Source organism: Phocoena sinus, chromosome 3 (genome assembly GCF_008692025.1).
Source record: "Phocoena sinus isolate mPhoSin1 chromosome 3, mPhoSin1.pri, whole genome shotgun sequence".
Lineage (NCBI taxonomy): Eukaryota > Metazoa > Chordata > Mammalia > Artiodactyla > Phocoenidae > Phocoena > Phocoena sinus.
Window position 1 is genome coordinate 90,981,735 of NC_045765.1, and position 288,358 is coordinate 91,270,092.

At 36.9% G+C, this 288,358-nt stretch overlaps 1 protein-coding gene and 1 long non-coding RNA gene across 3 annotated transcripts; one reads left to right on the top strand and one right to left on the bottom strand.

The window, feature by feature from the left end:
• Window positions 1-54,128: 54,128 nt before the first annotated feature.
• Window positions 54,129-62,394, bottom strand: LOC116751806. Of its 2 annotated transcripts, XR_004349342.1 has the most exons (4): window positions 62,178-62,394; window positions 61,450-61,540; window positions 61,201-61,270; window positions 54,160-54,187 (listed from the first exon to the last, which is right to left on the bottom strand). It is a non-coding gene; the product is annotated as an uncharacterized LOC116751806 (long non-coding RNA). The 2 variants fall into 2 exon arrangements; XR_004349341.1 differs by having other exon boundaries at window positions 54,129-54,187; window positions 61,201-61,540.
• Window positions 62,395-62,530: 136 nt separating this feature from the next.
• ST8SIA4 (ST8 alpha-N-acetyl-neuraminide alpha-2,8-sialyltransferase 4) lies at window positions 62,531-167,510 on the top strand. The gene is made up of 5 exons (XM_032627801.1): window positions 62,531-62,997; window positions 69,459-69,590; window positions 78,518-78,775; window positions 101,418-101,711; window positions 163,173-167,510. Exons 1-5 carry the CDS (start codon window positions 62,885-62,887, stop codon window positions 163,453-163,455), a joined length of 1,080 nt encoding a protein of 359 aa, XP_032483692.1. The 5' UTR covers window positions 62,531-62,884; the 3' UTR covers window positions 163,456-167,510.
• Window positions 167,511-288,358: the final 120,848 nt, after the last annotated feature.

A 288,358-nucleotide genomic window follows, 5' to 3' on the forward strand; every position in this document is an offset into this window, starting at 1 on the left:
CTTTTTCTTGATGAGTCTGGCTACTGGTTTATCAATTTTGTTTATCTTCTCAAAGAACCAGCTTTTAGTTTTATTGATCCTTGCTCTTGTTTTCTTTGTTTCTATTTCATTTATTTCTGCTCTGATCTTGATGATTTATTTCCTTCTGCCAACTTTGGGGATTTTTTTGTTCTTCTTTCTGTAGTTCCTTTAGGTGTAAGGTTAGATTGTTTATTTGAGATTTTCCTTGTTTCTTGATGTAGGCTTCTATAACTATAAAATTCCCTCTTAGACCTGCTTTTGCTGCATCCCATAGGTTTTGGAGGGTCGTGTTTTCATTGTCATTTGTCTCTAGGTATTTTTTGATTTCCTCTTTGATTTCTTCAGTGATCTATTGCTTATTTAGTGACATATTGTTTCGCCTCCATGTGTTTGTGCTTTTTACGTTTTTTTCCCTGTAATACATTTCTAATCTCATAGTGTTGTGGTCAGAAAAGATGCTTGATATGATTTCAATTTTCTTAAGTTTACTGAGGCTTAATTTGTGACCCAAGATGTGATCTACCCTGGAGAATGTTCTGTGCACACTTGAGAATAAAGTGTAACATGCAGTTTTTCAATGGAATGTCCTATAAATATCAGTTAAATCTATCTGGTCTATTGTGTCATTTAAAGCTTGTGTTTCTGGGCTTCCCTGGTGGCGCAGTGGTTGAGAATCTGCCTGCCGATGCAGGGGACATGGGTTCATGCCCCGGTCCGGGAAGATCCCACATGCCGCAGAGCGGCTAGGCCCGTGAGCCATGGCCGCTGAGCCTGTTTGTCCGGAGCCTGTGCTCCACAATGGGAGAGGCCACAACAGTGAGAGGCCTGCATACTGCAAAAAACAAAAATAAATAAATAAATAAATAAAGCTTGTGTTTCCTTATTTATTTTCATTTTGGATGATCTGTCCATTGGTGTAAGTGAGGTTTTAAAGTCCCCCACTACTATTGTTTTACTGTCTATTTCCTCTTTTATAGCTGTTAGCAGTTGCCTTATGTATTGAGGTGCTCCTATGTTGGGTACATATATTTTTATAATTGTTATATCTTCTTCTTGGATTGATCCCTTGATCATTATGTAGTGTCCTTCCTTGTCTCTTGTAGCATTCTTTATTTTCAAGTATACTTTATCTGATATGAGTATTGCTACTCCAGCTTTCTTTTAATTTCCATTTGCATGGAATATCTTTTTCCATCCCCTCACTTTCAGTCTGTATGTGTCCCTAGCTCTGAAGTGGGTTTCTTGTAGACAGCATATATATGGGTCTTGTTTTTGTATCCATTCAGTAGCCTGTGTCTTTTGGTTCAAGCATTTAATCCATTCACGTTTATGGTAATTATCGATATGTATGTTCCTATTCCCATTTTCTTAATTGTTTTGGGTTTGTTTTTGTAGGTCCTTTTCTCCTCTTGTGTTTCCCACTTAGAGAAGTTCCTTTAACATTTGTTGTAGAGCTGGTTTGGTCGTGCTGAATTCTCTTAGCATTTGCTTGTCTGTAAAGCTTTTGATTTCTCCATCTAATCTGAATAAGATCCTTGCCAGGCAGAGTAATCTTGGTTGTAGATTCTTCCCTTTCATCACTTAAGTATATCATGCCACTCCCTTCTGGCTTGTAGAGTTTCTGCTGAGAAATCATCTGTTAACCTTATGGGAGTTCCCTTGTATGTTATTTGTCATTTTTCCCTTGCTGATTTCAATAATTTTTCTTTGTCCTTAATTTTAGCCCATTTGATTACTATGTGTCTTGGCATGTTTCTCCTTGGATTTATCCTGTATGGGACTCTCTGTACTTCCTGGACTTGCGTGGCTATTTCCTTTCCCATGTTAGGGAAGGTTTCAACTACATTCTCTTCAAATATTTTCTCTGATCTTTTCTCTCTCTCTTCTCCTTCTGGGACTCCTATAATGCAAATGTTGTTGCGTTTAATGTTATCCCAGAGGTCTCTTAGTCTGTCTTCATTTCTTTTCATTCTTTTTTCTTTATTCTGTTCCGCAGCAGTGAATTCCACCATTCTGTCTTCCAGGTCACTTATCCGTTCTACTGCCTCAGTTATTCTGCTATTGATTCCTTCTAGTGTAGTTTTCATTTCAGTTATTGTGTTGTTCATCTCTGTTTGTTCTTTAATTCTTTTAGGTCTTTGGTAAACATATCTTGCATCTTCTCGATCTTTGCCTCCATTCTTTCTCCGAGGTCCTGGATCATCTTCACTATCATTATTCTGAATTCCTTTTCTGGAAGGTTGCCTGTCTCCACTTCGTTTAGTTATTTTTCTAAATGAAGGGGGTTTTATCTTGTTCCTTCATCTGATACATAGCCATCTGCCTTTTCATCTTGTCTATCTTTCTGTGAATGTGGTTTTTGTTCCACAGGCTGCAGGATTGTAGTTCTTCTTGCTTCTGCTGTCTGTCCTCTGATGGATGAGGCCATCTAAGAGGCTTGTGAAAGTTTCCTGATGGGAGGGACTGGTGCTGGGTAGAGCTACCTGTTGCTCTGGTGGGCAGAGCTCAGTAAAACTTTAATCTGCTTGACTGCTGTTGAGTGGGGCTGGGTTCCATCCCTGTTCATTGATTGGCCTGAGGCAACCCAACACTGGAGACTACCTGGGCTCTTTGTTGGGGCTAATCATGAACTCTGGGAGGGCTCACACCAAGGAGTACTTCCCAGAACTTCTGCTGCCTGTGTCCTTGGCCCCACGGTGAGCCACAGCCCCCACCCCCCAGCTTCTGCAGGAGACCCTCCATCACTAGCAGGTAGGTCTGGTTCAGTCTCCCCTGGGGGCACTGCTCCTTCCCCTGGTTCCCGATGCACACACTACTTTGTGTGTGCCCTCCAAGCATGGAGTCTCTGTTTCTCCCAGTCCTGTCAAAGTCCTGCAATGAAATCCTGCTAGCCTTCAAAGCCTGATTCTCTAGGAATTCCTCCTCCCCTTGCTGGACCCCCAGGTTGGGAAGCCTGACATGGGGCTCAGAACCTTCACTCCAGTGGATGGACTTCTGTGGTGTAAGTGTTCTCCAGTCTGTGAGTCACCCACCCAGCAGTTATGGGATTTGATTTTACTGTGATTGTGCCCCTCCTACCATCTCACTGTGGCTTCTCCTTTGTCTTTGGATGTGGGGTATCTTTTTTGGTGAGTTCCAGTGTCTTCCTGTCAATGATTGTGCAGCAACTAGTTGTGATTCTGGTGTTCTCACAAGAGGGAGTGAGAGCACGTCCTTCTACTCCGCCATCTTGGTTCAGGGCCAGAAAACATTCTTATATAAATATTTATTGATACGTCATGACGTTATTCTTTCCATGGACATTATTTATGTTTCTAAAAAATTCTAAGTGTTCTCATTTTAGTGTTCAGTGTTGAGCATAGTATTGGTTCTTTATTTCTAGCAGTTAGAACATTTTTTAAACTTCAACATCCAGTTTCATTGTTTTTTCAAAATGCATTCTTGTTTTTATTTCATCTTGAGTGATCTATTTTTCAGCCCCCACAGAGGTCCTATAATTGGGTAGAATATCTTATTATTTAACCTGTTTCCTCTTTGTGAGTGTCTGCTTAAGCACTGTTGCTTTCATTATTTCCTTTTAATAATATCCTTTCTTTCTCTAGGTCTTTTCTGAATCTGAAAAAGCTATAAAGCTTTTTGCTTTAGCTAACTAAATTTATAGTTGACATACTGATGTATTAATTCTGAGTTCTGCTACAAGTGAAGAAAAATAATAATAATTGCATTTCATGTTTGGATGGCACTTTGGGATTTCAAAATATTTTTCCCGGCACCTTCAAAACAATCTGGATAGATATGTCTATAACTTATACCCTTTTCCTTATTGTTTTACCAGTGTCATAAGCAAGGACCGGAAAGAATAGGTGACATTTCCATGGCCTGGTATAGTTCAAGTGAGATATTATTACTCCACCTCCAGTGTACTTTCCTTTCAACCAAATCTGACAGCTTTTAAAAATATATACAATATACAAAGACTTTGATGTATTTGGACTAGATGCACATCGAGGTTGCTTCCAACCATAAGATTACATATTTACAATTGCATCTAGAGAAAATGAGAAAAATATGCCAGAAATTATTATTATTAAAATTGTCTTCTTTTTTTCCCTTTGTCTTTCCTGTTTTCCTCCTCTATTCATCTCCTTTTCTCCTTTCTCACTGAAGAAGCAGGGGAGAAAACTATGAACGTCAGGGAGTCACACTCTGCATTATCACATCCTGCACACTGCCATACTTCCACACTTTCTTTCATCCCTGGGTGCCCAGTTTTAAATGACAGCCATGATGTTTTTGGTTTATTGATGGGAAAGTTTGTGGGAATTTGGGTCTGCTTTTCTGTAGTAATTGTAACATCTATAGGGTGCACTACACTGGAATCCAGGGCTTGATTTCTCTACTATATTTGGATCTTAGACCTTAGGCTATGCTTACTGTTTTCCAACTGTTAGGATATAGCAACTTATTTCATTTGTAATAGTTTGGGATAATAGAACATGTGGCAGCACAGAGCTCTTCGCTTTTGCACATATAAGAAAAAGGTCATAAAGTCATTCAGATGGTATAGATAAAATTCAACTTACCCGGTTTTTAGACTCAGTTATTCCCAGAATATCAATAATAAGGAAAACATTTGTGATGACCTCCACAAATGCATCACCATGTAAGATAATAATATCATTGCTCATGTGCATGGATTTATAGACACTTTCTCTTTTTGTAATTTTTTATTTAATATATTTTCTCTGCTTTTGTTTTGTTCACATGAACAAGTGTAGATGAATAAGCCAATGAGTTTTTGAGTGGTAACAAAGAGAAAACACAGATGGCAAAATTGACACAAAACTTAGAGCTACTGTAAATTGAATAGCATAGGTCAAACTCTTTTAAACTAAAGTATCTTGTTCCCAATAAAATTTCAATCATTTTCAACAGAGCAAGTTCCAATGCCATTTGTACTGTGCCAGTTCTACTGAAAAATAGATTTCAATGCCACAATTACTTGTTTGGCAATGCTTAAGAAATATCTACATTGACTTTTTAAAATTTGAGAATAAGAAGCACTTTTGCAACAACTTGGAATCTTTATGTTAATGAAAAATTACATAGATCTGACTTTTATTATTGGGCCATAGTCAGATTATAGTTATGACCATATCTATAATTTTTCTCTGTAGATTTCTCTAACAAGAAGACTGTTGGGTAAGCTGCTAAGTGTATAATAAATTTAAATCTCCCCTATCCAATATATATAGGCCAAAAGTGATCACCCTGAACTCATGAAGTAGCCATATTTTAAAGAAAGTATGAGAAGTGCATAATACAGAAGAAAGATTTTAACAGTGTTTGTCATAACCAATCAGTAACTAGAAAAATGAGGTGACTGCATGTACCAATTTGATCAGCAATATTATAGCTCTTGATTATCAGTATTGTGTGCTAACTGACCATGAGAGGTGAGTAGGCATGGAAACCTCAGACGTATTCTGCTTCTAGGTCAAAGAGACCTTGAAAAATCAGAGGCAAACAAAAAAATGCACCAGGACATTGATTTATGATTTACCTTTTCTGAACAAAGATCCTGATGATGTTTTACTGTCTCTCTAAAATCTAAGACAGTAATCCTGGCATCAAAGCAAAATTCCTCTAGCTAGCCCTTTTGCAGAGCAAAAATGTAAAAGTTTAAGAGCAGATTGGATATGTTCTTACTCTATCACACTTGACTAATTCGTCAACACTGTTAATTACTTCACAGAAATTTATGAAAGAAACCTGGAAATTTCTTGAAGCAAGTTTTACAAGGCTGAAAAACATTGTCAAATAACTAATTAATGGCCAGTACAATCTCAGACCATCAGAAAGATGGATACATAAATTCCTTATTATTCTGCCACATAGGACATTGTTATCTAGGCTTGACTAACAGCTTGGCCCTGATTGAAGACCTAGTGCTGAGTCTGACAGCAGCTTGGCTATGATTGAAGACCCAGGGCTAAGTCTCTTAACCAGCTGCCAAACCAAACTTTCCTACATGAGAGATAAGTTGCAGCTCTACCCCATTCTTTTTCTGCTCTGTGATTTCAAAATTATCTCCTTCCATCTATTAACTTCTGTCTAGATCCTAACTACATTCCCATAATTTTTTATATTTTGATAAAGAACAGTGGTATGCCATTTCAAAGTTTACTTAATGTATCCATTAACTTATCATGGTTTGTATCCATTAACTTATCAGACTTTGTGAACATGGGTAAGGAAAATATTATTATTAGTTCCTTTTTATAGCTGAAAAAAATTCATGTTCATGGAGAGTAGAAATGTTCAATGAAATCATATAGATGGTAGGTGGTAGAACTACAACACAAATCTATGGCAACTGGGTCCAGTTCTCATTTTCTTTTCATTGTACTATTAACTTTCCTAGCAAAAAGTGTGGCTGTCTTGTACTTGACAATATATAAAGAATTATATTTCCCAAGACTCTAAAATAAGAATAGTTTGATTAATCAAAGAATGTTTTACTTTCTAGGATTTAACACCAATTTTTAGCAATTGTAGGGACCAAAAGTTTATATATTTAATATAATTTGTTGCTATCAACACCGATATCTTTAACTGCTATGGAAAGCACAACTCAGCACAGAACCTGCAGTTGGCTTTTGGTATTATGGCCTTTTCAAAATATTTACCTTATTCATACATTTAAATCATGTTAACACTTTGCCACTTTTACCTAAGTAAATTAAAAAGGAATATTTGGGAAAAATAACATGACTGAAGAGAAACACCATTAAAGTCTTCAGATTCGGTATATATTGGAGAAGGAAGAAACAAGGACCTGAAGGACAAGATAACTGAAAATGAAATTGGCAGCTGAAGCTGAAAGGAAAAATGAACTAAAAAGGGACAAATTAGCAGGTGGAACTGCATGCTGTTTTGTCATTAACTATTGTGATTCGCAGAGCTCCCTTGGTATTTGTCTCAGGAAAACAGCAACTTTGGGCATTCAGTCAGTTAAACTGTTCAGGATATAAACAAAGTACTGAGAGAAGACAAGGATTGAAGCTGAGCCATTTTAAGGTTACTATTCTTACATGCTCCCTTAGCCCATATCATCCTTTCCTCGGAGCCTACGTAAATCTGAATGGAATTAGTAAGTTCAACAAAGAAAATTGCATCCATATGCCCTTTAGTCTCCTAGACTTCTGAATATGTTTTTGGACACATTTTGGAGAATTCTGCTAATACTTTTGAACGGTATGAAGGTGGTTGCTGAAGGTGATTTTCCTCTTGGCAACTCCTTTATCAGGTCAAAGTTTAAAACAAGGTCAAGCATGAGAAGAGGAGGTGGAGTGGGCAAGGGGAGGTCTGGTTAGTTACTTGGCAGAGAATCAGGAGGCAGAAAGGAGAAATTTTCTTTTTAGCATTCTTTGGAGGACCACACAAATAATCCTTCTCATTAAAATATTTTCAAATGGTTTGATTTTTCACAAATTTTTCCAGCTGTTCCATGGTCTTCTAGAAGAATATGCTTGACTAGCATAAGATGATAGATATTATTTACTTGAATTCCACGCTATAAACATTTTTTATGAAAACTATAAAAAGAAATGATTCTATTTGAGCTAAGTCAAATATGAGTCTATAATTTCAAAAATATATACAGTTGTACATTGGGGAAAATGTGCTGTTATGTGCTGAAAATTGCACCTGTGAAGATCTAGAATTTTGGTGGCTTCGTACTATTCTAAATTTATATACCTTTCTTGGAAATACAGCACGAGGTATCCATAGTGAATTATGGCTTGAAAATATTATTTCTTGATGGTAACGTATGTACAGATTTTGATTTTTGAAAACTATTGAAAACTACAAATTACAGTCACACCATATAAATAGAGCATTACAAATACACATCTGAACTGCATTACCATTCACACCTCATACCTAAAGTTAATAATATTAAGCAATACTAAATCACCCAACTCTGAATCTGTCTAAAGAAATTAAAAGTACTTTGCATTTTTTCTCAGTTTTTCTTTTCTGTGTCAGAAACACAATAGCTTTCAATTAGCTTTGTGGTTTCAGCCCTTAAAGGTGAGCCTGGAAATGTTTGCATTTCTAACATGAGAATTAGCGATAAAATAAAGGATTAGATGATAAACTCCTCCTCCCTGTATTCTTGATAATTTTTTACTAATTTGTTCTGTACTTTGCTCTTATTCCCTGAGGATATAAAGCTACTTGACATTGCTTAAAGCAGTACTCTCAAGCCTACTTTATTTCCTGCTCCTTTGCAATGATTCATCTCTTACTTCATTATGTAATGGCTATTATGTGCTTCTGTTCTACTCCAGTTTTAAAATTGTATGCAATGTACACTGTTTTTAAAGAACGTTAATAGGTGTGACAAATTATGGATTCCTTTGTGAAAGAGTTTATACAATATGTGTTAGAAAAGGTTGAACAGGCTTCCTGACTCCAGATATCTCAGAGTCTATAATGTACAAATGGGTGATATGATCTCCAAGAGAAAGATGCAGCATGCCACTGTGTGAATCATTCACTGGAATTTCTTGATAATTAAAAGCAGGAAATGAAGCCTTGTCCTGGGATTTACAGGCCAGCTATTTTGTTGTTGTTTACACTTAATCTAAGACACTTCCCTCTCTGAATATGTTTTGGTCAGGTAAAATGTATTTGTAAAACAAAGTAGGTTCTAAGTATGTAGTTGCTAAGAGAGTAGATCTTAAAAGTTCTCATTACAATAAAAAAAACTATAAATAAGTGTGGTAATGGATGGTAACTAGACTTACTGTGGTGATCATTTTGCAGTATATACAAACATCGAATCTTGTTGTTCTGAGAAATGTGCAGCATTACAGATCAATTCGACAAATACAAAGAGGGCTTACACAATTTGTTTTCTCAAGGCAGTCCAGTACAGACATGAGCTGTAAATAACACTTTAAGTAGTATACGTTAACACCTGGTTCCAGAATCTTAATTTCATGATAATACATAATTTTCAGTAGGATTTGTAAGGTGTTAGTAAGTTCGATGACCCTAGAATTTTATAAATTTGTCATTGTTAGTAACGAGAAATTGCAACCTATCATTTCTGGTGTATTGTTTTAATTATTTTGAAAAGTATTTTGTTTGAAAAGTTTACACAGATGAGTTTTTTTTTAAAACAGTGTATCACAGTAGTAATTGTTTTGTTTTCAAAGTAGAGGCAAAGAAAGTAAAATGTGATTTTTCATATACAATTTTATTTTCCCCAAACGATTTCTATCTGTAAATTACATGAAATATGTTGTGTAGGCTACAACACTCACTTTCTAGATCTCAGCCTGGGACTCTACCCCTAGGTGGAGCTCTGGTTTCTTGCTGAGCCAGGAACTACTTATTACTATTTGATTATGCGGGGGACACCACAAAGGAAAGAAAAATCACTAGAATGAATGAATAACTGAAGAAAACGTAGTCCAAGGAACTCTAAGCTATTAACATTTTCATATTACATCATTGTGACGCTCAACTGATTATTATAAATACATTTCTAGTATATTTCTCCTGTGTTTTTATAGAAGACCTTTAACAGAGGGACTGATGTAAGACTATCTTTTCTCTAATCTTTTACTTCAGTGTACTCTACTGAAAAACCTAACCTGAAACACATAAAAACAACATTCTAAAAAACTAAATATGATATAGGTGAAAACTGAATAAAGAAATCTAAATCTAAAATTGATTCTAATATTGAATGTTGGGTTGTGCATGTTATTTCTATTAACATTAAAATCATCTGTAATTGTATTGTTGGAGATAGATGTATAATATATCTGTAATACTATATTAAATAGTTAAATATTTATTATGTTAGTAGCATCTATTAGATATGTATGATAGATGTATTAGATATATTAGATGTATATGGATATACTTTAAGATATATTTATATAAAATATAAATGTAAACTAAGGATTTTTTTTAATGTTTTTATTTGACTACATTAAAACAAAATTGGTGTCCTAGGATTTTGATACTATAAGATTAGCACTGGCATCACCTGACAGATTTTTAGGAATTCAGAATGCCCGCCTTAGACCTACTGAAGCAGAATCTACAACCGAACAATTCCCCAGGTCATCTATGCAAATTAAATATTTTCTCAGCTTTTTTTTTTTTTTTTTTTCGGTACGCGGGCCTCTCACTGTTGTGGCCTCTCCCGTTGCGGAGCACAGGCTGCGGACGCGCAGGCTCAGCGGCCATGGCTCACGGGCCCAGCCGCTCCGCGGCATGTGGAATCTTCCCGGACCGGGGCACGAACCCGTGTCCCCTGCATCGGCAGGCGGACTCTCAACCACTGCGTCACCAGGGAAGCCCTCTCAGCTTTTTTGAAGTATTACTTACCAACAAAATTTACCAAAGTCTAGTCTATCCGGTTTTTTTTTATATGTGTTTGTGACTTTTGTCCAAAGTAATAATTACTTGTCTGTCTAAAAATTCTTTGTGCTACCAAGTTGCTTATATTAATTCTAGTCCTTTTATATCAATACAGTCCAATTTACTACTAACTGTGTGTAATTAGGCCACATTTTCTAATATATTCTACTGGAATATAAGCTCCCTGAGGACAAACTTAGTCATACTTGTTTATTGAGTATTCCCAGTGTGGTAATCAGGAAAAACAACAAAAAAACTAGGGTGGGGGAGTAGCAGAATCCAAGGGTAACAGAAGAGAAAAATGAAATAAACCATCAGAAAAAGAAAGGGTACAAAAAAGAGACTTAGGAGATTGATCTTGGAGAGAGTCCTTAAACTGCTAAACGTAAATGTGCGTACATTTTATATGTGCCTACACCCTCAACAGTAGGTGAATGTGAGCTCTTGCAAGAGTTAATTGAGTTTGTTCACACACACAAAAATACCACAAAGGACTTAACAGAGATTTCAGAGAAGGAGGGGATAATTTCTAGGTAATCAGAGAAACAACTCATCTTATTTGTTCATTCATATTATTCTATCATTGCACAACTACTTTAAAACCCATACTATCTACCACTTTGCTAAAGACTCAAAGATGACAAATGTGGGGCTTTGCCATTCAAGGTGTTATTGTCTTGCAGGACAGTACAAATTCTTCTTTTATATATAAATTTATTTATTTATTTTTGGCTGCGTTGGGTCCCCGTTGCTGCGCGCGGGCTTTCTCTAGTTGCGGAGAGTGGGGACTACTCTTCGTTGCATTGCGCGGGATTCTCATTGCGGTGGCTTCTCTTGTTGCGGAGCACAGGCTCTAGGAGCACGGGCTTCAGTAGTTGTGGCACGTGGTCTCAGTAGTTGTGGCTCGTGGGCTCTAGAGTGCAGGCTCAGTAGTTGTGGCGCACGGGCTTAGTTGCTCTGCGGCATGTGGGATCTTCCCGGACCAGGCTCGAACCGGTGTCCCCTGCATTGGCAGGCAGATTCTTAACCACTGCGCCACCAGGGAAGTCCCCAGTACAGCTTCTTAAGACAGACGTGATTTTAAAATGAAGAAATGGATGTTTTGAGAGTGGAAAAACAGATGGTTATGACATTTTAGAGGGAAAGAAAAGGAAACAATTACATTATACAAGAGCACTTTAGATGTTCCCACATATTGTGGGCTGTGTTCTGAATAGTTTGTTAAGTATGGGTAAATCATGTGTCAGTCCTTCCAGGAAGCTTGAAACAAACATTGGCTGTTCCCTTGTTCAATCAAATATTACTGAAAAATATAATCAAAATGTAACCCTTCTTCTGATCACACAATGAGGCAGAGCCCATAGTAAAAGTCCATTTGCTTACAGGTATGAAACTACAGTAAAGTTAGTATTTGACTGTGTATGGTTTGTTACCAGTCATTTGAAATTCAGTCCAAACTTCACCTGAGGATTACTAAAAAAGTCAAAGCCTCCCACACTGTCTGAAGGTGAAAGTGTTACAGTTTTGGTCTTAGAGAGAAGACAGAATTACTGATGCACCAAATATGCAGAACTGTGGCAAAATTCCTGTTTAATTTTTTGCATGTTCAAACTGTGCATTGTTTATGATGCTCAATTTATGATTCACATTTTTAGATGGTGGCTCAGAACAAGGTAAAATGAAACAAAGGATAGTCAATGTCTATTTTGGAATTTTAGCATTCGTATGAAACAAATAAGTCTCCCTTTGAAGTTCTGCCTATAAGCTTTTCAAAATTAATATTTTTGAGTCTGACTGACAATGAGTTTCATAAATACAGAGTTGGCATCTTTTTAATATTGTGACAGCTTGTATATTTAAAACAATTAACATCTTGTTATACTCTGCAAGTAATAAATTATTCTTTTCATTAAATTTAGCTCATATCTTAAAATGAAGTCATTGCATATATGAATAATAAAATTACAGAATGATTGCCAACTTAAACTAGTACTACAGATATTTCCAACTCCTTAAGTGCTTATTTTGTAACCCCTCTATATATTTCAGTTATCTCAGGATAAACCATTATTATATAGCAAAGGAGTGCTGTATGTCTCAGTCAGTGATGACATGTCAAATATATACTTACATCTCTCTGAAGCAAATTTATAAAAAGGTAATAATTATTTAAAATTTCTTTCTACAGTTAAGATTGTATCAGTCAGAGACCAGTAGAGGATACAGTCGGGATTTGTTACAGAGAATTGCTTTACACAATTGTGGGTGTTAGTTACGCAGTTTTTGTAAGGCTGGTGTTGCAGCTTTAGGTACTGAAGTTTGAAATACACAAGACAGACACGAGGAGAGGAAGATCCCTGAGTAGGCTGGAACCCATAGGCAGTAGCTGGAGCTCAAAACGGATGGAATAAAATCTGTGCTCATTGTTACTGCCTTTGACCTTGGTGACAACGTTATCCGGAAGAAATCAGTGTCCTTATCTAAGGCCCTTCACAGCAAGACTAAACCCACACCTGGCCCAGTAGTTAAAGAAACTGAAAGAGGATCTAGGTAAGATAGAGCAATTGCAGGCCCACTGCTGCTTCACATCAACAGAGTGAATCAGCAAATACACAACATGTATTCACGCATGTGTGCACGCGTATGGACGCACTATAAAATGGTTACTGCTCCCTCGGTCCTCCAAATCTAGCAAGGATGTCTCTTTTGTCCACCACCAATATGGAAACATAGAAGAAATGGATTCTGGGAAATGGAGTTCAGCCTAGCTAAGTCGACCCATTCCAAAGCCATCACAGTGATTTTGACATCTAAAGAATTTGTATAGCCTATTGCAAAGTAATATTTTTTTAAACAGTGATCTCTTCTACTGATTAATGTTTAGCCCATGTTTCATGTAGTTTAGCCAAGCCTAGTTATGATTCTGTTAATACCCTCATCGCTGATTTCTATGTTCTTTACATACGTGGAGTTGAGGGGCGGGGAAAGATAGAAGAAATATAAGAGAAAAGTATGTTCATGTCTCATAGCAATTATTTTTCTGAAAATGAAATTTGGAATGAGTTCCTGATCTCAATGGCAGAATCAGTTTATTAAAATATGTATGATTAATTTAATTACCCTTTATAACTCATGATTCAGAAATAATCATTTCTTTCCCTTTATTATTTAATATATTTAAAGATTAAATTTGTTGTTTAGAGATAATTATGGAGTCACATGCAGTTGTAAGAAACACTGACAAATCCTATGTACACTTGACCCAGTTTCTCCAAAATGCTAAAGGCTTCCAAAACCATTGTAAAATATCACAATCAGAATGTTGACATTGATACAGTCCACATACTGGGTACTTGTGACCACATAGTCTTCCAGTGTTCCTCCAGCCTAGAGTGGTACTGATGTCTTGCTATTGCTCAACTTTGGCTTTTTTCAACATCCTTTGTGTAACTTCTTATTTCTTCCATCACCCATGTAATCAGTTTTCTGTGTTAAGTATCCTCTGATCAAAATTCTTAGAGTGGTTTGTGTTTTCTTAATAGGAAACTGACTTGTATGTTCCTTTAGGAGTTTTCCACACTCCTATTACTCACTTCTTTAGGACAAATAATTATTAAGCACCTTCTTTGATTCACTATCTTTTGTTGTTGTTCTTCTTCTTCCTAAAGTAATATAATAATACTGAGCCAGGTAGTACAATGAATTTGTTTTTGTGTCTATTTTCTTCTGACATTCTATATACTTTTTCCTACTTGAGACATTTGAGCAAGAAAAAAGCATTTCCCCCTTGCTAGCTTATGAATTTTGCAAATCCATCAAAATGATAGCCAAATAACAATCACTCCTGTCATGAGCAAATATTTACTTAAAGTTGATCCTTACCTTCAGGTCTTTGAATTATTTGTTTGTTCTTGTGTTTTTCTCCATTGTTCTCTTTAATGAGCTTGAATTAGTTTCACTAAGTAAAAAAAAAATCACAATTTAAATAAAAGCTCAATAAAACAATAGATAAATTATTTCTTAAAAGTACATGCACCTTTACAATTATAGGAGCCAAACTATCTGTACCTATAAGCTGATGTCTCCGATGTCATTGATAGTAATGTGAAACCATCTTTACATGCCCAGTTGTGACTATGCACATCTAATATGAGTTCACATATTAAACTGCCAGAAAGTAACTCAAACTTAGCTATCCTGAAATAATGGTTCTCAGCAAAAAAAGAAAACAAAGTGAATGAAAGCAGTTATTAGCTCAAATTAACATGAATTTTGTCCAGTAATGCAATGCAACGTGTACTTTAAAATGTTCAATTAGAGTTTCAATGAATAGAATAATACTAAGAATATTAAGAGAAGACTCAGTAACTCCTGAGTTCCATATTGCTGATTTTAACATTTTGTAGAAAAGAATGTTCCATAAAAGAAAATTTATATATACTACAAAGTATAACAAAACTAGCTGTTAATATCTTGAAATATATTCCTTATTTTCACACAAGTTTCTTCTTTAAGAAGAATGTGCTAGAAAAAAAGAAACTAATCTTTTCATATATCAGAAGCTTATGTTGTCTATACATTTTTCTCATCATGCATTTATTCATATAGAGATTTGCTTATTTACTCCTCTGTTTATTTCCTCCCCTCCTACCACCCTCCCTCCCCCTCCCTTCCCCTCCCCAAGGAGAGGAATAAAATATGTAAGATATTTTCTTTCTTTCTTGACTAGGTACAGGAATAAAATAGATCACATAAACCTTCACTCTCGTTTTGCTCAGAAAAAAAACGAGTTTCTGGAAAATGTGAGTTAAAAGAGGTGCTCAGCCTTTATGATTTTTATTAAGCCCTATCTGTTAATAAAAATTTGATCAACTCAGAGAGATTTGCACTTTTTGATAATTAGTAGCCTCTATAAAGCACCTGCTTCTCTTTATTACTCTTGACTTAATCCTTATCTTCCCAGAAACCTCAAGACAAAAACCTGGTCATCGAAATCCATGTGGTACAGACCAGTCTGGAAATGTATATGGGTTCCAATTCTGGGACTAGTAGTTTGGAGAAGCTTCCTTAGCTGCCTCATAAAATGAATTTTGAGAAATCTTTCTTCTTACCCAAAGCAATTTCTGTTTAACTCTGAACAAGGATCTTGGACAAATGTGTCACTTCTCCTCTCTCTCAGGCAAATAAGATGAAAAAGATGAAGAAAAGCAGTATAAATGTAACCACAGAAGGTGAATGATAAAATCTCTAAGAAACTAGGATTTGAAAAAACAAATATTCATACTCAAACCATCTGACTTGGTAGCCAACATTCTCTAACTTCTGCTATGTTAAGGGATGTTGTAAATTGTCCCTAATCCCCTTTTCACAATGGCAATTTCCACCAATTTCTTGATGATTTTTTTCAAGTTTTCTACTTTGACCAATTTGAACTGAAGATCTGCATAAAATAGAAGGTGAATAGTTGTTAGTGACTAAATGATGAGAAGATACAGTGATTTGGTATCTATTGTGTAGATGCCTCAAAGTGAATATGCCAAGCTTTCACCAGTAAACATTACACTGTCACCATTGTGACACAAAGCTTCTGCTAGATTACCAAAGTAATTCAAACTTCAATCTTTTGCTGAGTTAACAGAGACCAAGTAACTACATTTAAAGTTATCAGTCAAATTGGACAGTTTGTTCATATACCACACATACACACGCACAGACACACAGACACACACACACACACACATGTGCTTGTGTTATACCTACCCACAAATTGAGTCCCAAGTTCCATTATCTTTTTTTTTCAGTAATGATACTGCCACATCCCCTACTATCTGAACTTCCATAGTGTAATATTAGTTAAAATGTTAGGCTTTCTTTTTTTTTACTCTGATTCTTCATTCTTCTTTCAAAGTATAATAATGTTAAATGATATTTTAAACACCCATCAGTATATAAAATCTAGAATTCCGAGTATTAAATTACTGTTGAAAATGTGTAAAATATGTGGAAAGTTGAGATGAACATCAAAGGTTTTAAAAGTTATGATATTATCAATGAGGAATCAGCAATGAAAAAAAGAGCATTTTATTAGAATTAACAGAATGTTAAAACTATAATTTTTAAACTTTATAAATCTTAATCTGTGAATTAAATTATAAATCAAAGATCGAGTGTCTACAACTTCAGTAAACTGTCAAAATCTCAATATTTGAAAATATTTATTGGGAGAATTAAGTTCACTTGAAATTAATTGTGGATTGAAACCATACAGTCTCCTTTATTCTGTTATTTTCTGGCTATATTTACAGATGTGGTGGATCATAAAAGAACCTAATTTTTTAAAAATTGCATTGTTCAAATCATCATAAAATAATCATTTAGTGTAACTAGGAAAGTAGCAAATGGCATCAAATCATCTTGTTTTCATTTATTTGGTCTTTCAACTAAAGAAAAATGTTTAAAAGACACAGGTAAAGCTTTTTGTAAAGTATAATATACTTGTAGTAAAATCAATTCAAAGAAATTTAATTCAGGCAGATTTTCTTTCAAACTCTTCAGAGAAAGTGAAGGAAAATGTAAATTACACAAATAGAGGGAAATATTTTTCTAATGGATAAATTTGTTAAAACTGAGACAAAATCTCGAAACTTTTCAAAATAACAGCATATTTACAAAAAATGAATATTTAAACTAATTTGTTTTAATTTACTCAGAATAGCACCTATGCCTTGATTAGCTTCTGTCTTACTAAAATGAAAGCATTTTTCCTAAAAGTAGGCTGATTTCCATGAATTCAATGCATATTCATTTCAGTTATTACATCTAAGTTGAATGTGGTTTACTTTTTAGCAACACAAGCCATTTGTTCACACATAAACAAAATTCTGCTTAGTTACCTAAGTACATTTTCCTGTTTACTGTGTTTAGTTTATTTATTACCTGTCATAATGATATCCTAGTACTTATGAAAATCACACATCTGTTTTTTCTTTTTTATTGTTTTTCAATGAATCCATTTACTGAGTGCCAGTAGAGTGAATAAAATATGTAAACAACAAAAAATAATTTTATGGAAAAAGAAGAAACTAATCAGAGTTCCATAATTTCAACTCTCATATCATGGCAATAACTACTCCCCTGCTGCCTGTCACAGTTTATTTACCACTGTTGTTTGGTGCAGGTATTTTACATATATCCCACTATTCAATCCATACAATAATATAACATAATAAACATGTTATAAACGTTGTAGGTTGAGTAAATTGAGGCTCAGCCAGTTCAAGTGGGAAGTATGTAGTAAATTGTGGATATAATCCCAGGGTTGGCTGACTCTATTTATTTATTTTATTTATTTAATTTTTGTAGACTGCATTGGGTCTTCATTGCTGCACGTGGACTTTCTCTAGTTGCGGCGAGCGGGGGCTGCTCTTCGTTGCGGTGCACAGGCTTCTCATTGTGGTGGCTTCTCTTTGTTGTGGAGCACGGGCTCTAGGCACGCGGGCTTCAGTAGTTGTGGCATGCAGGCTCAGTAGTTGTGGCTCACGGGCTCTAGAGCACAGGCTCAGTAATTGTGGCACACGGGCTTAGTTGTTCTGAGACATGTGGGAATTTCCCAGACCAGGGCTCCAACCTGTGTCCCCTGCATCGACAGGCAGATTCTTAACTACTGAGCCACCAGGGAAGTCCTGACAATATATACATTATGTATCTTTCAGGATTCAGCTCAAGAAATACAAACTACTCCGGGCATTTCAATAAAAAGCAACTTAGTAACAATAATTAAGTCAAAGTATCACGGGACTTGTTTGAGAAGTAAGTGGCATTTGGTTTTAAAGTCAATGCTGTAGTAAAGTAGCAAGAGGAAACTGCTACTGCTGTTACTACTGTAACCACCACAGCCACCACATACTCACTGAGCTGATCACTAGACCCTGGAACATGGAAACAGGCCATTGCTGACTGTCATATCCAGCCTTGCTTGCCAGCTGACACAGGAACAGCTTTGGTCTAGACTTCTTCCAACTTCCAACTCTAAAAGAATAAATCTCATTTGCAGAAACTATATAAACAGCCAGAATCCTAGACAAAAAGGAACTGGGGGGCTTCCCTGGTGGCGCAGTGGTTGAGAGTCCGCCTGCTGATGCAGGGGACACGGGTTCGTGCCCCGGTCCAGGAGGATCCCACATGCCGTGGAGTGGCTGGGCCCGTGAGCCATGGCCGCTGAGCCTGCGCGTCCGGAGCCTGTGCTCCGCAATGGGAGAGGCCACAGCTGTGAGAGGCCCGCGTACCGCAAAAAAAAAAAAAAAGGAACTGGGAAATAAAGTTTTTAGCTTTATATACTCAGTTGTATCTAGGAGAACACAGAAGTGGATGGAAATGCTGAATTATAATGGTCCTTGTGGAGCACAGTATGTTACATATCTTCTTAAGTGACCTTCCTAGTCCTAGAGGACAGGGAACGCATGTGTAGCATGAATCCTGGTACCCGATTAGATGTGCGATTTACTTTGTTGCAATAATTGTGTAAAAATAAACATTAGGACTGTACAACATAGAGAGAATTTGAGACTGGCATATATACTGTGTGTTTGGTTCAGGTTTTTTATATTGCATGCTGAAACATTTAAGAAAACAGTCTTAGCATATGCCAACGAAGAAACAGGAAGACATCCAATTTTTAAGGACATCTCAGATATTTAAATACCAGAACTTATTTATTTTTGAGGAAATCCTGAGATTCAATTAGTTGAAGAGAGTTGTAAAGCAGAATAATCTATTGGAAATGGAGATGTAATAACATTTATCTAAACCTGTTATTTATGATTCAGAAATGTTTTAACTCACTCTTATGTAGCACTGCTAGAGTTGTCATGGGGATGAAGCAATGATGTCTTTATTGTTCTAGAAGGTGTTTCATTTTTTGACTGCTTGATCATGTATAATCTATATAATTTTGGAGTCCATTTAAATGATTGATACAAAACATGAGGAAAAGTCAAGTTGTATGGAGAAATTTTCACAAGCTATTCAGCAAAAAGAAAAAGTAATTTATAAAGGAGGAAGAAACACCTTGAAATTAGATTTCTCATCTGTAACATTAGAAACTATAAGAAAAAGCAACACTAGGTACATACTAGGAAAATAAGACTGCAATCCTATCCTATACTCAGCCAAACTATTTTTCAACTATCAGAGTTAAAAGATTTAGACTGTGTTACCTGCATACTCAGTCTTATGAAAGTACTTGAAAAAGTATTGTAATCAAAATTTAAATCTTTCAGAGAGAAGACCTCATTACAGAGGAAATGAAGCAAGTAAAAAGGAAAAAGGTGAGTAATGAATCTTGAGTTATATGTAGTTAAATCTAAATGGCTGATAATGGTTACCATTGGAAATTTTAGGACCAAAAATACATTCTTACAGAAAAGAAAGGTGTTTTTAAAGCTAGATGAAAAATATTCTTTTAAATTTGGATGTGATTTACTTGGAGAGTTAGTGATGAAAATAATTATGGGTGATTCTAGTTTAATGGATATCTATTGATTTCTCTACCCAGTATCCATGATAACAACAACTTGGATTCCCTTTGGAGAGCTATTATAACCCTACAAATACAGTTTTGTTGGAACTAACAGTCAAAATACAACATATATTTTCATGGCCAACTAATAGGGGCATGCCCCAAATGCATCAGTCAGACACTCTCTTCTTGAAAATTATATTTTGAAATATATATATTTGGAGGTCTTCAAAATATTCAACAATAATTAAATCCTCAAACATTACCATAAAGATAGTACCCACCTGTGTCAGCTTCCAAATTCCCAGAGCCATTGTTTCTGATACCTGCTTATTTCGCTTTTCTCCTCTCCCTTTGACAATCCTATCTTCATCCATGAATTTATTTTTCTGTTTAAATTAGCCAGAGGTGCTTGCAGTCGTTGCAGTAGAAACAATATATGGCTTAACTTATTATGAAAAAAAGTAAGAGAGCTCAGTAAACAATTATGCATATTATTAATACACAGCAATTGCTCCGGACAGGCAGGCTCAGTGGCCATGGCTCACGGGCCCAGCCGCTTCGCGGCATGTGGGATCTTCCCGGACCGGGGCACGAACCCGTGTCCCCTGCATCAGCAGGCGGACTCTCAACCACTGCGCCACCAGGGAAGCCCAATACACAGCTGTTTTTAAGGGCAATATTAGCCATACCTTGATTTATGTTTGGAAGGTTTCAAAAAGATAGTTATGTATACAAGTTTGACAGAGAATATTTTCATGATTATCCTTAATTGTAGCAAATAAATTATCAATCTCTATCATTGAAAGTTTTTAAAAGTAAATAATGTTTGTTTCAAACTCTGGGTATAAAAAATATGTTAAGTTTAATTATTTTTCAAATCAATTGCATAAATGACACAATCAATGAAGAACAATCTCAAGCTATGCAAAAATGTCAGTAAATATTTATAGTTAAAAGAATGGGTAGGGAAAATTATGATTATCATATGACTTGATGGAGGTGTTAGTTAACACTACAGTGGTAATCATATTGTAATATATAAATGTAATATTAAAAAGTGAGTAGGGGAGGGTTTCCCTGGTGGCGCAGTGGTTGAGAATCTGCCTGCCAATGCGGGGGACACGGGTTCGAGCCCTGGTCCGCGAAGATCCCACATGCCACGGAACAACTAGGCCCATGAGCCACAACTACTGAGCCTGCGCGTCTGGAGCCTGTGCTCCGCAACAAGAGAGGTCACGATAGTGAGAGGCCCGCGCCCTGCAATGAAGAGTGGCCCCCACTTGCTGCAACTAGAGAAAGCCCTCGCACAGAAACAAAGACCCAACACAGCCAAAAATTAATTAATTAATTAAATTTTTTTAAAAAGTGAGTAGGAAAATACTCTTAAATATTTAATTTATTTTATTTCAATTACTACATTTAAAATAACTATGAAATAGCCACTAGACATTTGCTGATACTTAGTTGTGGTCAATGTATTTTAACCCAGTAGTCAAGACCATAGATTTTGGGGTTAAATACTGAATATATCCAAGATAGATTCTTAGCTCGCTCTTTCTCCTTTGAGAACTTTGGCAAATAGCATGACTTTTATAGTCTCCAATTTTCTCCTCTGAATACAAAATAATAATAGGAATAGGAATAGACTTGTGAGAATTAAGTGAGTTATATGTATATAAAGGGCTTAGTACAGTTCCTGGCACTTAGAAATTTTTTAAAAAGTTTTAAACCAAACTTTATTGTTATTGGGATTATTGTTGTTGCTATTGTTTGGAGAAATTACAGGCATCTAATTTGTTCTTTCTTTGTGGATTGTATCAGAATTTAAAAATCTACAAAGTCAATATCAATTTGTTGACATGACACAACTGTAATTTTTTTTAAAAAATCTTTATTGGAGTATAATTGATTTACAATGGTGTGTTAGTTTCTTCTTTATAACAAAGTGAATCAGCTCTACATATCCATATAACCCCATATGTCCTCCCTCTTGTGTCTCCCTCCCACCCTCCCTATCCCACCTCTCTAAGTGGTCACAAAGCACCAAGCTGATCTCCCTGTGCTATGCAGCTGCTTCTACTAGCTATCTATTTTACATTTGGTAGTGCCACTCTATAGCTTCTAATCTAAATTTCCCAATTTATTTGCAGATTGATTTTTAAAATGTTCTTGTTACCAGCGTGTATCTAAATAAGAATTTCTTTATGAAATCTTAAGCAAGGGTAAAACATAAATATGAAGATATAAAAAATGACCCTCTCTACTCCTGTAAATCAGGTTGAAACAGTGTCAACAAATCAAACTTGTTTTCTGTAAAGGATCAGAGATGGATTTATAAAGACATCACCCTCATTTTGTGTGTAGAATGTAACTTATTATTAATAAAAGCAGCTATTTATCATCATGGCACGATATCAAAATAAGTCAGAATGGAATATAAATATCACCATATCCAGTCCAAACCCGGAACTGTTTTAATTGTTACAATCAGTTGGAATAATGTGGCATAATGCTGATAAAACTACAACTGTGGCTCATCACTGCAGAAAAAGAAAAATTACCTTTTTAAATCCAACAATGGTCATGTTAGTAACCACAAGAACATTTAGTGAAGTATAGTTCCAGAAAAAATATTCCTATGCAGAACCACAAAGTCACTTATCCACTGAATTACATTAAAATGTGAAATATAGATACCATCTTCCAGATGGTGTAAGGGCAATGTTTTCTTCACCATAAATTTTATTAATGTCAATCACTGGATAACTGGTTGATAATGATAACTAAAGATGTTTAATCTAAATCTGGAAAACTCAAAGACAATGGCTAGAGATCAGAGCCCCATGGTCAATATTTTTGTAAGAATCTTATTTTTGAAATGAATGCAGTGGTTTCAAAACAGGAAAATGGTGCTGAACTTTGAAATGAAAATGTTGCTCAGGATCCTAACTTGCAGTTTTTAGATTCAATATTACTATGGTGATTTTGAGATGAGAAAGGAGAGAAAAAATTAGGGACATGATGATAACCTTCAGAGTTCATTAATTTTCAAAATATTGCTATAAGTCTTCTTCAGCATACAAAAGAAAAATAAAATGATTTTAATAAAAGGAAATAGAAATTGATACAAGAGTAGCCAGAGCATAAACTGAGTGTTGTATGACTGAGTTGGTCACATTTTAAAGCATGGGTTTATAGTAGACCAAGGGTTCTGATAAAAATCTAAGGAAAGTAACAATGGTAGAGTTCAAAATTGGCACAAAACTTCTGAGAGAAGCAGTATTTTTGTTACAGCTTCCTTTATTCAAGTGAAATATGGGTTGAAAATCCCCTGACCTCAATGACAGCCACCAGGCCTCTGTAAAGCATACTGTGAAACTGTATGGAGAGTCAAAAAAAAAAAAAAATCAAAAATCAAGTAAACCTATGTCACATCTGTGGTATTTGGAGGTGAAATGGTTGTAAACGTTCAAACCAGAGCCCCAGAAGACTGTATCTTTATCTTGGCTTTATTACGGTCAAGATGTCTAAGTGAGCTTGTTCTCCATTTGAGAAAAAAGTGGTTGTTATCATCTCATTTGAAGGGTTTTGTGACACAATTAGTGTCCATGAAGTGCCTACCACAGTACTTGAATACAGTAGTTGTTTAAAAACTGGTAACTTTTGTTATTACATCTGTTTAAGCCTCACAAAGTACTCATTATTTTTGAAGTCATGGTTTAGTGGATAAAAGTTTATTGCCTATTTTTATTAAGGTTGTACATGCTGTGTGTCTACATATATACATATACTAGACATAAATTATAAATATTACATAAATATACACATATTATAAAACTATGCTAGGAAACATGTTCATTCACGATGTCCTAAGATTGAGTACATTCATAGATAATTCCTAAAGTATATCTCACTGTTCTTCGTTTCTGCCCGTTTATTCACTGCCTTTTTGTTATTTATACTTCCAACCAGAACTACATGGGCAAAATAGATGCTTCTAAGCATCATTTTTTTTTCCCCAGCATGTTTTCAGAGGACTCAAAGTTTGATAATATGAATAGCTCTAAAGTGTTTAAGAGTTATTTAACTCATAGCTCATAACCTGTTTGGAAAATGACCAGTATGAATAATTCTTCAACTTAAAATACTCTCTTTCTTGTATCCTATTACCATTGAATCACTTAAAGTTATGAATATTTTATATACAAAGAGTGATATTTTATGTACAAAATGATGCAGTTAAGTGTTCTGGTCGCATTTCTAACCTGCCCCAAAGAAGGAAGACTTCAATGGAAGGAAAACTGTTGATGAGAAAGTGAATTGTCCCTAACACAAAAGAGAAAATCTAACCTCTCAGAATTACCCTAGATCCACCATGAGCACTTAGCTTGCTTATACAGCATAGCAGAGTTCTAATGTTTTAAAACCAAGCATTTAATAATCATCAGCTTTTCCCTCATGTGATTGTCAACTCTTAATATGTAAACCCAGTAGAAATCCACCATTTTTCCTTTACTGTTCCAACATGCCCTCAAACAAAGCATCATATTATTTCTCAAACTTTGATACAAGTACAGAACATATATACAACAAATCTAGTAACCCTAGTGCAAAATTAAATGAGTTACTTTGCCTGGTTTATTCTTAGTGAAATAATCATAGTGATCATCTTCTTTTCCTGTATTAACTATCAGTTTAATATGCTATGCTAAAATGTTTGCATGTGAATTAAAGCTGAGAGGAGTATAGTTTCTGGGACATGTCTACACCCCAGATATAGAAGTGTAGACATTTACTTTATCTTTCGTTTTGGCAACTCTCAATCTCCATGGTTTCTCAAATATTATTTAGAGCGACCTCTGGCTATGATAGATTCACTGTGGCTAATTTCTCCAGCCAGTGTAAACAACAACAAAATGGACAAAAGAAATGAAGCAATGTTTTTAGACGTTGTACCTCAGATAGAGGAAATAATAGAAGGAAGCTGTTTTATCAACCCTGCTATCTGCTTAGAGGCAGTTCTAGGCCATTGTGCTAGGGCAGTGATCCCAAACAAAGCATGTGAGTATTGCTGAGTTGAAGAAAAAGATAATCAGGTTTGAGAGCATGAAAGAGAAATTACAGGGCAGAAAACAAGAGATGGGGTAGTTATGCATATAAGAAGCTTCAGGAATCTGCATATGGATACAATTAAGTGATCTAGCCATCCACCTTAGGAAGTGAAGAAAAGAAAAGCAGGGAGGAAAGAATAAAGAACTGAGCAGAAGAAAATGAAAGAGTATATGGAAAAAAGAAGGGAAAAGGGACCACTGTTGATTTTTTTTGAACTATCTATAAAGTTGATAAATGTCTAGCTAGATTGATCAAGGAAAAAAGAATACAAATCAACAATATAATGAATGAATGAGCAGACAGCACTATAGATTCCACAAACATTAAAATTTTAAGGAAATATTATAAACAGTTTTATTCCAACAAATCTGACAAAATTTAAGAATTCCTTGAAAATCACAATTACCAAAACAGAGCCAAGAAGAAATAGAAAACAAGAATAGTGCCGTATCTATTTAAAAAGACAAATTCATAGTATAAACACCTTCCTACAAAAAAATCTTCAGGCACAGATGGCTTCACTGGTAAATTATAGGAAATAATACCAATCCTACACAAATTATTTCAGATAATAGAACAGGAAGGAGCACTTCTTCAGCAATTACACAGTACTGGATAAGTGAAAAGACTACTGAAACTTCACAGAGTACACTCATGTAATGTTTTAATAAAGGTAATAGATGTGGTAAATAGGAGAAATAAATCACAAGCAAACGACTCTTCTGGGCGCAGCTCCCTGGGTCCTTTCTCAGTTACACAAGACAACTTCATCTTCATATTTTGAACGATCAGGTGTATGTGAAACACCTTAGTTTAAGGGGATGCACAGTCTCATCCAAAGAGAGATTTTTTATACTCTTTTAGTCATGTAACTAAAACTAGGCTGCATGATAAGGCTCAATAGCAGGAAGCATACATAAAACAAACTTGGTGCAAAATAGCAATCAGTTAAATGCTGATAAAAAGACATAAATTGTTCCTGATCTGTTTCATACCCTAACACAGGATTATATTAATCACTTAATAGTACATTTATTTCAAGTTTAATCAAGGGTTAGCACTATGACTTCAGGTTGCTCAGGAGATAAGAACAAGGTTTCAGCAGGCAAACTGAAATCAACTCTGTTTGCATACAACTTGCTTACTCATGTTATGAGATAAATACCCATGTATTTATCTATTCATGATTACCCTGATATCATAACTAGACAAATACATTACAAGGAAAGACAACTACATGCCAATATGCTTCATGAACACAGAAGCAGAAATCATTAATAAAATTTCATCCAGTTGAGTCTAACAAAGTATAATCAATATAACAAATCAGAACCAAGTGACATTTATCCTAGAAATTCAATGTTGATATAACATTTGAAAATAAATTAATGCAATTCACTATATAAACAGCATAAAATAAAATAATAAAGGAATAATTTCAAATTTTGATCAAAACTATAACTTAACAGGTACAGAGAAATAATCTATAAAGATTTATATATCTTAATAGATGCATAGAAATAATCTGAAAAAATTAAGCAACAATTTATAAAAACAAAACAAAAATCTCAGCAAATTAGAAATGGAGGGGAATTTCTTCATTCTGATTAAGGACATCTAAGAAAAATCTAGATGGAGCATCATACCTACTGGTAAAACAATAAATACTTTCCATCTAATGTCAGGAAAAAGACAACAGTTTCTATTCTCACCACTTTTTCAATAGTATATTAGGGGGCAATTGCAATAAGCAAGAAAAAAATTTTCGTTTTGGAAAGAAAGAAATGTAATGGTTTTTGTTTATAAGACATATGATTGTGTATGTTGAAAATCTAGATACATCTATTTAAAAAGTTACTAGACCTAATAAATGAGTTAAGAAAGGTCACAGGATAGAAGACCAATTTATAAAACTTAGCTGTACTTCTATATACTGGCAGCAAACATTTGGAAAGTGAAATTTATAAAATACAATTTACAATACCATCCGAATTATGAAGTACTTGAGTCTGTACTTCACAAGATATATGAAACCCCACTGTAAAACATGCCTGATAGAATTTTTTAAATAATGGAGAGATGCAACATGTTCATGGATCGTAGGGCTTAATGTTAAGTTGTTAATCCTCTCCAAATTTTTCAGTAGATTTAATGCAGTTACAGTGAAAATCTTAGCAGTTACCACTCTATAAAAATTGGCAAGCTGAACCTAAAATTTATATGTAAATGCAAAGGATACAGTATACTTAAAACAATTTGATAAAGTAGAATATATTTGTACATTTCAAACTACTAGATATCAGGATAAAGCTTCAATAATCAAGATAGTGTGATACTAACCTCATGGAAGGTATATGGATGAATGGAATGGAACAGAATCCAAAAATAGCCCCACAAATTAAAGATAAATTGATTTTCAGCAAGTGTCTCTTAAGTATTGCAATGGGGGAAATGAATGATGGAATAAACAGCTATCTGTATGGAAAAAATAAACCTCAATTCTTAAAAAAATAAATTTGTAATGGATAATGTACATAAATCTAAAGATTTAAGAAAAAAAACTTCAGGAAAAAGTCTTTAGGACCTGGATATTGGCAAATTTGGAATTCTTATCTGGTAGTGGAACAGTTCTGTATCTTGATTGTGGTGGTAAATCTAAACATGTGAAAATGTTGATATTTCGTAGAAACACACAAACCAGTGCATGTAGAAACTGGTGAAATTTCAGTAAGGTTTGCAGTCTAGTTAATAGTAGTCCAACAGTGTTAATTTCCTATTGTTGATAATGTTCTATTATTATGTAGGCTGTGTGTTAAAGTAATTAAAGAAAGAGGCCATGAAACTGAGGTGGTTCTGATGCCTTCATAGTCTATGTAAGAAAACTAAAACCTAAGCCAGAGTCAGTACACTCATACCCAAGAAAACAAAATTTAAGAAGAACCAATCACAAACAGCCAAATACCCTTTCCCAAATAAGGTAACTTTTTAAAAGCTAAAGCCAAATTATTTCCTTACTTTGCTTCCCTGTCTGCTATATAAAAACTTTCCCCTAGCTCCTGCCAATAGAGAGCTCCTAACCACTTTCAGTTTGACGGTGCCCAATTTCAAAATAGTTTGACGGTGCCCAATTTCAAAATAGATGTGTACTCAAGTAAACTCTTGAAAATTTTAATGTGCTTTATCATTTAACAGAAGCTACATTGGGGGAAGCTGGGTGAAGAGTGTGTGAAACTTCTCTGTGATATGGTTGCAACTTCTTGTGTGTCTGTAATTATTTCAAAGTAAAAAGTTAAAATGAGAGCATTCTGTTACTGTCATACTGTCCACATCAACATGTTCATGGATCGTAGGTCATACTGTCCACATCAAATTTTGGACTTGATTTTAAAGAGAGTATGGTTTGCATTTCCTGTTAGTCTTGCCCATCATAAGTTTGTAATACTTAAACATGATGTGAAACACCTCTAGAGAAAGGGAGAATACATTCAGAGAACTCCTATATAGAGAGTAAAAATACTATCAAACACCAAAATATCAGCAATACTACCTTTTCCATTTTCTATTTTTTCCAGTCATTTTTTTTCTTTAGCTAACTCTATAACTTATTTATAGAAGTGCATTTTAGGCATAGGGTAAAAGAGAATAACTGTTAAAATATGAATGTTTACTTTAATATCAATTTTTTTATTTAAAAAATCAGAGCCCATTTAAAAAAATCTTGGTTACAGTTGTAATAATGCCCTTTAATTATAAAAGAATTGAATATCTCTATCTCTTTCTCTCAAAATAATAAATGACATCCAAAAAGCAATGTATTTTTATAGCATTTAAAAGATATGTTAAGTAAGATTTCCTAGATAATACCCAAGTGGAATTGTATAGTTTTTCATTTTGTTCTTTTGCTGTACATTGAACTTTTTGAATGCTGAAGGGAGTGACAATGACTTGACTCTTCCAGAATCTGGCCTGTGTCTTTGGAACTTATGACTTTTAATGTGTCCACAATGGTCAGCCAGCCCTAGCTATTGTGAATCATATTTATATTTATGCTTAGTCATTAAATGGCCTCTTTGAGTTTGTTAAGCCCAAATAATTCTCCTGTGTTCAGATATGGAATAGACTGATATTTCGATTATAAATTTAAAATTTTACCTTTTATTTAGTGAAAATTCTTTCTCTCTAGACATAGAATAGGTGGTCTTATGTGTTTGCTTTTTATAGCTACACTAATCTCTGTATGCATTAAAATTTTTTTTTAAATCCTTTGGAAAAAAATCCTATAATCAAAAGACCAACATTTTATTTTCAAATTTAGTGGAGTGAGTGCCTACCTAAATAAAAAAAGCTTCCTTAGGACTTTGTAATGAACAACAATGAACATGTGCTAAGTTGTCCTATATGTGAGCCAGGGTGAGCAATGTCAGTGGCCTAAAACCTATAAGATCTGAAAGTGATTATTTTCATATCAAAGATTTTTATCTATAGTGTGTGTATTTTAAAAACTTAGTATTTACTTTTAGTTCTAGATCAACCAATGATAGAACATGCAAGTTGAATTTTTTTTTAATTTTCATTTTCGACAGCCTAATATTTATTTTTTCACTGTACACAGATAAGTAACAAATTCAATAAAATAGATATTTATCACAAAAGAAGCAGAGAGGACACACCCAACTCCTGGGCCCAAAAGTATATGGAGCAAATTCCACACTGAATAAGATAACGTATTTGAATGTGCTGCTTGATTTAAAAATCATTCTAGTAAGCCCGCGGTATTCTTTAAAATATTATCTCCCTTTTTCCCAAAAACACACCCATGGGAAAATATTGACCATTATACTAAAACTCTTAGTTTGAATACTAATTATTTGTGGGTTCTTTATACAACTGCTTTATATTCTTCAATGTCTGTGCCTTCATCTATTAAAGGACTACACTGAATGATACACACCACATGCAGGGAATTGGTACAATTATTTTCTACCTTTGTATCTAAGACAGATCAACTACAGATTCCGGGAGAATACTTTAAAATCTCTACCGTACTGTGATTTCTTGGCAGACTGCTCTTGGTGGTGGTATTTGGGAGTGAAGTGCAGGAACCTTGTAAATTAAGGAATATAATACTAATCTATTTTCTTTGAAAAGGGTATTGGAGAAAAGTAAATCAATGCAAAATGTTTTTTTCTTAATAAAGTATAAGATGAAACTTTAAAGTAGAATTCATCCTATGAAATAAAATTTTGAGTAAAAATATAATTAAATTGTACAAGAAATTTAATAATAAATTTGAATAATAAAAGAAAATACATTAATATTCATACTAAACTTTGAATTAACATAATAACAATAAAAGCTATATAAAATCATCCAACCATCATTAAAATTTGTTTGATAATAATTGTGTTTAAATTTGAAATTATATTAAATATTAGTTCAATAAGAATAGAACTTTGAATATTCTTTCCATTTGACATTTTGTACGAGTATACACCGTGTATGTATAATTAAGGTTATTTCTCTATAGTATAGTATGAATTGCAGATTTAGGAAGTTATGGAATTAACCTCATTAATTATCCTAATGATTTAAAATAGCATTTGCACCAAACACATCCTAAAGTTTTAGTTAGTTGATGATTTAGACTAACCAAACTTAATTGTCAAGTTAACTCACTTTAGTTAGAAACGTGGAGAATTAAAGATCTTTTAAGTATAAACAGAATGGTAAAATTCATTTTAATTTCATAAAAATATTAAGTATCTTTCTATTTATGCACTTATCCATACTGCCTTTATATAAAAAGGTTTTTAAATGACATTAATTGCATATAAAGTTGAAAAGTTAAAAACTGATCAGAAAACATTTAAACACTTTTTATCTTATCTTTATCATTTAAGTACTTCTAACCTCACTGTGAAATTGTAGAACTTCTTCTCCAGGGCTCAGCTGTACTAAACTATTAACAGAGTCTGAAGCCATATGTTTTTATTGGGAGCATTCTGTTTACATTTATTTAAACTTTAACAGTGATTTTGAAATAATGTTGATTCTTCTAGCATCATAGAATTTCTGGGATGGTTGTGCTTTTGTGTGATTTGTCCCTCTACTCAGCCAGAAAAAAAAAAAAAAAAAAGATTGATTTAACAGTGAAATTAATGTGAACTATTCTTTAGCTAATTTATATTGAGTCTTGCAGACCCCTGCTGACCATTTAGTCACTTAATGGTGCTATTTACTCAAAGTAATTTAGTGACTTAAAAGAGTCTGCTGAATTATAAGTCAATAACTCTGCAAGTGAAAACACACATATTTGTGTGTTTATTTTTTAGGTAAAAACAAAAAAGTGCTACCTAAAATTGATACATTTAGATGTTTTACAAGTTATACCAAATTGCCAAACAACAGAAATTGAAAAAAACTGTTCTTGAACAGTTAATTAAGATTTATTTGTGTACGTTTTCCCAAAGACAGATAGTTTTGCTGCTCAGCCAGTTGCCTAGAATCTCTGAACTGTCTGCAACTTTAATTACGCTTTGCTTTGTAAACTGTCACTGGTATAATACTAGGGGGTGAAGATCATGGAGACCAAATCCCTGCCTCCACACTCTGCTTACCATCACTCCCAGTGACTGTTTTGTGCTTCCAGTCCCTGAACCTTTGGCTTTTATGGATTTAGAGATGTTATTTTCCAGAGGGAGAATATTTTCAACAGTTTACCGCAAGATTCCCATAAAGACTTGAGCCATGGTTACTACTTGGTCGCTTCAGGATCCTGTGCAGCCAGCAGGCAGGACAAGGAACCACCATCTCGGCTCCTTGGGAGGAGGTTGGGCTGCTGTCACACAGTGAGTGAGGGGAAAAGAGCTTTTAGGGTACATTCTTCTACTTCCTTTCCCAGTTTTGACTGTCAACAGATAAGTACAACAGGTTTAGTATGAGAATATCATTGTCTCAGACCCCTGAGGGATGAGGGTCTGATCACACACACCTTCAGGCAGACGTAGCGCATTTGCTAGAGAAGAATGAGAGGGGCCAAACTGTAGGATGCAGCAACAGTTGTTCTTAGGTAGGGATGCTTTCTTAAAGAAGTAAGAACTTAAAAGATAAATAAAACTAGTTTAAAGGAAGAGCTGGAGCGCCATGATGTTCCCTGCAATATTTTTGAATAAAAATTAATATTAAACTAAAGTATAAGGATAATTAATAACATTCAGATACTCTTTCAGTACATTCTGGGATGCTGTACAAGTAATAAAAATGAAAATAAATTAGCAATATGCCCAGTCTGGCAAATATTTCTGAAGCAATACTGAGGGATTAAGAGATTAAGAATAGTTCTATAAATGATATGCTAGTGGATAAGGAAAATGCCAGTGGCTGTCAGTACCAATGGAGGGGAGACACACACACACACACACACACACACACACACACACACACAGCTTTTTTTGGCAATGTTCACAAGAAAATCCATTTGTAAAAATCAGAGAAAATCTTTACAGGGTCTTGCTGCATCACAGGCAAGCTACTGACACCAATCTAACTGAAGAGAATGACTAAAATAAGCTAAGATAAATTATCTTTCATTTGCTACACCAAAATTTTTATAACACATTTCCCTCTCTTTCAGTTCTTTATCTGTAGGGGAAAAAAAGTGGTATGCAAGCTTTTCTTTCTAAAATTTAAAACATTTTTGAAGTTTTTTGAAGAGGCGTTGGTGAAATAGTTTGTCACTGTAAATCATGTCTGCAACTCACATATAGGAAAATAATTTTTAAAAATTCAGAATTGCTTTGGAATAAAAAGATCTGAGCCATGGTCATTATTCAGTAATCTGTTTACAAAAAAAATGCTTTTTTTTTTTTTTTTTTTTTTTTAACGGTACACGGGCCTCTCACTGCTGTGGCCTCTCCCATTGTGGAGCACAGGCTCCGGACGCACAGGCTCAGCGGCCATGGCTTACGGGCCCAGCCGCTCCGCGGCATGTGTGATCCTCCCAGAACGGGGCACAAACCCATGTCCCCTGCATCAGCAGGTGGACTCTCAACCACTGCGCCACCAGAGAAGCCCCAAAAATATGCTATTTTGTTTCAAATTCAAAGTTTTACTTTGAAAATTAGACCTGCAGTCCTTTTCTCACTTTGTCAGAAGAGAAAATGCATGTCACTGATTGTACTTACCTCATAAAGCTAATGTTATAGCTTGAAGTGTGTACAAAAACAGTGTAATGTTATACTAAGAGCACAGAGTGCCTCAGGTTGAGCCCTGAAGGCTGGGGTTGTGGGTGCTGACGTGTCTTTCTTTGGGGAGAGAGGAAAGAGTAAAACAAGAGGAAGGAGAACAGTTTTGGAGTAAGAGCAAAGGAGGATAAATAAAATGAACAGTGTTTCTCCTCTAGAATGTTTGAGAAGTTTAAAAAAATTAAGAATGTAAGTTTTTTGAAATGACTCTGGACTACAGGACTGCATTCTACTGACACCAGCACCACTGGAGACTGAACCAAAGTGATTGCAGCTTTTCCATCTGAGTCAGACATGCTCAGGGCAGGGAGACTGAACCAAAGTGATTGCAGCTTTTCCATCTGAGTCAGACATGCTCAGGGCAGAGAGACTGAGACAGAGATAAAGAAATATAGTATACATTATATAGCATATACGTAATACAGGATATACTAAGTCTATTTCATTCATGTTAAAATAAATGTATTCAAAGCTAGAAAATAATAAAAAGTTTTCTGTATAATAAAGAGAAAACTTTTAAAAAAAAAAAAGGAAACAAGTTTTCCAATGTCTTCCTATTTCCTCAAATTCTTTCAATTTGCCCAATGTTTGTTTGGAAATTAATAGATTAAGTTCCTTCTTTCTAGGGAAAATAAAGGCTTAAAAGTTATACAACCATTATTTCAGTTATATAGAAATGACTACTACATTTTTGTACCCCTGAGTTTGTGCCACTGTAATTCATTATGAGATATAAACTGTGACATTTAAAGGGAACTCAGTAGCTTTCAAAAGAATTGTTATGCAAAGCATAACTTCACCACAATACACAACAAAGTTAAACAAAACAAAAAACATGTACATAGAGATAAGTTATCTTGAGTCTTGGTGATGTATAGTCTCTATCTGAAAGTCTGAAGAGCTAACGGAACAGAATGTCTTAATAGAAAAGAAATACTAATTCTAAAAAAAAGATTTCAGATTGTAAATTTGGTGACTTTGGGCAAATTGGAAGAGACAGTACTTTGAGGAAACAGCAAGACCGTGGGAGAAGAACCCATGGCCATACAGCCAACATTCTTGATGGTTTGGAGCTCCCAGGACCAGAGACTGCAGACCCCTGTGGAGCCCAATGGGAGCAGAACATTAGCCAGTACTCATATCGCTCTCAGATCTGGATGATTCAGCACAAAAAATTTTGGTTTTGCTGTAGACCATAGCCTGAAGGAGAATTTATGGTAACGTGAGGTCATTTTGCCAAGCCCAAAAGAGAAAATAGCTTGACATGTGGCAAGAGATTGAGGATCAAAGAGGATGTTCATACAGAAAGCAAAGTAGCATCTCCCCCTATCCTTTGGGCTTATTAGGGAAGTAGGTTTCAGGAGATAAATCCATATAATTTTTTAAGGATTCTGGGTAAAGAAAGGTGTATACCATGTGAAAATTGAGGAAACAAAACTAAAAAGCAAATAAAGCAAAACAAAGACATTTTAAAAATTCACTCTCACCTATCACCACCACCATTTCCTTTTGAATCTGAAATAGCATGAGAGAACATCTCCAAGTATTCTGCATCCACAGGATCTGGGTGAGAGCAGAAAAGTAGGCATGAAGAGGCCTCCCTATGGGTTAAGGTAGCCACACTGACCTGGTAACTGGAGAACAAATGTGAGGACAGTTCAATGGCTGGCATGTAAGTCCCTGCCCACCTCACTCACGTTCCAAACTCGGAAGAGAGGAGAAAAAATAATGAAGGAGAATGGAAAGTACTGAATTGACTGATTGTCTAATCTCTAGAAGAGAGGGACGGGGAGGGAGGGGAAGACTTAGACAGAGAGAGACAGAGAGAACTGCTTTTACCTTAAGTGGGCACTAATTTTTTAATAAAAGCAGAAATTAGGATGCAATACCTAAGGACATTTATGAAAAACAAAGTTTTACTTTGGCAATTTGTCTTTGCAGACTACGAACTTCGCACCTGTTCTACCGGTGAAGACATCTCAATACAATAATGGTCATCTTATATTGACCATATATAACTTATAAAGTTAGTACCATTATATGACAGCAGTACTGACAAGTTGTTCCTCGTGTTTTCGGAATGTTTGGACAAGAGAAAATACTCAGCAAGTATGCCTAAAAGAAGGAGGAGAAGAAAAAGAAGTAGTTCTTTGTCAGTATTTAAATATTGGAATAGGGTAACTTGTGACATGGTGGAATGCCATCCATGTCAGCTTGAGTAAGAGGAAAAGATAAAACTGTATACAATAGACTTACCTGGACTGCAGTTATTAACATTTTAGGAGAGGGATTAAACTAGATGATTTCTGAAAGTACAATCTAGGGCTGTCATTCTATCATTGTATAGCCCTTTGATGTCAAGATGCAATTCAGAGCTTTTGAAATACATTAAAAAACCCAGTATAACTTGCTGTATCCTGGGCCACAAGCCAACACGAGTCTTATGAAAGAAAGTATCAAGGATGGCATTCACTAAGGATGCAAAAATCACCCAAAGAAATAGATGAAAGAGGGAATGAGATAGTGAAGGATACATTAGGAAGCGAAGTAAATTGTGTAGACATAAGACGCTCAGGCAGAAACAACCTGAATTAAGATGGCATATATAAAGCAGTAGTGCTTATCTGGTTTTATCCATTTCAGATACCTGAATTTTGAATGTTCATAGACAAATATGTTTCAGATGTAGAACAGGAAACTATCAAACTCTGTCTAGAGGAATTTCTTAAACAGTGTGCTGTGAAGAAAAAAGGTTTATTGAGAATATCTGAAATCCTAGAAATAAATTATGTGTGTGGTAAAATACATACACATATATGGGGACACTGGTATCATTAATCTTTCAAATAAATATTTATGAGCACCTGCTGTGAACTAGGCACAAGGCCATATTCTGAAAATCAATTAGGAAACAAGGAAAACAGTCTTTCTGCTCCCAAAACATACAGTCAGTGCTCATCATATGTATCTCCTTTCTTCCCCTCACTCTCTGTACCACAGCGGGGCTGATGCTCTCAGACAGCATCTCCCTGGCTCCCACGTCACCAGTCTGGGTCCCGCCACAGAGAAGCACTGGTGGGAAGTAGGAGGGAGAGAGAAGATAGGATATTCTTTGCCCTCGTACTCTACCTCTGCTCCTGTTACTCTACCTCTTCAGTGGTTCCCACTTCTTCCAAGGGCCACTCTGAGCATGGTCCCAGATGAGACCATGGACTCATGAGAGCTTCCTCTGCATGTTTTCAGCTCTCAACTGGTCATCCTGGATTTTGAGCTCTCCTAGCACCACGTTTTCCTTTTGTTCCTCAAGATTCCAATTGCTACTAATATCTTTTTAGCTTTATTATCCTCTTTTTGTCTTCTCAGCTCTTCTAAACCTCCATAAATTGTGTCATGTAGATTCTTTTCCTGACTTAACCCCAAATGATCCACTGATTAATAGAATAATTAAATAAGATTATAGAAGACTCAGGATGCTAAGGACACATTTCCTCAATGGGGACTACCTTATTCTTAGGTCAAGGAAATGTCTCTCAAGGCATCTGACATTAATGCTGGGACCTGAAGATGAGTGGGCATCATGCCGTTAAAAGGAAAGGAAGATTTCTGACCTGGCAACAATAGCACCCTCAGAATTCCCATTTGTGAGTGCATATGTGTTGAGAACACTTAAGATCTACTCTCTGCAAATTTCATATATGCAACAGATTATTAACTGTAGTTACCATACTGTACCTTAGATCTCTAGAACTTATTCCTCTTAAAAGTTTGTACCTTATGACAAACATCTCCCTATCTCCCCCAAAACCCCCAGCCCCTGGAAACCAACATTCTTCTCTCTGTTTCTCTAAGTTCAATTTTCTCAGATTCCACATATAAGTGATATCATGTAATATTTGTCTGTGTTTGGTTTATTTGGACTTAGCATAATGTCCTCCAAGTTTGTCCACATTGTCAGAACTGGCAGGTTTTCCTTCTTTTTTTAAGGGTGAATAATATTTAAATTTAGCTATCAGGTTTCAAGAATTGTGGGCATGTAAGACAGGACTGGCTGAGTGCTAGATAGAATGCAAGGTAAGCAAGCGAAGGGATTGAACAATGAGAAGTGGGTGAGGAATGGACAGGTAAGGAGCTCTGCATTTCACCTCACTATGGAAGTAAAGAGATGTTAACCCATGTTACTCACCATAAAATCTCTATTATAATCTTTTCTAAAACTCATTTTTCATTTTCTTTCCCCAGATAACTAGGTGCTTCACTCTGTCAACTCATTCAGGTGTTAACTCAAATATCACCTACTCCTTCCTTCTTCATCCTGTTGAAATCCCAAACTCCACCCAGAACTACCTATTTCTTTTCCTGGCTTTGTTTTCCTCCTTAATGTTTATCATTAGTAATGAAGAAGATTTTTATTTTATACTATGTGCATTGCCTCTCTGTTCCCAGCATCAGAGCAGTGCTAGAAAAATATAGTAAGAATTTAATAAGTATTGCTTTAATTGAATTCAATTAAATTATCCCAACTCTGTTGATCCTTTTCCTTCTAACAATGATTTTATGAGCCATTACCACTAAAAATTAGCCTTTGAAATCATAAAAGACCACAGTTCACTTTAAGCAGAATTTACATCAGTTGATTTCCACAGAGACTTTGCTTCCCCCTGAGATGTTCTGCAATACGCCGACTAACAGCCTGACTTGTTTTCCACAGGAATAGTGTCTGTCTGGCAGCTTTGGCTGCAGCTCTGTCTATTCTGAAATTCCCTTCCTATGTTAAGTGTGAGGGCAAGAGAAAGAGACTTCTCTCATGAGGGATTTGAACTGAAAATGGGCTCCTCTTCTTATATAGGGCCTTACATTTCCCAATAAATTATTCCCTGGAAGCAATTCTGTATCATCAGTTTGACATGTTCTCTGCAAAATAGACCCAGAAACAGAGATGTGTGAGCAGTAACTGTATTGGGCCATGTTCTGAGGGACAGTATTTGTGAGGGAATACATGAGGCAGGGTTGGGAAGAAAAGAGGGAGCAACTGGATGTAGAAGGAACAGAAGCTTCAGACAACCCAACAGGGAACCTGAGATGGGGAAGGCCCTTGAGAGAAGTCCTGAATCAAGGCACAAGGGCTGGCCACCTGCAGCCCCACATTAGCCATCATTGGACTCTGGCCACTCCACGGGAGGGCTCGTCAAATCTCGGGTGGCTCAACTCTCTTCAAACAAAGACATTTCTGAGGGAAGTGCTCAACTGCCAGTAACCGTCGTGCAACACTCCCTGTTTCTAATGGCATGAGTCTCCTGGGGCACACCCAACATCTACCACAAACTTCATATGCATTTATGGGAGTAACAAGAAAAGACAAGATAGAAGAAACAAGAGGTAAAAGAAAGAACAGGATTCCTTTCTTGGAGGTATATAGAAAAATAAGTATAAAATGGAGCAGATGAATCTAGGAGTTATAATAATTTTAAGATATAATAATATCTTATTAGTAATTGGTTAATATTTGTGTCTATTTTTTCTGTTGAAATAAGCAATTATTAGTATAGTATGTATTAAATAGTTAATAACAATTTTTTACAATCATTAATGAATACTTCTCTTGCAATTATCACTGTCTTATTATAAAGGTCATACACATTCATAATGAAAACTTTAAATATATTTTAAAAGCATGTGAAGGGAAATAAGAACACATAACCCCACTACCCAGATGATGCTTGTTACCATTCAGTTATCATTCTTTCAGGATGCTGACGCAGTCTTTCTCTCATTTTCTACATGCACTCTTCATGTACATGGACACACACATACTACATTTACCCATGCTATTTTTACCATAAGGTACATATTGTTTTATACCAACTGCATTTTATTTAATATATCATGAACATTTTAATAACTTCAGGTATTCTTATACTGTTCTGGTTACACATTATTCTTTTACACAAATGCCTCTTAATTTCTATATTTCACAAAGTTACCATAATTCATTTAACTGATGAGCTACTGCTTTTGATGTAGACAGATAACACTTTAAACTCTTTTATTTTTTCCTTAAGCCTTGGGCAGGTTTTTCTGAAACCCACTTACTGCAGAATATGTGACAACATACTTTACACGACACCTTTATAATTCTTCAATATGTTCCTCAGCATGTAAGGAGGCTTTGAGGCAGAATGTATCATTGAAGGTAATTAACACACTAAAATGTTGAAACACTAAAATATATGATTATTTGTATTGTTTAAATTTTGTTGAATCCAACTTTTCATTATTAAAGAAATTCAGCAATTGCTATCAAGTTCCCTAAGAGAGAATATGAACTGTTTTAATCTTCATTCATATAAGTGAAGCTTATTAGATATAAAGTTACTTTTGCTTTATTTAAATACTTCCTTTAATAAAAAATGCACAATTTCATTTAAATATTTAATTCTGGTAGCTTGTCTGCACCATGTATTGCTATTGAAGGTACATTAACAGTAGGTAATTAAAGAAATCGGTGATGCACTAGATAGAAATTTTTAACATTCTTTTACAGTAAACTCATTTTGTAGAGTAATCAGCTTTGTCACTGCAAATGAAAGGCACCACCTGGCACAATTAGTGTTATGCCTCTTATTTTTTTAGTACATCTCAGAACTGTAGTACAGTGTTATAATTTGCATTGTAATAGCTCAAACAAAATGCTAGAACTTGATTCAAAATATGTCTTCCATACCGGGGTCTGAGGTCATTTAATATATCACTTACCAGTTAGGTGCCATGAAATTTTTACAGACAGCACAGTGTTGGTAAAATTATGGCAAAAATTTATATATAAGTAGCTACATCTTTTAGGAAAGAGGACCTGACTCATGTAATCTAGTGAAAATGAGAATGTCATATTAAAATGTAACATAATACAACTAATCACGTAAGTATATTAAACTATCTAAAAGTAAAATTGTAATAATAATATGCAGCCAGAGCATACAGATTACCTTTCCAACATGCTGTGGGAAAATGGGAAGAAACCTAAAAGGAATGGTCTATTTAGCAGACTGGACCTTATTAACTTGAGAACAGTTCTTAGTAGGATGAATATAGCAGTGTAACCATTAAATTTAAGACAATGATGATGCCAATAAGACAACTATCAAAACCACATATAGTAGGTCTTCCCTGGTGGCACAGTGGTTGAGAGTCCGCCTGCCGATGCAGGGAACACTGGTTTGTGCCCCGGTCTGGGAAGATCCCACATGCCATGGAGCGGCTAGGCCCGTGAGCCATGGCCACTGAGCCTGCGCACCCGGAGCCTGTGCTCCGCAACAGGAGAGGCCACAACAGTGAGAGGCCCGTGTACCTCAAAAAAAAAAAAAAAAAAAAAAAAAATATATATATATATATAGTAAATCTCTCAATTATGAGGTAGGTTACTAAGAGTATTTCATTCTCTGTCTTCCAAATTCCATTTAAAAATCACTATGGAACATATATATATATATATATATATATATATATATATATATATGAGAATAAAAATCACAAGTCCTGACATCTAAAGATAGAAATAGGAAACAAAAGATCTATAGAGAGATAGAGATAGAGATGTATGCTAAATTAGAAACACAACTCTTATATAGTGCCTTCAAAGTATGCAGATGGACCCCTCTCAGGAAAAGACTGGGAGGTGGGTGATTTTATCTGTTCCCTCTACACTGAGCCCTGGGTGGAGCCGGGAGAATACTGAAATGAGAGTGCCTTTGCCTTCATTAACGACTGCTCCCTTGTTTGCTATAGCCTCGTAGGTTTCATGGACACAAAGCTCAGTGAAGGTGGGAGATGGGAGTTCCTTCCCGGTTGTATGGGGCTGTGCTGGAAGACCTCAGTCTTTCCTACCCATTTTGAAGTTATTTTTTCATACATCCATGGGAAGAGGGAGTTTGAGAACTTCCTACGTTGCCATCTTGATCAAAACCTGAAAATTGTTTTGATTGGATGACAAGCATTGTAAATTTTAAATTGTTGGTTGCTGAATTTTGTTGTGTGACTTTTAATAGTGTTGGACTTTGTTCTGACAGGCTGTTGAGTTGCATGGAAATCATGAAAATTCTTTTTTTTTAATTTTATTAAAGTATAGTTGACTTACAATATTGTGTTTAATTTCTGCTGTACAGCAAAGTGACTGAGTTATACATAGATATATTCTTTTTCCATTTTTTTTGCATTATGGTTTATCATAGGATATTCAGTATAATTCCCTGTGCTATATAGTAGGACTTGTTTACCCATTCTATATATAATAGTTTGCATCTGTTAATCCCAAACTCCCAATCCATCCTTCCCCCAACCCCCTCCCCCATGGCAACCACAAGTCTGTTTTCTATGTCTGTAAGTCTGTTTCTGTTTCATAGATAAGTTCATTTGTATCATATTTTAGATTCCATATATAAGTGATAGCATATGGTATTTGTGTTTCTCTTTCTGACTTCACATAATATGATAATCTCTATGTCCATCCATATTGCTGCAAATGGCATTATTTCATTCTTTTTAATGGCTGAGTAATATTCCAAAGTGTGTGTGTGTGTGTGTGTGTGTGTGTGTGTGTGCGCGTGTGTGTATGACAACTTCTTTATCCATTCATCTGTCAACAGACATTTAGGTTGTTTCCATGTCTTTGCTATTGTAAATAGTGCTGCAATGAACATAGGGATGCATGTATCTTTTTGAATTATAGTTTTGTCTGGGTATATGCCCAGGAGTGTGATTGCTGGATCATATGGCAACTCTATTTTTAGTTTTTTGAGGAAACTCCACACTGTTCTCCATAGTGGTTGTACCAATTTACATTCCCACTAACAGTGTAAAAGGGTTCCCTTTTCTCCACACCCTCTCCAGCACTTATTATTTGTAGACTTTTTAATGATGGCCATTCTGACTGGAGTGAGGTGGTACCTCGTGGTAGTTTTGATTTGCATTTCTCTAGTAATTAGCAAAGATGAGCATCTTTTGCATGAAAGTTCTTTTGATCAGGGTAATTCTAGAGGAGGAATCAGCAAACTTCCTGTAAAGAATGAGACAGCATCTATTTTAAGCTTTGCAAGGCCTACGTTCTCTACCTCAGCTAAACAAATCTGTTGTTGTAACACAAAACCCTCCATAGATAAAATATAAATGAATGAGAATATCTGTGTTCCAATAAAACTTTAATCAACCAGGCAGTGGGTCAGATTTGGTTCTTTGTTTGCTGAACCTTGGTCTAGAATAATCTATTCTGTAGGAGTAGTTCAGCCCAATTACTAAAGCATGACCTTTCTTGTATCTCTACTAAATGGCTCATGTATTTAATAAGGTTTCTTCCTTTGGTTTCTGGATTTTGGAAGGATCCATGGACCTCTTTAACGTATAGCAATTGTTTGGCTTATGAGTACCTGGCAATTATTCTTTCCTCCGGATTTTTTCTGTGTCTGCTCTCATGGAGTTTCACTGTACACCTGCAGATTGGTATTCAGCCTAAGACTCCAAGAGATCCTTCTGTAGATCTCCAGAGCTCTTTCTCTATGTAATTCCCTCTTTCTTCCTTTTCCGTTTGCTGTTGCTGTTTTTGAGATTTCAAATATTCAATAAACTGCTTTTATTGTCACTTTCTTGAGAGAGATAGCTGTTGTGCAGTCATAAACCTGCCCTGGCAATGCAATTAGCGATGTAATATCTCCATTAAGCAAGCTCTGCTATCCAAGCAGACAGTATTTAAGGGCCTAGATGTAACCATAGAGAGAAGCTAACAATGTAATCACAATTAAATTTCTGAAATATACTTTTACCTAAATTTGAATATCCAAGTTTCATATGATAGCTCTATTAGTCAAGGTTTTCCAGAAAAACAAAACCAATAAGGTATATATGTTCAGAGAGAGAGAGAGGTTGATTCACTATAAGGAATTGGCTCACACAGGTATGGAGGCTGGTGAGTCCAAAACCTGCAGTGTGGACCAGCAGGCTCAAGGCATGTGTGAGCCAATGGTGCAGATGAAGTCCAAAGGTAGTCTGCTAAATATTCCCCCCCTGCTCAGGCAGGCTATTCTTTTTACTCTATTCAGGTCTTCAACTAATTTGATGAGGTCCACCCAGGTTATAGAGGGCCATCTGATTTACCCAAAGTCTACTAATTTAAATGTTAATTTCATCCACAACACCTTCCAAGTTGACATATAAAAGTAGCCATCACAGCAACATTTATATTAATCCCTTAGGCCTATTAAAATACTAACAAGATAGACAACTTACAATGAAAATTTTTGATAAGCTAACAAAGATATGCTCATTTTATAGGATGAAATGGAGAAGAAGTGTTGCGAGGAGGTAAAGGTGTGGATTAAAGAAAATGCATTAGAATGGGAAATACTCAAGAGGTTGCGATAAAGGAAAAAGTGGTATATTTTTTGTATTCTATTATTGAATGTCTATCAAGTACCTAATGTCCCAAAGCCTTACATGCCAGTGGCATAGAAGGAGAGCTGTGAAGACTTGTGAGAACTAATGACAGCAGATACTTCAAAGAGTCATATGTGAAAACCCTACAATTAATTTATGTGACAATTAATTAGCAGTTTTAATCACACAAGGTCTAAGAGATTTTTTAACCTTAGCCCTTGGTGTAAACATTCCTAAACAGAAAGCAATATTATACACAGCAATAGTTAAATAATTAAACTTTGTTGTAAGAGTTCCTTTTCTGCCTCCCAATCCATAGTAACTGGATTGATTTTTTTTCTTTTTTGGCTTTTTTGAACCTCTCTTATCAGTCCTAAGGCAAGAGCCAAAAAATGAATGTGTTCCTGAATGATTTGTAAGGAATTTTCCCTGGCTACCTTACTTTCTTTCTTCTTCTCCCAGGATTCTTAGAATGTGTAAAATTCCTATGCTCCCTTGATTGTTATCCTCCACCCTCAAAGATACCTGCTCTATCCAGTGATTAGGAATATTTTATTTCAACTCTGCAGTCACACTGGATGAAATGGGGAATAAAGAACAGAATCTTGTGCCTTTCGTGTCAAACACAGCACTCTCCCAAGTACTCAGAGGTAATTGAGCCACCTCCATTATCACAAGGTTCTAAACAAAATAACACTCTCTCTTTAATCTATGAAAATATCATAAAATGGCTCCTAATTCGTTTGTCATTTTATTTCTTCATTTTTCAGGATAACCTGTAAACTATTCTTATAGCTCTTATACAACATTTTATTTTGATGTTTGGAAACAATACAAAGACATATGGAAACATTAGAGTGAGTAGGTGATGCTACGATGATATCAATTAGATCTGTTTTCATTAATCATTCATTCAAATGTGACTTTCAGGCTTTATAGATGAATCTATCTCACACAATATGAAAACATTTAGGTAAGTGTAGCTGAACATTATGTGCAACCATGTGATAATTCATGAACATTTATATGAATCTTTCATTGCTCATCCAAATAAATGCCACATTGAGCATTCAATACGTTTGAATGTGCAATCTCGCACAAAAAATCCTCTTTCTTCAAACCATAATGTTACATATTACTTTACCATGGGGCTTTTAATATATTAGAGTGTGATTCTGCACATATCATATTTGGGATTTTGTGCTATGAGCCATGGGATGCCCCTATACACCACTGCCTGGATCAGCGGACCTGAGCTTTATTATCCCACTGCAAAGAGAAAGTAGAGCAGAGGTGTTTGTCACTCACATGACTGTCTCTTATTTTGATTGTTTCACTTAGACAGTAAATCTCAGTGTCATTAAGGGTGATCTGAAAGTTAAATATTGTAAAGCATTTCTAAAATTAACAATGGGCTGCTTCACACAGCAAGATGAACAAAATCCACTTAAAACTGTAGGTGATGTTTGTTTTTTTCTTCACTTCTTTTTATTTTCCTTTAAGCCTCCAAGAATTAATTAAATAGCCAGTTTTTCTAAAGCCTACAGAGATACTGAGCTTGCTGAACTTAGCCTTTGTAAGAAGTGTCAGACGTAATCTTCCTTTTTACTATAAAATCCCGGGTTTCTTGAAAGGAATATATTGTCATTCTCAGAGAAATATTAAGTAACAAAACTCCGACATGTGTAACTTAAAATAGCTGTCACATGAATCAACATTAATGACAGTACAGAATAAACCTAATGAAACCTGAATCAATACTCCCAGAAACTACAGTAAAAATAGGAAAGAATAAAGGTCCTAAAATTCTTAGGAATGAAAAGTCAAGAAGGAGTGACCAACAAACACAATGTCATTCTCAATCACTTTCAATAGTAGATAATATGATGGACCACCCAAACTCCCCCTGCAAGACTAAGACACTCATTCCTCCACCTTTTCGGAATGCCAACAGCTGTGTCCCTCTCCAGAAATTTCCTTTAGCTCAAGTGAGCATCTAAACTCAAGTCAGGTCCCATCCCAAAGTGGTGTCAAGCCAAGGCCACTCTAAAGGACCAACCCAACTCCAGTGCTTCCCATGAAACTATATGAGTTCATCCTTTGTAACTCACTGAAGTTCAGCTTTCCTCTTTGCCTAGTTCTAGTGCCTTTTTATCTAAATATTGGTATTGAGGGTGCTGCCCCAAACACTTGCGACTTGCAAATCTCAGAGTCTGTTTTCCAAAGTTCTGACTTAAGACAATTAGTGTCAGCAGTGGTCTAAGTAAATAGTTCTTATATGAGATACTGAATGAAGCCAGATGCCCTGCCAGCAAGCTGGCGAGGAAGATTCCATCACTGGTAGTAGGCCCAGGCCTACAATTATAGCAGTGCATTTGTTAAAACTCTCACCTGTGGTGAATTGGTTTGGTATGCTGGTGCAAATGAATGCATTCACAGGTGCAGTATCTCAGGCTTTTGCATGGCTGAGGGAAGTATTAGAAGGAAATCACATCAGGTGTCTCTTACTGAATGACTTTGATGCATCAGAGAAGACCAATAAAAGGCTGTGGGTGATTAATCACCAATTGACGGTGAAGTGTAAAATTTAGAGGGCCTCCTTTGCAGCTTGCAAAGGGGCTCTTATCTCCTGCAGCTGGAGACAGGAAAAAAACTGAGTATTCGGCCCAGGAATTAATTACAATAATAGCCTAGAGCCTTCCAGAGGAGGTTGAATAGTCAGTCTTTCCAGCAAAGACTGTGCCAGTGATGGATTCCTGTTTGGAAAGAGTGAGATACTGAGGCTTGAGCTGGGGACATTTGGGTTGATGAACTCATTATATTAACTCCAGATCCCTTGAATCCTTTGGACTTGAAGAAGAGGCCTTCTCCTTCCTAATAAGGGCCTGCACGCCTCCATTGCTTGAAAATGATTGAGTGATCACTGCTGCACAAGACAACATGAACACCCCTCAGCACCTGGCTGTAGCTCCCCGTTTAGATTCCAAGCTGGGGAAGTGCTGGGCAGGCTAAAGGAGATAAGGACCTGTGATCCCTGTGGGCACCTCCCAGTAGGCTTCTAGTGGGTCTGCAGGAGCTAGTCAGTATGCACTGGATGGAGCTGGGACAATCTTATTTAGATTGCATCCTGATGATCCTGTACCAAAAACAGTAGAACATGAGTTGGGATAAGGATTCCTTAGTTTATTGATAAGGGAGAACTATCTTGTGATAAAGCGTTTGGCAGCTTGACCAGACCTCAGAAAATAGTGCTGATACACTATTAAGATGGTTCTTGGAAACTTGGAGAAAGTGATAGCCCATAATAAGTACCGTAGAAAAGCCAAAACTGCCATGGCAGACATGGAAAAAAGGAATTTTAAAAATTCACAAAAGTTGCCAAGCTACTGGGTATATTATTTAAGGACAGAAAACCCACCAGTTAACCATGTTCTGAGAGAGAGCTTGGAATACACCTCAATTACAAAAGCAATAGTAATACACTGGTGAAAGAAACACCATCATCCTTGAGAAGCTCGAGGGCAGCTGTGGTCTGTTGGTAGGGCTCATGGAAATAAGTGCTGTTACAGAACTGTGTTTGCTGAAGGTAAGAATGATGATGGAATCTTGAAAACATAGAGGTCAAAGGTAGCATCTAACCATCAGAAGCAAAGTGGGCTGCCATAATGAGTAGCAAAACTGGTGTGGCTGCCACAGGCACTGCCTATCTGAGAGTTACCTTTCAGACAATGTGAAATAATGCAAATAGTACTGGTATTAACCCCAAAAAACATGTGATAAGACCAAGATTTGGAGCCCAGCAAGCAGGGAAAAGGCAATCCGGAATGGAAGGTGGGACATTGGTGCAAGGTGTGGCCCAACCCCTAATAATCACACCAGTGGTGATCTGCAAAAATGGCCTTGCAGAAGAGAATACGTTTGCAGGTGTGCCTGTTGAGGGCAGGGAGGAATAAATGTGGAATTCATGTAACCCACTTGGACACTTCTGTTGCTTCTTTCCTCTAACGTAATTGGGAAGAGACACATGCAGCAACCCTGTTCTAGGAAGATCATGATCACCAAGGGGTTGGAGCCCTCATGAATGGAGGTTTGAGTCAAACCACTAGTTAAGCCATCAAGACCTTCAAAGGTGCCTGCTGAGGGTGAGAGGAGGGAGACCATGAGTACAGGATATGGCTCTGTGACCAACAGCAGTGACGGACTATATTTGTTCTACCAACCACTGTCTTCTAAGGGTCCCCTCAGAAAGAGAGGCCCATGATAATCATAGAAGGACTGCTTCTTGAACATGTGTGGAGAAGTAAATCTTGGGCCAGGGTGGGGGGCTAGGTGGGGATGGGTAGAGGTGAGTGGTCATGAAAATGTCCCCTCACAGCTAAAAAAGAGCGGATACACAACACTGTAAAGCAACTATACTCCAATAAAAAAATAAAATGAGATGAAAATAAAAAAAGTGAATATACGTATATGTATAACTGATTCACTTTGCTGTACACCTGAAACTAACACAACATTGTAAATCAGCTATACTCCAAAAAAAAAACGAAAAAGAAAATGTCCTCCTCATATATCCTGCTACAGAAAGCATAAATGGTAGAAGACCCCAGGTGCTACACTCTGAATTCACGGCCGCATTCTTGCCAGGACCCCACTTCCTATGGGCTGCTCCCAGCTAATGAGTGATTATGGCAGAAATACTAGTGTCTTCCAGTGGGCAACTTTGTCTTAAGGATTCTTCATATCCTTGACTGAAACTCTCATAGAGTTTTTCTAAAGGCTCACTTTTATTTTCCTGCATAGCTCGCCTTCCTTCCCTCTTCCTTCACAGAGATAAGACTTGCATAACAGTCTGATGGACCCCCTGCCTCCTCTGGCTGCCTCCTGGCATTCCTCACAGTCCCTTCCTCTGGTACATCTTTTGCATGTCTAATCCTGTCTTGGCATCTGCTTCTCAGAGGAAATGAACTAACGCATATGTGATCCCTAAGAGAAGGGAAATGCTTAAGGTGAGCCTCATGTTCACACTACTTTCTGAATGCATGCCACTTTCTGAATTAAAATGCAGGAAATTAGAAGCCAAACAGAATACAGTTTGCTGTAATACAACACTGAAAACTCTCAAAACCAAGTCAGGAAAGAGTGTGTACTGCGTAAGTCCATCCCTGTGGAGCTCAAGAACAAGGTAACTAATGTATGGTGAGATAAATAATGAAGATCATTGCATTTGGTAGATGGAGATTGACTGGAGAGAGGAACAAAGTGCATTTCCAGGATGATGGAAATGTTCTGTGCTCTGATCAGAGTGTTGGTTATTGCTTGTAGACTTTACCAAACTCATCAGATTTTACCCTTTATAATAGTACATTTCACTGAATGTCAGTTATTATGATATATTGATAATGAAATTAAAATGATGCTTGCTAAAGTCCACAGTGGACCATGAGAGAGAATAACTAACTCATTTTTATGCCTCTATGAACACCTCAATTCTCATAGCTAATTGCTTCTTTGTTTAATTAAGTCTTTCTACCTTGATCAGATAATTATTTAGGTTCGTTGGTTTGATATTCAAGAGTTTTGAAGCCTATCTTCAAAAGATATAAACATTAATTTATGTTAATATGTTTATATTACTCTATAAATATTATTAATTTACTAAGGCAATATAGTCAAGGGAAAATTTTCTCCAGGTTTAAAATTCAGGAATATGTGTATATCATGTTGGTTCTCTGGAATTACAGGATAGCTACATAGCTGTGAATATATAAATATAACCTGACTATATGGGATAAGAATGCTAAATAATAAACGTGCCAATCAGAAAGGGTCAAGATTAAACCAGAAATACTACAGAAAAGAAAATTGAAGATAAAAGTTTTGGCAGCCCAAGCATAGTCCTATGGAAGGAGGGCTTTGGCCATCAGCCTTCAAACACATTTAGCCCACTGGCAAAACCAGCCCTATGCTGAGATGAATAAAACAAGCTGTTAGCTTCTAGGCTTTAATAATGTGGGTCTGTTCTTTGACACACAGAGCATTTGTGTAGTGATGACAAAATTCATATATCAGGGTCAGTAAATTTGGTGGCTAGATGTTGGATCATGAAAAATTTACCATGGAAGAGTTGCCAGTTTGTGAGGGTTTTAGGATATGGACTAGCTAACCTTTCTTTTCTAACAGTATTATTCCCATTGCTTCACCTGCTTTTATTTTCTGTGATTTTTTACAGAAAAAAAATATTGTTGACATTTATTCTGTCTTTAAATCTCCTATCCCTTTGGACCCTGCAGACTTTGTCAGCTTCGATTTCTATCCATGACAGACACAACTCTATCTGCCCAATGTGGATTTATCTCCTGAGTATTCGTCTCTTAATGATTTATTATTATATCTTTTAATCTTTTGTGAGGTATTAGATTTCCCAGTGGTAGATCTTATTTTTCTGCTGAATTTTCACTCTCTTCCTAGTAAGGGATTTACCCTGCCTTATTATGGACACATGGCATGCAGGGCCCTACAGTACTGACTTATTGATTTGGGTCTTGGCTACAGTACAAGCTGTAGCTAAAGGAATGTGAGAGAACATAGCATACAGAAATATCTGAGAAGGAACTTTAGGAGGCATCAGGAATTCCTGCCAGCTGTCTTTCTGAATGTCCCAAATAAGGCCAGCTCCCTGAGGCTGGAATCTGGAATGAGAAGACATGTGGAGCAGAATCACAGAACCTGACCCAGGCCACTGACATCTATCATGAGCAAGAAATAAATATGTGTTGTTGTAAGTCACTGTGATTTTGGGGGGGTCACTTGTTATTAATAAAGCTAACTAACAAAATTCATATGCTGGATTAGGATTATCAAAATGATATACTATAACAGCAAGTGTGAATCCCTTTTAGATGATGTATCACATAAGAGTGAAGAATATACTATTTAAGCAAAAATATTAAAATTAATACAAATAAGAAAAAAATCTTAAGTATGACAGCGTCTACCATCCAGAGTTACTAAAAAAAATGCTTTCTTTGTCTTTTGGTTATAATAATTTAAGGTTAAGTAACTTGTCTTCTCATCACTTAATGATCACTTCAGAGCATTTGAGAAGGGGTCTCTCTTTCTCCAACAAGTCCTCACAAGTGAAGGCTGTTCTTCTTTGACATGTTATATAAATCATGGCCAGTGATAGGAAAGATATCCTTTTTGGTTCCCCATTACATATACAAAACATCTCTCCATCTCCTTTGACACTTATGCCATCATTGGTATCCTCTTCTACCAACCCTCATGCTGTCATCTACAGACCACCTACTCACTCCCAGTAATTAAAGGCCTGCTCAACTCATGCAATTTATACTTACTCCTATTGTCATTCTTGGTGATTTTCAAATAATTGTGTAAATTATCCATCCAAAACTCTAGTCTTTCTCTGCATTTTTTTCTCATGTCTAGCAAAATTTGGTTTCACTTCAATCTAGTCTCCCATTCCCATAGAAATTCTATATCTTGCACTGCCATTAACTTATTTTCCCCTGAAATCCAAGTTACAAGTATCTCACTCTTTGAGTACTACCTCCCACCTTTTCAGCTAACTTTCTCCTATAGCCCCTTAAAATTATTTCACTGTATTGAAATTTCATCCCATTGGGTTGTAGACCTTATGCATCTGTGCCCTTCTGTTTTGACACCCTTTTTCCCATCTTAGATTTGGTAGCCCTTTCAACTCTTGTTAAATGCTGTCAACTCTCTCCCTCTGCCATCTTGTCTGGCAAAACCTCAACCCTGGTTGAACTCAAGTATATACATTCTGTGTCTGAAACCTGTATAACTCAACTCAACTAGAAATAGTCGTATAACCATACTGACAGACCTCTGCTTAAATTCATGAGCTCAGGCCTCAAATAGAGAAGTAGCATTGCCTAAAAATAATACTACATGTCCTAAATAAGTTTGTTTTCACAGACTTTGGTATAAATATTTCAGAAATTTGTTTTCCTCAAATACCTTCTTATATGGTATCTTCTATTTCCCTTAATTTATTATGCATGATATAATGACTGCCATTGTATTCTTTATTTTCTAACATTTCTGCCTAGCCATTTTCTACTTCCTGGCCTTTTGACTTGCTATTCTCTTAGCCTATAATGCTCTTAAACCCAGTTCTGTGTATTGCTATATTCCTCTTATTCTGCAAGTCTCATTTCAAATGTCATCTCCTCAGAGAGCCCTTGCCTGACCGTCTTGTTCAAAGAACTCCTTTATTACCCTCTGTTACATTGCCCTGTTGACTCCTTCACACACTAATCACAGTATGTAATTATTCAATAAATATTTTGACTAGATTTCCAAAGATTCTACTCATCTCTTTAACCCCTTAACTGTAAGTTATGAGTAACTATCATGGGATTAGGTGGGTAGTTGAATACCAGTTGGAGTGGTAGTTTGACATGTCTTGTTGTGCTTGTTCTACCAGTTGTCATCAGAGGACTATATAAGGCTAGTTTTAATGCTTTCTATACATGACTTCATCTTCAAAGGGATCTCAGCATCCATGGACAAGAATCATCAACTGCCCAAACATCTCTGCTCACCTCAACAGAGCTATGACAGATATCTCTAACACCAAGGACACACATTCAAAATCTTCATAGGTTCTATGTGAGTCTCCACAGGAATTCCATACATCATAAATGTTATAGTCATCATCCACTCACTTCTGAGAATTCTCTGTAAATTTACTACTCCTCTGTCAAAAAGATGCTAAGTGGATAAATCCAATCTACTTCCTTCTTCCTATCTCCATCTAAGACATGTGGTCAAAAGGTAAATAGTTTTACATTTAGGCCACACAAGAGGGGTAAAATCCCCAGATATTTTTGATCTTCCCAGGAGAATTCTAAAACACACTTCTTTCATTTTCTAATGATAGGATCACAACTGTAACTAACATAAGCTATCACAGTTTGCATAAGCTGCCTATTTGTGAGCCTGTGGTTAGCCACAATGCCTCCGGTATCCATAGCTATTTACATAAAGTTTTCTGGTGGAACGTAGGGAAATACTATAGTGCTAATGCAGAAGACAGATCGTTTATTTATATTGTGAGGCACAGGTCATGCGTGAATTAGACTCATTATTTTTCCTTTATTCCCACAGGTTTCCTCCAGTGAGTATCTTGATTCATTCTCCCAGAGCAACTTTCTCCTGCTGACAGGTTAGGCACTTCTAGACTTGGCATTCAAAATTTTAGTTAATAGGGGCTTTATTTAGTTACTTTACAAAAAAAAAAGCTGAAATTATCCAAATTTTAATACATTAGACAGGTAAATCACGAAGTGTATATCTTCTGATAGAATTACTTACTTGAAGGGCTGCAAAGTCAAATACCTGCAGGGGCCAAGAAGCTAAAGTATAAATAAATTTTAAAATTCTGGAATAAACACAAATTACAGAGATGAAACAGCTGCTACTTAACTCCCCCTAATTGTTAGCATCAGAGTAGATGAATCTGGTATTAACAAGTCTTCTTATATTTTTGAAAATAAATTTGAAGTACTGACAACTAATTGTGTGTGTATGTGTGTGTGTGCTTGTGTATGCATGTGTGTGTATTTTATTTCAATCCATTTTGCAGGAAAACAAAATGTCTTCTGCAGGCTATGTCGATCATCAGTTTACCAGTTAGTGATGACCTCAATATTATTTTTCTTTAAAATCGTCAAATGACAAACATTAAAAATCATTTAAAATGCTTCACAAAACTCAATTTACATAGGACTGTTCCATGTTATAACAGTATATGTATATCAAAGCGATATTTTCTAGAGATACTCACTGTAACTATTGTAACTATAAAAAGTTACATAGATATAGATATCTAGAAAGAGATAGATTTACAGAACTAATTTTTTAGCCATGAACAAGTTTTACTACTATTTCTCTTTTGCTTTTATTATGATGAATTGAAAATAATATAAAAGGAATGTGGATTCCATTAAAGAAAACATTAAGTGGGTGATTAGATTGGGCAATTTAAGAAAATAAAGATAAGAGGGGAGAACAGAAATTGGTTAAATCAGATACAAGAGAGACTTTTATTTTTATTGTTCTTTAAAATTTATTTTTGGCTGTGTTGGGTCTTTGTTGCTGTACACAGGCTTTCTCTAGTTGCGGCGAGTGGGGGCGACTCTTCATTGTGGTGCGTGGGCTTCTTATTGCAGTGGCTTCTCTTGTTGTGGAGCATGGGCTCTAGGCATGCGGGCTTCAGTAGTTGTGGCTTGCAGGCTCTAGAGTGCAGGCTCAGTAGTTGCGGCGCGCAGGCTTAGTAGTTGCGGCGCGCAGGCTTAGTTGCTCCACGGCATGTGGGATCGTCCTGGACCAGGGCTTGAACCCGTGTCCCCTGCATTGGCAGTTGGATTCTTAACCACTGTGCCACCAGGGAAGCCCAAGAGAGACTTTTAGAAGGTACACAAAGATTGAAGAAATTACAAACCCCAAACAGTAAATTCCCTAGGTAGTGACACACACAATTGCCTATGAAGTGACCACTATTCAATAGCTGACCACTTTGGAGTAATATTTAGCCTGATGGTTATTCTCTTCCTACGAGATAGTTTCTCCCATCACTGTTAAGCACAGAAAAACAGCAAAAGGAGAACACAAAAAATATCACTAGGTAATAAGGTAGGGCATCTAGGACTTGCCAAAACATGTATGGGATAGTGTGCCTGTTTATTTTAACATTTCAGGGGTGTATGCAGTAGGAAATAAAACACCAAGAACTAGGACTATAGAACTGAAAGAGATAAGAGTTGATAAACAATTAAAATGTGGACTTGTGAGCAGCTGAAGTGCTTATTTCAGAATGAGGCATATTTAACTGGCAGGGGTTACAAGATGTCAGAGGACATTTCAAATGGATATTAAAATTTTTTAAATATTTGACTAACAGTATGTAAGAATTGTCTCTTCTAAGGACATTCATGTTTAAATAGAGATTAAGTATTAAATGCAAAGGATGATGTAAGTGACGTGGGTTAAATAACGGGGAAGAGTTGAGAATGGCAATGATGGGATTTTTCCTGTTGTTCCAGAAATTATACTAGATTCATGATTATATCTTGTACCTAAAGTCAAAATCACCCTTCTGCTGTAAGCCTACGATATTTCGTTACTATGGATGAAAAAAAGAGTAACAAAAGGACAATGAACATACATACAGAAAAATATGTGAAGCTTTTATGAATATTTACGTAGGCAAAATGAATTAATTTAGAATAAATTTTTTAAAACTAGATATTTTGTCCAGAAACAAATAAAGAGATTGAGTTGCCTGTTGGTGAACAGCTGAATTTTCTCATTAATATGCTTCTTGTTCTTCTTGATCATTGATTCATAGGTAAAAGGCTTTGTATGAATAATTCTCACTATATTGCTAGGTCATAAACAAGACCTTCAATCATCTTATCTGTGATGGTTAATCTTATGTGCCAAGCTGATTAGTCCAGACACCCAGATATCTGATCAAACACCAGTCCAGATGTTGCTGTGAGGTGTTTTTTAGATGAGAGTAACATTTAAATCAATAAACTATGAGTAAAGCAAATCTGGTCCTTAGCCAGTAAGCTTAAGACCTTAAGGAAAAACAGACAAAGGTTCCCCAAGAAAGAGGGATATCTACCCCCAGATGACCTCGGATGTGAGCTGCAACATCAACTCTTTCCTCTTCCCAAGTCTCCAGCCTGCTGGCTTATCCTGCAGAGTTAGAAATTGCCAGCCTCCACAATCGTGTGACTGATTCCTTAAAATAAATCTCTTTATATCTGTAAATACACACATTCCATTGGTTCTTTTTCTCTCGAGATTCCTGACTACTACACCAACATTCCCATTATTAAAATGTCATGGGTACTAGCAAGGAACACGTGGAATTTGAAATGGAAAAAAAACATTTATATCAGCATTCAAAAAATGAAATACTTTGGTATAAATCTAACTAAACATGTACAAGATGTATATGAGGAAAACTATCAAATTCTGATGAAAGGAATCACAGAAAAACTAAATAAATGAAGAAATGATCCAGGTTCATGGATAGGAAGACTCAATATTGTCAAGATGTCAGTTCTTCCCAACTTTTAACAGATCAACACAATTCCAATCAAAATCACAGCAAGTTACTTTGAGGATACTAACAAACCGATTCTAAAGTTTATATGGAAAGACAAAAAACCCAAAATAGCCAGCACAATATTGAAGAAGAACAAAGTTGGAGGAGTGACACTACCAGACTTCAAGACTTACTATAAAGCTATAATACTCAAGACAATGTGACACTGGTGAAAGAATAGACAAATAGATCAATGGAACAAATAAAGTACCCAGAAACAGACCTATAAAAGTGTATTCAACTGACCTTTGATAAAGAAGTAAAGCAAAAAAATTAAGAAAAAATAGTTATTTCAACAAATGATGCTGAAACACTAGACATCCACATGCAAATATACCTTAGGTATGTTCTTCACAAAAATTAACTCAAAATAGATAATAGACCTAAATGTAATTTGGGAAACTACAAAACTCCTAGAAGATGACACACAAGAAAATCTAGATGACCTTGGATTTGATGATGATTCTTTTAGATATAGCATCAAAGGCATGATCAGTGTGAGAAATAGTTGATAAACTGGACTTAAACAAAATTTAAAACTTCTGCTCTGAAAGTCAAGAGAATGAACTGGAAGACAATATTGCAAAAGACATATGTGATAAAGGATTGTTATCTAAAATATACAAGGAACTCTTAAACCCAGCAATTAAAAAATGAAAAACCTAACTTAAAAATGAACAAATGATCTGGACATCTCACCAAAGAAGATATACAGATGGCAAATAAACATATTGTATGTCATCGGAGAAATGCAAATTAAAACAACAGTGAGATACCACTAAATGCTTATTAGATGGACAAAATTCAAACCACCAAAAACACTAAATGCGGGTAAAGATGTGGAGCAACACGAACTCTCATTCTTTGCTGATGAAATGAAAATAATACAGCCACCTGGAAATCACTTCAGGTTTCTTACAAAGCTAACCATAGTCTTACCATCAATCTTACCAGCAAGAGCGCTCCTTGGTATTTACCCAAATGTTGAAAACATGCCCACACACAAACACAAAAGACTGCACGTTTATAGTAGCTTTATGATTGCCAAAACTTGGAAGCAACCAAGATGTCCTTCAGGAGGCATTTGGATAAATAAACTGTGGTACATGCAGATAATGGAATATTCACTGTTAAAAAGAAATGAGCTTTCAAGCCATGAAAAAATACGGAGGACTCTTTAAAGCATATTACTAAGTAAAAGAAGCCAATATGAAAGGGCTACATACTTTATCATTCCAACTATATGTCTTCTTGAAAAGGCAAACCTATAGGTACAGTAAAAAGATCAGTGGTTGCCTGGAACTGGCTGGGGAGGGGGGCATGAATAGCCAGAGCACAGAGGATTTTTAGGGCAGTGAAACTGCTCTGTATGATATTATAATGGTGGATATTATACCATCATTACATTGGTGGATATCATTGTACATTTGTCAAAACCCATAGAATACACAATTCCAAGAGTGAACCCTATTGTAAACTACAGATGGTGGGTGACAATGATGCCACTTTCACTGTACTTTCACTGACTTTGACAAACGTCAGCTCCATGTTAGGCCCATAGTCCTACCCATCCCCCTTTCCTCAGGGCTAAACTTTTGTCTACTCACAGGGAATGCACCCAAGCCAGATGAGTTCCCTGTCAACTTTTACTCTTGCCTTCACCTGACATGAAAACTGGAAGACTGCCTTTTGCTGATGCAGTTGGTTAATGGTCATGAGACCTTGAGGGGAAGGAAAAACGCCTGGTTCCAGTTCCAGTTCCTGTGGATGTGCTTCTCACTTGGTAGTCAGATTCTGTTTTTAGCTTTGGCCCCTTTTAATCCCCCTGTACCCCTTTTGGTGGTGCTAAATGCAGCTACAATTGTCTCTGGATCATCTGTGTGGGGGATCCTTCCTGCCTGTATGTAAATTACCCACAATAAGCTTCATAGTTGCACTTTATGGAGTTACCTGCTTTGTTTTTTGGTCTCAAAGTTCCTTTTCAGTTCCGAGGATATTATTAGATATCTCCACCTCCCAACTGGGTAAGTGTGTAACTTGCTTCTCAATATCACTGTAAACCTAAAACTGCTCTAAAAAATATCCTATTAAAAAATGTCACGGGCTGTTAAAAACCCCACTATGAGATTGCAAGTGTCTATTCATTTCTTTCCAGCTGAAGTTGAGGGCACAGCCAGCAATTAAAACATGATTTACATTAAGTTAAAGGATAAAGTAGCATTTTAAAACCATCTGCCATTACTTGCATTATTTATTCAAAGGGTACTACTGTGTAATTGCAGATTTGTGCTGAATAAAGACAAATGTGTTCTCTTTATTGAAGAACTTACAGTCCAAAGATAGAATGGAAATTTAGGAACAACTTTAATTTTTCAGGATCATCAAAACAGGCATTCTAATGGAGGGAGGTAAGTCCAAAGACACTGCTGTGGGTAAGACTTTTTACCCAACATATATATTTATAGTTCTTGTACCTAATAGCATATTGAACCAGACTGTCCTCAGTTTGGCCATAGTGTTGGTTTATACGTATTTTTAAACTTGGCAAATTGTTATGGATGCATATTTCATGAATCTAATAATATCAAATAAATGACATTAAATTATACTCTCAAAACTTAATTGTTCAACTCTATGACATAAATCATAGCAAGATCCTTTTTGACCCACCTTCTAGAGAAATGGAAATTAAAACAAAAATAAACAAATGGGTGGGACCTAATGAAACTTAAAAGCTTTTGCACAACAAAGGAAACTATAAACAAGACGAAAAGACAACCCTCAGAATGGGAGAAAATCTTTGCAAATGAAGCAACTGACAAAGGATTAATCTCCAAAATATACAAGCAGCTCATGCCGCTCAATATTAAAAAATCAAACAACCCAATCCAAAAATGGGCAGAAGAGCTAAATAGACATTTCTCCATAGAAGATATACAGATTGCCAACAAACACATGAAAGGATGCTCAGCATCACTAATCAGAGAAATGCAAATGAAAACTACAATGAGATATCACCTCACACCAGTCAGAATGGCCATCATCAAAAAATCTAGAAACAATAAATGCTGGAGAAGGTGTGGAGAAAAGGGAACCCTCTTGCATTGTTGGTGGGGATGTAAATTGATACAGCCACTATGGAGAACAGTATGGATGTTCCTTAAAAAACTAAAAACAGAACTACCATATGACCCAGCAATCCCACTACTGGGCATATACCCTGAGAAAACCATAATTCGAAAAGAGTCATGTACCACAATGTTCACTGCAGCTCTATTTACAATAGCCAGGACATGGAAGCAACCTCAGTGTCCATCAACAGATGAATGGATAAAGAAGATGTGGCACATATATACAATGGAATATTACTCAGCCATAAAAAGAAACGAAACTGAGTCATTTGCAGTGAGGTGGATGGACCTCGAGACTGTCATACAGAGTGAAGTAAGTCAGAAAGAGAAAAACAAATACCATACGCTAACTCATGTATATGAACTCTAAAAAAAAAAAAAAAAGGTTCTGAAGAACCTAGGAGCAGGACAGGAATAAAGACACAGACGTAGAGAATGGACTTGAGGACACGGGGAGGGGGAATGGTAAGCTGGGACGAAGTGAGAGAGTGGCATGGACATATATACACTACCAAAGGTAAAACAGATAGCTAGTGGGAAGCAGCCGCATGGCACAGGGAGATCAGCTCGGTGCTTTGTGTCCACCTAGAGGGGTGGGATAGGGAGGGTGGGAGGGAGACGCAAGAGGGAGGAGAGATGGGGATAAATGTATATGTATAGCTGATTCACTTTGTTATACAGCAGAAACTAACACACCACTGTAAAACAATTATATTCCAATAAAGATGTTAAAAAAAACGTAATTGTTCAAATATGGGAAGGGGAATCTCTTGAGTTCCGCTGAACCATTATCAGTCATCCAGAAGTGTTCACCTCTATGTATCAATAAAATGTGCTATGCTTAACAAATTCAGAAGCAGCAGCATTATACAACTGGAGAGTTCTTTTTTTTTTTTTCCTAGGCATTTAAATCTGCCATGTATTCCTATAACTAGTTCTTGGTTTGCTTTAGTTTTGCTGTTGGTGGATTTGTTTTGTTTCATTTGGGCCATGTGAACCGTTTCGCCAAACTTATAGCTTAATACATGAATTAAACCCACTTTGCTCTTGAAGATTTTCATGTTGCAACTTTCCCATTAGAGAAGACAATTTGACATTGTGTAGCTTTAGATTATTATGATCACACTGAAGACTTATGTCCACTACTTTCCTTTCCCATTTCCTGTTCCAACAGTACTGATCTACCCCAAAGCTCCTGCATTTTATTCCTCTCTGTGTATACATACTCTTTCCTGTGCTTGCAGTGTTCTACCCTCCCTCTGCCTGGCTTACCCCTTAGCTTTGCAAACCCCAGTTTATGTGTGCCCTTTCCTAGGAAACTCACCTTCCTTGCTCCCCAAGACTTAAACACTCTATCTGCTTCCATCCAGTAGCTTACCCAGATACACGATATGTACTTCAAATGCTGCTGTTAGTTCATGGTGCCATATTGCAACTTATTTTTATTTATTTATTTTTCACAATCTGTCCCCCTCTGAGTGCATGATCTTTCTGTCTGGTTAGATGCTGTATTTTATTCATCTCTATGTTCCCATGCCCACATGTATTTTCTGGCCCATAGTAATTGCTTAAGAAATGTTGGATGAATTTAATTAAGTGATACATATTACTCCATCAGCAGCAGCAGGTAATGTTTTATATGAAATCCAGAATATATTTGTTTACTGCTTAAAAATCAAAAGTTAACCTAGAGAAGTTAGCATCCTAACCATGCATTGCCCACCCCCTCTGCACCCCAGTACCCTTTTCACTTAAATAAGAAGCTATTTTATTCTTGCAGTTTCTGCTAATTGAGAAGGCAGTGTGATTGAGCTGCATTAATGCAAGTGGGATTTGCCTAGACATCAATAAACTCAAAACGCTCCCGGTGGGCCACTTGTAGTGTCAATAAATGTTCATAATTACTTGCTCCTTTGAGTATTTTAGACCCAACCTCCTATTCGCTCTGCTGTGAGCAGAGACCTGAGAGGTTCTTAACTTTCTACATCTTAGGGGAAGAATGGCAAACATTGCCAGGGCTCTCGGGTTTTCAAGCAAAGGTGTTGGCTGTTATCCTTGTTATTTTAAGCTGTCAAGGGACTGGAAATCGGAACAGCCACTCCTGTGCCCCTCCAGCAGAGGACTGGGGGTGAACCTCACCGTTTCTGGGTTTAGGAAGGTGTAAACCCCAGGGGCCAAGAGTGGATGACAGCTGGAGACACCCCTCAACCTGAAAGAACAAGAAAATGAATTGAGAGGCTCCGGGGGAAGGGGTGGAGGTGAAGAGTTTGGGACCCGCTCAAATAGATGGGGGAAATCCTGGCTGCCAGGCACTATGTCACCCGAGGAGTGGCTCCCGACCCACCTCCACCACCCCTCAGTAAAAGCCAAGCCAAGGCATGGTACAACCTGAGTTGCAAGCTTCTCTCTGGGTGAGGGCGGAGATCCAAGACTTGGAGAAGGTCTCTGAAGACTAGAACCTAGGACGGGAAAAGTGCCCCTGCCACACAATACAATGGAAGTAAAAACAAAGAGTAAAGGGGAGGAGAGGGTGAAAATCAGGCTAAATGCACATTACTAAGACTTTCAGAGAAAAGCTGGCTCTTCCATTTTTTTCCTTCTTTTCTTCCTTCCTCTCTTCCTTCATTTCTTTTCTCCTTCCTTCCTTCGTGTGTGTGTGTGTGTGTGTGTGTTGTGTGTGTGTATAGGTGTACTTGCATTTGAAAAGGAGGTCCTACTTTTCTCAGAATCCTGTTTCTCAGCAGGGAAGTTCAAGTGGGATTGGAGTTTCGTTGACTCCTGCGTGAGGAGTTTCCAAATGGCAATGAACGAGTCACATAAATATCCATGAAGTTCCTAATGACACCTCTGTCATCAGTTGTTTCCTGCAGAATCCTGAGTCGGGGTCGTCATCCACCACCCACGCTGAGTGGGCGATCGGCTGATCTGCTCGCGTGTGTATTTGTACTTTCCGGATTGAGCGCTGCACGGAATATAAACTCCTTCCCTATCCCTCCCCGCATTCACTCCACTTAAGAGGGCGTGCGTTTGTGTGTGCGCGCGCGCGTGTGTGCGCGCGCACGTGTGTGTATATTTAGCAAAGACGCTTGGAAGAAAGTACCCCTCTTACTACCCACCACCAGCTCTATCCGATAGAGCAGGCGTCTCCGATCTGTCCCCAGCTGAGGTGTCCTCTCCACGTTGATGCGGACTATCTCGGTGCTTCCTTGTCCACAGAGCAAACGCTTTGGTGTCCCGAGAAGGCGACCTGACTTCTTAGTGCGCTGCTCTCTTCCCACGGTGTGCGAGCACTGGTGCGTGCGTGTGCGTGTGTGTGTACACGACTGTGAGCTTGTGAGCTTCCTCTCTGTGCACAGTTCAGGCAAGGCCGGCGACGTTACTCTCCAAGCAGCCGCCAGCGACGAAAGGCAACAGCAGCCTCCGCCCCTGAGTCCCGTGATTGGCTGGTTTTGTTCATCATTTCCATGCTAGGAAAAGGGAAGGGCCAGTGACGCCCCCGAACCCGGCTGCAGAAGCGGCCGCCACCTCCAATGTACAAGGTGTCTCTTCGGAAAAAAACCTGAGCCCCAGGGAGGCGGCGAGGAGCGACCGGGTTAGGGCTGGCGGGAACTGCGAGAGAGTGCGCTGCAGCGCTCGAGGACCAGCGGGAGCTTGGCCGCAGAGGACCCTCGAGACCTGCTTCTGAGATCCCAGCTCCACGCTCTCCTCCCATTTTACAGATCCTCCCCCCCCCCCCCCGCGACTATATCTCCCCAAAACGGAGTCTTTATATGAAAAGAAGGTGAGGGAGCTGGGGCAACCAGGACTTTCCCGGGCATCCAAGATGCGCTCCATTAGGAAGAGGTGGACGATCTGCACGATAAGTCTGCTCCTGATCTTTTATAAAACAAAAGAAATAGCAAGAACTGAGGAGCACCAGGAGACGCAACTCATCGGGTAAATGCAAAGCTTCATTTTAGGATATGATAAAAAGTCAAGCCATAAATGAAATGTGAATATAGACGACAGAGTGAGGGTTGGGGTAGTATTTGTGTCGGTGTCAGCTTGTGAGTGTTTAGTCTCGTGAATTAAATAACAAAGGCTGTTGTTGAGGTGTGTGTGATTCTCTACAGCGGGTTCTCAGTACGAGTTCAACTTGCCCTGTGCGGTGATAGTGACGGTTGTGTTGGTGCTGGGTCTCGCACGCCAAAGAAGTCACTGCAGAAGTGTCAACAAAGAATGGGTGCCCTTGTCCTTTTAGTCCCAGGGCAGAACTCAATCTAGATGTCTTTATTCACCATCTGGTTGCCCTTCCTTCTTTCTCTGCCCTATCACTCTAGGAAGGTACTAGAGAAAGCTGGCTTCCTGAAAGGCTGAAGTTAAAGCTCAGAAAGCAGGAAATGTGTCTCCTCTGTTTCTTTACAATTCTTTGTTGTCGGGTAGATCTGTGTATCATAATTTGATTAGAAACTCCAGGTCAACCAACTATACTTCCTTATTTGCTGTCCGTGGTTAAAACCCATGGGCGTCATGGTTACAGTTTTGGAAACTGGGTGCTGTAGCTTCACACAGACTATATTTCTGCTCTTTAGTTTGTCTAGATGAGTTCAGAATCTTCCTCCACCCCAGTAAGTTCTCTAAATATCACACTTCCTTCCTCCCTCCCCCCTGGCCTCTGTGTCTTTGAAGTTTACCCAGGAGGTGGTGGCAACTTTGTGTTGCTTACATAGCTTGGAAGCGTTTTCTGAGGATGTGAACCTGGTTGTCAACTCTGTTCAAAGTCCTGTTTCGGAAATCCTGCCTCATCCGGAGGCGTCTGCTATCGCTATCGGAAACTCCACACTGGCAGAGATGCCAGCCTGGTTTTTATTTTCCCTAAGATTTATGAAAACCAAGATAGAACCCTTGACGTTGGGGCGGGTGGGGTCGGGGGTGGGCGGTGGACAGGACTGCTAAAACGTGTGCGCGCGTGCACACACACACAAACTTAATGCACTCCGTTACTTAATATTCCTGCTCCTCCCTAAGTAATGAGAATTTAAGTCAGCAAGACGCCGGCTTAAATTTACAGAAGAAATTGTTATTTTATAGAAAATTAACATAGAAGTACAGTCGAAAGGGACTGGAAGAGAATGAAAAAGCTAATAAGGGATGGGCTGGCTGATTGTTATTCATCAACAAATCTCTAAATGGTCTATGTTGGGGGGAAAAACGCCGAACTGTATGATGTTAACACAGGGAGTGGGTGGGTTGAAAATTCAGCCTAGCTCGATTGTCATAAAAGGACTCTGGGCGGGGGTGTGGGCACCCCCGGTAGAGACCTGTGCTTCCCAGGCAGACAAAGGGGTCTTCAGGAAGGTGGTGAACCGGCGCGTGGGGGAGAGGCGGAGGCTGGGGCGTGGGGGTCGAGGCTCTTTGTTCCCTTCCCGGCTGGTGGGCTCCGAAGATATGCCTGAGCCCAGACAAAGCGGCCAAGCCTCGCCAGGACTCTGAGGTTCGGGCCCTTGGCTGGCAACCCTGGAGAGCGAGAGTGGGAGGGACGAGGCAGGCGAGAGGAGGCGCCACACGCCACCCAGGCGTCCTCTCCGGGCCTCCCTTAGCCGCCGGCAGGAAGGAGGAGCGTATCCCGAGTACTCCGGGTCAAATAACCGACCTGGGATGCGCCTCATTTCCCGGGCGACGTTCCTCTCGTGGCCTTTCCTGGACGCCGCCGGCCGGTGGGCGCTGCCCAGGGCGCCGAGGAGGAGTAGGAGGCGGGCGCAGGCAGGGGCGCGGCGGTCGGGCCAGCTGGGGGTGAGGGGATTCTCTTGCACCTTTTTCGGGCTAAGCCTGCTTTCCCTGCTCCTTCGAGATTGCGCGGGGCGGGCGCGGGTTCATCAAACAGAAGGAGAAGTGCGCGGCGGAGCAACAGCTGCTCCGCGAGAGCTGGCCGCGAGGGTGGAAGAATGAGTGAGGAGACGTGGAAGCCTTTACCGCAGGAATCAGGCCCCCTTTAAAAATAAAAAAAATAATGATAACTGCTGCTCAGTCGGCAACCGGGCTCCTCCTTCCTAATTAAATCCCGCAATTACGGGCGTGCAGGGCGAGACAGCGCGCGTCTCCCGGTGCCCCGCAGCGTCGGGGCAGCCGCCGCCAGCTCTTCCCTGAGCCCTTGGGGTTGGCGCTGCCGGGGGCAACGTGAGGACAGCTAGTTCCACCTGAGCGCTGTTTCGCTTTTCCCTCACATGAAACGTTCGGAGGAAAAGCTTGTGATACCAGTTTATAATTTCGTTTCAACTCCAGAATAGTGCTTCTGGTGGAGGAGTTGACTCATCAAACGGCCTTCTTCTCCTTGACTCTCTTTCTACCCAAGCCACGTGGAGGGGCTCGTTTTGAGATGAGTAAACTAGAGTGGCGGTTTGGCCTCAGAACCCAGGCCAGTCGTCAGCAGTGAGGTAAACGGCAGCCCCTGACCTTTTGGGGGACACTGCGTGCCTTGCTAGTGGGCAGCGGATTCAATTCTTAGAACATCCTCCTAGATTCATATTTAGCTTCCCTGCTACCATTTTGCAATAGGCAGCAGTTTCTTTATCTATTCGACCTGCCTCCGTTTTAACACTGGAGGCCCCATCTAGAGTCAGTGTAACAAGGTTCTTGTATGCAATATGGAGCAGTCATTCCACAGAGAAGGAAAAAGAACAGCAGCCCAGCTTTCCTACCAACCATCCACATTCTCGTTTCTCCAGAGGAATACTAGCAGCATGTTTGTAATAAGGAATTATTGGAGAATAGGTCAAGTAATAATTGGACATTTAAAACTGTTTCCTTCGAAGCTAACCTATCAATTGCCTGGTCTGTTGACTAGTGAAGTTTAACTGAAAGGGCATTAGGGGTATGAAGTGGTCTATTCTTAATTGATATTTTTTTCATAATGGGAAAAATGGCACTTGTCTCACAACTGGCCTGTAATTTTACTGGCTCTGTGTGCTCTTTGGTATAATTAGAAATATGTTAACTTAAGGGCCCTACAGGTAAAAATATGTGGGTATACGCATTTAATGAAATAATGTATTTGAAAGTGTAACAAACTTTAATACCAAATAGACATTTGCTTTGATTATTATTCCTTAAAACTTGCTACATACTGTTTCCCTGTGTGACTTTAAATGACACTTTAACTTACTTTTTTTACTATCTACAGATTTCATTTTTAATTTGACTGTGTACTTTAGGTTGTCTCACTAGATGATCAGCAGTATTAGTTCTGAAACTTATGATAGAAGTGACAGTGGAGATAAGCATTCATACTTAGAGTATTATCACTGTTAGCAATGTTAGTTCCAGTTTGTTCTAGGGTGGAAACACACTCTTGTAACTCAGGAAACCAGAATCTGCATGTTACTTCATATGTTATATTTGGAATTCTACTAAAAGCCATAGGCTGTAAGTTAAGGTAATACATCGCATCTTTATTTTTAGTTGTTTGGCACTTAGGGAATGAAAACACAGAATTGCCTGCTGTTTGTGTTCAGGCTTAATTTGATGCAAGTTCTTTTCATTTAAATGACTTAAATTTTTCTATTAAAGAGAAAGTTTAACCTAAGGGAACACATTCATTCCAAAGCCAAGTCAAGAAGAGCTTACAGTGGGGTTCATTGCAGGGCTTTTGGGGACCTAATTTCATGAACGAAAATTAATCTTGTGTGCTATGTACTTCAGAATTAATAGAATAAATTGTAGTGATGCCTGGCAACTCATATTTCAAAGAAAAATATTTGTAAAGACTAGTAATATAACTGCTGATTAGCTTCTGTCACTGGTATCGCACAGATGACCATCTAACTGGGTTTTTCTTAGCTCGATATAAGCAGGGATACTTTATAATATATATTGCTTTATTTCTTTTATATGTTGTGTAATTATCCCTTTAGAAGTATGTGTTGAATCTTCCTGTATACAGCCCCATCAGAGAAATGTTTTCAGTGCAGCTGTTTAGCACTCGTCTCTGATCTGGGATGAGAAACTAGTAGGGGGTGGCAACATCCTTCATGCCTTGCATTCACAGGAAGGAAAAGCCTATTCCAGACCGAGTACTACCAAGGTCACAAGCAGAAAAACCCCTTGGGACTCATTTAACCTTATACAAAGAAATTTGCTCCAGAGCCTCAGGTTGCTGGCAGCCTGGCCTTCTCACACATGAATTCCATTGACTTCAAGAAGTGTGACTAGTTGTAAGCTATTTTCATTCAAAATTCTTTCCAGTGGTAAAAGTCTGAAATTTGACTTATCACCAGTTCAAAGAGCAGAGTAATGTGGTAGCATTTCATTAATATAAAACTGATTTAAACTTTTAAAGCACTTTTTTTTAAATCTTAGAGGTTCTGAAAAGCCTCCATACAATATCATAGCAATCATTCTGCCTTATAAAAATGTATCATTAGCTACCTGTCAGTAAAGCAATCTCCCACAGATATTTAAAATGCCAGCTTACTTCTTCTGTAAAAGTTTATTGGTGGTGAAAATAATTATTTTAATTGTAGCAATCTATGGTTAGAAAAAGATGATATTGACAGGACAGTTAGTTATTAACAAAATGAAGATGGGGAAGGTCCCTACCCCTAGAAATGGTGAGAGTTTGTGTCCATACTCTTGAAGGCGTATCTCCAAAAGTGTGAAGGTTAACTCTGTATATCCACATTTTCATTCATATGTAATAGTTATTATCATTAGACGTGTAATATAAAAATTGACTCAGGGCTACTGAGTAGTAATTGCACCCTATGTTTCCTTGCATCCTAAATGACCTCTATAAAATGACTATGATTAGCCATGTATAGGCATGCAAGTGTATCATTTTCATCAGTAGGACAGTTTAAAATATTAATTTTTATAGAGTTCTAAATTTCACAGGGAGTAGTTGCATTTGATGCTTTGAGTTGCTTCAAATTGGAACTACATGTTTAAAAAAGAATGCAAACCAAAATACCAAACTATCAGCTTCCAATTACAGAATTCATCTAGCAGCTGTTGCACAGGCAATGTTTCCATTGATAGTAGGGGAGGATTGCCTACATAATAAACACAGATTTAGACTTTGTGACTGAGCAAATAGTCGTGTTACTTTTTTTTTTTTTTTTTTTTTTTAATTTTCGGTATGCGGGCCTCTCACTGTTGTGGCCTCTCCCGTTGCTGAGCACAGGCTCCAGACTCACAGGCTCAGCGGCCATGGCTCACGGGCCCAACCGCTCCACGGCATGTGGGATCTTCCCGGACCGGGGCACGAACCCACGTCCCCTGCATCGGCAGGCGGACTCTCCACCACTGCGCCACCAGGGAAGCCCTAGTCATGTTACTTTTTAACTATGTTTTTGAGATTCTAAAATATTGAGGTGACATGTAATGAAATACAGATATTGAAAGGGCTATGCCTAGAGAGGTGGCTTTTTTATTCTCTGAATCCGGGTTTACTTGTATAAAGTACCAAGGAATAGTCTACTGAGCAATGAAGAGGTTCGTCTATAAAGGTCCTAATGGTATAAATGCGATCATAGTTGTCTGTCACCTACCACCAACAACCCTGCTAGTAGCATGCAGCATGATATACTTGCCTGTTGCTATTAATTGGTGGGGATAGCATAGTTAATTATTTGATATAACAGAAAATACCAGTAATAATGGCTACTGAATGAGTTTTCCCCCCACTGCAATCTCTATCTCCCCACCACCAACTATCAGGGAAGCATCTCATTGTTGAGATGTTTTGAGACCGATGTAATTTTAGAATTAGCACTTCAATTGTGTTTTATAAATTACTTTCACGTGCAGAGCTCCACTTCTCACAAAGTCAAAGCATATTAGATAATGTTTTTGCAATTTTCAAGGTAAGGTAAAGTCACCGTGGCTTTACCACCGTGAAAGAGAATATTGTCAAAGGACATATGGGCTAGCAAGTGATAGAATCACAAACATGCCCAGATCACCTGACATTCAAAGTCTTCTTACTCCAAAACAAAAGCTCTTTCCATTATGTCTGTATGTCTTCTGTGACAATCTTAGGAGTCACAGTTACACAGATGCAGGAGAATTGGCCAAACATCCTGTCTCTATTGTTAAACACAGCAGGGGAGGGAGGGGCTAAAGGGGAACAGAACTTCGCTGAGAATTTTTTTCCTGAAATACTACAAAGGTCTTTTCTTTATATAAAAATAGTTTTATTTCAAAAATAATAAGTAAAATAATAAGTGTAAATGATTCTCCTGATAAAGTCATATTCACCTAATCTTTATAATACCTTTCATCATGCTTACACCTCTTCTTCTAACAGGTAGAAAAAGTTGTATCTACAAGTTGTCACCAGTAATCTAAATCAAATTATGTATTATGCTGTTTATACAAAATGCTTCTTACTTTCACAAAGCTGCCATTGTGATTTGTTTCAGAGATGGTGAGCTGTGTTTGAGTCGGTCACTTGTCAATAGTTCGGATAAAATCATTCGAAAGTCTGGCTCTTCAGTCTTCCAGCATTCTGTAGAAGGTTGGAAAATCAATTCCTCTTTGGTCCTAGAGATAAGGTGAGTTTCTTTAATAAGGCATAATAAATTTCATATCATGTTCTAGAATACATTGGGCTTGGCAAACTTATATTGAATGCTTAATTTATAGTTTAAGTATGAATACTTCAGTAAGAGTGAACAGGCTGTTAATGTTTCTCACTGAAGGATGTGAAACTATAAAACTGAAATCATTATACAGCCAGAAATATAAGGATGAATATGTGAGTTTTTAATATACTGTCTTTATACTAATGAAATAAAATGTTCGACAGAATCCTAATGTTTAACACACTTTTCTTTATTACTCAGGATGGACGTATATTTTGAGAATTATCTTTAACTTCTCTAAAGTCTTCATACTGATCTTGTGTTTTCTCACACTGGATATAAGTAGAGCCTATTCAACTGCCATTTAGCCAACAATTATAAATAAATTTGACTTATTCTATGAAGGGGTATTTCTATGTGTGCTCCTATAATAAAAGTCTCAATAATTATACCCTAAATAGGTAACAATTAGCAAATAAGGCTTCTAGAGTACAGGTTTATTCTCTGTAAGATTCTGGTATTTTCGCTTAGATAAGCTCTTGAAATCAAACTCAGTGCCTACATATATCCATTAAATCTTGTTTTCTTCAATTATAATTCTCTAATAAGAAAGTTAGGGCCAGACCTTCCTAATTATGGAGGAAGCAAGCAGATCATTTTCTCTATAGTTACATTGCTCTATTGGTTGGTATGTTTAAATCAGCATTTCAGTAAATCAGAACTCTTTAAAAAAGTTCAAGAGAACAACCATCCTTTACATAATAAAATCATTGCATTTTTCTAGTATTGGCAAAATGCTAATTACTCCATGATTGTATACGAACACACAGATTTTGTAAGAGTAGGTTAGTGGTTACGAGGGTAAGCTGCTGATCTGCTGGGGTTTCTACCTCCTCACTTCTTGGATCACACGTACGTATACTGTAGATTATAAGCCCCTTTAAGGAAGAGTCTACTACCTTCATCTTTAGAGTATGCATCGCAATTCATAGAATGCATTGCAGCAAAGGCACTCACTACATGTTGAAATATAGTTGAAAGAATGTCTGGAAATTAAAAAGAAATGGGTGCCATGGAAATGCAGGAATGGTTAGACTACTTTGTTTTAAAGCTTTCAAAGTGACTGGAATGGAGACAGGAATCAAACCATGGCAATGTCAAGTGGTGTATGTTTGGCTGTTTTTAGTCTAGGGTGAACTTTGTGTATTTGTAGGCAGAGTGCAAGAACAGTGAGATGAGTAGTGTGTGATGCAGTGCAACTCTGACAGAGTTTATAAATCGGTGTCTTCTGTGTAGAATATGCTCAGAAAGCAATATTTATTTCAACTGGGTGAAAAGAAACTTAAAGCAGTACTAAAAATTAGCAGATTCCTTATAAAAGTACAGATTTTCAGATACTCTTAAGACATTTTAAAATGTGACAACTCTGAACCTGTGTTCCTCCTGAGAACTCTTTGGCTGAAGCCAACACTAACCACGAGCTCTCCAGTTTGACAGTTTTACACCTGGAGCTCCCTTTTCTCATGATACCTACCTAGTGTCTTCCTCACTAACTCATACTCCTATACCCACATTTGAATTTAGAAACCCTGTAAGAGATGAGATAATTATGAGGAAAAAGCTACAGGATATGGAACTAGATGGGACCATAAATACAGTGTGGTTGAGTTTAGCACAGAGTAAGGATTTATGTTTCTTAGAAGTAGCTTGGAAAGAGAGACATATGGGTGATTAAAAAAGAAATATTTATCTCTGAGGATGCCTAGAAAGAGAACCTTCAAGTTTGAATGATTTGGCAAGAAAGGTGTCAATTATGTAAGGCTCTGTAGATCAGGTAAAGGAAAGTAATGGAAGAAAGTAAAGTAAAATAAGAAATTGTAACAGTTTAATATATCTAGCCATGCTAAATAATATATCAGATAAAGTCTAATAAATAAATTAAATACATAATTAACAATAGTTTAATCAATATATCTGGCCATGCCTTCCTAGTATCTATGAAAAAATGAATACTATAGATGTGCATGAGGCTGTATCTATTGTGATTTTTAAGATATTCAAGCTAAGGGTATTTAACATAAATTGACCCAAGCAATTTATTATTGCAACTTTACAAATTAATGAGGGTTGCATTCATATCTTTGAGGGTGATTTATTTTCAATTATAACAGCTAATAATATGAATGAAATGTTGGTACTCTTCATATGGTTCTCCTTAACAGATAAGTAAACAATAAAACAGTGAGCAAATATTGAATAAGACATACAAAGTTGTCACTTCCTTACAAGGAAATAATAATTTGTAAAACCATTACTGTACAATGTACAAACAGTTCATAAAAATTATAATTGCCTATAGCTGTAGTGACTAGTAAGTATCAATCAATTTGACACCTATAATAAAAAATTTAGAATATAAAAATACCTGATTATTGGCTTAGCTTTCTTTTTAAGTCACACTTGAAACTAATCTTAAAGTATTTTGGTTATTTTCCTTTGTTTTTTCCCCACATCTATAGCATTTATGAAGAACCACATTATTTTGTGTCTATGAGTGGGTATGGGCATATTTTACAAGTGTTTTCAAAATTCTACTTTGAAGCTTTTGATTAAGATGTTACAACTAATCATTTTTGATCTTACATGATTGAACTCTGCTTACAAATCTTTCTCATTTAAAAAAATCTCATTAAACTTTATAATGCACTTGTGATATTCCTAATAAATTATTTATCTATTTGCATTAAAATGTGAAAGTCACTGAAGATAAATTGTTTTTCCCTACATTTGTAGACATGATTTTCTTTCTTATTACTGATTCTTCCAGCCCTATATGCACTCTGCCGCTTTCATAAGCACATCAAGAATTGATTCATATATATTCATCAAACAACTGTACCTCTGGGGAGTTGTCTGAGAGAGACGGTTTCATGTATTAGTTCATTGTACTTTGAAAATTCATCAAGATTTAGGGAAGTTCATGAATTCCACAGCTAACTTCACAATTAAACTAATTAGCTTGGTTAAAGGCTTGATGTTATTGGTAGTAGTTCTTTATTATTGCAAGCTAAGAAATTATACATTTAAGATGTATCAGATGTTGTGAGTATATCTGTGAACATTGTACTGATAAATTATCTAGTCATGTCCCAACACTTGTGACTTGACTTTTTTCATCTTCGGGTTGTTTCTTTCTTTCCCCCTCATTTTTCATATGTTGGATAGAAACCTAAAGAATTACGTACAGTACCAGATATGGATGTTTAGAAATGTATGAGCTCAGCTACTCATCAGGACCAGAATAAGCACATCATAATTAGTCAGCAAAAATATTTTCAACTCTTAGTGTCATCATATATTGAAGTTCTTAACCAGATAAGGTTTGCAGGTTGACTAAACATAATTGAAAATTTATATGTGCTTCACCTGTCAAAAAGAATTTGCTGTTGCATGCATTGATTTACTTTAGAAAAAGGTCCACATACAATTCAATAGCACACGTCGTGGGTCACACAGCTTGTTAGTCCCAGAGTCAAGCTTCAAAAAGCCAGGCCTGACTGTGGAGCCAGAGCTCTTATTATGAGATAAATCTTCTGGAAGGCTATTGTTTAATACTAAAAATGCTTACTATTAAAATGCATCTTTATGAAGTACAGAGAAGTTGAGTTTTTTGCTCTAAAATAATATAAGATAGTATTCATCCAATATTACCAAATGCTGGGCCAAATATCAAATGTCTATCTGAGGTGTAAACTAAAAAGTGCTTTCTTCAAGCTTTTTTGAGACAATTTTGCCTTTTCATTTGGTTGTGCTCAGGGTTTTTCTTTTAATACTAACTAGAATATTTTTCCTATAACAGCTAAGACCCTTAGCTCAGAAGCCCTAACAAGCTATAGGTTATGTTTTTTTCAGAGCTTCGAGGCATATTGCCTTGCAGAAATAATCTCGAGACAAAAAATTGTGTTCTGTCTGCTTTTTGTAGGCATAATGAAACACTTGGCATTTCTTAAACTTTTTTTTTTCTTTTTAGTAAACTATGTCAGTAACAACTGAATTGATTCACTGATTTTTGTCTGGAGTCAAAAGTTTGCAAAAACTGATTCCTAATATATGTATCACTACCTAATTTGTTTCTCAACTTGAGATGCGTTCCAGCTGTAAGATTTGCCTCACAATACTTGCTGATGGAGTCAACAATGTCATTTAGATTAAATTTTAGTTGCCACAGCACATGTGCTTGTTGTTGACAGGAAACCTACAGAGAAGAAAGAGTGGCACCTGGTGATAGGTTAGCTATATGTAACATTTCACAAGTGAAAACAATGTTTAGAAAATTAATTCCCCAGGACTCTACAGCTGCTATTTCAGGTGGTGGGTGATGTTGAAAGGGAAGTTCTACTTGAAAATTCAGCTGAAAAGTTTCTGTATAGAATCTATTCCTGTCAGTTTCACAGTCTAAACCAGTCTTTCAGTTTAAGCCAGCATTGCCTAACAAAAAATATAATCTTTATGACTAATTTTTTAGTCTTACCAAAAGTGAAGCATATTTCCTGATTTCTATCAGTTATCTTTATCGATAAAACAGTTGCTGAACTTAGGTGTTCGCTTTTCGAATAGGGTTTCAAAAGTTACATTATGCTTAACAGAATGACAGAGACCTGTAAGGAATCTTATGTTGTTACTGTTCTTTTAAGTCACACACAAAAAACACAATCCTCTGCTTTAAAAATCTGGTAGTAACTCAATCACATATTACAAAAACTTATACTGGTACAGCCTGCATATTAAACATCAGCTTTTGTTGATTCATGCTTCCTTAGAGCCCAGAAATTAGAGTTTTCTTTCTATCTCTCTCATTCTAAAGTAATTTTGTTTAACTTGCTGTTTTCATTTATATCAAGTACCTTTTGAGCAAAGCGTATATATTCTCCTTGGTAGTACTTAACGTGTTGTTTCAGTTCAGCGTAAGTACAAGAGTTTTTCAGGCTTCCAGTGATATTTAGTTAATTACATTTAAGCACTAGTTTTCTTCTTTGTTTTTTTTTTTTAATAGATTTACAGTGTGAACAACAGTTAGACTTAGCAAATCCATAGAACTTTTACAGTCCATTAAATCTATAATCTAAAAATACCTACAGCCTACTAGGGAGAAAAAAAAAACTAACTTTACTGTTACCAGAAAATATTAAGCATTTTATCAATATGTTCACTCATAGTAATTATTTTCAGTCTTTCTTGTATCCTACACCAGGAATCTTAGCTCAGATAGTTTTCCATGTATAGATTTAAGCCCTAAAATAGAAACGAAAGTTTGGTTCAATGCAGGAAAAAGAACAAACTAGAGACATTCAAGGTCCCCCCACCCTTTTCAGTTTAAAAAAGCAAATTCAACACTAACAATTGTTCTGAGTTTTCTCTACGAAACTTACATTTTTATATTTTGATTAGACTGTGTGAATTGGTATTTTGTATTCTGTCTTGGAAAATACTTTTACTATTTTTTACTGCTTCCATTTAAAAAATAAACTACTGTTGAGCCTGTAAGACAGCATTGGAGTAATACATACAATAGTATCATCTGTACTTAATAATTATTTATCACATTAAGCATTATTTTCTTCCTGAACTCTTACAGTCCACTTTTTAAATATCAATTTTCCCTAAGAATGAATAAATTAAAGGTGTTCTCTTATACTCAGATTTAGAAGACATATGTTTGAAAATATTTTTGCTGCTAACTTTCTATAACACAGCAAAGGTTCTGTGATTGCAAAGTCCCTCTTGCTATCAGTTGACAAGCGTTTAAGTGTTAACTTTATGAGTAAGGGGATTTTCCTTTTTGGATTTCCAAGCTAAAGAGTCTTCTTTGAAATCTGGACCTCTATTCACTTCATGCTTGCAAACATGCCACTACTTGTGAGTGGCATCTTCAAATACTTACAGCAACCCCTTTAAATTATGTTCAAAGGAAAATAACACCATCTAGTTTGGCGATCTGACCACATCCGTGCAGTCTTCATTTTAGAGTCAAGCTTGTCATTTTCACAGGAAATGAAAAAATTTTTTTTGTTGAAATACAGGTGTCAGGCATTATTTAATTTTTTCACCAAACGAGTAAGTGGTAGTTAATTTGTACAAAAGTTGATTGCTGCTCTTGGTGCTAGCTGTTAACTTTTTTGAAGAATCACATGTGCTTAACATAATGAAGGAGTTCTCAATTTTCTGCAATTCATATTCTCTATGGCTGCTGATTTCACCAGCAATTCTCTTCTTATGTAGTCTGTACTTTGTTAAGATTATTATAATGCCTGATAATTTCTATTAATTTTTAAATTTCATTTGTAGGGCATTTATATAGATTTTGCTGTACAAATTTTACTCCTTGCAAACCTGAAATTCCAAACATTTGAGAAAAAAAATTTTTTTTTTTTTCTTCTGCAGTGTGTGGGCCTCTCACTATTGTGGCCTCTCTCATTGCGGAGCACAGGCTCCAGACGCGCAGGCTCAGCGGCCATGGCTCACGGGCCCAGCTGCTCCATGGCATGTGGGATCTTCCCGGACTGGGGCACGAATCCGTGTCCCCTGCATTGGCAGGCGGGCTCTCAACCACTGCACCACCAGGGAAGCCCGAGAAAAAAATTTTTTAAATGGTCTCTTTTTCAGAGAGTTGATGGGTGTATGCCTTGTGTATAAAATCTGGCCAAATAAAGTATTCAATCATCTGGTTTCCTAATTAGATCACACGTTAAAGTGGGACCTATTTAAAGCAAACCAAAATAAAGAAAACAAAAAGAAAGATGAGTTAGTTATTTTACATCCCTCCTTGCTAGTCATGCTTCTGGTTTATGAGTATGATTTGGGGAATTGCCCTTTTGATGGAGTGATAGGAAGAGATCATATTTTGTGCTTAATAATAAAATTTATAAATAGTGATGGAGCTTAAACAATAATAGCATTAGAGGAAAATGTCTATCCTATCATGAATGTTATAATAATGACATTGTTTTGAGCATTCTGAAAATTCAAGCTTGCCGTTAAGAGCACTTCAGTAAGTATTATCCAACTTCCAACCCAGAAGACTGCTTTCTCAGATTACTTCTGGGTGGTATATGTTTGGTAGCATGAGGATCAAGCAATCCCAAACTTTTGTAAGCCAGATTCATAGATTTCTTTGTCAATATAATTCTCTCAAAAACTTACTAGGCTCCTGAGCTATTTCTTTGGAGTTTGTTCCTGGTATGAATAACCCCACCTAAGGATTGCTTCTGAACACAGTTCTTTAGCCTTCTGATTCTCCCCTAATTATTTTGAGCTAACCCTCCTTTTCTACAGTTTATTGGCAGCTACTCTTAAAACGTTTGAATCTATAGACTTAGGGGAGAAGACAATATCCTTCTTGCTGCTGACATGGCTCTGATTTATAGTTGTATCTCTTGCTAATTGGATTATTGGAGTCATTTAGGAGCTCCCAGTTACTGGACTCTCACACAGTTTAGATTATAGGCCGTTGCCAGAGATATTCTCCTCCACTCAACTTGCAACTTGGGTATTTCATGTCTGACTTCGCCTCTTAGTTCCTTGCTAAAATGGGTAACCAACATAAAACAACATACTAGCACCTTTTAAGCAATTATCCAAGAGCAACAAGCTTATTACGTATAGGGTATGACTCCTAAGTTATTATAGACCACAGTTTTATAAGGTGCTATTCTGTATCATGCCAAGAGTCACCAGCTTTCCAGGCAGCCATATCTATTTTCTTATTTTCCATCATCTAACTTAATATGTGCGTATATGTGTATGTAGTATCTCATATCTTTTATCAGATTCTTTATTAGTTATGGGATAGGCTAAGCTTCCATAAAAAAGGAGACTTTAAAATACAGTGAATCAAACAAATCAGAAGTTTATTTCTTTCTCCTATAGTGATGCACTTGATCCACTCATATCCTGTTTAAGAAAACTAATTCATGTGACCACACCCAGCTGCACTTGGGTTTGGAAACTTGGAAATGTTCTAGCTGAGCATCAGTGTGGCCAAGTAAAACTTAGAAGATTCAAATAGGAAACAAAAGAAGGGAAGAAAGAACACTGAGGAACAGTTAGCTATCTCTGCCCTGCAAGGTCCAATGTTCTATCTGTCCATCTTTTCCTCTAATATAGCCATCTTATTTCCTGGATTCTTGAGCTTGGAAGAAAACTTTCATATATATGTGTATATATATATATATATATATATATATATATATATATATATACACACACACACACATATATATATACATATATATACACATATATATATGCATATATATGTGTATATATATATATATACACATATACACATATATACACATATATATATAGTGCTGTAGTTTAACTTTACTTCAAATAATTATAATATATACATGATTTTGATAAATGTTAATAATTTTATTAGAAAATTCAATCCTTTAATAGTTAACTAAATTATGATTCTAAACAATTTCAAGTTTTTCTATTCACCTTAACTAGACAACACTGAACAAAATAGATGATTATAGATAATTAAGTCTGGCAGAATACTATCTAGCTAAGGAAAGTCAAGTCATGGCAATAGTATTTCATTTAATAAACTTTTCTATAAATTTTGATAGGGGACCTTTTTCACTGCACAGATAGGTGTGTATACTATATATCTATTTACAAAATCATTGAAAAACTGTGCAAATGACGTTTTAAAAATATATTTTATTTCCTTTAGAATGTACTTAATTGGTTGGTTTAGTTACCACCTGAATATTAAAGTTTAGTGATTTACCAATTTATATCTTATCATATGTTACTTTGTAAATGATATTACCAGTCCTTGGACATGTTGTCATTAATGGAAAACTTTGCTTGTATCTCAAATATAGGAAGAACATTCTTCGTTTCCTAGATGCAGAACGAGATGTCTCAGTGGTCAAGAGCAGTTTTAAGCCTGGTGATGTCATACACTATGTGCTGGACAGACGCCGGACACTAAACATTTCTCAGGATCTGCATAGCCTCCTACCTGAAGTTTCACCAATGAAAAATCGAAGATTTAAGACCTGTGCAGTTGTTGGAAATTCTGGCATTCTACTAGATAGTGAATGTGGAAAAGAGATTGACAGTCACAATTTTGTAATAAGGTGAGCTTTCTTTTGTTCCTAAAGATTGTAATTTCTTCAAAGACCCTTTATTTAGGAGTAGAACACTGGCAGAAATGTTTAAATCTAATATTAATATTATGAATTATTGAAATCTGAAACAAATATTTATCTTTTATGTCTTTGTGTAGTATCCAAATTTACACTTACCCTGGAATGTAAAATTAAAATTATTATATCATTGAAAGAAAAGATGATCTCATAGCAATAAGATTCACACCAGCTTTCCTTTTTGGCCAAATGACAATTTTATTAAATATAATACACAGAAAAACTATTTTATTCACTAATAGAAATAATTATTTATTTCTATTAGTGAATGAATTAATTCACTTAATTACATTCATAATCCTATTTCTATTCAATAAATTATATTATTTTATTTATTCATAAAATTATGAACATTACTATACAATGATGTAACAGATATAAGTTAATTTTACTTTTTTAATGACAACTATTTAGCATAGTCTAAGAACATAATTTAACAAGTTTATATTTGATACCTTGGACCAAATTGCTTTCATCACTCTTTATACATGGTACTTGTGTATGGTAGTATATTTTAGTTTTTTAGTTTTCTCACAAAATTAAACATAGCTATTTGTTTTTCATTGATGGTCAGCAGATATTTGATGAGTCATGTGTTTAGTTCTAGCTTTTGATTAACTGAAAAAAGACAACAGTAGACTTAAGGTTGTAATGACAACAGATATTAATTAGCACTTTTTAATTCTCAGTATATCTAAATAGAGTTTTTTGGCTTGTTTTAGTTCTTCAGAAATATTTGCTGAATAAGTGAAATGTGTATTTTGAAATATGAAATACTGCAATATAAAGATAGATTGGAAAGTATGCTGACTTGCCATGTTGACAAATAACTTGAAGTCTTGAAGCTATGCTGGAATCCAGCCTTTGAAAGTATAGATCTTGAAAAAAATCTTTTTGAACTATAGTATTAAAAATAAATACAATTATATAAGTATTAATCATAAATAGGCAACAGTTTTTTATAAAAGAATAATAACCATGAAAAATCATAAGAGAATACTCTCAGGGAATACAATTCATAACAATGAATATAACTACAAACATTTTGCCATACTATCGTTTCTCAGTTGGATGCAGGGTCAGAGATTGATTTGACATCAGTTGAGCCTTTAAAAACCTGAACTTTTAAGTTGATTGAACTGAAAGAAAAACCTTGTCAATATGTAGATATACCAAGAAAATTGTGTCCAAAGAGGAGACAAAAATATTTGATGAGGGAACGACAGTGGAAGTGGAAGTAATGAGCTTCAAACTTTGAAGTCTGTGTGAAGTATGGCTGTGAAGGAAGAGTAAGTCTTCTAGAATTTCTGAAGAGATTAAAATCAGGGGGCAGATTAAGTGAAGAGGAAAATATTTTAGAGCACAGTAGAAATTGTTGCAAGGTGAAGAAGAGAATTTGTAAGGTTGATTAATCCTGGAGGGCTACAGGATCTGAATGCAACTGACTCCTTGTTCCTACACCCCTTTAAGCTTTAGCATTGGGATCTACATAACCCACTAGATTTAGCCTCACCTTTAACTCTGAAATTAAGACTGTAGTGTCAGCTAACACCTCAATCAGATCACATAATTATCTCCTCTCTTTTTTTGTGGTGAGAACAGTTAAGATCTAGTATTCTAGCAACTTTAAAGTTGATAATACAGTATTGTTGGCTATAATCATTAGGCAGTGCATTAGATCTCCAGAAGTTATGTTTATTGTAAGTCACTCACTGGTGTTTGAGCATAATCGAACTTCAAGAGGTTCTTTATACTTTTCTACGCTATGATTATTTTAAAAACTTATTTAACAAGAGCACAATAGTGACCAATCCTGAGTCTATAATTGTTATGCTCTTACCAAGAAGTAGAAAAAAATGAGGATAAGCATCTTAATGAAGGCATGAAAATTATTGCCATAATTGTTTTTTATTCTTTTCCTCCTATTTTTACTGCTTTCCAAAATTAGAAGTTGGAATGTTGTAGATTAAAGTATATACTAGGGAAGTGTAGCCCATGATTGGGATTATGATTTTCCAGGTAAACTTTGGCAGGAATACATTTTGCATTAGAAACAAATAATCCCTGGAGAAAAACCTTTTTCTTTTGTAATAATACCTAGTTTGGAAATTCATCCCCTTGAGTCTCATGGACACAAGGGACTTCAATGACATATCACTACCAGACCTCCATCCTTCCTAAAATTCTAATCTTTCTCATGGCATCTGACTCATCATCTATGTGCCAAATATCTTTTCCTTCCCCAAGAGTATATGACCTTTTGTTTCTGTACATGTGTCTATTCTACTCTAGAACATCAAAGAGGACTTTTGCATTAAACCTCAATCAAAGCCCTATTCCTTGAAATAGTTTGCCATCCATGTCAAGCTGGTTAATATTGTTACAAATTTTAGTAACAATCTTTAAAAATCTTTCAAATTTCACACCTTCCCAGAGCTGTATTGTGTGTATGCATATCAGCATAGGTATAGATAGTTTTGGTTGGTTGGTTGCATGTGTAACCTGTTGTCCCCAGTTTGTTTGTTTGTTTCCCATTTTTCTTGTTAGATAGTAAGTTTGTTATGAGAGAGATAACTGACACCTGATCTGCTTGCAGAGGACACTGTTAATTCAGTGACCCCCCTCAAGGATCAGATTCACCCAGGTATTATGTTCAAGTTGACCTCTAACTTTATAAAGCAAAGCATTATCTTTAGATAATATCTTCATTCAGCATTAGTTAGATTTTAAACTTTATTTTTTCTGAAAGTACTTTAAAGAAATAAAATGCTATCTTCTTTGTTTAATGATGTACAGAATGCATTATCATATGCACACAGGAATCTCTTGCTCCAAACAGTTGTGCTATTGAGGAGGAGGGCAAGGTGCAGATACATGGCATTATTGTCCTGTGAAGTGTAGTTCTGGAGAAAGTTATTTTTAATATCCCACAATATTTTTAAATAAGCCAGTGAAAAGTGCTCACGTTGTATTTTTGCCCATGTAATGGTAACTATACATAAATGCAGACACACACACAATGTCATGCATTTCCTCTCCTAGAAGAGATATTCCCTCAGTGGCTGTTTGTATCATAAGTTAATCAATTAAATTAAATGCTGGGTTTTGTGGGATATAATACAAAATAGGAGCTTAAAGGAAAAAAATGAGGATAAGAAAATCAATTAAAGCCTTACTTTGATTCTCTAATTACTGATTAAATATTGAACTGATTTGTAAAATCTAGGTTTCATATGTACCTAAATAACAGAAAACTGGACATAAGAGAAATGATTTTATTTCTTAATAAAAAATGCCTAAAATCATAATTCAAATAATAGTGTTATGTCCACTTGATCAGTGATTTTTATATGTGGAACCCTCAAGACAGTTAGTCTATAGTTCCTCAATCAGCGAGTGCCATGTTGTAAGGAAGAGGCCAGGATAGAGAAACATGGGTGGTCAGTCACTCAGGTTGAAAATATCATGCTTTTCTTGACTTGCAATTCTGTCTGATAGGGAAAATTCATAAAGGATAATAAAGTTCTTGTGATGCTAAAGATCTTGTCATACAGCTCCAGATAAGCAAAAATTTAGTTTAATCTGGCATTGATGTGTCAGTTATAAACCTTCTCTCGCCTGGTGAGCATTAGAGACACTGTCCTATTGATATTAAATTCTATATTTTATATTTGGATGGCCTGACATATGCTAAATATTGGAAAGAGATGGAGTCAGTGCTGCAGAGGAAAACTGTCACCCAATATATGTTCCAGGGGTCCGAGGGGTCCGAGGAGTGTTCATTGTAGGTGATATTGGATGAAGTTGTACGCCTTGCTGTACTTTAGTTTTCTAATTTAGAAACTGAGATTATTGTATGAACTATTCCTTTCTTCCTTAGAGTGTTACAACTTACCTACTCACAGAAACCACAGAATTGTCTCTACGAAATCTCAGCCCTAAGTTTACCCCATGTATAATTACTTATCTAAAGGTTTGCTATAATATTTCAAGAATCTAGAGTTTTGAAGACATAATATGTCCTTTATATATCACTGTAGGTAAAGGAAAACAGGGTTAAAAAGCTCCCTTCATGCAATCTGTTTAAAAGTATCTTTGAATCCTTTCTTGGGTCTTTTTGTTTTTTTTTTTTTTACTTGGTGTTAGGTATAAAATTATTGTAACAGTGCATATCTTACATTAAAGAATACAACTATTTAGTGGAGAAAATTGTTTTGGATTTTGCAAAATGATATATAAAGTGCTTTTCAATTTTTCTGCCTTTATTTTTCACATTTTTTGGATATTTTAGTCCCATATATATTTACAAAAACATACATTCTAATATCTGTATTGTCTATACTCAAGAATTTCATAAACTTAACAATTGTGGTTTTCTAATGAGAACCAAAAAAATCAGATATTTCCTAATTTTAATGCTGAAAGGTGGTGGGGAACAAATCCTCATTCCACCTTCCCTGCTCTTCTCTTCCCCCCACGTAAGAATGATGGGGCATTCTTTCCATTCTCTGGGCTGTCTGTGGATAGTAGGAAATGTCAGGCAGCCTGTCAGTACTGGTTTTCCATAGAAGAGGGATCTTGTCCAGCCTCATCTAAAGTAAACCTGGTCCCACAGTGTACTAGCTTTGATGTTATAGAGAGAACACTGGGGGAGGGGTTACTTAACAGTTGCAATTGGCAACTGATATTTTTTGACCATCAAATGCCACCCCTCACTGTGCTTAAACAGAGATACTAGAAATAATGAGTATGACTTGAATGATTCAGAAATGGTTAACTAAGAGCTGCAAAACACTTTGTTGTTCTGGCTGGTTGGAATTCCAAATTTAATTTTGTTTGTTTATTTCTCTCTTTCTACCTTCCTTTTCTGCATTTTTTCTTGTCCCCATCTTCTTCTAGTCTAGACAACTTTGCTCGTTTTTCCTTTGTTAATCAACATCTTCAGTTCCTGTAGTGCTTGACTAATTTCCTTCTAATTTCCTCTTGGTTCATATTTCTTTTCTTAAAATATAGGAACAGCAATGAAAGATCACTTAAAATAGCCATTTAAATATATACATATTTATATAAGTAAATCCTTGCTATTCAGATTGTGGTTCTGAACTACCAGCATTAATATCACTTGGAAGCTTGTTAGAAATACAGAATGTCAGAACTTGCACCAGACCTGCTGAGTCAGAATGTGCATTTGATCACAGTGTCCAGGTGCTTCTTATGTGCATTAAGGTTTTCAGTGTTCTGGAATTCTCAGTATGCCTAAACAGTATGATCTAGGGAAGCTGGGACTCTCCACCATGTCTGATTTAGTTAGCCTGTATATTTAGGACCTAGTACCAAATTTGATACATTAAGTTATGTGCTACTTATTTATTGAATGAAAGAATTAATGTAGGAATTGAGAAAATTTTGGTTTGTGTTCATGTATTCTTGCCTTAGACACTAAATACAACACTGGATTCCAAAATTAATATGTAAGAGGAGTCATATATAAGGTCATTTATGGTCATTTAAACCCTTAAAATTAAAAAGAAAATACAGAACTATGATGAGTAGTATAGTGAAATGTCCTAGATATTGGGAATCAGAAAAGCTGGGTTCCTGACAATTACTAGAATCACTATGTTGTACACCTGAAACTAATATAACATTGTAAATCAACTGTACTTCAATAAAAAATAAAGCCAGGAAATGTAGTATTGGACAAATACCTTAGGTTCTAAACATGATTATTTCCAACATCCAATGATATTAATAATAATAATAATAGGCCTATTATTTCAAAGTGATTTTCTAAGTATCAGTTGGGAAATATAAATAGTAAAGAAATGCATAAACTGTAAATCTAAACTAATGTCGACTGATATTAAAGCACACCTAGCTTGAGTCAAATGTAGTTGAAAGTTAAATTTATTACCACTTTTTCTAAGCCATGACCATTGGCTAGAAATGCAAATTCTCTTTGTCTTATATAAACAAGAAGTCAAACCTTCCTCAAATTTATCAAATATATCAAACGTGTATATAGTTGACACTGAATAACATATTAGATAATATGAAATGTGAAGACACAGGAACACTACTCATGAGTTTCTATAAAATCTGAGTGTATAAAATTAGAAAGAATTGTAGTGAAAAGATATATTTCTTCAGGAAACCAAAGTAATAAGATAAAAATGTTTTACTTTATGATGATGTAGCTTCCTAAGAGAAGGGATGAGATGTTTCACAAAAGAAAAAGATGGAAGAATTTACTTACCTTGACTGATACAATACATTTTTATAACCCGATGTTTGATTCTCCACTGGTGGATAATTTATGGCAAACTTTAAATCATCTTTTTTGACCTTCTATGAATGCTAACTCTTTTATAGCAAAATAGACTCTTCTCTGGGGGAGAAAAAATATGCCTACTTTTCTACGTGTTCACAAAAATGGCCTTATTTTTTTCCCTTGCACTCTCACTGAGAATGTTTGTGCTTAAATAAAATGTTTTAACTGCAAACAACTAAGTTTCTGGTAGGGAGACTGGTGCAGGCATTAGAAAGATATTTTTAAATTCTTATTAATTAAAATAACCACTTTATATTTTAGAAATACCAACATTGCTTATGTGATATTTGCTACATATATTTTCTACCTTATTTTTACTTAATGGTTTATTCATATTTTTAAGCTGAAATTTTATAGTTTAAAAAAACTAATTATCTTTGTTATTTCTATTGATTTTAACCATAAAATTCATATTCTGGGTAGAAATGAGAATTTCTGTTTTATTCTAATTATTTATGGTTTTTAAAATTTTACTGAAAACTAAATATGGAATTGTTATGGATTGTGATGTGAGGTAAGGCTCTAACTTTTTCTTCCAATCATGTCACTCCTTGGAAAAAAAAGATTTTATCTACAAGAGATACTTTTTTTTAAAATGGAAATGACAATGACTTGACAAACTATTTTAAATTTTAAAACGTTGTTTTAAAGTGACTATCCCATTTTCTAATTTTATTGATTTGAGTCCTCTTCCCTTTTTTCTTGATGAGTCTGGCTAAAAGTTTATCAACTTTGTTTATCTTTTTGAAGAACCAGCTTTTAGTTTCATTGATCTTTGCTATTGTTTTCTTTGTCTCTGTTTATTTCTGCACTGATTTTTATGATTTCTAACTTTAGGTTATGATTTACTAACTTTAGGTTTTGTTTGTCTCTGTTTGTCTCTGTTTATTTCTGCACTGATTTTTATGATTTCTAACTTTAGGTTATGATTTACTAACTTTAGGTTTTGTTTGTTCTTCTTTCTCTAGTTGTTTTAGGTGTAAGGTTAGGTTGTTTATTTGAGAGATTTCTTGTTTCCTGAAGTAAGATTGTATTGTTATTAACTTCCCTCTCAGAACTGCTGTTGCTGCATCCCATAGGTTTTGGATTGTTGTGGTTTCATTTTCATATGTCTCTAGGTATTTTTTGATTGCCTCTTTGATTTCTTCGGTGATCCGCTGGTTGTTTGGTAGCATGTTGTTTAGTCTCCACATGTTTGTGGGTTTTTTTAGTTTTTTTCTTGTAGCTTATTTCTAATCTCATAGTGTTGTGGTCAGAAAAGATGCTTGATATGATTTCAATTTTCTTAAATTTACGTAGGCTTGCTTTGTTGCCCAGCATGTGGTCAGTCCTAGAGAATGTTCCATGTGCACTTGAGAAGAATGTGTATTCTGCTGCTTTTGGATGGAATGCTCTTTAAATCTCAATTAAGTCCATCTGATCTAATGTGTCATTTAAGGCCTATGTTTCCTTATTGATTTTCTGTCTGGATGGTCTATCCATTGATGAAAGTGGGGTGTTAAATTCCCCCACTATTATTGTGTTACTGTCGATTTCCCCTTTTATGGCTGTTAGTATTTGCCTCATATATTGAGATGCTCCTGTGTTGAGTGCGTATATATTTACAATTGTTATATCTTCTTCTTTGACTGATCCCTTGATCATTATGTAGTGACCTTCTTTGTGTCTTATAACAGTCTTTATTTTTAAAATCTATTTTGTCTTATATGAGTATTGGTACTCCAGCTTTGTTTTGATTTCCATTTGCATGGAATACCTTCATCTGTCCCCTCACTTGCAGTCTGTATGTGTCCCTAGGTCTGAGGTCGGTCTCTTGTAGACAGCATGTATACAGATCTTGTTTTGGTATTCATTCATCCAGTCTATGTCTTTTGGTTGGAGCGTTTAATCCATTTACATTTAAGGTAATTATCAGTATATGTGTTCCAATTGCCATTTTCTTAATTGTGTTGGGTTTCTTTTTGTATATCTTTTTTCTTCCCTTCCTCTTTTATTCTCTTCTCCTGTGGTTTGATGACCATCTTTAGTGTTGTGTTTGGGTTGCTTTTTCTTTTTTGTGTGTGTATCTATTGTAGTTTTTGGGTTTGCTGTTCCTGTGAGGTTTTGATATAGCAGTCTATATATGTACCAGGTTGTTTTAAGTTGCTAGTCTCTTTCCCACCTAGAGGAGTTCCTTTAGCATTTGTTTCAAAGCTGGTCTGGTGGTGCTGAATTCTCTTAGCTTTTGCTTGTCTGTAAAGCTTTTGATTTCTCCATCAAATCTGAATGAGAGCCTCGCTGGGTAGAGTATTCTTGGTTGTAGTTTCTTCCCTTTCATCACTTTAAATATATCATGCCGCTCCCTTCTGGCTTGCAGAGTTTCTGCTGCAAAATCAGCTGATAATCTTATGGGAGTTCCCTTGTATGTTATTTGTCATTTTCCCCTTGTTGCTTTTAGTATTTTTTCTTTGTTTTCAATTTTTGTCAGTTTGATTACTATGTCTCTTGGTGTGTTCCTCCTTGGGCTTCCTGCCTGGGACTCTCTGCACTTCCTGGACTTGGGTGACTGTTTTCTAAAAATGCAATATTATAAACAACTACAGTTTCTCATCTATCAATCTAACAAGGATGTTTAACATTCTTAGTATTCAGCATAAAGTTATTCTGATGTTGGCACTCCTTTGAAATGCTTTTAAAAATATAGATTGATACAACTTTTCCAAAAATCAGGTTTATAATGTCCCCCAACCCTTAAAAATAGTAGATTCCTTTATTTACTATTTCCAGTTCTAGGAATCTACCCAAATGTGAACAATTGTTGAAGTATAAATGCATTTTATAACACACAGCAAGAAAGGATGAGTAAATCATTGTACATCTGGATGATTAGTCATTCAACCCATGGAAAAGAGGAATCTCAGGCAAAGGGACCAGTAAGCACAAAGACAAATGCTTTCAATGGTCTTATGGTAAGGCAGTGTTTGGGACTACTCTACTATTAGGTTCATATTGAAGGACAATGTGGAAGGGGAAATGGCAGGGTATGTTGGCCTTAAATAATGAAGGATCGTTTCACCATGTTAAGGATTTACATGGTATCCTGTAGTCCAAGAAAGATCCTTACAGTTTGTTGGTTTATTTGTTTGTTCTTGTTGGAGTTTTGTTGTTGTTCTTATTATAAGCATAAGAGGAATGTAAAGGTATAGAAGCATGAGCATATTTGCAGATGGAAGGACCATGGTAATAAATAAATCAAAGGTAAGAAAGAGAAAGAACACTCAATAAGGGAGATACTAGAGGAGGCAAATGTGATGAAATCCATAAACTTCAGTGGTAAGGGTCATACTAATGTAAAATATGGTAGAAATCATCCTTTCCTGATATCAAAGGAGCATTAGCAAATGGGAAGTTGGTCATTCCATGGATTTTCAAAATATACCTTCAGTTTTGGGTTTAAAGCATTTGTTATTTGTCTACTATTAAACTCATCTGTAAGTGGACATCAGCCCAAAATATGTACTCCAAAGCCAAACACAATTGAACTTTTCATACCTATTGCTTTCAGGTGATACATAGCATAGCTTTGATCTTCCTTATAATTTTTTCATTAATTCCTTCACTCTTTTATTCACCTATTTATCAGGAAGATACAAAAATGAAGATCAATTCTTTACATCTGAGATGATTGTAGTCCTGTAAAGAAAATAAAGTAATGAACTGATAATGCACAAATTGCTTTATTAGAGGTACTCACAGAACTAGGCACTGATAATGAGGCAGAGAGGATACATAAGCTGGATGGTCAAGATGATTTCCTGAGAGAAGCAACACAAGTTAAATTATGATGAAAACTGAAGAAGTAAGGAAAGGAGAGAAAAGAAAGTGAGACCTAGTCCAAACTGGATCTATGATGCACCAAGGAACCTGGGTATAGGAATGAGTGGCTTTTCTGGGCCTGTGAGTAGTTTCAGTATGATGGAATAGAAGGTTGTGTGGGTCAAAAGAAGCAGGTAAGGCTGGAGAGGGAAGCTGACAGGTTATGCAGAGTCCATTATATCTTGCTAAGGAGATTGGATTTAATTTTTCAAGTAGTCTGTGGAGCCACTCAGGAGAGGAATGTCATGATCACATTTAAATTTCAGGAAGATTTTTAGGTGATCAATTACAGGGGGACAAAGATGGGAATACTGAAAATAGTCTAAAGATGGAGATAATGAGGGGCAAAGTAGGATAGAGACAGTGGGGATAGACGGTGGAAGGCAATTTAAGAAAATCAAGGACTCTATGAATTATATAATACATGGAAAGGGCAAATGATAGTGAATATAAATATGCCACGTCTTAAAGTGTAACATTTTTTGGATGACAGAAAATGAATCTTGAAAAATCCAAATTGGTTCCCATTGTTTCCTCTGAAGAAGTTAGGCTTAGGGGTTCCTCTGTAGAAGTTAGGCTTAGGTTAACAAACCACATTTTTCCATAAAACAGAGAGTCTAAGTGACTTTCCTGAGTGTACACGGTAAGTTGAAGAAGGAAGCAACAACAGAAGTTTTTTCTCTCATACTCAAAGTCCAACACTTTATTTTCAAATGAAGATTGAAAACACTTATCTTTTTAAATTAGAAATAGCAGTCAGTGCCGCACTAGAGTGTGTGTGAAGTTTTTAGTTGTACGTTTATTCTGAAATGTGAAGACCAGTGAGAAATGGTCTTAATTAGTGTACATTTCAAGTTTTCGTGACTTAGCATGAAAGACAGAAGAGGGAAGGTTATTTTAATGTCTGACATTTCCACAAACTACCAGCCATTCTTCAAAGTCTAGGCTAACAAAAATTGGACAACAAATAAAATCACACACACACAAAAACTGGTAACTGGGTGAATGGTAACTATGTGTGACAATGATTTCACAATATGTACATATATAAAATAATCATGTTGTACACCTTAAACATACATAATGTTATATGTCAATTATATCTCAATAAAGCTAGGGAAAAAACAGTAAAAAATTAAATAAACACCAAGCTGACTTTATAATGTTTAGCATTTTCTCCAGTCGTGGTCTGTGGACCATCCTGTGAGAATTCCTTTCTTTAATTAAGCACTTACTATGTGCCAAAAATATATGTCAAAATATTCTAGAGACAGATCATCAAGCAGGAGACTTATTTATCACTCATGTGATAAACGGGGCTTCCCTGGTGGTGCAGTGGTTGAGAGTCTGCTTGCCGATGCAGGGGCGGTCCGGGAAGATCCCACATGCCGCGGAGCGGCTGGGCCTGTGAGCCATGGCCGCTGAGCCTGTGCATCCGGAGCCTGTGCTCAGCAATGGGAGAGGCCACAACAGTGAGAGGCCCGTGTACAACCCCCGCCCCCTCAAAAATGTGATAAACCTTTAAGTCAGGTAAATCTAGTTTCAAGTTCCATCTTTTCCATCTAATTTATATTCAGTCTTAAATGATTTATTTACTTCTCTAAGCCCCCGTTTCTTTATATATAATATGAGGAAAATAATCTCTATCTTCCCTTTTTTGTGAGTATAGAAGTAAATGAGATAATGTGTGTGAAACTGTCTAGAATAAATCCAAGTACAAATCAGTTATTCAATAAATGTAAATTTTTCTTCCTTTTGATGGTTTAGGATTAACATATTGGTGGTATTGTATATTCATGGTAGTAAAATTATATCTGTGACCCAGGTACACAGAAGATGTAAATATTTGCACTAAAATGGTCATTGTTGCTAATCAGTATATATTCTCCCAAAGAGTGTAGTTGAAATAATACTCATGAGAGAATTCAGAAACTTGGATCCTCTTGCTGGTATTGCCACTAAATATAGCTGTGTGACTTTGAACAAGTAATATAAACCATTTTGAGCTTCAGTTTTCCTGATATGCCAAATCTAGCCATTGAACTAGATGGACTCATAAATACCTTTCTGGCTCTGAAACTCTATGACTCTATTTTCTTATGATTCAGTAGACAACTTTGGAATAGAGCCTGTCAACTTGCATTGTTGTGTGATTTCTTTTTCCCTTCTGGTTGCCATGTTCTATGAATAAATTTCCTTTTCATCAGTCAACTTGTGGAAATAGCATTCTCTACTTAATACTGTATCCTCTAATCTGGCTTTTCGTTTCCTTTGGTCCAGGAGTGTTGCCTTTCCTCCTGATGTATGCAAGCCAATGTTAAGACTTAAAATCAGGGGAAGGGTATCACTTCTTAGCCAAAGAAAAACAAGACTAAGTTTCTGTCTGTTTGTTTATTTTTAATTTTGGTTGAAATATAGTTGATTTACAATGTCGTGTTAGTTTCAGGTATACAGCAAAGTGATTCAGATATATAGATATATATATATTCTTTTTTTTACATTCTCTTCCACTCTAGGTTATTACAAGATATTGAGTATAGTTCCCTGTGCTATACAGTAGGTCCTTGTTGGTTATCTATTTTATATACAGTAGTGTGTATATGCTAATCCCAAACTCCTAATTTATCCCTTTCCCCTTTGGTAACCATAAGCTTGTTTTCTATGGAACAAGACTACATTTTAATGATTCATATGAATTATTGTAAGTGTGATGAGGTCAGGGCCTTGGGAAGTCACCATATGAACAAAATATATAAAGAAGAACCAGTGAATACAAGCATTATCAAAATGGAGAGAAATTGTTTTATAGCAACATCATTTAGTATAGTTTTGGGGAAAGGACCTTGACATTTTTCTGGGAGATAAGATCTCCTACTTCCCATATCTATTTCACTGGCATCCACCAAAATTCTTGGAACCACAGCTTGACTTATGCCATTACTGGAAACTTTTATTTAACATATTAGAAGTCAGTATGGTACCAAATGTTAATAGTGATTATATTTTAGAGGGAGACGTACAAGTGTTCTATATTTGAAAAGTATTTTAACTTCTCTTTTTGTTAGTGTTTGTATGTGAACACAAATACTGTTTTTAAATTGGAAATGAAAACAATTTTAATTTTGAAAATTATGTTAAAATTCTGGAGTATAGATGAGAAGAGTGATATATATGGGAGTTAGGAGATTTGGGGTCATGTTACAGCTCTAGCACTACCTGAGTGATATTAATCAGGAAATATGTTTTTCGTTTAAACAAACACATAAAAATGCAACTTATAGTTTTGTTGTCTAGTCAAGTGTAGTGTATGTGTGCATGGGCGGGGGGAGAGGGAGAAAATGAGTATGTATTTTGGACAATGAAAATCATTTGAACCTGTGGTATCGTGCAGTAAATTTTGGATTCATAGTGTTTCAGATACAAAGTTGGATTTAAATCCCAGCTCTGAGGATTTGTAAACTCAATTTTTTCCCCTCATTTGTAGAATATGATTACTTATACTTAATTATATGGATGTTCTTTAAAGTTTGAATAACTTACTTATGTATAATACCTTGCATAAGGTAGTAACTGATAGTTCTTATTATGTTTAGTGAATTATATAAATGATCAGACTGAACAACATGGTCTTGAGTCAAAAGCATGTGATCCTATAAAGAATTGAGAGGGATTTTTCTATTGTGATTAAGAATTGTTTAGAAAAACAGTTCAAAATTAAGGTCCCATAATTATTTCTTAAGTACTGGTATCCTTTGGCATAAATGTATGGCTCCTAAATATGACGATTTTAAAAAATAAAAAACATTTATTTGAAGTTTAAAAATGGAAACAGTGGTTCCATTAATTTGTAGTCCATTAATTCAACAAGTATTTCTTCATTCAACAAACAATTATCAAGCAGCCACTAGATGGCAAGTTCTGAGGGGCTTCATTGGGTATTAAGGATATAAAGATAAATTACATGGTCTGTTCTGTTTGGAGTTTGTAGTCTGATGGAGGAGACAGACATGGAGGGAGGAATAACAAAATAGTACAGTGACAGTAATAAGAGAACTAAGAACAAAGCATTGCTGCCAGGGAGACAGAAGGAACTAATTATAAAAATGAGTGAAGCTAAGTTTTAAGGCAGTTCAGTTTGGGACAGGAAAATAATTCCCTTTCCAGGAATGTTATATTTGTATGGATATTCTTGCCCTTATTCTTGGCATACATCATTTTACCGAAGCATTGTGTGAATGGGCCTTTCATGCTTTTTAAGCTTCGATAACTGAGATCATTAACAATAATCCTACTTACCTTTTAGACATGTACATACATTCACATTAGTGAAACAGATTGTATTTCTTGTTGTAATTTAAATAATTCTGACTTTTTTCAATTTTTGTGTATTTTAGTTAGCACACCTTCTGAGAGTTAAATATTTTAACAACTACAGTTAAAATGCAGTTTTCAGCTTAACACATATTTATTAGTACCTTTTGTGTTCCTTAATTCACCTCCCAAAACACACACTGTATCAACTTTCTAATGAAACATGTTTAACATGTTTAACAGAACATACATGTTAAAAATAAATATTGAAGTGTTTGTACAGGGAATCAGAAGATTTAGTGCAGAGCTCACAAACTGACAGCCTCAGGGCCCAAACCAGGTGGCAGGTATGTTTTCTTTTGCATTTTTCATCACAAGCCCATGAGAGCCTGCCCCTTTAAATGGGGAAATAGCCCAGCAAAATTGCCCATTTTTCAGAGTTATGTTAACCTGTGGCCCAGGGGCCTGTGAATTTTCAGGACTTGATTTAAACGCTCAGCAGTGCTCCTAGAAGACAGAGATCAAATACCATTGTAAACAGGTTCTCAATTCACCTACACAGAGTAACCGTCATTATTATTATGGTTAGCTTGACTAATTGCATTAAAGATATCAACCCTATACAAGCAACTAAATGTAATCAAGTTCCATACATTGTAGAATAAAGATATAAGTAAATATTTTAGAACAGTGCAGCAGAAGCAATTAGTTCTGCCAAAGAAATCATTTGAAACATTGCAATGGATATTAACCTTTGAGTTTTAAGAAAAAGTAGGATTTTTTGAGGTTGGAGGCTAGAGTGTCTTAGGTAGTCATTTCAGGCAGAGGTATCATCATAAATAAAGGGACACAGACAGAAAAGTACATGGAGTAGTCTGATGCCATTGGGATCTAAGACAGGCAAACGTATAGAGAGAAAATTCTGGGAGGTAAGGGTAGGGGCAAATTATGAAAGCCCTTGGACTGATATCACTGAAGGTTTTTGGTTAGGATAGTATCGTGGTCAAATGTGCATATTAATAAGATGATACCATCCTTGAAACAGAGAATGATCAAGCTGGAGTCCTTGTGTTACAGAACTGGTTAGAGCAATGTTTTTCAGTACTGTTTAAAAAAAATGCATAGCAAGAAATACAACTTATATCATGATATACTCCTGCTATTGCTTCCTCAGCTACAATTACTACACACACATGTAAATCTGAAATAAATTTCCATAAAATTATGTGCATGGAACACTGTCATTTTCTATTATAGACAGTTTTGTTCTTCTTCATTCTTTAAAAGTTGCAGATCAATTTATGATCCACCAATTGTTCCAGCTAACAGTTTGAAAAATAGTTAATTAGGAAATTATTCCAATGATAGTTCAAAAAAACATGGTGGTACCTAAGCTGAGAAAATATCAATAGAAATAGAGAAGAGAGAGTATATTCAGGAGGAATTTTCTGAGATGAATTTTTAGGGCTTTGTGATGAATCAGATATGGAAGATGAAAGAATTATGGAGATCAAGGGCTTTCCGCCAGTCAAAATGTTATTTTCTACTAAACAGAGTATGAGAAAGATCCACTTAAAATAAATACGATGTAATGAATGTGAAGTTGCCTTGGTCTGCCTTGTGATATTAGAAAATGAAACATTCATTTTTATCCACTCATGATATGATACTTTTCTGAATGCTTGATGGTATCAGAATACCTAACTCTTCTGAACATTATACCAACTGTCTTTCCAGGACCAAATGTCAAGTAAATTATATATACTAAATTAGAAATCATTTTTCAATCTTGGATTATACTTTCCAAAAAATGAAAAGAAGAAAAAATTTATAATTTAGAGTGACAAATCAAAAATATTTTTGTTTTCTTAAACAAGGAAGTTAAATGTCAACGCACTGTTACTGTGACAGGTTTGCTGGTGTAATCACTAAAAGTTAGAAAACTCAAGTATGTTTCCCACAACCACTGTGATGACCGCATTGTACTTAGTTTATTAACACCATGAATTGCAAAGAGAAAATGTTATAGTCCTTCTGCCTTGGTTTTCTGGCATGGGTAATTAAAGTATCAGCCATAATATTTCATGAATGCTGTTCCTTTCCTTTTAATGTACCACATAATTTTTAAGAACATAAATTCCATGCTAAATCAGTTCTCTTCCCTCTGTAAAACAGTACTAACTGCTCAGCAACCACTGATCAATGGAGTAGTCCAGTTCCCTGACTAGGACAAGAGTACTTGAAAATACATTCTAAGATCTTGCTTGGTTTCCCACCCCCATGTCTGAAATATCCCAATAATGAATTTTTACCCGAGACAATGAACAGGAAATTTCTCAACAGCTGCCAGAATTTTCTCTTCATACCCTCTTCAGAAAAGTTAAAATGATCCTTCATTTTTAATTACAAAGGAAGGATTTAGAGAGTATCCTTAATATTCCTTTATTTGAATTTTCCAGAAACTTAACATTTATAATAATTCAAATAAATATTAGTCTTGCTACTATATATATTCACTTTTGTGAAAAAGAAAACAATCACGTGCATGCAAGTTTATTTGATTTAAGCACAATATATCCATTCCTTGGCATACCTTTCCCTCTCCCCCCAAACAAACTAAGTTATTGAATAATATCTGTGCAGTTGTAGCAAATTTGCCTAATGACTCTATTTTGATTTTGACTGAAGTGTGGGAATGCCATAGTCTAACATATTTCTCTGGTATTTGTTTCTTTGTTTTCTAGAATGAGTTTAATTTTTTTTTCATTCTGTGATTTCCGTAGAAAAAATATGACACTGTTCTTCTCACCCTTGCCAAATATGTAAACAAATCTGGGTTTGTGAAAAACGTCTCTCTTCTGTTTAATCACTTAGTTATTTTCATGATATGTGTCATTTTTGTATTTATTTCTATCAACTTGAGGATTTGTTTATTTTGTTTACTACATGATGATATACCACGTATAAGTCATCTGTTAACCCTAAGCTTCATATTTCAAAAAGTCACATCAATTAGATATTCAGTCCTTTTACCAGCATTTTTTGAAAATCCTTTCCCTCAAGAGATCTGAAATATAAGTATTATTTTTATGTGTTAGATACCTATTGTTTAATAACTGCTCAGGATTTGGAGAATGTCATGGCTGAATGGCCTTGTATAATATGCTTAAGACCAAATGGTAAGGCATTCTTTCTCTTACAGGAAGGTTGGGGTGAAACATGAACATACAGACATTTTTCGCTGCTTCTGAAAGAAATCAATGTATAAGTAGTTTTTCGCTGATTCTGAAAGAAATCAATGTATAAGTAGTGTCAATTAAAACTCCTGTCCTGGAGTCATTTTTAAATAGTTATGCTTTTATTTTATATGTGCCATGTCCTGGGACATGTTTCCTAATCACCTTGACCTAGTTCCTTACCTCTAAGTGGAGATAATACTACTCCTTACCTCAAAGTATTGAAAAATTATTGGTTTCGAGTCTACTATCCTCACCTCAAGAAAGTCAAAGAGGCTCATAGGTTGCATGTTTCAGCTTCCCCTAGAAGTTTTGAGAGGGTAACCACAAAGCCTAAAACAAAACCAGGTATTAGAGATTCTTTGTGCTCTTTCTTGGCTCTTCAAGCTCAAAACAGGATGGGAGCAGATAGGAACCATATGCTTCCTCTGAGGGCAGAATGGAGAAGAGGTTATCTCTCATTTCATAGTCAGTTGACAAATGTGGTTCCATTGGCAACGATGGTTTGGGCTGAGGGATTTCAGTGTTAGTACAGATAAATACACAATGAGATTGGCCAACAAAAAAAAGGATGTGTTTGGAAAATTGTGTGATGGGAACTTGTCTGAACATTAACTAATGGTGAGAAAGAATAGAGATAAGGCTGTAGTGCACTCAGTATTGTTCCCTTCTCATTTAATCTATGTTGTATGTGTAAAGAAGTAATTAACCACCTCCTATATCACAGTACATGGTGTCGTCACTCAGTATTTTTCCCTTCTCATTTAATCTATGTTGTATGTGTAAAGAAGTAATTAACCACCTCCTATATCACAGTACATGGTGTCGTACCTCAGTATCTCAGATGACTAGTTCTATAGGTAGCACAAATGTGGGATACATAAACATGTAGCTAATTGAATGAGTATTATCTTATTGCTATTACTAATAATAATTTTCAAGATCATGTTTTGGCCAGGTTATATCATTGTAAATTAGCACAAATAGTAAGATAGCTGGAAAAAGAGTTCTGAGTACTGTGCAGTATTTGCGCAATGAACTCTCAAGGCATATCTGTTGAGCTATTGAAAGAGGGACCTCCTAGTTGCTTAGACTGTTGAGCCATGATTTAAGGGACATGCAGAGAATACTAACAAATCTAAGAGATATGTCTTGCTAGAGAACTGAGTGGTCTTGAGCTATTATACATGAAATAAACACATCTTTCCTTAAATAATTAAGTGAATTAAAATTTATTAAAAACATTTTATATGGCTGTGAAATAAATGAAAGTGCCTTCAGTTCTGCATAAAAGGAATGTTGAGAGGCAATCACATCTAGTTTGAGATCACAGAAGAAATTTCAGAGGTCTAGAGCAGGGGTCCGCAACCCCTGGGCCGTAGACCGCTACTGGTCCGCGGCCTGTTAGGAACTGGGCTGCACAGCAGGAGGTGAGTGGCAGTCGAGCAAGCAAAGCTTCATCTGCAGCTCCCTATCTCTCCCTATCGCTCCCCATCACTCTCATTACTGCCTGAACCATCCTCCCCCCCAACTCCATCTGTGGAAAAATTATCTTCTACGAAACCAGTCCCTGGTGTCAAAAAGGTTGGGGACCACTGGTCTAGAGTACAAGGAGCTAGCTGCCTTCCCAAGTATTTTTAATCAGTGATGGAAAATAAAAACAAACAAATTGAAAATCGGGCGGCTTAGAGTAAACAGGGAGTTTGGCCATCAGACCTAATTCTGTGTATATGTTTTCATGTTTTTGATATGTCAAAATAGTTGGTCAGTACAAAAATTTAATTTGGCTAAAGAAACAGAACTTGAGTGTATTAAATATTCTCGTGCCCTCAGTAGTTTTGACTCACAGATATCCATCATTTAAAAATTGGGCACTTCACTTTTATGAAAGAATAACATGTGAAATAATGCTTCATAAATGCTTGCTACACATTCTGGATACTTTTGATGATTGTAATCCCTGAGAAGATTTTTTAAAAAGGAAAGTTAAGAATGTGTGATTGCAAATCTATTTATAATCTTGCTCAATCAGCAGTATTGCTACTAGTAACGCTGTGAAGTTCACAACAAGTCTACTGAATTGCTGGAGTGTAACACAGCTGGTTGGTTATTTTGGCTTCCTTAATGCTTGCCCTGATTATGTGACATTCAGCTAATTATATGACTAGATATCTAACTCAACTACAGAGAAGTTAATTTGCTGGCCACATGTGGACATGATGTTAATCTTTCCTTCCAGTGAAAAATTAGACATAGTCACTCCAAGGAAAATGAACAAGCCGGCTGTGGAGCCAGCACAGTTCATATTTTACAGTGTGTCCTTCTGTCATGCTATTTCCAGTACCTCTGTTTCCATCCCTCACAAACTCTGGTTGGGCTGTGCTTAGGTCATAAAAACTTTACAGTAAAGCTCAGGTGGATTGATTACTCTTTGATCTCCTGGTGCTCTTTCAGTTTACATCACAGCCATTTAGCATTCTTTGACTACATCAAATATATTGGCTCCTCTCCTAGATCCAACCCTATTCTCCAGAAATATTGTTATTCTGTTCGTTTCCTTTTGCTTCCAAGGTGGAAAGTCCCTGTCTTTCGGCACCCAATTTTATTGATGACTATCTTATTAGCTCTTAAATGGCACATGGCCAGACAATCCTGTTTCAGAAACATGCTGAATCAGTCCTAAAAGAGTGGGTGTTAGCAAACATGGGTGTGGAGGGGCTTTTAAATATGTCATAAGAAAAAGTAATGAAAAGCATGAAGTAATTAAGTGTTTTTTTTTCCTGAAAAGATAATTCAGTGGGATGTTATTTTGGCTTTCTTTAACAGGGTTGGCTCTGATTATTTTTATAATTATAGAGAAAATGAAGTATAGATATTTTTTCCTATGGTGGAAATCCTCTGAAAAGAATCACTGAGGAATTATTACAGCAAAAAGATCTGTCTGAAGCCATCTCCCCTGACAGGAACATGTTAACTGTCATGTTAACAAGTGTTGTTTATTTTTTACCTGAGGAATGAGAAGTGCTTGTACCAATGTTGTTCAGAAAGCATTTCCTCACAGTATCCAAATTCATCTTATAATCAGCTTGCTTAGAATTTTAGACTATTTTTAAAGCTGGTGTGGAGCACATTTTAGGACTTCAAAAATTATCATATCCTCAGTCTTCCATGAGTTCCACTATAAGATGTTCAGTTTGCTTCTGTTCACATGTAGCTGTTCTTTCCCAGGGCAGTCCCATTCCTAATATTCTTACTGTGAGGTGAGTGAGTAATAACTAATTTCCAGTAGTGCATGGATCATGGATAGAGACAAATAAATACTCTATCATATAATATAGTGGGTATAATTAAAGTTATATAACTTGAAATGATTGTTTCTAAATAATATGTGTTAACTTTTATTTGTTTTCTCTCAGTAGGTTATCCTAGATAACATAGACTTTGCTTAATTGTGTGAGATGAAAGATACTTGTTGCGTTAGATAAATGTCAAGATCTAGGAAGTAATAAGATATATTAATTAAGAGAGATAAGGAAGGATATATAAACCAGTAATTTTAATAGCAGAGCACACACTTTACTTTCTAACTAAATTTAACTTGTTTGAGAATTTAATTAATGTGGCAAAATGCACAAGGAAGAGAAATGTGAGAAACTTTCATAATGCAGTCAAACCTGCAAAAATGCAGAAAGAGGAAATTAGTTTCTCTTCCCTTCCCTTGAAAGGCTGATATAAACAACGAAAAAGAAAAGAAAAAAATCTGTGTGTGTGAGTGTTTTCATGAATGTATAGATTCAGTTGGTTTTTCTCCAAATTAGTAAACTCTTGTTTGTTAAAAATCTAATTTTTCACTTATCAACTAATTAAAATGTGCCCTTTTTAGCAAGTTAAAATATTGTAAAATTAAAAAGCTCTTTTTTAAGTTACATCAAATCCAAAGGTCTATGTGACAGAATCAAAGAAGCATCACAAATTGGTTGAAGGCAAAATTCAAGGTGCTTTCCAAAGCTTTCTTGTAATACAGGAATGAAATCAGGTTATGAGAGTAAAATCTGACCCAGGTACTTTCTGAGGCCCTGGAGCTTTGGTAGTGAGAACAGGGCAACAAATTCTGTCCCTTCTCCACAAACGCACATGGCCTCTTAGTAGGGAAAACAGGCATTTTGAGGAACAGAAAGATATTTGATCCTATAGTAGAGGCTTTTCTGCATTAGTTAACATCTCAAAAGGCATATTAAATGTGATAACTCCATTTTTCTTCCTTTTCCTTCACATTTAGGCCTATAGAAGGCAATTACAAATATGTCTGTGGAAAACGTCATGAGTTATATTTTTCCCTTAACCTCAGGGTTAAGGGAAAAGCCATCTCCACTTACTTATGTTCATAAGCTTGTCGAAATGACTTAAGCTTGACAAGTGGTGCAGGTTGGAGTATCAGGTCAAATGTGGTTTACTTACTTATGGAACAGCATGTGGTTTAGACTGCCTACTACATGGCAGAGCTCTTGTGAATTTACCATCATAAATTCACCTATTAGGAATTCATATCATGTGGTTTTATGAAGATAACAGCAATGAGTATTCTTCGACAGCAGAGTGAATTAATATAAATGACAATTTGAGCCCCATTACTAGGAGTGCACATCTTTATTGAAGACAGCATTCCTGAATGTGTGTTGACTTACTGAAAATGTAATTTTACCAGGCAGATTATCTTTTTTTTTTCCACCTGGTGAAAAAAGCAAATGCTCATTCCCCATTCTTCTCTTCATGCACACCATTTTAGGAGTGACTGTTTCATATTTACTTTTCATTTGTCCATTAATTTTTTCCTCTTCAGGTGTAATCTAGCCCCTGTGGTGGAGTTTGCTGCAGATGTGGGAACTAAATCAGATTTTATTACCATGAATCCATCAGTTGTACAAAGAGCATTTGGAGGCTTTCGGAATGAGAGTGACAGAGAAAAATTTGTGCATAGACTTTCCATGCTGAATGACAGTGTCCTTTGGATCCCTGCTTTCATGGTCAAAGGAGGAGAGAAGCACGTGGAGTGGGTTAATGCGTTAATCCTTAAGAATAAACTGAAAGTGCGAACTGCCTATCCATCACTGAGACTTATTCATGCTGTCAGAGGGTAAGTGTCTGGAAAGGACCAGTCTGTCCTTGGCACATGGTACATATAACTACACATTTTCCCTAGACAGGAAGGAGCCTCAATAATTTCCCAATGGATATATGTTTCCATTGTTTTATAATGGCTGCTCTGTTTACCAACTTGAATTTTGTTTATGTGCTATATTATTTTAGCTCATTCTCTTTCTTGAAAAAGCAAATATTTGAACTTGGCACTTATTTATATCTGCTCATGAAGAAACTACTGATTTTTATATTTTGCTGTGTTAAAGAGTAATAAGAATTCATAGTATAATTCATGAATTTGGGGTAAAAACTACCAACAGAAGTGCTAAATGGCTAGTGGGCAATATTGTGGAAGCTTAAATGTTAGATGTATTTAAGGAGCAATTAAGTCCCATCTGTAGTTAAGAGGCCAACTAGTGGTAGAGAAGGCTGGCTGAGATATGCCTTAATGCTTCCCCCCAGAAGTCATAGATGACATTTTTATGAATTAAGTCAACATTTCCCTTTTATTAATACAAGCTCAAAAGAAAGACCTAAGAAGCAGACTCTTGTTTAAAAGTGGTAAATGACCAAAAGGCTAAATTCAGTCATGCATACATATAAGTGTGTGAGATATGTAACACAAAGGTAAGCAATACTGTATATTTATTAGATATCTACTTAATGTCGAATGCTGTAGATTCACAATGGAAGAGCTGATCACTGCTTTAAAGGAATGCATAGGCTTTATGGTAGAAACAGAGGCATGTATAGCTAGGTAAGGTATAAACAAATGGTAAAGGGGTATATTGTCCGAAGTGTAGAATTTGTTCCTTGGGTTAGCAAAGAAGTCCTAAAAATCTAAAATTTGAACTAAACTTTTAAAGCAGAAAATGATTTTAAAGAACTTTAAAGCGATTCTCGGGGGAAAAAGACAGGGAGAGAGAGAAGAAACCAGAAGGAAATGTATTGCATCATTAGAGCAAACTGAGGCAAGAAAATAATTAAATACACTGTAGACGTGTGGAATAATGGAGTCCATTGTGGTGCATTGGAATACAAAGTTGGAAAAATAACTTGTGGTCTGGTTGGGAAGATAATCATGAAGCACAATTAGATATGTGAATTTAGGAGAGTAAATCTTGTAACTACAGACTCTGTTGACAAGCAGAGATGCTAGAGATATGAAGGCCATTTAGGCTTTTGATTAATTTACTCATAAGATGATAAAGACATAGGGCAAAATCAGTGGACCTAAAAAGGATTGGGCAAGTTCAGGGGACCAAGTAAATACAATGGCTAGAACTCCTAAAAGAAAAAGCTGTCAAAACCCAGAGTTAAAAATAGTTTGCTTTATATACTGTCACTGGGACTGGACTAAGGTGTTTTCATTTTGTTTTGTTTTGTTATTGAGATATTTTCCTTCAAGGTTTTACCATTTCCTTGTTTAAATCTTGAGACAGTTTCTTGAATTGTTAGTCTGCACGCAACTAAATTGCATTCTTATAATTAGATCCTGGTTATTCAACATTCATTCTCTTGACATTTGGCATGAATTTCCAACAAAGTAACATAAAATAATGCATTTGGAAGATAAGCAATTTTTTTAAGCAACAGAGTCCTGAAATTACAATTTGCATCTGAAAAAAAAAAGATGCGTTCTTGATAGAGAGCAGGTTCATAACATGTTGTTCTAAGAACACATCTTTTTAATTTTAAGTTTTTATTGATTACAATGTACTGCAGATATTTTTCCCAGTCTGTGGTGTGCCTTTTCACTCTCGTAATGTTGTCTTTTGATGAACAAGAATTTAATTTTAACAAAATCTAATTTGTCTATAGTTTTGCTTCTTTTAAAAATTGTGGTAAAGTTTACACATAACATAATTTACCATCTCAACCATTTTTAAGTGTACAATTTAGTGCTTTTAAGTACATTCATATTGTTGTATAACTATCACTAACATCGATATCCAGAACTCTTTTCCTTTTGCAAAACCAAAACTCTGTACTACCTGTTAAACAATTACTTCCCATTCCCTTCTCCCCCTAGTCGTTGGAAATCACGATTCTACTGTCTTTATGATTTTGACTACTCTAAGTACCTTATATAAGTGGAATCATATGGTATTAGCCTTTTTATGACTGGCTTATTTCACTTAGCATAATGTACATTGTTTCTTGTGGTTTTTTTAATTTAAATTTTATTTTGTTTGACAATAGTATAGCCACTCCTGTTCTTGTATTACCATCTTTATTTTTTTTTTGGTTTTGTGTAAGTGTATGGTGAAACATTTGAATTTCTTTCTTTTTTAAAAAAAATTATATACTTTTTGAGATATTTATTGTCTAACAAATTGGTTTATTATTATGGTGAACCTAAAAAATAACATATCTGACATAGTGAAGTGTATTTTTGTTATGTTTCTTTTTTCTTATCAGTCATCCATTTTATATACATCAGTGTATACATGTCAATCCCAATCGCCCAATTAATCACACCACCACCACCACCACCACCACTGCTTTCCCCCCTTGGTGTCCATATGTTTGTTCTCTACATCTGTGTCTTAATTTCTCTCCTGCAAGCCAGTTCATCTGTAATATTTTTCTAGGTTCCACATATATGCGTTAATATACGATATTTATTTTTCTCTTTCTGACTTACTTCACTTTGTATGACACTCTCTAGATCCATCCACGTCTCTACAGATCACCCAATTTCGTTCCTCTTTATGGCTGAGTAATATTCCATTGTATATATGTACCATATCTTCTTTATCCATTCATCTGTCGATGGGCATTTAGGTTGCTTCCATGTCCTAGCTATTGTAAATAGTGCTGAAATGAACATTGGGGTGAATGTGTCTTTTTGAATTATGGTTTTCTCTGGGTATAGCCCAGTAGTGGGATTGCTGCATCATATGGTAATTCTATGTTTAGTTCTTTAAGGAACCTCCATACTGTTCTCCATAGTGGCGGGATCAATTTACATTCCCACCAACAGTGCAAGAGTTCCCTTTTCTCCACATCCTCTCCAGCATTTGTTGTTTGTAGATTTTCTGATGATCCCCATTCTAACTGGTGTGAGGTGATACCTCACTGTAGTTTTGATTTGCATTTCTCTAATAGTTAGTGATGTTGAGCAGCTTTTCATGTGCTTCTTGGCCATCTTTATGTCTCCTTTGGAGAAAAGTCTATTTTGGTCTTCTGCCCAGTTTTGGATTGGGATGTTTGTTTTTTTAATATTGAGCTGCATGAGCTGTTTATATATTTTGGAGAGTAATCCTTTATCTGATGATTCATTTGCAAATATTTTCACCCATTCTGAGGGTTGTCTTTTTGTCTTGTTTATGGTTTCCTTTGCTGTACAAAAGCTTTTAAGTTTCATTAGGTACCATTTGTTTATTTTTATTTCCATTACTATAAGAGGTGGATCAAAAAATATCTTGCTGTGATTTATGTCAAAGAGTGTTCTTCCTATGTTTTCCTCTAAGAGTTTTATAGTGTCCGGTCTTACATTTAGGTCTCTAATCCATTTTGAGTTTATTTTTGTGTATGGTGTTAGGGAGTGTTCTAATTTCATTCTTTTACATGTAGCTGTCCAGTTTTCCCAGCACCACTTATTGAAGAGACTGTCTTTTCTCCATTGTATATCCTTCCCTCCTTTGTCATAGATTAGTTGACCATAGGTGCGTGGCTTTTTCTCTGGGCTTTCTATCTTGTTCCATTGATCTATGTTTCTGTTTTAGTGCCGGTACAGTATTGTCTTGATTACTGTAGCTTTGTAGTATAGTCTGAAGTCAGGGAGTCTGATTCCTCCAGCTCCGTTTTTTTCCCTCAAGACTGCTTTGGCTATTTGGGGTCTTTTGTGTCTCCATACAAATTGTAAGACTTTTTGTTCTAGTTCTGTAAAAACTTTGGTAAGTTGATAGGGATTGCATTGAATCTGTAGATTGCTTTAGGTAGCATAGTCATTTCCACAATATTGATTCTTCCAATCCAAGAACATGGTATATCTCTCCACCTGTTGGTATCATCTTCAATTTCTTTCATCAGTATCTTATAGTTTTCTGCATACAGGTCTTTTGTCTCCCTAGGTAGGTTTATTCCTACGTATTTTATTCTTTTTGTTGCAGTGGTAAATGGGAGTGTTTCCTTAATTTCTCTTTCAGATTTTTCATCATTAGTGTATAGGAATGCAAGAGATTTCTGTGTATTAATTTTGTATCCTGCAACTTTACCAAATTCATTGATTAGCTCTAGTAGTTTTCTGGTGGCATCTTTAGGATTCTCTATGTGTAGTATCATGTCATCTTCAAACAGTGACAGTTTTACTTCTTCTTTTCAAATTTGTATTTCTTTTTCTTCTCTCATTGCTGTGGCCAGGACTTCCAAAACTATGTTGAATATGAGTGGTGAGACTGGACATTCTTGTCTTGTTCCTGATCTTAGAGGACATGCTTTCAGTTTTTCACCATTGAGAATGATGTTTGCTGTGGGTTTGTTGTATATGGCCTTTATCATGTTGAAGTAGGTTCCCTCTATGCCCACTTTCTGGAGACTTTTTATCATAAATGGGTGTTGAATTTTGTCAAAAGCTTTTTCTGCATCTATTGAGATGATCATATGGTTTTTCTTCTTCAATTTGTTAATATGATGTATCACATTGGTTGATTTGCATATATTGAAGAATCCTTGCATCCCTGGGATAAATTCCACTTGATTGTGGTGTATGATCCTTTTAATGTGTTGTTGGATTCTGTTTGCTAGTATTTTGTTGAGGATTTTAGCATCTGTATTTATCAGTGATATTGGTCTGTAATTTTCTTTTTTTGTAGTATCCTTTTCTGGTATCAGCATGATGGTGGCATCATAGAATGAGTTTGGGAATTTTCCTTCCTCTGCAATTTTTTGGAAGAGTTTGAGAAGGATGGGTCTTCTTTAAGTGTTTGATAGAATTCACCTGTGGAGCCATCTGGTCCTGGACTTTTGTTTGTTGGAAGATTTTTAATCACAGTTTCAATTTCATTACTTGTGATTGGTCTGTTCATATTTTCTATTTCTTCCTGGTTCAGTCTTGAAAGGTTATACCTTTCTAAGAATTTGTCCATTTCTTCCAGGTTTTCCATTTTATTGGCATACAGTTGCTTGTAGTAGTCTCTTAGGATGCTTTCTACTTCTGCGGTGTCTGTTGTAACTTCTCCTTTTTCATTTCTAGTTTTGTTGATTTGAGTCCTCTCCCTCTTTTTCTTGATGAGTCTGGCTAAAGGTTTATCAATTTTGTTTACCTTCTCAAAGAACCAGCTTCTAGTTTTATTGATCTTTGCTATTGTTTTCTTTGTTTCTATTTCATTTATTTCTGCTCTGATCTTTATGATTTCTTTCCTTCTACTAACTTTGGGTTTTGTTTGTTCTTCTTTCTCTAGTTGCTTTAGGTGTAATGTTAGATTGTTTATTTGAGATTTTTCTTGTTTCTTGAGGTAGGCTGGTATAGCTCTAAACTTCCCTCTTAGAACTGCTTTTGCTGCATCCCATAGGTTTTGAGTCATCATGTTTTCATTGTCATTCGTCTCTAGGTATTTTATGATTTCCTCTTTGATATCTTCAGTGATCTCTTGGTTATTTAGTAACATATTGTTTAGCCTCCATATATTTGTGTTTTTTACATTTTTTTCCCTGTACTTGATTTCTAATCTCATAGTGTTGTGGTCAGAAAAGATGTTTGATATGATTTCAATTTTCTTAAATTTACTGAGGCTTGATTTGTGACCCAAGATGTGATCTATCCTGGAGAATGTCCCTTGCACACTTGAGAAGAAAGTGTAATCTGCTGTTTCTGGATGGAACGTCCTATAAATATCAATTAAATCTATCTGGTCTGTTGTGTCATTTAAAGCTTGTGTTTCCTTGTTAATTTTCTGTTTGGATGATCTGTCCATTGGTGTAAGTGAGGTGTTAAAGTCCCCCACTATTATTCTGTTACTGTCGACTTCCTCTTTTAGAGCTGTTAGCAGTTGCCTTATGTATTGAGGTGCTCCTATGTTGGGTGCATATGTATTTATAATTGTTATGTCTTCTTCTTGGTTTTTTCCCTTGATCATTATGTAGTGTCCTTCCTTGTCTCCTGTAACATTCTTTATTTTAAAGTCTATTTTGTCTGATATGAATACTGCTACTCCAGCTTTCTTTTGATTTCCATTTGCATGGAATATCTTTTTCCATCCACTCACTTTCAGTCTGTATGTGTCCCTAGGTCTGAATTGGGTGTCTTGTAGACAGCATATATATGGGTCTTGTTTTCGTATCCATTCAGGAAGCCTGTGTCTTATGGTTCAAGCATTTAATCCATTCACGTTTAAGGTAATTATCGATAGGTATGTTCCTATTACCATTTTCTTAATTGTTTTGGGTTTGTTTTTGGAGGTCCTTTTCTTCTCTTGTGTTTCCCACTTAGAGAAGTTCGTTTAGCATTTGTCTGTAGAGCTGGTTTGGTGGTGCTGAATTCTCTTAGCTTTTGCTTGCCTGTAAAGCTTTTGATTTCTCCATTGAATCTGAGTGAGGTCCTTGCTGGGTAGGGTAATCTTGTTTGTAGGTTCTTCCCTTTCATCATTTTAAATATGTCATGCCACTCCCTTCTGGCTTTTAGAGTTTCTGCTGAGAAATCCTCTGTTAACCTTATAGGTGTTCCCTTGTATGTTATTTGTTATTTTTCCCTTGCTTCTTTCAATAATTTTTCTTTGTCTTTAATTTTTGCCAGTTTGATTATGCTGTGTCTTGGCGTGTTTCTCCTTGGATTTATCCTGTATGGCACTCTCTGTGCTTCCCGGACTTGGGTGGCTATTTCCTTTCCCATGTTAGGGATGTTTTCGACTATAATGTCTTCAAATATTTTCTCTGGTCCTTTCTCTTTCCCTTCTCCTTCTGGGACCCCTATAATGCGAATGTTGTTGCATTTAATATTGTCCCAGAGGTCTCTTAGGCTGTATTCATTTCTTTTCATTCTTTTTTCTTTATTCTGTTCCGCAGCAGTGAATTCCACCATTTTGTCTTCCAGGTCACTTATCCTTTCTTCTGCCTCAGTTATTCTGCTATTGATTCCTTCTGGTGTAGTTTCCACTTCTGTTATTGTACTGTTCACCTCTGTTTGTTTGTTCTTTAATTCTTTTACATCTTTGTTAAACGTTTCTTGCATCTTCTCTATCTTTGCCTCCATTCTTCTTCCAAGGTCATGGATCATCTTCACTATCATTATTCTGAATTTTTTTTCTGGGTGATTGCCTGTCTCCATTGCATTTAGTTGTTTTTCTGGGGTTTTATCTTGTTCCTTCATCTGGTACATAGCCCTCTGCCTTTTCATCTTGTCTATCTTCCTGTGAATGTGGTTTTTGTTCCACAGGCTGCAGGATTGTAGTTCTTCTTGCTTCTGCTGTCTGCCCTCTGGTGGATGAGGCTATGCAAGAGGCTTGTGGAAGTTTCCTAATGGGTGGTGGGTAGAGCTGGCTGTTGCTCTGGTGGGCAGAGCTCAGTAAAACTTTAATCTGCTTGTCGGCTCTGGATGGGGCTGGGTTCCCTTCCTGTTGGTTGTTTGGCCTCAAGCAATGCAACACTTGAGCCTACCCAGGGCTCTTTGTTGGGGCTAATGGCAGACTCTGGGAGGGCTCATGCCAATGAGTACTTCCCAGAACTCCTGCCAGTGTCCTTGTCCCTTGGTGAGCCACAGCTGCCCCCCGCCTCTGCAGGAGACCCTGCAACACTAGCAGGTAGGTCTGGCTCAGTCTCCTAGGGGGTCACTGCTCCTTCCCCTGGGTCCCAACACGCACACTACTTTGTGTGTGCCCTCCAAGAGTGGAGTTTCTGTTTCCCCCAGTCCTGCCGAAGTCCTGCAGTCAGATCCCACTAGCCTTCAAAGTTTGATTCTCTAGGAATTCCTCCTCCCATTGCCCCCAGTTTGGGAAGCCTGATGTGTGGCTCAGAACCTTCACTCCAGTGGGTGGACTTCTGTGGTGTAAGTGTTCTCCAGGTTGTGAGTCACCCATACAGCAGTTATGGGATTTGATTTTATTGTGATAGCGCCCCTCCTACTGTCTCATTGTGGCTTCTCCTTTGTCTTTGCATGTGGGGTTTCTTTTTTGGTGAATTCCAGTGTCTTCCTGTCGATGATTGTTCAGCAGCCAGTTGTGATTCCAGTGTTCTTGAAAGAGGGAGTGAGAGCATGTCCTTCTACTCTGCCTTCTTGAACCAATCTGGAAACATTTGAATTTCTTTCTCATTTCCTTTGTGTGTATTGTAGAGCTGTTTTCTTTGTGGTTACCATGGGGATTTCATTTAAAATCCTAAAGTTATAACACTCTTATTTGAATTTACACCAGCTTAACTTTAATGACATACAAAATGTTCTTTCCCCACCCCTTTCCATTGTTGACATCACAAAATTATGTTTGTATATATAGTGTGTCCCAAAACATAAACTAATAATTTTTTTAATGCATTAGTGTCCTAAATTATGTAGAAAACAAGACTTGGAGTTATAAACCAAAGTTACAGTAATACTAGATTTTACACTAATGATTTTTTTAATGTATTAGTCTCCTAAATTATGTAGAAACAAATGAAAAAATAGTTATGAATCCTTGTTGCAGTAATACTAGCTTTTATAATTGCCCATGCATTTACCTTTAATGAGATGTTTATTTTTCCACACATCTTCTTTTTTGATATGTTAAAAGTTGAGTATCATTGATTCATAGAAAAATAAAGAAGTCACTCTGTCCTATCTTACACACACACACACACACACACACACTCACTCTAACACACACATACAAATATATATACACACATACACACACACTCCAGTGATATCTTATTAAGGTTAAAATAAATATTTTGAAGTACTCCTTGACTATAGGAAACTAATAAGAAAATTTAAGATTACTGTGGATTAGTACTTTTTTTAATAGACTATTTTTAGAACAGTTTTATGTTGACAGAAAAAATTGAGAAGATGGTGCAGAGATTTTCCATATACTCCCTGCCTCCACACATGCATAGTCTCCCACATTGTCAACATCTTCCACCAGAGACCTACATTTGTTACAGTTAATGAACCTACACTGAAACATTATTATCACCCAAAGTCCATAATTTACACTACAGTTCACTCTTAGTTGTACATTCCATGTGTTTTGACAGATGTTAAATGACATGTATCCACCATTATAGTATCTTATAAAGTAGTTTCACTGCTCTAAAAATCCTCTGTGTTCAGACTCTTCATTCCTCTCTCCTCATTAACCCATAGCAAGCATTGATCCTTTTACTGTCTCCATAGTTTTGCCTTTTCCCAAATGTTGTATTGTTGGAATCATACAGTATATAGCCTTTTCACATTGGTTTCTTTCACTTAGTAATATATGTTTAAGTTTCTTCCATGTCTTTTCATGGCTTGATTACTCATTCCTTTTTAGAGTTTAATAATATTCCATTGTTTGGATGTACCAGTTTGTTTATCCATTCACCTATTTCTTCCAAGTTTTGGCAATTATGAATAAAGCTGCTGAAAACATCTGTGTGCAGGTTTTTTGGGTGGACATAGTTTTCAACTTATTAGATTGCTGGACCTTATGATGAGTATGTTTAGTGTTGTAAGAAATTGATAAACTGTCTTCCAAAGTGGCTGTACCATTTTATACTCACACTAGTAATGATTGAGAGTTCCTGTTGCTCTGCATCCTCACTGGCACTTGGTGTTTTCACTGTCATTTTGGTGATTTTGGTCATTCTAATAGGTATATAGTGATATTTAATTGTTTTAATTTACATTTCTTTTATGACATATGATGTGGAACATCTTTTAATATGCTTATTTGCCATCTGTATCTCTTCTTTAGTGAGGTATATGTTGAAGTCTTTGGCCCATTAATTTAGTCAAGTTGTTGGTTTTCTTACTGGAGAGTTTCTTATATATTTTAGATAACTGTCCTTTATCAGATATGTCTTTTGCAAATATTTTCCCCCATACCATTGCTTGTCTTTTCATTCTGTTCACATTGTCTTAATGAAGTCCAGCTTATCAATTATTTCTTTCATTGATTGCACCTTTGGTATTGTATCTAAAAAGTCATCACCAAACCCAGAGATATCTAGATTGTCTTATATATTATCTTCTAAGTGTTTTATAGTTTTGCACTCTACATTTAGATCTGTGATCCATTTTGAGTTAATTTTTGTGAAAGGTGTAAAGTTCTTTGTCAAGATTCATTTTTTTAATGGGAATGGATGATAGTTCCAGCACCATTTGTTAAAAAGACTGCCTTTTCTGTATTACCTTTACTTCTTTCTGAAACATCAATTGACTATATTTATGGGGGTCTATTTCTGGGCTCTTCATGTGTCATTTGATCTATTTGTCTATTCTTTGCCAGCACCATATTTTCCTGATTACTGTAGCTTTATAGTAAGTCTTGAAGTTGGGTAGTGTCAGTCCTCTGATTTTGTTCCTCCATCAATATTGTGTTGAGTATTCTGGGTCTTTGCATCTCTGCATAAATGTTGAAATTAGTACTTTCGTTCCTTAGATTCTGGTTTATATTTCTCCATTTACTACCAACAGCAAAACAATAAGAAGCATGGTTGAAATAGAGCATTTTCAGTAAATTAGAATCTAGATAGGATTATATATGATTAACAACCGTGAATTCATATCACCCTTTTACATTTATTTTAAATATAGAAAGTGCAGAACCTTTTACTAATTAGTTCATCAATACTCTCTTATGTTTTGTCTTATTTACTTTTCTTCCATAAACATTATAAATATAAACTGTTTCACTATTTCCTAAACAGTTTATTCCAAAGAACAACAGGGCCAAACTTCTGACTACTGGTGAAGTTAATGGTATGCTTTCTTTTGATTACTATATTTTAGGTATTTTTGAGAAGACTTATTTTGAATTCTCCAGAAAGAACTTAACTTGCAACTTTCCTGCTTACACATCTACATCTTTCCCCTAAAGGTCAAGTGATTGAGTTCTAAACGGCGGCCCAGGGTATAAAATGTAGCTCTAAATTTGCCTTTCACCTTTCAAATACGTTGGAAATTTGTACTCATGATGTATGTGAAAGGTAATATCATTTATGGAACTAGTGAAATTAACACATTAATACATGCAAATGTAGCATTTCAACATAATGTTTAAGCTACTAAAACTCAGAAAGAAAATAAGGAAGTGGGAACACTGATGAAACAAAGATGATTCACATGATATGAAAGCAAGAGCAAAATCCCCAAAGATCTATTCTTTAAGTATCTTTTTTACGTCTCTGAAACCCTGTGGTTAATACAATTCAGGAAAATAGTTTAGAGAGTTTCATATCCTCTGTTGATTAGTAGAGTTTTTTGTCTCTCGTGACAGATCTTCGTGCAGTCCATGCGTTTTACAGTGCACGTAATCACAATGTTAAAGTGCAAAGGTCCTTCCAAATACTGCAGTTACAAGTAGAAAGTTTAAGTGATTTGGAAAGCAAAAAAGTCCTTGAACACTAGGAGAATCCTTTAGTTTTCATATCGTCAAGCCTCATCATTTAAACTTTTTCCTCTCCGAAAATTTTGATGGCTTACCAACTTTAAGCATCCATTTAATTGTAGATTTTTTCAAGCTCTGAAAAAATAACCATCAATCACAAAACTCAATGATGTTTTTTAATGTATGGTCATTCTTCCCAAGCCATGTTAAGTGAAACAGGAAGGGAAGGTACTGCAAGATTCTAATTTTAAAACAATCTTACCAAATAATGAAAGAGTAGCCTAATGGGGACACATTTTTAAAACTATAGTTACAAATTAAAGTGAATACATCAATGTATTACACTGGTTTAGGATTGCAAGCTTTTCATTCGTATTTATTCAGAAGCCCCACATGTCCAATATTAATATTATTATTTTGTAATTTTCTTGTGAAGAATGGAACAATTTTCATAAGACTTTAAGAGTGAAGAGGAGTTTTTGAAACATTAAAATGATTTGTTGAAACTTTAAAAATGTGTGACTACAAGATATAAAAATCAAGGTTTTTTCTTTATACATTGATAACAAAATTATCAACGTATAACCTAAAATCTGAAAAAAACATTTAACCCAATGATGTAATTTAATATGCAATTAAATTATTATATAAGATGTATTAAAATATATTTTTACAAAATAGATAATGTTAGACAAAAAAATTATAGTTACTATAATTTGATTCATAATAGTCAAGTGCTGTTTTTTATAATGGGATGGTTATATTTTATTTTCTCATTTTTTTAACATGGTGTAAGAAAAATTAAACAGTGCACAAAGTAGATCATCAGTTCCACTACCAACTACCATAGATAATTTCTTAAGAATTCTTTCAGGGGTCACCTTATCTTTGATAAAGGAGGCAAGAATATACAGTGGAGAAAAGACAGCCTCTTCAATAACTGGTGCTGGGAAAACTGGACAGCTACATGTAAAAGAATGAAATTAGAACACTCCCTAACACCATACACAAAAATAAACTCAAAATGGATTAAAGACCTAAATGTAAGGCCAGACACTATCAAACTCTTAGAGGAAAACATAGGCAGAACACTCTATGACATAAATCACAGCAAGATCCTTTTTGACCCACCTCCTAGTGAAATGGAAATAAAAACAAAAATAAACAAATGGGACCTAATGATACTTAAAAGCTTTTGCACAACAAAGGAAACCATAAACAATACCAAAAGACAACCCTCAGAATGGGAGAAAATCTTTGCAAATGAAGCAACTGACAAAGGATTAATCTCAAAAATTTACAAGCAGCTCATGCAGCTCTATAACAAAAAACCAAACAACCCAATCCAAAAATGTGCAGAAGACCTAAATAGACATTTCTCCAAAGAAGATATTACAAATTGCCAACAAACACATGAAAGAATGCTCAACATCATTAATCATTAGAGAAATGCAAATCAAAACTACAATGAGATATCATCTCACACCAGTCAGAATGGCCATCATCAGAAAACCTAGAAACAATAAATGCTGGAGAGGGTGTGGAGAAAAGTGAACACTCTTGCACTGTTGGTGGGAGTGTAAATTGATACAGCCACTATGGAGAACAGTATGGAGGTTCCTTAAAAAACTACACATAGAACTACCATACGACCCAGCAATCCCACTACTGGGCATATACCCTGAGAAAACCATAATTCCAAAAGAGTCATGTACCAAAATGTTCATTGCAGCTCTATTTACAATAGCCAGGATGTGGAAGCAACCTAAGTGTCCATCAACAGTTGAATGGATAAAGAAGATGTGGCACATATATACAATGGAATATTACTCAGCCATAAAAAGAAACAAAATTGAATTATTTGTAGTGAGGTGGATAGACCCAGAGTCTGTCATACAGAGTGAAGTAAGTCAGAAGGAGAAAAACAAATACTGTATGCTAACACATATATATGGAATCTAAGGAAAAAAAAATGTCATGAAGAACCTAGGGGTAAGACGGGAGTAAAGACACAGACCTACTAGAGCATGGACTTGAGGATATGGGGAAGGGGAAGGGTAAGCTGTGACAAAGTGAGAGAGTGGCATGGACATATATACACTACCAAACGTAAAATAGATAGCTAGTGGGAAGCAGCCGCATAGCACAGGGAGATCAGCTATGTGGTTTGTGACCACCTAGAGGGGTGGTATAGGCAGGGTGAGAGGGAGGAAGGTGCAAGAGGGAAGAGATATGGGAACATATGTATATGTATAACTGATTCCCTTTGTTATAAAGCAGAAACTAACACACCATTGTAAAGCAATTATACTCCAATAAAGATGTTAAAAAAAAAGAATTCTTCCAGGAAATAGACAAATATATAAGCATTTTTAAAATTATATTTTATATGCATAAATATATTATATGTAAACTGTTCTAGATTAGAATCATGTGTACTCTTCTGCATTTTTTTTTGAAGTTTGTACTTTGGGGAGTTTGCTCTTGCAGTTCTCATCTCTATTCCCTTATATTATAATGCTCTTATCTCTACTCAGATATCTATACTAGAGCTTAATTGATTTAAACTTTAGATTTCTTTATAATTAGTTCTGGAAAAAATATTCAAACAATTCTATTTGAAATCTTTGCCCCTTGGCAAATATTATGAACTATATTAAAGTATTTAAACCAAAGATAAAATATCTCCCTTAATTATTTTATAAATTTTTATGATCCATTAGTTTTATTATTTTAATGTTACTGTAACAAAAATGATGTCTTTGCCCTATTTTGTCACCACATTCTAATTATTAATTTGTTTTAATATAAATATTCCTATAATAGGAACTATACTTATTAAAATGACAAGCTAATACTTTGTTTTAATCAGGATAAATACTTGGATTGAGAATTCACTGGTCATCATTGAGATTGATAAAAATACATAGTGTTCAGTGATGTCACCTCCTTCATAGTGAATATTTCTAGAGTTATCCAACAATTTTGTAAACAAACATCTTCACCAAAATGAGTTTTAAGGAAAGGATAAATTCAATTCATATAGATTTTAAAAATTTCTATACGAGTTCTACTTCTTTCTTCTTTATCTTTTAGGTTAGAATACATATGCTACCCTTGTATTTGACAAATCTTCCAAATTTTTTTTATTAGAGGGATAATTTTACAACTACAAAAGAAATGTGCAAGTGTGAGATAAGTTGACTATATGACTGCTTTAAATTTCCTTGGAATTAAGAATTTCATTTGAAATGCTTGATATAACCCTCATGACCTACAGCAATGTTTCTCAAATTGGAGTTCACAGATGTATTTTGCTGGTTCTGAGAAAAAATATTCTTACTCCCTTTAAAACGTGTTTTTACATTGATCCAAGCTGAGAACACTGGCTTACAGAATTTTTAAGAATGACTTAAAAGTTTGATCAAAGAAGGTCAAAACAAACCCTTCTCATTCTGACCACAGACAAGACTATTTACAATCTTGAGTCTCAGATTTGTAGCCTTTGAATTGTGGGTATTGACATAAATAATCATTTAGATCCCTTGGGCTTTGAGTTTCACTGGTTCTGTACTTTAGTTGTTCTTACTCACATGAATATTCAAAATGCCACAAACATTTGTACTTAATTTTCATAAACGTCCTCAGGAATATCTTCTCTATAACCTAAAGGAGGTTCATTTAACTTTTGATCATCACTAACTGAAGTAGATTACTAAAATATTCCTGCTTTAAAGTCTGGAATTTAAATATTGTCTAGGAATTTGAATATTCTTTGCGTTCTTCAAGCCCATAATTAAGCTAACCCACCCTCACTAAATGTTTCCTGTTTACAGTAAAAATACACACAGGCAAACACACACACATATACACACACAAATATGTATATATGCATGTGTATATATATATATATATGTATATAAGTAGGTATAGAAGAGATAAGTATATATCTTTGTTATGGGGCCATTCATTCTATTGAAGTTATTCTTTCTTTGGATTTCTACAATTATTAAATTTTTAAAAAGCATAGATCTTTCTATAAATGCAAATTATGGAAAATTATTTCTGGAGAAGTGTTTATTTGTTGCATATATGAAAAGTAAAAGCGTACACATATGCTATATATTACTCACAAAATACAGTATTTAATATACTATTCGGATCTTGCATATATTTACAAACTATATAATGTATAATACACAGTTATATAATACAGTATACTAGTGATATATATATATATATATAACAACTTATTCCATGCAAGTTGCTCTGTTAGACCATGAGTGTATCAAACAATATTCAATAATACATTGTCTTTTTTTATAATGATGATACATTGTTGATTTATATTCAACATGTCCTCGCTTGGATTTTCAAAAATTGATTTGCCATACTTAATATACAGCAAATCTCCCACTCTATATTTATGTTTTTGGCTATCTTGAATTTATTATTTCTAGTAATTTCATCTTGTATTGGGAGACTGAGTATTCTTTTATACTATTACTGTGTCTAAATAACTTGAATTTTTTCCTCTTATTCAAAATATAATATTCTAATTAATCTGAATATTTCATGTCCAGTGTACTCATTTCTTCATTTTTGTTATTAAATAAAATTATGTTGAGCAATGGGATATCCCTTAATGTAACCTCCTAAGTTTCCCAGGGTTTTACTGAATCACTGATGTTTTCTTTTATCATTCAGCCTGTAAACTAGCTGAGTATTTGATTCTCAATGTGATGATCAAGTTCATAATTCTTAGCTTGTAGATTTCAATGTAGGAAGGAATAACAAGCCTTACAGAAATTATATCAAGTGACATCTCTAGCTCACCTCCTATCTGTGTAGCTGTCAGTCTGTTGTAAAATATTTTATTGGTCAAGTATACTTTTCTATTAAAAGAAAAGAAGCACACATTAGTTTCTTTGTTACAGTGCATGATTTTCTATATGATTCTTACAAATAAACAGGTTGTATTTTCATACATCTTCCAGCATCAACTTTTATTCCAGTTTTAAGACTAACACAAAAATACCGTATCTCAGACTTTAGTTTCTGAACTTATACTTCAGATGTGAAAATTTGCCACTTTTAAATGAGTATAGAGTTAAAAGGCTGTATAAAATTAGGTTGATCCTCTGCAGGCTAAATTCATATGAATGGCATGTACTTGCAGAAGAAGTTGAATCAGACCAGGCTTCCAGTAGAATCCCTGGTAAAAATATAAGCTGAAACAGACCATTAGTAGACTTCAGGAAATTTGAGTAAATTACCTCTGTTATTCAAGTGGATTATTTTAGAGTATTGAATCAACTCAAAGTTGCATAAGGAAAAGCAATTTTAAAAAACAACTTTGAAAATGGAGAGATTCACTCCAAATGCTTTCTGAAAATGGCTTACTTGTTTTAAATTTAGTCTTATTCCAAAAACATTTCCATATGGTTTCCATTTTGACTAATGAGCAACACAGCTGTAATACTTCTTTATAAAACGTGTGTCCTTCATTAATGCTTTTGAGTAGCTAGAAACTGCTTAATAGGTATTTTAAACCTCATGATATTTCCATGATGGAATATTTCTTCCCTCACTGGGGACTCTGATATCCACCCTTCTGCACTGCAATGTTTCTTGATATCTTAATCTAGTTACCCTTGAGTCATGGTATTATTTTCTAGCAGCTCCCATCATTCATATTTCATTGTGGAATATGAAAATACAAATGGCTTGTATCTGAGAAGTCATTCATAGGTGTATGGCCCAAACAGGACCCTGTGGGAAACAGACCTGCCAGGCTGCCCTTAGCCAACATGTTTCCCAATTCTTGGTTCTCTCTCATTGAGATGAAAAGCTTTTGCAAAGTATTTAGAGTGTCTTCTGAGGAGTGCGGAAGCCTTCATGGCACTCAGTGATATTGACATATCCTGGGGTTTCTCCTTGGTATGCTTTATTTTCTCTTCTCTACCTAGGTCATTTCTACTTCTTCAGTTTAAAGGTTAGTTCCAGTTGGGCACAGTTCCTCACTCTCATTCCTTTCTCTGAAATTAACCTGGGTATCCTTTCTCTGTATTCTCTTCACAAGGGATGTATGTTTCAAACAGAACAGTCATCAAAATGTATGATTATTTTTTTCTCTGTCTTTTTATATTGTATATTTCATGAGAGAAAAGGTTGATTTATTCATCCCTTTATATACCTAAGAAAAAGTATGAAAGCCCTGTGTTTGCTATGGTGGGGCCTGGGGCCCAGGTGCAAGGAGGTAGAGAATGGAGTCATGAAAAAAGGGCAAAATTGTGCTGGAAAAAGACTTTGAAGTTTGGTTTAGGATTAGTTATTGAGAGCAATCAAAGAAGCAAGGCAGCAAGCAGAAGGGAGGAAAGGGTTTTTTAAAATAAATCTGGGTACCACTGGAAATCACATTAACTATTCAGCTTATGTTGAAACAGAAGGAAACCATGCCAGTAAGAAGGCTTGAATCTCAAATAATGAGGATAGAATGTGAATAACTTGTCTTTGCAGCAATTTACTAATTAATCAACTGGTATATATCAAGAACCAACTTGGGCCCAGTATTCACAACACTGTGAAAGCAATGCTTACTAAATTTTACCTACCTAAGTTGTTAGGATCAAAATATAAGTTCTAATTAAAAAGTAACTGGATCATAATAATAAAGTGTGACACTTGGGAACATCCAGACTGAACATATACAAACTCATCCTGGCCACCTGAGAAAACTGCCTTTGTTCCATAATTTTCTTTTTTTTTTTTTTTTAATGCGGTACGCAGGCCTCTCACTGTTGTGGCCTCTCCCGTTGCGGAGCACAGGCTCCGGACGCGCAGGCTCAGTGGCCATGGCTCACGGGCCCAGCCGCTCCGTGGCATGTGGGATCTTCCCGGACCGGGGCACGAACCTGTGTCCCCTGCATCGGCAGGCGGACTCTCAACCACTGCGCCACCAGGGAAGCCCTGTTCCATAATTTAATAACTTAATGTTATTCAATTATTATCTTTCAAAAATCTCTCTCTCTATATATATTTATTTATTATGATGCTTTCTAGAAGAAAATGGTTATTTCAAACATGTTAGCCGAGGAAAGAAATTTATTTTCATCATTTTTTAAAATTCATATACTGACATTTAGTATTCAGAACAAAGGTTTATACTGCTATATTTAAGAGCTACAGGAAAAATTCATGAATTTACTTCATGGATTGTATTCATTACATGCTTTTTGTTCTTTTATTGCCTTTCTACTCTCAAGACCCAATCTTGTAATGAGTGGTAGGAAGTACATAGATAACTTTAGAAATTCCCTTGTTTCTCTGACCTTTAAGGAAGACTAACACTGATCAGTATGCAAAATGTCTTGAATTGAATTCAATATGAATATCTTGAATTAATCTGCATAAAGCTATTGTAATTTAAATCCAAGTGATCTGGAAGTGACCACATTCAGAGATTTCTTATATCCATTAGAATAATTAGTTGTGAATTTAAAATAAAAGGCAAATATATAATAATAAATTTTTAAACAGTGCGTATGACTAGATACAGTCTAAGTTGGCTGAGGAATTGTTCTTGAATCAGGTATCCCAAAAATCTTTTAAAATTTACAGTTTCTTAGCTCCTCAGAATAATTTAGATGTGGTTTAACTTGAAGGAAATAGTTTAGGTTAAGTGTTTGCATTTGTTTGATCATAGTCAGCTAACTCTAGCTCCTCATATGATTGATCACATGATCACAGCCTCAAGCTACAACTTCCAAATTATGGCTATAGATCTTTGAAATGACACCAGGTAAGAGTAATGTATACAAAGAGAATAAGGCAAAAGACTTGGGGCTTGACCACTAGAATTATCATGTGGGAAACAACTTATTGAGAGAGTCTTTTGCATATTTCAAAGGCCTATGCACCAGCACACCACAATTCCTATTGGCAAGAGATCAAGGAAAAGGCCATCTCTTCTTTTTCTCTCTTCTCAGCCTTACCCCCAAATTATGTAAAAATTTGGGTGAATAAGTAAGGATGTTGTACAAGAATAAGGACTTTTGACTGTATTTTTAAAGTCCCTTGAACAATTCTTTCTGGTTTTGTGTTTATATACAAACAAAGAATTGGAAAGCACATAGGCCAGGGGCAGACTGGAAGCTCTGTTTCCTACGGATTCCAGTTGCAGCCAGATACCTGGGATTGACTTTTCAGAAATGACATTTACATTTTCACACCTCATGGATGAAGTAAGTGAAGAAGAGTGCTCAGAGAGACAAGAGAAAAATCAAAACCATAGAACCCTAGTAACAACCCATATTCAGTGGTAGGCAGGGAAACCACATGGCAGTGATCTGAGTCTGATACCTCTGCCAGCTTGTCCTCATCAATGCATATCCCAAGAAGCCAGGGCTGTTCTTTGTTCCCCACTAATATGCTGAATGGTGTTCCTTTTTATGTATTAATAAGTGAGTGTGCTCTCCCTTGAAGGTAGGGCATTCGTGGTTCAATATGGTTTTCTGAAGACTGTATTTAAACACAAGGTATATTTGTTGATAGATGTGGGAAATATTGTTCAGTAGTTTATTTTGAAAAGCAGTCAAATCACATTATATGAGTTGCAAATTCTTACACTTATTTTTTCAGATCAGTGTTCACTGTCACAATCCTTTCCTCCAAATGGTATTATACTGGGACTCTCACTTCATGGGCCTAAGTGAAGGTAAAATCCTAAAGTATTTTCTCCGTTCTTAAGAACGGATAGTTTTTATCATATCTTAAGAACTTTAGCCTTCTGATACACCATTGTTACGCCTTGTCCATAAATTAAGTTTCCGTCTATATGGTAGAATTTTTGTATATGCCATGAAAGATTCCTGATTCCTCAAAAGACTTTACTTCTGTACAATATGAACAGATTTTTGTCTCAGTGAGAAATAGCCACCTAAACTTCACATATTCAGGAGAGAGAGCAGCTTCGATAAGCAGTAAGGTACACATAACTGATAAGTAATTTTTACTTAATGGCAAATAGGTTGTTGGGATTAAAAGAAAGTAATCGTAAAGGCCCAATGAATATACATTGGGAGCAGCAGTACTGCTGATTTCTGTGCTAATGTTGCTCTTACCCTGTCTGTGCGTCTTTATCCAGCTGGATCATGAAGTTAGGTCTCTCAGATAAGGTCAGTACCAAAAAACTGTAGGTGACAAGTCACTGCTCTGTATTGGTTAAATGCCTGCTGTATTCTTGCTTTTACATGAGTTTTCAGAATAAGATCTCATTGCCACAGCAGTGGTATTATTTAGCTATATTCCCTGATTAAATGTTCCTGGAGAGAATATCAGTCGAATGTTAGTGTATTAAGAACTCAGTTACAATCATTCAATCCTACCCTGCTTTAACTTTTATCCTCCAAACCGTCATCCAGTGGCCATGTTGGCAGTCAAATGAAATGTGTTGCAGAGAGATTGGGCTGGCAGTTGCTATCTTATCATTAATTCCTTACTACAAAGAAACAGGTTTTATTTCAGGCAGTATACATTTTCATTGTCAACACCAAATTGTTTTCATAATGAAAGTATGGGTCATATTGCTTGTCCTAGTCTCTAATTACTCATTGAAAGTATGCTTTTGAAGAAAATATTGTCCTTTGATGTCAGTCTAGAGATAGCAAAATCAGTGGGAGAATTCATTTCTTCTTCTTTAAAAAATAAAATGTAATAAAGTAATAGTGCAATAAAGTAATTAGGAATTCTTGGATACTTAGCTTGTATAGATTCCACTGAATGAATTATATGGACTGAGTTTCCTTGGCCTTTGCAATAAGATCAGAGAAATTGGCCAGAATTAATAAAGCTGTAGCACCAAGCAACTGAGTTCAGATTTAGAGCTTCCTTGTTTCAGATATCCAATGATATTTGTGCCAGTCTCAAACTTGGATGAAATTAAATAGCTAAAACAATCATGTGACATCTGAATATTCTTACATGATCTAAAATGCAAGGGATTCTGTATTACACTACTAATATTTTTTGATGATTTAGTCTAATAGAATTTAACTTCATTTTTTCCCCTTTGCTCCAATGGATCTTACTTAAAGTAAAATTATTACTTACAGCTAAAGTTATAATTTTGCATTTTATTCCATTGATCATCTTACTCTTCTCAAGAGAATTCTGCAAACTTTCTGCAGAAATTATTTTATAGCCATATATAAAATTTTTGCAATATGACAACCTGATCTTGCATTAAAATATCTGTTTCTCTGTAGTGCTTGGGAAAATTGTACAGTCATAAATAGCATCTATTTTAAAATAATAAAAATTAAAGGAACAGTGTTGGGGTGGAATATGGGCACTTTCCCAAAACTCTCATGTTTGTTTTTGCTCCTTGGTAGTCACCATTAACGAAAAAGAAATTGATACTTTGTGAATTCACAGTGTTGTAGTCATATACTCCATCAGCAGGTCTCCGTTAATAAAAGTCACTTCTAGGCAGAATCAGTGCTGCTAAGCACATTTTGTAGTTTATTCAGCTGGCAAATATTGTCTTTCTTTTTTCCCTAGAACAGATGCCTACAACCGTATTGCTGTCAGTTTCCAAATTAGTAAGCTAATTATTTTATGGGAAATAATTAACACAGAATATGTTTCATACAAATATTTTAGTAATGCAGAAAGCATGGCATTCCTATCAGAGTGCACAAAAAAATGAAATACAAAGTTTTTCATTAAAAAGTTTATACTGAAGTGGAAAAATACTTTAAATTACTTAATTCCACATTTGGAAAATAGGAATAGATGTGTTTCTGCATGTTTACCCCTTCAACGCTTATAGATGCATCCTGTGCCAGGAGCTGGGCTAGGTCTGAAGCTGCAGAGGAAGTAACAAAAGCACGGGCCTCCTCAAGTGATGGAATCCCCTCCTTCGTAATCCAGAGATTCATTTAAGGAAGAGACAAGGTAATTTGGAAATGCTAGCCCAAGGGATTTGGCAAATGCCTAGAATATCTCCAGTGGGATATATGAGCTGAGCGGGATCACTGAGCAGAGATGCACAAAACAGTTTCCAAGCTGGATTAAAGCTTAGCTAGGTGTATAGACCAAGAACTCACAGTAGTGCCTGTTCTCTAATTGTATCATAGCTAAATAATGCATAATAGTCCTGGTTTTTTGTTTTTTTTTTTTTTTTTTGCGGTACACAGGACTCTCACTGTTGTGGCCTCTCCCGTTGCGGAGCACAGGCTCCGGACGCGCAGGCCTAGTGGCTATGGCTCACGGGCCCAGCCGCTCCGCGGCATGTGGGATCTTCCCAGACCGGGGCACAAACCCATGTCCCCTGCATCGGCAGGCGGACTCTCAACCACTGAGCCACCAGGGAAGCCCGGTAGTCCTCTTTTGAAAGAACTAAACAGAATGACTTTGATACCTTATGGCTTGATTTTTAATAAAAGACTATACATCAGAATCCCAATTTACAAAAAGCTTCAAGATCTGAACAGTGATTCCACATGCTAAAATTTATTCTAGAAAGGGATGGAAGGTGATAAAAGGAAACAGGTATACAACTACTAAAATGAGTAACCTGTTTAGAAATAATTCAAGGTAACAGAACAAAATTTTATTCAGATGGATTTATGAATCTCTCTTCTTTGTCCACCATGATATATGGTGGGTTTGACATTTCCCTTGTTCTGGTTTTCTCATTTTACTTGGTGTGCACAGGAACTAAGTCCTTGGATTTTTCACAGCGTGTGAGACACTGAATATGAGGAGGAGGCATACTGGGACTGCAAATAGATTAGGTGGATGGCAGGGATGTACTGGAGAATAGAAGAGGAAGAAACAATTACAAAAGAAAAAGAAAAAAGAGGTGACACACCACTATTTTCATTCACTTTATTCTTTTGCATCTATATAATAGGAAAATTTTGGAGACTGGCTTTCTTATATCCTTAAGAAACCTGGGGCCAGGAAAGTCACAAGAGCAAGCATAGGCTTTCTGGGAAGGAGACTGAAAGGCAGACCAGACTATTCAAATGTGATGCTGTCCTGACTGGCTAGGAGATGATGGAGGCATGCAGTTTCCTCTCCAGCAGTTAGTGTGCTAGGAAATGACTGCATTGCTCGAGTCTTGTGACTCACGATGAAATGACCTGCTTGGGGAATTTGGCATCCTCACTCAGTGTTCTGGACCTTTTAACACTTAGGTTTGACTGGGGACTTTCTAAACAAGCTGATGGTTGATGATATTAGGGAACATTTTCATAGCTTGTTCTTCATTTCATTGTAGTAATACATTGAAAACAAGTTTTGTAGTTTCTTTGAAAATCCCCCATCTTTAACCCTAAAAGAACCTCTAAAATCACCATGTATTTATGTATGTTCATCAAGCAAGTATATCTTTTGCTTTGGATTTCTTTAAAAATAGCACTATATTCCTCCCTAAAATAAGTATAAAATATTTGACAATGTTAAAAAAGGTGCAAGGAAGTTCATAACTGCTTAGAAAATTTTAACCCATTTGAAAAGCATTGAAGATTGTCATTTCACAATCAGAAAATTTTGCTGTGTCTCACTGATAAAACCATATATAATATAAAGTTCGGGATCAGGAATAGTTAAAAAAAGATTTGAGGTGTAGTGAAAATATTTAAAGGATATAATTTTTAAAATATATAAATATGTTATGCATAGCTAATTAATATATCTTGAAGAGACTGTAGTGATCCTTTGATGTAATCGAGCTAAACCCCTTATTTTACAAAGCAGGCTATTGAGAGCCAGTCTGATCCAAGGCTAGACATGCAGATAGTAGCAGAGCCAGAACTGCTGATGCCAGCAGCTCACTTTCCACCCATATCTTTATAGAAAAGTGTAGCTTTATATTAATATGATAATATTTGTGCCATTTTATCATTCCTTTTGGATGTATGATTTTTCAATATAATAAAACCTATTAATTTATGTAGCTTTGTACTCTTTACCAAAATGATATTCAGAAAGTGAATTCATTCCTGTTTATATGTTATCACAGATCTTGAGCTGTTTCTGGCCTGTGTTTCCTGGCAGGAGATAAAAGAAAATTATTTTTCATAGACAAGGAGAGGAAACAACCAAATAAACTGTGTGTCTAGCTAAGGATTTATACCCCAAACTTCAGGCACAAGTTTTAAAGTAATTCTAAAATAGAATTCCAATTTTTTTTCCAACTCCAAAAGAGATAACACAAATCTTATAGGAGGGTTCTGAAGCATTTCATTAAATTTAAGTTCATTTATCTGCTCAGGCTTTCAGCTGACATCTGCAGAGCAAAATCAAGATCTCTTCTAGAAAATTGATTGATGGTGTGCCATATTATTTGTAAAACTCAAACCATCTAAATTTGAAATATTTTATTTTAAGTGAAATTTGAAATACCATAAGGAACTTTAAAATTATTTGTCCAGAGAACCAGTGAAATTTGTATTATAACTAAATATCAATTCTTGCACATTCTAAGTTGGTGAAAGGCTATAGGAATAAAAAATAATCTGTTTTAAGAACTAGCTTTGTCAACATAGTTTAAACAGTTTTGCTGGGAAGCTTAATGTGGATGACATTGTTTCACAATTTGCTGAAATTACCTAGTACAATTATGTTTTCTATCGTACACGTTTATTAGTCCATACAAAGCAAATGTTCATGAAGATATACCTGAGAAAAGTACCAGAGAATATATTCTAACTAGCTACAATGTTGATGACTTAGACTTGAATCTCTGGACTCAAGTCTTTATTTTAAGTATTTATTTTTAATTCAGATTAAACTAATTGCATTCTTATAGGTAAATAAGCAAACAACTTGTTATACTGTTTTATCTTAGTATTTAATTTAACAGGTTTTTTTCTCTAGTGCTCCCTGCAGTATTCCCAACATAATCAGGTACTAATGTTTGGACTGGAATGAGAAAAGTATAATTTAGATATTATTTCTGGTCAAGACAGATTCTTTTAAATATATTGTTTTCGGCGTCTATTTGGCACTCATCTCTTTGTTAGTGGTATAAGTAATATAATGTTGGTTTTCATTAAAATACCTGATTTCTTTCATTTCTCTTGTAGATACACCCTATTGTTGTTTCTGTTCCTCTTCCTGTTTATGGAATAGGGATATCAAACTGATGACTGACCAGTCCACTGACTTGTTTAACAACACAGATATTTAAAAATGAAATTTTTTGCTAATATTTCAGAGCCATGAGCTTTCAAATAAAAATTTCAATTTCTGTTGATTCTTTAAATATCAGAAGATCTGGCAATACTGGACCTTCATTTCTTCAAGATAACTGTGAGCCAGAGCTGAGTTGTCCTGTCTTCTGTGTCTAGGCGTTGTTGAAGACATCCAGTCTTCACCAGACACACAACCCTTTGTTTCTTCCATCCTGACAATTACCCTAATTAACTTATCTTCGTTCTCTGCTTTATCCAGCTCTTAACCATTAGTTTCATTGTTATACTCATGGGGAAGAGAATGAGGTATAAACATATATGGCAATTGATTCAGACAGTCTTAGAACTGGAGAAAACTTTGCATATTATCTAATCAAAGGTCTCCCTAAAAATAATGACATTAATGCATATTTGGGCAGGTTAAGTGACTTACTGAGACTGTACATACAGTAGCTTAGTCTCAAACATCCATCTTTTGATACCAAATGTCACGTTCTTTTCACTATCTTAAGAAACTTGTTGTGGAATAGTTGCAGAAAATTACTCAGCATTTCACCAATAGAGGTTCTTTTCAGGTAGTGTGTGCTAATAAATGTTTAATAATCAGCTCTCTAGGAAAACAGACAAACCTGGATTATAGCATTTGCTGATTTCCATAGTGTAAACACTCCCACCATGTCCAATTTCAGCCTACTTATGAGACATCAACCAGCTCATAAAATTCAAGAAAATTTAACAATGGATCTTGGGAATCATTAAGAGCCACCTCCAGCAAACCAGAATACATGTATGATTCAAGGAGAATCTTGTGTATATTACAGAGAAATTCAGGCCACTAGCAATACATGCTTATTAAACAAAATCCTTTCTGTCACACTGGCAACTCTATCAGGAATGTCTATCTCACTTACTAGAATATTTTCTTTTTATTGTATCTGTCATCATTGTTTAGATCAGCTAATGAAAATGCACTGACAGCACTGATATATATATAAAAGAAAAATCAATCACTTTTATATAATTCATCTCTTTAGTTTATTATTCTAATCAAATATAAGCATGCATAATGGATCACTTATATGATAATTTCTAAAGTGGAGTCTCTGAATGTTATTGACTAAAGAAAAAGTACTCAACTTCTTTTCCCTGCTATTGAGTTTGGCCTGGCTAAATGCTTTGAATGGCATTCAATTTATGATGTTTCTCAGAAATGAATATGTACTCTAAACTTATTATTTACCTACATATTGTTCTTTTTTCTAAAATGTAGGAACTCCTAATCTTATTAATGATAGTTATGATATGGCAAAATTCTTATGTTCTAATTTCTCTATTTTAAAAGCTTGAAAGCATTTTGACAAGAGTTAAAATTTTCCATGTTATCCTAGAAACTTGGTAGCTTTGACATTGATTCTCACAGGTAAGAAATATGTTTACTTACATAATTGGAAAATTTTGATTTCTTAATGACATAACCTAAAAACAAAAATAATATGTAAAAATGACAATAACCTATCTGAGAAAGTAAAATTTTATTGTCATTTCCTTTAGTCATAACTAAAAATATAGGAAAAAAAATAGTTTTTGGTAAAAATGTTATAAAGAAAACAGAAATAAGTTTTAATACTTGATAACACATGATTAAAATACTATAACAAATTTATCTATTTACACATTTGTATATATGTGTGTGTTAATGTACATCCAATTCTATATTAGGTACTAGATATTCCAGAACTCTAATGGAGTTTTCTATTGAACTAATTGAATTAATTGTTATTACAGATTAAGATTCATTTCTAAATAGAAAGAAAGTATGTGTGCAAAGTAGCAGTTCAGATTTATAGGAAAAATATTTCATTTACTCTACGTTTTACTATAACTCCTATTTATTTATTTCCGAGATGTTTTAGGTTAAGAAACTGAAATATTGTTTCCTCCTTATTCCATAAAAAAGCATCTCAGCAAAGAGAATTAGAACCAAACCTTTTACAGAAATACTTGAGATCATACAGAATTCATCATTACTCTGTTTTTTAGCAGTTTTAACCTTATAATTGAGGAGGAGGATTTTTGTCAAGAAAACTGATTTTATAGAGCTGTACAGACAAAATAGTATAGTGGACATTGCACCTAAAATCTCTTAAATTCATTCCATGGTTGAATGTCGTTCCATTGTAACCATTGCATCTACAATATTTCACCACTGGTGCTGGGAGATGGCTTGTCCAATGCCACAGAACCAGTAAGTGTTATAGACAGCAAATCTGTGCCATTCGTTTCCATTAATTGTCTTACCTGATTGAGAGAAGCAATAAGAAACAGCAAATATAGTATTTGATTTAGGAAAAACAAGAAAAATAAGTTTTGGATTTGAACAATTAAATCCTAGTGAAAGGTTCCTGCTGCTTACAGGACCTGTGAACACCATTTATTTTATTTTGTCTGTGAGAACACTGGCAAAATGGAAGAACATGTGTGTACGTGCACGTGTGTCTATGTATATGTGTGTGTTGTGCTGGGAGAATCACTTGGCACAGTTGTTGAACTCTATCTTCTGTTATTTATAGTTTTTCACCTATCACATAAAGGAAATCATCTCTTTTTCCCAGTGGTTTGGAGAAGGTTAGGACTTTGAGTTTGGGGTGAGCAGTGAAAAAAAAAAAGAACATAAAAGTAAAATTTCCTATGTTTTAATATTTTAGAATTATCCTCAAGACAGAATTTGGATATAGAAATGGGTGCATAAGACTAAGATATAAATTGGCTTATGATTTTGTTTTATGTGTTCTCCCCAAATTTGAAGAAAATATGGAAAATAAAGCTGCAGGAATCTATCTACTACCTACCTACCTGTCTATCATATATCTACGTATCTAGCTATGTACCTACCTATCCATCATATATCTGTCCTATCTTTTTTCTTTCTTTCTTTGTAAACCAATTCAGCATTGACTCCCAAAGTACCTCTGACACTTACGATGACTCGGATTTTACAAGTGAAAATAGAGCTAATAATCAGAATGGCCTCTTATTTCCCTCAGGTATAATGAGTATGCGCGTGTGTGTGTATGTGTGTGTGTGTGTGTGTGTGTGTTTAGAACTAACAAGAAAATTCCCTAAACTTCCATTAGAGCTCCTGTGAGTAAAGTCAATAGTGATAATAACTGACATAGGAATGTTTTGACCTGGGAATTGGAAAGTTGGTCTCCAAAGTATTCCACTTTAATGTCAGCACAGAACAGTAGCAATTTTCTCTGATGGATTTTATTCTTTCCCAAGAATCAGTGTTATTTCTGCCAAATCTATGTAGAAACAGAATCCAGAGATGATAAAATACTTTCTAGAAATGTTTTTTCTAATCATGCACAATTCAAGTTGATTGTTTAAATTATTTTTTATTCTTAAAATTATTTGTCCCCTTCAGAGATAGAGAATGATAACTCTGACAAGTTAAGTTAACTTGGGATTTAACAAGTTAAGAAGTCAACTTGGGATTTAACATTTGCCATAGAAATGAGAAAGTTGTTTAATTTCAGGTTATACTTAATAAGGAGTACAATCGATTTAACTGAGAAAAACATGTTAACCTTTTTTTCTACTTTAGATTTTAGAAGTATTTCTACTTCTCTGCAATATTTGTTAGTTAATGCAACATGCCCAATAACTAATCTCAGAATAATGGCCATGAAAATTAAAACATGGAGTATTGGACCCTCAGTCACATTTTACTTTTTAGTAATTTATTTTTTAAATTTCAAATTGAATTCATGTAACTAAAAACATCCAACTAAAAATGGCACGGCCAAATTAATAGCATTACTAAGATTCAGCTCAACATAATTTTTAGGGCACAGACTCTGGAGGGAGATCATTTATTATTTCCCAGTTCCACAGCTTACCTACTCTTACTTTGGGCCAGTTCTTCATGCTCATTATGCTTTAGGTTTCTGATCTGTAACATGGGCTTATTAAGAATATCTACTTCATAGGGTTGCTGAGAGGATCATTTGAGTTATATGTAAAGCATAGAGATTAGTGCCTGACACATTATAAGTGCTCAACAAGGCTTGGCTCTAATTAATGCATCACTGAAAAACAGGTTCAATAAATTACCCTTTGGGTAATTAAGAAAAGCTTATTTCTTTTTTTATTGAAGTATAGTTGATTTACAATATTGTGTTAATTTCTGCTTACAGCAAAGTGATTCAGTTATACATATATATACATTCTTTTTCTATGTTCTTTTCCATCATGGAAAAGAATATCCTATGGTTTATCATAGGATACTGAATATAGTTCTCTGTACTATACAGTAGGACCTTGTTGTTTATCCATTTCATATCTAATAGCTTACATCTGCTGACCCCAACCTCCCCCTCCATCCCTCTCCTAGCCCCGTCCCACTTGGCAACCACAAGTCTGCTCTCTATTTCCACGAGTCTGTTTCTGTATCGTAGATAGGTTCATTTGTGTCATATTTTAGACTCCACATATAAGGGATACATATGATATTTGTTTTTCTCTTTCTGACTTACTTCACTCTGTATGACAGTCTCTAGATCCATCCATGTCTCAACAAATGACCCAATTTCATTCCTTTTTATGGCTGAGTAATATTCCATTGTATATATGTACCACATCTTCTTTATCCATTCATCTGTTGATGGACATTTAGGTTGTTTCCATGTCTTAGCTATTGTAGGTAGTACTATTGTGAAGATAGGGGTGCATGTATCTTTTTGGATTAGAGTTTTGTCTGGATACATACCCAGGAGTGGGATTGCTGGATCATATGGTAGTTCTATTTATAGTTTTCTGAGGAACCTCCATACTGCTTTCCACAGTTGCTGTACCAATTTACATTACCACCAACAGCATGAGAGTGTTCCTTTCTCTCCACATCCTTTCCAACATCTGTTATTTGTAGAGTTTTTAATGATGGCCATTCTGACTGCTGTGAGGTGATACCTCATTGTACTTTTGATTTGCATTTCTCTAATAATTAGCGATGTTGAGTATCTTTTCATGTGCCTATTGGCTATCTGTATTTCTTCTTTGGAGAAATGTCTATTTAGGTCTTCTGTCCAGTTTTCAATTGGGTTGGTGTGTGTGTGTGTGTGTGTGTGTGTGTGTGTGTGTGTGTGGTTGAGTTGTATGAGCTGTTTGTATACGTATTTTGGAAATTAAGGCCTTGTTGGTCACATCATTCGCAAATGTTTTCTCCCATTCTGTAGGTTGTCTTTTTGCTTTGTTTATGGTTTCCTTTGCTGTGCAGAAAAGCTTATTTCTCTCTTCAGATATCCCCCCTCTCTCCTGGCAACCTCCCCTTCTTCCTGTTGGTTTATTTAAATTAAGAGCACGTGCTTCTAATAAAATATATTGACATAGATAAAACCTTTGGCTAAAAAAAATCCAATAGGAGACCAGTAATTACATCTTATGCCTTACCCTGTTGTCAGAATGTACTGTACTCCAGATGTCTGAGTTTATCTTCCTCTTCACTTCTATATCTCCATCAATTTGGTTTGAAGTTAACTGATGTTTATCTTTCCATTCTGGTGAATATTAATAATGGATAAATATGTCTGCTGCATACTAAAAGGGGAAATATGTCTATTCTAAACCTGGCAGGTGAAACAGCTCTGCATTAGTTGTTGGTAAATCTCTATTGTCTTTTACTACGTTATTTCTGAAATAGTATTTGGCAACCACAGCATCCATAATGTCTTTTTCCATTGTAAACTTTATCTTTAACGTTTCACATGAGTGACAAGTAAAACTTCTGGTGCAAAATTTGGTAAGAATAAATATGAAATATATTTCAACTACCAGTAATTTCAGTACTGCATGAAGCAAATTGTCGTGTGTTTACCTTCTGTAACATACATGTTCCGATTTCAGCTGGCCACATTTATTGGGACTGAAAGACATTTTCTTTTAATTAATGTTTTTCCCATGTATTTTCCTATTTCTTCAACCACATAATCTGGTTATGTTTGGGGAAAATGGCAACATCTTTCAAAATAAATAGAATATCTAACATTGGCTGTCATCAGAATATCTAACATTTCCATAAACAATTGACTAACTCCCCACACAATAATCTCTGGAGCGCTTTCTGATACCAAGGACCAATTCTCTAATTCTCTGGACGCCAACTGTGTGTCCAACAATTCAATTCAATTTTGACAAAATCTACCCAGAGTTAGCATCAGATCCCTCAAGTTGAACGGCCCAGTTCCACACGCCTCCCCACTACAGACACCAATTACAAGTCTCTGGTCTTGTGTATTTCTGACAGACTGGCTGTAAATCAAGGGTTCCCACAACCCCTTCCTTGGGCTTGATAATTTGCTAGGACACATATATAGCTCAGGAAAGCACTTTACTTACTAGTACTGGTTTACTATGAGGGATGTAACTCAGGAACTGCCAAATAGAAGAGATACATATGGCAAGGTATGGAGTGGGGAGTGGGAAAACTGGGATGACTGGGAGCTTTCAGCACTTTGGACTGTATACCAGCCAGGGAGCTCTCTGAATAGCCTTGTTCAGGACCTTTTATACCCCAGTGCAGCCCCACTCCCCTTTCTAGAGGTCAGAGGTGGGCAGAAATTTTTTACCCTCTAATGAATTGGCCTCTCTAATCACCAGCACTAGTCCTGAGGTATCTAGGGGCCTCACCTTAAGTCACCTCATTAGTACAAACTTGGTACTAATGTCAGTAACCTTTATTTAGAACAAAAGACACTCCTATCATTCAGGAAATTCCAAGGTTTAGGAGCTCTGTGCCAGGAACTGGGGGACAAAGACCAAATATAGTTCTTACTGTAACACATAATCTAAGAGAGAAATGTCACTTTGTATAGTTAATGAAATGACCACTTGCTAATAGATCTAAACCTATGGGTCTCTTAGAATTTGTGATGAGAACTTTGTGTACAAATTGAAAAGACCAAGTTAGTATCTTTAGTATCCCTTTTGGGATGCAAAAGTGCTATAGCTATAAGTGTAAGAATATAAATTGAAAGACTTCTTCCCATTTTTCTTTGTTTTATGCCTTTGAAAAAATTAATTCAAGAAAGATAGGTCAATTTCATTAAGCATGACAACTTGAGAAGGAGAAAATAAATTTTTAAGCATTCAGAAATTCAAAACCATCAAATTAAAGTAAGTCACAATAATTCCTTCCAGCAAATATGTTTTAATGTCCCCATTAGATACCAAATTACAGGCGTTGTCAAAAGTAAGGACATTTCTTTTTTATGTGAGATAGACAACCATGAGGTTACTGTGTTTAATATCCAAGTGAAGTTGTAAGAAATGCTAAATCCTAAGCTATCCTACTCTTTCTTTTTTCTTTTTTTTTTTTTTTTTTTTTTTGCGGTACGCGGGCCTCTCACTGTCGTGGCCTACTCCCATCGTGGAGCACAGGCTCCGGACGCGCAGGCTCAGCGGCCATGGCTCACGGGCCCAGACACTCCGCGGCATGTGGGATCTTCCCGGACCGGGGCACGAACTCGTGTCCCCTGCATCGGCAGGCAGGCTCTCAACCACTGCGCCACCAGGGAAGCCCTATTCTACTCTTTCTAATCCCCACAAATTAACAGTTGCTCCTTTTGTCACTGTAGGATTTCATATTTTATTTCTACTTATTATTCTTTCCTTTTTCGACTTCTCTAATTTTATTGAAAATAGACCTCAATATTATATTCACATATACATTTTGTATATGTTTATATATTTAGATTGCATTTTATACTAATATCCCTTATTATTATATTAGTACTCACTTGACTAAGATGATTTCCTAAACTTCAGTTTTCTTTACTAATCTCACCCATTCATTCAACTTTTATTGAACATATGCTATGTGCCAGGTACTTTGCAGGTCTGGGGTTCCAACTTGGACTAAAGACACGTTTCTCACCTTCATTTGGATGATTATATTAGTAGCAGGAAATTACAGGACAGTATAACAAATGCTATGATAGGGGGAGGTAAAGATGCTGTGGGAGGATCACTTCTAAAAGAAATGAGAATGGGAGCTCAGTTAAAAGAAAAAGACCTGCTGAAGAAATGGGTGTTTTAGTTAATGTAAGGAATGGGGGGGAAAGTGGTACAGGCAGAGAAAATGACATGTGTAAAGACAGATGCCTTTTTGCAATCATTTCATTGTATGATATTATAACACTCATGTAACACTATGTACCAGTCACTATTACAAGTGATTTTCACACTTTGTAAACAACCCACTAAGCTAGTTCTGTGGTTTCTTTCATTTTCCACATAAGGAAACTGAGGAAGTAAGTAACTTGACCAAGTTTACACAACTAGTAAAAGGCAGAGCCAGAATCCAAGCCATGCAGCTTGATTTCATAATCTGTACTCTCTAGTGCCTTTTACACTAGAAATGCATTAAAATAAAAATTTAATTTAGTATGCTAGGTATTCCCTTTGGAGTCTAATAAAACCAGTAAGATTATTTTAGAGACCACTCACCAGGGCTATAGTAATATGAATCACCAAGAAGCCCGTGTGTCATTTATCATGAATCAGAAGTCCATAATAGACTAGGAATTCACTTCACTTCAACAAAGATCTACTGCCTTCCTCCAAATGCAAGTTCCCTGTTAGGACCCAGGGATATAAAGATCAATTCGTTTGATCTCTGCCCTCCAGGGGGTTCTCAATTTTGCTGGGTAAGGTGAGATATTAACCAAAAACAGTATATAAAACTTACAACAAATACAACCAAATAGATGCCTGTGTAATATGAGGGCAGAGAATATGCCTTATTCACCTTTGAATTCATCACACAGTGTCTAGCACCTGATTAAATACAGAATGAATGCATGAATATACAATGTGTTGTAAAGGGAAGAATTACTTTCATCAATGTAAATCATGAGCTATTTTATTAAAAGGGGGCATTTTGGGCCCTGAAATGTGGATTGGATTTCCCTATTTGAAGATAGTAGATTAGCAGGGTAAAAGAAAATTGCTTGACACAGAGAGGAGATGAACAAAATCATTAGAGTAGAAATAACTGAGTAAGAACAGTGAGAGAATAATTGAGTAAGAGAGTGAGACAGTTTACTAAAGAGTTTGACTAGTGTAAGATTCTAGAAAGCTTTGAACCATGTAACAAGGAACTTTATTCTTTTGAAAGTAGAGAATCAGGAGAGGTTTGTGAGCAGGAAGTGATAAGATCAGAGCTGTATTTTCATAAAATTAGTCTTGTATTGGGTAACAAGAGCCTATAAGATTATTTTAAAGGCTGATTTGTTAAACTGTGTGCAAATTACTGATGGTCTAAAGCAGGCCAATAAAAACAAGAAGAGAAGGAAACAGAAAGATGTGGAAGTTAGCTAAGGGTATATTATATTTTAGAACGCTGTGATACGTTTTAGTGCACTAACCTACATTAACTGAAAAGGGCGAGTCACACTGACAATAAGAACAATTTCCTTCACTTCACTGATGGGAATAGCAAATCTTTCTTCTTATTATTATAGTTGCTGTGGTCCAAAGCATATTTGAAAATGAAACATCTGTGATACTGAAATGTCTTTAGTAATGAAACATCTGTGATACAGAAATATCCTCAATATTTTTTAAGAATTGGGAAGGCTTCCCTCAGACATATGTCCCAGATATACAGTAGCACATTTTAGGTCTAATTGCAAAAACTGTGGTATGCCTACAGAGCCTCGAAAGGAAAAACTAGTCCATGTGGGTTAAGTTAAAAAAAAAAAAGATAAAACCTAAAGCATGGACTGATTTGTATCTGAGCTCTTCAAGTATGAATGAACGCAACATATTTAACTTATCTAGATATGAAGTCTCTGTTATTGATAATCGGTATCTATTTAGACCAATATGAATAGTGCTGTATTTAAACAAAACTAGTTTCTGTTTAGAACTCAGAGATAAATGCTAAGTGTTTTCAAGAATCAGTGTTTTAGACCAAATTATGGTACTAGATCCTGAGAGTATACTCCAATATTTTTCACTTGGATATACAGATTCCTATTGTGTCTCAACTCCTATGTCACCCATCTATCCCCCCTGCAAAAAAAAAAAAAAATGTAGAAAAGTTAGATTGAGTCAGATGAGAATTTTAAAACTAAAATGATTTTTTGGGGTGGTCCCCTCAGAAATAATCACATCTGACCCATCTAGGAGCACTCTAGCTAATAACTGGACTCCAACTCCAGTGGAAGGTTAAGTAGTAGAGCAGAAGTAGTGGAGACTGAAGGAAAAAAGAATACGATGAAGCAGGATGCAGATTGGAAAATACGCTGGAGAAGAGTTGTGTGTCTCTGCACAGAAGGAAGGACAATAGCAATAAGAATAACTCCATTTACTGAACATTTATTCTTTCATTTAATCCTTCTAATAGGTGGGTTATATAAGTCTCTCTTTTTTTTTTTTTTAAGTCTCTTTTTAAGATAAGAGCATGTCCTGCTCTGCACTTGCTCCCCAGCAGAGTACCTGGCGGATAGTAGACCTTCAAAGTTAAGTGGTTGCTGAAGGACTGGAGCATAAGTGCAAAAAAGAGAAATATTTCTAAAATTAATTTATAACATATAAATATATTTATATAATGTAGCTAATGAAGCCACTGGTAAAGCCAGGAACTTCAGTTTCAACTCATATCGTTAAAGGGAGTTGTCAGTGGACACTCAAAGTCAGTCCTATATGTATTTACAGTAAGATTTATTTTGAGAAACTATGGGTCTAAATTTTAAGAACTGATGTGTTGGTCATACTATATTTTCAGCAATTTGTTCTTGAAACACTACTTATAGTTACAACCTAAGCAAATGTAATAAAAAATAATACATAGATTTGAAGTCATATGCAAGTATGGTTATGTAAATACATATGACTATGTACTTAATCCTCTGTAGAAATCATTTGTCTGTATCTCTTTTAAAAATTAATTTTAGTTGTATTTGCACACATATACTTTTTGCATGTCTATACACATGCGCACACACACATACACACACGTAGACAAATATAACGCAATCATTCTAAAGGATATCTTTGTCTAAATAATACAACAGTGATTCTCCATATCACTCTTGATGAAGTGTCCTTGACTGCTTGCCTAAACTCACAAACATTATTACAATATATTACCACCCAGAGATATTACAAGACATAAAATAGGTCTCTTAAGACTTATTTTTTTTTTTGCGGTACGCAGGCCTCTCACTGTTGTGGCCTCTCCTACTGCGGAGCACAGGCTCCAGACGCGCAGGCTCAGTGGCCATGGCTCACGGGCCCAGCCGCACAGGCCCAGCCGCTCCGTGGCATGTGGGATCTTCCCAGACCGGGGCACAAACCTGTGTCCCCTGCACTGGCAGGCGGACTCTCAACCACGGTGCCACCAGGGAAGCCCCGAGGTCTCTTAAGACTTTGAAGGGGTTTCTTGGATTCAGAAGAATAAAGTCTTTGTTTTATATAGATATCTGCTGCATATTCCCAGTTTCTAACTTAAAAATGGATTGAGCTTTAAAAACTTGCTTTCTTATTTTTATTATTTTCAACAATAAATAGTATAGTACTATGTGCCAGGCATTTTTTTGTGCTACTTTACAAACTTTAACTTATTTAGTCTCTATAACAAACCTATAAGGTAAATATTACTGATGATGGAGTGATGATGATGGAGTAAGACACAACAAAGTTAAACATCTTGTACAAGCTCATACAGTAAGTTCTAGCAATGGGCATTGAACCCCATCAGTCTGGCTCCAGTGTGCCTGTAACTACTGCACAGTGATACATCTTGCTAAACTCTGCTGCCTTTCACTTGTTTGTCCCTTGGAACAAGTCTTATCCAACATTTAAAAAATTTTTATAAAGAGCTAAACTCTTAGACTGAGCTACGTGTGCCCCTTATCTTTAATATTTCACATTCATGGCCAAATACTGCAAAAATATCACTGTTGTACTCAATAGTACAGCATAAATAATAAACAGATAAGATTTTGTATCTCTTTATCCTATTTAATTGTACTTTAGAAAAATCAGTTTTGCTTAGCAGAGACTGTTGCTAGGTGGAAACGTTGTGGTAATTCTAAAAGATGTTCAAGCATTTTAGAGGTTAAGAACACAGGTAGTTCATTATGTCCATTTTCTGTTTAACTTATATGACTTTCCCTATTGTAGATCTATCACTGTCAGTAGCCTTTGTTTTTCAACCTTTTCTTTATTACTCTAAAGTACAATTAAGGCAAAGAAAAACTTCAAGTAAATGAAAAGATTTATCAAAGCATTTAGGCAGCAGCTGGGAGGAGTAAAGGAAAAGGGATCAAACAGGACATACGTATCTATGTTTGAAAAAAGATTAAGGTTTAATTTCTAATCCAGGAGAAGAAAAAAGACAGGAGAGGGCATCGAGCCTAAAGGTGATTGCTTTGAAGGGGAGAGAGAGACAGTGCTGGGCCAGAGCCCTTGGTTCACAAGCTCTCATCCCTTGCTCAGTTAGGGAGTGCTATTAACCAAAGGCCTTAACCTCTGTTGACTTGAATTGACACCTGCAGACTAAGGATCTTCCACACCCCATGCAAATTGCTGATCCTTCTCTATTAGAATGCTGGAAACTTTTACCTAGATTTTCCACAGGCGAACTGCAGGTGTAATCGTGAAACATGGCCCTAGATGTCTCTGGAGTCCCGCCAGTGAGAAAATCTAGGGCACAGTCTAGGCTTTTGGCCTGAAAGGAGTCTTTTTGCAAAGATGTGCTTAGAAATCTGAAATTCAACCTATGTTCCCATCTAACAGAAAAATGTTTGACTCCATTACAAGCTACTTTCAGAAAAGTTTTCAAAGAGGTGCTGCTTTCTGAGGTCTCAGGGAGTGAAAAGTGGAGCTCCAAGTGTGCAAAAGGAGTAGTAGAGATTTACTCTCTCATGTGCTCTGGGCGAATGCCCTGAAAAGCTGCCTGTCTGGCACAACGGGGGAGGACTGAAAAGCTGAGGGAGATACTCCTTACTTCAGCACATATTAAATGTATCAGCTCATTAGGATTTTGCACCATGGTTGGTTTATGCAGGCCCCAGTTGGTAATGAACTCAAGGAGTGAACACTCAACCCCAGAAGGAAGCAAGGACTCACCTAGGACAGGTAATTCACCTTCCAGTGAATGGGAGTGGACTCATGTTTTGTTGTTACAATCACAGATTTGCTCTGGTTGGCAAGGTATCCCAGAATTAAATTAAGATTTTTTATTACAGTTTATACATCTGTATAGACACAGATAAATGGATGTAGATATAGATTTCAGCTTGAAACTTGAACCACTTAACCAGTGTTTACCAACAGTGTGCATGGGGCCGATGCTGCATGTGGCATCAAGGAAAAGTGCTACAAGGGGACGCGGGATATCTGTGATCTTAAAAGGCACTTAGCATGGTTCTTACAGAGCTGCAGAAATTGCTGCTGTGAGTGTCACTGCTATTTAGGGAGTGACAAAAGTACATCTTGAACTTATCAGAATGGCCTGTAGCCACACGTGCAGCTTGTCGCTGAAGCCAGGGAGGCCTGATTAAATACAGGACCTACCCATTGTGAGAAAACTCTCTGGTATCCCAGCTGCCATTCAGAATGTGAAATCCAGGATATGACCTGTCAAGATGAGCCACTTCAGCATATTGTGGCAATGCAGCTGTCACTGAGATACATAAGTCTCCAGAGAAAAGCATTCAAACTGTTTCCATGGTGGAATGAATACAAATGCACAGCTCAGTCACATTTGAATGTGATTTTTTCCAACAGGATGGTCTACCCTAAATATTCAGATGACTGGAAGTGACCCCAGTACCTCTTCTCATCTTTGATTGCTGAGCATTTTCTGGAGGCAAACTTGTTCAGTATTTCTCTTGGTCTATATTTGAGGGGGGTAGGGAGTATTTGGAAGCCAGACAGATTTAAAATATGCATTGTCGTCCTTCTCTTTCCTCAATGAAGATAAAATTGCTATGGATCCCCCAAGGTGTTTTAAAGAAATGTTTGAAGGAGAGATGGTTCCATAACCCAGATTTAAAAGACTTATTTCATATTTATTTCTTGATACTGAACTTATTCTAGTCAGCATTTTTATCTATTTATAACACTAAAACCAAAATGTATAATAGGGTTTGAAAACTTCTAACTTGTACCATTAATGTCAACAGAAGTTCAGAGAGTAAGATTTGTGATTATATAAACATTTTCTTAATAGGAAATTAACATACATGGTCCCTCAGGTGTGTCCAAATAGGTGGCAGTAAATCAACGTTAGAGCAAATTTCTTTTCTTTATTTCATTTTTAAAGCTTCTGAAAAGTAGGAAATAAAGTCAGGTACCAAATTCAACTATGAAATCTTGATAAAACTGGCTGAAACAAGTCTCATAGCAAAAATGCCAAAGTTTTATCCGGAATTATACAGATCTGTATTGTCAGGCAACTAACTTCATTCTAATAGCAAAAAGGAAAGGAGAGAAACATTTGATTCAAACAAAACACTTGTTATTCCAAACTATTTTTGATTTTAAGGCAATATTGTCAACTATGTATTCTGAATTTAATATACCTGTGAGATATTTGTGTGTACACATATTTGCATACCAAACTAGTGATAATTACATATATTTATGTATATATGTATATAGTTTATTTACATGTACATTTCTACATATTAATGTATTATATATGATTACATATGTAAATATAACGTGCAGCATATAACTATATATATTATATAGCCATACTTAATATTATACTTATAGAGAGATTCGCTTTTTTAATTAGAATGAAATGTCCTATTTCCCAATCATAACCTATAGTAATTAGTTTCACTTGTTTATTTCAGAAACTCTTGCTTCCAATAACTCGTTATTTTATTTAACAAGTATGTCCATACTTACTATGTAAAATTGTTTAGTAGATAAATGTTTGTAGTTTGTGTGTATATAAATTCAGGGCTGAAAGCCATCACTGAACTATGAGGTAACCATGAGACTTTCATACATGTCATTTCTTCACTGCACTGTGACGGATTTTTTTGTCCCCCAAATACCTGTCATATTCCCCAGAGGGCTTAGCCATCATCACGGGCAGATTATGAATAATGTTTTAGGTTAAACAGATGTAAGCAGTTTGTAAGGTTTCCCCTTTCTGAACCAGCTTCGTTTTGATGAATCAGCTGGAAATTGAAACTTAATGTAGAACTTTAGTTTGAAAACGAACAGTGTTTTCCCACATTGAAATATGTAGTCAGCTCTTAAATATGAGCAAGAGACAGTCAACAGGGAAACTGGCCAGTGTGTGACTGAAAACTGGAAGATCACCACTTAGCATTGCAGTGGAGTTCCAATTTCTTTAATCTGTAGAACCACATATAAAAAAATAGGTTTAAGTCATTCCAAACCAACCAAACTTCCATTGCATTTTGAAAAGAGTGTTTTTAACTAGTGTAAAAATTGCCTGTTTTTCTCTCATCAAAATACTCTTCAAAGAACCAGAGTTCTAGAAATACAGAAAGTGCTGATGAAATGTTAATAGAAAAGGAAATGAATTATTCTTCTGGCAAGGATTTGTTTATTCTGCCAAATTATATTTTAAGTAAACTATACAAATTAAAATTCTATTTTTGACCTTCATAGAGTCAACTTAAATTGAGCCTTACTGGCAATTCAGTTTCAGGGAAAGCTATCTACAGGCTATAAATTAGTTAAATACACTTTTGTTTTAAAAAATGATTTTAAAAATCTACCTAAGACAGATAGCTCTTAATTTGATAGCTCTAAAATGCACATTTATGTGTACATTGATAATCTACTTGCAAACAATACAATAATCAGTTGCCAGGCCTAAAAAGCCCTTTTAATGTCTAGAATTCAGTCACTGACTTGTACTTCCGGAGCCTGTCTCTGACCTGATAGCTCTTTCCAAAAGAACAATCATAATGAGTATTTTTAGCTTTCTTTAAAGTCTGTGAGACTAAATTACTTAGAAATTGGTCTAGATTAGAGAATTGAAAATATTTAAACACTTAAGAATTTGGGAGCTTCACATGCTACAGACAGAATTTAATAACCAAAATGTGAACTATTAAAGACAGTCATCAATGCACTTTTTGTGTCTGTGCTTATTACTACATTTCAACATCACTGACTTAGAAAGTTTAATGCTAATATTATAAAATATTTTAGGTAGAATTACAGACCATCCTCAAAGCATTTTTAAACTTTGTCACCTTTGAAAACCCCAAATTTCCATGCCCTTTAATTATATTTGCAATTTCAAAATAAATTAAATAGTATGACTTAAACCCAATCAAAAAAACTATAGTATTTATTAATCTTCTTCTATTTCTACTTCACTCCAGAAATCTACCTGTTTCCCCTTCTTCAGTGAATAATCACTGGTTCTAATAAGCTGGGTAAGGATCTTATTTACCAAGTCTCTCATGTAGGCAGCCATTTTAAAGAACTCATTAGGTATGTTTTCTTACTTAATTGGGGAACTCTCCAGAATGGCCTACATTGGCTCCTTTTTTTCACTTAGGGTCTATAATTTAATGTTCCTCAGATATATCACTCTGTCCCTGAGTTCCTGAGTTTGCTTTCATACACAATTGTTAGACCAAAGATGAAAAGGCTTGTTTTTATGCCTGTACCAAATGAGGGACCCTCTGGACAGCTCTTACGGAGTGCCCACGAATTTTAATGATTTGCAGCCTTTTGGGTATTTCATTTCATTTATCCTTTGTATTTGAAAGGATGAATAGTAAGATAGCAACTGAGATATTTCAGAGATGTTTTATTTGTTAAGCAAGACCATTAGAAATTCAGTGTGAGATTTCTCAATATTTTAAGCCCGATCACTCTTATTCCAAAATTTAAATGTAATTTATTCTCAAGTAGTGCATACTCCTTTTCCAAACCTGTATATTCCCCAGATTCATCTCTTGCTTTCTGCACTCTCTGTGTGCTTCATGCATTATGGAAGTTTATAAATGAAATTCAAGTCAGCACACAAAACAATATTACGTGAATGTTCTAACACAAAGAAAAGCAGATGGTCAAGAATACTGTACACATGCTTTGTAAGCCAACTCCCACAGATTGCTTATCTTCAGATTTTTTTTTCCCAAGTAGAATCAATCATCAGACAAGTGATTTAAGATGCATTATTATGGAAATATTCCTCTTGAAGAAGAACAACAACAAAAAGCCATTTCAATTACATTTTCATTTTAAAGAGTTATGTTTCACCCTCTTGATAAGTTTATTGTTATGAAGTCTGAGCTAATTATCTCCATCAACTTATATTCTTCTTCAAAGAGCCTGGAAAGAAAGTTTTGTGACTCTCATTCCTGAATTTCTATTATATCAGTGTGGCTAAAAGAAAACAAATCATATGAAATAAATGTTTATCTTAGGCAGTGCCTCTAAATTTATGTGAATTTTATGATTGCTATATTCAGACGAATTGTATAGTTCATATTCTAGATGGAAACCTAATGCTCATTGCTCCTTGCCTCTTAAAATTTATCAGGTTTAAAAGAAGTAACTATTGGGTTTTTTGTTTGTTCGTTTATTTTGTTTTGCTAGATGATTTTTAAGCCCTAGTTGCATAACGCAGGCAATAGTTCAACAAGTTCTTTAAACAAAGAAAGAACTAAACTAAACTGAACTCAGATTCACTAGTTGAGTGTGACATAGGTGTGTGCATAGGTAATGTGACTGATCTTACCTAATGAAATTGCATCAACATAATATATTAAAATTTATTTATATGTAAATTAATAGTTCACAGTGAACTCTTATTTGTATCATATTCAATTCCTCCAGTATTCCCAGAAGGTAAGATGTTTTAGCCCAAATTTAGAATAGGAAATAGAAACAGAAATAACAAGGAGCAACCAGGTCTCACAAAGGAAATTCTAATTTGAGCAAAGCTCACTCTGATAGCTGACTCCATTCTGAGTCCTAGGATTTTCCATTGTACCAAAGCTGCTCAGTTGTACAACATAATAAGGCCAGTTTCATACTTGCTTCTGCATTTTTTCCCATTTCTTGTTTTGATAAATGCTATACTATTGAAGAAATGGTTCATACAACTGATGTATATAATAGATGACAGATAGATAGATAAATAGATGATAGCCTAATTTTAAATTACTTGTTGTTTAGGTCCTGTAAGGTTATAAGTCTCTATCCTTTAATTTTTGAGAGTTGTGAATAATTTATAACATTAAAGGAAAATAACATGTTTGACTTAGGAGTTTATTTCCTTACCAGTGTGAGGTATAAATGTTTGGTATTACATTTTCTTTAATATAACAGCTTTACTGCTATGTAATTCACATACCATATAATGCACTCTCTAAAGTATACAATTAAATCAGTATTTTGACAGAGCTGGGCAACTATTATCACAATCAACAGTGGGACATTTTCTTCACCCGAAAAGAAACCCCAGCATTAGCAGTCAATCCTTATTCCCCCCCAAACCCTCAACTCTGATTCTTGGCAACCACTCATCTACTTCCTGTCCCTATGGATTAGTCTATTCCAGATATTTCCTATAAATGGAATCATGTAATATTTGCTCTTATGTAACTGGCTCCTTTCACTTACCATAATGTATTCAAGTTCATTCTTGTAGCATGTATTAGTATTTCATTTTAATTGTCATGTAATATTCCATTTTATAGATATATCCACATTTTACTTATCCATTAATCAGTTGATGAAAATGTGGGTTGTTTTCACTTTTTGTCTATAATGAATAATGCTGCTATAAATATCTGTGTACAGGTTTTTGTATGATCGTATGTTTTCAGTTCTCTTGATAATTATGAAGGAGAAACAGAGCCAGACACTGGCCAAAAGTGGTAATGACAGATTTTAATCAGAAACTATTGTGGCAAGGGAAAAGAGACTTCAGTGTAGAACTGAGTTCAATTCTGAATACAGCAAAAAACAAGTAGAGATCTACAGCCAACGAGCAGAGTAAGGGATGGAAAATTCTAAGAGAAGACATGGGGGTGGGGGAGGTGATTCTTAACTGAACAGGCTTAACAAGATTCTGCTAAAGATAGGCCAAGAACTTGGACATCAAAGTTGGGGTATGGGAAATTTGATCAGATATCAATGGTGGTCAAATTATAAAGAGTAGAGGGATTCTCATTAAACTAACTTGGTGGGATTTTTGCTGAAACTGGACTCAGAAAGGATGGACACAGAAGGCCAAAAAGAGAGGCCTAGCTGAGAGAAGGGCTCTGAGGAATCTAACTAAATTTTGGTTGAGGAGAGAATCATTTACGTAGGAGTGCAGTTGCTGGGTCATAGGATAACTCTATGTTTAACCTTTTGAGGAACTTGCAGACTGTTTTCCAAAGGGGCTACCCCATTTTACTCTCAGACACAGGCACCAGCAATGTATGAGGGTTCCAGTTGTTCACATCTTCAACAGCAATTATCATCATTTGTCTTTTTTATTATAACCATTCTAGTTGCTGCAAAAATTATCTCACATTTCCATAATGGATAGTGATGTTTGATGTTTACTGTCTTTTCAGGTGCACGTTGGCCATTTGTATGTCTTCTTTGGAAAAATGTCTATCCCTTTGCCCATTTTTTAAACTGAGTTTTTGTCTTTTTATGATTGAATCATAGAAGTTATTTATATATTTTAGAGGCAAGTCTCTCATCAGATATATGACTTGCAAATATTTTCTCCCATTCTGTGGGGTTTCTTTTTTAACTTTCATGGCTTCATTTGAAGCACAAAAATTTTTAATTTTGATTAAAAATTAAATTTTGAAGTCCAATTTATTTCTTTTGTCGCTTGAGTTTTGCTTGAGCTTTTTGTATCCTACCTAACAAGGCCTTGCCTAAGGTCATGGCATTTTACTCCTGTGTCTCTTCTAAGAGTTTTAGAGATTTAGGTCTATGATCCATTTTGAGTTGTTTTTTTCTGTTTTTGTATGTGGTGTGATGGAGGGGTCCACCTTCACTTTTTCAACATTGCATTTTTGCTGAGTATTATGGCAAACACCATAATAGGGGCAAGTCTTAGGCAAAATACAATCTTGTTGCACAATAGCCTGATTTTGTAGTACTATTTTCACTTCCATACTTTTCCATTGCAAAGAATAGTATTTACATAATGTAATTGCCTTTACAGCTGGGTTTCTGATTGTTTTATTTCCTCAGAAGAACATTATTTTTTTAAATATCTACTAATGGTCTTCCATTCAGCAACTATTTAATAAATGTGATTTATAAATTGATTCTGCCTCAAATATGTTGAAGGGATCAGCATTAAGTGAGACTGAAAAAAACAAAAGGGAGGAAAATTCGCATTGATTCCATTAGATTGGATTTTCATCAACTGCACATTGACGACTGGAGGGAAAAAAAGCCCAAATATTTATTAATATTTGACATAATGAAAAATATTATTTACCACCCATTGGCCTTCAAGGTTTTAAAGATAAAAAATTTAAATTACCCCCTAATTAACCTTGTGGAACAGAAGTACAGCAATAATATTTCTAGTGACAGGTAGCTTTAATATATGATACAGATCCCAATGCCTGCATCCGTGGCATTGTCTCGGCAATATTCCTTAATGGGGCTTTTCTCTCAGCTGGAAGCCCCTTTCTCGACTAATATGCTCATAGAAAGCCCTTACTGAGTGATAAATTCATGGCAAGGACAAGACAGTTTTCTAAATGGGCAGTCTCTTCAGCATCACACACTTTATGACAAGAATAAAAATAGAGAATAATCTATATTTGACTAACCTCCCCAAATGTTGTTTTGATAATTGCTGAGAAAGCTTAAAATAACTACTTTGAACTTGTTTATGATTGTCTTGATTCTGTTTCTTCACTGGGCTTTGAGGAGAACTCTGATCTTTGGCTGATGTTTAGTTTGTACACTTTGCTAGCAAGCATTTTTCATTATTGAGTGGATTATAGATCACATTATTAGTGAATGGATTATAGATCACATTTGCTGGTCCTTACTCCTCTTGAAATAGATTTTAGCACAACTCCTGTCTGGAAGGTTAATGTAACCTGACTTATTGATGTAAACTGGGCATATCCATTTGTAAATAGTCCAGATGAAGCTAAAATAAGATCATCAGGCCATTAGAAGGGTCATTTACATTTTGTTAGTATAGTAAAATGGACTTCTATTGAGAAACTGCCCTTATGTTGGCTGGAGAGTGTGGAAGTATAATCTCTAAGCGCCTCCTTAGAATAAATGTTTATTATGTAAAGGGAAAAATTACATAGATAAAATACTGCTAATATTTTTATCTGCCAATATCTAAGCCATTCTTGATAAGCTTTAGGATTACCTACTCTACTTGCTCTTAATTCCTCTTTCTTTTCTTGTAAGACTCCATGTCTTATGATAAATGATTTCACTGCTTCCTTTTAATTTTAATAGGAAAAATGTAAGGTTTCCATAATTTTTTATTTTCAAAAAGTAACCCAATCTCATAAAAAGGATCGTTCACAAAGCTCTTTAGCATTAACCTCATTTAATTCCTTCATCATGCTTCAAAATACCCATCCCCCTTCTATGTTGCCAATATCTGGAAATCACTACTTCCTCATTCTGGCAGTTTAGATTATACATTTCAGTTGTCTTTCAGAATTCAATTGGGTTAAAAGAGAAACTCATTAAAGCCTGTGGCATTATGTCTATTTTTTTGCCATAGCCTTCATGTGCCAGTTCAAGTTTTTAAGCATTATCTTCAAGAAGTCCCCAAAGGGGCTTCCCTGGTGGTGCAGTGGTTGAGAATCCGCCTGCCGATGCAGGGGACACGGCTTCGTGCCCCGGTCTGGGAAGATCCCACGTGCCACGGGACGGCTGGGCCCGTGAGCCATGGCCACTGAGCCTGTGCGTCCGGAGCCTGTGCTCCGCAATGGGAGAGGCCACAACAGTGAGAGGCCCGCGTACAGCAAAAAAAAAAAAAAAGTCCCCAAAGATATTTTATTAAATCCAGGTAGACAACATCTATAATTATTTTATTAATTCTCTTTCACCAAAATCTAACCAGCATATGATATAGTTTCAGAGTGATCTATTTAAATTCCATTCAAGTTTCTGACATGGTAGATAAAGTCAAGAGGATTCCCTCTGTTTATTTCTCTTTAATCTCACTTCTCAACAAGATTTCATTTTTCCTATTATATCATTATAATATTATTTTCCATTAGCTTTGCCTTTGAAATTATGATGGATAATTTTATAATTTTTAGATAACCAAATATCAGTTTACTATGATTTTGAAAGTAAAGAAAATCTTATGATCTCTAGTTACAACTGTTATAGGAAACTAGACATGATGTTAAGTTTTTCAGCAGGGATGAGTTTTATCAAACAGCTGTATAACGTTGTTGAAGGGAAAGGTTGCGTGTTCTGTCAGATGACACATTATAAAAGTTAGGAATAGTTAATACCTATAAGCAAAACATAAAGATTGGACTGCTGCTACAACTGGATAAACACTCATGTTCCTCAATCAGAATTCAGGTTATTAGTGACCTTTTATAAATGAGAGTAGTAGAAACCATATTTAGAATCTCACTTTTTTGGTGAGTAAACTGAGGTTGAATAAATTTAAGTGGTTTGCCCAAAACCACATAGTTCGCTAAAGGTAAATCAAAGCCCCGAGACTCCAGTTTTTCCAGTGCTTTCTCACTGTTGACTATTGTCACTAAGAGATGGCCAAGCTATGAGTATGCTCCATCTTATTAACACTGAAAATCTCTAAGATGCCAGCAAGAATAAATTAAGTAAGCACTTATTAAGTACTTACTGTGTCTCCAGCACTGAGTCAAATATTATGAGATAAAAATAGAAAGAGAATACTCTTTCTATTTTCATTCTATAATAATGTTAAACTTCTCTCTTAATTCAGTGAAGTTACGTTTACAAAGATGCAAGTTATACCCCATCTTCTCTCTTTGCAAATAGGGTATAAATAAACAACTACCTGGGAATCTTTCTAAGGCAAGGTCTTTTGTGTTGAATTTTACTATGCAAACTGATTGCAACTGTGGGTCAAGAGGAGTATTTTCTGTCTCTTTTCTACAGCCAGTAGTGTACTGAAGCTGGCTTGTATTGGCTTGCAAGAGCTGATTTTGCTATCCCTCCCCAGCTCAGTGCTCACTGATGTCAGGTTAGTCACTTGAAATCAGCCCTGATGGGAATATTTACACCACAGAAATTGGAAAATGCTACAAAAATACTCTCTCTCCCCGAACCAGCGTCTGCTTTAAAACATTTACCAACATGCCAGTGTACAACACCAGCATTGGCTGAGCAAAATTAGACAAGTTATTTTACTTCTTGAGATATTAACTGCACCTTTTGTGAAGTGGGGATGGTAATATATACTATAGCATATAGTATATATTTTATGAGGATTTTATGAGGATCATGTGACAGTACTTTGAAACTGTATGAAGTGGAATTACTAATATCACAACAATGAGAGTTATATGTTCACTAATAAAATATGAGACTTGGCAAAACCAATATAACGTAAGTAGATCTAGAGTTTCTTAAGACTAAATTTACACTCAACCTGACCATGTACCTGGTCAGATAAAAAGAAGGGTGGGCTTCCCTGGTGGCTCAGTGATTGAGAGTCCACCTGCCGATGCAGGGGACACGGGTTCGTGCCCCGGTCTGGGAAGATCCCACATGCCGCGGAGCGGCTGGGCCTGTGAGCCATGGCCGCTGAGCCTGCGCGTCCGGAGCCTGTGCTCCGCAGGGGAGAGGCCACAACAGTGAGAGGCCCGCGTACCACAAAAAAAAAAAAAAAAAAAAAAAAAGGGTGAATTCAGAGTTAAGGTCAAAGCCTGATTCTTATAGTAGATATCAAGTAACATAAATAGGTACCAAATAGAATGTAGAGATTTTTAGGCCTAAAGTAGTATCTCTGTTCCTTTTCCCATGCCGTGAGTCCTCTATGCCTCTGATAAATTAGGCTTATGAAGGTGGATAAAACATTTTCTGTATGTAGACTACGAAGGGCTTCAGCAGAAAGAATTTTCTGTCTTCTTTTTGTCACCTACTTCGTACAGAGCTCTGCATATAAAGGACACACAGAAAAAAATATTGATAGATTTGACGTTTTGAGGTTACAAATTCCTGCTTTCATTTTAATGACACTTCAAAATACTTTAAGAAGCCTTATGCAAATCTGCATGGAAATCCCTACCCTTTGATTCAATGTCATTGCCTTTGACATTTGCAATGTGGTTAAGTTACATGTTGAAACTACAAAATCATCTTCTGACTTCACTTTTGAGAGTGTTCATGGGAAAAGTGGGTCCTTTATACTGGTCAGCTCTTATTTACCTTTGAAAAAAACAAAGAAAACTGAGAAAGCTCTGTGCATAAAACACATCATTATTGACACTAGACTGTTAGTCACCAAACACCATACAGATGTTTATTTTTCCCCATGTGAACTCTGTGTTGCAAATAGTCCTGAGGACTTGCTATTCCTAGCTGAATGCTCTGTAGAAGCTAAGGAATCCAATTCTTCTTTAGTTAAAACTGAAATCATCATAACCAGATAGATGTGGGCTTAAATACTGGTCCCATCATCTACAAATTCCATGACCTTAATCTGTTTATTTAACCTCCCTAGGCCTTGGTGTCCTCATCTGTGAAATAACATCTATTCAGAGGTTTGTGGTGAGGATTAAATGAAAAAGCTACATACGTAGAGTTCTTAACACTACCATTTAATAAATTGCTTATGTTTTTACTCCTGGGTTTACTCCTAGCTTGCCAAATCACAGTAAATATGCTACTGTGTCCTTTTGTTTCCTCACACAAGAATTGGATGTAAGATCTATCACTTTTTGCTTCTCTGGAATAATAGAATAACTCATGGTGGACTGAATTATTCTCAGTGAATACAGTGCTGGAAGTTCTTTTTTTTTTAAAGAAATTATCACGAACCCTAGTTTTGTGACAAGATAAGCCATCTCATAATCTTAAAAGGTGTCATGAATGTTACCACAACAGTTTTTTTTAAAAAGTAAGTTTTATGCAATTTTTAAAATTTTTTAAATTTTAAAATTAAAAAATTTTTTAAATGAATTCATGTTATATAGTATACTGCAGACTGGGAATACAATGAAAGGACGATTTGAACAGTTGAAAATAAAACAGCAGAGATATTCCATTCCATTCCAGGGATGATTGCTTTTAAGTTTTACATTTTATAACCTGTACACACATTCTCTTCCTAACAGTGAACCAACATATTGACAAATGTGGAAGACAAAATCCCAGAATATAATACTCATATATAATATTCAGATATTACAAAAGAATTAGTTTTGGGGGGTGGAGTGTAGAATTGGGAAGATGCAAACATCTTCTGCAAAGATGTATTATAGAAAGCTAATTCTTTTATAATATCTCAAATTTCTGCAGCTATTTTACAACCAGAAGCCATGTTATTTACCTTTAACAGACTCTTCCTCTGGAGCCAAGCACAAAGCTCGGTTGTGGGAAGATAAATACGGGAGGAGAAATAGAGAAGACTCTTGCGGAAGTAAGAATGCACAGGCACAATATGCTGTGTGCTCCATCTCCCATCCCAGAGAAGAGAATTTCTGGACTCATGAATGGAAACTTTGCATATAGTATAAATACTAAATTAAAACTCTTGGCACAGTGGGATTTCATACTCTGTATTCAAATTCTTTTAGACATTTTCATGGTTGATTTTAAGAAGAAGAAGAATGTTTTAAGAGGAAAAAATATTATATTACTTCTAAACGTTTTGGCTTCTCTGTTTAAACATAAATACAAATTAATATTCCTTGTTTGCCAATGTGTTGAGTGTGAGCTGTCATCAGTATATTAATCACTACTTTTGAATATAACATTTTTTGCTTTTATTTCTAAAACATGGGTTTCTTGAAATCATTTATTTTGGCTCATAAGGTGATTATTTAATTTATTATGAGATAAAATTGAACATATTGCAGGCTTTAAAAAGCACCTATTAGGTATGTTAAGCAAAATTTTAGAAATGGAGACCTGTTGGAAATAAAAAGGTGTTTATTTGGGGTTTGTTAGGATTGTGGCCCAGGAGACATATATTCAAGAAGCACTTGAATTGTGTTCCACAGGACTATACAATAGGGGAGGCTTATAAAGGCAAAAAACACAAGGTTGCAGTTAGTTACACGAGTTGTTTATCAGTAATTATAATTGGAGCTGGGAAGAAATATGGGTGTTTGTTAAGTAAAGAGATTGGTTGGAATCCGAAATGGTTGCATAGTTACAGGGAGAGACCTTGAGACCGTAAGGCTGCAGCTGGCAGGTGTTGTTCTGAATACGGCTGGTGGTGTGCTTGGGCCTGGTACAGTTCAAAGACAGTTCAGGTTTTCAGTGGTGCAGAGATGTGTCTGAGACCAGATCCTCAATAGCCTCCCAACTCCATTTTGTACGCCTGCCTGTGATTACCCATTATAATATCAACTTGTCACCAAGTACCTTTGCTTTGCAGTATATTAAAAACTAAAAGAAGGTAAAGGGAACAGAATGGGGAGGAGGAAATGGAGCAGTAGCAAGAGAGTTTCACACAGCTTCAGGGAGCGTGCAGTTTCGTGGAGAGATTTGAAACAGCAATAGAATCTTATAGATGGAGGAAGCCCCAAAGCCATACAGTCAGATGGTTCTGTTTCTCACCTAAGGAAACAGACCACTGAGGTGAAACGACATGACCACAATTGTCCAACCAATATGTAGTTATAGACGGTGCCAGGAGAAAAGTAGGATGTGTGAGTGGGATTGAAGAATGGGTTGTGTGGGGTATGTTGAAGTTCAACTACTGTTACTATGTGTCAAGCTTTATGATATGTTCTTACATACTTACAATCTCTTTTACTTTATCATAACAATCTTGTATGTTAAATATTATTAACCAAGTTCCAAGGAAGTGAAGTAGTTTTCCCAATGACTCATGAGCATTATATTACAGATTCACATCCACATCTTGTAACCATATATATGGCCTTCTATACCTCACCGATTTGGTGAGTAAAGGCATTCCAAGTTGAGTTTGTTTGCAATAAGAAATGGGACTGATATGCTGGAGGAAGAGTAGATAAGACTCCTTGTTGGGAAGCTGTGAGACCTAGGGAGAGTATTGCATCTATAAAAAGAAATGTTCAAAAGCTTATATAGCAAATCCAGGGTGAGTTTGTTTCATAAAACAAGACAGACTATTAGAGTATTAAAGCAGAAAGGAAGGGAGGGAGAGAGGGAATTAATAATATCTGAAGTAAAACTGAGCCTAGCTGATGAAAAATTTTCTATGTATGTCTATGAATGATTGTAATATATATTAAGATCCAAAACAGCTAGAAAAACAAAAGGATGCAGTACATTGTGGCAGTAATTATCTCTATGTGGTTGGATTTTAGGTAATAGTTTTCTTCCTCATTCATTTCCTTTTGCTTCAAATCTTCTACAGGGAGCCTGCATGGATTTTATGATTTTAAAACATCGATTTCTATAAAAAGAAATACATACAATGGAAACTAGATTATTTGCTAAATTGAAAACATTGCTAAATTTTAAAATGTAACAGATATGAACTTGAAATAAAAATTAGAACAGCTTGTACTGACTTAGAGTATGAATAGTTCATTATTTTATCAATACATTGTTTTCCATCTTTTTTTCCTAATTAGGGTTAAAAATTTAATTGTCTATTTTTGATGAATTCTTCACAAGAAATGTATAGTATTTAAATGTCAGCTTGTATATAAGTGGGCACTCTCAGATACTTTAAAATTGTACTGTGTTCCTAGGGAAATACTGAATCTTGATAGTTTAGGTTAGCCTAAACAATTTCAAGCATGACATTAAAGTTATATAAGCACATAGTAAACTCTTACTGATGGCATTTGGATTAGCTCCTTATGGTTTTTATGGGGGGGGGGTTATGTATTTTTTTGATTTTTTTTTAACACCTTTATTGGAGTATAATTTCTTTACAATGGTGTGTTAGTTTCTCCTTTATAACAAAGTGAATCAGTTATACGTATACATATGTTACCATATCTCCTCCCTCTTGCGTCTCCCTCCCTCCCACCCTCCCTATCCCACCCCTCTAGGTGGTCACAAAGCACCAAGCTGATCTCCCTGTGCTATGCGGCTGCTTCCCACTAGCTATCTATTTTATGTTTGGTAGTGTATATATGTCCAGGCCACTCTCTCACTTTGTCACACTTTACCCTTCCCCCTCCCCATATCCTCAGGTCCATTCTCTAGTAGGTCTGTGTCTTTATTCCTGTCTTGCCCCTAGGTTCTTCATGAACTTTTACTTTTTTCTTAGATTCCATATATATGTGTTAACATATGGTATTTATTTTTCTCTTTCTGACTTACTTCACTCTGTATGACAGAATCTAGGTCCATCCACCTCACTACAAATAACTCAATTTTGTTTCTTTTTATGACTGAGTAATATTCCATTGTATATACATGCCACATTTTCTTTGTCCATTCATCTGTCGATGGACACTTAGGCTGCTTCCACGTCCTGGCTATTGTAAATAGAGCTGCAATGAATATTTTGGTACATGACTCTTTTTGAATTATGGTTTTCTCAGGGTATATGCCCAGTAGTGGGATTGCTGGGTCATATGGTAGTTCTATTTTTAGTTTTTTAAGGAACCTCCGTACTGTTCTCCATAGTGGCTGTAACAATTTACATTCCCACCAACAGTGCAAGAGAGTTCCCTTTTCTCCACACCCTCTCCAGCTTTTATTGTTTGCAGATTTTTTGATGATGGCCATTCTGACTGGTGTGAGATGATATCTCATTGTAGTTTTGATTTGCATTTCTCTAATGATTAATGATGTTGAGCATCATTTCATGTGTTTGTTGGCAATCTGTATATCTTCTTTGGAGAAATGTCTATTTAGGTCTTCTGCCCATTTTTGGATTGGGTTGTTTGTTTTTTTGTTATTGAGCTGCATGAGCTGCTTGTAAATTTTGGAGATTAATCCTTTGTCAGTTGCTTCATTTGCAAAGATTTTCTCCCATTCTGAGGGTTGTCTTTTGGTCTTGTTTACAGTTTCCTTGGCTGTGCAAAAGCTTTGAAGTTTCATTAGGTTCCATTTGTTTATTTTTGTTTTTATTTCCATTTCTCTAGGAGGTGGGTCAAAAAGGATCTTGCTGTGATTTATGTCATAGAGACTTCTGCCTATGTTTTCCTCTAAGAGTTTGATAGTGTCTGGCCTTACATTTAGGTCTTTAATCCAATTTGAGTTTAATTTGGTATATGGTGTTAGGAAGCGTTCTAATTTCATTCTTTTACATGTAGCTGTCCAGTTTTCCCAGCATCACTTATTGAAGGGGCTGCCTTGTCTCTACTGTATATTCTTGCCTCCTTTATCAAAGATAAGGTGACCATATGTGAGTGGGTTTATCTCTGGGATTTCTATCCTGTTCCATTGATCTATATTTCTGGCATAGAGTTGCCTGTAGTAATTTCTCATGATCCTTTGTATTTCTGCAGTGTCAGTTGTTACTTCTCCTTTTCCATTTCTAATTCTATTGATTTGAGTCTTCTCCCTTTTTTGCTTGATGAGTCTGTCTAATGGTTTATCAATTTTGTTTATCTTCTCAAAGAACCAGCTTTTAGTTTTATTGATCTTTGCTATCATTCCCTTCATTTCTTTTTCATTTATTTCTGATCTGATCTTTATGATTTCTTTCCTTCTGCTATCTTAGGGGTTTTTTTGTTCTTCTTTCTCTAATTGCTTTAGGTGTAAGGTTAGGTTGTTTATTTGAGATGTTTCTTGTTTCTTAACGTAGGATTGTATTGCTATAAACTTCCCTCTTAGAACTGCTTTTGCTACATCCCAAAGGATTTGGGTCATCGTGTTTTATTGTCGTTTGTTTCTAGGTATTTTTTTATTTCCTCTTTGATTTCTTTAGTGATCTCTTGGTTACTAAGTAGTGTATTGTTTAGCCTCCATGTGTTTGTTTTTTTTTACCGGTTTTTTCCTGTAATTGATACTTAGTCTCATAGCATTGTGTTCAGAAAAGATATTTGATACGATTTCAATTTTCTTAAATTTACCAAGGCTTGATTTGTGACCCAAGATATGATCTATCCTGGAGAATGTTCCATGAGCACTTGAGAAGAATGTGTATTCTGTTGTTTTTGGATAGAATGTCCTATAAATATCAATTAAGTCCATCTTGTTTAATGTATCATTTAAAGCTTGTGTTTCCTCATTTATTTTCATTTTGGATGATGTGTCCATTGATGAAAGTGGGGTGTTACAGTCCCCTACTATGAATGTGTTACTGTCAATTTCCCCTTTTATAGCTGTTAGTATTTGCCTTATGTATTGAGGTGATCCTATGTTGGGTGCATAAATATTTACAATTGTTATTTCTTCTTCTTGGATTGATCCCTTGATCATTATGTAGTGTCCTACTTTGTCTCTTGTAATAGTCTTTATTTTAAAGTCTATTTTGTCTGATATGAGAATTGCTACTCCAGCTTTCTTTTGATTTCCATTTGCATGGGATAACTTTTTCCATCCCCTCAGTTTCAGTTTGTATGTGTCCCTAGGTCTGAATTGGTCTCTTGTAGACAGCATATATATGGGTCTTGTTTTTGTATCCATTCAGGCAGTCTATGTCTTTTGGTTGGAGCATTTAATCCATTTACATTTAAGGTAATTATCGATATGTATGTTCCTATTACCATTTTCTTAATTGTTTTGGGTTTGTTATTGTAGGTTTTTTCCTTCTCTTGTGTTTCATGCCTAGAGAAGTTCCTTTAGCATTTGTTTTAAATTGGTTTGGTGGTGCTGAATTTTCTTAGCTTTTGCTTGTCTGTAAAGGCTTTAATTTCTCCATCAAATCTGAATGATATCCTTGCTGGGTAGAGTAATCTTGGTTGTAGGTTTTTCTCCTTCATCACTTTAAATATGTCCTGCCACACCCTTCTGGCTTGCAGAGTTTCTGTTGAAAGATCAGCTGTTAACCTTATGGGGATTCCCTTGTGTATTACTTGTTGTTTTTCCCTTGCTGCTTTTAATATGTTTTCTTCGTATTTAATTTTTGACAGTTTGACTAATATGTGTCTTGACATGTTTCTCCTTGGATTTATCCTGTATGGGACTCTCTGTGCTTCCTGGACTTGATTAACTCTTTCCTTTCCCACATTAGGGAAGTTTTCGACTATAATCTCTTTAAATATTTTCTCAGTCCCTTTCTTTTTCTCTTCTTCTTCTGGGACCCCTATAATTCGAATGTTGGTGCATTTATTGTTGTCCCAGGGGTCTCTGAGACTGTCCTCAATTCTTTTCATTCATTTTTCTTTATTCTGCTCTGCAGTAATTATTTCCACTATTTTATTTTCCAGGTCACTTATCCGTTCTTCTGCCTCAGTTATTCTGCTGTTGATCCCTTCTAGAGAATTTTTAATTTCATTTATTGTGTTGTTCATCACTGTTTGTTTGCTCTTTAGTTCTTCTAGGTCCTTGTTAAACATTTCTTGTATTTTCTCTATTCTATTTCCAAGATTTTGGATCATCTTTACTGTAATTATTATGAATTGTTTTTCAGGTAGACTGCCTATTTCCTCTTCATTTGTTAGGTCTGGTGTGGTTTTTCCTTGCTCCTTCAACTGCTGTGTGTCTTTCTGTCTTCTCATTTTGGTGGGCTGATCCATGGCTGGTGGTGTGTTTTGGGGTGTCTGTGGCCTTATTATGATTTTAGGCAGCCTCTGTGCTAATGGGTGGGGTTGTGTTCCGGTCTTGCTAGTTGTTTGGCATAGGGTGTCCAGCACTGTAGCTTGCTGGTCATTGAGTGAAGCTGGGTCTTGGTGTTGAGATGGAGATCTCTGGGAGATTTTCACCATTTGATATTACGTGGAGCTGGGAGATCTCTTGTGGACCAGTGTACTGAACTTGGCTCTCCCACCTCAGAGGCACAGCCCTGATGCCTGGCTGGAGCACCAAGAGCCTTTCATCCACATGGCTCAGATTAAAAGGGAGAAAAAATACTAAGAAAGAAAGAAAGAAGATAGAATAAAATAAAGTAAAATAAAATAAAATAAAGCCATTAAAATAAAAAATAATTATTAAGAAAAATTTTTTTAAAGTTAAACAAAATAACGGACAGACAGAAGGCTAGGACAAATGGTAAAAGTAAAGCTATAAAGACAAAATCACACACAGTAGCATACACATACGCACTCACAAAAAGAGAAAAAGGGAAAAAATATATATATATATCTTTGCTCCCAAAGTCCACCTCCTCAGTTTGGGATGATTCGTTGTCTATCCAGGTATTACACGGATACAGGGTACATCAAGTTGATTGTGGAGATTTAATTCTCTGCTTCCGAGGCTGCTGGGAGAAATTTCCCTTTCTCTTCTTTGTTCACACAGCTCCCGGGGTTCAGCTTTGGATTTGGCCCTGCCTCTGCATGTAGGTCACCTGAGGGCGTCAGTTCTTTGCTCAGACAGGATGGGGTTAAAGGAGCAGATTCAGGGGCTCTGGCTCACTCAGGCCGGGGGGAGGGAGGGGTATGGATGTGGGGCGAGCCTGCGGTGGCAGAGGCTGGTGTGATGTTGCACCAGCCTGAAGTGCGCTGTGCGTTCTCCTGGGGAAGTTGTCCCTGGGTCACGGGACTCTGGCAGTGGTGGGCTGCACAGGCTCCCAGGAGGGGAGGTGTGGATAGTGACCTGTGCTCGCACACAGGTTTCTTGGTGGCGGCAGCAGCAGCCTTAGCATCTCATGCCCATCTCTTGGGTCCGCGCTGATAGCTGTGGCTCACGCCGTCTCTTGACCTCCTTAAGTGGCACTCTTAGTCCCCTCTCCTCGCGCACCAGGAAACAAAGAGGGAAGACAAATTCTCTTGCCTCTTAGGCAGGTCCAGACTTTTTCCCGGACTCCCTCCCAGCTAGCTGTGTGCACTAACCCCCTTCAGGTTGTGTTCACACAGCCAAACCCAGTCCTTTCCCTGGGATCTGACCAAAGCCTGAGCCTCAGCTCCCAGCCCCCTCCCGCCCGTCGGGTGAGCAGACAAGCCTCTCGGGCTGGTGAGTGCCATTCGGCCCTGATCCTCTGTGCAGGAATCTCTCCGCTTTGCCCTCCGCACCCCTGTTGCTGCCCTCTCCTCCACGGCTCCGAAGCTTCCCCCTTCCGCCACCCGCAGTCTCCGTCCGCGAAGGGGCTTCCTAGTGTGTGGAAACCTTTCCTCCTTCACGGCTCCCTCCCACTGGTGCAGGTCCCGTCCCTATCCTTTTGAATGTGTTTATTCTTTTTTCTTTTGCCCTACCCAGGTACGTGGGGAGTTTCTTGCCTTTTGGGAGGTCTGAGGTCTTCTGCCAGCGTTCAGTAGGTGTTCTGTAGGAGTTGTTCCACGTGTAGATGTATTTCTGATGTATCTGTGGGGAGGAAGGTGATCTCCATGTCTTACTCTTCCGCCATCTTGAAGCTCCTCTCTCATGTTTTTTTAATTTCACAGAATGTTACTACTTATGATGGCAGTTCTTGACCTGCTTTAAGGTTTTATTTCAATTTATCTGTTAAATATTGATGGCATTTGTTGAGGCCTATTTTCCTCTGATTTCTTTTTAGAAATCAATAAGAGCCATTTATTTTGCATTGTTTCTCCTAAAACGTCCTGACAAATGGGTAGTTTATTTTTCTTTGAAATTATTCAAACTGTTATAAGCCAAACATCACAAAGCTTATTTATAATGTGATCTTGTAATTACATATAATGTGACCTTGGAGTACCATACAAATGATATAGCATTACGTTATATTCTCCTAGCTATTTTTTCCCCGCTTTAGAAATAAGATAATTCAGCATGACCTTTATACTGCCAAACTATTTCCAATAATTGACATTCCCTCATGGAAATAATCATTTTTTTGACTGAATTTGCCTCACTCACTTTAAAAATTTATAAATAAATGCACTTTTTTAAACTAACCAACTGCCTCAGCTGGCATTTGTAACCACACACAAATCATGCTCACAAAACTTTCCTATAATAACCATTCCATGTTAAGAACACCTGCTTTCTCAGAGCTGAGAGAGCTTCAGGCTGTATCAAAGTTTCTTCAAAGCCTTCAGACTGTGGTTTTACTATTCTCCTTGCATGAAATCTATGTCTGTGATTTCTTCAAGATGCTAACAATATACATGTTATGGCTTTTGCTCATACCTTTGGGTTATGAGAAAATTCTTAGATGTTCTTCTCTAACAATTCCTTATGAATCCTCTTTACTGAGAATATGCTTTCTCAAAACACTTGTGATAACAAAAGGCTCATAATGCATTTCACATTGCTCACAAAATTTAACACATGGCCTTTACCCAACAAGAAAAATTAAAAATGTGAAAGGTCAAACCTGGTTCAAAGGAAGGGTGAAAAAGAAGGAAAAAAATAAACCGGAATAATAATGGTTAAGTATATTTTTCCCTTTTTTGGATGTTTGTAGTGAGGTTTGAATATTTCTTCAACCAAATGAAATAAAACAAAATTTGGGTTTTTTCATATTCAGTAGTCTACATGTGTTTGATCCAGCCTGGAAAGCTTCATAAGTTATTTTTTTTTAAGAAAAAGGAAATAATATTATGTAAAATCTGAGGCAAGTATTTAAGCACAGCAACGACCAGAATTGAACAATCTTCCCCTCATATTTGGATCACCAGGTATATATTTCCCTGAATAGGAGATAATAAAAACAAAAATAAAAAGACCAAACAATTTATTAACTTTACTTATAACTGTACAACTTTGACTGTCAGAGAAAATCCACGCTCTTCCTTAACTTGTAGTTGATTCCACATAAGATAATGAATGTGCCAAGAAGTATTGGCCACCTCCTTCCCTGCCAGAGGTAATGATTAAGTTGTGAGTGTGCATGTTTTTCAGGTGAAGAAAATTTGGCAATAGTGGTGGATCAAACATTTTGGAGTATTTTATTGCCTTTTTTAATGAATAGTATAAAATACTTACCAGCATTGAAATATGTTTGCCTATCTAACAAAATTTTAAATGGCATAAGTGGTGAACTATTTACAAATATTTGTTATTTGTGTTATGTTGTTCTGCGGGTTGCGGCAATATTCTTAATTAGCTTTAGTAAAATGTGACTTAGAAATTGGAGTTGAATAAGTCAGTATAATACAGGCAAAGCATTTATTTGTTTGGATTTTTAATTGAAATATTAAAGATTTTGAAAACCTATAGGCATAGTTTCAAATCCTCTTTATCTAGGAAAATTACTTAATCACTGCCCAATTACTGTACCTTTTGCAGTCATATTTAACCCTTTCTGAGAAGATTCTACTCTGTAGGTTATATAAATGTTTTGTTCTAGTTCTTTTTGAATACAAGATTCCACAGTAATATTTACTCACATTCCAGGTCCCTTGGCTATTCATATGACCGCAAAATAAGCAAGAAAATAAAGGATAAGAAAGATAAAATAAATGCATTCAACTTTCTAAATTCTTAAGAAATATATTATTTCTTCAGCAGTCTTTTTAATGTCATTCATACAGTTACTTTTCAAATTTCATTTACTTTAATTATACAAAGTGTACTTGCTATAGGGTATGTTGAACGTTTCTCTAAATTCTTTTCTTGTGTGTATGTTTTTTTCCCCAGTTACTGGCTGACAAACAAAGTTCCCATCAAAAGACCCAGCACAGGTCTGCTCATGTATACCCTAGCCACAAGATTCTGTGATGAAATTCACCTGTATGGATTCTGGCCATTCCCTAAGGATCTGAATGGAAAAGCTGTCAAATATCATTACTATGATGACTTAAAATACAGGTACTTTTCCAATGCAAGCCCTCATAGAATGCCATTAGAATTCAAAACATTAAATGTGCTACATAATAGAGGAGCTCTGAAACTGACAACAGGAAAGTGCATAAAGCAATAAAGCACATCTGAAACATACAGACAGACTGAATATGCACTTCTTTTCTTGAAGATGCTTCCTAAGATTTGAAAACAGGATCCAAAACAAGACTGGGTTTCAGCATCCACCGCTTATCTGAAAGGTGATAAAGGACGTTCATGAGAAATGCACTACCAACTGATGAAATACCTGCAAAGTGCTCTGAAAATTAAGTATTTTGACTTCAAGGGTCCTAGTAAGTGCCACTTCCACTAAGAACACAGTTTGAATGTATAATCAGTTGTGTTTACAAGATCCAACAATGCACTCGTCATTAGTTAATGAAGCAAAAACGTTCATCACTGTTGGGCTGCCACTGCAACGCCAAGCACATGAGAAGAGGAACCCAGGAACACAACTCAGCCCTTGGGGAAACTGAACCGTCCTGTCAGCAGAAATCAAGATGGAAACAGTTTGAGCAGTGAAATCCATAAGATTAAATAACAAATAAATGCCTTCAGTCAGGATTCTGAGTCTGATCATGAACTTTATGTTTCTGTTCTGTTTGCCTTCTGGAATCTCTTTTGGTTTGGGTATTGGGGTGCTTTGAAAATCCTTCTGAGATAAAAATGAATGAGATAAATAACCTTCAAGTGATCATTTTTAAAGTTCTTGTATTTTTAAAGGGTTATCACACAATGACTTTGTAAAAAAATTTTATTTTGCACAACTCTAAACCTCCAGATTTTTTCCCAACAGTGTAGAAGGTACCAGATAAACTGTATCACTCAGTAATTTTGAGCCATTCTAAAGGAAAGATAAACTCTGTCATTTGAGATGGTAAAATTAGCAGGAAAAAAATGTTCTTTTGGTACCAAAGATTATACTGATGTGTCTACACAACAAACCATTTTCCTTTCATGAAAATAACATATTAATATATTATTTATGCTACTAAAGCGAAAGTTGTCTCTAGGCATTTAAAATTTTCCAAATTTAAACTTTATTTTTATTTGAAGGAAGGTTCCACAGCTTTTACATTTCATAATGATTTTGTGGAAGCATTTTGCCCATTAGAATAAATGTTTGAAAGGGCTGAAATGTGACTTTTCTTTGATATCCCCCTTGTTATTCAGATGGAAAGATTGGCATGCTCTCTAGATTATTGTTAAATTTTCTTAGAGCAGAAATAATATGATTAATAGAGTATTGCTTTCATCATGGAGATGATTAATTTTAAGAGGTTTAACAATGAAACTGTACATCAGTATTTTGCACTTCAGATTAATTAAATTGACCAATATTTTTTCTATAGTTAAATTTATTCACATTATCACATTAATGTGTTTTCAGAGAAACACATGAAATTCTTTACAAAGTGATTTTTAAACATTTTAACACATAATAGAATTGACCAATAGGCCAATTTCTGGTAATTACTATGCTGGTAGGTAATTCTGATGGTAAATTGTTTCTTTAGAAAGCAGAAATACTGTGTTCCCATTTCTACTCTTGACGTGAAACAACATAGATTACTTCTTGTTTCTTAGGGAAGGCAGTCTGAGAAAAGAAGAAATAGCATGAGGAGTATGTATGTTTTGTTTCTTAGGGAAGACCGTCTGAAAAAGAATGAATAGCATAAAGAATATATATATATATATATTTGTTATCAAGAAAAAGGATATTCACAGTAACTACAGTTCTCAATATATTAATAATATGTGGTATTCTTTTTAAAAATATGATAGAACCTTGAGATACAGAAGATTATATTTCCTGAGAATTTATGTGTCTCTAAGAAAACAGAATAGAACCCATAAAATAGAATCCATTAAGACACATAGCTAAAAATGGATAGAATATGATGTACTTTTATCATTGAACCTTTTACCTCTTGGAAGTTTTTAAAGTACTAGATAAATATTTTGAATGTAAGGTTGAAAAGTCTGATTTACCCAATGAATCAAAAGTAGGTAATTACTTAATTTGGACTATTTGCAGACAAGTTGTTTGAGTAGCCTTTAATTTGAATTCAATAAAAATTTTGAAGTCATGAGTAAATTCTTGTAGATAAAATACATGTCAGAACTCATTAAAAGTATGTCTTAAAAAGCAGCAGCAAGGTACCTTGCCATTTTTACTGCATTTTCAACAAATGTGTTTAAACAATTATAAGGCCACAGCAAAAGCATCCCAGACATTCACTGTTCTGTGCATTGTTTATCTCATAGATGTACATAGAGTAGTGCCTTTTTAGCTTCACATTGCTTTGTTACCCTATGCTTTGTGTTCTCTAAATACAGTGCCCAGTTCTGAAAATGCTCAGCATATAAAAAGGGCTTCAGTATCGACTGAGACTATTTTTGTTCATCTCAGGGAACTTTCAATACTCAAGAACGAATTCAATTAAAGGCATTTAGTGTTCAAAGAAGACAAACTGTACAAGACCAATTCATTCCCTGTTGTATACCTTTCCATCTCCCCTTCCCCTTCGCGATCCACTGTGGCCTTCTTACGGGGATAGGGCAAGGAAATCATTGAAGGCTAACAGCAAGAATAAGAAAAAGAATTGAGATTTAACCGATCAGGGGGCAAAAGGGATAATGATGAAATCAAATTATAAATACATACTTGAAATATCTGTTTTTTTTTTCTTTGAGACTATCATACGTTCACTTCTTTAATATTTTATTTCCTTTTCACGATTTAAACCTGTACCTGGCAATGCTCAGGCAGCTGATTGTGAAATATTCCTGTCCTTTAGAGAACATGGTTGTTACTGTGCTGTTGACATGAAGAGGCCATGGAAACATTTTCATCATTATTACCCAGCCTGTTCTATACTTAAAATTAAGTTGCTGGAATAAAAAGAATAAATCAGTAACAGACTTTTCTGGGCAAATCTAATGATTCAGCCCACAGGACTGATGAAATGACTGTGGAAGTTTTTCTATCTGAAAGAAGGTGCTGGGCATTCAAATGTCTTTATGTATTGTATATCATACGAAATATATATCAGTTGCTAATGGGAATTTCTACATATATGCTTACAAAAACAATTTATTTAAATAATGCTATAGGTAGTGTACATACCAACTAGTTATTAAGCTACTACACAGGAAAAGGGTGAACAAAGTAATTTATTTCTAATTGAGCCAGTTAGTCATAATGCACACTGTGTGGTATTTGGTTCATAAAAGAATTGTTTTCATGTGGTTATTGTTGGAGTGTCTATAATTGTGGAAGGGGTGTAGGAAGAGCTATGTATAGTTAGTTGTTACCTCTACAAGTTTGAGAGTTTCCCCATCAGACATCAATATACCAACGTTTGACAGATTGAGCTAGAGAGGGTTATTGTTCCTATTTGATGGAAGAAAATCCAAATAAAGCCCACCTAGAAATAGATATTTTATTATATATGTGTTATAGATATATCTACATAGTACAAATAGACATGTGTGATGCATATATACAATGTTATATATGTGTGTCTGTGTGTATACACAGTCTGTAATATACACACACTAGATTTGTGTTATGCTAATGTCTTCGGGGCCTGCACTGTGAAGCACTCTGGAGATAAGACCACTTTAGAATAAAGAAGTTCTTTTGAAACTTCAGTTGCTAACCTGCTTTAAAGGGATCTATTTATAACTGAATTCTACATTGTTCATACCTAGAGTTACAATAAGGGTCTAGTGTATCCAAATCTTTAAAAAAAAAAAAATTAAAAAAATGTCTTCAAGCTGGCAATGTATTTGAATTGCAGTTTTCAGATTGTGGCTCCAGACTCTGTGTCACCCCATTTAAGTAGCACTTTTTAATAAATACTGTTTCTTTGTGTAGGCAAAAGCACAAGTGTTTCAAATGTATATAGCAGGGGGAAGAAAAACAGTTTACAGAGATAGTATTGCTGCACAGGATAATTGCTACTGAGTATTTCTTACATCATTTGTGGAATTGAAAGATGAGGTTTATTCTGTCAAGTTCATTCTGTTCAACACTGTTTTTCCTTTTGTTTATGTATAGCAATTGGGTGTTACTGTTTTATCATTTGTAAAACTGTAAAATAAATTAAACCCCCATTTTTTTTTCAATTTTTCTCTTATCTCTTATATCTAAGACCTCTGTTCCACTTTACATGTCAACATATGGTAGTATAAAGCTTTAACAAGCTTTAGCTAGTGCTTCTGTTTTCCCTCCCCCTCAGCCCCACCACTGGCAATTTGGCAAATCATTTATTTAAAGTGTATACCTGGCAATATGAACAATATCAAAAGCCCATGAACATCAGGAGATCCTTGACAGTTTTCTGTGTAGTGCATTCTGTTTGTGGTTGAGAGAATGGAGTGTTACACAAGTTACAGTCATTTATATCCAATTTGTATTCCCACTGACTGTTGTCAGTGGGTCACTCCAGCTTTGTGGCTGAAGAAGCCAGTGGCTCCTTACACATTGCACATTCATATGGCTTCCCTGTGACTTGTGATGTTGACTGCTCTTCCACTCACTTGGTGCTGTTTGCAGTTCACCTTCCAGGGGGTGATTCTGAAAACCACATATTTAAATCTTCCATGGCTTTCTAGAACTGGCTAGTCTATGTTTTCAGACTGCACTATTTTCTCCAGAAATTATTAACTTTGTTTTCATGAGGTCACTTTTAACCTTTTGTAATTTTGAAACATTTGCTAGAGACCAACAATGAACCATTAACAATGGTTGATGAATATCAATCTTATTTGTATTTGCATAATTAACTTTTACTTTCAAAAATCCATATACAGTGGGGAATCCCTTTGTATTCTTGGGATATAATCAGACCTCATCATGAGCCTGTGAGATGTGAGCTGTAATATCCCATTTTTATAGATGTGAGATTATGTGATATGCTGAAGGTCACAAAGCTCAGAAGTGAGAAAACAAGGATTTTAATCCAAGTGGTCTGTCTGACTTCAGCTCCCACCTCCTTAATGATCAGATTTTTTTTTTGTGGTACGCGGGCCTCTCACTGTTGTGGCCTCTCCCCTTGCGGTGCACAGACTCCGGACGCGCAGGCTCAGCGGCCATGGCTCACGGGCCCAGCCGCTCCGCGGCATGTGGGATCCTCCCGGACCGGGGCACGAACCCGTGTCCCCGGCATCGGCAGGCGGACTCTCAACCACTGCGCCACCAGGGAAGCCCAATGATCAAATTTTGATGCCAATACTTTTTAACTGGCAAGAAGTTTCCTGGGAAACTTAGTTTGCAAATAAGTCATTATTTATGGAGCACAGATTAAAAGTTGAGGTAAGTCTATAGGCAGGGTATATCATATAGACTTTGGGGCAGTCTAATAAGTGAAAAACAAATGATTATCTCTAATAACAAGAAGAACTATGCCTTCCAGGGCAGTGTCTCCTGGATGGTGCTGCATAAACACTGGTAATTCTTGCTCCAAACTTTTCCTGTATTTTTTTCATGCAAGCTGGATTACTGTTATGTTAGAATCTGACTTTATGTACCACAAAATTGATCATACTACAGTTATTTTAGAGTCTAATTATGCGATTTCTATACAAACATTTTAATTGAATCTGGGTGTTTCATCTCCATTAGCAATTTAGCATTAGATGATATTTACAGAAATATCTTAAGGTTGAAATTCTGCAGATGACTAAGTTCATCCATTTTATATTGATTTTTTTTTTTTTTACTAGTTTCCTTCTTTTCCTGAGAATGGAAGTAACCTAATCTCCAAATTAAGGAGCATTTCAATGATTTCCCCTATATACTGGCTTCATCATGCATGAGTTCATGAAAGCAAAACAAATAAATAAATAAATACTCTCAGAAGACTATAAGTATTATTCAATCCATTCTTAAAAAATAGATTTCCGTCACTTAGGTACTTAATTTCTGGAATCTCAATCAATAAATTATGTGAAAGAATCTAATGCTAACATAAATATCTCTTTAAAAAATATTTTTGCTTCCAGATTGCTGATTTCTGATTCAGTCCCCAAAGTGGAATTTCTCAAGTGAACACAAGAGAACACTGGTCCAGGACATGCTCCAAAAAATGTGCTCAGTGGATGACAACTCTGTATATCTCTTCCTTGGAGATTCAGAAAATACATTAACATAGAAAAAGATCAGAGAAATCTTGAGATAAAGAGAGATATTTCTATTGTTTAAAAAGTCATGGATAATTTTGTATATAACTTCCATTAAGTATGAAATTATGTTCTTCAGAACAGATTTTGGATAACACTTCTGAATACAGCAAACAACACAAAAGAAGAGAACAGATAAGAAGCTTCAGTTAGAAAGGTCGATGCTTTATTCAGTGTTTTCTTTTCCCACAGGCCAAAATATTTTTTTTTTTTTTTTTTTTTTTTTTTTTTTTTTTTGCGGTACGCGGGCCTCTTACTGCTGTGGTCTCTCCAGACGCACAGGCTCAGCAGCCATGGCTCACGGGCCCAGCCGCTCCGCGGCATGTGGGATCTTCCCGGACCGGGGCACGAACCCATGTCCCCTGCATTAGCACGCAGACTCTCAATCACTGCGCCACCAGGGAAACCCCCAAAATATTTTTTGAATAATATTTTCAAATAGGAAAATATTTTAAACATATATTTATTCTCTAAACTTTTTACATTAATTTTTACAGTAACAATTACTCTCTTTTCTAAAATAGTAATCATACCATGACTACATTCCTAAGAGCAGTCCCAAACCTAAGCTTTATTGCTTATACTGGGCAATACACAAATTAGTTAGCTTTAAAACATTAATAGCACAGGAAGGAAAAAACATGCTATGAGGTGCTAATTTGCATTTTCCGGAACAACTCAGTGTATTATAGTAAGCTGTGTCTCTGCTGTCTGTCCAGCCCAGCTTCCTTCACTCCAGCCTCCATCACCACACAGATGGGCTGTCTATAAGCACATCTGCCAGTGCTGCCAAAATGTAAACACACTCAGCTGGTAGCAGATGTTTTCCAGGAAAGATCACTACCACCAGAGCTGTGCTGCTTTGGATTCTGTGTTCGTCCATCTCCGTGATTTGGGCAGACGGTCATTGTGTTCAAATAGATCGTTTGTCTCTCAGGTAGAGAACAATAACAGGGTAGATGCAGGCTCCAATGTGTAATATTTACCATGTACATATATGAGGAAATGTTTCTGAAGGCTCTCCTAATAAGTCAAGGATTTTCTTCTTTAAAATACGGGCTTTTATTTTAAGACTGTATTTGCTGAGTTCTCAAAGGTAAAACATAGGCTTAGTAAAAGAAAAGTACGAATACTTTCTGCTTTTCTACAGACATTGTAATTGTTAGTGTTCTTGTGAGTTGTCAGAATAATCATCTGTATTCATGGTTCACAGTCCTACTCTTTATCAATATACTGGGCATTCATTTATGGGGTAATTTTATTTAATTCTATAGACACTGATGGCATGTTTTCTTATGTGAGTTTATCAATTCTTTTAATATGTATGTGCAAATCTTGATGGCATGTAAAATCTAAAAATAATTTATCTTATAAAATGGTTACATTTATTCAACTTTTGTAAAGTAATACTACCTATTAGGCAGTATTATGAAACATGAGGAATACCTTTTCTAATGGTTATAAAATTTTAGATGAAAGAGAAAAACATGAAGGTAAATAATCATATCCTTTGGTGGCAAGTGCTCTATTCCTAGAGTGCCCAGAGAGTTAGGGCAGTACAGAAGGGGCCAGGCAGAGAACACAGGCTACTTTGAAAGTGATTTGTAGTCAGGTGGTAGAATCAAGACAAACAATACTCCATTAACACAGAAGACCCAGTGGGGATTTTTTGTTGTTGTTTCTTTTTTTGTTTTTATAATCTAATGAGTAGGGTTTGAGAAACTATTACCCTAAAAAACTGAAATATTCAACAATCCCTGCTTATGGAATTTACACAATTTCCACCCCACTCCTGACCATACTTCTCCAGAATCATTGTTGAATTACAAGTTTTAATAAAGCTGAAATTCACCCTAAACCAAGAGCTTACTACCAAGACCAAGTAACCGCAGACCTATTGAAATTACCCACTATACAAAACCCTCCACTTCCAAATGTCTCTGTCTTAATATTTACTTTGTATTTCCAACTTGGAGGAATGCACATAAAAGAAAGCATCTTGTGCTTACTTCCAAGTAATGACTTTTTAAAGTGATTTATTTCTGTCACTTCAATACATGTTTCCAAATTACCATGACTTTTAAGTTTGATTTTGTGATGATTCCAGAATATGAAGATCCATATGACCAAACTTTCCAAGATGTGGAATGGGAGCCTTCTAATACTACTTCTCATTCAATGACCATGCCTTCTCTCTTCTCTGTGGGCTCCTTTTTTTATGTCCTTACCTAAAACGTGTTTCGGTAAGATTTTTCTTGTCTTCTTTTATCACCACACCTCTAGAGATCTTATCAATTCCAATGCTTTGTAAAGTGGCAGATGTATGACCATGTGGAGATAATAAAATTAAGGAATCTATTCATAGAAAAATGTGCATATGTATGTCATATTCACAGTATAGGTTCCTTTTAAAACACAACTCAAAGGGGTTTTAATGTAAATACTCTATAGGGCAAATGCTTCCAGGAAACAGAAGTGTGGAACCAGGGTACCATAGACTGAATATATGTGTCCCTCCAAAATTCCTATGTTGAAACCCAATCCCCAATGTCATGGTATGTGGAGGGCCTCTGGGAGGTGATGAGGTCATGGGGGTGGAGTCCTCATGAATGAGATTAGTGTCCTAATAGAAGAGACCCAAGAGAGCTCCCTCACCTCCTACATCATGTGAGGACACAGCAAGAAGATGGCTGTTTTTGAACCAGGAAGCAGACCCTCAAACCACACACCAATCTGCTGGTGGTTTAATCTTGGACTTCCCAGTCTCCAGAACTGTGAGAAATAAATGTCTGCTGTTTATAAGCCACCTAGTCTATTATATTTTGTTATAGCATATCGAGTGGGCTAAGACATGGGGAAAGTGTAACAGTAAAGGAGAGAAAGCCTATATAAAGATATGTTTTCAAACTGACTGCTTCTGTGAATACTGAGTGTGCAATCCCACTTGGACTATCTGAGAAAATTTATTATAAGGATCTCAGGAGTCAAGGGGTGTAAAAAGGAAGCAATTACCCATCAGATCCTACCTTCCATTGAGAGTTTCTTTATGAGTCATAAATTCCCTGAACTTCTGAGTTGCACGTATGAATCCTAAGCTAGCTCCCACAGGTGTCCCAAAGCATATGCTAGAAAAGCACCCAAGAAGCATGCAAGGAAGACAATGCACACTTGACATGTCTGCACAATACAGTTTGCTGAATTAGTGATTGAAATGAGAGGTAAGGCAGAGAAGAAATGAGATGCTACACAAGGTGTTTGCTATAGTCCTTCCAGGGCACCATTTGCATGGGCTTGGGCACTCCATTAATTCCAATCCATAACCAACTCTCCAAATTGTTAGTTGGCTGTAAACTTTACAGAAGAATTTATATGTGAGGATTAGTTTGGCAGCTATAGTCCCATCATCTGTAAATCATTCCATGTCATAATTGGTATTCATCATCTTCTTTCCCAGAGCTCCCTCACTACAGCTAGTGTGGGTTTCTTGCCCAACGTGTGACCCAGATCTTCAAGGAGTCTGAGCACTTAGTTGACTTGTCTGTGGCAGACCCTGATTGCTGCAATCATCCACCCAGATTTATTTCTGGGCCCTGAAGCACCAAGACACACCCAGTGAATCTTCCTGGTCCCAGATATACCCTCCCCCTTCCCCATCAAATAGCACGCACTCTAACTCTTTGTCATGATCAGTGTCAATACCCTGCCAGCATCAGAACCTCTTTCCTTCCTACTGGTTCATTGGCACATGAGCAGCCCAATTTGATAAGGCAGTAATTCTAGCTTCCAGTTCATTGAGATCTTTACTGTGTCCCCTGGAAAAAACATTCCCACAGTAGAAATCAAGGCTTATAAGCTAAAAGAGTCTAAACTGTGAGTACATGAAACACAATTTTCAAATGGATTGACAAGGGTCATGGGAAGAGGAGCCAATGGTACCTTTACTAGTTGGTTACAAAACTGATGTTCTAGATATTAGGGACACAGAACCAAATATTGGACATTAGTTTAATGAATATTGCACATCTTAAAGAACAGCATACCAAACCTGCTCTGGCTCTGAGCTGACATTTTACTGAACAGATAGTTCCATTATCACATTAGTCTGGCACTTTGTGGTGATAAGGTGTGTAATGAGACAAGTAGATTCCATGGTAAGTCACCCGTTGCCTCACCTTTTTTTGCCATAAAATTGCCTTGTTCATCTGAGGAAATTTGCAGGATCCCATCCCAATGAATTAGGTATTTTGTAAGAGCCTGGATGGTAGGGTTGGCAGAAGTACTGTATGTAGGAAAGCAAATTCATATCCAAAATTGTGTCAATTCTGGTGGGATTAAATCACTGCCTCCTCCAAGGTTGAAAGGGTCTAATTTCAACATGCTTCCAAATTCAACTTGAGGGCCTGCACTGGTTGCTGCCATTGACAGTTTATCTATCCAGCAGTGGCAATAGCTAATCAGCCATAGGGGGAGGGAACCCACGTTGTTGGGTCCATGCACAGTTCCATCTCAGCCACCATGGACAATCTGTTCATCGGCCCATTGCACAAACATTGTGCTGGCTGAGAAATGAGCTTACTGACATCAGCAGGATGGGCCATCTTGTTCACCTAGCAGCTGAACATCTCTTCTGTGATAGAGGCTTTATGTCTCTATCATACATTAATTTGAGATGCACAATAATCCACAAACTTTGTGCCTTCCCCAAATCCATCTGCATATAATACTCCAGACTTCCTTTTTTTCTGTCTTCCAATCTTCGTCTGTCTAGGTCCCAATTCAACAAAGTGAATGCCCAAGGATACTACTCCCAACTCTGCTCACTGGAAGGATTTTCTCTCACCACCGTCCTGTAGGACCATACCTAGACTGGCTGAAGTGCAGCAGGTGTACATTTTCAGCTTACATCAAGCTATTAAGCTGACCCATCTGAGAACCAGACCAGAATTTTCCCTCTCTGTCACTTGGTCATAGGGAACTCCCTAAGAGGCCATAGATGTGAGCTGAGGGATAAACAACAGTTCATTAGAAGTAGTTGATATGGGACTTCCCTAGCCATCCAGTGGTTAAGACTCCGCCCTCCCACTTTAGGGGGCTCGAGTTCCATCCCTGGTTGGTGAACTAAGATACCATACGCCGAGTGGCAAGGCCAAGAAATGAATAAATAAAAATAAAGTAGTTGATATGGAATTCTGGGCCACCCAGTGAATTAGATGGTATACTAACTCCAGTAACAGGTAAAGGGGAAATGGTCATTTTAAGGACAATGGGATTGAATGGCTATTGTTAAGCACCATAACTGATGCCCTAGAAAAACATAATAAAAAGCTACTACTAACTGACAGGTAACTGAAAAGTAATACAAAAGATAAAGAAAGGGACTCCCTGGGAGATCACACATATGCCTTCTTCTTTTGAAGTCAGAGAAAGCTGAGGACCTGGTCCAAAACTTAACCATCTGACTACCCCAGCTGCAAAGACAATAAAACTCTCAACCAAGGAAGCTTGTTTTTATCAAAATCAGGGCCCTGGTTGGGAAAAACATCAGGGACACATAGGTTGATGTCTCCCAAAATATTGAACTCATAGATTTTCCTGAACCACTTTTAAAGTGTTCAATAGCAACGTAGAGCTAATGACTATTGACTTGGAGAGCACAGCTCCCCACAGTCATTCTTTGATAAATTGTGGGGGACTTTCACAGTCAATAATCAGGTTGTGTCTATTCAGGAAGGATCCCAAGGCTATAGACAAAAGGCCTGGCATGGCCTGGCCTGGCTCTTGCACTTGCTGTGAAATCTCTGCTTTTCAAACTATCTGTTAACCAGAGAGAATAATCATACCCTCGTATAGTCAGACACCTAGATATGCTAAGATGTGATAGTTAATAGAAAATAATTTTACTGGTGAGAAGAATTTGTGATGTACTGTGTACTGAGGGGACTAGATATTAGAAATGTTGCCAAGGAACTAGTTTCTCATAACAAATAACCTTATTTGTTAATAGAAATCTTAACATATATATTAACGTATGTTCATAACAAAATAAAATATAGAACCCTTGATTTCCCATGATAATTTTACTGCATGTTTATATCACTAAATCATATATGGTTTATTGTGCATGGTTTTAATCTGAGTAAAAGTAGAATCATACTTTATCAAGTTACCAATGGATTTTTCTCTAAGCATGATAGGTATGGGCTATATTTATGTTGATGCATGTAGGCACTATTATGAGTTATTTTCACTACTATTTAGTGTTCTATTGTATGAATGTAAATTTTAAAAATCCTATCTGTTGGAATACTCCAATGAAAGAATAATTTTCATATGACATCCTCCATCTTTCCAGATGCAAAGCCGAAATTTCTCTGCCTGTGTCAAGATGTACTCCACATGCCCATCTGTAAGTCTCAAGTCAAAAGTTCGTTTAACTGCAGGTTGATCCTCCATGTAAACGTTCCTCTTACCACAAACATTTAATTCCATTCACTCCAAGGAGAAGGGGTATGTCAAGTAGAAGATGCCCTCAGAGTGACTAGGAGCCTGACTGCATGAAATGATAGCTACTATAGATCTAAATGTGGTTTTCCATCACTCTTTCCTTCAGGAATTTGTATCTTTTTCTCTCTTTAATTGCATTCTTGACACTTAAACTTCATGGGCCAAACAGTATGTTCTAGCCATACTACATTTTTTCAGCACCATCCTTTTTTTCTATTTCTACTCATCTACTATTTTTATCTAGAACCCCCTTCCTGGAACCCACTACATATTCTCTGACTAGCATCTGTTTTTCATTTGGGCCTCAGCTCAAACATCAAACTATATTTCCCATACCAAAGCACTGTCCAAACTTTATTATTATTACTTATTGAAAGCTGTCAAAACTGTTGACAGCTTGGGGACAGAGATTGTTTTGTATCAGTTCTGTATCAGTTCTGTGTGTTATGACTAGAGTGCCTCTCACAGTACCTGGCACATAGTAGGTCTGTGATACTTTTACTTGGGTGAATTATTTAATTACTGCGTTTCCTTGACTCCAAGGCACCCACATTTTAATATGCTAAATCTCTAAAGTCAGGGTGTTTTTTTAGCATTGCTAGTGTTTACAGATGAATTGTAAGATTTGTTTTGTTTATTTTGTTTTACTTTCACCTAAAATTACGGCTTTACAATTGAGGATGTATTTGATTCTACAAAAAGATGGCAATTAATGATGGAAATTCTTGAAGTTTGAAATTATTTTCTCACTGTAGTGTTTGATGAATAATAAATAGTAAGTACACTAATAATGTGAAAATGAGTTAATTATTAACCATCAGTTAGTACTGACCAGATCCTTTCTGTTATCTTGGTATTCTCAAGAGAAGTTGATTAACTGTTTCTTTCATGCAGCATTAGCTTGTTCTCATACCACCAATTGCTGCAACTCAAAATTTGATCAACTCATGATCTCAAAATTTTTTGCTGGTAAGTGTTATATGTTAATATCACCAGGTTATCCACAAAGAAAACCTTTGTAGCTTGAGAGAGGAACATAAGTTAGCTCTAGCCAGGCAAGAAGTACATTCTTTAGAGAACTTACCCTTAAAAATGTATAGCGCCCTTACATATAGAATAAAAAATAGAAACACTACTATGTAGTAAAAAGTTGTAAGAAAGCAAAATAAGTCTCCAAGATGAGTTAATATTTTTTTAATCAATCATCAAATCCTTTTAACAAAATTGTGTTCGCATGAGGCTGGTTGTTTTCATACTGAGTAATCTAGCATTGGCCACAACACTCAGGCCATAAACACTCTGTCCTTTCTGTCTGGACCAAAAATGTTTCACTATATATTTAAATCTAAATTCTTTTATTTGCAATTTTGAGTAAGAAAAACACTAGAAACAACCTGCAGATGACCCAGAAGCCATATCATTTCATCTGAAGGGAAGGGGTTGTGGACTCCTTTTAAGGCAGAAGCTGCTTGTGCATATTGACTCTGCAGCTGCGCCAGGACACAGGGGTCCCTGGCAGTGTTTCATTCTAAAGCCCGGCCCTCCAGGTCTCGGTGGGAGAGGATGCTGGTCTCCTTGCTCTGCACCTTCAAAGCTAAGCAAGTGCTCCCAACCCTTGGACTCCAGACTTTCCTGAAAAGTCAGATACCAGGTGTTCAACCTTGATTCCAGCTCTGGGAAGAAGGCCTGGACACATGGACATTAGCTGTTGCCCTCATCTCTACCCCACCCTTGTGATGAGCCTCCTGCACCAAGGAACCTGGCCTGTCTTGGGATTTGCAGGATGATCCGAAGTATGAGAAATACATCTAGGTCATCTGGTTCCAATTTAGACCTAAGATACGTTGCATTAATCCCAGTGCCCAGCATCAAATGTTCATACTCCTATAGGTTTTGACAATATGGACAATTATGTGAAAAAATACAGTAAGACCCTCCTTCCTAAATCAGGGGACAAGCTGAAGTCATGGGGATTAGCCTTATTTTGAACTCAGGTTCCAAAAGAGTAACTTTCAAATGAATCTTGAAGCTAAAATAAAATGTATATATCCAAGTAGTGGAAATTTTTGAGTGAAAGTACCAATCTCACTGAGATGCAGTCAGTCCTAACAGTGGCCCTACGCAGTCTGCAGCACAGAACCTCTCACATACTACTATTCCTCTCCCTCACTTCACGCCAGTCACACTAGCCTCCTAACACCTATGCATGTTTCTGCCTCAGAGCCTTCGTACTACTTACTGTACCCTCTCCCTCGTGTTTCCTCTCCCCCTGGATATCTCCATGGCTCACTTCCTCTTCACCTCTTTTCCCAAATGTCACAGTCTCAGTAGACATTTCCTATTTACATTATGTTAATTTATACCCATCTCCCTTTCCCGCTTTATGTTTTTCCCGAACACTCATCACTATCTGATATCTATATGTTACTTCTTACTTATCGCCTACTTCCCTTTACTATAATGTTAGCTTTGAGACTTATCTTGCTTCTATTATTCACTTCTCTATTCATAGCATTAGACGGTGTCTAGCACGTGGTAGGTGTTCAAAAATATTTTTTTGAGAAAAAGAAACATTTAAAAAATATTTGAAGGTTTAGGGTTACCATGAAGGTTACCATATTCAGGTCCATAATTTTGCTTGCTGAAAAGAGATTAAACTGGAAAAACATCCTATGTCTAATTCCGTAAACCCATTATTTATGAATAAAACTAATAATTTTGTCCATTGGAATTCAGTTTAACATTGAGTATGGATTTTTAAAAGTACCTAAATCTATAGATTTTTAAAAAATTTATGTATTTACTTATTTATTTTTGGCTGCATTGGGTCTTCATTGCTGTGCATGGGCTTTCTCTAGTTGTGGTGGGGGGGGTACTCTTCATTGTGGTGCACAGGCTTCTCATTGTTGTGGTTTCTCTTGTTGTGGAGCACGGGCTCTAGGCACGCAGGCTTTAGTAGTTGTGTCACACGGGCTCAGTAGTTGTGGTGCACGGGCTTAGTTGCTCTGCAGCACGTGGGATCTTCCGGGACCAGGGCTCAAAACTGTGTCCCCTGCATTGGCAGGTGGCTAAATCTATAGATTTTACAATGTTGAGCTCACGTTTCACATTTTCATAAATTTCTCATACATTAAATTCAAGGTATCCTTCATTTACTTGTTCACCTTTTAAATAAAGGGTTATAAAATGCCTTCTCTGTGGCAAGCATTCTCAACAACTTCATAGTATTACAAGTCATTTTGGCCTGTGATGGGTGACTTTTTAAAACAAAACAGCAACAAACAATAAACATAGATTGACTGATCTTACAGAACTTGACTATGCAAACAAGACAAAATAAAATTTGTTTACCTTAGCAGTGCCTATTTTCTCTTCATTCATAATGTCAGATATGCTGCTGTAAGAATGTCTAAGACATAAGGAGTCTTCTGACTTTTGAAAATAGGCCTCCTACTAAAGGATAGAACATAAGTGTGCTTCTCAGGTTGGGGGAGAGAGTGCTACATTTCTACATGGATAGACACCTGTGCACGCAGTGATGTTTTTGGCTGTGTTTCTCTAGTTTTCATTTTGTCATTCTGGATTTTAATTTTTCACTATGAAAAAACCTTCATATGTTTTCAACTAATATAGATAAAAGTAAACTATTTTAACCAGATCCAATTATGGACATAATTTTCATGGCACAATTGAATTTAAGTTACAGTGTGTCTTAGAATAGGGAAAAATAAAGTACAAAGAGGAAAGGAAAATTTATTTTTTATTTTTTCTAGAAACCTCCTTTTCTTCAGACAATGTTTAGTTTCAGGGAGCCTCCAGTAGGTTTTAGGGGAGGGGTGTTTACTAGTTTCAGGTGAGTAGAGAAGAGTTTAAATTTAATCAAGCTTGTTCAGCCATCCCTGGCTAGATGCTAAGTGATTCTGTGAATCATTAAAAAGAGAGAGCAGGGGCTTCCCTGGTGGCGCAGTGGTTGAGAGTCCGCCTGCCGATGCAGGGGACGCGGGTTCGTGCCCCGGTCCAAGAAGATCCCACATGCCGCGGAGCTACTGGCCCCGTGAGTCATGGCCGCTGAGCCTGTGCTCCGCAACGGGAGAGGCCACAAAAGAGAGAGGCCCGCGTACAGCAAAAAAAAAAAAAAAAAAAAAAAAGAGAGAGCAGGAGTAGGGTAGGAGGTAGATTTTACTACAATAGGTAAGTCCCAGACAAGCACATCCACATGGAAGATATATATGTTTCACCAATTTACGAAAATCCTTATAATATTAAGCTGCAGAGAATTTCACTGAGGCTTTTATTCAGGGGTAATAGATTCAAAAGAACTTACCTGACTCAGTTCTTCAAGCTTGCTTTGCCATTTGCACATGGAATTCACTCATAGGAGGTAGTTGTATAGTAAAATGCATAAAATATAAAACCATCCGGTCAAATAGATAGATATGGGATTGTAATTACTACCAGTTAGGTTGAGATGCTGCTCCAGTTCAGAGTCAAGAAATCAGTGTGATGCTATTAATGGTCAGGACAGTCAAGGTGGCTGTTCCCTTGCTCTCTGTGCATCCCCTGCTCGACCAGTGCCTGCTTTGCCTACACCCTACTCACCTGACTGACCATCCTCCATATTTGTCCCAGGCCCAGCTAGTGATTGTTCTTATCAAAGGGGCAGTGAGGGCCGTGCCCCTCTGCTGGTTTCCCTGGTAACCAATGAGCCCACCTGCCATCACTTTCCCCTATAACTGGTAATCTCCCATTCTCCCAGGAGTGAAGCCTGCAGCCATGTCCTGCCTGCCGTTTGCTGCACACAGTGGAGTGTCACTCTAGGACCTTGCTTCAGATGTGTAAGCTCCCCCATCCATTAAACCACTGATGTCTCTGTCACTGACTTGGGGCTCTTTCTTGGGTCTTGAAGCTGGGCAAGTGCAGGCCTTGGAGGCCTCTGGGGTGCAGCCCAGCATGCTCTTTATGTTCTCCAGAACATACGATGCAATCGTGTTTTTCTATCATCTATTGCTCTTGGAAGGCAATTAGTTCCAGGAGCTATGCAGTTAGTAGGAAAAAATTAAGATGCCCCCACCTATTCCTAATTAAAATTAAGAGAATTCCTTGTCATGTTGAGTGTATTAGGCATAAAATTACAATCATTGTGACATTAAATTCTCATTACTATTTCCCCAGTGTGCTCTTTTTACATATATCTGTTGAAATGCTGACTGCTGACAATCTTTCTTTAAATGCCATTCCCTTGTTTACTTTCTCTTCTTACCTCTGCTTCATGCGTCCCAACACCAACACTGCATCTCTTCTCTGTTATGAAGTTTGAAATTCAAGAAAGAGCTAAAAACAAGAGAAGCCCACAGCCAAGACGAGAAAAAACTGGTAAAATCACTCTCATACTAACCAGCTAAGAGCCCATTTCAAGCATCAGGAGGCCGCAGTGACAGTGGAAGAGGCGTGTGCATTGCTGATGGGCAGTTAGTTACTCTAGAGCTGCTCTGTGCAGCCCCAGCAGGGAGAATATAGGAAAGGACCCAGAAGTATATAGACTGTCCAGCCTCCCACCTGCAGTTCAGGTGAGCGCTGATGCCTGTGAGTGCTGCACAAGACCTGAGCGGCTGAGGCCAGCTTCCTGACAATGTCCTGAGAACTCGCTCCTTTCTGTTACACACAGTGTCCCTGAACTTTGCCGCCCTTTGCTCTCTGGAAAAGCTGACTTGTGCAACCTTGGACAATGGAGCCTAACAGGGGGCATGCTGGCCTCATTGTCTCTTTAAAAAATCCCTTCTGAAGGAAGTCAGTCCACAATATCATTATCACTCCCTCTAGGACCGTACTGCAAGGTCAGCACTGCAAATGAGTCCTGCAGTGGAGACAGGAGAAAGAGATAATAATATTTGACTTCAAACCTCCCAGAGATTTTCATTAAAAGATAAATCTACCTGAATCTATTTTGAGCCTGGGTTTTTATAACACAGTAATAAAAGGGGCAGTGTGAAAAAGACTTCATTTCATCCACCACATTTTTCCTAGGGCTCCTTCTTAGTCTATAAATGCATTTGGCAAGTCTGAAGGCAATTGGAAAGTGTGTAGCATATGGTTGCTTTGCAGCCGGGTAAAATATTGCTCAATCAAGTTAGAAAATTCAAGACCTGACTCTCCCAGAGAGAGCTTCTTTGTTCATTTCTGAGAAGACAGCAGAAGTCAACTTGTTCTCCATCTGAGTCTCTTCATGTGAAGTGACAACATGATCAAGGGCTGCATTGTGTGAAAACACAGTAAGTGGCAGAATGTCACCTACTATTTCAAAGCTATACTTCGAGGCACCCGAGAGTCTGAGAACAGGTGATTGAGTGTGGAAACCTGCCTTCAATAAGTGATGTGTCTCTGATCACACTGCTTAGTGATCCTTTAGGGATAGACTTCTTGAAGGAGGTCTTCTGCTGCATAGAGTCAGGTCAGAAAAAATAAAATCACACGGGAAGGTGTAATTCTGATGGAATAATAGGCCACACATTTCTTGGGTTGACATATAAAACCTGACAGCATTTAAATATTAATGTGTTTCTAACATTTTAAAAGACTTTAATATATAGGTAATATGAATTATGGTTAAAATGAATGTGCCATGAAGCATTGGATTCCAACTAAATAAATATTTGTTAGAATAATGATATCAATATCACTAAAATGTGGATAGCCTCAAAGGCACTCTGGATAGGTCAACCACTAATGACAAACTGACAGCACAGGCACACTAACTGCTCCGGACATACTGGTTATTTATTTTTAACATAATAGCTACTCTTTAAGCATGGATTGTTTGACCATCGAGGATATGCTGAACTTCCCTGACAGATTCACAGCTCCAGATATAACAACTTCTTGGGACTAATTTATAGCCCCTACTTGAGCCTAGTACCCATTTGTTCTGTCCCGGGGGCAAAGGGTTAAGGAGGAAGAGCTTAGGTCTTTCAGAATATCCAGCAGACCATGTCATACCCTTATATTTTCCCCAATTTAACAGCTGCGGTTTTTATTGAACATTTCCGTCACTAACCCCACGCCTACCTTCTAGTAATCAGGTGAAAACTCTGTCTACTATACCACAAATACCAATATTTGTTTACATAATCTCTTCTGAACTCAGCCTGTGAATTACTACTTTGAACTTTATATAGTAGTTTAAAGGGTATATAAAAATTGGCTGCCCCTCTGGGTATTGTATAGGGGTATTTCTTTGAAAGAAAGTGTTTTTATCTTCCAAAACCTGAATTACATCATGGGCAACTATAATGTACTTTTATAAGATTCCAATAACTAGACTCATGAAGTCCTATATCTGCTGAAGATTAAAATAAAAATAGAGCATATTCATAGTTTTTAAATAATTATTAAGATCTTCTGAAACAGTATATATTGTGTGAGAGACGGATACTTTTAAATCTGACATGTCAGCACCGTATTCCTAAATCCTCATGTTATACCAGTTATATCATAGACAAAAGCATTTATTAAGTGAATGAATGAAGCAATGGTTCCTCTCTCAAGAAGTTTCTATACCAGGTGGGAATATGGAAGCACAAGATAGATGTCATGTTAATAACACTAATGTGTTAGAGAAAGACAATTTTGAGGGAGGTGGTATTGCAGACAAAGATGAGTTTTAAGTCACATACACCTGATTTGAAAGCCCACCTCTGTTACTGACAGGTTTGGTGACTTTGGCATGTCATTTTTCTTTTTGAGCCTTAGATTTCACATCTGAGAGATGGGTATAATCAAGGCCCATAGCTTGCCATCACATGGCTACTTTAAAAACTAAAATAAAACTTGAAGGCTAGTGGAAATCAGGGAAGAGTTGAAGAAGGTGTGGACTATAAGCTGAGATTTTAAGAATGGATAAAATTTTAGATAAATGAAGAAAAAAAATGAAGTTTGATTCCAGTTGCAGTTGCAAAAAAAGAGTAGAGAAGAAAAGTGCTTATGTGGTAAAAACAGTTAGGAAGCTATGGGGTAGTTTGGGGAAACACAATGGTACCTTTGAATAAATCACAGTGATGATTGGATTACATTGCATGTGGGTGAGTCATGGTCTGTGAAATGAGATGGAGAGGGATACAATTCATTGAGACAAAGAACACCAGAAAAGGATCAGACTGGGAGGGTGGTAAATGAAGAGCTCTGTGTATAAGTTGAATTGCTAGAGCTTTTTGACTTTAACATGGAGCTATTAAGAAATCGGTTGAATACAATAAATGTATTGAGCTGGGGCCTAGAGGTTTTAGTTAGAGAGGTGATTGGTATTTAGCAGCATAATATGGAAGCAAATACACCGAGGAAGAGATATTCCCCAAGCCCTACATGATCAGAAAGGTCTGGATGCCAGAAATATTACATAGGATACATATGTGAAGTTTATGGATGGGGAGCTGAAATTAGAACTAGGACTATAAGAGAGGTCTGCTGCTAAAGAAACGCATTAAAAATTTTCAACTTAGTAAAATTTGAAGCCATAGGAGTGTATAAAAAGTATGAGGTAGAAAGCATAGAAAGAGAATGGAAACCTGGCAGAAGTCCCCATTTACATAGCAGAAGGGGAAGCAGGAGCTGAAACAGGAAATGAAGAAGGCATGAGTCAGTGGGAGAAAACTAAGTACAACTTCACAGGGATTGAAGGAAAAGAGTTTTAAGAAAAGCCTGTGAACAGTTAGTTACAAGAGAAACCAAAGAGAAGAGACATAGCCCACGAAATTGACAATTTTTTCACGATTGAAGGCAGTGATGGAGGCTAGAGTCAATTTGGCAGGAATTTTTAAAGTCTTTAGAAACTTTTCAAAATATTTACTGTTTTCTGAAGGATCCAAAATCTTCCTAATAATATTTCTTTATCTTTGGATTCAACATGAGAATATTAGAAAAACAAAATATTTTCTTTTTAATTTCACCATTACAATGTACACATGAAAATATGTTATAAGCATAAATGATATTAGTCATATATGTTAACAATTCTCTGAATTACATCAAAATTAGCATCTCCATTTCCAGCTATTCTACCACCAGGGAGATATCAAGTGACTTGCCATATTTCTTCCAGTAAATAAGAGACCAAATGGGTCTATCACTTTATATGAGTAACATTTGGAATGCCTTCCAATTTGCGTAAAATAAGATTTTCATTTTTATTGCATTATTTCATGGTTTATTTTAAAATAAATTATAGCAAAGAACAACTGCGGCGTAAGTACAACCACATGCAAAAAATTGCTTCCAAACTTATTTAAAGCATTCTTTTCTCCTTTATTTTTATTTTTGGCCACGCTGCGTGGCCTGCAGGATCTTAGTTCCCCGACCAGGGATTGAACCTGCACCCTCGGCAGTGAAAGTGCAGAGTCCTAACCACTGGACTGCCAGGGAATTCCCCTCTTTTCTTCTTTAAATCAATGCTGACATATGATTCAGTAAAGGAGACAAAGTTCTCTCTTGTATTCTGGTACCATGTGACTCAGAATAAACACTTTGTCATTCAGCATCTCCTGTGTGAATCTTAGTTTATAGATGTATAAATACGTATATATATGCATGGTTTGTTTATATATACACATATAAAACCTATATAAACATATATACATCTTTATGAATATACGTATAAATGGTTTTATATATGTGTGTATATATATATATACAATATAAATATAAACAAGCAGGTTTTTATAATTTAAACCATAGGGTAGAATTATGATAGGGAAAAACCTGTATTTTATTACCTAGGTCATTACATCTGTAGAAAAACGTAACCTAAATATGAATGTGAAAAGAAAATATGTCACAGGAGTATACCTAATTTCCTCATCCCCATGCTTATCTCTGAATGGATTGTTTTCTGATGAAAAAATAGTGGACTTCTACCTTGGGAATTTTTGCAGTATTTAAGAAGAGCAATGCTCAATTTAAAAAGAATTCTCTTTGAATTTAGAGAATGTTTTAAACAGTAAGCATGCCCATTCTTCCATTCATCTGTAAGTAAATATCAAATTTTCAGGCGTCAGCATCCTTTGGCCTCTACCTTAGCCCAAGATGTCACTCTGCAAGCCTCAGGGACCTTGCAGAAGTGAGCCTACTGGGGAAGTAACTTGAAGTGAGGGTCTGTTCACCATGACAAGCCAAGTGTTTGACTCCTGGTCCTAGCAATAATATTTCCTTTGTTACCAAGCACTTTGCAAATTTTAAGATTAGTCAGTAAAATACAATATTATGTTTGTTGCAAAAATGCAGTAATTTTTATACTGGATTTTCTTGGATCACCTTCACCTTACTGCCATCTTATATCTCCTATTTAGTTCATTTCTCTGAACTCAGCAATTCTTTGTTGTGTTATCCTTCTTGGGTACCCTTTTTTTTCCATCTTCCTTTTCTTTACAAATAAGTGCCATCCTGACTTCTCACCTCACTATCATACACATCCCCTAAAATTCGATTAGCTGTGCTTTACACATCATTCTCAGAAACTTCCCTCATCACGCCTCATCTAAGAGACAAAGTAGCAGGCCAAAACACTAAAAAAACCAATCTTTTCAGATGTTCCACTTTTTTGTAGTAAAATGTTCTAATACTGATTTCTAACATTTTCTTGAAGACATAAAAGAAATTCCTTTATCTCCATATCTCCATGGTACAAACTGCTTCCTTTCTACAGTACAATTTCCAGGCAATAAACTGGAACTAGAGGACTCTTTGTCTCCTCTTTGACTCCCATCTCCTCACCCCTACCCTGACCTCAGAAGGCTAAGTTGATACTGCATGACCTGTTATGAGAACAGAAGTGAATTATTCAGTATATTTCATCAAGGCCACTTAAAGAAAAATTTCTACCTTGGTGTCAGTGTTCTGGGGTTGATATTTGTATGCTGCTTTCCAATTTTCTCTCCATGGACTTTGTACTCTTTAAACTGCATGAGATGTAAAGTATAAGAGAAATAAGAAGAAATTATACTTCATACAAATAGAAATAAGTGTAAAAATATCATCACCCATAAGGTGGTCCTAGCGTAAATGAATCCTAAAAAGGTGTCAATGCCTCTGTAAATGATGGAACCATAACTGGTAGTGAAGAGAAGGTGTGAGTGTTGTACCATGTCTTTAAGTGTGACCCACGCGAACAGGCATATTCTCCACGGTAAGACCCTCAGAAACGCTCTTGGCAGCAGGACATGGAAGAAGATGGCTTCACTGGCTATACCCACTTTCACTGCACTGCCTTGGTGAAAATAGACTTGCCAAGTCCTTCGGGACAGTCGTTTACTTCCATCCTGATCAAATTTTACAGGTCTGTGATTCAAATTATTCCACGTTGTCAGCTGCAAGACTTCATCAGGAATGAATTTGTTCGGCTTGGAATCCTTAGTTAGCATTCGAGGCAGACCTCTGTGGTTAGCCAAATCGAAACCTTTCAGCCGCAGCTAATTCAAACTAAATCTCTGCAGCTAACTTCTCTAACAAAACAGCATCCTCTCTCTAATCAAGGGCTAAAACACACAATTTTGTTTCTAACTTTCAGTAAATAATTGAATGTGAGCTAACTGCAAAATCCAGAGGAGCTAAGAGTCACACCCCACCCTCCCCAGGTGAGCGAGGTGGCCCCCCCCCCCCGCGTTTAAAGACACTCCTATAAAGCCTCGGGGTTCTCTCATCCTAGTTGGACACTCAGAACAACATCAGTGAGACCTTTCAGAATCCTTTTGCCAAGGGGAGCAGTGGAGGCCAAGCAACTGAAATTTGCATGAAAAATCCCAACAGGAGCACAAGAGGAAAGTCTTTGCCTGACCAAACAAATGCGCGTCTACCCCACTTAGCAGCTGAATCTGCTTTGGGTTAATTGCCCTGCCTATTGCAGGAAGCTCATTTCCCAGAGCCTCCAAGAGCCATAGCTTCCCTCCATTATATTATGCACTGGGCACGTTTCCCTAGGTCTTGATGAAGATTCTAAATGCCATCTTGCAGTTGCCTCAGCCTTTTTTTTTTTAAAAGCTCATTGACTGGCATCTCTCCTAGCTTAAGCATGCATACAAGTAGAAAATTCTGATTTCTTGTTTCATGCATGGTTAGCTGTTTATTGTTATCATTTGCTGGTCGGCTAAGCTCTTTGATAACTTTAAAAGGCAAGTAAGTACCTCCAGTTTACAGCTGAGTACCTTGGTTGGCATGGAGCTGTGCTGGATGCAGGCTTATTTGAAACTGGTGTTTGTTCACGGTTTTGTGACGCTCTTACATCTGCTTCGAAACAGCAATTAATCAAGACATCTGACCAGTCCTCCAGGATTGCTATAGAACATCTTATGGCCCAGAATCACCTGTCCCCAGTCCCAAAGAGAGTACTATTCACTAATATTGAAGGAGATGCATTTTGAGGATGACCCTCATGGCAACTCTACTCATAACTGATATTTTTTTCACTAAACCATCATATTCTCTGCCTGATTCTTTTTGTAACAAACAGCCATCAGGTAACTGGATGTCAAAGGTGAAGTCTTTGACCATCAGAAAGTATAATGATGATACTAGTTAAGTGCTGTTTATTCATTCTTATTTAATCTTTATACTAACCATGACAGATAGGTACAACTATCCTTATTTTATTAATGAGAAACAAAAACACAAAGAGGCTAAATACAGCTGAGACGAGTGCAACATTATTAGAATTTTTCTCTTTCTGTTACTTCCACCTTAGTCTTTCAAACCAAGCAGTGTGTTCATCATCATAGGATGGGATTTGAGAAAAAGAAAGAAATAGCCAGGCTCTGGCCTTTGTATATCCTTAAACCTAAGTTTAGCGATGTATTGTTTGAGGAAAATATAGCATTAGAAATTGTACCTTTGAAGAGAAACAGTAAAATTAGGGAGTAGTAGGATGCCCTACCCTCCAGATTAGAGAAAAAAATTCTGCCAGTTTGGCTGCGTTTGTGTGGTAGAGTGAGAAATGAAGAAAAAATAAAAGTGATCCTGAACTGAAGATCTTGCTTCCTGTAGAAAACCTAAGGAAACCTTAATTGGTAACACTCCTGTGCTGCACATGGGACCATGCACAGCCCAGCTGAGTGTATGGTCAGGCCACTCAGGATGGCTGTTCTCTCGCTCTCTGTGCATCCACTGCCTGACCAGTGCCTGCTTTATCTACACGCTACTCACCTGACTGACCTTTCTACACACTTGCCCCAGGTCCAGCTAGTGATTGTTCTTATCAAAGGGGCCATAAGGGGCGTGCCCCTCTGCTGGTTTCCCTGGTAACCCGGGGAGCCCACCTGAAGTCAATTGCCCCTATAACTGGTAACCTCCCCCTGCTCGCAGGAGAAAAGCCTGCCGCCATGTCTTGTTCATCGGTCTGCAGCACACAGTGGGGTGTGACTCCAGGACCTTGCTTCAGACAGGTAAGATCCCCGTTCATTAGACCATTGCTGGCTCTGTCGCTGACTCCAGGCTCTTTCTTCAGTCTTGAAGCTGGGCAAGCCCAGGCCTCGCAGGCCTGCTGGGTACAGCCTAACAATAAGGTTCCCACATCAGAAGTGACGCAAAAATGCCTCCGGAAGTTATATATTTGAAGGAGTAGATGGATGATTTTGCATGAACAAGATGTATGTTAGATGCTCGTTGCGTGTTTTTTTTTTTTTTTTAATATCTTTATTGGGGTATAATTGCTTTACAATGGTGTGTTAGTTTCTGCTTTACAACAAAGTGAATCAGCTATACATATACATATGTTCCCATATGTCTTCCCTCTTGCGTCTCCCTCCCTCCCACTCTCCCCATCCCACCCTTCCAGGCTGTCACAAAGCACCGAGCTAATATCCCTGTGCCTTGCGGCTGCTTCCCCCCAGCTATCTACCTTACTACGTTTGTTAGTGTGTATATGTCCATGACTCTCTCTCGCCCTGTCAAAACTCACCCTTCCCCCTCCCCATATCCTTAAGTCCGTTCTCCAGTAGGTCTGCGTCTTTATTCCTATCTTACCCCAAAGTTTTCCATGACATTTTTTTCCCTTAAATTCCATATATATGTGTTAGCATACGGTATTTGTCTTTTTCTTTCTGACTTACTTCACTCTGTATGACAGATTCTAGGTCTATCCATCTCATTACAAATAGCTCAATTTCATTTCTTTTTAAGGCTGAGTAATATTCCATTGTGTATATGTGCCACATCTTCTTTATCCATTCATCCGATGATGGGCGCTTAGGTTGTTTCCATGTCCTGGCTATTGTAAATAGAGCTGCAATGAACATTTTGGTACATGACTCTCTTTGAATTTTGGTTTTCTCAGGGTATATGCCAAGTAGTGGGATTGCTGGGTCATATGGTAATTCTATTTGTAGTTTTTTAAGGAACCTCCATACTGTTCTCTACAGTGGCTGAACCAATTCACATTCCCACCAGCAGTGCAAGAGTGTCCCCTTTTCTCCACACCCTCTCCAGCATTTATTGTTTCTTGATTTTTTGATGATGGCCATTCTGACTGGTGTGAGATGATATCTCATTGTAGTTTTGATTTGCATTTCTCTAATGATTAATGATGTGGAGCATTCTTTCATGTGTTTGTTGGCATTCTGTATATCTTCTTTGGAGAAATGTCTATTTAGGTCTTCTGCCCATTTTTGGATGGGGTTGTTTGTTTTTTTGTTATTGAGCTGCATGAGCTGCTTGTAAATTTTGGAAATTAATCCTTTGTCAGTTGCTTCATTTGCAAATGTTTTCTCCCATTCTGAGGGTTCTCTTTTGGTCTTGGTTATGGTTTCCTTTGCTGTGCAAAAGCTTTGAAGTTTCATTAGGTCCCATTTGTTTATTTTTGTTTTTATTTCCATTACTCTAGGAGGTGGGTCAGAAAGGATCTTGCTGTGATTTATGTCATAGAGTGTTCTTCCTATGTTTTCTTCTAAGAGTTTGATAGTTTCTGGCCTTACATTTAGGTCTTTAATCCATTTTGAGCTTATTTTTGTGTATGGTGTTAGGGAGTGATCTAATCTCATACTTTTACATGTACCTGTCCAGTTTTCCCAGCACCATTTATTGAAGAGGCTGTCCTTTCTCCACTGTACATTCCTGCCTCCTTTATCAAAGATAAGGTGTCCATATGTGCGTGGGTTTATCTCTGGGCTTTCTATCCTGTTCCACTGATCTATCTTTCTGTTTTTGTGCCAGTACCATACTGTCTTGATTACTGTTGCTTTGTAATATAGTCTGAAGTCAGGGAGCCTTATTCCTCCAGCTCCTTTTTTCGTTCTCAAGATTGCTTTGGCTATTCGGGGTCTTTTGTGTTTCCATACAAATTGTGAAATTTTTTGTTCTAGTTCTGTGAAAAATGCCAGTGGTAGTTTGACAGGGATTGCATTGAATCTGTAGATTGCTTTGGGTAGTAGAGTCATTTTCACAATGTTGATTCTTCCCATCCAAGAACATGGTATATCTCTCCATCTATTTGTATCATCTTTAATTTCTTTCATCAGTGTCTTATAATTTTCTGCATACAGGTCTTTCGTATCCTTAGGTAGGTTTATTCCTAGATATTTTATTCTTTTTGTTGCAATGGTAAATGGGAGTGTTTTCTTGATTTCACTTTCAGATTTTTCATCATTAGTATATAGGAATGCCAGAGATTTCTGTGCATTAATTTTGTATCCTGCTACTTTACCAAATTCATTGATTAGCTCTAGTAGTTTTCTGGTAGCATCTTTAGGATTCTCTATGTATAGTATCATGTCATCTGCAAACAGTGACAGCTTTACTTCTTCTTTTCCGATTTGGATTCCTTTTATTTCCTTTTCTTCTCTGATTGCTGTGGCTAAAACTTCCAAAACTATGTTGAATAAGAGTGGTGAGAGTGGGCAACCTTGTCTTGTTCCTGATCTTAGTGGAAATGCTTTCAGTTTTTCACCATTGAGGATGATGTTTGCTGTGGGCTTGTCATATATGGCTTTTATTATGTTTAGGAAAGTTCCCTCTATGCCTACTTTCTGGAGGGTTTTTATCATAAATGGGTGTTGAATTTTGTCGAAAGCTTTCTCTGCATCTATTGAGATGATCATATGGTTTTTCTCCTTCAATTTGTTAATATAGTTTATCACATTGATAGATTTGCGTATATTGAAGAATCCTTGCATTCCTGGAATAAACCCCACTTGATCATGGTGTATGATCCTTTTAATGTGCTGTTGGATTCTGTTTGCTAGTATTTTGTTGAGGATTTTTGCATCTATGTTCATCAGTGATATTGGCCTGTAGTTTTCTTTCTTTGTGACATCCTTGTCTGGTTTTGGTATCAAGGTGATGGTGGCTTCGTAGAAGGAATTTGGGAGTGTTCCTCCCTCTGCTATATTTTGGAAGAGTTTGAGAAGGATAGGTGTTAGCTCTTCTCTAAACGTTTGATAGAATTCACCTGTGAAGCCATCTGGTCCTGGGCTTTTGTTTGTTGGAAGGTTTTTAATCACAGTTTCAATTTCAGTGCTTGTGATTGGTCTGTTCATATTTTCTATTTCTTCCTGATTCAGTCTTGGCAGGTTGTGCATTTCTAAGAATTTGTCCATTTCTTCCAGATTGTCCATTTTATTGGCATAGAGTTGCTTGTAGTAATCTCTCATGATTTTTTTTATTCCTGCAGTGTCAGTTGTTACTTCTCCTTTTTCATTTCTAATTCTATTGATTTGAGTCTTCTCCCTTTTTTTCTTGATGAGTCTGGCTAGTGGTTTATCTATTTTGTTTATCTTCTCAAAGAACCAGCTCTTAGTTTTATTGATCTTTGCTATTGTTTCCTTCATTTCTTTTTCATTTATTTCTGATCTGATTTTTATGATTTCTTTCCTTCTGCTAGCTTTGGGGTTTTTTTGTTCTTCTTTCTCTAATTGCTTGAGGTGCAAGGTTAGGTTGTTTATTCGAGATGTTTCCTGCTTCTTAAGGTGGGCTTGTATTGCTATAAACTTCCCCCTTAGAACTGCTTTTGCTGCATCCCATAGGTTTTGGGTCGTTGTGTCTCCATTGTCATTTGTTTCTAGGTATTTTTTTATTTCCTCTTTGATTTCTTCAGTGATCACTTCATTATTAAGTAGTGTATTGTTTAGCCTCCATGTGTTTGTATTTTTTACAGATCTTTTCCTGTAATTGATATCTAGTCTCATGGCGTTGTGGTCGGAAAAGATACTTGATACAATTTCAGTTTTCTTAAATTTACCAAGGCTTGATTTGTGACCCAAGATATGATCTATCCTGGAGAATGTTCCATGAGCACTTGAGAAAAATGTGTATTCTGTTGTTTTTGGATGGAGTGTCCTATAAATATCAATTAAGTCCATCTTGTTTAATGTATCATTTAAAGCTTGTGTTTCCTTATTTATTTTCATTTTGGATGATCTGTCCATGGGTGAAAGTGGGGTGTTAAAGTCCCCTACTATGAATGTGTTACTGTTGATCTCCCCTTTTATGGTTGTTAGTATTTGCCTTATGTATTGAGGTGCTCCTATGTTGGGTGCATAAATATTTACAATTGTTATATCTTCTTCTTGGATCGATCCCTTGATCATTATGTAGTGTCCTTCTTTGTCCCTTTTAATAGTCCTTATTTTAAAGTCTATTTTGTCTGATATGAGAATTGCTACTCCAGCTTTCTTTTGGTTTCCATTTGCATGGAATATCTTTTTCCATCCCCTTACTTTCAGTCTGTATGTGTCTCTAGTTCTGAAGTGGGTCTCTTGTAGACAGCATATATAAGGGTCTTGTTTTTGTATCCATTCAGCCAATCTGTGTCTTTTGGTGGGAGCATTTAGTCCATTTACATTTAAGGTAATTATTGATATGTATGTTCCTATTTCCATTTTATATATTGCTTTGGGTTCGCTACTATAGGTCATTTCCTTCTCTTGTGTTTCGTGTCTAGAGAAGTTCCTTTAGCATTTGTTGTAAGGCTGGTTTGGTGGTGCTGAACTCTCTCAGCTTTTGCTTGTCTGTAAAGGTTTTAATTTCTCCATCAAATGTGAATGAGATCCTTGCTGGGTAGAGTAGTCTTGGTTTCAGGCTATTCTCCTTCATCACTTTCAGTATGTCCTGCCACTCCCTTCTGGCTTGTAGGGTTTCTGCTGAGAGATCCGCTGTTAACCTTATGGGGATTCCCTTGTGTGTTATTTGTTGTTTTTCCCTTGCTGCTTTTAATATGCTTTCTTTGTATTTAATTTTTGACAGTTTGATTAATATGTGTCTTGGCGTGTTTCTCCTTGTATTTATCCTGTATGGGACCCTCTGTGCTTCCTGGACTTGATTAACTATTTCCTTTCCCATATTAGGGAAGTTTTCAACTATAATCTCTTCAAATATTTTCTCAGTCCCTTTCTTTCTTTCTTCTTCTTCTGGAACCCCTATAATTCGAATGTTGGTGCGTTTCATGTTGTCCCAGAGGTCTCTGAGACTGTCCTCAGTTCTTTTCATTCTTTTTTCTTTATTCTGCTCTGCAGTAGTTATTTCCACTACTTTATCTTCCAGGTCACTTATCCGTTCTTCTGCCTCAGTTATTCTGCTATTGATCCTATCTAGAGTGATTTTAATTTCATTTATTGCATTGTTCATCGTTGCTTGTTTCATCTTTAGTTCTTGTAGGTCCTTGTTAACTGTTTCTTGCATTTTGTCCATTCTACTTCCAAGATTTCGGATCATCCTTACTATCATTATTCTGAATTCTTTTTCAGGTAGATTGCCTATTTCCTCTTCATTTGTTAGGTCTGGTGGGTTTTTATCTTGCTCCTTCATCTGCTGTGTGTTTTTCTGTCTTCTCATTTTGCTTATCTTACTGTGTTTGGGGTCTCCTTTTTGCAGGCTGCAGGTTCGTAGTGCCCTTTGTTTTTGATGTCTGTCTCCAGTGGCTAAGGTTGTTTCAGTGGGTTGTGTAGGCTTCCTGGTGGAGGGGACTAGTGCCTGTGTTGTGCTGGATGAGGCTGGATCTTGTCTCTCTAGTGGGCAGGTTCACGTCTGGTGTTGTGTTTTGGGGTGTCTGTGGCCTTATTATGATTTTAGGCAGCCTCTCTGCTAATGGGTGGGGTTGTGTTCCTGTTTTGCTAGTTGTTTGGCATAGGTTGTCCAGCACTGTGGCTTGCTGGTCGTTGAGTGAAGCTGGGTGCTGGTGTTAAGATGGAGGTCTCTGGGAGATTTCCGCTGTTTAATATTATGTGGAGCTGGGAGGTCTCTTGTTGACCAGTGACCTGAAGTTGGCTCTCCTACCTCAGAGGCAGAGCCCTGACTCCTGGCTGGAGCACCAAGAGCCTTTCATCCACACGGCTCAGAATAAAAGGGAGAAAAAGTAGAGAGAATTAGTAGAAGTATGAGGAAAGAAAGAAGGAAAGGAGGAAAGGAAGGAAGGAAGAAAGAAGCAAAGAAGGAAAGAAAGGAGGGAGGGAGGGAGGGAGGGAGGAAGGAAGGAAGGAGTGAAAGAAGGAAAAAAAGACAGAAAGAAAGATGATACAGTAAAAATAAAATAAAGTATAATATAGTTATTGAATTAAAAAATATTTAGAAAAAAAAAAAGGGACGGATAGAACCTTAGGACAAATGTTGGAAGCAAAGCTATACAGAGAAAATCTTACACAGAAGCATACACATACACCTTCACAAAAAGAGGTAAAGGGGGAAAAATCATAAATCCTGCTCCCTGAGACCACCTCCTCAATTTGGGGTGATTCGTTGTCTAAAGGAGGGAGGGAAGGAAGGAAAGAAAGAAAGAACGAAGGTAAAGTATAATAAAGTTATTACAATTAAACTTAATTATTAAGAAAAAGAATTTTTTAAAAAAAGTCATGGACGGATAGAGCCCTAGGACAAATGGTGGAAGCTAGAGTATACAGACTAGATGTCACACAGGAGCATACACGTACACCTTCACAAAAAGAGGAAAAGGGAAAAAAATCATAGATTTCGCTCCTAAATTCCACCTCTTCAATTTGGGGTCATTCCTTGTCTATTCAGGTATTCCACAGATGCAGGGTATATCAAGTTGATTGTGGAGCTTTAATCCGCTGCTTCTGTGGCTGCTGGGAGAGATTTCCCTTTCTCTTCTTTGTTTTCACAGCTCACAGGAGCTCAGCTTTGGATTTGGCCCTGCCTCTGCGTGTAGGTCGCTGGAGGGCGTCTGTTTTTTCGCTCAGACAGGACGGGGTTAAAGGAGCCGCTGATTCGGGGCCTCCGGCTCACTCAGGCCGGGGGTTGGGGGATGGGGGAAGGAGGGGCACTGCGTGCGGGGCCGGCCTGCGGCGGCAGAGGCAGCGTGACGTTGCGGCAGAGGCCGGCGTGACGTTGCACCAGCCTGAGGCCCGCCGTGCGCTGTCCTGGGGAAGTTGTCCCTGGATCCCGGGAACCTGGCAGTGGCGGGCTGCACAGGCTCCGCGGAAGAGGGGTGTGGAGAGTGACCTGTGCTCGCACACAGGCCCCTTGGTGGCAGCAGCAGCAGCCTTAGCGTCTCCCGCCCGTCTCTGGGGTCCGCGGTTTTAGCCGCGGCTCGCGCCCGTCTCTGGGGTTTGCGCTTTCAGCCGCGGCTCGCGCCCGTCTCGGGGGCTCGCGCCCTCAGCCGTGGCTCGCGCCCGTCTCTGGGGTTCGCGCTTTTAGCCGCGGCTCGCGCCCGTCTCTGGAGTTCCTTTAAGCAGCGCTCTTAAACCCCTCTCCTCGCGCACCAGGAGACAAAGAGGGAAGAAAAAGTCTCTTGCCTCTTCGGCCGGTGCAGGCTTTTCCCCGAACTCCCTCCTGGCTAGTCGTGGTGCACTAACCCCTTCAGGCTATGTTCAAGCCGCCAACCCCAGTCCTCTCCCTGAGCTCCGTCCAAAACCAAAACCCGAGCCTCAGCTCGCAGCCCCGCCCGCCCCGGTGGGTGAGCAGCAAGCCTCTCGGGTTGGTGAGTGCTGGTCGGCACCGATCGTCTGTGCAGGAATCTCCCCGCTTTGCCCTCCGCACCCGTCGCTGTGCACTACTCCGCGGTCCCGAAACTCCCCCCTCTGCCTCCCGCAGTCTCCGCCCGCGGAGGGGCTTCCTAGTGTGTGGAAACTTTTCCTCCTTCACAGCTCCCTCCCACTGGTGCAGGTGCCGTCCTTATTCTTTTGTCTCTGTTTTTTCTTTTGCCCTACCCAGTTACGTGGGGAGTTTCTTGCCTTTTGGGAGGTCTGAGGTCTTCTGCCAGCCTTCAGTAGGAGTTCTGTAGGAGTTGTTCCACGTGTGGATGTATTTCTGGTGTATCCGTGGGGAGGAAGGCGATCTCCGCGTCTTACTCTTCCGCCATCTTCAAGGTCCCCCCTCTCGTTGCGTGTTTGTTTGTAAAATTAGTGATGCAGAGTTGGCGGGAAAGTGAATTTTTTTTTTTTTTTTTTTTTTTGTGGTACGCAGGCCTCTCATTGTTGCGGCCTCTCCCGTTGCGGAGCACAGGCTCCGGACGCGCAGGCTCAGCGGCCGTGGCTCACGGGCCCAGCCGCTCCGCAGCATGTGGGATCTTCCCCGACGGGGGCACGAACCCGTGTCCCCTGCGTCAGCAGGCGGACTCTCAACCACTGCGCCACCAGGGAAGCCCGGGAAAGTGAATTTTAATTTAGAAATATTGAGTTTGTGGTGGCAGCAGGGCATCCAGGATGAGACATGAAGAAAACAAATTGGAAATGTAGTGTAACCGAGTCCAAGCTTGTTCTGCTCACCGCATGACAAGCCAATAAATCGGGAGACAAGTTGTTAGGGCAGGGAATAATGACTTTATTTGGAAAATTGGGAGTCCAAGAAGGAGTCAGACTAATGTCCTAGAGAACCCAGCTTACCGGGGTCTGGGGTCTGGATGCTGGTTTCTTTTGTAGAACAAAGAGCAGGGGAGGTGAGGAGGCAAAGTAAAAAGGCCATAAGCTGTTGCAAAAATCTCCTGGTTTTGACTTGACTCCAGGAGGGAATGTGTGAATTTCTTTTCTCCTGCAGCTATTCATAGGTGGGCCCAGTCAGGATGTTTCCTGTGAGCTGAATAAAGGTATTTTAGTTTTACATTCAGGCATAGGGGGACAGGGTCCTCAAAAATGGACCATTATGTTTACTTTAAGCTGTAGGCAACATTCCTTTAGTGATTAACTTCTAGCCGAAGCAATAGAATACAAAGGTTAAAGTCAAAGAAACAGATGGAGTCAGATTTGTTCTTCCCTGTTACAGGAGTACTGAGAATTAGGAGAGATCTGGTCTAGGGATGTAAGTCAGGAATTAAGCATAAAGATATGTGGTTGTAGGCATGAAATGTGATCATTGAACAGGCATTTCATACAAGCAGCAGTCATGTTCCAGTCATTTTTGTATTCCCAATTTCTTAACACCTGGCATGTTACTGATTGGACTGAGGCACGAAAAGAGTAGATGGAGAGATAGGGAAGGTAGTCAGATACCTAGGGAGAAGAACCACGTGTGCCATCTGCCAAGAAATTGAAACCTTTCAAAAGGGTTGAAATCTCATTGAATATCAAGATAATCTTTAAATGAAAGGATCCAGATTATTTTAGAGGTTTTAAACCTGGCTGTGTATTCATATCACCTGGGGAACTTTAAAAAATAATAAATGATTGCCTGGCCAGACCACTTAAATTCAAATCCCTTGCCGGGGATGACAAATATCAAGATTTGTAAAATACTGCTCTCATCTAATTCTAAGATTCAACCAGAGTCAAGAACTGCTGGATTAGATGATTCTTATGATCTCTTAAATTATGAACATTCCAACTTTTAGCAAAACTACATTTTTTATCTTGACTTTCCCAAACCTTCTCAGTCTACACCTTGTTTAAATGTATCATTATCCTTCCAGTCCCCAAAGTCATTTTGACCCTTGTTTCTCCCTCATCCTCTATATTCCACTAGATCAGATCCCACTGTTGCTTTCTCACAATTTATCCCTTGCATTACGTTTTCTTTGCCACAGCTGTGGTTCACCTCGACAGTTTCTCTTGCCTTAGTGTCAATTTGTGACAGGATCTCTTACTTGAATTTCTTGACTCTGCATTCTATCACTTTCTTTGCCACCAGACACCTTCCCAAGCACAGGTCAGGTGGTGCCACTACCTGGCTTAGAAACCTTTTGTGAATTTCTATTACTTACAGGATAGAGTCCAGACTCCTTAAGCTTGCATCCAAAGTCCTCCATGGACTAACATCAGCTTCACGTTCCAGCCTCATCTCCTGCTGCGTCCTCACTCTCTCCCAGTGTTCGAACCTCCAGAATACTCTGTGCTCAAGTCTCTCTGTACACATTAACTCCTTTATGTCTTCAAGTTTACTTCTTTCCCTTACCTATCAAACTCTGAATTTTGAAAAAAGAATTCACCCCCAAAGCACTTTGAGTAATCTTTTTCCTTCCCTAGCCAGAACTAATTCTTTCTTTGCTCTACTTTCCTGTCACGTAGTATCTATATTACAGCACTTAATACATGATGTCTTACTTTATGGTTAATTGCTTTAAACTGCTTTCTCCCACACTAGATTGTGATCCCTCAGAGGCCAAGTGACAAGCCTTAGTCTCTTCATCTCCCACATTTCATCTAGCACTGCGTGTTATAAAGAGTTCTTAATACAGGCTTATTGCTCTGGGTTGAACTGAATCGACTAGAACTATGCTAAAAGCATAATATTTTTATCTAAAAGTTTTTAAAAAGACCCTAGTAACCTAGTAAACAGTTTTCCATAAGAGGCATGCATTGAACTTTAATACAACTAATGTGATTCAGTTTTAAACATTTATTATTGTTTTACAGTTATGAGAAGTTCTAATAAACAAATCCATCAGTTTTTTTTTTTTTTTTTAATTTGACCCTGTTTATCTCTGTTAAAAGAGAAGCAATTAACAAAATAGATCTGAGAGAAAGTACAGTTCATCTAACAAAATTGCCTTTGTTCTTTCAGGACTTAAGGTAAATTGTGTTTGTGAAGTAATCAGTTTGGATTTAGCCCATCTTTTTGTTAGCTAATGGATTTCTTTTTCTGTTTAATAATTATGGTAATTCTGCTATTTCTGAATAACTATGAGATTATATATTTTTTAAAAATGACAGCTCTTTAAGCCTTTCTTTTTTCCCCCATTTTTATAAAATGAAAGTCAAAATTGCTCCCATTGTACTGCCTAGGCTGTACCATGCATTAAGGTAACATTCTACCAGAAAAAGACAGTAAATGACTTTCCTAGTCACATGCCTTCTGCTTAACTAATGACCCGTTTAGAGGACCCCTAATCAGTTCTACCTTCCCTAGACATATAGGTGACATAATGCATGTATGGAAGCTTATAGTTATAGCATTCATTTTTAATTTTTCCAATGATTTACAGAAAATCACCTTTCTAACTTGCCTGCAAAAATACTTACTGAGGCTCTCTAAAGCCATATTATAATCTGTATTAAAGAAAAAAGTCAAGCAATGTCTTATTTTTCCTTCTGTATTAGAGTTCTTTACTGGTTTGCTCGTTTCTCTGTTACTTTGTCCAAGGACATCCATGCTGTTTGAATACAATAACTAAAAAGTAACTTAGCATTACTGCCTGTGAATGAATATGTATGTACCTCTTTTGGTAAATCAAACATTCAAACATATGCTGCCATTTTAGAAAATAGAAATGTATTTTTTAATATGAATTATAACTGATCATAGCAAATCATACAGTGTTTTGTTTTTGATGGTGGTAGGAGAGAGGGATCTTGAAATATAATAATGTCTGCAGAAAAGGCATTATTTTTCTGTGGCTAAAAGCTGCAAACCAGAGACGAAAGGCTGTATGAACAGTCATACTTATTCATAGACCTATTCGTATAAAAGTCTAAAATTTTATATTAAACAGAATAATGTAACATTGGTCATATTTGTCTGTTTTTTGTGGGGGGGGAGGGGTTATTTGTAGTATGCTTGTCCATTACTGCCCTAAGTAGCTATAAAAGTAAGAGTTGTATCAAGGACATTTCTCTTAGTCTGTTTGAAGTCTGCTCACACATCTGTCTTTCCTATGTATTCACCTATTTCAGAACAACTTCCTTAATAGCCTCTCTACCCCATCAAGGAACCATTTTCATAATCATCCTAATGTAAAACAGTCCCCTTTCTCTACCTTGCTTTATTTTTCTTCCTACCACTTATCATTATCTGACATTATATTATATATTTTAAACTTTGTTTATTCTCCACCCAAATTACATAAAAGTAAGACTTTTTTCAGTCATATTCACCACTGGATCCCCTGTACCTGGAACAGTGCCTGATCAGTGTAGGTGCTATTTGAATATATATGGGTTTTTGAATGAATTAATGCTATGTATTACTTTCAACTCTGGGGAAAAAAATGGTCACAAGTTCAACTAATTTGGTAAACTCTAAAAAGTTTCAACTTTCAAAAAGAAAATGGCTAATATTCCAAGAAAACATTGTTAACAAATAAGAAACATTAATGTTAGAGATGATAATAAGGATTATGCAGCACCTCTGCATGTCTATTAAATTCAAAAGCATTATGGGTGCCTATTGTCATATTTTGATTCTAGATTCTAGAGATATAAATGGTAAAAATGTATCTAATTTCTTCTTGTGAAGAATATATCTCCTCAAGAAAATCATATTCTAATGAAGAAGTAAGATAAGTAAAAATTCTCAGTCCTGTGATTAAAGAAGTAAACAAAAATACGAACCAAAAGTTATGGTGGGTGGTACAGTGGGAGGCATGATAGCCTGTTCTGGGGAGGTTATCAGAGAAACATAACAGAGTAGGCAAGGCTAAGCTGTAACTTAGCATATAGTTTCCACTTTTACTTCTTCTGGAACTCTTTCTGATGAGAGAATGAAAAAAGAAAAAAGGATTTTAATTTTTCAATTTACTGTGAATGAGACCACTGATGCTGAAAGTGAATCTTGCCTATGCTGACTGAGAGCTCATCCAGGGATTTAAAACCTTCACTTAAAATTAATGAGTCCACCTATAGAAAAATATTGTATCAATAATTCTGATCAATATCATAATATTGAGTAGATTTCTATATGACTACCACTTAGCTGTGGACAGTTTTAAAATTTTTCATCAGCTGAAACTGAGTATGTTAAAGTTATTGCTACAATATAATGAGCAAGGTTTCAGGCTGCCATCTGCTCAATAAATAACTGGCTATGTTTTCACCCAATTAGATTCCATATACCTTTATTTGGTCCAGACTGTGGCCATGGCTGCCACTGCAGGCAAATGGGTAACCAGGCACTTCAGGGACTCTATTTTTTCCATTAATCTACTATGAATGCTTAGAAAAAAATAGTAATATCTATGTATTCTATTCACCTGTGCAGGGGAAGGAGGAGAGCAGTCTTCTCCCCTGTAAGATGATTCTCCATGACAACCAGGACTCATATTCTTCCCATTCCCATGATAGAAGGATATTACTACAACACCATCTTTGCCCTAGTACTGCATCTTGGCTAAACAACACCCATTTAATTTTAAAACATTTAAAATAATGCAAGTATATATTGGATATTTTTGTTATTTATGATGAAAATAACTAGTCTCTCTGAAATTTTCTCTATTCAGATGATTTTTGGTATCTAATAGACAGTATATATTTTAATAATGAGGATAGATGATTAATTTCCAGGATCTTGTGACCACTATTTCGCATTGACAGTGGGAAATCACTTAAGGGTTTTTATCAGGGTAATGAAGTTAAGACTAAATCGGAGAGCGCCAAACTAAGGGAGATGAGCCAAGTTTAGAGCGTGCAGAAATACAGCTGATAGCAACAATGGTTTGGACTAGGGGATTGGTAGAAGAAATTAAGAGGCATAATGGATTTGAGAAGTAAATTACAGGTAGATTTGACAGGAATTTGAAGTTCATTAAGCAGGGTAAAGAGAGAAGGGAGAGGGAGAAATCAAGAATACCCTACTGGCTGACTTGAGGGCTAGAAACATTTTCCATAGGGAAACTTGAAGGAAAACTGGTTTGAAGCAAGAAACAATGGTTTAAATTTTGAAGGTGTTAAACATTAGCTATCTAAGAGTCATTCAAGTGGGAGTAGTTAGTAGATAACTAATAGATGGCTCTAGAGCTCAGCTGTGTTAAAGATACAATTTAGGAAATTAATACATGTGATACTATGTGAAACCTTGGGAAATGATAAGTGATCTAGAATAGAAAGCATCCAATTGGAGGAGAGATCACCTGCAAAATAACCCTAAAGAACACTCTCACACAAGTATAAAAATGGAAAGAAAACTTGCAAAATGTTATTGAGGAGTGGAGGGCAGGCATAAAAGTTCAGGAGAAAGGAATGTTTTAAAAAAACTGGGAGCACTCAACAGCATCGTAAGCTATTGGGAGGTCAAATAAATATGGATTTGAAAACGCGTTACATTCGGCGACAAGAAGAGAGTAACCATGGAATTTCTGTGTCCACTGGGACCTGAACAGTGAAGATAAAGGCAGACTGAGGAAGATTCATGTAACAGTGAGAGTCCCAGCTCTTTTGTGGAATTTGACTGTATGTGGAAAGAGAGAAGATTGCTGAGAAAGGAAAAGTTGGCACATCACTTGTTACCTTGGATTAAAAAGACTAGGGCATGTCACTGTGTCAGTAGAAGTGAGAAGCTAGAGAGGAGGGTTGGGGTGGTAATATTCTTATGATAATGTTCCTGGATTCATATTTTAAGTTTGAATAATGCTACATAATCTGTTCCCCTTTGAAACATTCATTATATATAATGGTATTTTAATAAAGCCTTTATGAGTTTTGTGGTAAAGCTATTTGAATTTATGTATCCCAGAATTTCCCCAAACTAATTTGATCAAAGAGCATTTTTTCTTATATAGTACCTGTTAATTATCTTAAAAAAAACAGAATTCCTTAGGAGCTTTATGGTAAGATAAGGTTCCTAGGGGAAAGAAAGTAATGAGATTCTGTGCTCAGATGGAGGGATTCATCTTAGCAGTAGGGGGAACCCTCCTAGTGTGACAAGATGAAAAAAGTATGGATATGCCAGTTTATAAGCTTGATGGCAATAAGTTGATAGCTTCTATTTCTCTCAAAAGTTTAGTATCAGAACAACACACACAGAAATAAGCTCACAAACATACAAATTGACCTAAACACATGGAAACCCACACAAACATGTGCATAGATATCTACAACATGATATTAATTCACAAACACTAGCACTTAAATATATACGAATTCAAATAAATGGAGACAGCATAGTGCTCACATATAGCAAGATTGTAGTTAATGGAAAGGAGAGCGGTAGTGAAACAGTTGCTGAAACCAATGTCAGAGAAAGCTGAGTAGTTTCTCAGTATCACTGGGTGCCAGGTGATGTAGAAATAATCATTTATATTGACCCTCATTTATTTAATATTATACTTCCTCCAGCTTTAAACAGTCTCTTTGCAGAGAAAGAGAATGCATAATTGGGACTGCTCCATGATTAAGGTTTCCCAGGTGGTATGCTGGAGGAAATAGGGTAGAAGAATTAGACATGTTGGGAAAAGAGAGTGATATATTAGACAGTAAATATAACTGTATAAACATACTAGTAATAATTATGATGATAGAAGATCATCAGGTCTGGGACTCTAAATCAGATAATCTGGCTCCAGATATTGTGCTGTAGAAAAGGCTGGTCAGACAGTAGAGAGATAAAAGATCTGGCTGTCTTGAAGGAAGCAAAGATCAGGTGTAAGAATGAACTTGGAGTAAGAAAGAGATGGAGTTGAGGTGATAAAATCTTGGGCCCTAGAAAATTCGTGGAAGGGAGATGAATATCAACTAAGGATGAGGTTAAAAGTTTGTAAAGCTAGAATACTGATTGGATCTTTCATGTGGCTACTGAAGTTATCTACCATAAAGAAGACGGGGATCCAGGTTCTAGAGTCCTCAAGGAATTGTGGTGGCTGGTGGCAAGGTAGTAAACATGTAGAACATGGTATAATGGAAAAGCATAAACTAGACATGAGCTAGAAACTCTTTCATGTAAAAATTCTTTTGAGAGTGATATCACCGAAATGGAGACATAGGCGACCTCAACCTCAGTCTCCCAACAAAGATGGGAGACAGCTATCCATAAAGAACAACATCTCTGGGAGAGCTCCTGAGTCCACTTAAGAAATCTGAGCAACACAGTGAGCAAAAAAACTTGAGAATAACCACATAAGAAGAGGAGGAACATAGCTTCATGTTGCCTGTGTCATCCCATCCCCAAACTGGCACTGCTTAGGGCCAAGAGGGCACTTCCCAGATGGAAAGAATTCCCCTCACCAGGAAAGGAAGAGCAGGTGAGCTACCAACTTTTCCAACCTTTTGGGGCACCAATAGGTCCCTCTTTGGTTTCACTGCATCCACAGCAAAGCTGAGACTTATAAAGACAGCTAGGCCACTCTCTCACTTTGTCACAGCTTACCCTTCCCCCTCCCCATATCCTCAAGTCCATGCTCTAGTAGGTCTGTGTCTTTATTCCCGTCTTACCCCTAGGTTCTTCATGACATTTTTTTTTTCTTAGATTCCATATATATGTGCTAGCATACGGGATTTGTTTTCCTCTTTCTGACTTACTTCACTCTGTATGACAGACTGTAGGTCCATCCACCTCACTACAAATAACTCAATTTCGTTTCTTTTTATGGCTGAGTAATGTTCCATTGTATACATGTGCCACATCTTCTTTATCCATTCAACTGTTGATGGACACTTAGGTTGCTTCCACATCCTGGCTATTGTAAATAGAGCTGCAATGAACATTTTGGTACATGACTCTTTTTGAATTATGGTTTCCTCAGGGTATATGCCCAGTAGTGGGAGTGGCATGGACATACATACACTATGTATATATACAAACGTAAAATAGATAGCTAGTGGGAAGCAGCCTCATTGCACAGGGAGATCAGCTAGGTGGTTTGTGACCACCTAGAGGGGTGGGATAGGGAGGGTGGGAGGGAGGGAGACACAAGAGGGAAGAGATATGGGAACATATGTATATGTATAACTGATTCACTTTGTTATAAAGCAGAAACTAACACACCATTGTAAAGCAATTATACTCCAATAAAGATGTTAAAAAAAAAAAAAAAAAGACAGCTAGGAACAAGGAAGAAAAGGAGGGACTACCACTTGCAAGCCACACAATGAGAACAAATGTGGTTTCCAGTGACCTATTCTCCAGACGAACTCAGCAGCTTCACCACTGAAGGAACCACAGGCCAACATGGCTGCCGAAAACACCCTGAAGATTTCACCAGCTTTCCCTCCACAGGTATCTGCATTTTCTGATGCCAGTTACCTGAGTCCCTCTCCACCCCCTCCTCACCATAACAGGAGCCCCAGGAATTGCACTGGCAGCTCCCTCTGACCTCTGTCATTGTGAGAGTGCAAGAAGCCGGCCTAGATGCCCCTGGCTGACTCCCACCACTATGGATGCCACTCAGGGTTAGCCCCTCCAGTGGAAAGCGATCTGCTCCCTAGTAGAGAACTATCAAGAAACTTGTTCAGGGAAGCAGGAGCCCAAGGAAGGAGTAATGTGCTCAGATCATAGTCTTCAAATAAAAGAATAAAGAAGTACAGTATCTCCAAACCAATTAAAAATTACCTGGGCCTGGGGCTTCCCTGGTGGCACAGTAGTTAAGAATCCGCCTACTGATGTGGAGACATGGGTTCGAACCCTGGTCTGGGAAGATCCCACATGCCACGGAACAACTAACCCTGTGAGCCACAACGACTGACCCTGCGCTCTGGAGCCCGTGAGCCACAACTACTGAGCCTGAGTGCCTAGAGCCCATGATCCCAGCAAGAGAGGCCACCACAATGAGAAGTCTGCACACCAAAATGAAGAGTAGCCCCCACTCGCCACAACCAGAGAAAAGCCCACGTGCAGCAATGAAGACCAAACGCAGACAAAAATAAAATAAATAAAATAAATTTATTAAAAAAAAAATGTTGCCTGGGCTCATTGTTTATACAGAGATTAGCATTTTTATAGCTTTTAGCATATTTTATCATTAGGGAACTATACACGCAGGGGTGTAAATATCTTAAAATATATTGAGAAAGGGAACATACCAAGATATGAGACATTTATTAAACACATGAATGTGATTTACATGATTTTTAAATATACAAGATTCCTTTAATGTCACCACATAATGTCAGATGTGAAAAAAAGACTCCCTGGGTTTTTAAATTATGGTATATTTCACCAAGACAGAAAGCATGACTTGGCAAAACTATAGCAATCCATCATATTCTATACCACCAGCAATATCATTGTGTCTATACAGAGAAGTTGTTCTTAGGCTTTTTCTTTAGCTTTTATTATATTTATAACCATTTGTTATTGAAATATAGTTAACTTAAGATGTGTTAATTTCAGATGTAAAGCAAAGTTATATATATATATATACACATATACATATATATGTATATATATATATTTTTGGATTCTTTTCCATTATAGGTTACTACAAGATACTGAGAGGGGAGACCTTCAAGATGGTGGAAGAGTAAGATGTGGAGATCACCTTCCTCCCTACAAATACATCAGAAATACATCTACATGTGGAACAACTCCTACAGAACACCTACTGAGCGCTGGCAGAAGACCTCAGACCTCCCAAAAGGCAAGAAACTCCCCCAGGGCAAAAGAAAAAAGAAAAAACACACAAAAGAATAGGGATAAGACCTGCACCAGTGGGAGGGAGCTGGGAAGGAGGAAAGGTTTCCACACACTAGGAAGCCCCTTCACTGGTAGAGACGTGGGTGGGGGCGGAAGCTTCAGAGCCACAGAGGAGAGTGCAGCAACAGGGGTGCAAAGGGCAAAGCTGACAGATTCCAGTGCAGAGGATCGGTGCTGACCCGCACTCACCAGCTGGAGAGGCTTATCTGCTCACCCACTGGGGCAGGCGGGGACTGGGAGCTGAGGCTCGGGCTTCAGAGGTCAGGCCCCAGGGAGAGGACGGGGGTTGGCAGCGTGAACACAGCCTGAAGGGGCTAGTGTGCCACAGCTAGCTGGGAGGGAGTCCGGGAAAAAGTCTGGACCTGCCTAAGAGGCAAGAGACTATTGTTTCGGGGTGCCGAGGAGAGGGGATTCAGAGTACCACCTAAACGAGCTCCAGGGATGGGTGCAAACCGCGGCTAGCAGCGCGGACTCCAGAGACGGGCATGAAATGCTAAGGCTGCTGCTGTGGCCACCAAGAAGCCTGTGTGCAAGCACAGGTCACTATCCACACCTCCCCTCCTGGGAGCCTGTGCAGCCTGCCACTGCCATGGTCCCGAGATCCAGGGACAACTTCCCCAGGAGAACACACGGCCGGCCTCAGGCTGGTGCAACATCACGCTGGCCTCTGCCACCGCAGGCTCACCCCACATCCCTACCTGCCCTTCTCCCGGCCTGAGTGAGCCAGAGTCCCAGAATCAGCTGCTCCTTTAACCCCATCCTGTCTGAGCGAAGAACAGATGCCCTCAGGCAGCCTACATGCAAAGGAGGGTCCAAATCCAAAGTTGAACCCTGGGAGCTGTGCGAACAAAGAAGAGAAAGGGAAATTTCTCCCAGCAGCCTCAGGAGCAGTGGATTAAATCTCCACAATCAACTTGATGTATCCTGCATCTGTGGAATACCTGAATAGACAACGAATCATCCCAAATTGAGGTGGTGGACTTTGGGGGAAAAAAAATATATATATATATATATTTTTTTTTTTTTTTCCTTTTTCTCTTTTTGTGAGTGTGTATGTGTATGCTTCTGTGTGTGATTTTGTCTGTATAGCTTTGCTTTTACCATTTGTCCTAGGGTTCTGTCTGTCCTTTTTTTTAATTTTAATATAGTTTTTAGCAGTTGTTATCATTGGTGGATTTGGTTTTTTTTGGTTTGGTTGCTCTCTTCTTTTTTTATTACTTTTTTATTTTTAATGATTATTTTTTATTTTAATAACTATTTTCTTTTCTTTCTTTCTTTCTTTCCTTTTCTTTTCTTTCTTTTCTTACTTTCCTTCTTTCTTTTCTTCCTTTTATTCTGAGCCGTGTGGGCAACAGGGTCTTTGTGGTGCAGCTGGGTGTCAGGTCTGTGCCTCTGAGGTGGGAGAGCTGAGTTCAGGACGTTGGTCCACCAGAGACCTACCAGCTCCAGGTAGTATCAAATGGTGAAAATCTCCCAGAGATCTCCATCTCAAGGCCAAGACCCAGCTCCACCCAATGACCAGCAAGCTACAGTGCTGGATACCCTATGCCAAAAAACTAGCAAGACAGGAACACAACTCCATCCACTAGCAGAAAGGCTGCCTAAAATTGTAAGGTCACAGACACCCCAAAACAATACCAGACGCAGACCTGCCCAACAGAAAGACAAGATCTAACCTCAACCACCAGAACACAGGCACCAGTTCCCTCCACCAGGAAGCCTACACAACCCACTGAACCAACCTTAGACACTGGGTGCAGACACCAAAAACAACAGGGACTACGAACCTGCAGCCTGCGAAAAGGAGACCCCAAACAGAGTAAGTTAAGCAAAATGAGAAGACAGAGAAACACACAGCAGATGAAGGAGAAAGGTAAAAACCCACCAGACCAAATAAATGAAGAGGAAATAGGCAGTCTACCTGAAAAAGAATTTAGAGTAACAATAGTAAACATGATCCAAAATCTTGTAAGTAGAATGGAGAAAATACAGGAAATGTTTAACAAGGACCTAGAAGACCTAAAGAGCAAACAAACAATGATGAGCACCACCAAAAATGCAATTAATCTCGAAGGAATCAATAGCAGGATAACTGAGGCAGAAGAACGGATAAGTGACTTGGAAGATAAAATAGTAGAAATAAGTACCGCAGAGCAGAATAAAGAAAAAAGAATGAAAAGAATTGAGAACAGTCTTGGAGACCTCTGGGACAACTTTAAACACACCAACGTTTGAATTATAGGGGTCCCAGAAGAAGAAGAGAAACAGAAAGGGACTGAAAAAATATTTGAAGAGATTATAGATGAAAATATCCCTAATATGAGAAAGGAAATAGTTAATCAGGTCCAGGAAGCACAGAGAGTCCCATACAGGATAAACCCAAGGTAAACACGCCAAGACACATATTAATCACACTATCAAAAATTAAATACAAAGAAAAAATATTAAAAGCAGTGAGGGAAAAACAACAAATAATGTACAAGGGAATCCCCATAAGGTTAACAGCTGATCTTTCAGCAGAAACTCTGCAAGCCAGAACAGAGTGGCAGGACATATTTAAAGTGATGAACGGGAAAACCTACAACCAAGATTACTCTACCCAGCAAAGGATCTCATTCAGATTTGACAGAGAAATTAAAAACTTTACATACAATCAAAAGCTAAGAGATTTCAGCACCACCAAACTAGCCATAAAACAAATGCCAAAGGAATTTCCCTAGGCAGGAAACACAAGAGAAGGAAAAGACCAACAATAACAAACCCCAAACAATTAAAAAAATGGTAATAGGAACATACATATCAATAATTACCTTAAATATAAACGGATTAAATGCTCCAACCAAAAGACATAGATTGGCTGAATGGATAAAAAAACAATACCCATATATATGCTGTCTACAACAGACCCACTTCAGACCTAGGGACACATACACACTGAAAGTGAGGGGGTGGAAAAAGATATTCCATGCACATGGAAATCAAAAGAAAACTGGAGTAGCAATTCTTATATCAGATAAAATAGACCTTAAAATAAAGATTATTACAAGAGACAAAGAAGGACACTACTTAATGATCAATCCAAGAAGAAGGTATAATAATTGTATTTATGCACCCTACATAGGAGCACCTCAATAAGGCAAATGCTAACAGCCATAAAATGGGAAATCAACGTTAATACAATCATAGTAGGGGACTTTAACACCCCACTTCACCAATGAAAAGATCATCCAAAATGAAAATAAATAGGGAAACATAAACTTTAAATGATACATTAAAGAAGATGGACATAATTGATACTTATAGGATATTCCATCCAAAAACAACAGAATACACTTTCTTCTCAAGTACTCATGGAACATTCTCCAGGATAGATCATCTCTTGGGTCACAAATCAAGCCTTGGTAAGTTTAAGAAAATTGAAATCATATAAAGTATCTTTTCCGACCACAATGCTATGAGGCTAGCTATCAATTACAGGTAAAAATCTTTAAAAAGTACAGACACATCGAGACTATACAATACACTCTTTAATAACCAAGAAATCACTGAAGAAATGAAAGAGGAAATCAAAAAATACCTGTAAACAAATGACAATGGACACACGACGACCCAAAAGCTAAGGGATGCAGCAAAAGCAGTTCTAAGAGGGACGTTTATAGCAATACAATCCTACCTTAAGAAACAAGAAACATCTCAAATAAACAAGCTAACCTTACACTTAAAGCAAGTAGAAAGAGAAGAACAAAACACCCCAAAGTTAGCAGAAGGAAAGAAATCATAAAGATTAGATCAGGAATAAATGAAATAAAATGAAGGAAACAATGACAAAGATCAGTAAAAGTAAAAGCTTGTTCTTTGAGAAGATAAACAAAATTGATAAACCACTAGCCAGACTCATCAAGAAAAAAAGGGGGAAGACTCACATCAATATACTTAGAAATGCAAAAGAAGAAGTAACAACTGACATGGCAAATATACGGAGGATCATGTGTGATTACTACAAGCAACTGTATGCCAATATAATGTACAACCTGGAAGAAATGGAGAAATTCTTAGAAAAGCAGAACCTTCTGAGACTGAACCAGGAAGAAATAGAAACTATAAACAGACCAATCAAAAGCACTGATATTGAAACTGTGATTAAAAGTCTTCAAACAGAAAAAAGCCCAGGATCAGATGGCTTCACAGGAGAATTCTATCAAACATTTAGAGAAGAGCTAACATTTATGCTTCCCAAACTCTTCTAAAATATAGCAGTGGGAGGAACAAACCCAAACTCATTCTACGAGGCCAAAACCAGACAAAGATGTCACAAAGAAAGAAAACTACAGGCCAATATCACTGATGAACATAGATGCAAAAATCCTCAAAAAAATACTAGCAAACAGAATCCAACAGCACATTAAAAGGATCATACACCATGATCAAGTGGGGTTTATTCCAGGAATGCAAGGATTCTTCAGTGTATGCAAATCAATCAATGTGATACACCATATTGAGAAATTGAAGGATAAAAACCATATGATCGTCTCAATAGATGCAGAAAAAGCGTTTGACAAAATTCAACACCTATTTATGATAAAAACCCTCCAGAAAGTGGCATAGAGGAAAATTATCTCGACATAATAAAGGCCATATATGACAATCCCACAGCCAAAATCATTCTCAATGGTGAAAAACTGAAACCTTTCCCACTAATATCAGGAACAAGACATTGTTGCCCACTCTAACCACTATTATTCAACATTGCTTTGGAAGTTTTAGCCACAGCAGTTGGAGAAGAAAAAGAAATACAAGGAATCCAAATTGGAAAAGAAGAAGTAAAGCTGTCACTGTTTGCAGATGACATGATACTATACAAAGAGAATCCTAAAGATGCTACCAGAATACTACTAGATAGAGCTAATCAATGAATTTGGTAAAGTAGCAGGATACAACATTAATGCACAGAAATCTCTAGCATTCCTATACACAAATGATGAAAAATCTGAAAGAGAAATTAAGGAAACACTCCCATTTACCATTGCAACAAAAAGAATGAAATACCTAGGAGTAAACCTACCTATGGAGACAAAAGACCTGTATACAGAAAACTATAAGACACTGATGAAAGAAATTAAAAATGATACAAACTGATGGAGAGCTATAACTTGTTCTTGGACTGGAAGAATCAACATTGTGAAAATGACTATACTACCCAAAGCAATCTACAGATTCCATGCAATCCCTATCAAACTACCACTGGCATTTTTCACAGAACTAGAACAAAAAATTTCATGATTTGTATGGAAACACAAAAGAACCCGAATAGTCAAAGCAATCTTGAGAACAAAAAATGGAGCTGGAGGAATCAGGCTCCCTGACTTCAGACTGTACTACAAAGCTACAGTAATCAAGACAGTATGGTACTGGCACAAAAGCAGAAATATAGATCAATGGAACAGGATAGAAAGCCCAGAGATAAACCCATGTATATATGGTCACCTTATTTTTGATAAAGGAGGCAAGCATATACAATGGAAAAAGACAGCCTCTTCAATAAGTGGTGCTGGGATAACTGGACAGCTACATGTAAAAAATTAAATTAGAACACTCGCTAACACCATACACAGAAGTAAACTCAAAATGGATTAAAGACCTAAATGTAAGGCCAGAAACTATCAAACTCTTAGAGGAAAACCTAAGCAGAACACTGTATGACATAAATCACAGCAAGGTCATTTTTGACCCACCTCCTAGAGAAATGGAAATAAAAACAAAAATAAACAAATGGGACCTAATGAAACTTAAATGCTTTTTCACAGCAAAGGAAACCATAAACAAGACCAAAAGGTAACCCTTAGAATGGGATAAAATATTTGCAAATGAAGCAACTGACAAAGGATTAATCTCCAAAATTTACAAGCAGCTCATGCAGCTCAATATCACAAAAACAAGCAACCCAATCCAAAAATGGGCAGAAGACCTAAATAGACATTTCTCCAAATAAGATATATAGATTGCCAAGAAACACATGAAAGAATGCCCAACATCATTCATCATTAGAAAAATGGAAATCAAAACTACAATGTGGTATCTCCTCACACCAATCAGAATGGAGATTTTGCACTGTTGGTGGGGATGTAAATTGATACAGCCACTATGGAGGTTCCTTAAAAACCTAAAAATCGAGCTACCATATGACCCAGTAATCCCACTACTGGGCATATACCCTGAGAAAGCCATAATTCAAAAAGAATCATGTACCACAATATTCATTGCAGCTCTATTTACAATAGCCAGGACATGGAATCAACCTAAGTGTCCATCAACAGATGAATCAATAAAGAAGATGTGGCACATGTATACAATGGAATATTACTCAGCCATAAAAATAAACGAAATTGAGTTTTTTGTAGTGAGGTGGATGGACACAAAGACTGTCATGAGGGTGAAGTAAGTCAGAAAGAGAAAAACAAATACCGTATGCTAACACAAATATATGGAATCTAAAAATAAAATAAAATAAAATTGTTATGAAGAACCTAGGGGCAGGACGGGAATAAAGATGCAGATCTACTGGAGAATGGACTTGAGGATATGGGGAGGGGGAAGGGTAAGCTGGGACCAAGTAAGAGAGTGGCATGGACATATATAAACTACCAAATGTAAAATAGATAGCTAGTGGGAAGCAGCCACATAGCACAGGGCGATCAGCCTTGTCCTTTGTGACCACCTAGAGAGGTGGGATAGTGAGGGTGGGAGGGATGGAGACGCATGAGGGAAGAGATATGGAGATATATGTATATGTATAGCTGATTCACTTTGTTGTAAAGCAGAAACTAACACCATTGTAAAACAATTATACTCCAATAAAGATGTTAAAATAAAAAGATATTGAAAAAATTCTCTGCTCTATACTGTGGGTTCTTGTTGTTTATCTGTTTTATATATAGTAGGGTGTATCTGTTAATCCCAAATTCCTAATTTATCCTTCTCCCACGTCACCCCCATTTTCCTCTTTGGTCACCATAAGTTTGATTTTTATATCTGTAAGTCTATTTCTACCTTTTTAATAAATTCATTTGCATCAAATTTTAGATTCCACATATAAGTAACATCATATGATATTTGTCTTTCTCTTTCTGCCTCACTTCACTTAATATGATAATCTCTAGGTCCATCCATGTTGCTATAAATAGCATTATTTCATTCTTTTATATCACTGAGTAGTATTCCATTGTGTGTGTGTGTATATATATATATACATATACAAATAATATGTGTATCTATCTATCTATATATATATCATCTTCTTTACCCATTCATCTGTCAGTGGACACTTAGGTTGTTTCCATGACTTGGCTATTGTAAATAATGTTGCTGTAAACATTGGGATGAATGTATAATTTTGAATTAGAATTTTCTCTGGATATATGCCCATGTGTGGTATTGCTGGATTATATGGCAACTCTATTTTTAGTTTTTTAAGGAACCTCCATACTGCTTTTCATAGTGGCTGTACCAGTTTATATTCCCTCCAACAGTGTAGGAAGGTTCCTTTTTCTCCATATCCTCTCCAAGGTTTTTATTTGTACACTTTTTAATGATGGCCATTCTGACTGTTGTAAAGTAATACCTCATTGTAGTTTTGATTTGTATTTCTCTAATAGTTGGTGATACTGAGCATCTTTTCATGTGCCTGTTGGCCATCTGTATGTCTTCTTTGGAGAAATGTTTTAGGTCTTCTGCCCATTTTCTGATTGGATTTTTTTAATATTAAGCTTTATGAACTGTTTGTATATTTTGGAAATTAATCCCTTGTGGGTCATATCATTTGCAAATATTTTCCCCATTTTGTAGGTGGTCTTTTCATTTTTTTAAATGGTTTCCTTTGCTCTGAAAAAGCTTTTAAGTTTAACTGTGTAGTATTTGTTTATTTTTGTTTTTATTTCCATTACCCTAGGAGACAGTTCCAAAGAAGTATTGCTGTGATTTATGTGAAAGGGTGTTCTGTTATGTTTTCCTCTAGGAGTTTTATAGTATCTGGTCGTACATTTAGGTCTTTAATTCATTTATTTTTGGATATGGTGTTAGAGAATGTTCTAATTTCATTCTTTTACATATAGCTGTCCAGTTTTCCCAGCACCATTTACTGAAGAGACTCTCTTTTTCCCATTGTATATTCTTGCCTCCTTTGTCATAGATTAGGTGGCCATAGATGTGGGTTTATCTCTGGGCTTTCTATCCTGTTCCATGGATCTATATGTCTGTTTTTATGCTAGTACCATACTGTTTTGATTATTATAGCTCTGTAGTATAGTCAGAAGTCAGATTGCATAATTCCTCCGGGTTACTTCTTCTTTCTCAAGCCTGTTTTCACTATTCGGGTCTTTTGTGTTTGCATACAAATTTTAAGGTTGTTTTTTTCTAGTTCTATGAAAAATGCCATTGGCAATTTGATAGAGATTGCACTGAATCTTTAGATTGCCTTGGGTAGTATGGTCATTTTAACTATATTGATTATTCTAATCCAAGAACACAGTGTGTCTTTCCATCTGTTGTGTCATCTTTAATTTCTTTCATTAGAGCCTTACAGTTTTCAGTGTATGGGTTTTTTGCCTCCTTGGGTATTTTATTCTTTTTGATGCATTGGTAAATGGGATTGTTTCATTAATTTCTCTTTCTGATATTTTGTTGTTAGTGTATAGAAATGCAACAGGTTTCTGTGTATTAATTTTGTATCCAGCAACTTTACTGAATTCTTTGATGAGCTCTAGTACTTTTCTCTAGGATCTTTAGGATTTTCTATGTACAGCATCATGTCATCTGCACAGAGTGACAGTTTTACTGCTTCTTTTCCAATTTGAATTTCTTTTCTTCTTGGATTGTTGTGGCTAGGACTTCCAAAACTATGTTGAATAAAAGTGGTGAGAGTGGGCATCCTTGTCTTGTTCCTGATCTTAGAGGAAATGCTTCCAGCTTTTTACTGTTGAATATGTTAGCTGTGGGTTTTATTATGGCTTTTGTGGCTTTTATTATGTTGGGGTATGTTCCTTCTATACCCACTGTCTGAAGAGTTTTTATCATAAATCATTGTTAAATTTTATCAAAAGATTTTTCTGAGTTTATTGAGATGATCATATGGTTTTTATCCTTCAATTTGTTAATGTGGTGTATCAGACTGATTGATTTGTGGATATTGAAAAATCCTTCATTCCTGCAATAAATCTCAGCTGAATATGGTGTATGATCCTTCTAATGTATTGTTGCATTTGGTTTGCTAGTATTTTCTTGAGGATTTTGAATCTATGTTCATTAGTGATATTGGCCTGTAATTTTCTTTTTTGTGATATCTTTGTCTGGTTTTGGTATCAGAGCAATGGTGGTCTCATAGAATGAGTTCAGAAATGTTCTTTCCTCTGTAATTTTTTGGAATAGTTTGAGAAGGATAGATATTAAGTCTTCTCTAAATGTTTGCTACAATGCATCTGTGAAGCCATCTTGTCCTGGACTTTTGTTTGTAGGGAGTTTTTAAATTACTCATTCATTTTCAGTACTGGTAGTTGGTCTGTTCATATTTTCTATTTCTTCCTGGTTCAATCTTGGGAGATTGTACCTTTCTAAGAATTTTTCCATTTCTTCTAGGTTGTCCATTTTACTTGTGTACAATTGCTCATAGTGGTCTCTTGTGATCTTTCGTATTTCTGTGATGTCAGTTGTAACTACTCCTTTTTCATTTCTGATTTTATTGCTTTGGACCCTCTCCCCTTTTTTCTTGAAGAGTCTAGCTAAAGGTTTATCAATTTTGTTTATCTTTTCAAAAACCAGTTTTTAGTTTCACTGATCTTTTCTATTGTTTTTTAGTCTCTATTGCATTTATTTCTGCTCTGATCTTTATGATTTCTTTCCTTCTACTAACTTTGGTTTTTATTTGTTTTTTCTCTCCAGTTGCTTTACATGTAAGGTTAGGTTTTTTTATTTGAGATTTTTCTTGTTTTGTGAGGTAAGCTTGTATCGCTATAAATTTCCCTCTTAGAATTTCTTTTGCTGCGTCTGTCCCATAGGTTTTAGATTATTGTGTTTTTGTTTTCATTTGTCTCTAGGTATTATTTGATTTTCTCTGATTTTCTTCAGTGATCCTTTAGTTGTTTGATAGCATATTGTTTAGCCTCCACATGTTTGTGTTTTTTGCAGCTCTTTTCCTGTAGTTGGTTTCTAGCTTCATAGTGTTGTGGTTGGAAAAGATGCTTGATATGATTTTAATTTTCTTAAATTTTCCAAGGCTTGCTTTGTGGCCCAATATGTGATCTATTCTGGAGAATGTTCCATGTGCACTTGAATAGAATGTGTATTCTGCTGCTTTCAGATGGAATGCCCTATAAGTATCAATTGAGTCCATCTGGTCTAATGTGTCATTTAAGGACCTCATTTCCTTTATTGATTTTCTGTCTGGATGATCTGCCCATTGATGTAAGTGAGGTGTTAAAATCCTCCACTATTATTGTGTTACTGTCAATTTCTCCATTTATGGCTGTGACATTTGCCTTATATATTGAGGTGCTCCTATGTTGTGTGCATATATATTTACAATTGTTATAACCTGTTCTTAGAGTGATCCTTTGATCATTATGCAGTGTCCTTCTTTGTCTCTTGTTACAGTCTTTATTTTAAAGTCTATTTTTCTGATACCAGTATTACTACTCCAGATGTCTTTTGATTTCCATTTGGGTGGAATACCTTTTTCCATTCCCTCACTTTCAGTCTGTACGTATCCCAGATCTGAAGTGGGTCTCTTGTAGGCAGATATATGTGGGTCCTGTTTTGTATCCATTCAGCCAGTCTATGTCTTTTGGTTAGAGCATTTAATCTGTTTACATTGAAGGTAATTATCAATATGTGTGCTCCTATTGCCATTTTGTTAATTGTTTTTGTATGTCTTTTATCTTCCTTTTTCTTTGTTCTATTCTCTTATGATTAGATGACTGTCTTTAGTGTTATTTTTGGTTTCCTGTTTCTTTTTTGTGTCTTTATGTATTATAGACTTTTGGTTTGCGGTTACCATGAGGTTTAAGTATAGCAGTCTATATATATGTATATGTTCTTGTCTTAAGTTTCTGATCTCTTAATTTCGCATGCATTTTAGATACCCTGCCTTTGTAGTCTCTTCCCCTCAGTTACTGTTTTTGATATTATATTTTACATTTAATTGTTTTGTGTATCCTTTAAGTACTTATTGCTGATACAGATGATTTTACTGCTTTTATCTTTTACTCTTCCTGCTAGCTTTAAGTGAGGATAATTTCTTGCCTTTATTGTGTGTTTGCCTTTACCAGCGAGTTTTTCCACTTCATAATTTTCTTGTTTCTGGTTGTGGCCTTTTCTTTTCTGCCTAGAGAACTTCCTTTAGCATTTGTTGCAAAGCTGGTTTGGTGGTGGTGGATTCTTTTACCTTTCACTTGTCTGTGAAGCTTTTGATTTCTCCATCAAATCTGAACAACGTCCTTGCTAGGTAAAATATTCTTGATTGTAGTTTTTTCTCTTTCATCACTTTAAGTATATCATGCCATTCCCTTCTGGCCTGCAGTTTCTGCTGAAAAATCTTCTGATAGCCTTATGGGAGTTCATTTGTATGTTATTTGTTGCTTTTCCCTTGTTGCTTTTAATATTCTGTCTTTATCTTTAATTTTGGTCACTTTGATAACAATGTGTCTTGGTATGTTCCTCTCTGGGTTCATCCTGTAAGGGACTCTCTGCACTTCCTGGACTTGGGTGATTGTTTCCTTTTCCAGGTTAGGGAAGTTTTCAGCTATTATCTCCAAATATTTTCTCAGCCCATTTCTCCCTTTCTTGTCTCCTTCTGGGACGCCTATAATGTGAATATTAGTGTACTTGATGTTGTCCCAGAGATGTCTTAAACTGTCCTCATTTCTTTTTATTCTTTTTTCTTTTTTCTGTTTGGTGGCAGTGATTTCCACTATTCAGTCTTCCAGCTCAGTTATCTGTTCTTCTGCCTCATTTAGTCTACCATTGATTACTTCCAGTGTATTTTTTCACTTCAGTTATTGTATTCTTCAATTCTGTTTGGTTGTTCTTTATATTTTCTAACTCTTTGTTAAAAACTTCTTGCAATTTCTTGCTCTGTGCATCTCTTCTCCTCCTGAATCTTTGATCATCTTTACATCATTACTCTGACCACTTTCTTGTACATTGCCTACCTCCATGTCACTTAGTTCTTTATCTGGGGTTTTATCTTTTTCCTTCGTCTGAAACATATTCCTCTGTCACCTCATTTTATCTAAATTGCTATTTGTAGTTTTATGTATGTGGCAGGTTAGTTACATTTCTCAACCTTCTGTAGGAGACATCCTATGTGTCCCAGCAGTACCTTCCCCTCTCATCACCCAAGGACCATGGTCCAGCTGGTCCCACGGTAGTGTCTGGCCTGTGTTTGCAGACTTGGTCTGCAGGCTACAGGACTGTACTTTTATTTCTCTGGTGTCTGTCCCCTGGTAGGCAAGGCTGGTCTAGAGGCTTGTATAGTCTTCCTGGTGGGAGGGGCTGGTGCCTGCCCACTGGTGGGTAGAGCTGCATCTTGGCCCTCTGGTAGACAGGGCCATTACTAGGGCCATTACTAGGTGTGGACTCAAGAAGTCTTTAGGCAGCCTGTCTGTGGATGGGTGGAGCTTGTCCCTGCCCAGTTTGTTGTTTGGTCCAAGGCCTCCCAGCTCTGGAGTCTAAAGGCTGTTGTGTGGGGCCACGTATTTTTGCCAAGATGTCAGCCTCTGGAAGAGTTCAGGCAAATGAATTCTTTCTGATATGTTGGACACCAGTGTCTATGTCCCCAGGGTGAGCAAAAACCGCTCCCCACCTCCCCAGGAGACCCTCCAAGACCAGCAAGTAGGTCTGGCCTAGGCTTCTATCAAATTACTGCTTTTACCCTTGGTCCCAGTGCACATAAGATTCTGTGTATGTCCTTCAAGAGTGAAGTCTCTATTTCCTCCAATCTTGTGGAGTTCCTGAAATCGAGCCCTGCTGGCCTTCAAAGCCAAATGCTCTGGGGGTTCCTCTTCTTGGTGCTGGATGCCAGTGGGGGGGGGCGTGGCCTGATGTGGGGCTCAGAATTTTCACTCCTGTGGGAGAATGTCTGTAATATAATTATTCTCCAGTTTGTGGGTCGCCCACTGAAGGGGTATGGAATTTGGTTGTTTCATGATTCCACACCTCCTGCCCATCTCGCTGTGGTTCCTTCTTTATGTCCCTTCTTGTTGAAGATCTTTTCTGGTAGATCTCAGTCTTTTTCATCCATGGCTGTTCTGCAGTTAGCTGTGATTTTGGTGTGCTTGTGAGGGGAGGTGAGTCTAGGGACTTTCTACTCCATCATCTTAGCTTTTCTTCCAGTCGCTCATATGCTTCAGTACATGTGTTCCACACTAAAACCCCCTAAAAACCCTCCAGAGAAAATTTCTCATTATCAGATACTGTCTTATTTCTGAAGGTTTTCTTTCTTTCAAAAATAAAATTATAATACTCTTTCAAAAAGAATGTTCAATAATTTAAACACTTATAGTTTCTTCTCAGTAACTTATTCTAAATATTTTTAAAATAGCCTTTGGACTGAAGACAGAGATTCTTAGTTTTACCAACATGATTCATAACATGGGCTAAATCCATAGGTAGTATTTCTTTTTTTCACTTTTAGGAGTTGATGGACTGTGGTTGAGGATAGCTTTTCCTAGACCAGGAAAATGTGATATGCTTGCCAGTGAGGAGTGTAAAAACTTTTCAGTTTATTCCAGGACAGCTCTATTACAAGCAGTTATGCTGCAACCTTTAGTAACATTTCTCTGAGAACAAGCACCATGGGGAGACAAAGGATTTGCAGATGGAGAATGGCAGTTACATTTTAGCATCACAGAGTGAGGGCAGTTGTTCACCTTTGTGGGTAACTTCCCCTGTGGTATAAACTTGCATGTGGTCCCCATGAAGGAATATCACTTGACTCACCTTGGGCTGCATAAATTAGAAACACACTCTCAAGACAGATAAGGATGAGGGCAAAATTGTTATTCTATTTAATCAAATTTCTGATTACCACTGTCTGAGAAGCTTGTCTTTAGATAATTTGTTTAGGGTCAAAAAGAAGATTTTTCTTTGAGTGGAACTAATCTGGATTAACCTACCTGGATAGGTGGCTGTTTTCACCTTGGGGTGGTTATGCATGCCAGGAAGAAGCTATAGTTTTGTGGCCCTTTGCTGGGCAAAGATGGTCATTCTCTAATCTACTTGCACATCCTTTAAGAAATATCTTCATTCAGAAAGTGAAAACGTGACCTTGGATATAATAATTCCCAGAAATTTTGGGAATAATTCTAACCAAGGGAAAGATAGGGATCTTCCCTTTCAGTCCTTCTCCATAAGCATTTAATTCTCCAAATAGTTATTTTATATGCTTTTCTCTTTGAAAATATATTTCTGTCATTCATGTAGTTAGGATATCAGTAGCTCCTCTGAATATTTTCTGAACTATTGTGCAGAAAATGATGACATAAAGTAGCTTAATTATAGGATTATGTAAAGGAATGATTTAGACCCTAGTTAAAAGTACTCAAATCACACATGAAAATTTCCCATTTTCTGGATTCAGAAAAATTCCCTTTCTCAGAAGTTCTGTTGATGATTAACTTCACTCCAGCCTTCAACAAGGAAGTAGATACCTACAATCCACTTAACATATCAAATTAATTAAAATTTTAAAAGCTTGCTAATTTCTGGAGTGTATGCTCACTGTGTATGGAACAAAAGGTGCAAACTCTACTTTGCTGAAATGGTTTTGTTTATATTATGCATCTTCCTGGTTCATTAACTCCACTTTTCATGTCAGCATCACACTTCCTTTCTTGCTCATATATGCCCAACGTCTGAATGGTCAGAGTAAAGATGATGCAGGACAGTCAGCCAAACTTTAGAAAATGACTTCATCTTCTATTGGCCAAATTCTTCTAAAGCCAGGGAAGCATCCAGATGGTCATCCATAACCAAGACAGCACTACATCCCCTAACAGAGCCTAAAGCTGTATTAGGTGAATCAGAAGAAAATTTCCTGCACTGCCCAACTGGACATTTTTCTTGGAACCTACCAGCTGTGGCATTTTTCTTTAAGAGTGCTTCTGGTTGGCTGGTCACAGAACATTGAAATAATAAGAATCTGAAGCTATCTAATATTAAAAGAATATTGACTGCTTAAGAAAATCTATGTTTAAAATGTTGCTCCCAGAAGACCATATTAGTAACATCCCAATTGCTTATTTTTCTCAGAAAATGACATTATTTTACCTCTTGGATGTCATTAAAAACAAACAAACAAAAACCAAACTAATAATTTTATCAATACTCAGACATAAATTGGGGGGAAAATGTGGTAAAAATAAATTTTTCTTCCTTTCTTAAATATACTGGCCATTTTTAGGCAAACGTCTGTCCCTGTACACGTCAGACTTACTACCTAAATAATAATGATGCTAATATGTATGAAACATCCATTATGTGTCAAGAATAGGGTTAAATGCTTTTGTGGATTGTTTCATTAAATTGTTCTACTCAGCCAATGAGTCAGGCACTGTTATATGTAAGGAAAATGAGACTCAGAGAATTTAAGTGACTTATCCAAGGTCACATGGCTAGCAATGACAGAAACAGAATTCAAACTCACAAAAGTCTGATGTCAGACTGCACTCAACCAGTATACCACACCATAACCCTTCTCAGTGTCTTAATAGAGAAAACCCTTCTATTGGAAAAAACCAAACTAGAAAACAGCAGTTCTCTCTCTCTCTCTCTCTCTGAGAGAGATTTTTGGGCATGAAAATTTCTAATTCTACATGGCAGAAACAGCTGATAATCATCTTTATTTTTCATGTAAGAAAGAAGTTTGTGTTCATCGAGGACTAGTTTTTTTACATGAGAAATTTAATTGTATATGCCAGTTAAACTGTAGACAGTATATTAAGGAGAAATTTTTACTATGGTTTTGGAGACAACTACTTTCAAGGAAAAGGAAAGAGATAAGTATATATCCAGGTACAATTTCCAACTGTATATCTGTATGTTGTTTTTGAAGTAATGAAAATCAAATACCATCAGCAATGGTCATTCCACTGAGGAAAACTCACCTTTAGAATGGAGGAATTTGTGTATTGCTTATGCTAATTTAAAAGTTACAAACATGAAAAGGAATCTCTGTAGTGTCTGATCTACTCTTGACATGAACAGTATCCACAAGATCTACTGTCAGTCACAGCGCAAATCTGCTCCCTTGGGAATAAAAAACTGCTTTGATAACTCATTGTGTCAAAGAAAAGGATTTCACTGTGTGAAATATTGATTAAAACTTTAAAATAAAATTGGTACTTTCTGAAAGAACCTTGTAAAGGTAACAGAGAAAATAATAAAGAAAATCCAAAGGGTGCTTTTAAGATTGTTTTCAAAAAGGTTGATGTTTAAAGAAAATCTTGTGAAAAAAATGTGCATTACCTTTTAACACCTACATCAATGTAATTTTTCTGCTGACAATGACAATATGCTTTCTTCACATTGCTGTTATTACTTGTTATTTTAAGATCAAAGGGCATTTGCTGTGCATTTTACTTAATAAAATAAATGTATTCCAGCCATAGCCTTCAAACTATTATTCCTCACGGTACAAACAAGTCAAGGAAAAGTCTATAGTGCAAATATATAGTTTACTGTCAAAGAAGAGCTCTGAGTCTATCTAGGCTTTTCAATTGTTTGACGTATTTATAAAATACTATAATGCTAGCACAACAATTTTGGGGGGAGTTTCTATTCTATTAGGGGATGTAGGAAACTATATAATGTGATGTCAATAAAGACAATAATCACAAACTAATTGGTACAATAGGAGCCCCATGATGATTATATTATTAAGGGGATTTTGAGAAAGGTTTAAACCATGAGAAGTCACCCTGGATAAATTTTATTGTTTCAGGGAAAATGAGGATGAGTGGGAAGAAGGCAAGAAAGTGAATGGAAATGAGGACGGTCAAGTGGAATCTCAGCTAAATTACTGTAAGCTCTTCAGAGCAAGGTAAGAGCAAAGACGTGTGTCAGGCTGCCTTGTGTGTCTCCTTCCAATGACTTATTCACTCAGTCCACCCACATTTACCAGGCACCCACTCTGACGACTGCTCTAAAAAAGTTAGGTCTAAAAAGGTGGTTCCTATTCTTTGACAAAGAGAAGGTTTCCAGTGAAGCATTAAAGTGCATAAAGTTTGTCTAAAGATATACATGGTGTTTGGAGAGGAAATGTGATGAGATGAAGCAAGTTATAGCGACACAGTGCCTGGAAAATAGTAAACCATCAAGAAATATCAGTTGATATAGTGTCAGGACCACTGGGGGTACTGAAACATGGGTTGGGGCCCGGGTTCTAGTTCCTTCTCAGATATTTACCTAAGTGTGTGAATGTGGGTGTGCATCTGCTTCTCCTTTGGGAAGCAAAAAGTGAGCAGCTGACTTCACTCCTCACTTGAGAAGTACTTCTAAAGATGAAGTCTAGCTCTTGCAATATTACTTATATGATTTTGAGGAGGGAGGTGTTTCTCAAGTGTTCTTAGATGCAGCACAGGGAAAATGATAAGTGCCAGATGTATAGGGGTCAGAAACCCAGTGTGGAAGACACCTGGGCTGAGGCTCTGAATTCAAATCCTGAGTTCAAATCCTGTGCCTACCACTAGCTGTGTGATCTTGGGCAAGCTATCTAGATTCTGGATTTCGGTTTCTCCTCTATGAAATAGGGATATAATTATACCTTCCTCACTGGGTTATTGAACAGAGGAAGAGAGCACATTTAAGGCGCTTAGATTTGTGCTTGGAGCATAGTATATGTTCAAAAATTTTTAGAAGCTGGTAAAATGGCTTAAGCATGTAATATCCTGAAAGATCAAACGGTTCTCTGATTTTAACCTGGTATGTTTGCAACCACAACCCTATTTTTTCCATACTTGACTTTATCCTGATAGGCTGGTCCTTCTTTTATCCTTTTGACAGGGCCGTGGACCGAGCAGTAGTTACACTACTTGCAAAATAAAATGAAGAAATGATACACTAAGCCCACTCATTTAAAGATAGTCACTCCGTTATCCCATTCTCTTTCCCACCCCTGTTGAAATGAATTTACCTAAAAGCTCCAGAAAAATAAGATAAAACTGTAAAGATTTTCCTTTGCTTGGCTTAAGATCTTTGCCTAGGTATTTCACATATCATTCTGTGGTCATGGCATACTCTGGGGGGAAAACAAATACTCTCAAAATACTCGTCTCTTTTTGACTTGGCCTTTCAGACTATTAGTCCTCTTTGCCCTTCAAATCATTTTCTATTGCATAGCCAGACAAATTCAATTATTTCCCTAATGCTGAACTCTGTGACTAACACTTAATCCTTTGGGGTTTGGTCAGAAACATTAGACCTGCATGATGTATAATGTGAAGTCGGCCATATTTACTAGCTGTGACCTTTATCATACATGATATCAATAAACAATTTAAACACAAACACTCAGGGAGAAGGTCAGGTTAAAGATAAAGAAGCTGGTCTCAAAAGAAAGGCCTTTGAGTGGTATTTAATTGAATTGACTGCTTTACCTTAAAAATTATGGAAACGTTACCCTTTTCCCACAGGCCAGTTCATGTCCTGCCCCTTCCAGTCCATGATTCTAGCTATAGTACAACTTTCTTTAGCTGTCCCTTGAAAATCAATGTTTGATCATCTTTCTAGATGACAATGTTACTTTCTAATGTATTATAAAAAATATCTTTTGGGTTAAGATAACTAACAGTGGGCAATATATATAAACGTATAATATCATTAATATTTCAACCTCTAACTTTTCTTATTTTCAACACTTCATAGAACACATTATTGGTACAACTAAATTACACATAAATTTACCTGTCCACTGCACTTTATTTCTTCAATGTGGAGCTGTCCACGCTGGGAGTACTAAATGTTCACCCCCAGCTACTTGTATTTCACATCAGTTTGACTTCCTGCCTCATTGACCTTGCTTTGACCTAGTTGTTACAAACTTAAATGCTTATAGGAGCCAGGCAAATAAAATGAATACAGGTATTAGATGCATATTGGTATGTGTTAAAATATATTTTCAGGGAGCCACGTAATACAACATAGAATTAATATTATTCTGCAAATTGTAGCCTATAATTTTTTGACAGTTAAGGTCTATTTTTCTTAGAGCAGTTGGTTTGTTTAGATTTGAATGAGAGACACTTAAGCATGGATGTTTTTCAGCTATGTCAAAATTCCCTCAAACCACTCTCCATGTGGAACTGTGGCCTGGACCAAGCAAAACTTATTTGCATGGCTCATATTGAGGATATATGGTTATGTGGCTAAATATCGACCTCGTTTGATTCTTGGAATGTTACTTAGCAGAAATCGGCTCGGTGTGCTCTCTAGGCTGAAAAGTTCTGCGATTCTGGTGGATCTGCATTAATGCTTCAAAACTCCATGTCTTTGTCTAGTCTAACAGAACATATTGTGGTCTCCACATTAGGGCCACATGAAAAAAGTTAAAGTGCAGAATCCATGGAAAGTTCTTCAGATGCGCATCCTCACACAGGGCCAGGGGCAGTCTTGGTGACCCACCTTTAAGGGTCTTGATACTATTTATTGCTCACTACATCACCCTTGACTTCATGGATTTTTTTTTTCCTGCTTCAATATTCTACTCAAGCCTATTTTCCCAGAAGAAAAAAAAAATCAAAGTACTATAAATCTTTTTATCACCTATTCTGGACACCTGTAATAAATATATAAATAAAATAAAAAGAATAAATACATAATACAAGCAGTCATAATAATCTTGAAACATATTTCAGGGTAATACCAAGCATGTATTTTATTCAGTTCAAATTTCAATTACAAACGTAGTGTCACAAACCATCTCTTTGTGGGGAAAAAGCTTTTGAGACATTCTAGTAGGTGCTTAACTTACTGTAGTACCACCAGGCTTAACTTCTACTCAGTTACAATGTGTTAAAGAGAAGTTACTGGCCCCCAGAAATGTCCCTAGTCCCAACTTCTGAGAGTCCCGCAGCGGCACTCACAGCACCAGCATTTCATTATGGTGCCCAGCAGAGTCTCCCCCCAAGTAAATAGTTTTTGCAGGGCCTAGGAATTTACCAACAATTTGATTTTAAAGTGCATTACAGAATTTACAGACCCTCGGGAAATATAACAATATATTGATGAAGCTTTAGAACAGTGGACAGAGAAATGGTAGTTAGATATTTAATTTTTGCTCAGTCAGTGCATGTGAAATATCTTTATCCTTTATGGTGAATGGAACTCACCCTAAATCAGTGTGTCAGCACCATTCTTGTGCCCTGATCTCAAGCCATTCAATAAATGAAATATTGCCCTAGAAACGGGGAGCGATCTGCTTTCCAGGGGCCCTCTTGGAACCCCAGGCTGGTCAAGGAGCAATATGACCTCCTATGCACACATCCTGGAACTCCGTGGGGCATGTGTTTAACCCCACTGACTCGATATGAGCATAGAGGGCCAGAAAGCACCCGGAAAGGGAGAAATAAGTTCAGAGTCCACCTTCTTCCCAGTTCAGGCTCTGGGTACTTGCCTCAATAGCAGAATAGCACTGCTGCCCACCTCCTCCCCCAGCTTCCTTCCACCTACCCCACCATGTCTCAGCACTGGGAGACAGAAAATTTCCAGAAATGCAATCTAAAAGCCATAGTTGGGGCTCTGTTTGTCATGGTTTAAATGTTATATGGGTCCCCAAAGATGAAAATCTAACTTGAATTATCCCTGTCCTATATTGTGTTTTCTTTTGTTGTTTGTTGGTTTTATTGAAGTATAGTTGATTTACAAGTTGTGTTAGTTTCTGGTGTACAGTTCCCTGTGCTATAGTTCCCTATGCTGTACAGTAGGTCCTTGCTGTTTATCTATTTTATATATGGTAGGGTGTATCTGCTAATCCCAAACTCCTAATTTATCCTTCCCTCCCCCACCTTTCCCCTTTGGTAACCATAAGCTTGTTTATTTGGTCATGGTCACTGGTCACCCAGTACTACTTGATAGCAAATCTGCTTGGGTAAACCTAATATGGTCAAAAGAACCAGGCTCTAGCTGTGTATGAACCAACTGCCTCATCCTAACTTATTTCTGTACCCATGTCTCTCCACGCAGTGTTAGGGACTGCCCTCCTCTATCTAGCTCCATCTGCAGCCTCGACCTGAGCAGCTGCTGATCACTGCAACAACTCACCTTTACAACAGCATGTTCATCATCCCAAGCTGCTTCTCCACACACTGGCACTGGCAAGAGCCTCACATTCTTTTTTTTTTTTTTGCGGTACGCGGGCCTCTCACTGTTGTGGACTTTCCTGTTGCGGAGCACAGGCTCCGGACGCGCAGGCTCAGTGGCCATGGCTCACGGGCCCAGATGCTCCGCGGCATGTGGGATATTCCCGGACCGGGGTACGAACCCGCGTCCCCTGCATCGGCAGGCGGACTCTCAACCACTGCGCCACCAGGGAAGCCCTGCAATGAACTTCTTTAATGAACAGCACAGCCCACATGGTTGCCAGGCCTTTTCCCTGAATTTCAGGGGACACAGCTAGAATTTGCATGATGCGACTAACCCTTTAATAGCACACTAAAGGTGAGCTGACAGGTCGGCAGCAGTGTGTCACATGGTTGACAGGATTTGTCATACTTTGGGTCCTCCTCCTGTGGAACTTGTCACTGGTTCTTAACTTTCTCTCCCTTCTTGCCTGGAGGCGGCAAATCATCCTTCTAATATTTTCCCAAATGTTTCCATGCTGAGAGCTGAAAGATATGTGAGGAGATCTTGCTAAAGATAGTTAAGAGACATGTCAGGGTATTATTATGGCCATTTGACTTGGATTGGTCCAAGGAAACTAGATCTCACGTGAAATAAGTCAAAATAGCAGATTTACTGTACTTAACAGTAGTTTTGTGATGTGTGACCATAGAAATGACCAACCTTGATGTATGTCTTGAAAAGTAGCAAGTTAAATGTCTCTGAGAGTTAGCTCATGGAAGGAAGATTTTGAAAATCATAAATGTAACTGCACTAAAAGTACTATTTCACTTTGTTCTGTTTAATGAAATTAAGATTCATTCCAGTGGTGATAGTAGACGGGTATATTTTAACTTGTTTCTCAAGATGTGCTGCATTTGTAAGAGATGCATTAGGTACTCCATGAAAAGCGCACCCATCAATAGTTTTAGTGTCCACATGAGAGAGACTATAATTTCACTGTACTGTATGTTTACCAGACCACATCTGAATTATTTGTTCTCCAGTTACACATATAATGTTTTAAAAGGATCAAAGATCAAACAGATTGTGCACTGAGGAGGATGGCTGGAATTGAGAGTGTTTGAATATCCAAAGCACATGAGGACAGAAAAAATAGTTGAGGATATTAAAACTAACAACAAGATGGAATACCTGGAAAAATATCAAGAGTTGTTTAAACAGAGGCTGAGGATGATTCATCAGGAATGTTGAAAGAGATTTGGGCATTAGGTGGAAATTTGGACCAAATGACCTTATGATTCCTTCATATCTATAAAATTAACCAAGCAGAGAATTAGATGGATTACAAGGCCATTATAATTTACATATGGTATGGCATCAGGCAGAAATAGACAATAGTCAAGTGAAATCTAAAAGAGGACTGAGAGATAGAAACACAAACATATAGAACCTTAATTTATAATAAAGGGACCCAACAGATCAATTAATAAAAGATAAATTGCTTTAGCATATAGTGTTAAATAATGTCTCATTATATGGATAAAAATGAGATTGGATCACTAAATATCAACACATTACAAAAGATGGTTCCAGGGAATTCCCTGGCAGTCCAGTGGTTAGGACTTGGCACTTTCATTGCAAGGGCCTGGGTTCAATCCCTGGTCCAGGAACTATGTTCCCACAGCTGATGCGGCACAGGCAAAAATAAAATAAAATAAAAAAAAGATTCCAAAAGAATTAAATACTAAATGTTAAAGGTAACACTATACAAATATTAGTAAGATAAGTTAAAAAAATCTTCATGATAGGAAAGAACTTTTTAAATTTCAAAAGCACAAAGTGTAGGTGGAAAAGGTTGTTTAATTACATTACATAAAATTAAGAATTTATGTCCAAAATGGCCTCTGAACAAAATTAGTACATATAAAACAGAATGGGAAAAGATATTTGAAGTCTGCAAATGGCAGAACAACAAAAGCTAGAATTCCCAAAAATCAACAGGTCAGTGCCAATAGAAGAAGTGACAAAGAGGTTGAAACTGACAGAGTGAATAAGAATTTTACAGAGGAGAAAATCAAAAAAGCTAAGAAACATGAGAAAGTGCTCACAATCACTAGTAAACAGGAAATTATAAATGTAAAGGCAAAAAGATACACCTATTAATGGCCCAAAAATTGAAACGCTGGATAATACAAAGTGTCTACTACTGAGAATATAGATTATAAAACTCATGCTGGAGAGATTCTGTTATTTCCTCATAAAATAAAGTTATGCATGCCTTATTTTTGGGAATTCCACTTTTTTTTTTTTTTTTGCGGTACGTGGGCCTCTCACTGTTGTGGCCTCTCCCGCTGCGGAGCACAGGCTCCGGACATGCAGGCTCAGTGGCCATGGCTCACGGGCCTAGCTTCGCAGCATGTGGGATCTTCCTGGACCAAGGCACAAATCTGCGTCCCCTGCATTGGCAGGCGGACTCTCAACCGCTGCACCACCAGGGAAGCCCAGGAATTCCACTTTTGATGTATGGCTCTAAGAAATTCTCACACAAATCTTCAGACAGATACGTACATCAGTGTTCATTGCAGCAATATTTATAGTAATAGGGATTTTGAGGCAACCTGAGAATGCATTGCTAGAAGTGTAGAAAAGAAAATGAAGTCAATGTACACCACGAAATATTGTGTATGAAATACTGAGCATTGAAGTAATGGATTAGAGGTATACAAAAAAAATGAATGTTCTTAAAATATAGTATTTAATGATAAAATTGAAGAAAGATGATAGACATTGTCATATATAGCACAATACCATTTAAGTGCATTTAAAACACATGCAGGGCCTCCCTGGTTTCTCGAACATGATTTAAAATTTCCATCAGGCTGTAAACAGCTTCCTCAAATCATTTCCCAGTTTGAATCAGAAGTTACACTTCCCTAATGCCTGCCATTAGGGAAAGATAAAACATACCAGAAAGGGGGTTGGGAGGCTGGATGGAACATAGAACATTGTGGTACACGTATGGTCTGACATAATAGTTTCAAGCTGGATTTATGTTGATTTGGTTGTGTTTTATGAGCTTGCTTAGTAATCCATGTAGAACGATAAAAATGTATGCTTTAAATAAAATATAAAATAATAGGATGATGTTGGTAGACTGATTAAACCACATACCTACTGCCTTATTTATAACTTTAAGTACATGATTCTATCAGACAAGAGTGTAGAAACCAAAAAAAAAGAAAATCACAGAAGCCTAAAAAATATAAAGTATATGTAAATATATAAACATTGTGCTAGATTCCTCTATAAATTAGGATAATGTTTTGCATGTCATAGTGGTATTGACAAAAAATGTGTCATTATAATACGAGTCCATAGATGCAGATTTATTGCTAGAGAGAGAATTCTAGGTCACTGATAGGAGAAAGAAGAGACTCATCAATTCCTTGAGTAGGAATAGAGTGTCAGAAATCCCTGCTCAGAAAAACCTCACACACTTTCCATAATTTATGATTAATTTGGCCTTTTAGTAACTGCAGATAGCACAGGGAGTGTGTGTGTACTGGGCTGGGGTTGGGAGAGGGGGAAGCTAGTTTATAGAATATTCACAATTTGCTGTCAATCATTTAAATTAAATTGGGGTTTTACAAACTGTAGTTGTTGACCCAGTAATGAGTCTCCATAAGCAATTTTTAAAAAATAAAACACTGTGGTCCTTTGATACAATTAAAATAAAATAAAATGTTATAAGCAGAGGAGTGTACACAAATGTGTGTAACTTTTTGAATTTCTTACTAAGTTCTGAATGAATGTCTCATATGACACTGTCCACCTTATAATTCCAATTATGTGTAGAAACCATTAGCTTCATTGGATGGTTTATAGTCTTCAAATCTCTAAACATAGTACTCTTTTCCACTGCCAAAATTAAAACATTATTTTCTACTCTGGAATATTTTAAATATAGAAATAGTTGTGCTTTTATTATGTAATATGACATGGTGGAACACAGAGTTTGGAGTTATACAAAAATGAAGATCCTGAGAAATTAAGTTTCTCAATTTCTTCACCTCTGAAATGGGACCTGTAGAATCAGCAAGGGAAGAAGCTGTATTTCCATGCCAGTTCCTATGTCTCCCAGTGTTCTGAGTTGGGCAGAGGTTTGCATGGCCTGGGATAGAACCTCTTATCTGTTACCTAATAGTTGAGTTTATTTGGGAAAATCTTTTCCCTTTCTGAACTTCCATTTCTATATGGGTAAAATGAGGACAACAATGGTACATACTTTCAAGTATTCTTATTAAAACTATATAAGATTGTACAAGTAATACACATGCTAAATATTTAGTAAATGTGAACCATTGCTATTTTCAACTGTGATTCAGGCCATTTCTGTACATTCTCATCATATGTAACTCTCTTGGTTCTTATACTTTTGTTATTCATTAGATCTTAAGTATTATTTTTGAGAATTTTACTTTCATCTTCTTTCAGATTCAAAATATAATGTTAAACCACAAACTATCCAATATGTCTTGATTACCAGAGTCTCCTCTTTTTTAAAAGAAGTTTTATTCATGCCTCCACCATTTGATTTTTCCAGTTAATCAACATCTCCTTCTGGAGGTAAAAAATAAAAGACAAGGGGAAACTTTTAATCAATGTATTTTGATAAAGTGAGATTTTGGAGCTCTGGATTTCACCTATGAATGGCTATTTAGAAATCTCTCTACATTAGAATTGATTAAATAATTACATAGAATAGTTTGAATTTAAAATAGAATGAGAAAAATAACTGTAAAATGGCCAACTGTTACTGAAGAATTTCCCCTCAGTTCTAGTCAAGTGATTTCTCTCAGAATTCAGAATTTTGTTCAAAAGATAAGACAATAAAAAATAGTCACTTTCCAGTCCACATATATCTTAAAAGGGTTTTGTATGCACCAGGCACCATGAGGAAAGATAAGTCAAAGCAACATCTTATTTAGGAGGAGGATAACACAGAACCTCCAACAGAGAACTTTCTTCAGGCAGGTCTGAAAGTCAGATCAACTCCCTGAATAACTGGCTCTGGAAGACTTTTATAGCTGAGTATCAACTCAACTATATCAAGCACTATATTCAGAGGAGGGAGTTCTCTAATGTGTCCCAAAGCATGTTGTCCTGTATGGATCTATAGGGACTGGAAAAAGTAACATTCAAGCTTGCCTTATGCGATGCATTCCCTAGTGATACTGTCAAATCAAGACATCTGTAAAAGTAGATTAGAATCCTCATGGAATTTTAAGTTCAATGATAATAGTGAAGTAGCTAAAGTATATAATTTCAAGATTTGAGGTTGTTTCTTGAATACTAAAACTGGCGTTTGGATTTCCTCATGTATTACTAAATAATTATTTAGAAGCAGATTTTAACATTGTCTAACCAGCTTAAATGTTTCAGCTCTATCTCTGTAACTTAGTAACTTTATCATCATTTCTGGAGAAAAACTGACTAAAGAACTAGATATTATCTCTTTTAAAGCATAACTCCATTAAAAATTTTTGAGTGATTTGTCATAAATTATTATGTAAATGCAGAATTTGTAACTTGGTTTATTATAAACCTATGGCACAAATAAAACCCGTGTACACAATTTAACTAATATAATGAAATGGTAAGAGTATTCAATATCCTCTCAGTTTTTTTTTTTTTTTTTTTAAACATCTTTATTGGGGTATAATTGCTTTACAATGGTGTGTTAGTTTCTGCTTTACAACAAAGTGAATCAGCTATACATATACATATGTTCCCATATGTCTTCCCTCTTGCGTCTCCCTCCCTCCCACTCTCCCCATCCCACCCTTCCAGGCTGTCACAAAGCACCGAGCTAATATCCCTGTGCCTTGCGGCTGCTTCCCCCCAGCTATCTACCTTACTACGTTTGTTAGTGTGTATATGTCCATGACTCTCTCTCGCCCTGTCAAAACTCACCCTTCCCCCTCCCCATATCCTTAAGTCCGTTCTCCAGTAGGTCTGCGTCTTTATTCCTATCTTACCCCTAGGTTCTTCATGACATTTTTTTCCCTTAAATTCCATATATATGTGTTAGCATACGGTATTTGTCTTTTTCTTTCTGACTTACTTCACTCTGTATGACAGATTCTAGGTCTATCCATCTCATTACAAATAGCTCAATTTCATTTCTTTTTAAGGCTGAGTAATATTCCATTGTGTATATGTGCCACATCTTCTTTATCCATTCATCCGATGATGGGCGCTTAGGTTGTTTCCATGTCCTGGCTATTGTAAATAGAGCTGCAATGAACATTTTGGTACATGACTCTCTTTGAATTTTGGTTTTCTCAGGGTATATGCCAAGTAGTGGGATTGCTGGGTCATATGGTAATTCTATTTGTAGTTTTTTAAGGAACCTCCATACTGTTCTCCACAGTGGCTGAACCAATTCACATTCCCACCAGCAGTGCAAGAGTGTCCCCTTTTCTCCACACCCTCTCCAGCATTTATTGTTTCTTGATTTTTTGATGATGGCCATTCTGACTGGTGTGAGATGATATCTCATTGTAGTTTTGATTTGCATTTCTCTAATGATTAATGATGTGGAGCATTCTTTCATGTGTTTGTTGGCATTCTGTATATCTTCTTTGGAGAAATGTCTATTTAGGTCTTCTGCCCATTTTTGGATGGGGTTGTTTGTATTTTTGTTATTGAGCTGCATGAGCTGCTTGTAAATTTTGGAGATTAATCCTTTGTCATTTGCTTCATTTGCAAATGTTTTCTCCCATTCTGAGGGTTGTCTTTTGGTCTTGGTTATGGTTTCCTTTGCTGTGCAAAAGCTTTGAAGTTTCATTAGGTCCCATTTGTTTATTTTTGTTTTTATTTCCATTACTCTAGGAGGTGGGTCAGAAAGGATCTTGCTGTGATTTATGTCATAGAGTGTTCTTCCTATGTTTCCTTCTAAGAGTTTGATAGTTTCTGGCCTTACATTTAGGTCTTTAATCCATTTTGAGCTTATTTTTGTGTATGGTGTTAGGGAGTGATCTAATCTCATACTTTTACATGTACCTGTCCAGTTTTCCCAGCACCATTTATTGAAGAGGCTGTCCTTTCTCCACTGTACATTCCTGCCTCCTTTATCAAAGATAAGGTGTCCATATGTGCGTGGGTTTATCTCTGGGCTTTCTATCCTGTTCCACTGATCTATCTTTCTGTTTTTGTGCCAGTACCATACTGTCTTGATTACTGTTGCTTTGTAATATAGTCTGAAGTCAGGGAGCCTTATTCCTCCAGCTCCTTTTTTCGTTCTCAAGATTGCTTTGGCTATTCGGGGTCTTTTGTGTTTCCATACAAATTGCGAAATTTTTTGTTCTAGTTCTGTGAAAAATGCCAGTGGTAGTTTGACAGGGATTGCATTGAATCTGTAGATTGCTTTGGGTAGTAGAGTCATTTTCACAATGTTGATTCTTCCCATCCAAGAACATGGTATATCTCTCCATCTATTTGTATCATCTTTAATTTCTTTCATCAGTGTCTTATAATTTTCTGCATACAGGTCTTTCGTATCCTTAGGTAGGTTTATTCCTAGATATTTTATTCTTTTTGTTGCAATGGTAAATGGGAGTGTTTTCTTGATTTCACTTTCAGATTTTTCATCATTAGTATATAGGAATGCCAGAGATTTCTGTGCATTAATTTTGTATCCTGCTACTTTACCAAATTCATTGATTAGCTCTAGTAGTTTTCTGGTAGCATCTTTAGGATTCTCTATGTATAGTATCATGTCATCTGCAAACAGTGACAGCTTTACTTCTTCTTTTCCGATTTGGATTCCTTTTATTTCCTTTTCTTCTCTGATTGCTGTGGCTTAAACTTCCAAAACTATGTTGAATAAGAGTGGTGAGAGTGGGCAACCTTGTCTTGTTCCTGATTTTAGAGGAAATGCTTTCAGTTTTTCACCATTGAGGATGATGTTTGCTGTGGGCTTGTCATATATGGCTTTTATTATGTTTAGGAAAGTTCCCTCTATGCCTACTTTCTGGAGGGTTTTTATCATAAATGGGTGTTGAATTTTGTCGAAAGCTTTCTCTGCATCTATTGAGATGATCATATGGTTTTTCTCCTTCAATTTGTTAATATAGTTTATCACATTGATAGATTTGCGTATATTGAAGAATCCTTGCATTCCTGGAATAAACCCCACTTGATCATGGTGTATGATCCTTTTAATGTGCTGTTGGATTCTGTTTGCTAGTATTTTGTTGAGGATTTTTGCATCTATGTTCATCAGTGATATTGGCCTGTAGTTTTCTTTCTTTGTGACATCCTTGTCTGGTTTTGGTATCAAGGTGATGGTGGCTTCGTAGAATGAATTTGGGAGTGTTCCTCCCTCTGCTATATTTTGGAAGAGTTTGAGAAGGATAGGTGTTAGCTCTTCTCTAAACGTTTGATAGAATTCACCTGTGAAGCCATCTGGTCCTGGGCTTTTGTTTGTTGGAAGGTTTTTAATCACAGTTTCAATTTCAGTGCTTGTGATTGGTCTGTTCATATTTTCTATTTCTTCCTGATTCAGTCTTGGCAGGTTGTGCATTTCTAAGAATTTGTCCATTTCTTCCAGATTGTCCATTTTATTGGCATAGAGTTGCTTGTAGTAATCTCTCATGATTTTTTTTATTCCTGCAGTGTCAGTTGTTACTTCTCCTTTTTCATTTCTAATTCTATTGATTTGAGTCTTCTCCCTTTTTTTCTTGATGAGTCTGGCTAGTGGTTTATCTATTTTGTTTATCTTCTCAAAGAACCAGCTTTTAGTTTTATTGATCTTTGCTATTGTTTCCTTCATTTCTTTTTCATTTTTTTCTGATCTGATTTTTATGATTTCTTTCCTTCTGCTAGCTTTGGGGTTTTTTTGTTCTTCTTTCTCTAATTGCTTGAGGTGCAAGGTTAGGTTGTTTATTCGAGATGTTTCCTGCTTCTTAAGGTGGGCTTGTATTGCTATAAACTTCCCCCTTAGAACTGCTTTTGCTGCATCCCATAGGTTTTGGGTCGTTGTGTCTCCATTGTCATTTGTTTCTAGGTATTTTTTTATTTCCTCTTTGATTTCTTCAGTGATCACTTCATTATTAAGTAGTGTATTGTTTAGCCTCCATGTGTTTGTATTTTTTACAGATCTTTTCCTGTAATTGATATCTAGTCTCATGGCGTTGTGGTCGGAAAAGATACTTGATACAATTTCAGTTTTCTTAAATTTACCAAGGCTTGATTTGTGACCCAAGATATGATCTATCCTGGAGAATGTTCCATGAGCACTTGAGAAAAATGTGTATTCTGTTGTTTTTGGATGGAGTGTCCTATAAATATCAATTAAGTCCATCTTGTTTAATGTATCATTTAAAGCTTGTGTTTCCTTATTTATTTTCATTTTGGATGATCTGTCCATGGGTGAAAGTGGGGTGTTAAAGTCCCCTACTATGAATGTGTTACTGTTGATCTCCCCTTTTATGGTTGTTAGTATTTGCCTTATGTATTGAGGTGCTCCTATGTTGGGTGCATAAATATTTACAATTGTTATATCTTCTTCTTGGATCGATCCCTTGATCATTATGTAGTGTCCTTCTTTGTCCCTTTTAATAGTCCTTATTTTAAAGTCTATTTTGTCTGATATGAGAATTGCTACTCCAGCTTTCTTTTGGTTTCCATTTGCATGGAATATCTTTTTCCATCCCCTTACTTTCAGTCTGTATGTGTCTCTAGTTCTGAAGTGGGTCTCTTGTAGACAGCATATATAAGGGTCTTGTTTTTGTATCCATTCAGCCAATCTGTGTCTTTTGGTGGGAGCATTTAGTCCATTTACATTTAAGGTAATTATTGATATGTATGTTCCTATTTCCATTTTATATATTGCTTTGGGTTCGCTACTATAGGTCATTTCCTTCTCTTGTGTTTCGTGTCTAGAGAAGTTCCTTTAGCATTTGTTGTAAGGCTGGTTTGGTGGTGCTGAACTCTCTCAGCTTTTGCTTGTCTGTAAAGGTTTTAATTTCTCCATCAAATGTGAATGAGATCCTTGCTGGGTAGAGTAGTCTTGGTTTCAGGCTATTCTCCTTCATCACTTTCAGTATGTCCTGCCACTCCCTTCTGGCTTGTAGGGTTTCTGCTGAGAGATCCGCTGTTAACCTTATGGGGATTCCCTTGTGTGTTATTTGTTGTTTTTCCCTTGCTGCTTTTAATATGCTTTCTTTGTATTTAATTTTTGACAGTTTGATTAATATGTGTCTTGGCGTGTTTCTCCTTGTATTTATCCTGTATGGGACCCTCTGTGCTTCCTGGACTTGATTAACTATTTCCTTTCCCATATTAGGGAAGTTTTCAACTATAATCTCTTCAAATATTTTCTCAGTCCCTTTCTTTCTTTCTTCTTCTTCTGGAACCCCTATAATTCGAATGTTGGTGCGTTTCATGTTGTCCCAGAGGTCTCTGAGACTGTCCTCAGTTCTTTTCATTCTTTTTTCTTTATTCTACTCTGCAGTAGTTATTTCCACTACTTTATCTTCCAGGTCACTTATCCGTTCTTCTGCCTCAGTTATTCTGCTATTGATCCTATCTAGAGTGATTTTAATTTCATTTATTGCATTGTTCATCGTTGCTTGTTTCATCTTTAGTTCTTGTAGGTCCTTGTTAACTGTTTCTTGCATTTTGTCCATTCTACTTCCAAGATTTCGGATCATCCTTACTATCATTATTCTGAATTCTTTTTCAGGTAGATTGCCTATTTCCTCTTCATTTGTTAGGTCTGGTGGGTTTTTATCTTGCTCCTTCATCTGCTGTGTGTTTTTCTGTCTTCTCATTTTGCTTATCTTACTGTGTTTGGGGTCTCCTTTTTGCAGGCTGCAGGTTCGTAGTTCCCGTTGTTTTTGATGTCTGTCTCCAGTGGCTAAGGTTGTTTCAGTGGGTTGGGTAGGCTTCCTGGTGGAGGGGACTAGTGCCTGTGTTGTGCTGGATGAGGCTGGATCTTGTCTCTCTAGTGGGCAGGTTCACGTCTGGTGGTGTGTTTTGGGGTGTCTGTGGCCTTATTATGATTTTAGGCAGCCTCTCTGCTAATGGGTGGGGTTGTGTTCCTGTTTTGCTAGTTGTTTGGCATAGGTTGTCCAGCACTGTGGCTTGCTGGTCGTTGAGTGAAGCTGGGTGCTGGTGTTAAGATGGAGGTCTCTGGGAGATTTCCGCTGTTTAATATTATGTGGAGCTGGGAGGTCTCTTGTTGACCAGTGACCTGAAGTTGGCTCTCCTACCTCAGAGGCAGAGCCCTGACTCCTGGCTGGAGCACCAAGAGCCTTTCATCCACACGGCTCAGAATAAAAGGGAGAAAAAGTAGAGAGAATTAGTAGAAGTATGAGGAAAGAAAGAAGGAAAGGAGGAAAGGAAGGAAGGAAGAAAGAAGGAAAGAAAGGAGGGAGGGAGGGAGGGAGGGAGGAAGGAAGGAAGGAGTGAAAGAAGGAAAAAAAGACAGAAAGAAAGATGATACAGTAAAAATAAAATAAAGTATAATATAGTTATTGAATTAAAAAATATTTAGAAAAAAAAAAAAGGGACGGATAGAACCTTAGGACAAATGTTGGAAGCAAAGCTATACAGAGAAAATCTTACACAGAAGCATACACATACACCTTCACAAAAAGAGGTAAAGGGGGAAAAATCATAAATCCTGCTCCCTGAGACCACCTCCTCAATTTGGGGTGATTCGTTGTCTAAAGGAGGGAGGGAAGGAAGGAAAGAAAGAAAGAACGAAGGTAAAGTATAATAAAGTTATTACAATTAAACTTAATTATTAAGAAAAAGAATTTTTAAAAAAAAGTCATGGACGGATAGAGCCCTAGGACAAATGGTGGAAGCTAGAGTATACAGACTAAATGTCACACAGGAGCATACACGTACACCTTCACAAAAAGAGGAAAAGGGAAAAAAATCATAGATTTCGCTCCTAAATTCCACCTCTTCAATTTGGGATCATTCCTTGTCTATTCAGGTATTCCACAGATGCAGGGTATATCAAGTTGATTGTGGAGCTTTAATCCGCTGCTTCTGTGGCTGCTGGGAGAGATTTCCCTTTCTCTTCTTTGTTTTCACAGCTCACAGGAGCTCAGCTTTGGATTTGGCCCTGCCTCTGCGTGTAGGTCGCTGGAGGGCGTCTGTTTTTTCGCTCAGACAGGACGGGGTTAAAGGAGCCGCTGATTCGGGGCCTCCGGCTCACTCAGGCCGGGGGTTGGGGGATGGGGGAAGGAGGGGCACTGCGTGCGGGGCCGGCCTGCGGCGGCAGAGGCAGCGTGACGTTGCGGCAGAGGCCGGCGTGACGTTGCACCAGCCTGAGGCCCGCCGTGCGCTGTCCCGGGGAAGTTGTCCCTGGATCCCGGGAACCTGGCAGTGGCGGGCTGCACAGGCTCCGCGGAAGAAGGGTGTGGAGAGTGACCTGTGCTCGCACACAGGCCCCTTGGTGGCGGCAGCAGCAGCCTTAGCGTCTCCCGCCCGTCTCTGGGGTCCGCGGTTTTAGCCGCGGCTCGCGCCCGTCTCTGGGGTTTGCGCTTTCAGCCGCGGCTCGCGCCCGTCTCGGGGGCTCGCGCCCTCAGCCGCGGCTCGCGCCCGTCTCTGGGGTTTGCGCTTTCAGCCGCGGCTCGCGCCCGTCTCGGGGGCTCGCGCCCTCAGCCGCGGCTCGCGCCCGTCTCTGGGGTTTGCGCTTTCAGCCGCAGCTCGCGCCCGTCTCGGGGGCTCGCGCCCTCAGCCGCGGCTCGCGCCCGTCTCTGGGGTTCGCGCTTTTAGCCGCGGCTCGCGCCGTTCTCTGGAGTTCCTTTAAGCAGCGCTCTTAAACCCCTCTCCTCGCGCACCAGGAGACAAAGAGGGAAGAAAAAGTCTCTTGCCTCTTCGGCCGGTGCAGGCTTTTCCCCGAACTCCCTCCCGGCTAGTTGTGGTGCACTAACCCCTTCAGGCTATGTTCAAGCCGCCAACCCCAGTCCTCTCCCTGAGCTCCGTCCAAAACCAAAACCCGAGCCTCAGCTCGCAGCCCCGCCCGCCCCGGTGGGTGAGCAGCAAGCCTCTGGGGTTGGTGAGTGCTGGTCGGCACCGATCGTCTGTGCAGGAATCTCCCCGCTTTGCCCTCCGCACCCGTCGCTATGCACTACTCCGCGGTCCCGAAACTCCCCCCTCTGCCTCCCGCAGTCTCCGCCCGCGGAGGGGCTTCCTAGTGTGTGGAAACTTTTCCTCCTTCACAGCTCCCTCCCACTGGTGCAGGTGCCGTCCTTATTCTTTTGTCTCTGTTTTTTCTTTTGCCCTACCCAGTTACGTGGGGAGTTTCTTGCCTTTTGGGAGGTCTGAGGTCTTCTGCCAGCCTTCAGTAGGAGTTCTGTAGGAGTTGTTCCACGTGTGGATGTATTTCTGGTGTATCCGTGGGGAGGAAGGCGATCTCCGCGTCTTACTCTTCCGCCATCTTCCCAGGCCAATTATCTCCTCTCAGTTTTAATGCCCTCAAAATCACCAATTGATAGTCCGAATCATAAATTTGTTGGCAATTTTTCTATTTTCTATTGGCTATTAAATGTAAAGTATATATTATTATCATCTAAAATTTCAAAATATAGATCCTAATTAAATTCATAAAGTTTTTAAATAAAAAAATGTAATGAACTTGAAGAACTGAGATCAATAGAAAATTAAATATGATATCCATAAATCAAAACCTAGGAACATTTTTCAAGATGATACTTATTTCATATACTGAGTTTCACTTGAAAGTCAAAGTAAAACTAACCCTCACAGTCACATCAAAATTTTGCTTTTATTGTGATTCTCTCTACCTTACCATAAAATATTTTCACAGAAAATAGGTCTATCATGATTATGATGGCCCTAATTACGGGGCGGAGGTGCATCTGACTTAAGTTTGATATCCTAGTATAATTATTAACAGTATGCTGTTTACTTTCAAACTTGTCCTGGGTTGGAAGATAAAATTGTATTGCTACCCTAATCATAACTCAATATAAGACAATGGCCATATTTCACTTATGGATATACTGTGTGTGAGAAAAATGGGGGAAAGTTTATAATTGCTCAAAATGATCAAAAGCTAAATTACAGTGAAATTTAATCTTCAACGATATGTGAGATTTGTTCATTAGCCATATTCAAAGATACACCTGACTATTTATTAGATAAAATGTTTACTCAGCTTTGGGTCAACTCTACAACTAGAAAGGGAAGTAGTGAACTCTGGGCCAAGTTTGGTTGGCCAAAATAAACTTGCTAATTATCTCCTTTTCTGAACTGTAAATCTAATCTGTTGTTCAACAAAAGTACAACTAGTGCAACTGCATACATGACCTTCCTTTATAGGGACATCAGCTTCACCTTCTTGCTGAATCACCTTTAATTCAAGGTTATCTTTATAGTTTGATCTCTCCATTATGGCAAAATTACTCTTATCAAGAACATCAGCCCTTTCCCTTGATACCAAAAGAATACTTTTGATATATATCAATGACTGGAACCTTGCTACTAAGAATTATAAATTGCTATGGCTGACAAATTAAAGTCAAACTCTAATTACCTCAATTTGTTGTAAGTACATTAAATTATTATGAAAGGAGTTACACTGAAATCTCTAAGTACCTAGTGTTCTCTTTATAGCTAAAGAATAAGTTGCTGCTTTTCCTATCATGCCTTAGGGATATATTTTATTGTGTAGAAGTCTATCAAAAGAGATTAGAAAATAAAAATTTACTTTCTACTTTTCAGTCTTTCACCTTTAACAAGTATTTGGCTACAATTTTGCCAGCTTGGATGGTGGTAGTTCAATGATTTCATTTGTTGAACCTTAAGAAATATCTTCATTTTTTTCCTGATCTGAATTTGAAGAAAGAGAGTCCATAGAGAAGTCCTTTTTTATCCTCAGTCTAGTGACAGTGAGACAGACATTTACTTCAAACATATTCAGATACAGAAAATTCTCTCTGTATTATAAATAAGAGGAAAAATATTTGAAATAATAAAGTAACGATGTATACTTCTATTTTCCTTACTTCATACCCTACTTCCATATAATTAAAAGTAGAATATTTTGCTTGATTATCATTATTTCCTCAATCTTCAAGTTCAAGATTATAATCCATGTAGAAAGAGTAGCTTTTCAATATTATTAAATGAAATGAGCACACCATAATTTTAATAACAAATTAACATAATACATTGTAGTCTTTTTACAATTGGCAAAATTGTAAACTAAAATAGCTTTAGTTTGCTACTCCCCCATCCAAACAAAACCACAAAACTCTGTTTCCCTTGGCTTACTATGTAGGGACAGTTGGACCACATGGCATTAGATCAATTAGAATCTCTACTCTTTCTTTCTCATGTCCCTCTCTTCTCTCATCACAGCACAGATTCTAGACCCTGAGATTACTTGACAGTCCCTTCCTCTGTGATGGCTGCACTAGGACTCCATGTCCCTATATTGGAAATGTCCATACACTTAAAGCATTCAACTCCATTTCTGACTTCCTTTAGAGAGAATATCTGAAAATATTTTCAATAGTGAATGATCTGAGATATTATCCCAATACAGCCTTCCAATGCCTATTTTCACTACCTGCTTTTCTTATTTGTTTCCTCAACACAGCATACTCTCTTCAACATGTGGGAAGGTTATTTGAAGTTGTGCATATTTTAGGTAAATAATGTGTGTTTTGTTTTGATGAATGGTAATATGCCTGTATTTATCTTTCCTTCTCCTTTGCATTTTTTTTACATGTTTATTGGTGTATAATTGCTTTACAATGATATGTTAGTTTCTGCTTTATAACAAAGTGAATCAGTTACACATATACATATGTTCCCATATCTATTCCCACTTGCGTCTCCCTCCCTCCCACTCTCCCTATCCCACCCCGCTAGGTGGTCACAAAGCACCAAGCTGATCTCCCTGTACTATGCGGCTGCTTCCCACTAGCTTTCTATTTTATGTTTGGTAGTGTATATATGTCCATGCCACTCTCTTGCTTTGTCACAGCTTACCCTTCCCCCTCCCCATATCCTCAAGTCCATTCTCTAGTAGGTCTGTGTCTTTATTCCTGTCTTACCCCTAGGTTCTTCATGACATTTTGTTTTTCTTAAGTTCCATATATATGTGTTAGCATACGGTATTTGTCTTTCTCTTTCTGACTTACTTCACTCTGTATGACAGACTCTGGGTCCATCCACCTCATTCCAAATAGCTCCATTTCGTTTCTTTTGATGTCTGAGTGATATTCCATTGTATATATGTGCCACATCTTCTACATCCATTCATCTGATGATGGACACTTAGGTTGTTTCCATCTCCGGGTTATGGTAAATAGAGCTGCAATGAACATTTTGGTACATGACTCTTTTTGAATTATGGTTTTCTTAGGGTACATACCCAGCAGTGGGATTGCTGGGTCATGTGGCAGTTCTATTTGTAGTTTTTTAAGGAACCTCCATACTGTTCTCCATAGTGGCTGTACCAATTCACATTCCCACCAGCAGGGCAAGACTGTTCCCTTTTCTCCACACCCTCTCCAGCATTTATTGTTTCTAGATTTTTAGATGCTGGCCATTCTGACTGGTATGAGATGATATCTCATTGTAGTTTTGATTTGCATTTCTGCAAGGATTAATGATGTTGAGCATTCTTTCATGTGTTTGTTGGCACTCTTATATCTTCTTTGCAGAAATGTCTATTTAGGTCTTCTGTCCATTTTTGGATTGGGTTGTTTGTTTTTCAGTTATTGAGCTGCATGAGTTGCTTGTAAATTTTGGAGTTCAATCTTTTGTCAGTTGTTTCATTTGCAATATTTTCTCCCATTCTGAGGGTTATCTTTTGGTCTTTATGGTTTCTTTTGCTGTGCAAAAGCTTTTAAGTATCATTAGGTCCCATTTGTTTATTTTTGTTTTTATTTCCATTTCTCTAGGAGGTGGGTCAAAAAGGATCTTGCTGTGATTTATGTCATAGAGACTTCTGCCTATGTTTTCCTCTAAGAGTTTGATAGCTTCTGGCCTCACATTTAGGTCTTTAATCCATTTTGAGCTTATTTTTGTGTATGGTGTTAGCAAGTAATCTAATCTCATATTTTTACATGTACCTGTCCAGTTTTCCCAGCACCAATTTTTGAAGAGGCTGTCCTTTCTCCACTGTACATTCCTGCCTCCTTTATCAAAGATAAGGTGACCATATGTGAGTGGGTTTATCTCTGGGATTTCTATCCTGTTCCATTGATCTATCTTTCTGTTTTTGTGCCAGTACCATACTGTCTTGATTACTGTAGCTTTGTAGTATAGTCTGAAGTCAGGGAGCCTGATTCCTCCAGCTCCGTTTTTTGTTCTCAAGATTGCTTTGGCTATTCGAGGTCTTTTGTGTTTCCATACAAATTGTGAAATTTTTTGTTCTAGTTCTGTGAAAAATGCCAGTGGTAGTTTGACAGGGATTGCATTGAATCTGTAGATTGCTTTGGGTAGTAGAGTCATTTTCAAAATGTTGATTCTTCCAATCCAAGAACATGGTATATCTCTCCATCTATTTGTATCATCTTTAATTTCTTTCATCAGTGTCTTATAATTTTCTGCATACAGGTCTTTTGTCTCCTTAGGTAGGTTTCTTCCTAGGTACTTTATTCTTTTTGTTGCAATGGTAAATGGGAGTGTTTTCTTGATTTCACTTTCAGATTTTTCATCATTAGTGTATAGGAATGCCAGAGATTTCTGTGCATTAATTTTGTATCCTGCTACTTTACCAAATTCATTGATTAGCTCTACTAGTTTTCTGGTAGCATCTTTAGGATTCTCTATGTATAGTATTATGTCATCTGCAAACAGTGACAGCTTTACTTCTTCTTTTCCGATTTGGATTCCTTTTATTTTCTTTTCTTCTCTGATTGCTGTGGCTTAAACTTCCAAAACTATGTTGAATAAGAGTGGTGAGAGTAGGCAACCTTGTCTTTTTCCTGATCTTAGGGGAAATGCTTTCAGTTTTTCACCATTGAGGATGATGTTGGCTGTGGGTTTGTCATATATGGCCTTTATTATGTTGAGGAAAGTTCCCTCTATGCCTACTTTCTGGAGGGTTTTTATCATAAATTGGTGTTGAATTTTGTCGAAAGTTTTCTCTGCATCTATTGAGATGATCATATGGTTTTTCTCCTTCAATTTGTTAATATGGTATATCACATTGATTGATTTGCATATATTGAAGAATCCTTGAATTCCTGGGATAAACCCCACTTGATCATGGTGTTTGATCCTTTCAATGTGCTGTTGGATTCTGTTTGCTCGTATTTTGTTGAGGATTTTTGCATCTATGTTCATCAGTGATATTGGCCTGTAGTTTTCTTTCTTTGTGACATCCTTGTCTGGTTTTGGTATCAGGGTGATGGTGGTCTCGTAGAATGAGTTTGGGAGTCTTCCTCCCTCTGCTATATTTTGGAAGAGTTTCAGGAGGATAGGTGTTAGCTCTTCTCTAAATGTTTCATAGAATTCACCTGTGAAGCCATCTGGTCCTGGGCTTTTATTTATTGGAAGATTTTTAATCATAGTTTTAATTTCAGTGCTTGTGATTGGTCTGTTCATATTTTCTATTTTCCTGATTCAGTCTTGGCAGGCTATGCATTTTTAAGAATTTGTCCATTTCTTCCAGGTTGTCCATTTTATTGGCATAGAGTTGCTCATAGTAATCTCTCATGATCTTTTGTATTTCTGCAGTGTCAGTTGTTACTTCTCCTTTTTCATTTCTAACTATTGATTTGAGTCTTCTCCCTTTTTGTCTTGATGAGACTGGTTAATGGTTTATCAATTTTGTTTATCTTCTCAAAGAACCAGCTTTTAGTTTTATTGATCTTTGCTATCATTTCCTTCATTTCTTTTTCATTTATTTTTTTTGTTTTTATAAATAATTTTTATTTATTTATTTATTTATTCATTTATTTATGGCTGTGTTGGGTCTTTGTTGCTGCACGGGGCTTTCTGTAGTTGCGGCAAGTGGGGGCTACACTTCGTCACAGTGCGTGGGCTCCTCATTGCGGTGGCTTCTCTTGTTGCAGAGCACAGGCTCTAGGCACGCAGGCTTCAGTAGTTGTGGCACACAGGCTCAGTAGCTGTGCTCATGGGCTCTGTAGCGCAGGCTCAGTAGTTGTGGCACACAGGCTTAGTTGCTCCACAGCATATGGGATCTTCCCGGACCAGGGCTCGAACCCATGTCCCCTGCATTGGTAGGTAGATTCTTAACCACCGCACCACCAGGGAAGCCCTTTTCATTTATTTTTGATCTGATTTTTATGATTTCTTTCCTTCTGTAACTTTGGGGAATTTTTGTTCTTCTTTCTTTAATTGCTGAAGTTGCAAGGTTAGGTTGTTTATTCAAGATGTTTCCTGTTTCTTAAGGTAGCATTGTATTGCTATAAACTTCCCTCTAAGAACTGTGTTTGCTGCATCCCATAGGTTTTGGGTCATCATGTCTCCATTGTCATTTGTTTCTAGGTATTTTTTTATTTCCTCTTTGATTTCTTCAGTGATCACTTCGGTATTAAATAGTGTATTGTTTAGCCTCCATGTGTTTGTATTTTTTACAGATCTTTTCCTGTAATTGACATCCAGTCTCATAGCGTTGTGGTCGGAAAAGATGCTTGATACAATTTCAAATTTCTTAAATTTACCAAGGCTTGATTTGTGACCCAGGATATGGTCTATCCCGGAGAATGTTCCATGAGCACTTGAAAAAAATGTGTATTCTATTGTTTCTGGATGGAATGTCCTATAAATATCAATTAACTCCATCTTGTTTAATGTATCATTTAAAGCTTGCATTTCCTTATTTATTTTCATTTTGGATGATCTGTCCATTTATGAAAGTGGGGTGTTAAAAGTCCCCTACTATGAATGTGTTCCTGTCAATTTCCCCTTTTATGGCTGTTAGTATTTGCCTATGTATTGAGGTGCTCCTAAGTTGGGTGCATAAATATTTACAATTGTTATATCTTCTTCTTGGATTGATCCCTTGATCATTATGTAGTGTCTTTCTTTGTCTCTTCTAATAGTCTTTATTTTAAAGTCTATTTTGTCGGATATGAGAATTGTTACTCCAGCTTTCTTTTGGTTTCCATTTGCATGGAATATCTTTTTCCATCCCCTCACTTTCAGTCTGTATGTGTCTCTAAGTCTGAAGTGGTCTCTTGTAGACGGCGTATATATGGGTCTTGTTTTTGTATCCATTCAGCCAATATGTGTCTTTTGTTGGGAGCATTTAGTCCATTTACATTTAAGGTAATTATCGATATGTCTGTTCCTATTCCCATTTTCTTAATTATTTTGGGTTTGTTATTGTAGGTCTTTTCTTTCTCTTGTGTTTCCTGCATAGAGAAGTTCCTTTACCATTTGTTGTATGGCTGGTTTGGTGGTGCTGAACTTTCTCAGCTTTTGCTTGTCTGTAAAGGTTTTAATTTCTCCATCAAATCTGAAGGAGATCCTTGCTGGGTAGAGTATTCTTGGTTGTAGGTTTTTCTCCTTCATCACTTTAAATATGTTCTGCCAGTCCCTTGTGGCTTGTAGAGTTTCTGCTGAAAGATCAGCTGTTAACCTTATGGATTTCCCTTGTGTGTTATTTGTTCTTTTTCCCTTGCTGCTTTTAATATGTTTTCTTTCTATTTAAGTTTTGACAGCTTGATTAATATGGGTCTTGGCGTGTTTCTGCTTGGATTTATCCTGTATGGGACTCTCTGTGCTTCCTGGCCTTGATTAACTATTTCCTTTCCCATTTTAGGGAAGTTTTCAACTATAATCTCTTCAAATATTTTCTCAGTCCCTTTCTTTTCCTCTTCTTCTTCTGTAACTCCTATAATTCAAATGTTGGTGTGTTTGATATTTTCCCAGAGGTCTCTGAGACTGTTCTCAGTTCTTTGCATTGTTTTTTCTTTATTCTGCTCTGCAGTAGTTATTTCCACTCTTTTATCTTACAGGTCACTTATCCGTTCTTCTGCCTCAGTTATTCTGCTATTGATGCCATCTAGAGTATTTTTAATTTCATTTATTGTGTTGTTCATCATTGCTTGTTTCATCTTTAGTTCTTCTACGTCCTTGTTAAATATTTCTTGCACTTTCTCTATTCTATTTCCAAGATTTTGGATCACCTTTAGTATCATTATTGTAAACTCTTTTTCAGGTAGACTGCCTATTTTCTCTTCATTTTTTAGGTCTGGTGGGTTTTTATCTTGCTCCTTCATGTGCTGTGTGTTTTTCTGTCTTCTCATTTTGCTTATCTTACTGTGTTTGGTTTCTCCTTTTTGCAGGGTGTAGGTTGATTGTTCCCGTTGTTTTTGGTGTCTGTCCCCAGTGGCTGAAGTTGTTTCAGTGGGTTGTGTAGGCTTCCTGGTGGAGGGGACTAGTGCCTGTGTTCTGGTGGATGAGGCTGGATCTTGTCTTTTTGGTGGGCAGGTTCATGTCTGGTGGTGTGTTTTGGGGTGTCTGTGGGCTTATTATGATTTTAGGCAGCCTCTCTGCTATTGGGTGGGGTTTTGTTCCTCTTACTAGTTGTTTGGCATAGGGTGTCCGGCACTGTAGCTTGCTGGTCGTTGAGTGAAGCTGGGTGCTGGTGTTGAGATGGAGATATCTCGGAGATTTTTGCTGTTTGATATTATGTGGAGCTGGGAGGTCTCTTGTGAATCAGTGTCCTGAACTTGGCTCTCCCACCTCAGAGGCCCAGCACTGACTCTTGGCTGGAGCACCAAGAGTCTTTCATCCACATGGCTCAGAAGAAATGGGAGAAAAAGTAGAAAGAAAGAGAGAGAGAGAGAGAGAGAGAGAGAGAGAGAGAGAAAGAAAAGAAAGGAAGGAAAAGAGAAAGAAAAGAGGGAGGAGAGAGGGAGGGAGGGCAGAAGGAAGAAAGGAAGGAGGGAAGGAAGGAAAGAACAAAGGAAAGAAGATAAAATAAAGTAATATAAAATAAAATAATTACTAAAATAAAAAATAATTATTAAGAAAAAAGATTTGTTTTAAAGAAAAAAAACAAACAAAAAAAAGCAAGCCAAAAAACACGGATGGATAGAACCCTAGGACAAATGGTGAAAGCAGTGCTATACAGACAAAATGTCACACAGAAGCATACACATACACACTCACAAAAAGAGGAAAAGGGGAAAAAAATCATAAATCTTGCTCTCAAAGTCCACCTCCTCAATTTGGGATGATTCGTTGTCTATTCATGTATTCCACAGATGCAGGGTACATCAAGTTGATTGTGGAGCCTTAATCCGCTGCTTCTGAGGCTGCTGGGAGAGATTTCCCTTTCTCTTCTTTGTTCGCATAGCTCCTGGGGCTCAGCTTTGGATTCGGCCCCGCCTCTGCGTGTAGGTCCCTGGAGGGCGTCTGTTCTTCGCTCAGACAGGACGGGGTTAAAGGAGCAGCTGCTTCGGGGACTCTGGCTCACTCAGGCCGGGGGTGGGAGGGGTATGGAGTGTGGGGCGAGCCTGCGGCAGCAGAAGCCAGCAGGACGTTGCACCAGCCTGAGGCATGCCATGCTGTGTTCTCCCGGGGAAGTTGTCCCTGGTTCCTGGAACCCTGGCAGTGGCGGGCTGTGTAGGCTCCCAGGAAAGGGGGGTGTGGATAGTGACCTTTGCTTGCACATAGGCTTCTTGGTGGCAGTAGCAGCAGCCTTAACGTCTCATGCCCGTCTCTGTGGTCTGCGCTGTTAGTCGCGGTTCAAGCCTGTCTCTGGAGCTCCTTTAAGCAGCGCTCTTAATCTCCTCTCCTCGCGCACCAGGAAACAAAGAGGGAAGAAAAAGTCTCTTGCTGCTTTGGCAGGTCCAGACTTTTCCCCGGACTCCCTCCCGGCTAGCTGTGATGCACTAACCCCCTTCAGGGTGTGTTTACGCTGCCAACCCCAGTCCTCTCCCTGAGCTCTGACCGAAGCGCAAGCCTCAGCTCCCAGCCCCACCCACCCCAGTGGGTGAGCAGACAAGCTTTTTGGGCTGGTGAGTGCTGGTCGGCCCTGATCCTTTGTGTGGATATCTCTCCGCTTTGCCCTCTGCACCCCTGCTGCTGTGTGGCTCCGAAGCTTCCCCCCTCCGCCACCTGCAGTCTCCACCTGCAAAGGGGCTTCCTAGTGTGTGGAAACCTTTCCTCCTTCACAGCTTCCTCCCACTGCTGCAGATACCGTACCTATTCTTTTGTCTCTGTTTATTCTTTTTTCTTTTGCCCTACTCAGGTACGTGGGGAGTTTCTTGCCTTTGAGAGGTCTGAGGTCTTCTGCCAGCGTTCAGTAGGTGTTCTGTAGGAGTTGTTCCACGTGTAGATGTATTTCTGGTGTATCTGTGGGGAGGAAGGTGATCTCCACATCTTACTCTTCCGCCATCTTCCTGTCCAGCCCCTCCTTTGCATTTTTATTGAGGTTACCATTAGCTGTGAATTTTGCTAAATGATACAAATGAGATGAGAGTATTAAAACACTGATTTATTTGAGTATTTCTACTTTGTATTTTTTTCTTACGATTTATTTTTATTTATTTATTTATTTATTTTGGCTGCTCCGGGTCTTACTTGAGGCACACAGGATCTTTTTTCAGTTGTGGCATAGAGACTCTTAGTTACAGCATGCCAGAGTGATCTAGTTCCCTCACCAGGGATCGAACCTGGGTGCCCTGCATTGGGACCGCAGAGTCTTACCCACTGGACCACCAGGGAAGTCCCTCTACTTCGTGTTTAATATACTATTTCTAGCTAAGGTATTAACTCATTATCTCTAAGTTGAGATATTATAATTCAGTGTCTCATTTAAGTTACAAGTGCATAAATATCAGAACTTGTAAACTTCACAAATCCCAAGAAAATCCCCTCCTGAATAGTCCTACTGTGATGAAACAATTTATTAAAAGGAAAAATATAATTTAGGACATGATACGATTTTCTAAAATGTGATGTGATTTTGTGTGTGTGCGTTTGTGTGTGTGTGTGTGTGTGTGTGTGTTACATATTTGGTTTCCTGAAAATAAACTTGTTTTTCTTGAAAAATCAGTTCTATATTTGGAGCAAACTAAATTATTTCTTTTCCAGGTTTTCATGTAAACCATATATTTTTTGCCTCTGAAGTTCCCCAAAATAATTTGGTTTTTAAAAACAATTTATGATTGTATTTATTAAGTTATGACCCATTTCCATCTTTGGCATGCTTTCTTCTTCCTTTTTCTGCATTTAAATTCTCAGATAATTGAGAATATGCAATAACAAGAAAATGAGATACTGAAGGCCAATTTGAACTAATATAAACAAATTTTCAGTACTCACCCTAAGCATAAAAATACTTAGAGATCTTGTTGGACTCAGTTCCCAATGGGATCTTAAAGCTTATTTTCTTAACTATATTCCAACAACTTTTTTTTTTTTTTCTTGCGGTACGTGGGCCTCTCACTGTTGTGGCCTCTCCCATTGTGGAGCACAGGCTCCAGACGCGCAGGCTCAGCAGTCATGGCTCACGGGCCTAGCTGCTCCGCGGCATGTGGGATCTTCCCGGACCAGGGCACGAACCCGTGTCCCCTGCATCGGCAGGCGGACTCTCAACCACTGCACCACCAGGGAAGCTCCCAACAACTTTTAAAGGACATTTTTAGATGCCCCATTGCCTTGGTGTTTTACGTTAATTAACGTTGCTGTTTTTAAAATTTACTTTCTTTGTGAATTTATGAGTCTAGTGACTTCGCGTATATTATATCCTCACATTACCAAATGAATTTTGAATAAGTTTTTAAATGATTTTCATTCTTTAATTAAATGGTCTCTACTGAAAACAGCATAAATTTGCATAAATTTCATATGCATGCAAAACTTAATATGCACATTTCTTAAAGCAATATTCAAGGTAATTACTCAATACTCAAACTTTTTGGCAATTTCTTTATCACTTTTTGCTGAGAACTAATGTCGTACAGGCAAAAGTAAATTGCAAATATTAACTAGAAGATTTATAAATTCATATGCTTTTATAAAATTATACCTAAAAACGAGTCATTAAACTTTGAATAAGTATTGAAGCTGTAATAAATTATATTGTCAGAGATTAAAATCAAACATATATTGATTTGAGTCCACTAATAGGGACAAAAATTAAAAATGAATAAAAGAAAAGCAGAACAAAGTGTAAAAAATAAAAAAGAGAATCTAAGATTAGCAGTGGAGATATGGGAAATATATTAATATTTCTGGAAATCCATGCTGTTTTTTTAATTGTGTAATTTAGAAGCACATATATCAAATTGTGTTTTACCTATATACTGTTAATTTATATATCTCTGCATTAATTAATCAAACATTTGTTAAAACACCACCTGTATGCCTGCCACTTTCATGGATACTGGACATGCAAAGAGGAGCCAATAATCTAATGAGGTACAAACTTAGATAAACAACTGCTTCCGTTCTTGTAGAGGAGAAATACTACCTTTCTAACGTTTAATGATTCTTTAGGTCTCAGCCTAACTGCCACTTTGTCTAGAATCTCTACCCTGAGCAATATTCCTTGCCCACAACTAGCTGCATCTAGGCATTTTCTTAACCTTCTATTCTTTCTTTATTGTATCACTTGCCACACATTATTGTAAATACTTGTTTTAAGATTCAGCTCTGATTCTGATTCTGGCTTAGCATCAACTAAGTTTTGGGAGGGCAGATACGAAGCTATCTTGCTTACATTTATATCCCTTGTGCCTAGCACAGTGCTTGACACATGGTACATGTCTGATACATACTGGTTGAATGCATGCTAAAAGAAAGAGGGAAACGGGAAAGAGAGAGAGAGAGAGGAAAGAGAAATGAGGAAGGAAAAGGAAGGGAGGGAGGGAGGAAGGGGGACCAATTTTCCAATGGAAACCTCCCTTTTTTTCCTTCAATGTATTCTTTTATTTATTTTTTTTTTAACATCTTTATTGGAGTATAATTGCTTTACAATGTTGTGTTAGTTTCTGCTTTGTAACAAAGTGAATCAGCTATACGTATACCTATATCCCCATATCCCCTCCCTCTAGGGTCTCCCTCCCACCCTCCCTATCCCACCCCTCTAGGTGGTCACAAAGCACCGAGCTGATCTCCCTGTGCTATGAGGCTGCTTCCCACTAGTATCTATTTTACATTTGGTAGTATATATATGTCCATGCCACTCTCTCACTTCATCCCAGCTTACCCTTCCCCCTCCCCCTCCCCACATCCTTAAGTCCATTCTCTACATCTGCGTCTTTATTTCTGTCCTGCCCCTAGGTTCTTCAGAACCATTTTTTTTTAAGATTCCATATATATGTGTTAGCATACAGTATTTGTTTTTCTCTTTCTGACTTACTTCACTCTGTATGGCAGTCTCTGTGTCCATCCACCTCACTACAAATAACTCAATTTCATTTCCTTTTATGGCTGAGTAATATTCCATTGTATATATGCGCTACATCTTCTTCCTCCATTCATCTGTTGGTGGACACTTAGGTTGCTTCCATGTCCTGGCTCTTTTAAGGTCAGTTGTGGATAGAATTCTCAATTTCTCTTCATATCAGTCTAATAATAGCAATAGTTGGGAGATCAGAAGAAAGTAAAATTCAGAAAAAATTATTACTCACTTCAAATTTAATATACTGGGATGAGGGTAATGGAGACATATGGAAACATAGGATCTGATTCTATTTTCAGTCTATCACCAAATACTAGCCAGAGCTATAATCCTTTGAAAAGTTTGAAAAAGACTCTCACTAAATCATAACTAAAGATGTCTGTATTTATTCATCAGTCAAATATTTGCTTGAGCAGCCAAGAAGCAGGAAGATTTCAAAATGTTTTCTACCTGAAATGACTCTATGGGGTACTAGGTAAAAACATCTAGGAGTCATTTTTTTTATGTAATTTATCCAATGTTAGAATTTTTTTTTTAAATACGAAATCAGTAGAAAAATATTTATGCATTTCAAAGGGCAGTGGTCACTTAAAATTAAAAGAGCAAGCTTTCTTTTTTCTGTTTTACTTTTTGTCTTTGGAGCTGTATTTTCAAAGTTTTCTACAGTGAATATGTATTATATTTGTATTTAGAAAAGATAAAGATGAATGTTATCAGAAGTGGAAATTGTGTAACTGTACTGAGCATAAAATCATATAGCAAAGTGTCACATGAGTGTTTGTATTTGAATATGCACATATCCATGTATTGCCCACTAATTATCTTTATCAAGAATGACATAGTATGTATTGAATTATGTCCTATTTAAAATAGATTATCATACTTTAATTTTTTTAACTGATTGAATATAGAATTGTCCCATTCTTGTCTTTTTTGCTTCTAGGATTTTTTAACTTAACTGCATTGTCTTCTGAAAATCATAATTACACTTAAAAATTTGGAATAATTAGGTCCAAAGTATATACATTTTCCATGTTTTTGAGTTACATTGATTCACACTTTCTAGATAGGTTGCCCATTTCACTACTTCCATGGCAAAATTTATTATTATAATCCTTGGAAATATTTGCTAATTTGATAATAAATGACCAATAGCTTAAAGTTATTCTCACTTGGGCTTTTGTTCATTTGTTAATAGCATTTCTAAATATTATTTTACGTATTGATTAGGGGATTTTTTTGTGCTATTAGTCTATTTGCATTATTTTTATTCATATAATGTATGCATTTGTGTTTCATCACTTTGTGTACTACCTGTTTAAAATATATTGGCAAATCAAAACTAATTTATCATCTTTATTCAGCATTACTTAAACCCATTATATAAAAAGTATATTGAAATATTAATTTCATCCAGAAGAAAGATTTTGATACCAACTTGACAAATTAATATATCTGAGTTATAAACTATTTGGATCATGTTAACAGGCTGAATTTTTAATCATCAGTCTATGTTCAAACTATATCATTCTGTATTCAACTACCAGAGTTTGGGAAATTAAAACATGAAATTAACAAGTTATTACCTTTGCCAATAAATCTTTTATTTTTACTGCAAGATAGGGTGACCATTTATGGTGCTAAGAAAATTTGCTTTCAAGCTCGAAGATGCTTCTTTAGCAATAGTATCATTGTAATTATGGTAGTAAATGGCTCAAAGTGCACCTAATACATTCAGAGTTCACCAAATTCTTTGCATTTCCAGTCTGACCTGCATCGTACTTATTGGGCCTTAATGGCTGTGGATCACAACAAATTCAGGATGCTTCTGGAAAAGCAAAACCTCTCCTATTAATAATGCAGCAGTTGAACATTAAATTACTGTCACTATGTTATTTTATGATGTGATAAAAATGTTAAAAGTGTATAACTATACAACTGCAAGGGTACATTTGGCCATAAGTGTGTTTTAAGTACTAAAGAGAAACATGAATAAAATAAAGACCAACATGGCTTTCATGCAGCTAAAAAAGGCACGATCCATGTTATCAGGCACAATGACAGTATGTATATGTGTGGTGTGTGTGCATAGGTAAGTGTAATATACTGATTTCATGTCTTTGTGTGTGCTTGGCTATGAATGTGTGCTCATACATGTGCTCTGTGTGTTTCTGTGTATTTGTGTGTGTGTACGTGTGTATGTAAAGGTGGTGTCCAGATTTCATGGCTTGAAGTTGAAGGTTTCTAATGACATGTTCAGAAAGTGAAAGGATGGATGGTGAGGGTATGAAGAAAGGGGATGAATACTTTCTGAGAGCAAAGCTGGGAGCGTCAAACCTAAGTATTCATCACTATCAGTAAACCCTGCAAGGCCTGGACTAGTTTGTAAAACAGTGCTGATTTCTTTCATAGAAATTGTATATTTAGACAAAACAATTGATTTTTGAGAGGTGTCTGTATTAGTTTTCTATTGTTGTGATACAAATTACCACACATGTACTGTCCTCTGCTCAGAGTCTCGCAAGGCTACATTCTAAGCGTTGGCCAGGCTACTGTCATATCAGTAAGCTTGATTAGAAAAGAATTTTCTTCCAAGTTTAAGGTTGTTTGGCAAAATTTATCTCCTTACCATGGTGGACTCAAGGTACCTGTTTTATAGCTGATGGTTGACCAGGGTGACTTTCAACTCATAGAGGCCACCTGCAATCCCGTGCCACATGGTCTTCTCCAAAGACAGTTTACTGCATGGCTGTTTACTTCTTCAAGGGCAGCAGGGGAATCTTGTGTAATCTCAGGAAGGGCCCAATTGCTCATTCAGGGGCTTTTATCTGATTAATAAGGTTCACCAAGGATAATCTTTCTTTTGATTAAAAATCAACTGATTTGGGACTTTAATAATATCTGCAAAGTCCACTTACCTTTGCCATACAATGTAGCCTAGTTAGGATTGACGCCCATCATATTCACACTTCCCACCAGTACTCCACAGTGGGATTATACAAGTGTACACTAGGGGGCAGGAATCTAGAGGGCCATCTTAGATTTCTGCCTGCCACAGCGTCAAAACTATTTTAACATCCTGTACAATTTACCTCCACCCAATTCCTGCCTCCAATTACCAAGACTATAATTTAAGAACTGTTTGCAAACTTCACGAGGTCTCTTTCTAACACTCTCACGTTTGTCTACATTCACCATTATCCAATACATTGCTTCATTCCTTGATTTATGCATAGTCCCAAAACCCTTAAGATTGACAAACGATTGCACAGATTGCTGGTTTCAACTTAGTTTCCCCCCCAAAAACCCACTCACTACTCCTGCATACTGTATCTTACAGAAACAGCATGGAAAAAGAGAGTAAATGCTTTTCCCCCAGGCAGACATGAATTTGATTCTCCTACTTTTTTTTTTTTTTTTTTTTTTTTGTGGTACGCAGGCCTCTCACTGTTGTGGCCTCTCCCGTTGCGGAGCATAGGCTCCGGACGCGCAGGCTCAGCGGCCATGGCTCATGGGCCCAGCCGCTCCGCGGCATATGGGATCTTCCCGGACCGGGGCACGAACCCGTGTCCCCTGCAACGGCAGGCGGACTCTCAACCACTGTGCCACCAGGGAAGCCCTCTCCTACTTTTTATTAGAACTTGGGTAAATCATTTCACTTTTCTGAGTCTCAGTCTCCGCATCCGTCAAAAGAACTCATAATATTTACTTTCGCTATAGCTAGATGGAGAAAGTATATAATGCATACATAACACCTAGGAGAATACATGGAACACAAGAAGTGCTCAGTAAGAGGAAAGCTCTTCTCTAAGTATACATAGCCTTTGATAGTGGCTCTAGGCTCTGTACTGCTCAGCTATCATAATAATAGCTTCTATTTACATTTTATGTTCTAGGTCATATGCTAAGTACATTCTTCACAATGATCTCATTTAATGTTGTATCAGTTCCTGTGGCTGCTGTGACAAATTACCATAAATGAGTTGGCTTAAAACAGAAATTTATTCTCTCAGTTCTGGAGGCCAGAAGTCCAACATGAATGGGTCAGCAGGGTCACACTCCCTTGAAAGGCTCTAGGGGGGAATCCATTCCCTGCCTCTTCCAGCTTTGGTAGCTCCAGGTGTTCCTTGGCTTGTGGCCACATCACTCCAGTCACTCTCTGCATTGTCACATGGTCTGCTCCTCTTCTGTGCCTTTTTTCTGTATGTCTCCTATAAGGACACTTGTCATTAGATATAGAGCCCCCCCTGCCGCAGATAAATCCAGGGCAATGTCCTCCTCTTAAACTCTGTCAGTTAATTACATCTGCAAAGATCCTTTTTTCTAAATAAGGTATTCATAGGTGCTTGGAATTAGAGCAAGGACATATCTTTTGTTGGAGCAACTGTTTAGCTCACTACCAACATCATAACATCCCTGATTTTTAAGTACTAGTATTACTTCAATTCATAGAAGAAAGAACTACATTTAAGAGATATTTAAGTACTTCTCCCATGATCACATGGACAATTAGTAGTAGGAATTGGGGGGGGCTACATACACACTTCTGACTCCCAGCCTGTGCCCTGAACCCCTTGCTGCACATTGTTCTGGCACATCTTAGCAAGTCCTAGAGCTCTTGGGAAATCTTATCTTGGAGGACACATTTATTAGTAAAAGAAGAAACTTTTACTCTTTTTTCCTTATAGGATCTTAATGTGACTTTTTGAAACTGTCAGAATCATTTTTTCTAGTGAAAATTAACCTGAGTGTGGGAGTGAAAGTTGAATTGCTTTAAATTTGAAGATGTCAAAGTGAAGGTCATGTAGGTGCCTATCTTGTTCTTTAATTAGATCTGAGTTCTGTACTAAGATTTTAAAAGCAGGGTGAATCACTTCACCTTTGTGCTGTGATCTTTGATGCTTTGTTGCTGACCCTTGTCACCACAAATTACAGTGATCAGAGACAATTTGGAAAAGAAAGTAAGTTCGGGAGTTTTGAAGAATCCCATTGTCTCTCCCATTTCCCATCATTCCATTTTTGTCTCACCTTTCCAACTAACCTGGACTTCTTCTGCCTATGTATGATTGATTGTTCATTATGATAAGTGGTTAATAATGTCTCAGTTTATACATATATGGCTTTTAAATGAGAACAAATTTCTTTCCCCACAGGACTCTTATCAGTTCATACAAAAAGAGTCTCTCCAGTCTCAGCAACTAGAAATCACTTTTACATATTTACACTTTATATGTATATTTTATAATGACAATATGATTAAATGTATAAGAAGTCACACACTCTAATGGAAAAGTCTTAGGCTAGGATCTATGAAAATCTGTGTTCTAGTTTCAGTTCTGCACTAATTAATTGTGTGACCTCAACTGAAAGCCAAGATGAGCTTTGTGCATTTTCCTTATTTGCAAAACAGATAACTTCTTGACTCAGAGTATTGCTGTAAGTAAAAGAACTTATAAAATAAATGTTGAAAAGCTCAAGAAACAAAAAAAGTGTGTTCTAATCTTAAACATAGAGGATAAAAGAATAAGAAGCAATTGAAATACAAATTTAAAATCTATAAAAATATTTGGAGGTTTTTATCAGTCGTTTTTCTACAGTTATCACAGTTTATTTTAAATCTTGGCATTCTCTGCTAATGACATTGGGATAGATGATCAAGATTTCAGGAGGCCTGTAATGTTGTAAATGACATATAAATTTGATTCCACTAAAATACTTCATTCTGTAACGGCAATTCTGCAAATTCCAAGAAGTGGAATGACCCGTTCATGTTGGACTTCTGGCCTCCAGAACTGAGAGAATAAATTTCTGTTTTAAGCCAACTTGCAAATTTATTCTAGCCTCTGTTTACCCTTAGCCCTTAATTTCTAGATGTGTTACAATACTTACTCTAAGTGAAAGCTCATCAGCCAGCTCTAGGGATCTTTAATTCTCAGGCATTTACTTCAATGGTTAAATAGTAACCAAGTGTGTAGGCCTTTCCAAGAGATGGTAAAGAGTTTTGTAGGAGAAGGCAAGGTGATTGAAATGTATTTAAGCTCAAAAGATTAGTAGAGTTGTCCAGGGACCAAAGGGACTTGTGTCGAGTGGAGGGTAAAAAGATTGGCCTGCTGTTTTCCACAGATAGTTTGCATTTAAAACATAAAGTAATTAAGTGTTTTAATTTTGATCCCCGTGGTGCCTCTCCTTTCAGAGCTCAGTAGGGAGGGTGAACGTAATTGGTATCATTTGGAAGGTTGAGTGCCTAAGGTTGTAGCAAGCCTTTGTTAGTAGTTGGAAATTGACATTTTGGTTTAATATGTTGCTATGCTTATCCATTCCATTCCTATTCAAATTTATTAAGCAGAAAGACTGTGCCTACACCCACGTTCAAAACGTAGCCCGAAGTCTTCAAAAGTTAGGGTAAAATGTGTCTGTCATCTGAAAGGTTAACAGTGTGTTCACCTGGGCAGATGCCAAAGCTGAACATGTTTGTGTGTGTGTGTGTGTTTTTTGTTTCTGATGTGATTTTGTATTCAGACAATATTATACATTATTTGTACAGTTTTACTTTACCCTAGAACATTTTAATGTGTACATCCTATATGGTCCCTTTGATTTCCTAGTTAACTAAGCCTTAGAGTTAGGCTTATATACCAGGAATAGTTGAATAACAGAATAGGTTGTTTTTCAGTTGATATAATAAAGGTAAAGAAATATAAAAGAACATTATCTTTAAAAACAAAGTTAGACTTGTTTACCACTGAGACATCATCCCAAAACAGTGCCTGATATGCCATAATATGCTCCTATAGTTGACTATTCAGTAACTGAATGAATCTATGCATTTTAATTTCTTGTCATGTGATACAATATGGCAGCTCTGATCCTGTCCTTGGCTGAATACCTTGAGGATACGATGATGTCCATGGAATGGGTTAGATTTATTGTTTAGGTGAGGATATTTATATCGGGTCTACCAATGCCTAACTATTTTTCTATTTGTGTTGCAGTTAGAGGTGTGTTGGACTAGGCAACTAAAGATGTAGATTTGAATATATGACTCATTTGTCTCAGATGCAAAATGGACGTCTCAGTGTCTTTCCCATCTATTTTAAAGAATAGTCATATAAACCAAAAGAAAGAATGTACATAGTCTAGTTGAAACTCCAAAGATCCTATGTTATCCAAGCGTGAGAGATTATTTTTCAGGGTAGATGAGAAGCACATCACCTGCATGAACATTTCTGGTTACGAGGGGAAAAAATATGTGTGAATTGATAAACAAAGAAGTGTTGAAATCTTTTTCTTTCATGTGGGATTAAATAGGAGAAACAAGCCTTTAAGCAGTATGTTGAAATGTTGACACAGAGTGTTTGTTAATACAAAACTGAATATACAGTCAATTCACTTGTTATATTGTTTTCTAAACAATAAGATCAGGACTACATTATTTAAAGCAAAGTGTTAAATGCTGAATAAATAGGGGGTTTTACCACATTCATTAATATTTTAGCCAGGGACTATTCTTCCATCAGTTCATTATCCTGCAGAATTATTCTTATATCATTTATTTATTTATGAAATACTGTGCAATCCTGTGACCCAGGTATGAATGAATACTAAATAAACACAATAAAATTTTCTGCTAGTTTTCTTGTTCCAAAAGTAAACAATCTTTAGAGATATTTTAAAATTGGGAAGTAAAAAAATGGTGACAGAACAATTAACGTGCTAAAGTGAGAAAGAAATTAAATGCAAAATATATAATTTTATAAGTAAAAGAAACTAGGAGTGCATAAAATCTGAAGATTGTTGCAGGTAGAAGTGTTCAAAATCAAAGTGGCTTAAGGAAAAACAAAGTGTGGAGGGGGCATTATTGCATGGCAAAACTAAAATGTCAAGGGATACTTCTAAGTTAAAGCATAGCACAGCTGGATCAAGAGGCTCAAACAATATTGCCAGAAAATTTTCACTCTCTATATCTTGGCCCTGCTTTAATATGTGTAGGCTTCATTCTCAGGGAGACAGTTTCCTCAGTGCCAAAATGGTCATGGCAGGCCAAGGCTTACTTCCAAAATCTAGCAAACTCAGCCACAGTTTGGCTTTTCTACAAATAGTTCAAGCAAAAGCCTCCAGGTCAATGCCCATTAACTTTGATTGATCAAGCCTGGTTTACATGTCTACTTCTGAATCAATCACTGTGGGGAGGGCAGTGTGGGAATCTCATGGGCAAGCTGTAGACGATGGGCCTGAATCTAAACGGGGAGCAGAGTAAGGCTCATCCAAACTACATGATCAGAGAGTCAAAGAAATGAGCAGTTACACAGAGAAGAAGTAATCAATGCTGGGAACACAAAATCAACAAATGTCCACTGCAGAAAGCAGTACAGCAGTGATTATAAAATAATAACCACAATATTAATACAGAAAACAATCCTCCATAAAAGCCCACATTATCTCTGCTTAATACTTTTTCTTAATGCTTTTTTCTTAAAATCATGGGGAATTACTTTACACAGTTAAATTACAAAGTTATAGAAAGAAAAATTGAGAAATGTAAACAACAGGGAAAAGCTAAAAAATATTTTGGGAAGAAATGGAGGTGTAAATTTGAAGAAGAAAAATTGGAGAAGAGCAAAAAAATTCAATGATAAGATAAAGGAGGGTATACAAATGGAATAAAATAACTCATTAGCTAGCTATAAAATATGATTCATTCATTTTTTTTCACTAGTCAAAGTAATCTTTAAAAGTCCAATATGTGTAGTCAACACAGAAAATACCTGGAAAGAAGAACATACACCACAGTGTAATGGTGGTTATGAGTGCAAGTCAACTCAAACAACCCATCAACAAGCTCACCAAGGGATAATCCTGTAGCTGCCAGCAAAATGGTTTGAATTTTGTGCCAGAAGACCAGATGCTGCTCTGTTAAAATCAAGTCAAAATTAAAATTAAAGTCCTGTGAAAGAATCTGTAGCCTACAGTGTCTACTTTCACAGGTAGAATAAAGGAATATCCATAGTGAGAAACAGAGACCTGTTTGTGAAAGAAGAAAGTTTACCAGAAAAATTTGTTTAAAGATAATTAAGGTTGTGTACTCTGTGTGTGTGTGTGTGTGTGTGTGTAAAGCCTATTGCCAAATAACAATACCTCATAATTGTACAGTTCTTTATCATTTTCACTAGAAATTTCAATTTAATACTCTAAAACAAGTTAGCATTATTATTATTATTCTGCTTTCATTTTTTTAAAAGCTGAAGGTCAGAAAAGATAAGTAATCAGTGACCCCTAACCTTAACAGTCTTAGAACCAATGAGGTGGCAAACTGAAAGTTAGAAGATTCTAATGTTGGAGCTTCAGGGATATGATCCCCACTGGAAGCTTTCTTGAACTCTGTTCAGAATTTGGTAAAAGCCAAAGTTTTGTTAGAAAATGGCTCTTTCTTGCCTCATTTCTTATACCCAAGTCTAGCATTACTCAAGTAGTTAAAAGATCTTATTGTTGACCACTTTTATTTCATGAATATGAAATATTATGATTTATTTTAAAGAGCAGTATTTTTAGATTTTGGTAATAATTCCATGATACCATTTTACCATGGATACATAGATTAAAATAGCAATAAGAAAATACTTATAACCAAGTTTATGAATTTCCCAAATATATTTTTATAGGAAAAGGTATTTACAATTTCTTTTAATCCCTTTAAATAACTAAAAGCAATCCACAATTAATAAACTTATATCATGTTTTTATTTTCTTGGGGAATGTAACAGAAAAAAATGGAAGTTGGATTGGAGAGCATTTTAAATACCATAGAAGTGGCAATCTCTCTCAAAGCAAAGTTTAAAACATGTCAGGAATTATGGTGGTTGAATCGTCCCAATTCAACTTCCTTATCCAAGAAAATAGATAAAGAAAGCAGATGAATTTTAGAAACCAGTTTCATGGCTGTGAACAGAAGCCAACAGTCACAAAACTGATTGAGCAGAAGCAGATTTAGAGAATGGCTGTGGTTACAGGTGTGAGGCCTTTAAGAGTTAGACCCCAGTAGGAGTGAACAAATTTGTGTGCAGGATCTGGATGACGGGCCAGGGATGCCTAATTGGACCACATTTGTTGAATCAGTTGCTGACAGTGAGATATCACAGATGAGGAAAAGGCTGAATCAATCCCCCCATTTCACCAAATAATGCATCTTCCATCATTCCCAATAGAATCTACAAAACGTAACCCTAAAGTCAACATAAGTGTAAGAAATTTGGTGTCCCTGGTACTTAGCACTGATGTAGAGTCAGAAAATTCACTTCCAGTAGCTGCCCAAAATTTTCAACGAATAAACAAGTAATTAAGTTGAGGTGTAATTCTTCCTTACTACCTGTCTGTTCCCCATGTGGATACTGGGCCCTCGTACTGCTACCAGTAATCACGTTTGTTTATTCATTCGTCCATGTATCCATTAATTAATGAATACAACAAATAATTACAGAATGCATATTAAATGTCATTGTGGGCTCATTGATGGTCAAAGTAGAAGTCCTTCCATCATGGAGATTATAGTCTGAAAACATAATGATTAGTCCTCCTCATAAAGAGCTCTTACTTGTCATTCCATTTCCCTTTTGCCCTCCTTAATCACATATACATTGCCCTCTCTTCTGTAGGTTAAGATCTGTGCTCACACAACAACAGTTGATTATTGCTTTACGTCTAAACTTATCCTGGGGATAATATAGTTGCATGTTAACTAGAAGCTTATAGAGATAATTAAATTAACCAGGGATCTGAGATATAGTAGTATCCTGGTGCAGGACAATTGCATCTCTCGTAAACCAGGTTGCTGTATGTTTGCCTCCCTCATTTGACTCTTGACCCTATTGAGGCTGCAATTTCATATTTTTGCTTGTACATTGTAGAACAGTGCCTGGCAATGTTCATTAAAACAAATTGAACTGAAATTAAATGCTAAAACAACTACTTACCTAGTACAGGTTCTACCCAAATCATAAACCACTTAGAAATATATTAAGAATTAGTTTTTTTTTAATTTATTTTCTGGTTTGGGTACTTTATAAACAAAATCTTAGAATAAGAACAGTGGTTTACATATATATAATAATAGGCATTGCTTTTGGTTTGATTTCCTGAATCATTTTAAGTGTCTTTAATGATAGATAATTTTGACTCTGGAATGTTAGACATTTTGTAGAACATCATTCACTCAGGCAAAATGAACAGACACACTAAAAAATACAGTTTTTGAATTATTTGATTGCAGTAAATTATAATTTTCCTTCATCAACAATTCTTTGTCAAAAGCTTATTGGTATCTAAAAGAAAAGGCACTTATATTCATATAATAGGCATTGTAAAAAAAATTGCCAGGATGGCTACCTGTAACCAAAGCACCTTGCATAAAAACAGAAAAATAATATTTAAAAACTTACCTTTATTTTGTAACTCTTTTGTTCTTATGACCACTGTTACTCCTCATCTTCCTATATGTTACCTGAAATCTATCAGTGAAATAATGCCATGAAAACAAGAGTACAAGAATTCTCTTGGGGAAACTGGAACTTCCAGGTACAAAAATGGTTTGCAGAAGAAAAAAAAAAAAAGCTCTAATTCCACTTGACTCTCCAGTTTTTTAATAATTTTCAAAATTAATTTTCATAAGAAAACTGAAATAATTGCTCTATAGTTTAATCGATGGGGGCGTGAAACAAAAGAGATTTATTCATTCATTTACTTATTTGTTAAACATTTTTTAATACTTATTTCTGTCAGGGACTATAGTGGGTTCTGTAGTCAGCAGACAAATGAAAAACATGATGTTTGTGTTCACAGCACATATATTTTGGAAGAGGAGGGGTTAGTTAAATAATTAATAAAAACGTCACCTTTTTCAACTGGTGTGAAGTTCTAAGAAGTGCCTATAACAGGAGGACTTCAGTTGAGATGTTGAACTTAAATGACAAATATGAATGAATTACACAAAAAAGAGGTAGAGTATTCCATTTCTCTTTTTAGAAATAGCATGATTATAGCAGATTTACAAATGTTTCCACTAACATCTCTGTATGCAAAGGAGAATTAATTTATACCTCAGGGGCCTGGGAACACAGCAAAAAGCTTTTCTCCAAAAAGAAGGTCTCAATGCCTTAACCTACGGTAGACTAGGGCAACCTCACATTTCAGTTTGACGTGGGTCATCCTAGTTTATGCCTGTTGTCGTGGCTTACATTTTTAATAACTCACCAGTTTACTCTCAGGAGTGTGCTTATTAGGACAATAAATTATACTGTCAACACTTCTGTACACTCATATTTCATCCTAAATATTCACAGAAACTTTTCATGTGTGCCAGAATAAGCCTGTGTTATTTTATATACTAGTAGGCAACGAGAAGGATAATGCTCAAGGGGAAATTATTAGTCTTAGAGCACCTGCATTTGAATAAAAGCAATTTCAATAGACTACTTAAAGACATAATTTAAAATTGGTATAAATAATGACGAATAACATAGCCTCATCCTTGATGGCTCTAAGAGACTAAAATAGATACAAACAATTGACCGTAATTACAAGAATTCTAGAAATAGAAAACAAAGAGGACGAGGTAACTACACAGTAATCAGTGACAAGGCAATGTGAGTTGTTGTCATGGATTTTTAAGAATAGCATCTTTGTGTATTTTTATTAACTTCCCACATCATTTCAAAATCATTAATTTATTCTAATTATTCATTCAGCAAATGTATTCTGAGTGACCACTGTATGCATCAGGTCCTGTTCTGTTGAAGGTGTTGGTGATACGGTGAGGAATAACAGAAAAAAAATCTGTCTTCATAGAGCTTGTTAGTATTTAAGTACTTTTATATTCAAGAATAAATTATAAAAATAGCTAAAATTAACTGGTAGTGTACCATGTATGTGAAGATAGAACCAACATAAAGGAAAGTGTAGAGTCAATTCAGGGAAAAAAGAGGTCAAATTGGCAGTACATAAAAAGACTTACTATGATTAAGGCTTCAACTTGCCTCTGGGCTTCCTAAAGACAAAAGGAAAAACAGAGATTCCATTAGTAATCAGTTTTTTTCTGTTGGTGAAAAGAATTCTTGGAAGATCCTTGGATCTTCTAGCAACAATTTCCAAATACACACACACACACACACACGCACACACATGCATACACACATACACAGGGAACTGAAATAAAAACACTAAGAGAAACTGTTCAATGGTTCCAAAGCTCAGGTCCACAGAGCTACTACACATGAGAACAAGCCAGAAAACTTGTAAAAACATAAATTCTCATGTACTCCCCCTAGTATAATGCTTCTCAGGTAGCTTCTCATATACTCTGGTATGAGAATCCCTGAGATACTGGACACCATTTTTTCAATAAAAATGGAGCAGGTTTTATATGGTACAAATATTTGACTGCAGAAATTACTTTTTTATAAACTAGAAAAGAATAAGCATATGATAAATATATATAATTATATATAACATATAATACATTATAAAAACCAATTTATTACATATAATTACCCTAAATTCTGATACCAAAACATGATAAGAAAAGCCCTAAAAGGGACAGAGACTTGTTACTATAAGAATACAGATTTTAAAGTTCTTAAAGCAAATACTACAAACTTAGTCTAAAAATATGCTAACTTATAATTCTCAAAAAACATGTAAAGTGTATTTCTGGAATGTAATAATGATAATATTAAAAAACAATTGTTAAGGACTTCCCTGGTGGCGCAGTGGTTAAGAATCCGCCTGCCAATGCAGGGGACATGGGTTCAAGCCCTGGTCCGAAAAGATCCCACATACCGCGGAGCAACTAAGCCCATGAGCTACAACTACTGAGCCTGTGCTCTAGAGCCTGTGAGCCACAACTACTGAGCCCACGTGCTGCAACTACTGAAGGCTGCGCGCTTAGAACCTGTGCTCCACAACAAGAGAAGCCACTGCAGTGAGAAGCCCGCGCACTGCAATGAAGAATAGCCCCCGCTCACCGCAACTAGAGAAAGCCTGCATGCGGTAATGAAGACCTAACACAGCCAAAAATAAATAAAAAAACTTTTAAAACCCCAAAACAAAAAAAAAACAATTGTTAATATATTTAATTACATTGGTAGGACAAAGAGAAATACCATATTTTTTCAATATTAAAGAATTGCTATAATGCAAATTAATTCCAGATTAAAAACAAAAACGCACAAACTCACATACATTCCCTTCACTTACAACCCCTAAAACTAGAAGGCCTACTACATGAACACAAGAATTTTAAAAAGTTATATAAATTATCCCCATTGTCATAAAAAAATGACATCAGGAAATGAGTGCTTAAGTGTGTAAGGCACAAGGCAAGTGCTTTACATTCATAATTTAGTTTTAAAACTAGATGCAAAAATTTCAAAGTCCACTGTTTTGCTATTTCAAATTTTTTTTTTTTTTTTTTTTTTTTTTTGCGGTATGCGGGCCTCTCACTGTTGTGGCCTCTCCCGTTGCGGAGCACAGGCTCCGGACGCGCAGGCTCAGCGGTCATGGCTCACGGGCCCAGCCGCTCCACGGCATGTGGGATCCTCCCAGACCGGGGCACGAACCCATGTCCCCTGCATCGGCAGGAGGACTCTCAACCACTGTGCCACCAGGTTAGCCCCTATTTCCAATTTTTAATAACAAAATCAGAATGGTAGAGACAGCATTTAAACTTAGTTCTCATCGTCTTCAAAGCAAGAATTCATTATCAATATACGATATTGAGTTAAATCTATAAGAAATTGGAATTAGATAATGAAGGTGAATACTTCTGTAACTAAAATATGACAGCGAAAAGATGATTGATAAAAAATGGCATAGAAAGTAAGAACATAGGGCTTCCCTGGTGGCGCAGTGGTTGAGAGGCCGCCTGCCAATGCAGGGGACATGGGTTCGTGCCCCGGTCCGGGAGGATCCCACATACCGCGGAGCGGCTAGGCCCGTGAGCCATGGCTGCTGAGCGTGCGCGTCCGGAGCCTGTGCTCCGCAACGGGAGAGGCCACAACAGTGAGAGGCCCACGTACCGCAAAAAAAAAAAAAAAATTAAGAACATAAACAATTCTTTAAAGGGCAGATAAAACACACTGAGGAAAATATTTTTGTTTACTTATTAAAGTCATTGTCTTTAACGTTTAAAAGTTCTCACATATTAATATATGAGAGATACATATTACATTAGAAGCATTTTAAAAATTAGGAGATAAACTGGGCAATACTGCTGCAGACATATTTAGCTTCACTAGAAGTTATATGACATGCAAATTAAAACAAAAGGAAATATTATTTTTGCCTGTATAATAGTCTGTGGAAGAGTGAGGTGAAATGAGTGAAATATCTCTTCATACATCACTCTTAAAAGTATAAATTGGTTGTCTTTCTGGGGGTAAGTTAGGTAACACATATCAAATGTCTGAAATCGTTTCGCCATTGTTTACCTAGGGATTCCACTTTAACTAATTTGTCCTAATGAAATAATCTGAATGTACCCAGACTGTATACAACTACAATGACTCCAGTGGTATTTATGATGATATAAAAATAAAGATAAAGTGCCCCCCCAAATGCAGAAAGTTAAAGCTTTGTTGCATACCTATAGGCTAGAATTCTCTGTAATCTTTATAAACCTGCGAGCAAGGTTATGTAATAAATTAGGAACACACTTTTCTTTATTAGGTGAAAATAGAAATAATTCAAAAGTTGTACAAAATTGTTATTTGAGGAAAAAAATACAAAATGGTTTGTACGGGGCAGCCATAATTTTGAGGAGGGAAAAAACCCATACACTCACATTTACTGACTCAATAGTGGAAGTAACTGTAACAATTCTAATAGTGGTTGTTTCTAATAGTACGTTTGTGAGTAATTTTACATTCCTCTTTATACTTTTCTGTATTTCTCATATGTTATACTGAACATGAAGTAATTTTATAATCAGAGAATTTCTGAAATAGTCTTAATAGAACGTCATATCTGTAAAATGATTAATCTAGTAAGAACACCATGTCTGTGTCATTTAGCTACACAAACTTTTTATTTCAATAATATATGCAGACATAAATGACACAGAAGTACTCATAGGACTGGTTTTTAAGTTACTTGAAGAATTTTACATCATCTTTATATGGGACTGTTACCACTGGTTTGTCATCAGATAAAAAGAGGCACCAATGATTTGGCTGTCAAAAATCTTTGTATTTCTTTTCCAGAAACATTTCAAAAACAGCATTGCTCACTAAGATTAGAAACATCATCAAATTCATTACTTCTTGTCAGTGAGATGTACATAGCAAAATAATTGTTTTCCTCTTGTCCTACAACTTGGCTGAATTTAAAGAAAAATGAAAATTGCCATAAGCAGAGATAAACACTGTGTATGAGAATCTTACAAAAACATATCCTTCCAGAATTCAGCTCTCAATAAAGTTCTAGTGCCGCTCTCTCAATTGAGTGCAGGATGTGTTTTATTAAATGGCCACATGAGGTGTAAGAACACTTGAGAGCAAACCTTTACAATGTTTCCACAGCTAGCTGATTTACAGACCGCTGAAGGAGGAAGGAAATTGGGTAGCAGTTTGTGTTCTTAAAAGCCATCAGCTCTGAATAGATATTATCCTCACGAAAAGGAAATAGTATCTGAGTAGCTTACACTGAACCCAATTTTGTTTTTCATTGTGTAGTTGGCCTTTCTTAAACGGAGAGAACAGAGAAATCTTCTCTATGCTCCTTGCGTTGTCTACAAAAAAAAAAAAAAAAACCCACATGTTTAATACGGTAAGAGAAAAACTGGCACAGAACTAATTTTCTAAATGACAAATCTGCATTTTCAGTGTAGTCACATTTAGTCAACAGTTTATGTGAAAGCACATCCCAAAAGCATATTAGAAATGTGTCAATACATAAGAACATTCATAAGTATGCAGAGAAAGGCTTACTGTTTGCCAGATACTATGATAAACCCTATGGAGACTACAAAAGACATATAAGGCATGCCTCTTGCCTTCTGTGAGATTACAGTTCATCTGAGATGATACAAATTTATTGAATGCTTTCTCTCTTCCTGGAGCTGAACTAAGCACTTTGCAAGATTACCTCACTGAATCCTCAATAATATCTTGAAATTCATATTATTATCCCTATTTTACAAATGAAACTGTCAAATTCCAAGAGGTTAAGTGTTTTGCCTAGGATGGTATACTCATTAAGTGGCAGATCTGGCATTTGGAACTCTGTCAGATTTCAAAATCAGTGATTTTAACGCTCTGCTAACCTACCTCATCCAGACGATTTGAACAGGATTCCACCGTGTCTTACTGCCGGTCTTTACCAGTACTACTGCTTTGCTAAAATATAAGACATTTTTAAGAATGTATATTTTATTAAATGTTCTTTGAGGCAGTTCTCTTCCTTCTGGTTAGTGATATGGGCTTATTGAATCTCAAATCATTTATATTTATATATATTACATATCAAACTTTATATGAAATTAGTGAACTCCATATATGTGTACATTGAGTTTTTGTTGTATACTCTGACCTGGCATCCAACTGTTCTTTAAGTTGTGTAGGCTATTCTTTGCTATAAATCAAGGCTTCAACCAAAATTGATTCAACATCCATCTTTCCCCTCATATGTCACTGCCACCACTAAGGTCAGCTAATGCGTTACCTGTTGAGTCTCAAATTTATCCACAAAAAACCCATAATCTGTGTACTTTAAGTGAATTATTATGTATGGAATTATTAATGTGCCCTTAGTCAGATATCTATTGTGAATTTTAAATGATTGAATTTCTTTTTTTTTTCCTAACTTTTTTTCCTGATGAGCTACATAGTTAGGATTTAATGGCATTTCACTGCTATTTAATATGTTATCATTTGCAACCCTTTGTTAAAGTAATTCCTGGAAATGACTTTTTTTAAATTATGGAAGTGTAGATTATACAGAAGTTTGGGTAAGTCACAATAGAAAATTTCATTGCACCCATTTCAATATTCTAGCAGTACTTATGGGTATCTTGACTATGTTTGGTATTTATTCACCAAGGATAATGTTTAGTACTTGAAACGGCATAGTCTGTAGGGCAAAACAGTTACTTTATGGTAAAATATCAAACTTTTACTAAACCCTTCAAAATTCATTGTGGTAATCCAATTAAGAGGACTACACTGGTTTCAGATCTTTAGAATTTACATTCCCCATTCCTCTCCAAAATGGGTAATGTAAATAGTTCTCAATTGTACTCAAAAGGAGAGCCATAAGTATTAATGCCAGCTTATGTAGAACTAAAAATCAAACTTACAGGTTAACTGAGAGAGAAACGTGACTTCCACAAAAATATTGATTGATTTGACTGAGTCAACAGATTATAAGCTACAAAATGTCCTGGAAGTCATTTAGAAGTTTCCCAGTATGGTTGTTTGGAGGGAGTTAGAGAGTCCAATGCTATCAGTCATTTTACACTAATATCCCAATCAACCAAAATATATTTGATGCATTCAACAGTGATGGAAAGTCTGTCATGAAAATATAACCACACCTCTTTTTAAGAAAACAAACAAACCAAAAACACCTCTGTATGGAAACATGAGATAGTATTCATTTTGGTAATGGAGAGGGCTCTTTTCATTTACTTAAATAGGCTTTGAAACAATTTTATTTAAAATTCATATCTGGCAAGTATAGTAATTTCCAGCCAGCATAGTCAGTTGTTCAATACAGGTGCTACATAAGTCTGCTCAACAATGTAAACACGCTGATTCAGAGCGATCTCACGAATTAAATAGCTTGTTTCCCGGAGACAGGAAAGTATAGAACAAAATTAATAGTATGGCTACTGTATCTCAGTGGTGAACTACCCTCAAGCCTGAATCATTGCAGAAGAAGAGATGTTAACAGAGCTGATCTTAGTGAGTATGAGAGTGAAAATGCCTGTGAACTCAAGAGAGAAGAGTAGGAGGGTTGATTTGGAAGCATGCTGTTAATTAGCTAACTTAAATGAAAGTCATGTAAAAGGCTAATTAAGTGAAATTGATGCGCATGGTCTTGGTCTTTATTTTGAATACAGCTGAATCAATCTCTGAGCCAGAGAATCCAGTTCCAGAAACATGTTTCCGTGGGATGGATGCTGATAAAAGAGGTTGATTTCAGCTGTTTTTTTTTTTTTTTTTTTTGCGGTACGCGGGCCTCTCACTGTTGTGGCCTCTCCCGTTGCGGAGCACAGGCTCCGGACGTGCAGGCTCAGCGGCCATGGCTCACGGGCCTAACCGCTCCGCGGCATGTGGGATCCTCCCGGACCAGGGCACGAACCCGTGTCCCCTGCATCGGCAGGCGGACTCTCAACCACTGCACCACCAGGGAAGCCCTCAGCTGTTCTTAAAGGTGTGTTTTTCATGTGCTGGTGGTTTGCCAAGCCCAGCCATCCATATCAATTCTGTCTTAGGAGACACCTGATTTATGTAAGATTGTCAGACACATTAAAAGTATGAAAATTTAATACTGACCTCATTTTATTATCTGTCTAATTATAAATCCCCATGGCCTTAGCTGCATTGCTGACTAGGAAAGTGCTATGAGCTACCATTCCACCCAGAGCTGAAAAATGCAGAGTAAGGTATAGGACTTTTGTTGTACACTTTTAAAAATTATGTCTTCTTCATATTTATTCTCATTGATTTGAGGCTGCACTTTGCTTCATTTTGCACATATGAAAGGCATATTTGAGAATCTACATGTAAGACATCCTTCTAAGAAAAACTTGAAAATATTCCATATTGTTTTGCTATGACCAAATCAACTTCCAGCAAGTTTAATTCCATGTAAATCAGAGAAATGAAGAAAAGAAGAATGGATAATGCTTAATATCTTTAGGGATTTATACATCTCAATTTTTACAGGTAATAGAGTAAAACCCAATGGAAGCTCCAAGGAAGTTGGGAAGAACTATTTGAACAAATTTTTAAAATAAAAACAGTGATCATTAATTGAGTACTTTCTGTATGCTAGTGACTATGCTAAGCACACAAAGACATTATCCTACTAAATCTTGATTTTAAAAAAGCCTCTGTGAAATTATAACTCCCATTTTAGAGCAAATTCAACTGAGAGTAGGAGAATTTAATTAATTATGTATGATTACAGAGTCAGTAAGAAAAATAAAAAGGCTACAAACTCAAGTCTTTCTCCAGAGCCCATGCTTTCAACCCTAAACACCTAGACTGTAAAATATAAGGGCATTTTCCTAAAAGACTCATTTGGGGAATTTCTTAATCCCATCCCTTTAGCAAAGTCCAAGCTACTGACATATTTGTACCCTGGTAGAAAGTATTTAATATTTCAGCCCCTGCTCTTTCTTTTTTATGAAATTTAACTAGTGGGTATTATTATTACTATTATTACTATTACATATTTACATCCTAAAGATAGGTGACTAGAAGTAGTAGAAAGGCCAAAAATTCTTTTGTACCTTTTTCATTATTAAGAGCTTGAAAATTTAGTCCATATTTTATTAGCTTTAACTGTTTATACACTTTATTGTCAAGCTGAATAATTGACAAAAGGATTTCTTGTAAGATCAGAATTTGTACACTTTTTCAATGGAGTCTAAGCTATGTTTAACCATGGCATGACTGGGCACGTCTGGCAGACTGATTGACAGGGATCAGCCAGAAGTATTTTTTGCATGAGGTACAAAGAACCCTTCAGAGAGAACTTACCTTAAGAGAGACAACCCATAATTCTGCACAATAAGAAAGCCTCTTCTAAGCTGTGAGAGGGAAGGGCAATTCAAAGCACAGTGTGATATCTGTCACTCAAATTTGTCTTCCGACCCATCTGTAATGGGGCTAGGACTGAATCTCAGAAATAGTAGGGCTGAAGTATAAAGCCTGGAAAAAAATTCTCCTAAAAGCTCCATAAGATATTGAGGATACAACACATTATACACAATGAAAAGAGTGTACGTACTATGCTCACAAACATAGTTCCAGTGTGCTGACTGCTGTGAATTATGTCCAGGTTTAGTGCTGCTTTGATATACTGAGGGGCACACGTGTGGAGGCAGTAACAGGACACAGGCCCAGGTGGGAGCACAGACACCTCACTCGATGAAAGGAACCTCAAGAGTAATGGTGTCTGGTGCCTGTAATTTGGTAGCAGCTGGAAATAATGTCAGTGGTGACAGGTGGTACCAAATATGGAATCTCACAGGACCCCCTGGCACAGAAAGCAAATCCCTGACAGAGGACACTCAACTGTGGCACTGGTGAGAAAGCTTCTCAATATATATTGTGAGTTTTATTAAATGGGGTCAGAGCAGAAGAGCAGGGAGAGGAAAAGGGTATGCACTGATATGGATGATAAAGAAAACTCTTCTTTTTTTTTAAAAAAAAATTACTGAAGTATAGTTGATTTACAATTTATAGTTAACAGCATTGTGATTCAGTTATACATATATATACATTCTTTTTAATATTATTTTCCATTATGGTTTATTACAGGATATTGATATAGTTTCCTGTGCTATGTAGTAGGACCTGTTGTTTATCCATTCTTTTTATAATAGTGTGCACCTGCTAACCCTAAACTCCCACTCCATCCCTCTCCCAACCCCCCTTCCCCTTGGCAACCATAAGTCTGTTCTCTGTGTCTGTGAGTCTGTTTCTGTTTCACAGATGAGTTCATTTGCATCATACTTTAGGTTCCACATATTAGTGATATCATCCAGTATTTGTCTTTCTGTAAGAGAGCTGTTCTTGAATCACGCAGTAACCCTACCCCTGACCAGAGGCTCCTCCAGACAAGAGACGTTGGGCTAAAGTTCTGATAAAATTTGGTAGTTGTAAGAACAGAAAATAATGTTTGCTTTTGTTATTCAGATCATGAAAATTATAAGATCCTTCTTATGAAAGTTACAAGAGCCTTGCTAGGATACTAAAAATATCTATTGATTTTCACTTTTGCAAGTGAAAGATGATGGGTCTGGAGTTGAGCTGATATCCATTTGATATTTATGGAATGAACATGGCATAGTTTGTAAGTAGAAACAGTGTTGTCTCTTTTTATATTCATGTGCCTTATTTATAGTCATCTTATTAATTATATGTCTTCAATTCTGTTGTCTAGAATATCTCCATGAGCCCTAGGCTGTGAATTTTAAAGGGTCACTCACTCAGAGGATTGTGCAAATCTTAACTTTGTCTTTACTGGCCTCACCCGACTCTGGGCCATGGAAGACCCCCTTGTCATGCTCCTGATTTGATTGGAATGCTTTCGAAATTTTACCATTAAATATGATGTTTGCATAATTTTACCATTAAGTATGATACAGATTTTTGAAAGGCACTCGTTATTCAATTGAGAAGGGCATCTTGCATTTTTAGTTTGCTATTAGTTTTTTAAATTAATATTGAACTTGGACAGTTGCTTTTTCTTTATTATTTGATATTCTTGTTTTTTTAATCCATTATTCAGTCAGTATAGTATGTTAAATTAATAGAAGTCTATGATGTTCATTTATTGTTACATTCCTGAGCTAACCTCCTTTTCTGTAAAGCCCAATTCAAATACCACTCTTGATCTGTCACACAAAAGTAATGTCTTCCTCCCTCCCCTAAATTGCTACCACTCTGTATTTACTTTTTCTATATATTTTAGTATGTTCTACTTTGTAATGTATTTAGATATGTTCATGTTGTTTCGCCTACTCCTTTCTTCCTCATAATGCAAAGAATAATGCATTAGAAGCCAGGGAAGTTGAAATGAACTCAAGGTCTTCCACTTAAAAAAAAATTCCTAAGGCTCAATTTCCTTTTATGTAAAACAAAGACCATGATGCATGCCTTCCTGGCCTTATAAACATTTTCTTCTTCTTTTTTTTTAATTTTAACATCTTTATTGGAGTATAATTGCTTTACAATCGTGTGTTAGTTTCTGCTTTATAACAAAGTGAATCAGTTATACATATACATGTGTTCCCATATCTCTTCCCTCTTGCATATCCCTCCCTCCCACCCTCCCTATCCCACCCATCCAGGCAGTCAAAAAGCACCGAGCTGATCTCCCTGTGCTATGCAGCTGCTTCCCACTAGCTATCTAACTTACCTTTGGTAGTGTATATATGTCCATGCCACTCTCTCGCTTTGTCAAAGGTTACCCTTCCCCCTCCCCATATCCTCAAGTCCATTCTCTAGTAGGTCTGTGTCTTTATTCCTGTCTTACCCCTAGGTTCTTCAAGACATTTCTTTTTCTTAAATTCCCTATATATGTGTTAGCATACGGTATTTGTCTTTCTCTTTCTGACTTACTTCACTCGGTATGACAGACTCTAGGTCCATCCACCTCATTCCAAATAGCTCCATTTCGTTTCTTTTTATGGCTTAGTAATATTCCATTGTATATATGTGCCACATCTTCTTTATCCATTCATCCGATGATGGACACTTAGGCTGTTTCCATCTCCTGGTTATTGTAAATAGAGCTGCAATGAACATTTTGGTACATGACTCTTTTTGAATTATGGTTTTCTCAGGGAATATGCCCAGTAGTGGGATTGCTGGGTCGTATGGTAGTTCTATGTGTAGTTTTTTAAGGAACCTCCATACTGTTCTCCATAGTGGCTGTACTAATTCATATTCCCATCAGCAGTGCAAGAGTGTTCCCTTTTCTCGACACCCTCTCCAGCATTTATTGCTTCTAGATTTTTTGATGATGGCCATTTTTTTTTTTTTTTTTTTTTTTTTTTTTGCAGTATGCAGGCCTCTCACTGTTGTGGCCTCTCCCATTGTGGAGCACAGGCTTCAGACATGCAGGCTCAGCGGCCATGGTTCATGCGCCCAGCCACTCCACGGCATGTGGCATATTCCCGGACCAGGGCACGATGTGTCCCCTGCATCGGCAGGTGGATTCCCAACCACTTCGCCACGAGGGAAGGCCAATAATGGCCACTCTTACTAGTGTGAGATGTTATCTCATTGTAGTTTTGATTTGCATTTCTCCAATGATTAATGATGGTGAGCATTCTTTCATGTGTTTGCTGGCAGTCTGTTTATCTTCTTTGGAGAAATGTCTATTTAGGTCTTCTGCCCATTTTTGGTTTGGGTTGTTTGTTTTTCTTGTTATAGAGCTGCATGAGCTGCTTGTAAATTTTGGAAATTAATCCTTTGTCATTTGCAAATATTTTCTCCCATTCTGAGGGTTGTCTTTTGGTCTTGTTTATGGTTTCCCTTGCTGTGCAAAAGCTTTGAAGTTTCATTAGGTCCCATTTGTTTATTTTTGTTTTTATTTCCATTTCTCTAGGAGGTGGGTCAAAAAGGATCTTGCTGTGATTTCTGTCATAGAGTGTTCTGCCTATGATTTCCTCTAAGTGTTTGATAGTTTCTGGCCTTATATTTAGGTATTTAATCCGTTTTGAGCTTATTTTTGTGTATGGTGTTAGGGAGTGTTCTACTCTCATACTTTTACATGTACCTGTCCAGTTTTCCCACCACCAATTATTGAAAAGGCTGTCCTTCCTCCACTGTACATTCCTGCCTCCTTTATCAAAGATAAGGTGACCATATGTGCATGGATTTATCTTTGGGTTTCTATCCTGTTCTATTGATCTGTCTTTCTGTTTTTGTGCCAGTACCATACTGTCTTGACTACTGTAGCTTTGTAGTATAGTCTGAAGTCAGGGAGCCTGATTCCTCCAGCTCCGTTTTTCTTTCACAAGACTGCTTTGGCTATTAGGGGTCTTTTGCGTTTTCATACAATTATGAATTTTTTTGTTCTAGTTCTGTGAAAAACGCCAGTGGTAGTTTGATAGGGATTGCATGGAATCTGTAGATTGCTTTGGGTAGTTGAGTCATTTTCACAATGTTGATTCTTCCAGTCCAAGAACATGGTATATCTCTCCATCTGTTTGTATCATCTTTAATTTCTTTCATCAGTGTCTTATAATTTTCTGCATACAGGTCTTTTGTCTCCTTAGGTAGGTTTATTCCTAGATATTTTATTCTTTTTGTTGCAATGGTAAATGAGAGTGTTTTCTTGATTTCACTTTCAGATATTTCATCATTAGTGCCTAGGAATGCCAGAGATTTCTGTGCATTAATTTTCTATCCTGCTACTTTACCAAATTCACTGATTAGCTCTAGTAGTTTTCTGGTAGCATCTTTAAGATTCTCTATGTATAGTATCATGTCATCTGCAAACAGTGACAACTTTACTTCTTCTTTTCCAATTTGGATTCCTTGTATTTCCTTTTCTTCTCTGATTGCTGTGGCTAAAACTTCCAAAACTATGTTGAATAAGCATGGTGACAGTGGGCAACTTTGTCTTTTTCCTGATCTTAGTTGAAATGCTCTCAGTTTTTCACCATTGAGGATGATGTTTGCTGTGGGTTTGTTATATATGGCCTTTATTATGTTGAGGAAAGTTCCCTCTATGCCTACTTTCTACAGGGTTTTTATCATAAATGGGTTTTGAATTTTGTCAAAAGCTTTCTCTGCATCTATTGAGATAATCATATAGCTTTTCTCCTTCAATTTGTTAATATGGTGTATCACATTGATTAGCGTATATTGAAGAATCCTTGCATTGCTGGAATAAACCCCACTTGATCATGGTGTATGATCCTTTTAATGTGCTGTTGGATTCTGTTTCCTTGTATTTGTTGAGGATTTTTGCATCTATGTTCATCAGTGATATTGGCCTGTAGTTTTCTTTCTTTGTGACATCCTTGTCTGGTTTTGTTATCAGGGTGATGGTGGCCTCGTAGAATGAGTTTGGGAGTATTCCTCCCTCTGTTATATTTTGGAAGAGTTTCAGAAGGATAGGTGTTAGCTCTTCTCTAAATATTTTATAGAATTTGCCTGTGAAGCCATCTGGTCCTGGGCTTTTGTTTGCTGGAAGATATTTAATCACAGTTTCAATTTCAGTGCTTGTGATTGGTCGGTTCATATTTTCTATTTCTTCTTGATTCAGTCTTGGCAGGTTGTGCTTTTCTAAGAATTTGTCCATTTCTTCCAGGTTGTCCATTTTATTGGCATAGAGTTGCTTGTAGTAATCTCTCATGATCTTTTGTATTTCTGCAGTGTCAGTTGTTACTTCTCCTTTTTCATTTCTCATTCTATTGATTTGAGTCTTCTCCCTTTTTTTTCTTGATGAGACTGGCTAATGGTTTATCAATTTTGTTTATCTTCTCAAAGAACCAGTTTTTAGTTTTATTGATCTTTGCTATCATTTCCTTCATTTCTTTTTCATTTATTTCTGATCTGATCTTTATGATTTCTTTCCTTCTGGTAACTTAGGGGGTTTTTTGTTCTTCTTTCTCTGATTGCTAAAGGTGCAAAGTTAGGTTGTTTATTCGAGATGTTTCCTGTCTCTTAAGGTAGTATTGTATTGCTATAAATTTTCCTCTTAGAACTGCTTTTGCTGCATCCCATTGGTTTTGGGTCGTCTTGTCTCCATTGTCATTGTTTCTAGGTACTTTTTGATTTCCTCTTTGATTTCTTCAGTGGTCACTTCGTTATTAAGTAGTGTATTGTTTAGCCTCCATGTGCCTGTAGTTTTTACAGATCTTTTCCTGTAATTGATATCTAATCTCATAGGGCTGTGGTTGGAAAAGATACTTCATACAATTTTAATTTTCTTAAACTACCAAGGCTTGATTTGTGACCCAAGATATGATCTATCCTGGAGAATGTTCCATGAGCACTTGAAAAGAATGTGTATTCTGTTGTTTTTGGATAGAATGTCCTATAAATATCAATTAAGTCCATCTTGTTTAATCCATCATTTAAAGCTTGTGTTTTCTAATTTATTTTCATTTTGGATGATCTTTCCATTGGTGAAAGTGGGGTGTTAAAGTCCCCTACTATGAATGTGTTACTGTCGATTTCCCCTTTTATGGCTCTTAGTATTTGCCTTATGTATTGAGGTGCTCCTAAGTTGGGTGCATAAATATTTAAAATTGTTATATCTTTTTCTTAGATTGATCCCTTGATCATTATGTAGTGTTCTTCTTTGTCTCTTCTAATAGTCTTTATTTTAAAGTCTATTTTGTCTAATATGAGAATTGCTACTCCAGCTTTCTTTTCATTTCCCTTTACATGGAATGTCTTTTTCCATCCCCTCTCTTTCAGTCTGTATGTGTCTCTAGGTCTGAAGTGGGTCTCTTGTAGACAGCATATATATGGGTCTTCTTTTTGTATTCCTTCAGCCAGTCGGTGTCTTTTGGTGGGATATTTAATCCATTTACATTTAAGGTAATTATCGATATGTATGTTCCTATTCCCATTTTCTTAATTGTTTTGGGTTTGCTATTGTAGATCTTTTTGTTCTCTTGTGTTTCTTGCCTAGAGAAGTTCCTTTAGCATTTGTTGTACAGCTGGTTTGGTGTTGCTGAACTCTCTCAGCTTTTGCTTGTCTTTAAAGGTTTTAATTTCTCCATCAAATCTGAAGGAGATCCTTGCTGGGTACAATAATCTTGGTTGAAGGTTTTTCTCCTTCATAACTTTAAATATGTCCTGCCAGTCTCTTCTGGCTTGCAGAGTTTCTGCTGAAAGATCAGCCGTTAACCTTATGGGGGTTCCCTTGTGTGTTATTTGTTGTTTTTCCCTTGCTGCTTTTAATATTATTTCTTTGTATTTAATTTCTGACAGTTTGATTAATATGTGTCTTGGCGTGTTTCTCCTTGGATTTATCCTGTATGGGACTCTCTGTGCTTCCTGGACTTGATTAACTATTTCCTTTCCCATATTAGGGAAGTTTTCAACTATAATCTCTTCAAATATCTTCTCAGTCCCTTTTTTTTTTCCTCTTCTTCTTCTGGAACCCCTATAATTCAAATGTTGGTTCATTTAACATTGTCCCATTGGTCTCTGAGACAGTCCTCAGTTCTGTTCATTCTTTTTTCTTTATTCTGCTCTGCAGTACTTATTTCCACTCTTTTATCTTACAGGTCACTTATCCATTCTTCTGCCTCAGTTATTCTGCTATTGATCCCATCTAGAGTATTTTTCATTTCATTTATTGTGTTGTTCATCATTCCTTGTTTCATCTTCAGTTCTTCTAGGTCCTTGTTAAATGTTTCTTTCATTTTCTCTATTCTATTTCCAAGATTTTGGATCATCTTTACTATCACTGTTCTGAATTCTTTTTCAGGTAGATTGCCTATTTCCTCTTCATTTGTTAGGTCTGGTGGGTTTTAATCTTGCTGCTTCATCTGCTGTGTGTTTTTCTGTCTTCTCATTTTGGTTATCTTATGGTGTTAGTGTTCTCCTTTTTGCAGGCTGCAGGTTCGTAGTTCCTGTTGTTTTTGGTGTCTGTCCCCAGTGGGTAAAGTTGGTTCAGTGGGTTGTGTAGGCTTCCTGGTGGAGGGGACTAGTGCCTGTGTTCTGGTGGATGAGGCTGGATCTTTTCTTTCTGGTGGGCAGTTCTACATTTGGTGATGTGTTTTGGGGTGTCTGTGGGCTTATTATGATTTTAGGCAGCCTCTGTGCTAATGGGTGTTCCTGTGTTCCTGTCTTGCTAGTTGTTTGGCATAGGGTGTCCAGCCCTTTAGCTTGCTGGTCGTTGAGTAAAGCTGGGTGCTGGTGTTGAGATGGAGATCTCTGGGAGATTTTCACCGTTTGATATTATGTGAAGCTTGGAGGTCTCTTGTGGACCAGTGTCCTGAAGTTGGCTCTCCCACCTCAGAGGCACAGCAGTGACTCCTGGCTGCAGCACCAAGAGCCTTTCATCCACACTGCTCAGCATAAAAGGGAGAAAATGTAGAAAGAAAGAAAGAAAGAAAGAAGGTAAGATGAGGGAAGGAGGGAAGGTAGGAAGCAAGGAATGAAGAAAGGAAGAAAGGAAGGAAGGAAGAAGGAAGGAAGAAGGAAGGAAGAAGGATGGAAGGAAAGAAGATAATGTAAGATAAAATAAAATAATTAATTATTAAGAAAAAAAATTTTTTAAAGAAAAAAGAAAATGTACAGATAGAGCCCTAGGACAAATGGTGAAAGCAAAGCTATACAGACAAAATCTCCCACAGAAGCATACACATACTCACTCACAAAAAGAGGAAAAGGGGAAAAAATAATAAATCTTGCTCTCGAAGTCCACCTCCTCAATTTGGGATGATTCATTGTCTATTCATGTATTCCACAGATGCAGGGTACATCAAGTTAATTGTGGAGCTTTAATCCACTGCTTCTGTGTTTGCTGGGAGAGATTTCCCTTTCTCTTCTTTGTTCGCACAGCTCCCGGGGCTCAGCTTTGGATTTGGCCCCGCCTCTGCATGTAGATTGCCTGAGGGCGTCTGTTCTCTCTCAGACAGGATGGGGTTAAAGGAGCAGCTGCTTCGGGGGCTCTGGCTCACTCAGGCCGGGGGGAGGGAGGGGTGCGGATGCGGGGCGAGCCTGTGGCAACAGAGGCCGGTGTGACGTTTTATGAGCCTGAGGTGCGCCGTGCGTTCTCCCGGCAAAGTTGTCTCTGGATCCTGGGACCCTGGCAGTGGCGGGCTGCACAGCCTCCCTGGAAGGGGGTGTAGATTGTAACCTGTGCTCACACACAGGCTTCTTGGCAGCGGCAGCAGCAGCCTTAGCGTCTCATGCCAGTCTCTGGGGTCCGCGCTTTTAGCTGTAGCTCACACCTGTCTCTGGAGCTCCTTTAAGCAGCGCTCTTAATCCCCTCTCCTCGCGCACCAGGAAACAAAGAGGGAAGAAGAAGTCTCATGCCTCTTCGGCAGGTCCAGACTTTTCCCCGGAGTCCCTCCCGGCTAGACGGGGTGCACTAACCCACTGCAGGCTGTGTTCACGCCACCAATCCCAGTCCTCTCCCTGCGCTCCAACCGAAGCCCAAGCGTCAACTCCGAGCCCCACCCACCCTGGCGGGTGAGCAGACAAGCCTCTCGGGCTGGTGAGTGCCGGTTGGCACTGATCCTCTGTGTGGATATCTCTCCGGTTTGCCCTCCGCACCCCTGTTGCTGTGGTCTCCTCCGCGGCTCTGAAGCTTTCCCCCTCTGCCACCTGTAGTCTCCGCCCTCAAAGGGGCTTCTAGTGTGTGGAAACCTTTCCCCCTTCACAGCTCCCTCCCACTGGTGCAGGTACCGTCCCTATTGTTTTGTCTGTGTTTATTCTTTTGTCTTTTGCCCTACCCAGGTACGTGGGGAGTTTCTTGCTTTTTGAGAGGTCTGAGGTCTTCTGCCAGGGTCAGTAGGTGTTCTGTAGGAGTTGTTCCACGTGTAGATGTATTTCTGGTGTATCTTTGGGATAGAAGGTGATCTCCGTGACTTACTCTTCCACCATCTTCCACGAACCCTTATAGACATAGTATCTAAATGAGATATGATGAACATGGTATTCTGTAAATGTAGAAAGCTTCATACACATCACTTTTATTATTGATCATTAAGCTTCAAAACTTGCTAAAATTTAACTCAGTATTGGCTATGCTGGGACATAAAAATTACATTGAAAAGTTCTTCAGATTTCTATTTTAATGCCAACCTGGAATGAACAGTAACAGCAGTAGTTATACTGAAGGATTATCAGTTATCCTTTCATATGTTATAAATCAAATTGCCTTGAGGCTCACCATGCAATCTTTGAATGTCATATACCCCCTGCAAGAGATGGCAGATACAAGTAGCGCAAGGGGATCATTGTTCTGCTTTAATCTCAAAGATTATTTTTTGAGGTCCTACTGAGAAAATGATCTTGAAAGGGAGAATTTGTGAAAAGTGTGAAAGAAGTTTCCAAATTCTAAAAATTTCCCACTACATATACAAAACAAACTTTGGATATCAGCACATCAAATATTACAGTAAGTCCTAGTGTAGTAAACTCAGGGTATTCTGAAATTTGCACAGCATTACTTCTGTTCACCACTGTGTACTGGTAAAGGTAGATCACAGGGCCAGCCCAAATTCAGAGTGGAGAAATAAACTCCACCTCCTGATGGGCAGAACTGCATATTTATACTGCAAAGGACATGAATATATGGAGGAATAGAGTTGGGGACATTTTTGCAAACTACTGCACCTATCCATAGCAAAACCCTATAATGGGGTTATTAGATATGGTGACAGAAAAGTCAAAAGCCAAGAGGGCTTGGCCTCATTCTCATTTGGTTATATGGAAAGTGAAAGCCACAGGGTTCCAATGCGCAGTAGAAAGACATAAGAGGAGCCTATATTAGAATAGTCACCTGTCCCTTTCCTCCCATGTGTCGTGAGGTGAGTGTGATTAGATATTCTGCCTGCCCTGTGGGAGACAAGGAAATGATAAGCTGAGAATCAAGATCTGCTATGCAGTCATGTGGCAAGGTGCAAGCTCCAGAAGCTGGGGCTAAAAATTCCAAATAAAAATCATATAGATAATGTTGCTTATACACACAATTTCTGCACCATTAATAAGAAATATAAAAGCTATCAGTCCCTGACTGGATGAAGAAATAATTTATATGATCTCTAGCTCTAGACTAGATAAAATACCAAAGTGGAGACCAACAAAGAATGAAAAGGCGCACAGATTTTATTGTTCTCCTTCCCCCAACCCTACCCCCACCATAAGGTCAAGCACACTACCCCATATATGCTGGGGAGGAGAAAGATTTCCATCTTGGGGTGGAGAAGTGTTGGAGTGGGACCAGGACACTGAAAACTGAACATTTACTCAAAAGAGACATGAGTGACAAAGTTGTCTGCAAAGGAGATGCACATATCAGAAGGGATCAAGATACCACAGTTTGGCAACTTAAAAAAAAAAATCTATTCCCCGATGACTGGGGAGTTAAGATTATATCAGATACATAAAATACAAAATGTCAGGGTTTTTTGCATAACAGAGAAGCAGTAAGGGACAGTTCTAGATTTTGTGTAGGCTCTGTTCAAGAAAAATGAAACAGAATATATAATGTTTACAAATATGACCCAGACACCTGATCCTGTGAACTCTTCCTGAAGGCTCCAAGTCTCAGAAAGGACTCATCCAACTCCCACAGGAAAGAGACCTGGAAGTGCTGCATCATTAGCATCACAGTAAATTTGCCTCTGATAGCAGCATATCGAATACAAGAGGTTTTTATAAGTGTATCATCATCGGACTTCTCTTTTTTTCTACAGAAATATTTGTATAGTGAGTTAAAGAGTGCTTGTACCAAGTAGGTGGCAAAGCAAAGGTATTAAGGTATTTAGACCGAACATGTTCCTGTAGGTAAAAAGGCTATTTACTTCCTTTTCTTCTCAAATAAGCATGACCACTTTATAGGTCTTGACTGGAAATTGTCTTACATCTGTCTTCAAAAGCCTTGAAGATTGAAGTATTATATGCTGTCAGCAAAGCCATATGAATGGGGTAGCCGAAGGCCCAGGATAGAGAGGCCTGAGAGTTTCCTGCAGCTGATAGAGAAGCACCACTGCCTATTCTCCACAGAGCTACCTTTCTCCCATCTTCTCAGGTTTAAACATCATGTCAGCTCCAAAAGAAGTCTCTGATGTGCATTGCAGATTTCTCCCCACCTCTCCACAGCATTTCCCTTTGATTCTCAGGACCTAGTAGAATGTGCAAGTTCCCTGTTCTTCTTTGGTGAGCCCATATCTGGCCCTCTTCCTCAAATCCTGTTCAGTCTCTCATGGTTCTAGTGACCAAATTGTGATCACAACCAACTTTGTGATTTGAGTTTAACCTGCTGAATGTTCATGTCTAGTCTTAATCATGGAATAGGGTCATCTGTCATTAGGCTGCCTTCATCATTCCCAAGGAAGGATTACATTGTTTCAGTCAAACCTATACTGAAAAAACTTTCATGACACTAGTCTGTTGTAATCTAATAATTAATAAGCCATTATCTGTTTACCTATGTCACTTGATTT

Coding starts and splice junctions, on each gene's coding strand:
- ST8SIA4 (XM_032627801.1), top strand. CDS start 62,885: ATGCGCTCCATTAGGAAGAGGTGGACGATCTGCACGATAAGTCTGCTC. Junction 62,998..69,458: donor CAGGAGACGCAACTCATCGG/GTAAATGCAAAG, acceptor GATTTGTTTCAG/AGATGGTGAGCTGTGTTTGA. Junction 101,712..163,172: donor CTTATTCATGCTGTCAGAGG/GTAAGTGTCTGG, acceptor TTTTTTCCCCAG/TTACTGGCTGACAAACAAAG.